The sequence below is a fragment of the Simochromis diagramma genome, unplaced genomic scaffold, assembly GCF_900408965.1.
Source record: "Simochromis diagramma unplaced genomic scaffold, fSimDia1.1 OVJJ01000348.1, whole genome shotgun sequence".
In the NCBI taxonomy this organism is placed as follows: domain Eukaryota; kingdom Metazoa; phylum Chordata; class Actinopteri; order Cichliformes; family Cichlidae; genus Simochromis; species Simochromis diagramma.
In genome coordinates, this window is record NW_024386755.1 from 3,349,017 (window position 1) to 3,576,473 (window position 227,457).

The 227,457-nt window shown below is 42.3% G+C and overlaps 7 protein-coding genes and 1 long non-coding RNA gene across 22 annotated transcripts; 2 read left to right on the forward strand and 6 right to left on the reverse strand.

Annotated features, from left to right (window-relative positions):
- Window positions 1–35,238: 35,238 nt before the first annotated feature.
- On the reverse strand, window positions 35,239–40,694 carry dhrs13b.2 (dehydrogenase/reductase (SDR family) member 13b.2). 2 transcript variants are annotated; one of them, XM_040025860.1, is made up of 9 exons: window positions 40,563–40,694; window positions 40,268–40,441; window positions 39,921–40,196; window positions 39,443–39,772; window positions 37,276–37,623; window positions 37,110–37,199; window positions 36,956–36,975; window positions 36,792–36,844; window positions 35,239–36,396 (listed from the first exon to the last, which is right to left on the reverse strand). In XM_040025860.1, the coding sequence occupies exons 1-8, from the start codon at window positions 40,606–40,608 to the stop codon at window positions 36,830–36,832; spliced, it is 1,299 nt and encodes a 432-aa protein (XP_039881794.1). In that variant the 5' UTR covers window positions 40,609–40,694; the 3' UTR covers window positions 35,239–36,396; window positions 36,792–36,829. The 2 variants fall into 2 exon arrangements, with proteins under 2 accessions (XP_039881794.1, XP_039881784.1); XM_040025850.1 differs by having other exon boundaries at window positions 35,239–36,844.
- A 10,671-nt stretch (window positions 40,695–51,365) lies between these two features.
- LOC120729899 (tapasin-related protein-like) lies at window positions 51,366–56,431 on the reverse strand. Its single transcript, XM_040025873.1, has 7 exons — window positions 55,831–56,431; window positions 55,536–55,712; window positions 55,165–55,440; window positions 53,808–54,137; window positions 52,816–53,151; window positions 52,663–52,746; window positions 51,366–52,496 (listed from the first exon to the last, which is right to left on the reverse strand). The coding sequence occupies exons 1-7, from the start codon at window positions 55,874–55,876 to the stop codon at window positions 52,465–52,467; spliced, it is 1,281 nt and encodes a 426-aa protein (XP_039881807.1). The 5' UTR covers window positions 55,877–56,431; the 3' UTR covers window positions 51,366–52,464.
- An 878-nt stretch (window positions 56,432–57,309) lies between these two features.
- Window positions 57,310–69,417, reverse strand: LOC120729905 (tapasin-like). The gene is made up of 7 exons (XM_040025884.1): window positions 68,775–69,417; window positions 68,457–68,633; window positions 68,102–68,377; window positions 67,486–67,815; window positions 65,585–65,911; window positions 65,432–65,515; window positions 57,310–59,243 (listed from the first exon to the last, which is right to left on the reverse strand). Exons 1-7 carry the CDS (start codon window positions 68,821–68,823, stop codon window positions 59,215–59,217), a joined length of 1,272 nt encoding a protein of 423 aa, XP_039881818.1. The 5' UTR covers window positions 68,824–69,417; the 3' UTR covers window positions 57,310–59,214.
- Window positions 69,418–70,050: 633 nt separating this feature from the next.
- On the forward strand, window positions 70,051–77,633 carry gemin4 (gem (nuclear organelle) associated protein 4). Its single transcript, XM_040025838.1, has 6 exons — window positions 70,051–70,238; window positions 70,832–72,820; window positions 74,286–74,442; window positions 74,550–74,814; window positions 76,157–76,846; window positions 77,051–77,633. The coding sequence occupies exons 1-6, from the start codon at window positions 70,229–70,231 to the stop codon at window positions 77,282–77,284; spliced, it is 3,345 nt and encodes a 1,114-aa protein (XP_039881772.1). The 5' UTR covers window positions 70,051–70,228; the 3' UTR covers window positions 77,285–77,633.
- Window positions 77,507–80,192, reverse strand: LOC120729911 (ceramide synthase-like). 3 transcript variants are annotated; one of them, XM_040025896.1, is made up of 5 exons: window positions 79,864–80,160; window positions 79,364–79,447; window positions 79,047–79,266; window positions 78,880–78,975; window positions 77,507–78,375 (listed from the first exon to the last, which is right to left on the reverse strand). In XM_040025896.1, the coding sequence occupies exons 1-5, from the start codon at window positions 79,983–79,985 to the stop codon at window positions 78,100–78,102; spliced, it is 798 nt and encodes a 265-aa protein (XP_039881830.1). In that variant the 5' UTR covers window positions 79,986–80,160; the 3' UTR covers window positions 77,507–78,099. The 3 variants fall into 3 exon arrangements, with proteins under 3 accessions (XP_039881830.1, XP_039881848.1, XP_039881838.1); XM_040025914.1 differs by lacking the exon at window positions 78,880–78,975 and having other exon boundaries at window positions 79,864–80,192; XM_040025904.1 differs by lacking the exon at window positions 79,364–79,447 and having other exon boundaries at window positions 79,864–80,162.
- A 4,108-nt stretch (window positions 80,193–84,300) lies between these two features.
- Window positions 84,301–146,927, reverse strand: LOC120729925 (ubiquitin carboxyl-terminal hydrolase 2-like). Of its 5 annotated transcripts, none has more exons than XM_040025927.1 (14): window positions 146,693–146,926; window positions 144,599–144,703; window positions 129,138–129,933; window positions 97,781–97,831; window positions 93,250–93,373; window positions 92,856–92,967; window positions 92,654–92,764; window positions 91,751–91,815; window positions 91,488–91,591; window positions 91,146–91,226; window positions 89,966–90,044; window positions 89,381–89,485; window positions 88,873–88,993; window positions 84,301–85,731 (listed from the first exon to the last, which is right to left on the reverse strand). In XM_040025927.1, exons 3-14 carry the CDS (start codon window positions 129,870–129,872, stop codon window positions 85,647–85,649), a joined length of 1,773 nt encoding a protein of 590 aa, XP_039881861.1. In that variant the 5' UTR covers window positions 129,873–129,933; window positions 144,599–144,703; window positions 146,693–146,926; the 3' UTR covers window positions 84,301–85,646. The 5 variants fall into 5 exon arrangements, with proteins under 5 accessions (XP_039881861.1, XP_039881870.1, XP_039881881.1 ...); XM_040025936.1 differs by lacking the exon at window positions 146,693–146,926 and adding an exon at window positions 145,164–145,417; XM_040025947.1 differs by lacking the exon at window positions 146,693–146,926 and adding an exon at window positions 144,872–145,157.
- Window positions 103,885–120,777, forward strand: LOC120729987. Its single transcript, XR_005695032.1, has 3 exons — window positions 103,885–104,281; window positions 106,791–106,792; window positions 120,765–120,777. It is a non-coding gene; the product is annotated as an uncharacterized LOC120729987 (long non-coding RNA).
- A 3,120-nt stretch (window positions 146,928–150,047) lies between the features above and the next one.
- Window positions 150,048–183,912, reverse strand: LOC120729945 (tubulin-specific chaperone cofactor E-like protein). Of its 8 annotated transcripts, none has more exons than XM_040025982.1 (11): window positions 183,801–183,891; window positions 182,591–182,691; window positions 182,402–182,472; window positions 171,063–171,242; window positions 167,859–167,998; window positions 167,539–167,720; window positions 165,198–165,454; window positions 158,769–158,895; window positions 158,500–158,616; window positions 158,278–158,389; window positions 150,048–156,148 (listed from the first exon to the last, which is right to left on the reverse strand). In XM_040025982.1, the coding sequence occupies exons 4-11, from the start codon at window positions 171,208–171,210 to the stop codon at window positions 155,942–155,944; spliced, it is 1,290 nt and encodes a 429-aa protein (XP_039881916.1). In that variant the 5' UTR covers window positions 171,211–171,242; window positions 182,402–182,472; window positions 182,591–182,691; window positions 183,801–183,891; the 3' UTR covers window positions 150,048–155,941. The 8 variants fall into 8 exon arrangements, with proteins under 8 accessions (XP_039881916.1, XP_039881940.1, XP_039881932.1 ...); XM_040026006.1 differs by having other exon boundaries at window positions 171,063–171,279; XM_040025998.1 differs by lacking the exon at window positions 183,801–183,891 and adding an exon at window positions 183,448–183,681.
- Window positions 183,913–227,457: the final 43,545 nt, after the last annotated feature.

A 227,457-nucleotide genomic window follows, 5' to 3' on the forward strand; every position in this document is an offset into this window, starting at 1 on the left:
CCTTCAGCTCTGTGCTAAAGCCTTAGCATCTTTCAACTTATAAAACTGAGTCTGTGGTCTGCAAATTTCCAGTCTAAGGCTCTCATCAGGCTCATTTATCAAAACAGCAAGCAGCTGTTTTCAGTGAAAAGCTCTGCTACAGATACTCTACACTATCTGCTATCCATTTATTACCAAATCATCACAATCACATAGCATTTTGCTGTTATGCTGCTTTGTGTCCACTGGACATGAAATTCCCTGGAACCTGTTTTTTTACGAGGTAGAAGACTAGGTTTTATATCACGATTAGAGATTAAGTGAAGCCAGTTAACTGTTTCCCTAGATGTTGTCACTTTTCAAAAGAAAATCTGTCCTATTGTAGTTTGTGCCTGATGGCCAGAGGACACAGGCTGAGCCCCCCCCCCCCCCCCCCTTTGTAATTAGACCCCAACACAGCAAACATTCCACAAAAGATAACAAGTGTGTGTGTGTGTGTGTGTGTGTGTGTGTGTGTGTGTGTGTGTGTGTGTGTGTGTGTGTGTGTGCATGTGCAACAAACAGAGTCAGGCTAATACTTTACTCCACCCTCCTGCTTACTGTGTGCGCGTGTGTGTTAAGGACAGAGTGTGAGACTGAGGTGTAGCTATGAGAATATAAGCTCAAATATCTTCATTATGTAATAAAAGAATGGAAACCCAAAATCTCTGATCTAATGAAAACTGCCGTGCTCATCAATGAATTAGTTCTTTGCCAGTGTTAGAAATAAATATTGAATACCAAAATCAAAAATACCCAAAATCACTGCGAACATCACCATCTAGAATAGATTCCTGTTTCTCTTTGTGCTTTCTGATTTTGCCCATTTAAACAAGATAACAAACAAGAAAACACGATTTGGATTAAATTACCATGTGTTTTTAATCTTGTGGAGTTTTATTATTACACAAATGGATTAAATTCCAACCAGAGCTTTGTACAAAAGATTCTGACATTCCTGTACTGTTTACCTCATTTGCCAGGTGGCGGCACTAATGCAGCATTATGTCCTTTCAAAATCTTTAGTTATTTATTCTTTAAGTAACAGTAGTTACAAATAAGCCAGTTTGATGCTTAATCCATGTTTGAGTTGAACTGCACCGTTACTATGTAACAGTGAATTGTAACAACTGATTAAAGGAGTATGAATATAGTAAATGTGGCTGCTCATTGCTCTGTTTTTATTTTGGCTCACTTTCACCTCATCCACTTTATAATATCTTGTTAGTGTTGTATTTACAGAAAGCTCAAAGAAAGAAAATCTGGCTTTGCAACATCTACCATTCATTTTGTGACATCATTGCCTCATTACATTATAAAATTAAATTCAGCTTTGTTGTAATGAAGGCAAGCTGTTGTTCATTTTGCCCAGGGCACACTGAAAGTCCCTGAAGCCAACCTGTGGGGTCCAAGTGGGGCTCTGACTCATTGTTACTGGAAGTATCAGTGAGTCAGCAGGTAATGCGCTGTTTAATCAGAAGGTATGAAATACAAAAACCTCAGCTGTAGTCACCATAGTGTAGTCTTACTCACTTACTCGCTTGAGATTATTCATTGTTTTACAGTCATCAAACATTTTTGACTGGCTCTGCCTCCACAGAGCTGAGGTTGTACAGGTCCACTGGGATTATTAAAGGGAGAAGGATATATGCTTTGATTTTCTTCTCATCTGGTCTTCAGCCAGCGTAACTATCTGTTGATATTACAGACACATTTGCACATATACTTCTTCCCGTATGCAGTGCTGTTGCCCCAAGTGATTAAGTGTGGATTAGGTCACACCGAAGGATATCTGAGGTTTGCGATATATAACACACTTATGGTTTGACATATATCACACTTGTCAAGGGCCCGACATCTGGAAAAAAGTAAAGAGTAAAAAAGAGAAGAAAGCCATTGTTATTTTGAAATGCCTTCAACACAGGAACGATCTGAAAACTATTTGTACTGCCAAGCATGAAGCTGTTAAGTTGATAAAGCTCCCCATCACAGGCCACTCTGAGCAATACTTTTTCATGTAAATGATGGTATAAATGATGAATGTAAAAATGTTGCACATGGTGAGAAACTGACAAAGGCTAACTTGAACAGGTGGGATATGGGAGGCGGAGGAACCCTAACATTGATCTTGTGATGTAGTGTGGATGAAAGAATTACTTACAAATAAGTCACATCCCAATATGTGGATTTCATTCAAAAGCACATGAGCAGATATTACATGAATCTTTGTTCATCAATCTTTGTTAATTTCCACCTCCTAGCTAGTATGAAAGGTCAAAGTCTAACCACCATCGTCAGTTAAAATTTAAATTGAATTAAAGCCTGAATTATACTTGGGTGCAGACGTAGACCTGACTTATTAGTAGTCATTCCTGTCATGCCTGGGTGTATGCATAGTTGGTGCATTGTAATGTAAATTCCCCATGGACGAGTCCATGCAGTCACAAAACACAGGCAGGCATTGAGGCTACGTCGTTTTCTCTCCGTTTTGGCCTCCCATCCACAATGAGATGGCATTTTCCCCAAAGGAAAATGCAGCGTTTTCAAAACGCTCTCGAAAACACATACATTTGAAGACGGTGCTTATGCGTCGCAGTGTGGACTTTCGAAAACGATGACGCATGTTAGTCATATGATACAGTCATGTGACCAATTAAACAAAGATAGCGGAGGCCATTATACAGAAGTTGTTTTGTTTGCTCTCAGTTTTGACAGCCCTATTAAAGATTGATATCAGTTTGTACATGCTTCAGATAGCTTTTCTTTGAATTTTTTAATTCTCACTCGCTTTTGCAACTTTGTACTTTTGTGTTACTCGCAGCAACAACTCCACCTCATTGTTAGTCCATTTAAAAAACGGTGCTTTTCCTTAACATTTTTCTGCGACATTTCAAAGAGCCGGAAAGTAAATAAACGGCAGACAGAAATGAGGCAGGCTGAATCTTCTTGCATTTCACGCATGCACAGTACTGGAACGTAAGCGTTTTTGGCCGTTTCAATGTGGACGCACAACTCTGTGAAAACGACTGAAAACGCTAGTGTGGATCTATCCGGGATAGTGTGGATGTAGCCTGAGATGACACTGGCTCACTGGCGGCTGAAGAAATTTACATTACATAAATTCCCGTGACATCAAACCATGAAGACCACAGCAAACTTTTTGCAACACGTTTCCAAATTTGAAAAAAAAAAAAAGGAATTCAGAAGCACATCATAAAATGAACAAAGATATTAAAAGTGAAACTTAAATTTCTAATTTTATTAGTTCTCAGTAGCTGAGCAGTATTTACCTTAAAAAATCTCTCATCTTGGCTTCCTCTTCCCTCTTTCTTACAGATTTCTAAATCTGTAAGACTTTAAAGGCAGATCTACTGACCAGGTTGGTGGTTCGATCCCTGGCTCCCCCAAGTCTGCATGCCAAATATCCTTGGGCATTATATTAACCCTAGGTTGCTCTCCGATGCATCCATCGGAGTGTGAATGTTAGTTACTAAGCACTTAAAATCAGAGAAACTGCTTGTGTGAATGGGTGAATGTGGGATGTTGTATTAAGTGCTTTGAGTGTTCTGGGAGAGTAGAAAGGGGCTATATAAGAATCAGTCAATTTAACATTTATCAATTATACATTGATTAGTTTGTAACTGTCTTAGAAATAATCCATTAAAATACACAAAACCAGCTTGAATACAGTAGCTGAGATACAGTAGACATCACTGTTCTGCCTAATGCTGTTTGTGTATGTGGTTAGAGGCAGAGGAGAAGTCATTGGTGTTTGTTTTCCGTGGAGGCCTGCACATTCAGACGTGAAGGGGAAGGTATCCCCTTCACCAAAGAAGTGAAAATCCAAAGCATAAGAGATAATGGCATCTAGATATAATGTCATCTTCTTCCTCCTAACCTCAAGCCCCATCTCATGAACTGAAGTCAGGGCTCTAAAACATGCTCATTCGTTATTACAATGAGCTGCCCAAACAACAAAAACAGCTGGTTGTAAGCTAACATGATGCCAGCTAATATTAGGCTCTTGTGTCCTAAAAATCACAGCTTAATTGCTTGACGTGCCAGGGGTAAAACAAAACGGAATTCAGTTGACTGCAATTTGTAATCTAGTGACATCTAGTGGTGAGATTTTACACACTGTGACTTTAATTTTTTTCTCTCTCTGGGAAATAAACGAACTTTTTCACTGCAATATTGACAAAGTAATATGAGCTGAGTGACACTGAACTTCTTCATTTCACCTGTGGACTAGCTTCTCCTTTACACTGGCTTCTTTAGTTAAATAAAATGCTTCATGAATGTTTTTTTTTAGCGGTTAACAGCCATTCAATTTAATGTTTCTTTATTACTCTCTTTTAGCTCAAGGTTTGGTCTCTACCCACTCATATGGGTAGAGACTGCCTCTTATTCCTTATCTTTAGCAGTGAGTAACTGTGTGCATGCGGTTTGGTGCTAAGAGTGAGGTGCATGGTGAGATTTCACTGAAAACATTTGTGAGAGTAGACAAAACAGCGAATAGGAGGATTATGCAGCAAATCAGGCAGATTCAGCAAACAGACAAAAGATACACAGTAGATTTATTTACACAACCATTTCATTCATGTTGTCACATTGTGATTTAATTTTCATATTCTGGCAAAAAAATATGTTAACAATCATTCTCTGTGATTCTCGGTCACACGCTTGTGATGAGAGATGTTTCACTGGACCATCTCTGACTGCAGCTGACGTTTAAAAGTGAAACAAAAATGAAAGAATGTAGATGTAATCAGGTCAATTCCCTGGTAGCGTTAACCGCCCTCAGGTAAATGGGTGTTGTCAATAAGTCAAAACAAGACAGACAAACACAGGTGGATGACACAGTCAGATGCGAGGAAGGTTCTCACACTGTTTTCCTTGTGGCTTTTATGGGAAAACATGATGACTTCATGATACAGTTCACAAGAGTTCTCAGGAAACTGGCGTAATCTATGTTTAAAGCCAGTAGAGATTGATTTCAAACCACCCTCTAACAACCTTCTTGTTGTTAGATGATGCTTTCATGACTGTTGGTTATGTTAATGTGTACAGTAGTTTTATAGTCTGTACTGTCACTGATCCTACTAACTTCAGGCTGCTTTGGATGTAATGTCAGAGTTTGAAATTTACATTGTTCCAGGAAACATGGAAATGAAAGATGTAAATCTGTATTCAAATCTGGATTTGGCTACTTATTTTAAAATACTTATTTGTTTTAAATACCAACTCTCTAACTTCTGTTTATAGAAGAGTTACCGGTGGTTTCCATTTTAATACATTTTTGGTTTATTTTACAGCTGGCAACAATTTCAGCGCTGTATTTAAGCTAATGCTGTGTGATGTGTGGTGATTAAAGAACAAGCTGTTTATAATTAAGATGTTAATTATAAGTATGAACATGGTGAGACTATACGGCTAAACATGCCAAAGATAACCACGTTACGCCTTCGTCCCTTTTCATTTCTCCTGCGTCATCACGTGTACACGCATGCACGCATTTAGTCAAACACTTACAGTGTCCTCGCTTCATCATTGTTGCACTCACTCACAGCACACACTCTGACTTCTGCTTACAGACTGTTAACATTAACAAAAAGGCCGTGAGCTTGCCAGCATTTAACAGTGTAAGTCACTGCTGCTTTAAACAGAGCACAAATATGTCCACACTCGCTCAAACTCCCATAAACACACACACAGAATGCATGCAGAAAGCAGAGCTACCAAACAGTTCCTTGTCTAAACATGACAATGAGTCAGACTACATGTGGGCCAGTTTAAACAATACTGCTACTGATAATCGATGTTAGTGCACATTATAGTAGTTTTATCTTTCTTAGTTCCCACTTGTTTATTCAGTTCATTACTCAGTCAGGATTTGTGGCCTTTAAGTAGGACAGTGGACTTAAATTTAAAACGAACTTCATATTTAGATAATTCTTGCATTTACATTTTTAATCTTCTACAAAGTATGATGCATAGAGATTAATATATGGATGAATATAAATGATTTGATCACCTGCATATTAAAACATCTGTCATCATTTATTGACACAGCTCTATAGAAGCTTGTGTTTCTTGTACAGGAAGTGGCTTTCATACCTTTTTTTCTAGGTGACCAGGTCTGAGTATGTTAGAAGCTGTTGATTTATGGGGATGTTCCAGCACAGCCGTCTTTAGGTTTTACCCAGAATGAGCTGAAAAAAAGAAAATGTGGTCAGAAGAGAATGGACAGACTGCTTCAAGGAAGCAGCAAGGAAGACAACAGTAACTCAAATATCCACTTGTTATAACCAAGAGATGCAGCAGAACATGTCTGAAGGCAAAACACATCAAACCTTGAAGCAGATGGCCTACAGCAGCAGAAGCCTTTAAGACCACACAAGCAAAGTGTAACTAATAAAATAGCTGGTAAGTGTGTGGCCACTACCAGCTCCACCACCATCATCAAGTTTGCTGACGACACTGTCGTGGTGGGCCTGATCTCTGATAACAACGAGACGGCCTACCTGAAGGAGATTAGGAATCTGGAGAACTGGTGCCAGAGGAACAACCTCCTTCTAAACGTCAGTAAGACAAAGGAGTTGATAGTGGACTTCAGCACTAAGCAGGAGAGGAACTACCAGACCCTTGTCATCAACGAGTGCCCAGTGGAGAGAGTGGACAGCTTCAAATACCTCGGAGTTCACATCACGCAGGACCTGTCACATCAACACCGTGGTGAAAAAGGCCCGTCAGCGTCTCTACCACCTCAGACGCTTGAGAGACTTCCAACTGCCCTCCAAGGTGCTCAGGAACTTTTACTCGTGCACCATAGAGAGCATCCTGACGGGAAACATCTTAACCTGGTTCGGGAACAGCACCATGCAGGACAGACGAGCTCTACAGAGGGTTGTGCGATCAGCTGAGCGCACCATCCGCTCCGAGCTCCCTGACCTGCACTCAATCTACAGCAGGCGGTGCTGGACCAAGGCCAGGAAGATCGTGAAGGACCTCAGCCATCCCAACAACGGACTGTTCTCTCTGTTGAGGTCAGGAAAGCGATTCCGCTCCCTGAAGACCAACACAGAGAGACTGAGGAGGAGCTTCTTCCCGCAGGCGATACGGTCTCTCAATCACACCACCACACAGTACTGACCCACACATATGGTTCTTACACACACTGGACATTCTGGACATTGTTTTCACTTCATCACTTAAATCACTTTAAGCATATTTGCACTGCACAAGACATAATGTGGATTGCACAACACTGGACATTATATTCTTCATTTCCAGTTAATACTTGTACAGCTGCTGTTATTGTGTATATATTTATTTATATTTCTTCATACATTCTTATATAGTTCTATATTGTGTATTTTGTTGTACAGTTATTTTATTTTCAACTTTAATTTATATATTTTATCTTATTCTTTCCCAGTTAAATTTACCCTTCATTCTAATTTGTGTTGTACAGTTATTTCATTTTTAACCTTAATTTATATTTTATTCCTTCCTAGTTAAATTTACCCTTTTTAATTTTTCATATTTATTTCCTATCTTATTCATAGCCTTTTACTTTTTTGTTTTCTTTAGGTCACGAGCAGTTGTCCAAGCATTTCACTACATATCGTACTGTGTATGACTGTGTACGTGACAAATAAAATTTGAATTTGAATTTTTGAAGCATACATTGATACACACACACAACAACAACAAACATAAGAAAATGTTGCTAAAACTACGGTCAAAGTTAAACGGAATATGAGACCATGGCTGCCTTGATTTGGCCAAGAAGGCTTGGTTCTTGTAGAAACTGGACCATTAAAATTAGACCATTCCTCATAGTCAGTGCAGCTAGGACATTTTTATACTCTATGACTGTATAAACATGTTAAGTTTTACGAGGCGCACTCATTATAAAGCGCACTGTCGATGAATGGGTCTGTTTAAGGCGCACCAGATTATAAGGCGCATTAAGCGAAACAAAACAGTCAGATAAGTCAAACTTTACTCAACTCATTCTTCTTGCTTCCTCCACTTCCGTATCATTGATTCTTTAATGTTGAATTCTCTGGCAGCTGCTCAATTCCCATGTTGTTGCAGTATATTAATGACAAACCTTGTATTGTGGATGGATTACCTCAGTTGTTCTCCTGACTGAAGTTTGGTCCGTTTACAGCGTCCTGCCATGCGATTGCATTTGTCCCTAACCATCGGGAACCCTCATGTTAACTTTTATGAGTGGAAAAAAGTTAGCATTCATCTTCCAGCTTCACTGTGTTTAGGTGACAGCTATGTTAGCATATAACATAGCTGTTTTGCTAACGATCACGTAGCACAATATTATATACCAGCTAGTCCAATTTCAGTGACCTTACAAAAGTCACTGCTGTTTAGTTTTCTGTCTTCATTTATGTTGGAAGTGATAGCAGAGCTGTACATTTGAATTTTTTCAGAAATCTCTCAGCCAGAAAATGGTATATCAGGTTTAGGTGGAAACTAGTGAGCTAAATTCCTGCTAACTTCTAACTGTTAAATTTAATAAATTCTGCTCTCATGGATGCCTGGATGTTAAACTTAATTGTTATACCTGGTAAAGCAGCAATGCTGAACATTTAATTAAAGATTAAAAAATTCAGACAGTTTGTAACTCTCAGTGATGCTGCAGTGTTTGTTTGACTTTGGGACCTGAAGAAGACAGAGTTTTGGACCCAGATTACTCTGTGAGGCTCCTGACTACCAAGCGGTAATGCTCTGACAATCCATCAAGCCGTGCGGCTTTGTAGCTTACCAAAGTTGTACTTTTTTGACAAATTTTTGAACGTCATGTACCACATAAAATTGGTTCGAGGCCAGTAAACATAACCAGAATTCATACATAAGGTGCAGTGGATTATAAGGCGCACTGTCGAGTTTTGTAAAAATTAAAGGATTTTAAGTGAGTTTTATAGTGCAGAAAATACGGTAAATATTTACAGTGGTGGATTTTATTGAATAGTTGGATTGAATAAGTTTAGAAAAACACGGCCTCTAAGACAGTGAACATCCTTTGTCCTGCAGCCTCTGCGAGAAACTCTGTTGCTGCTTTTCATGCAATGCAAAAAAGCTTCACAGCCTAAAAAACTGCCAGTGCATTAAACTCTTTGAAATGCAAATCATTTTATTTCAGGTATTTTCTACAGTGAGGATTTAGTGCAGCAAGGTGCATTTTTATGCCTCTGTTTGTTGAGGTTATTACCAGGTAAAGGAGGTCCACACTGCTGAATGCTTCATCTGCTAGTGTAGCAAAAGGTGGAAAGAGTAAGTATACCTGAGTAAAGACCTGAAATAATTGTAGTACTAGCAGTACTTAGGTCAGTGTAGACAGGTACTTTCCAGCAGGCTGAAGGATGTACCGCAGAATGTCTGACTTGAGACCACAGACAGGTGGCCGTGCCCTGTCACTGACCTGAAACCTACTACACTCTCAAAGTCTCCAAAGCTAACTATTAGCCTAAGCTTGTTTGGTCAGTTTTGCCATTTCTTTATTAGGACTCCCTTTTTTATTTTTTTAGAAAAGCTAGGTTTATAGTAAGTCCACATGGGGAGCTGATGTGCAAATTCAAAGCTCCTTCAAACGGACCAGAGTATTTCTAGAAGTGCAAATGTGTGAATTTGACTACTTTCTGTTGGATCCTACATGTGAGAACAGGAAACCTGAATTGACCCGACATTATCTGAAGGTTATATTTATATATATATATTTTTTAATTATTGGCTGTTGATGACAAAACCAGAAACCAGTAACCTAATGCACCCATTTACTTTTTTTTAGGTCTTGCATGAGTAGACATGCAGGGCCACTGGTTGTTTCTCATGCTTAAAATGGAGCTGGACCAAGTTTAGTCTGGGAGTCTGTAGTCGTGTCATTAGTGGACTGGAGAAAGCGGTTCTTCTTATGATGGTTTGACCATTCCTCTGTGTGGACCTCCTTATGTATATAATGAACAGTGGTGGAGCTCTGAAGGAAGATGTTGCAAAGCTACTGAAGGCAGATGAAGGCAGTTTAACTGTTTTCGAGCTTTAACACTTTGAGTGGAAAGTTGTAGCCCAGCCCACAGAGGATCTCCTCAGAGAGGTTTATTATTTAGCTTGTTTGATAGTTTCTTTCTCCAGCTTTGTAACTGTTTCTCTCTGTGTGTCAGGACATCATGAAGCAGCTAGTAGATGCAGCCTTAAAAATGCACACAGAAGCTATGTCCCATCGAGACATCAAGGCTGAAGATCTGCTCATTCAAACCAACTCCGGTGACCAGTGAGTGTGTATCACAGAGGCTTTTAGATGTGACTGCATTGTGAGGGAAAATCCATACTGCCAATTCTCTGGTATGTCATCTGGCTTCTGCTCTTCATTCATCTGTCGCTCTGTGGAGTGTTGATCTTGATTTCAGTGCTCCCGATCCGTTCTTTCTGTCTGTGCTTAGGAGGAACCAGAATGTGCGCACCTTCAGAATTCTTCACAGCTGCTGGGCGCTCCGCTATAGGAAAAGTTGGACGGAGAGAGACAATTTACAACATCCTCTGTAGGACAATTTCTTTCAGTTGTGAGATGTCCCATGGTGAGAGTGGTAGAATAACTGTGTTTGGGGCTAACACTGTATGGAACAGTTTCCTTGCAAAAATTACTGCAGTTTCCATCTTGATCTGGGCTTTGTTTTCTGTCGTCCCTCTAACCAGACTGCCATAATTTTTTGGGGCTATGTTGAGCTTGAAATCCAAGGAATTGGGCCACTTTGGGAGAAATCTAGTAGCACCCATGGTTCCAAAACAAAACTACAATCACACCTCAGCTTCACCTTTGGAGGTTAAGAATCACCTTCGGAGAGGACTAAATAAGCTGGGCCAATTTAGAGCAACAAATCATCTCCAGATTTCTCAATATTAGCTTTTGTTTTCAGCTTTGTCTTTAGCTTTGGAGCAGCATTGGCAGAGGTCAACTGAAAGAAAAGAAATTACTCAAGCTAAATAAAGATGACCAAAAACATGTTTTTCTACTATGATGTGATTTATATTTATTGTTTATTTTTTATTTATCAGGTTATTTTATTTATTATTTGGCCATGCTAATCTGTCCACTGCCAGAGAATGCTGTTTTCACCTTGTATAAAAAAAGAGTTCAGGAATGTAATTCTTATCCAACTTCTTTCAATATGGAAAAACACGCATACGTGCATCTCTTAACAGCAGTGATGTGTCAGAGTTTGCACTTTATAAAAGTCCTATTTTGGTCTATTCATTGTCGGAACACTTTCCCCAAGGAAAGGCATTCAACCAGGTCATTCCTCTTTACATCGTGTTTAACTCACACTCTGTAAATTCAAAACAGCTTGGCTGTGATATTTCTGCCTGGAAACCAGCAGCATGACACAATAACACAATAACACACAGTGTTGTGGCAGATTGTCCACTGCGTGAGCCTCCAGGTTGAAGGACAGGCTACCTGTTGGATTTGATCCCAGTCTGACAGTTTGACACAGTCCCCCCCCCCCCCCCCCCCCACCAGAGTTTCCATGGGAACCTGTCGTGCCCAAACAGGGCCACAGAGACAGCATGATGTCATTGACACTTCAAAAGAACAACTTTAATTAAAGCTGCAAGCAGCGTTATGAGGGCCCTCGCACCCCCTGCACGTCGAGCCACGCCCAACACCTAAAACCAGCACCTCCGATCTGATGTCACATTGATGGAATTCATGCATTTAACCACCAGCTAACATTTCAACTCATTCATTCATGATTAGTTAGTCGTTCCACTAGGTGGCGCTCTAACCATTATGTACAAATGGTATAACAAATATTTCCGAGCTCGAGTCTCATCACGCCTATGAGCTTTGGGAGAGATTGGACATTGTGTCTTTGAGTAACAGCAGATTACTGCGTTTTGGCGAGTGATTGAGAGTCTACGTGCCGCCATAACCACCCCGTTTCCCTGAACGTAAAAAGCTTCGCAATTTAACAACACAAAGGTCTTTGGATTCCACACACTGAAGAATAGTTCAATCTGATGAAATCCCTTGGAGGAGTTCGTCAAAGTATGAGGCCTGAAAAGGGGGGAAAATGTCGTCAAAATTACACATTAATTTTAAAATGGCTGACTTCCTGTTGGATTTGGGATATTGCTCCAAGAGACTTTTTTGTACATCTTGATATCTTACATAAGCCTACCAGGTTTCAGATTCATACATAAAACACAGAGCAGGGGCTGTGGTTTTGAAATTTTGTAGGGGGCGCTGTGGAGCCATTTCGCGCTATTCAATGAAAATGATCACATGACAACAAAGCCTTCATGCATTTGGAGGTGTGTGCCAAATTTCAAGCCTCTATAAGCTTTCCAAGCCCCTCAAAAGCCACTTCATCTTTCATGGTGAACCGCGTTGCCACCAGGGTGCGCCGTTCAGTTTAAAGTCACAATTTTTGCACTGAAGCATCACGAGGGACTGATGGTGATATTCACCGCTTTTGAGGTGGCCACGATGAACCTGTGAAAATCAGTACAACAAAATTAAAGCCATGACATTTCCTGTTGCCACTAGGTGGCGCTGTCCGTATTTCCGACAATGGGCACATCAATCTGTTCAGGGCGGGTCTGACATCATGCCTGTAAAGTCTGGTACTGATCAGACTGGATTTCATTGAGTTATACTAATTTGTTTCTTCATGGCGTGACATCAAAGTTCGCCATGCTGCTGAGGTCACACCCTTTCGCGAAAAGTCACAGTTTTCACTGTAACAAAAGACCAACTCCTTAAGGCTTTCCTGGAGAAATTTGAGGCTGCAGATGTCACCCATCACTATACTGTACCCCAAAGTGTAAAACATGACATTTCCTGTTCCCACTAGGTGGCGCTGTCCTTGATGTCAAATATGGCAGTTGAAATATGTTCAGGGGTGGAGCCTTATCATATGTGTTCACTTTGGTCAAGGTCAGAAAATGTATGACAAAATGAGAGGCAATAAGATTTTCATGGCGAGTCATCGAAATTCGCCATGGCGCCACGGCGTCATAGTATTGTGAAAACTCAAAAGCTCCGCAATTTAACATGGCACAAGGGTGTAGTTGACACTGTCCAAATTTGAAGTTTATAGAACCAAATCCCAAGGAGGAGTTCGTTAAAGTACAAGGCATGGAAACGGTAAAATCAGAGCCAAAATGTCACCTTCAATCCAAAATGGCGGACTTCCTGTTGGGTTTAAGACATTGCCATAATAGACTTTTTTGTTCGACTCTGAACTTTATATAGGTGTACCGACTTTCAAACTTGTAGGCCATACCCATACCGGGGGCTCTCGTTTTTCATTTTTCTAGGTGGCGCTACTGAGCTAATTTTCCCTGGCCATGTCTGAGAACATTAAAATACGTAAATTTTCACCAGACCTGACGCGTGTGCAAAATTTCATGAGTTTTTGAGCATGTTTAGGCCCTCAAAAAGGCCCTTGTTTTGCCTGAATAATAATAATAATAATAATAATAATAAGAAACAGAGCAGATACAATAGGGCCTTCGCACTCTCGGTGCTCGGGCCCTAATAATAAACAGAGCAATTACAATAGGGCCTTCGCACTGTCAGTGCTCGGGCCCTAATAATAATAATAATAATAATAATAATAATAAGAAACAGAGCAGATACAATAGGGCCTTCGCACTCTCAGTGCTCGGGCCCTAATAAACAGAGCAATTACAATAGGGCCTTCGCACTGTCAGTGCTCGGGCCCTAATAATAATAATAAACAGAGCAATTACAATAGGGCCTTCGCACTATCAGTGCTCGGGCCCTAATAATAATAATAATAAGAAACGGAGCAGATACAATAGGGCCTTCGCACTCTCGGTGCTCGGGCCCTAATAAGAAACGGAGCAGATACAATAGGGCCTTCGCACAGTCAGTGCTCGGGCCCTAATAAGAAACGGAGCAGATACAATAGGGCCTTCGCACTGTCAGTGCTCGGGCCCTAATAATAAGAAACGGAGCAGATACAATAGGGCCTTCGCACTCTCGGTGCTCGGGCCCTAATAAGAAACGGAGCAGATACAATAGGGCCTTCGCACTGTCAGTGCTCGGGCCCTAATAATAATAATAATAAGAAAAGGAGCAGATACAATAGGGCCTTCACACTCTCAGTGCTCGGGCCCTAATAATAATAATAATAAGAAGAAGAAGAAACGGAGCAGATACAAAAGGGCCTTCGCACTCTCAGTGCTCGGGCCCTAATAATAAGAAGAAGAAGAAACGGAGCAGATACAATAGGGCCTTCGCACTGTCAGTGCTCGGGCCCTAATTACCTGCATGTGGATCTTAGAGAAGGAGAGTGAAGGCCATGTGGCTGTTTACTAGAGGCAGTATGTGACAGAATAAACTAAACTACTGATGACCCATCAAAAATACCAACATAGCTGAATTTGTTATGAACAAATATCTTGTAGTTGTGCCTCTGCCATAGGTGCTGGATCTCCTTCAGTGTGCATCAGAAAAGCGATCCAACAGTTTATTTTCTATTTTCAGGAACTGGGAAAAGTCAAAGGGAGGTAAACCTGGCAAACGGTCCAGGTGGTGAGTGCAGATTGATAGTGTGGTCAAAAAGATCTTGTGTTTTCAATGCAGTCTTAGAAACTGGATTAAAGTGCTGAAAGCTCCTTGTTTGGGGGGGGGGGACCCAGCTTTCAACACCAGCGATGATTCTGCACATGGAAATTGGGTCAGTTTTAAACAGAACTTGGTGTTTGCTCTCTCCACAAGTTTAAAATCATAGTGAAACAGCAGCGTGTACAGAGTGCACATATAGTCAAACAAACTATGACAAAAGTCCTTGGGACAAGTAAAACTTTTTATAATTAAAAGGTTGACTTCTTTAAATTAGGTAGTGATTTTTAAATAGGCAGAAAATATTTTGAATGAAAATGGTGTGCAATGAAAAAGGGGAGCACTTGTGGTATGAGAAACTTTGGAAAACTTGCAGAAGGACAGGAGAAGTGTTGATGGAACCCAGACCAAAAGAAGCAGAGACAGAAACAATAAGGTTTGAATCAATCCAGGCAGAGCCATGGAGAGAAGAAGGTGTGCTCAATAAACATCTTTGGGAGCAACAGCATGGGATTTGTGTATATCAGGGGTATCAAAAGACCCCACTGGTTCACTTTCAGTGTCAGCACTTGGTTTATTTTTCTAGCGTCTTCCAGTGGTGTTCAAAAGGAGAGCAAAAGCTCCGCTTTTTTTCATCGTCTGTTTCCAATCGATCAGTGTGCTGCCTCCACAAATGAGGCTTTATTACTTTGTTTTAACAAAAAATGTGCGTGAAATTACTCAAAATGAAGTATGAAGCTTTTTGTTTGTGTGAACGCCGTAAGAGTGTTAATGCTGTCCGGAGTGTAAAAAAGAAGAAGACAGGAAGCTGTGGTGAGTGAGGGTATAAAGGAAAAGTGATGGATGACACATTTTGCTGACCTCAGAGGTGAGTCTGACCTCCAATCTCCAATTACATATTCTTGTACTTCTGAGAAGTTTTTAAAAAATTAAATTGACCTTTCAAAGTATTCCTTTTACTTAAACCTCTGCCTTATTTTAGATGGAAGACACACAAGGTACACTTGAAGGGATTTTTCAGGCTCAAACAGGCCTTTGACTAGACACATATATAAGTGTAAATTTTTAAGGCAATGAGATTGCGTTATCTTACTTAACAGAAGTTTGTCAGAAGTTTGTGGTTTCCAACCACTGTGTAGGTAAAAGTGTTACTGGGAGAAGGCCAAAACAAAACCTGTTGTCCATATGCTAGCATAATATTGAACACTACAATGTAACATGCATAAATACAATGCAATAAAATTTTATTTTTATAACACCAAATCACAACATCATTGGCAAGGTGCTTTATATTGTAAGGTAAAAACCCTTCAACAATACAGAGGAAACCCCAGCAATCAGATGACCCCCCTAAGAGCAAGGACTTGGTGACAGTGGAAAGGAAAAACTCAAAACTCCCTCTTAACTGGAAGGAGGAGTTAAGCAGGAAACATCTACTTTGAGTGGTTGGGGGAGAATGTAAAACAGTGTCACAACACATGTAATGTGTGATTTTGCTTGTAACACATGGAGAAAAAAAATCTTAACACCAAAACTGCAAATAATGTGTCCTCCTTCTACTAGCCTAAAATTGTTTGGTGGTTCCTCCTGTTCTGCTATACAGCAATATGGTGACCATTGAGCACCAAAAGTCAGAAGCTTTGAAAACATTTTGGGAACACCCCCCTGGTATTCACAGATGAATATCTCATGTGGCCATACTTGATATTTCAACACAATTATGTATTCAAAATAGTAAGAGTGAGTATGGACGAAAGACAGTTGAGATACGTTAGCATTGCCAAATCTACTTAGTTTACTCAGAAAACATGCATGTCTCGTGGACACAGCAGGGGAGAATTTGCGCAGTGTTTCAATAAATGGAGACAGTGCTGTGTTTATGAAAACATAGATGGTGATACCAAATTTGCAGCCTGGTACCACTGAAAACAGCAAAGGAAAGTGGAATAATAGACATAATGTAAAAGTTACATAATGTAAAACATGTAAAAGTGAACAGGAAACGCGTGGTGTGCTTGTGCGTGAGTGTTCACTGCTCACAGTCACTGATGGAGCCGCTCTGTCACAGTCCAATAAAACATCTGGAGCTGTCTGCTCATGTTCTTGCTCAGGTTAGGTAAGTGTTTTTCAGACATTTTGTGCCCAAGGCCAAGCTAAAATATTGCACACAAACCTGTATTCATATCAACACAAAATATACCGTCTGACATGTCATCAGTTCTTCTTCTGACTGTATTTGTCAGAAGAAGGGTTTGAGCATGACAGTAGACTTGGCGCTCATTTAAAGTGGATCAGGTTTCTATCAGAAGAGACGTTTGGTTTCTAGATATTTTTTTAATCATTTCTGGTGTTTGTCAGCTTCCCTAGAAAGATGACATTTCCTGTACAAACTAAAGCCACAAGAAGGGTTAGCAATTGACAATTTTTTAATCCTCTTGTCAGCGGTGGGCACACTAGACCGCTGGCTAGTTGTGCTTTGCACCATAAAAAAAGAAGACCCATTTAAGTATATATTCCAACAGCGCGGCCTCCGACGGATTCTCAAGATTTCGTATCGAGATCATGTTACCAACGAGGAGGTACTTCAGCGCATTGCCTCACTACTGCTAGCGGACATGGTATTGGAGCGACGATTTCGTTTCGCCGGTCACGTTCTTCACCAACATCCGGAATGATTACCGAAGATAGCCATGTCATGGAGACCCACCCAGGGGTCACGGAGCCGTGGACGACCAAAACAGATGTGAGGACGGTCATTCATTGAGGACCTGAAAGCAGTCGATCTTTCATGGGACGAGGCTGAAGATGTGGCTGCAAACTGAGCTCATTGGCGATCCCTTGCAGCCCAATGCGCCATCCGGCACAGGAGGAATTAAGTCTAAGTAAGTAAGTTAAGTATATATTACAACTATAACATTTGACTGTGTATTTGTAAATAACTCAAGCTAAACATTTATTCCTTGCTTTGTGTGCAACAAGTGTTGCAATAATAATATATGATTAACAGAAAATTCCAAGGCACACTTGAACTTACCTCGGAGTGTAACAGTGCATTTTAAATCGACAAGAAAGTGGCTACCCAAACAATTCGACTTGAGGCTTCACCTTACAAACTACCGAGGGACCTGATGGTGCCTAATTCCATCTTTTATACACAGTCAGTGGTCAAAAGATGTGAATGATACATTTTCTAAAAGCCATTTTTTGGAGCCATGTGCACCTTTGGTTTGCCTGCAGGCAAAATTAAGACAAAACAAGCATTGCTGCTGTTTCCTAGCCTTTAATTACATTCTCCACCAGATATTGTGCAATATCTGCATCTGCATCTAAAACATGAATGTTAAAGTACGCACATACCGGTTCCCACACACACACACACTAGCTGACTAACTCCTCCAAGAGAGGTGAGTCAGATACAGTGTGCAGAGGGTGGGAGACATGTAGTGAATGAGTCTGGACGGGGTGTCCTCTGTGCGACAGTGGCAGGATTAGATAGTGGTGGAAGTGGACGGGCCCCTAATTTCAACAGTAGAGAGGATACTCGAGACTGCCGTAAGGATATGACCTCAAGAACTGGATGTGACTTTGGGGAAGTTTTGTGGATAAGCAGAAACTACACATGCATGCCTAAAACTGTGAAGTACTTAAAGGTTCTTCTTTGGATTGTCTTTTTACTGAACTTGAACTTTAAAATCACAGGAAAAAATCAAACTGAGTGAGAAAAAAATAAACTCTGTATGCACGTCCTGCATTTTTTCCTACAAACTAATCAGTAAAAACCCAATGATAAACGATGACTGACGGTTAAGCAAGACCACTTGCGTGTATGTGTAAGTGCAAGATGATGTCATGCAAGCACACTGAGCCAAAATATATCTCAGTCATATCCATCAATTGTTCTTTCTCTGCAGTCAAACACACACACACACACACACACACACTCTCTTTCTCTCTCCCTCACACACACACACACACACACACACACACATACACACACGCGCGCGCGCGTGCACTCTGTCTTATCAAAACTTCTCTGTGTTACCACATCAGCCCTGCAACTTGGCAGCAAGGCCCCGATTTAGCATTACATCACCCTTTCCTCATCCAGACCCTGGAGCTGAATGCACAAACTCAACCACACATGCTCACGCATTTGCAGGCAGAGCCAATTAGTAGCGTTATTAGAGAACATCCATCAAGCTGAGGCCACGTATTTCCTCAAAGCCAAAGTTTGGAAAGACAACATCATTAGCTCCAGCCAGCAGCAGAGGAACATGTAATTGTGAGCACTTCTGCAAACACAAAAAAAGATTTACTGAAGCCGCTGATTTCAAATGGACGTCACAGCTCCACGAACGCCATTGCATGTAAAAAGAATGTTTGCATATAATGGAAACAGACTACATGAAAATAGAAAGTGACGTCAGCATGCAATGTGGAAAAACTGCCCTCACATGACAAGCCACATGCCCAAAAAGCCTGTGTTTTTTCGATTGTTAATTTTAACACATTACAATTTTTGTCTTAGTCTTTGCATTCAAACATTTTTAATTCTCAATGATTTTTGTTTTTCAAAACTATGTTACTTATGGAAGAGGAATTCACACTAAAAATGAAATAGGGGAATAGAAGTAAAACAAATATACAGTGCCAAATAAAAAAAAGTAAAAAGAGTGGAAAGCATAAGGATAGATACATGTACATATATGTTGTAGCATTTTCGTGGCTGACACTGAAGAATAATACAGAATATATTGAGAAATCTATAAATGTTGTAAATACTCAGTTATGAAATATACATAGACAAAGTTGACCTTAACCAATACCTGCTTCACCTTTAGATATTTCATATGCTGTAATCTCTTCCTTGCTTTTCCTTTTAGTGTTTACTTAGATCCCATGGTCACATAAACAATCAGGTGTTACTCAAACTAGATACTAAAACAATGTTAATAAATGGAGTAAATGGAGAGTCATGTTCACACAGTAAGGTAATTATGGAGTTCCACAGGCTTCTGTGCTAGGACCAGTTCTGTTTACATTATACATGCTTCCCTTAAGCAGCATCATTGGAAAACATACCTTACATTTTCACTGCTATGCAGACACTCAGCTTCGGTCGCGGCAGATGGCTGCCCCTCCCTGGGCCTGGTTCTGCTGGAGGTTTCTTCCTGTTAAAAGGAAGTTTTTTCTTCCCACTGTTGCCAAAGTGCTTGCACACAGGGCTCATATGATTGTTGGGGTTCTCTCTGTATGTATTACTGTAGGGTCTACCTTAAAATATAAAGTGCTTTGACTCACTCCCACAATTCACTTCCCACTGTGGAAAGTGACGTTGTAATTATGTCTTTTATAAGTCATTTTTGGACCACTAAAGGGGTTGTTTTTTAACACTAGGCGACGTCTTTTGTTTTTTCAACATCTGCTGAATGTCTAGTGTTGTCGCTGGCAGGACCTACATATACAGGCTATTTATAGTCCAAATGCGGTTGTTGTGGATGTCTTTTCAAAGTCAAACTTAGACTTATTTTAGACATCATTTTTAACAATGGTTCTACATGTATAGGCTCTGTAATCCCATGTTTTCAGAGGGTGGAGGGCAAGTTTTCTGTAGAGAAACAGCTATGTGTGAAGGAATGCAGAGTGATCAGCAGGCATTTCCAAGTTGGCGTGGGCTCTTGAGCTAAAACAAAAGGGAGCAGCTGCACAGTGGATTTGGAGCAGAAATGTCCCGAGCTTCTCACAGACAGTTTGCAAAATGTGCACATCGACAAAGACTGCTGAGCAGATAGCTCAGTTCATACACACTTGCGCAAACTTCGCTTACTTTCCGTCGTAACTCCTGTCAGAGCAGGCTGCCGATCACAACAACATTCACTTCCTCTTGCAAAGCTTTTCAAATAAAAGCCAGATACTTGTAAAAGATGAACCATATATAATGCAAATGAGCTGTTAAACATATGAAACACATTGTTTCATAATTTTAAAAGAGCAAAAGGGATTTGAAATTTTTCAAAATACGTGAACCATCATTATTTTACATTTTAACATGGATTTCAACACATTTTAATAAAATGTGTTTTTTATTAACATGGATACAAACAAATAAGTTGATTAACTAAAATAAATAAACCAGTTAAAGAAAATCAGGAAAATGTAACATAATCCCCCAAAATTGCCTATGTGTACTGAATAAATCAATAGGCTAACACATAATGCCAACATGGATGCTGCCTACTGAGCCGGCTCTTCTTTCTACAAAGGCTCAGATCCTTCAATGTATGCAGCAGGCTGCTATATAAGTTTTATCAGTTCATTGTTGCGAGCACCATCTGCTGTGTCATGCTGGGGTGCAGGCATCAAAGCAAAGGATGCAAACAGACTGAACAAACTCATCAGGAAGGCTGAGTCTGTTGTTGGCATGAAGCTCGCCACCCTGCGAGCAGCAGGGTGGCTGCTTGCAGCAAGACTGCTGGCAATCATGGACAATGACTCCCATCCCCTCCATAACACACCGGGCAATCCGAAGAGCAGTTTCAGCAAAGGGTTCCTTCAGCTTCGCTGTCTGAGGGGACGTTCAGACTCTTTAATTCATCCAGTTGGGTCAGGTCCACATATGCAAAACAGAATGAATCACACCACACTGCACCCTGTTACCTGTGTATGCCATGACATATATTTGCACACATATTTGTGTCCTTTTATATTTAGATGTATATTTATATTTATACCTATATCACTATTTTTATATTAATATTTATTAATCAATATCTCTGTTTCTAGACTTCATTTTATAGGAGTGCTTGATGTTTGTTGTATATTTGTATGACAACTCAGTTTCCCTCTGGGATTAATAATGTCTCTCTGATTCTGATAATAAATCAATAATGTTGATATATACGCCTATTGCCTATTATGTATAAACAAAAACAATGTTTGTTTATAAATAATCGGTATTCATATATATCATGTTGATAACATGATATTTGTAAATTAAAAAATATTACATTTTTAATCATATAAATTTCACGCACCTGTCATAGATGTCCACATGACATCCCCCCAAAAAATTAACCAGTCCAGAGTTCAAATGTTGAACGTCATATTGACTTCCAAGTTGGGTTGGACGTCCAAATTGTGGAAATCGCTGGGATGTCCAGAATTGATCACGGACCGATGGATCCAATGTAGATATGATCTGCAAGTCTATTTGATGTCCAGTGTTTTGTGGGTTTCCTTTTTAGGTTTATTTCAGTTTATCTTACATCTGCTTCAAAAGTCCAACAGTTTTCCTTGTTAGATTTGGACAGCCATGTAACCATGTAACATCTGCCAGTTTGTCACATTAATCCCCCAGCCTATCGAAATCATGCAGCTACCTTTAAATAAATCACTCTTCGTCCTAGTCCCTTTCACTGAGCACACACCTGCCAACTTGTCCGTAATCTCAAACTCTATCCCATGTACAAAGATGATTAACTTCACTGTATCAGAGACATCGTGGCTCTTCTCTGGAAAGTGTTGTTTCACAGCTGAAGCTCTAGATTTCCCACAGTGTCCTCGATCTGTTTTGTTATGCTTCACACACTCTGAAATGCTTTTTTTTTTTTCACAGGGCATATAAGCACTTACAGAGTCCACCAAACACTCTTACACAAACACTTGATAAATTCCTTCTCAGAGAATGGCTTACTGTTCTTTGCCATTTTATGGGAAATCACAAAGTTCAATCATTATTATTGAACTTTGATTTTGCCATCATTTCTAGTCTTTTGGTTTCTTAGAGTTCTGTCTTCTGCTTTCTGTCTCTGTGTTCCATAGTTGCTCTCTCTCCCCTGTCAGCTGTATTCCCTTATCAAGTCTATGTCTCTGTGTTTCCTGTTTTACTTTGAAAGTCCGTGTCTCACAATAATGTATCTGGTTTTGCTTCCCTTGTCTCGTTAGCCCTGATTTGTCCCAGCTGTGTTTCCCTCCTGTCTCCCATTCCCTGATTGCTCCCTCTGTGTATTTAAGCCCTGTGTTGTCTTTGGACTGTGTTGTGATCGCCTTCATCCTATGCTGTGTGTTCTGTCTTCCTACCTGTGTAACTTTATTTTTTGTTTTCAGTTTTGTTACATTTGAGTTCATGTTTTTGCCTCCAACTGTCGACACATTGGATCCACCATTACTGCTTGCACACAGCTCATGACAAAAGCATGTCTATTTCATGCTTTGAAGAGGAAAAGTGTGAAATGGACGCAGTGGAACGGCGTTAAAATCTTCTGGTGCTGTATGGTTTCTGATGGGGGGGGAAAAAAATGTAAGTAGGAAGACTGATTAGACATCCACATGCAGAGAGCTTACATTTATTACATTTCCCTGGGCATGCAAAGGATTGTATATGCAGTGATAACAAATGCAACTTTCATAGCTTTTTTTGGTGGGGATTTTTCAGCTTTAAAAGCCAAAAGCCCATACACAAGATAAACAGGAAAGAGCAGAGTAATGACAAACATGAGAGGAAGTGAAGAAATCCTGAACAAACATGTCAGTGGCAGAAAACACTGATTTACTGTTTCATGACAAGACTTGCGTCGTTTCTAATTAACCAAAACACAAGTGTTGCAAAAGAATACTCCTACTCGCCAATTTTCACCCCCAAAATGCACACATACACACGGTACACACACTCTGCTCTATCGTCTACAAATGAGCTAATTCATGATGAGTTTTATCAGGGCTCCAGAGAGCCAATAAATTCAGGAGTGTGTTGTCTTTACACCATGCGTATGTCAGACGCACACATGCAAACAGAATATTATGTCCCTTCTTGCTGTTTCAGTCTGGGAATCCATCATCCTGACCTTTTGTGCATTGTGGAACTGTGCGCAAGCGTGGGTGCGCACCCCCTCTCAATACAAACTAAGCCTAATCCCAGTTTCAGCTGGGTTTACAGTGTGGTTAGTACATGCTGCATTACCACAAAGTATTTTTTTCCCCCCTCTGATCCTCCGTGCCTTCAGGTCTTTAACTCAGCCGTCTGAATGGGTCCGCACTGAATACCACCTACTCGTAAAATCAGCTGCGGAAGCCTGCCTCTAAATTATAGTGTAAAGCATGTGGAGAGATGCAGTTTGGAAAAGGGAACACCATCTTTCAAACCTGTCTCGAAGAGGCTTTTTTAGCCCGTCAGTTTTCCAGCTGACAAAGCTTCTTTGATAACCTAATCATAGAAATGCTGGGTTTAAGGAGGTTTCCACACAGAGTAAGTCCTGGAAACTTTATGTTGTAGATATCCTCATGTCTGAGCTTGGCTGTTCACATACAAATACAGGACTTACTCTTGGATAAGCGATGAAGTGGTTTTTATTTTTTATTATTCCACTTTTTAGAGGAGACCTGAGATACTGTAGAAGGTTTTCAGCTGGACAGGAAATGCCTTTGACTAGACCCATTAAAAACCATGACATCTGCCATTCTTGAATTCATGAATATAGTCGTTAGTTTAACATTAAACTGAGGACAAATTAAATTTTATCTATAAACAGCTACTTATTTTGAGATGGAGACAGACACTGAATCATTTGACAGCTTTCATTTTTAAATTTATTTTTTATTTTATTTTTTACATATTCAGCTTTTTAACACACCACAATGAGGACAATACAGAAGACACATTTATTCTCAGCTTCTAATTAGCATAATTCACACAACCTGTTATCTGGATGTTTTAAATCTTCCAAGGGCAAGAGGACAGCTGACTGACAACAGCTGTGCAACTGAAGAGGTTTCACTTCTTGACAAGTTTGCAGTAATGGGGATGTTAGTGTAACTGCAATTATGTTTTCATACAAAATACCTTCAAACTAGTTTTTCTTTAATTCTAGTCCGTAGTTTTCTCTTAATTACAGTGCATGATGAACCATTAATGTAAATGTACAGTTCAGTTTCCTCAAGAACAACACCAAGCGCCACAGCCTATGGAGAATTGTGGTTCACTCATTATTTCATTACTTCTACTGTTCCTACGTGTTCATGTTTTTTGTTTTTTGGGGGGGTAAAAACAACAACAATGCTTTTCAAGTACTTGGGGACTGGATGACCTATAAAACCAGACCAAGTGGGTATCTGCAGTCTTTGGTCCTGTGGCTTCAGTTTTCAACTTATTCTGACTCACAAGTTGTTGCAAACTGACTCTTGGCCAAGACCTTTGGCTTCACATTGTAACAGCTACAGTACACCTTTAATTTAACTTTTACAAGTATAGGTCCGACTTTGGGAAATTAAACTGAAGCTGCACCAGATTTGAGTCAAACTACACTTTGGGTTGGAGCTTGTTTGATTACCACCACCACCACCCTATATGCATCCTAAAGCAGATTCTCGAGGCTAAAGCGGTATCCCTGTGTGTCAGATAATGATGTTAAGGGCCTTGCATTACAATCCCAGTGAACACTTCAACATAAATGGTTCAGAAACTTAATCTAGCTTCTTAAAAATTATTTTATATTATTATGTTGTCAGTTAGAACAAATGGTATAAATGGTCCCTAGGCATTAGAAGGGATGGCATACAATCTCACTGTTATGCAGATGATACCCAGCTCTTTTTCTCTTTTGAAGCCAGAAAACACACACCAAAAAGCAGGAATGTCTTAAAGACCTGAATGACCTCTAACTTCCCGCTTCTAAATTCAGATAAAACTTAGGTTATTGTAGTCAGCTCTAAAAACATTTAGAAATATGGTACTATATCTAACCACATACTCTGGATGGCATTACCTTGGCCTCCCATGACACTGAGGAATCCTGGAGTATTTTTTTGGTTAGGGATATTGTCCTTCAATGCACATTTTAAACAAAAGGAGATCAAACGGACCCAAAGTCCAGGAAGGCCACCAGCCGGCACAACCAGAGCACACCTCTAGCAACACAAGGTAACCCAAGCCCGCCTCTGTTAAGTTGAAATGCATCTTGGATAATCATTTCTACATAATTAACTATCAAGTGTGTATGATTAGTGTTCATTAGCTTGCAGAGAGAAAAAAGAGACTGCAAACTTTTTGTATGGCAAAAAACCCTACAGGTCAAATTGAAACGAGTCATCCAATTTTGTCTGTGCTTTGTCTTTTGTCCTTAAGCGCTTTTTTTTTTTTTTTTTTTTTTTTTTTTTAAATGTACAAGGAATATGGCATAATGCTAGCAAAATGTGTCTTACTCGAGAGTTGTGGGCACATATATTTTCTTCTTGAGGAGATGCTAATTTCATCCAAGCATGAAAAAGATTGAATGTCTCCCCAGAGAGAAGGAACTGTGAGGCTCAGAGTTCAGCTTTCAAAGGATGACGTCCAAAATGAGTACCAACCTGTTGCTGTGCTGACCACACACCACAACAAACACAACACTTTACAAAGCAGACTGTGGTAACCATGGTTCTTTCTATCATCTGACTCAAAACTTTTCCCAGCTCCATGAAACCCTGGCCTACCCTCAGAGTGCTATACCTTCTTGGCCCTAGAGCTAGGCCCTAGCTGGCCCTAGGTTCTTACATGGCGGCGCGGCAGTAGCACGCAGCGGCCACTCCGGAGCCAAAGTGGTGCTGCATTATCGAGAGCATCCTGAGCGGCTGCATCACTGTCTGGTTTGGGAACTGTGCCATATCAGACCGCAAGACCCTACAGCGGATAGTGGGAAAAGCAGAGAAGATCATCGGGGTCTCTCTCCCCTCTATTGAGGACATTACACCACACGATGCATTCGCAAAGCCACCAGCATTGTGGCTGATCGGACACACCCCTCTCACACACTCTTCACACTCCTGCCATCTGGAAAAAGGTACCGAAGCATTCGGGCACACACATCCAGACTGTGCAACAGCTTTTTTCCACAAGCCATCCGTCTCCTCAGCAAAAAGGGACTGACTGATACACACACACACACACACACACACACTCACACACACAAACATTATCACTCGGCTTAACTCAACTACCTCAAAACATTGAGACTGGACTGACTAATCAACACAAGCGCAAACACACTGACCTACACCACCAAACCATCGTACACACCAACCTGTAAATGCTCTTTTGCACAATATTATTACTGGACTTTTTGCACTAACTTCTGCACTTCCTAATTTTTGCTGCTACACTAAGGAATGTTTACTGTTCCTCCACTACCTCAACTCATCATCACAAAACCTTATTATTATGTTACGTTGTGGGTTTTTTTTTTTGTCACACTGTCACTTGCTGCTCTTGTTTGCATATTTGCACGTGCACTTTGTTGTCTGCTGTCTGATAACAAAAAAAGTCATCCTTAGATAGTTAGATAGTTGTTTCGCCTCACTGTGTACTGTTAAACTGTATATAGTTGAAGTGACAATAAAGCCAACTTGACTTGACTTGACTTGACTTGAGCTGGAAGCAAGTGTTACACAGGTATGGCACACAATGAAGACATTTAAAACTCATGTAGTAGGTTGCAGATGGGGATCGTATAAATGATGACACTGGACGCAGCGTGTTCGGGTGATGTGTTCCAACTTTACTCGTAACCCGGAAGCTCCCCCCCACACAGCCTTATGGGAACAGTAGTCTACCGCTACACCTCCTCCTTTTAGCTAAAGACATACTTCATAACATCTCAAACAGCTCACTAGAACAGAAATGGGGAACATCATGAAACGTGAAAATTATGCACATCCCTCATTTGTTCACTTACATTTAAACAAAACACATTATTGTAAACATCTCTGACAGCTTAACCCAGCTTTGAATAGGGCATGAATGGATAACTTCAGAGAATTACACATCCAGTCTTTCAGGAGGTCTCACCATTCGACCAGATCTGGTAATAGTCCCTGTTGGTCTGAGGTGGCTCCTATTTCTCCTCAGAAAACCCCTGTCTGTTTCTACCACATAGGATCTGGGAGCACTGGCAGGTCCAACTACTGCTCCGGTAGTTCCTTCAGTGGTAATCCACACTCTCTGTCCTGACGATAGTTCCGGAAGCGGTCTGACTCTATGTCTGCGGTTGTAGTGTTTTGCCTGCTCACGCCTCCCCTCCTCATCTTTTTTGCGAAAAGCCTGTAGGTCAGGCCACTTTGGCACCAGCTTTGCCACAGCTTGTGGCAGCGTGGTCCGCAGGTGTCTCCCCATAAGCAACTGCGCCGGCGAGAGCCCATGTTCCAGTGGGGTGGCCCTGTACGCTAGCAGTGCTCTGGTGTAGTCACAGTCCTTTTTCCACAAGTCTTTAATGGTACGAACAGCGCGTTCTGCCTCCCCGTTGGCTTGGGGGTACCTAGGGCTGCTCGTTTCATGTGCGAACTGGTACTCTTTGGCAAAGTGCTTGAACTGTTCTGATGAAAATTGTGGCCCGTTATCCGATACCACAGTCTCGGCAACACCATGTCTTGCAAAGGCTTCTTTTACAGCATTAATAGTGACCTCTGCAGTTGTGTGTCTCAGTTCAGCTATCTCAATGTACCTTGAGAAAAAATCAATAATCAGCAGGAAGTGTTTCTTTGACCACTCGAACAGATCCATGCCGACTTTTTGCCATGGGCGGTCGGGAACAGGAGTTGCCAGCATTGGTTCATGGCACTGTAACCTATGTTTTTGACATGTTTCGCACCTGTCTACCATTTGACGTATTTGGGTTGAGATGCCCGGCCACCACACAGACTCTTTTGCTCTGGCCCTGCATTTTGAAACGCCCTGGTGGCCTTCATGCAAACGTGACAAAACCTCCGCTCTCATTTGAGGTGGTATCACAAGTCTCTCCCCTTTCATGAGAAGACCATGGACTAGATTGAAGTCCATTCTGTATTGCCAGTATCCCTTTAACTCTGGATCTAGTTTACCTTTTTCTGGCCAGCCTATCCCACTTCTGACACCACGTATAAATGATGACACTGGACGCAGCGTGTTCGGGTGATGTGTTCCAACTTTACTCGTAACCCGGAAGCTCCCCCCCACACAGCCTTATGGGAACAGTAGTCTACCGCTACAGGGATCAGATCAGATAACATAAACTGTGTCACACTCTAATCACTGAAGGTCGCTCTCATTTACAGTTCTTCCCCTCCAGTTTCCATGCAAACACAAACAGATGGAGAAGTTAAAAATACAAAGTGCCAGATGTGATTAAGATGACCGATTCTCTTTTAATCACGTCCCATTTTGCTCCCCATTAAGTTGTCAGTTCTTATCGCTGCCCAGTTACAACATAAATTGTATCTTTTTTGTTTTGTTTTGGTTTGGGTTTTTTTTTTTTGTTTGTTTTGTTTTTTTTACTATACAGATCTAAAAAGGTTTTCCTAAAACCAAAACCAAGCGTTCCCCTGTGAGCTGATCCTAGCTATTTTCTTCCTACATGTTCATGACACTGACTGCATAGCTATCCAGTGACACATCCCCATTTTATGATCTAACTTAAACATAGGGTTTGAGGCATGTCATACAAATCATATTTCACTCTCTCTTGCGCAACCGTGATGTTTCAACATGAAAACTCGAAGCATCCATAGCTCCTGGCTGATAGTACCCCATTGTCAGCCAGGCCAGGTACTGCAAGCATGAGCTCATGCTCTCCAGGCTGCTGCATGTTGGGGGTTTTTTTTTCGTTGTTTGTTTTTTTCCCTACGTGCTGAGATTCCATGCACCCTGACCTCACCAGAGAAACTGGCAGGGCACAGAGTTAAGTCTGAACATAAACTGCACGAGTCAGGTTCTGTCAGTGAGAACCGTGATGGCAATTAGCTGCTTTGCTTTTCCAAACACCCTACATGTTAGAAATCTGACTGATGTGTCACAACAGCTTAGGAGAGGAGAGCCAGACAGCCAGGCTGCCGTTAGAGCTGTTTATTATTCCACCATCACAGGAGGAGTGCTCTGAGAGCTCTGAGCTGAACTCAAGAAGCACATGGAAGAAAAGCAAAGGAAGAAATCCAAAGTAACTGTGGGGAGAAAAGAACCAAAGCCGCCGCACAGAGATTAAAGCCCAAACAGTAAAGTAATATCCACATGATCTCTAAACACACTCAGACACTGATTTTCTACTCGATATTCCCAGATCTTCATTATGTGTGTCGTGAAGAGTGTAGCCAGCAGCTGACATGAATTTGCCTATGAGTTTAAGATACCAGTTTTTCTTTGGAGACACAGCAGGATTAGTACAGTCTGTATGGATAGGACACCATTAATAAAACACCTTCCATGGACTATGATAAAACAACAACAAAAACATGTAAAACTCAACATGTGGTCCTGAAGAGAAAAACACCGGTTCAAAGGTACTGGCTAAGCCTGTGCCACCTACCATGCTGTATGGTAATTACATTGTGTGCTGTATGTTATGGTTCTCATTCATTATTGACATCAGAGATTAAATTAAATTAAATTAAATTCATAGAAATTACGTCAGCAAAGCAGACATCAGGCTGAGTGACAGTTCAGTGTTTTACCAGTTTACCTACAACATAATGTAGCTATAACAGCAATTTGCAGTTTCTGTGGCACCCACTGACTTTAACAACAAACACTTGAATGTGATAATCATTTTTTACTGTGTTTCCAGTGTTTTTAAAGAGAGTAATGGAGGGAGGAGTAAGAGATCAGTGATCAGAAAGGTGTGTCTTGTGATCTTACTGGTTCACAGTTTGCAGTTAACTCAAACTGTTAAAAACATGCAATGAAATCCACACAGGATATGGAGATAGATAGATATAGATATATCTATAGATAGATATATAAAAAATTGGCCATATTATATTTACATTACCACAGTGAGATTATTTTTTGTCTCATGAACAACATTAGCTAATTGTTATTTACTAACTAATCTTGAAATGACTCTTCAGTACAGAAATGAAGCCCAACTATCATGTTTTACAGTCCCGTGGTCTCAGCCTCAGATACTCAACTAATCAAAGTGATGTCATGACAAAAATGAATGACCAACAAAACATTTTTCTCCTTCATTTCTGTCACACAAAGCTGTATGAAACGTTTCATGGTTGCTAGGCAACCTGAACAGCGCGACGAAGGCTAGACCGTCCCATTTCACAAGCCTCTCACTTCCGCACTTCTCGTACGTATAGTACGCACCGTACGCACCGTACGTAGTGCGCGTACTTCAAGCGTGCAGACCCTGAATTGGGGCACAGCCATAGAGAGGTGAGGCTGAGATGGCTTGGACATATGAATACTGAACAAAGCATGTTGAAGATGGAGCTGCCAGACAGGAAAAAAGCATGAACTCAAAGGAGGTTTGTGGATGTTATGAAGGGAGACATCCCCTGGGTTAACTTAGTGGGATGACAAGCAGCTTTGTGGTTGGGGTGAATCCAGACGACAAAAACATAACCTGGGTGTGTTGAATTTACTTCATAGTACAGAGCCCTGAACTGCATGTTGTCACTGATTTTTGATTTTTTTTTTTTTTAATCAGATTTGAAAAGATATCGAAGTATTGGATTTCTTCCTCAAGTCATCACTCTCTTTTAGTAACCTAAAAGAGCTGCCAACACGGTTGTAGACTCTTAGGTTGTGTCCAAAATTACTCTGCATCCAGTGTACTCCATTAAGCATCTGCCGGTCTAGATTCTGAAGGCATACATTTTTCCACATAGGTCCAAAAACTTGACTGCTCACTACTGAGCATTTATGGGTATTTACAGCCACAGCCTTTCTCCTCTTTCACTTTCTTCAGGATTCAGTTACTGCAGAATATTTTTTATGACAGGGGACTCCAGCCAGTTTTTGCATATTTGTACAAATTTTAATACTTGACTTCTCCACAGTCGGGTCTGTCTTTTCTTTCCCAGTGACTTGTACCAACAAGTCCACAGACATAAGATCACAGATAAGCATTGAAACAACAGAGAAGAATAGTGTTAGATCAACATTAAATCATCTTCAGCCTCCTGCCTTACGGTGAGTTAATTGTTCCCTGTACTTTTACAACATCCAGGGATCAGAGAGTGTGTGTGGTTCAGTATATCAACAGTGAAATCAGGCCCCATCCAGCACCGGCCTCAGCTTGCTGCCTGTCTCTGCAAACTGGATTATCGTCTTAAGATCTGTGACTGGATAAAGTTGCAGTAATTACACAGAACTAGGCCATCATGGAATTTCACAAATGTCATGCTCATCTTTTTCTATGGAATGATAATCTGTAACTGATATAGCCGTTGATGATGTTGTAAGTGCTGATGTCGTTTTAACTGAGATTACACAACTAGCATGTTGTATATTTCTTTGGCCAATAAATGGAGGTTACCAGCAGAGCTTCCACTGCAATTGTAGACCTCACTTCAAACTTGAGCACACAGCCAGACACACACAGCTCCCCTAGAGCTAGATTTGATGATAGATATTGATAAAGACCCAAGATTTCTGTCATTTTAACCTTTTTTTTTTTTACTTGTTTACTGTCAGCTACATATTCCTGCTCTTTGGCCTTTATCTTTGAAGAGAGGCCAACGCTACATCCATTATCCATGATTTATATGAGAATATTCTATATTGAGATAATCTTCCACGACACACCTGATCATTGCTCGTGGCACACCTATGTGCTGTGGCACAATGGCTGGGAAACACTGTATTATATTATACATTTCTTACATAAAGTGGCAAAAAATTAAGGTTTAATGCCATGTATATTCTTTACAATCCATGGTGTGAAAAAAGTATTTTGAAAGTGTCTTTTTCACTTGAGTGATAAATCAAGTTTGGTTGGCTGTTGGTTGTGGTCATGACACAGACTAGCAGACTCTCACACCTGTGAACAGACAGAATACATCTCACAAGGAGACAACTGATAAAATCAGAATGGAGAAGGTAGGAGCAGGATTTATGTGAACTGTGGTTTTACTTTAAAAACACTGCAGCACTGATAACGTTTTGTTTTTGTTTGTTTTTTTCAAACATGACGTATATGTGTAAGCATATCATCCCTCTTATCATGAAATCTTGATGGTATCTGGTCATTGTTTATCCTGAGATTGATTTTTAATGGCTGTGTTTTTGCTCCGCTCTCGTTTGTCACATGGCATTACTTCAAAGAATATGAAAAGCGAAGTCTGTTATATTTTTTTAAATTAATTTTCTTTCCTTTCCTCCCTTTTGCCTGTGGCACATCTTAGACAGCTTTAAATTTGCTTAAATGTGTTTGTCTCTCCTAAACATTTGTGATCAAACCCTGGGCCACACACACACACACACTTTTATCCCTTAGGGCACCAGAGGCAGGCAGGCAGCACGCACACAAACCCACATCTCGTATCAATCGAAGTTAAGTCCAGTTTATCCCTGCAAATGGTCTCTGTGGACTCTATCCTATATGTTCCTCTTCATCAGTGCACATCAAAGCTGATGGCTGACATATACAAGCAGAGAGGGTCAGCAAGTTTTACAAGCACCTTTTTTTTTTATTGTACTGAGTGCATGTCTGTAACGAGAGAGCTGGAACAGAGAGCATAAAACGAGAATGTGATGTGAAAGCAGATGATTTCTGGAGGTCGATAAGTTTCACAAGAAGTTTCGATGTAAATGATAGGAAGAAAAGTTACAAGACTTACTTTTCATAATGGCTTACGACAATGTTCAAAGAAGATTACAAATACACAGATTTTATATGAAAAACAAAACTTACATTCCTCCCCTGTCGTATGTGGACATATAAATACGCGTGTGTATGCACACAAATACATGTGAGTCTATGGAAAAGACCTCTGTCCACAATTACAAAAATCATCAAGAGCTGCTGAATTTTCAAGTACTTGTTTTTTTTGTTTTGTTTTTTCGAAACCCAGAATTTGGAAGTCTTAGGTAAAAAGGTGGATGCAATGAGTCTGCAAGATGATGTTTGGATTGAATATTTCTTTCTTTAATAATTCTGCAGCTGTGGGTTTTTTTTTTTTTTGTGTGTGTGTGTGTTTGTGCTGTAAAAACAGTCTAAAACATCAAAACTGATGTGATAACACCATTATTCTTCTGAAATTCTTTTTAAAAGGAGAGCGACAAATGGGTTATTTCACACAACTCTTCTCCTCAGTCCTGCAGTTCATGAATGTCCTCTAATGTCCATTTAAACAACACTGTGCCATGAAACAGACTTTAACAATATAGATGATTTCTCACTAATTGAACTTTACTTACAAATATAGCTACATCTTTCTCATGTAGTTGTTAAGACTTTTTTTCCTTTACCTGACATACTGTATTTTCCACACTATGTCACGGTGAAGTGTATGCCAACCAGATGTGGGCCAGGTCTGGCAATAATGGCACTATTTATGTTCCCATTTTCTTATTTTAGTTAGAAGACCCAAATGCCATGTTGCAATAGTATACTGCTATGATAGACAACATTTCAAATGCAGGTTTGACAGGTTTGTGAGTGTACACTTTATCCAAAACCTAGTCACCTACTCATGCTTATCACTGGGTGGCTGTAGCTCAGGAGGTAGAGCTGGTCACCTACTGATCAGAAGGTTAGTAGTGCGATTCCTGGCTCCTCCAGTCTGCAAGAGTGTGAATGTGTATGAATATACAGGGTGGGCCATTTATATGGATACACCGTAATAAAATGGGAATGGTTGGTGATATTAAAGTCCTGTTTGTGGCACATTAGTATATGTGAGGGGGCAAACTCCTCAAGATGGGTGGTGACCATGGTGGCCATTTAGAAGTCGGCCATCTTGGATACAACTTTTGTTTTTTCAATAGGAAGAGGGCCATGTGACACATCAAACTTATTGGTAATGTCACAAGAAAAACAATGGTGTGCTTGGTTTCAAAAATTAATGCACAAGTCATGTATTTTATAAAGGAAGGGCTCAGAGACCCCAATTGGGCTCCCATGAGCAAGATGAAAGCAGCAGGAGATTCATGTCACAAGTCGGGATGTGGCATGTGTGTGTTTAAGTCAACAGTACAAATAAAAAGTCAATTCTCATTTCACACATACAACATTCTGCTCATACAACTGAAAAGCAGAGGAACTTAGACATTAATAGTAAAGTTGTTGGTTTTTTTTAAATAAACATGAAGACAACTTTTCTAAAGCAATGCTATAAGATCTGTAAGGTAGGTAAGTATGAGAGGAACATTGAAACGCATCTACAAAACAATCACATAAATAAGCAAAAGTTAGATTTTCCCACAAAAGAATTTAGCAATTGCCCTCTCTTGTTCTTTCTTTTAAAAATTCTTTTAAAATGTGTTTAATTACATTTTTAAGAATACATTTGGGTTCAATCGAAAAGTCCCAGCTGCAAAATGATGCAAAAACAGATACACAAATGTAAAAATTGTTTTCTGCAACAGAGTTAATCTGGTTTTCATAAACTATGATTGAACAAGTAAGAAAGCCAACATAGAAAATTGAAAAACTGTCTATTTGCATTACAAGACTGCAGCAACTATTTAGCATTCAGCAGCACACATCAACCTGAGGAATCTGATGAAACACTCTCATTGTTGAGTTAGTGAGTGCTCCAAGTCCAAAATATTCAGAAAATACATTTTAATTCCAAAACATTTTATTATTTAACCATGTGCTGCCAAGATAGTGCAAAAATGTTTCATAATATAAACTCCATAAGCTATTAAGTTAGTGGTCGTCATTCTCATTTATTCCCATTATTCAACAGGTTTTCAGCAGTAGAATCGCTACAGATACACAGTTATTCCAAGTGCCTGGTACACTTTTCTTGTAAATAACAAACACTCCAGTTATCTTCAGTGTTTTTAATCAAAACTATTCTGTAATTCCACAAAATCGAACAAAACATTTTCATTTCTTTATCGGAGCATGGATTTGATTTGTTTGTTTGAAAAAAAAAAACCACACCTGAAGATCATGAACGTGTTCAAATTTGTTCAGAAAACCTTTCTCTGCAGCACTTTAAGTGGTCTAAAACACCACAAGGCACCTTCAAAATGTGATTGCTGCATTATGAACATTGAGTGGTTGCTCCAGCTGTTCTTTACCACCCCTGATCCCAATTGATAAAATGGGTTTCGTTAAGACCAGTCTCTAAAAAGCAGTTCAGACCAAGCAACAGTCCTTCAAGAGTAAAAAAAATAAAAATAAAAAAGCTGCAGTTCCACTATTGGCCAATTAAGGTTTGCTAAAAAAACCAAATCAATCCCCATAGATTTCCATGTTAAAAAGCATGTTTACAGACTGGTATAGGAAAGTCTCCTCTATGGATAGTTTTGACCTTTCCTTCTCTTAATGTCATGTAATGTGTGATATTTTTCTATAACTCATCTATTTGGACACAAGTAAGGTTTAAGTTAGGGATGTTATATTTGTAATATAATTGTCCGACAAATAATATAACCTGCTGTGTAGTTTGGCATGTTCAAAAAGTTTGTAAAAATACTGGAATTTCACTCTCCAGAACTGAAGCCCCCATTTAGCAGATACTTAATTTAATGAATATTGCTTGCTAACCAAGTTAGCTAGCTAATATCTACAATCTACCCCCATCATCAAATATTGTCTCTTACTGCTCCTAAAAGACAGCCTGGTATCGTCCAAAATCCCAAGGCTTAACCTTCAAAGTGAGGAATCCAGAAACTACTGGGTGAGATCACTGTGGCTACATCCATCTTTTACATACAGTCTGTGGGTTGCGCCAAACAACTTTAAGCCTGATAATAATAGGCTTAAGGTGTCTCTTAGTGGATGATGATTCACATGAATAAACATGTGAATATAGCCATTGCCTAGCAGCAGTGCTGTCCTGCTAATTTGTTGTTCCTGGGGTAAAAGAAAAGGCATTTAGATTAATATTATAGTAAGAAGAAAACAGGAAAATGAATAGGACTCTCTCAGGATTCTAATAAACACAAGAACACACTGATAGCCAAGCAAACCCAGTTAATTACAAATAGGAGGAAATGCACAGCAGGCATGTCTATTAGGGCGGACTTAGGTTGTATGGACATGGTTTACTCTTGGCCAAAGAAACCATATTTTACTACAAAACAATCAGACTTTCAGAGTCCATGAAATTAAACTTAAATCAGTGCAACACAAAAACAATCAGTTTCACAGAAACCCAAATACACCTAAAAACTAAAATCAAGCATTTCAGCATTTCTAAAATTTAAAAAAAAAGATGGGGGGGGGGGGGGGGGTGCTGCTGTTCTCACTGATGGGTGTGATGCTCTGCTCAGGCCATCAGCGCTGCTCAGTATGGCTTCTTCTGCTCGTGACAGGCACAAAAACACACACATCATTGAAAACAAAGGTAATTAAATATCATTGTGACTGGTGTCATTACATCAAATGCATTTTTTAAATAATATAATCTTACCTCTACTGCCCTTTTCCTTACTGTGGAGAAAATACATGAGAATTACTCTTTAGGACATCAACACCTCATGTAGCTCCACAAACAGCTAACACATGTAAGCTGTATATGTTTCCAGGAAGCGCTGGTGGGTTTGCGGCCTGTTTATATCACTCACCTGAGTGCAGGTAGCGCAGCATTACAAACAGGATGACCAACAGGATCACAATCAAACCAAGAACAATGTTAAACATCCAGCTCCCTGGCTCTGAAACAGATAACACACATGAGACTCTGCTGCTCCCTACTGATAGTTTACAGTATTACAGTGAGACGTCTCTCACCTTCCACATTCAGAATGAAGCTCTTTTTGATGGGCACTTTCAGGGAGTGATGAGAGACACTGCAAGTAAACTGTTTGCCAGACTGCCTGAGCGAAGCCTTGAGGTAGAAGAAAGCTGACAGCGAGTAGGTCCTGTCCTGGTTATGTTTGTGGCTGGACAGTAGGATGTTATCCAGTACCTTGGGCAGAGGAGCACCAACCCTCTGGCCTGACGCTGCCAGGTCCTGCTCGTACCAAACTATCTCCACATCCAGGGGGTAATAGCTGTTTGCCTCACACACAACTTTCTGCTCCTGGCCCTCCAGCAGTGAGAAGGTGGGTCCCACATTGAGGGAGACACGAGGAGGCTCTTAGGAGAGAAAGAATGGAAAATGTAAAAAGTTATCCCAAATGTATGAATCCACAGCTTCTGTGTTCTAAGTGATGGAAACATTGAAAAAAATCACACATGAATTTCATTAACCATCATGGAGGGATGGATGGATGGATAATTGTTATTAATCTCTGTCTCTCTTCCACAGCATGTCGTCTATCCTGTCTTCCTTCCCTCACCCCAACCGGTTGCAGCAGATGGCCGCCCCTCCCTGAACCTGGTTCTGCAGGAGGTTTCTTCCTGTTAAAAGGGAGTTCTTCCTCCCCACTGTCACCAAATGCAGCTTGACCAAGTGTTGCTGTGAATATAACTGACACAGGAAGCCACTGCTTTAATTTCAAGCTAACAATATAACCAATGAATGAGAACAATGTGTAACTCAGTTGGAGTTAGAGAAGAATAACTCAGTGATTATATGTTGTAGTAGCCAAGAGGTGTGGTCTCTGTGGAGGAGCAATGAAGGATAAACTGGGGGGGGGGGCTGGATAGCTGTCATAGGGCTGTCATAAGGAAAAGTCTTTGTGATCCCTGATGATCATTTGAATTGGAGACATTTGAAATTTCTGAATATTTGTAGAAGTTGACAGTTAGACACAACTACATCATGAGCCACATAGAGCCCACTTTGATCTTAAGCGAGCTGGACCAGTTAAATTACCATTTCTATCAGTGTAAATGAGTTTAACTAACTAATTTCAACAATACATCTCTGTTGTTCTACATGAGACATACAACATACTGCTGTAGTAAACTACATTAATCTGTTAGCGCAACTTTTTTGGCTTAAATTATTTTTTTTTTAAAAGTGTAACATTACAGAAAACTCTGGTAGCTCCTTACCTGTAGTGTCCTATAATTATAAGGCAGAAAGTTAAATTTCCTATTTTTATTATTTATTTTACTCTAGAAGCATTGTTTTGTTTTTTTTAAAAACTGACATTTCTAGAGCAAACAGTAAAAATACAGTAACTTTTCTGTCTTTTAATTGTTTATTTGCTACTTTATTGTTGTAGCATGAATGGCTGTGGGGGAGTTCTCTATCAGCAGGACAACTATAACATTTATAAAAAATACAGTTTTAACTGTATTTTTTAAAACTCGTGCTCTTCTTCACATTTCCAGTGGCCGATTAGAGTCTTTGCCTAGCTGACCTTATGTCAAACAACGCTAGGCAATGTTTGGATGAAGTCAGGACCTAGAAGGGCAGGTAATATGCTGCCTGAGCATGAAGCACTGAAAGGAGCTGGTGGTGTCAGCTGTGAAGAGCATGAAATGAAAGTAGATGAAATCTCAGCTGAGGCTCATTAAAAGTTCTCAGGGTCCACTGTCCATTCAAGTGCCCATTATCCCTAACTAAAGGGAACCCATTAAACTAATTTCCAGCCCCATTTGTTTCATTCTTGCTGTACAGTAGAGCAGCTTTACATGATGCACAGTTCAAAATAATCTTGATTTAACTGGGTCTTGAAATTGCTCTTCAGTGCTAACTCCTCCCCCTTTACACCAAGTTTCTTCTGATTGGTTGGACCTTATGAACAAAAGATTAAAACAGTGGATGGGTTGGGCTTCTCTCCTTACAACCACATTAGGGATATCCACTCTCACTGACTTCATACAGATCTAAAAGTAGAAAAACTGTTTAAAGTCTAGATGTTTAATATGGAACAGTATGACAGAAAAACTAAAAAAACAAAAAAACAAAACAGAATCAGTCCCCTTTATAATCCATTTTTCAGTTTAACTAATGTAACAGGCAGAATTAGTATTAGTACTTTGTGTCATCTGATTTCCTCACCTTCGATGTGCAGATTTATGTCCACACTGCCAAACAGTGGATTCACTGACACTGAACAAATGTAGGTCCCTTCACTGCTCATCTTAGACAGGGGGAGGGTGTAGGTGGCATCGCCAGTCGCCAGAGCCTTCAGCCCAACGCCGCTCCCCTGGGTGTGCCCGGTGCGGCTGGTGTAGCTGAAGAGTTTATTCCTCTCTCCCCGGTGCTGCCAGTGCCACTCCACAGTGATGTTGGCACCCCTGTGGTCAACGTCAAACTGGCAGTGGAGCTTTTGCTGGGACATCAGGCCTGCTTTCACTGAAGGAGTCTTTGTTTTGATGGCCATGGCGACTGTGGAAACAGATCTGGTGACTGTCTGCACAAATTTCTCAAAACAAGTGGCCCACCATGTCCCATAACTACACATGCATCATCAACAATAAGTATCATATGATAGATATATTTTTCTGATTCTGAAATCCTCATATGGTGAGTTTACCTGTGGTGGTGAGAACCTCTCTGTCAGGGATGGGGGGCCATTTGCGGTAGTCCTGCTCTCCTGGGGGAGGCTGGTCAGAGGGGTGCCTGAGGAAACCAGTGACTGTAAAGAGGCCCCTGCTGTGTCTGAGGGTACAGAGGAACCAGCGGTTGTACTCTAGGGCGCCCATGACAGGCCAGCGGACATAAATGCCCTCTGTGCTGTATCTGCGTAGCTCACACTCCAGCTGCTCTTCCTCCACCCCCTCCACATACCGCCTCAGGTCCAACTTTGATCCTAGAATAGGACACATGCAGTCAAATCAAATGTCTTTCAGCCTTCTCCTCATGCAGCCTGCAGTAACTCACCAGTGATTAATAAAGTGATGGCGTTTGGGTTAACAGGAGCATCTTCTTTCTGACCAAATTGCAGCATAGCCTCTCTGTGGATGAGTCGAGTCTCAGTGTGCCCCTCATTATTAGTAAACACATGTTCGTCAGTGAACTGACAGGGCAGCCACGGGTTCTGGATACTCCACACACCTAAATCACACAGACATATGCACAAAATCATCATTAAGCATATGATTCCATTCATGCAGTCGAGTGTAGCGTCCACACTAGCTCTAAAAACGCGGTGACAAAGCCTTGCACAATAACTCACCTGCACTTAGATACAAGTAAATAAGGATATTTAAGATTAAACCCATGATTCTTCATTGGTGACCCCGCAGAAAATCCCCTTTAGTTCGGTTGCCACTCGAAGTTTCTCCGGATACTTTCACTTTCATTTTCAAGGAAAAAAAACTGGCTTTGCAGACGCTCCGATCACGTGACAAGCAGCACACAAAGTAAGAGGGAAAATATGAAATTATAATAATATTCGCCGTTAAATTGCACTAGTTTCAACGTTAGATTGTTAAAACCCCTAGTTATTGTTTTGTTTAGTAGTAATCTGGCTGTGTCCAGTGCGCACTACTGTGTGACAAGTTACTCACAAAATATCCATAATCATGCCCACAGTTGTATTTCTACAGAGGTTTCTCCACACGTCTCAACGAGTCAACTGTAGGTTATGCTTCCATGTTGCTGTGAGTGCACCAGAGCACATCCACAGCCACAGCACAGGAGGTTTTTTTTGTTTTTTTGTTTTGTTTTTGTTTGGATTTTTTTTTTTTACAAAAAACTTTATTCATGAACAATAGCACAAGAAACAGACAAGAAACTTAGAGTATTCATCAAATAAAACTCATGTGTAAAAACTGTGTGTTTAAGAAGCTAAAACAAAGTTATAAACTATCAGAAAGCAGGAACTTGTCTCAAATTAATTTAAAATGGCCAGGTAAAGCAACTTCTGTATTTATTTTTATTTAATGTTAATAACTGTACAGTACTCTGTTTTTGGTAACTATTGTCCATGATGTAAATATGTAAAAAAAATGTGTATGCTTCTGTTCTGTGTCCTGTGTGTCCTATTTGTTTGTATATGTGTTTTTCTTGCTGCTGTTACAACCAAATTTCCCCTTCTGGGACAATTAAAGGATTATTCTATTCTATTCTATTCTATTCTATTCTAAAGTAAGGGCTTTCCTATCACTTGCAAGTTTTAGCAATTTACTAGAGAATTTAAATTCATTAAGCAATCAGTTTTTCACTGTTTGGTTTTAAAATATTTACATTTGTGGATACAGTATTCCCTGACAACAACAGAGTCCAAACAAATATCCCATACTTGATTGCTTTATTGAATCCCAGTGGACTGTAACTAGCTCCATTTCATAAAGAGATTGCAATAATTCAGTGTGGAAAAAGCAGAAGATCCAGACTTCAATATCATCTTCACAGAATACTCAGGTGATCGTATCCAAGTTAAACCAGTTTAAATTGGTTTAACTTGGATAATAACTTGAAATTTCTGAATTTCATCTCCTTGTTACCTGAACTTAACTGAATTAATCTTAACTGAATTGTGACAGTTACAGGATCCTGTTCAGGGAGGGTGCTGTCCTAGCTCCACTAGTTACTGAAACATTACTATTAGGGGTTGCATCCTTCTTCCATATGGTCTTCCAGTGCTTCCACCAAATGTTGCCTTGGTGGGCCATTGTCATATGGTTTCCCTGCCATTGAGAGGGAACTGTAATAATGTAATAATGTAATAAACCAGCTGTACTCCACTGAACCATGAATGGTTCAGTGGAGTACAGCTGGTTCATTCTCCTGCCTTCTATCTCTCTGGTATACATCTGGCCATGGTTGTTCTTAGACACTCCTTTCTGCAGCTCTGTGGAGGGCTAACTTCCCTCCACACTGCCTTGATTTTGGCCGCCTTCTCCATGGAGGGCACTGCTTCTTGTGGTTGTTCATCTTTTAGCAAAGCATCTCAGTGATCACTGCTGCTGTGGTTTAGATCAGCTGGTTGGTTTCAGTTTGTCTGTAACGCTGCATTCACATCTTTTAGTAGTCCTTCAAAGATTACTTTGAAAGTTGAACGTTATAGACTTGATAATCAGCCACAGCTTAGCCACAGTCTTCTCTCTCTAGCACTCAACACCTTCATCGAATTAGTTGTACTTGGGGCTTGGTTCCAATATGGGATGAGGGTGATAATATCTCCCCCCTGACGTGATGTCCTGGCCCTGTCGTTGCCATAGCATTTGTGTTGTACATCATCGATCTCCAATTGGGATAGCAGTTGCTTCTTCAGAATGTTGGAGCACCTAAGCTAAGTTGTTTCGCTTTCAGTTTACAACCTCTCCTGTTCCATGTGAGAGGATTTTCTCTAAGGCAGGAGAAATTATCTCCAAGAAAAGAAACAGACTCGGCCATCGCACAGTGGAACAAATTCTCTTCCTAAACAAAAACCAAACAGGATAACCTTAAATGCATCATGTTTTTATTTTACAAGTTAATAAGTATTTTCCTTTTTCAGAACAGATAAAAAATGAGCTTAGAGTCCAGGACCAGCTCAAAGAAGAGAGGGTCAACTTTGAAAAAAGGACATCAGAATATCTTGTAGAGGCTAGCACGCTGTTTCAATGTAGAGACGGACTTAAAACAGTGGAGGAACTAGAAGAGAAATTAAAAGCTGAAATTAAAACATGGCAAAAAAAAAAAGCAGAGGATTTTGAAGAGCAAAAGGACAGGGTCATTATGGACAAAAGCACATTGATAATGAAAAATAATGAACTGTCAGATTTTCTTTTGGGAAAGGACTTCGACAATAACAAACTAGTAAAAGAGTTAAAAGAAAAACAAGAGGAAGTAGAAAGTCAGACAAAGGAAGCCTCAAAGCAGCTTTCTAACACACCTGGAGAAAGTCCTGCAGATGAAAAATGAACAAATAGCCAAACTTGAAATTGAGAGGCGGGAATCCTTCAATATAATGACATACAATGTGAAAACTGAAGATGGACTGATATTAAGGAGAAATTGGAGGAGTTTACTGTACACTCAAAAGACAATGGGACCATCGGAAGGACAGTGTGATGACAACAACACACCACCTGAACCAACAGGTGGTGTGTTGTTTTACATGCATGGATGTGAGCCACGTTAAAACAAAGAAGCTTGCTCACTACTATTGATGTTTTATTAAAAACACGACAGCAGCTGCCCAGTCTTTCACCGATTTACGAAGGCCCGGCCAAACGAACCTAGAGCTGACCAGCTTGACCGAGGCCCCGACGCCTGGATGAGAGAGGGCGTGTACGGAGTCGAAAACGCGATGACGCCACGAAAGGGGAACTACATGGCGTGGACGGCTGGTGGAAACATCGCACAGCAGGCTAGGCCTGCCGTTCCACACGGGTCTGAGCGGTTGCCAGACACCGGAGACCCGCTGTTCTAACACTGCGCCCACCGCCACGTCCGACACGTCGGAGGTCAACGCAATCTCCACCGACGGAAACGGGTGGGCCAGCAGGGCGGCGTTTGCCAGCGCGGTCTTGGCCCCAGAAAATGCCTGGATGCGTTCAGGGAGCCAATCAATTGGGTCCTTAGCTGTTTTACCCTTCAAGGCAGCATAGAGAGGCTGCAGCAGGTGCGCAGCTCTGGGGAGAAAGCGGTTGTAGAAATTGACCATCCCCAAGAACTCCTGCAACGCTTTAATGGACGCGGGACGCGGAAAAGCCGAAACGGCCCAGACCTTGTCTGGCATCGGAACCACACCGTCAGCAGAAATGCAGTGGCCCAAGAAATCCAGAACCGGCAAGCCGAACTGGCATTTGGAGGGGTTGACGATCAGGCCGTGTGCCGCCAAGCGCTGGAAAACCTGATGCAGATGGGACGCGTGCTGACTCTCAGAACAGCTGGCCACCAATATATCGTCAAGGTACACGAAGACGAAAGGCAGCTCGCGCAAGACAGAGTCCATCAACCGCTGAAAAGTCTGGGCGGCGCCTTTCAGGCCGCACGGAATGCGCAAAAATTCAAACAGGCCGAAAGGGGTAATAACGGCAGTTTTGGGGACGTCTTCGGCGCGCACAGGAACCTGGTGATACCCCCGCACCAAGTCAATTTTAGAAAAAATCGAGGTGCCGGCGAGGTGGGCGGAAAAATCCTGGATGTGGGGAATGGGGTAACGGTCGTTCTCCGTGACATTATTCAAATGGCGAAAATCCCCACACAGCCGCCACCGACCGTCTGACTTGGGCACCATGTGTAGCGGAGAAGCCCAGGCACTATTCGAGCGCTGCACAATGCCGAGGCGCTCCATTGCGGCAAACTCTTCCTGAGCGATGGAGAGTTTCGCGGGGTCGAGGTGGCGCGCGCGTGCGAACACCGGGGACCGACCGTCGGAAATGTCAACCCCGAAGATGTGGGTGAAGAGGAATCCCCCGTCGTCCGGTCCGAGAAAGGATAGCATGTGCTCCATCAGTTCGAGATCCGTACCGCCACCCAGGCCTGAGAGGGAGAGGAGCTTCTCGGCTCGCAGAGAGGGCATAGCGCCGAAGAAGCAGCTTAAGGGCGGCGTACTTCCCTCGGGTGGGTGGGTCCCGGAGGAGAGTCAACGCACGACGGGTGGCTAGCGGGTCGAGAGAAGCCACCACATGGTGATATTTCGTGTCGTCAGCCGAGATGCCACGAAGGGCGAACTGAGCCTCCACGTGCACGAACCACGACGGGGGATCGCGAAGCCAAAAGTCCGGCAGCTCGAGCGCCACAGCAAACGTAGCTGCAGCCGGAGGCAGAGGGCTGGCGGCTGCTGATGCATCTAGAGCGGAGTCGGTGCCACCATCGGACTGCAGCATGTTCGAGTCAGGGGTCACCAATGTGGAGGTAAACACAGACGGCACGAGAGCTCTCGATTAACACTGCTCGTTTATTACTCATCACCACACAACTGGATACTTTTCCCTCCAAAACACAGCAACAACACTTCCTGAGAACTGGGTGTGAGTGGAGCCCTCCAGTTGTCCACCACAAAGCAATCATTTCCTTCCATACATTGAAAGAAATAATCAGCTTTTAGACTGGTCAACAAACATAAATGGACTTTTTCTAAAATAAAACTCAATCAATAAGGGATATGGTTAAAAAGAATACTAAAAATACACTGAGGCAATTACATCTCTAACCCAGGAGGGCCTGTATTTACCGTAACACCAAAAATAGTAGACAACACTAAATAATAACATCTGTTTGCTGTGAGGAAGTGACATGAACACGTTCCATCTGTGTCACTACCTCACCCCCCACCAGTTGCGGCAGATGACTGCCCCTTTCTGAGCCTGGTTCTGCCGGAGGTCTCTGCCTGTTAACAGGCAGTTTTTCCTCCCCACTGTCGCCAAGTGCTTGCTCATAGGGGGTCCTCGGATTGTTGGGGTTTCTGTAATATTGTAGGGTCTTTACCTTACAATATAAAGTACCTTGAAGCAGCTTCTTGTGAATTGGCATTTTGCAAATAAAATTTAATTGAAATGAACTGATTTCCTTTGGTTTAAGTCTGAGTGGTTGTATTTGAGCACTTTTGATCTACTTATATTCATTGTATTCATTCCTTAAAATGAGGTACTAACTCTAAACTTTCCACTGTGATTCTAAAACAGTACAAAGTACAAATACTTTACTGTACTTAAGTTTCAGGTATCTCTATTTTCAGAATCACCATATTTTAGAAATGTTGCATGAGTATTTTCTTTTCTGACAACTTTTAACTTTTACTTCCTACATTTTGACAGAAATTTCTGTATTTTCTATGCCTTACCTTTAAACATGGGTTTGTTACTTTAGGTTTAACACATTACAGAAAAGTTTTTATTTCCATGCACTTAGCATCTTTAAACAACAAACACAAGGAAAAAATTCTGGATCTCCAGAAGAAATGCTAGGACCTTGAAAACAAATGTGCCATTGTAAAAAAAAAAAAAAAAAAAAGACATGGGAGCAGAAAGAAAAGGTAGTGGAATTTCTGGCTTTCAAGACAAAATCAAGACATTGAAAAAAAAATTTACCCTGAAGCAAAACTTAAGCCAGGCAGTAATTGACAAAAAAGCAAAACAAGTAAAAGAGAAAGAACTCAAGCAAAAAGAAGAATGCTTAAAAAAGGAGATCAAAAGTCCAGGACCAGGTCATGGAAGAGTGGGTGAACTGTGAGAAAAGAAAAACATAATATGTGAAATGCTATACATATAAAGGCTAACCACTGAGCCCTGCTCTGAAAAACTGGCATAGATGTAACTCTGTCTGTAAAGTTGCATTTAAGAAATAAGTGCTTAAAGTTAAAGTTTAAAGCGCCATCTTCTGTCACTACGGAACATGAAGTCACGTGGTTGGTTGGTTAATAGACTTGTGAAAGTTGACTAGTTGATAGACATCGTACACTTTCTGGATCCATATATTATATGTGGGAGGTCCTGGTTTTAACCATCTAATAATTATGCATTTTAGGGCTGCAGTGAGGTAAGTTTTGGCTTTGCAGTCAATAAGTTCTGGAATCCTTCCCAAAACTGCTACTGTAGGACTTAGTGGAATATTTACTTTGAAAACTCAAATTATAGGATCAAATATCTGCCTCCAGAATACACAGAGTTTAGGGCAGAGCCAAAATATATGGGTATGGTTGGTAGATTGTGTCCCACAGTTCCTCCAGTATGAACTCAGAAGTGTGGGGCCCATCTTATCAGTTATTTCTGGTGTTCTGTAGAATCTGCTGATAATTTTCCATTTAAACTCTCTCCATCTGTTTGAATTAGTGGTCTGGTGTGCTTTAGTACATATTTCCCACTTGGTATCATCAGGTATTTTTCATTTATTTCTGCTTTCCACCTTTCCCTCATCCTCAGGGAATTATGCTTAATCATTGAAGCAAATGCATTATAGGTTTGACTAATAGTAGTAGTCTTGTCTCTGTTTCCCATCTGTTTTTTGGGTTGTTGTTTTTTTTTTTTAGAAATTCTTCAATTGGTGTGGGGTTGGCAATGTTTCCCTAGCTCTCGAGTGTTGTCAAAAAGGACCTTAGTTGTAGGTATCTATAGAAATCTGTCCTGGGGAGATTAAATTCATTCTTCAGATGTTCAAATGTCTTAAAGTTCCCTTGTTCCAATAGTTGATGTACACATTTCAGTCCATTATATGCCCACTTTTAAATGCAGTATCCAAATACTGCATTTAAAAAGTGGACAGGGAAAAGGGTTTCATAGATCCAATGCTTGATAGTGATGAATGATACTTTTGTGGTCCCAGTGCTGACTGAATTTTGTTCCAAAACTCTAATGTATTTTTTTTCTCCAGATTGCCATTTATTTTACGAGACTATCTAGAAAAGAAAGTGTTTCCATTGGTTCAGGATATTTTCGATTTTCTATATTGAGCCAGCAAGTATGAATATCACTTGGCAGCCATGTCAGCAAAGGTTTTATTTGTGCAGCCCAGTAGTAATGTTTAAAATTAGGAACATTAATACCCCCCCCCCCCCCCCCCTTATCTTAAACAACTGCAGGGTCTTGAGTCTAATCCTACGCTGCTGTTTATCCCATATGAAGTTAGAAGTTATTTTGTCCAGCTTATCAAGCATTGTTGTTTGGATTTTCAACTGGTATCATCTGTAAAATAAATAGAATAGTCTGGGCAGAACATTCAACTCAGCTCATTAGGGACAGGAGGAGAATAGACCACTGCTCTCAATCATTGCTGATACGTTGAATTATTTTATTAGAATTTTTCTCAAACAAGTGGTCCAAAGGTATGGGAATGAAAATTCCTAAGTATTGTTAAGGGTTCGAATATTGAGAAGGGATACAGGAGGGTTGGTCAAACGATGATTTTAATGAACACACGTGTGGGAGATGAACACTGTACGCAGACAGCATCAATCTCTCCCTAACAATACACAAGCAGCTGTTTTATACCATCAGGGTTTACCTTTATGATGCCCCCTCATGCGTCAAGCAGATACAATACATGCATAAGTTTCAAAACCACAATGACTTTTAACACAGTTTGAAAAAACAACATCGCCTCGTCTCCATCCCAGGTGTCTTCCTGTCGCTGCCGGACGCTCGCTTATCGTCTGGAACATCAGGCACACATTCTGCAACAAACTGTTCTTTTGCAGGCACAATTTTGCAGTCATGAGCAACATATTTTGAGGGATTCTAAGTGTGTGTGTGTTTGTGTCGACCTGAAATGCACTCAGTTTCACCTCTCACCTCACCAGCTAAATCTTTTAACCTTTCCACCAGACAGAAGGCCAGCACGTACACAACTGAAACTATATGTGTAATGTATTGAAAAAATGTTTTAATCAAATGATACTACTTAAAACTTCATAAAAGAATATAAAAGAATAAAAGATAACAATGAATAACCTGGTTATTCAAATAGCCTCATCCAGACAGCTCCTCAAAATAACCACCAAAAATGCACACTTGAGTAATATCCATAGTCTAGAATAAGGTTTTTTAGGTATGATATTGTAAGATTGGGTTCTGTTAGAAATAGTATTGTATCAGCAGCACATAGGGATATTTTATGCTCTTCATTGTTTTATATTATTATTGCCTATTAGTAACAGGTTGAGAGAGTTCCACCTCCACCTCCTGTTTGTAGTGCTGGCCCGTTTGAAGCTGAAGCTCTGGCGCATGTGTCACAAAAATCAACACACTGCTTCAGAAACACTGTGCCTGTGTCTGAACAGAGTCGTATGATCAATGACATCTGAAGCTTCATTCGGCATGTCACTGCTTCAGTACCTAATTCAATGGTTTGTAAGGAACTGAATCACTGGCAGGGCTTGTGCTGTGTTTTGGTGGCGATTTGTGCGCGAGAGAGTGAACCAGTGTACAACATAATGAGAGTCATGGAGCCATCGAGGAAGAGAGGACCTACCTACTCCTAAATAAAAGCCAGTTCACAACCTATTTGGTCCACTGGTCTAAAATGTAGAAAGAAATACACTATACATATAGTGATGGTTATAATTATATAAGTAGTAGTATATTATATATATAAACATACCTTAGTTACATAATCATGTGGAGGAGCTCCCACAGCACAACAATACTCTAAATCTATTATAACATTGTGTTGTACATTATTATATACAGTGTATATTTTATTTGTCTTAATAAAAAAACACCAAGACGTCCCAATCAAAGGGAGAACACACCATAACATATTTAAACAAGAAAGGTTTATTTGTTAAAATAATTTCTTAATAAATTAGACAGAATGTCTTTGGCGTGGCGTTTTCAGTGGGAGAAACGTTTCGTTGCTGATCCAAGTGACTTCTTCAGTCTTAGCTGACTGCAGGTTTCCACATTCTTATAAACAGTACACTTGCACAATGACTGAAACTAGCCCACTGAATGAACAATGGGCTGTGAGGTTCTTTCAACCAGTATCCAGGTTTAAGGACCAAAGCACAACATTCTGAATCTAATCAAAGAACATGTCAGCATCTCCAAAAGAGTAAGGTGAGGAGTAACCCACATAGCAAAATTGGTATGGCCCGGATCTGGCTCACACAATGTGCTTACACATGGCCCACATACTGCAAAGAATGACGGCCCTTTGGTGGCCCAGATCTGGTTTGCCAGAGGTGGCCCACACATGGGCCAGCACAAGGCCAGTTGCAGACATACTGCTGGCCCTGTGCTGGCCCAGAACAGTTTCAGCTCTGGCCCCAGATGTCAGCCTAATGTGTACCTTAATCAAGCCATGTAATAACAACATGTGCCGGAACATAATAGTGCAAAAATAACATGACGAAACTCTGTTCAGACAGTGAATGGACTGATTCTTACAAAGCACTTTTCTACTCTCCCAGATTACTCAAAGTGTTCTATACAACATGCCACATTCATCCACTTTCTCTAAACTGAGTGCTTCCTAACTACATATCTGGATGACATACCACTTACCATGCCAGAAGTCAGCCAGCAGTGGCAGCTAGACACCAGATCCGGGCCAGACCTGTCTGCTATGTGGGAACACTCTGGAGTAAAAACTTGAGTGCTTCCTCTTGTTACCCTCCATTAGTGAGAGTGCTTCTCTTTCGACTCTTCTTTCAAATCTTTGCATTTGACCCCAGTTACCAATAAACCTGTGACTGAATTTTGTTGTCTTTTCTAAAACTGATAAAATATGAGGAATTCTTCTCATCTGCTCAGCTTAATTTTTTCTTGTGATTTTTAATATAAAGGGATCCTGAACTCTGAATACAGGCTGCTCTTGGACATACCATCATAACAGCATGATAGGCAAGTTTAGACTCTTTTTGGGTGTGCTCAAGCATGCTATATAGGGTCAAAAGCATTAGCTGATGTAGCTAATTTTAACCTTTAATCCACTAGTGTGCTGGGATATTGCGAGTTGCCAGCCAAGGAGCTGATGAACTTTACTATTAATAGTTTGTTACAAATTTCTATTCCTATTCTGGTCAAATTGGGCTTCAGTGTTTGTTTACTGTACAGCTCCAGATCCAGGTGGCAGCAAGTCAGAATGTTGTTATCTATGTATGTCAGCAGCAGCCTGTATTCAGTTTGAATATTGCTATAAACTGATATGGATCAGTTTATCTTTTATTCACTGCAACATTTAACATTTGGGTGATGGCACAAAGACTGAGAGAGAGGAGGATAGAGAGGGAGTAGGGTGAAGACAGCAAAGAGAGAGAGCAAAAAGAAACAGGTAAGAGTAGACATGTAGTCACATTCACCAAAAATTATAAAGCTGTAGCTTCATTTTTTACCCACATTTATTAATGATGATTTCACGTATCTAAGTAGTGGGTTGTACTGTTGTTGATTATTTGGAACACCAACCTGCTGTTATAGTAATTATAAGATTATATTTTTATCATTTTCCAACAAATACAATTCCAGGAATATGGAGAGAGACACACAGAGTCAGAGAGAACAGACTACAAATCTGTTCTCCACTCGTGAAATTAGGGTACATGATGCTTTGTGCTGAGTCTGCATAACAAAGGAAGCATTTGTATGAATTCAAAAACATATAAAACAACTCTATTACAAGTTTGCTTCATGTACAAGGTCTATGCAGGGATTTTCCATTGTTTATACTATATAATGCTACTTTAAGTGCTTGGTGACTCAGTGAGCTGGCTCTATGTGATTAAGAAACTGAAATAGTGCCTCTTTAATGACTGAGCCTTTGCCTCAGTTTGGATCCATGCTAAAATGGGTGGATTAGATTGAAATCTATCATAATTCACTCTGAATTATTCTTAGAAACAACAATAGGTCATCCAAGTAACTCATTTCCTTTTGAAGGTGACATTGTGATGTTAATCCAAATGAGTTAAGGTTTGCAAGTGTGAAAAAGGTTGATGACATTTGCAAACAGCATGTTCCATTACTAATAAATAAAGGCACTGCATACATGACTGGGAGCTGAACCCCCCCCCCCCCCCCCCCCCCCAACCCCCCCAAAAAAAGGTTTAAACCTAGAATTGCCCGTGCTCTCCAAACATCATCTTACTTGGTTTATTTTTCACCTGAGTGTTTAAATAAAAGCTTATAGTAAAGGTAGTGCATATTTTATTTATCACAGATTTTACATTGGATGCCCTTCCTGATGCAACCCTCCTGTTTATCCAGCCTTGATAAACCAGCACTAGAAGTACACTAGCTTGGTTTGCATTTCATTCCAGTCTGAAAGAGATCTTTCTGTTCCTGTTTGCTAACCTGAATCTACAGTGGATTCATTCTTTTCAGCATCCTTATTATATTTATTAATTTTACAGTAATCTTCATTTAGTAAACTGACATTCAGTTTCCAATAGTCTGTTTTTATTCAGCTCTATATAGAACCTTGTCTCCCCAGTGTTTAGTCCAAAAAGTGTCTCGTGCATCAGAAGAATCAGTCCTGGCTCCTGAATCCACTGGCTCAGCAGCTGCTAACCCGTAATCTTCAGTAGTTTTAATGTTATTGCACTGTTTTACATTCATACATGCAGGAGTTTACACATCGACACAAATCTACCTTTCACTGGTGTTTCTATGGGGACCCCAGAAAGGACAGTTTGCCAGCCAGCCTTGTGTGTTGAGAATGGGGCCACATCCTCTCGCTCTGATTCCAGTCCTCCAGTTTGTTTGTTTTTATATCGCCTTACCCGCTAACGTTCTCCATGCTGTGAAGAAAAATGACAATTACCCTCTAGAACATCAACGAGTTATGTCATAATGATCTTCATATTACATGCTTTCATGTCAGTGACTCCAAAACAGCAAGCTCGTGTGACTGTATTCTTTCCTTGTGTGTGTGGTTTGATGTAGCAGCAGGTCTGTATCACTCACCTGAGTGCAGGTAGCGCCGCTTCACATACAACAGCAGGATCATAACAGAGCCCACAGCGAGGTACAACATCCAGTTTGTTGGCTCTGAAACAGAACACACATCAAGCTCTGCTGCTCCCAGATGCTAGCTCCTAGTATTACACTGAGACTCACCTTCCACAATCAGGGTGAAGCTCTTTGTGATGGGCACTTTCAGGGACTGATGGGAAACGCTGCATGTGAACCTTTTCCCAGAGTCCCTGAGCGAAGCCTGGAGGTAGAAGAAGCCCGACAACGAGAAGGTCATGTCCCGATTTTCTTTGTGGTAGGAAAGGAAGACATTCTCCAGTGACCTGGGATGTGGAGCGTCCAACATGACTGGATCCTGCTCGTACCAAATTATCTCCACATCCCGAGGGTAGTAGCTGTTTGCCCCACACACAATCTTCCTCTTGTTACCCTCCACTAGTGAGAGACTGGGTCCCACATTGAGGGAGACATGGGGAGGCTCTGAGGAAAGCAAAAAACATTACTTTAAAAGCTGAAACGAACAGTGGCTTTTCTGCTGACTTTCTATATTTCTGAGTTCTAAAAAACACCTCCACACCATACGACTTTTATCACATAAGATGAGAATGAACACTTTAAGAACCTGATTTGCTTTTTTTAAAAAAAGAAAAAAAGACTGAATAAAAAAAAAAAAAAAAAGAGTTAAAAAAAATTTTTGTCAGCATTTACAAAGATACTTTTACACGCTATTTTGCCCTATTCAGGAGACATGGTTTTGCAGACATGTTCATGTGCAGCCCTCCAACAGCGTGTAGCCTGATGGCGATGACGCTATGCTGATAATGCTGAAAAGTGGGCGTGAACAGCAGAGTGAGTGACAGCAGGCATGCAACAGGAAACAGCGACGGACTGGTTCTACCACATATTTTTGACGTTGCTCCTGATAGCAGCAGACTCCAGCAAACTTTAAACAGTAATAATAAGAGTATTTATGGTTGTCACACTATGCTGTACACATCACAAACAGCTTTTTCACAGTCCACCTTAAACTCCATCCACTTAAACTCCATCAATAAATGTGGTTGAAAGCATATAAGCACAATTTAGTATTAGTACTTTTGTCCATGGCCTATGAACTCTCTGACTGTTTTCCTCACCTTCAATCTGCAGATTTATATCCACCCTGCCGAATAGTGGATTCACGGACACTGAACAAATGTAGGTCCCTTCACTGCTTATCATGGTGGAGGCGAGGGTGTAGGAGGCATCTCCGGCTGCAAAGGCACGTAGTCCAACACCACTTCCTTGGGTCTGTCCTGTGCGCCTGTTGTAACTGAAGAGCTTGGTCCTCTCACCGTGGTGCTGCTTGTGCCACTCCACAGTGACCTTTGCACCCTTGTGGTCGACATCAAACTGGCAGTGGAGCTTTTGCTGGAACTTCAGGCGTGCTTTAACTGAGGGAGTCTGTGTTTTGATGACCATGGCGACTGTGGAAAAAGTGTGACAAACATGAACACATGCGAGTTGTTAAGCACATTTCTCAATACAAGTGTCCAATAACAGTGTAGGAGCCATGGGAAAGGCCATCTTTCATTTGTGTATTGAAAGTTGAAGATGAACCCTAAGTGGTGCAACATTTCTTAAATCTGAAATGTGACACCTCTGGCAATCCCTAATTCTAGGCCATTACGGCTGAAGATTCCTGGTTAGCTGGGTACATATACCACTCAGTTAACAAACCACCTGGGTACAGCCTACTGTGCATATAGCTTAACACAAGGATCCTTACCTCATATCTGTGTACATGTGTTTATTTGTCTCATCCATGTAATCATTAACACCAACTGGCTGATATTAGTTACACAGACACAGGTTCCTGTTACATGCATGCAATCTTCCTCATTAACTCAGTACCATTGTTCCACATGACAACACTTTCTTATCTTTAATTAGCTTAAAAATTCCTGCACACGTTGAGGAAATCCAAAGCACCTGCCACAGATGCTCTTTGTTGTCATTAATGATGCATTCAACCACATCTTATAGGACAAATACACATTTGTTCTGGGACACACCCAGCGTGCACTCTCTCTCAAATAAATACTAATATTTCTAGGTTATGTGCTGGTGTAATACATTTTGTAGATATGTAAATATGTCATCAGGTGAGACTGCTGATGTCTAACTTTGATTGTAGTTCTTCATTTAATTATTAATCAGACTGACCAAATTAATGTATTTTATGAGAAGAATTAAGTACATTTTTATTATTTCATTATTTTAATTATTTTATGAACATTTTATTATTTGTTTTAATGGATGGTTAGTCATTTGTAATCAAGTTAATTGTTTTATTTTCCTTCAGTCAAAGTTTGTTCCCATAATATTTATATTTTCTTCCTTTATGGGGTCTGGCACAGCAATACTAACGACTAGTCATAACTCCAACAAAAAACAAACTTTTAAGACAAATATATTCAGTTTTAGTCTGAAATCCTCATATGTTCAGTTTACCTGTGGTGGTGAGTACCTCTCTGTTAGGGATGGGGGGCCATTTGTGGTAGTCTGGCCGTCCTGGGGGAGGCTGGTCGAAGGGGCGCCTGAGGAAGCTGGTGATGGTGAAGAGGCCCCTGCTGTGTCTGAGGATGCAGGTAAACCAGTGGTTGTACTCATGGGCACCGAGGACAGGCCAGCGGACGTAACCGCCCTCTGTGCTGTATCTGTGCAGCTCACACTTCAGCTGCTCTGCCTCCACCCCCTCCACATACTGCAGCAGATCCAACTTTGATCCTAGAAGACAATAAAATAAACTCTAACACACTGTTGTTGTTGTTGTTGTTCATGTTGTTTTCAGCCTTCTCCTCATGCAGGCTGCAGTAACTCACTGGTGATCAGGAAAGTGATGGCGTTTGGGTTAACAGGAGCATCTCCTTTCTGACCAAACTGAAGTATAGCCTCTCTGTGGATGAGCTGAGTCTCTGTGTGGTTGTCCTTATTCAAAAACACACGCTCATCAATGAAGTAGCAGGGCAGCCACAGGATCTGATGGACACTCCACACACCTGAACGACACACACACGGGCATAGAAAATCAAACAGTGTTAAGTTCATGTGGTAGCCTGTAGTGCCGATACTTGTTGCTGACCTACACACAAGCTGTAATCTGTGACAATAACTCACCTGCACTTAGAGACCAGTAAATAAATATCGTGAATATTAAACTCATGATTCTTCCCCTGTGCCCTCCACGGTCATACCCCTTGCTGCGCGATTGTCACAGGAAGTTTGTCGGGATACTTTCACTTTCACTCTGCAGGGGTGAATGCTGTGCAGAACAGGATAACGAGCTGCTCACAGAAGAAAATAACAACAACAAAAAAAAATCTAGAATATTTGCTGTTAAATTGCGTTAATTTCCCCGGATAGCCTGTACAGGTGTCCTAATTATTTTATTGTCAGTCATTATGAGGATGACTGTGTGTCCTGTGTAAACTACTGTCTGTGCTGTGTCATACATAAAAGCTGGATTTTTACCGATTCGTTTTCCCACAAAGATCTATTGTAAATTCACGGCGAATAGTTTTGTTTTTGTCTTTTGTTTTTTTTTTGGTGGGGGGTCTTTTTTTGTTTAACTGTATTAAACTTGCAGTACCTTTGTTGTCCTGAAGTGTCGCTGTGAAAACTGACCGCATGAAAATACCAGATCAATAGAGAGAAGTCCTGAAATTCAACGTCGTACAAGAGAACTTTGCCTGGAGCCTGGGGCTCGCTCGGGCCACTTCGGAGGTGGGGTTCCCACGGCCTCTCGGCCTGGGGCTCGGTCACTCAGGCACAGCTGGCTGCCGGCGGAGCTCACGGGCGCGTCACTGCAACCCCCCCTGGCTTCTGCTCCGCGGCTGCTGAGTGAGCCCTCATCTGGGACTCTCCTCAGCTCTTACTGGGACAGTGGCGCGGCTGCCCCTCTGTTGGTCTTCCTTGGTCTCTTGTGTTCTGGGGGCCTCTGGATGTCTGGAGTTTTGATCTCCTCCATACCTGCTTCATGCCCTGGAGGACGGGGCTGTGCCCCCCCCCCCCACACCCTCTTGCAGATCATTACATGAAGGACCCTTTTTAAAAAACAAGCGCGTCCATGCTCACAGGTGTACACACGGCCGATCACACCCACAAACTACACCCTTTTTGGCTCCTACCTCAAAGCACACTGTGTTCTGTTGATCTTATGTGCTGCACAATAATGTTTAATATTTAGTATTTACTGTCATATTCCCATATATCATTGTGATGTTGTTTATTCTATTACTCTTGTTCTCTTCTGCTTGTTTTCTTTTTTCTTTCTCAACAGGTGATCCAGGTGATCGATATATGCATTTTCTTTTTCTGCCCATTCTGTTGGTTTTTGTTTTTTGCCCTTCTCCCCCGTCCCTCTTCTCAGCTGTTTCTCTTTCCCTCTTTCTTTCCCCCAGTCAAGTCTGTCCCGTATTCAGCAAGTGAAAATAAAATAAACAATAAAAGGTGAATCAAATGGACCATTATGGCAAGGCTGGGATGGTCAATTTGGTAAAGTAAATCTGTTGGGCATCTTTCTTTGCCTTTAGACAATAATTCTGATGGCAAAAGAGCCAACCGGGACAGGCAAAAAAAAAACAAAAAAACAAAAAAAACTGTATTAAACTTGCAGTACCTTTGTTGTCCTGAAGTGTCGCTGTGAAAACTGACCGCATGAAAATACCAGATCAATAGAGAGAAGTCCTGAAATTCAACGTTGTACAAGTGAACTTTTCCACCCAATTTTATTAATGAACAATAGCAATACGAACAGATGAGGCGCTTATCCACCAAACAAAAATAAATTATACAAAGGCTGAGTGTTTAGGAGACATATCAAGAGACATATCAAATACAATAAATATTAAAAATATTAATTAACATGAAAAAAGCATAAGCATAAAAAAAAAAGTTCCTAAAGAAAAAAAGAGTCCTGATACCAAAGCCCCAAAACATATTCCATACTGTTTTATTGAATCCTGTTGGACTGTAACCAACTCCTCCTGTGATTCCAGAAAGCCTGCAGTGATTCAGTGTGGAAAAAGCACCACACTTTCTATATCATCTTCACAGAATACTCAGGTGGTCATATCCAAGTAAAACCAACTAAAGCCTGAATGATTATTTTGTTGGTAAATTCATTTACAATTTTGAATTTCTCTTCTTTCCCTTTGGGAGGAAGAGGGAGTGAAATATGCTTACTCCTTGTTACATGAACCTCCTCAGCCTCAAATTCCTTCAAAATAGAAGAAGATTAGACTTTCTGCAACTGAATGCTTCTAAAAACCTTTTGTACATTTATCATCACAAAAGTCAATTGCTGCTATGCAGAGCTGTCTGAGTCCAGGAGAAGTCTCAGAGTACACAATGTCTTCTTTATCCATCCATCTTGAAGGCAGTGGGATAAGTTTTTATCTCATCTCAGAAGGATGGTTTGTCCAGTTTAACCTATGCAGCATTCTCTTTTCCAATGTCTCAAAGTGATTTAAGATATAGATAATGCAATTTTAATTTAGTAAACAAATTTTGTTATACAAAGAAAATAAATGTGGTTAAAAGTGTTGATGCATTTGGTATAAATGCAACTGAATTTGGAGTTTATGGATTGCGTGTTCAAGCTTCTTTCCAAATCCAAAGTAGTGCAAAGTTTTCATTTGAAAAAGATGTCTGACATCATCAAATGCACTACAAAAATATAAGAATACAATATATCCATGCTCTTGAATTAAATAGGCTTCCATCAGTACAATCTGACATCAGTCCAGTGTTATTACAACTGACCATCTGTTCTAAAATTGCTGTGAGCTGGTATGTCCCTGTATATTTCTTTGAAGCCATCATCAGGATCACTGAATTCAGATCCTCAGTTTTCAGCTCTGATTCACATAATCTTTGAAAGAGTCCTGAGTATACAGGATAACATCCTGAATCCAAAAGAGTAATCTGTGGAGCATAAACTGTAATAAAAAGTAACTACTTATTTGTTAGTACTTCAGAAAACTATTTGCCAACAGACTTGTGATTGACTTACATTGGATGTCTCAATCACTGATATCTAAATTAATAAAACATGACGAACTCTTCATACCTGATAAAAAAGAAGCCATCAAACTTTTGCCCTTTTGCAAACTAAAAAAGGGCCTCTCTTAAAAAGCCCTGAAATTTAATGACCCAAACAAAACTGTAATGTTTACCATGAATTTTAACAAAGAAAAATAAAATAAAATACAGCACTTGTTCAAGTCAACCAGTTCACTAGCTGGTAACCCATCATTTTAAGCAGAGTTGTAATGCACTGCCTCACTGTCACACATGGAATGCAGGAGTTCACCAGCCCTCAGTCCGTCGATGTATCTGTGAAGACTCTGAAGGAAGACTCATTTAGCAGCTCACCTCTCTTATTCAGTCTGTGGCCACAACCTCTTCCTTTCTTCCTTTCAATTCAATTCCATTTTATTTGTACAACACCAAAACAACAGTCATCTCAAGGTATTTGCCATTCCCTTTTTTGTTTTTATATCACCTTACCTGCACCAACTTTCTCCACACTGTGGAGGGAAAAAAAACAATAATTACTTTAAAGAACTTCAGCATCTCACATGTAATACAACAAGTTCGGAAAGAGCTGGGACAGTGTATGAAATCTGAATAAAAGCAGAATGTAATGCTTTACACATCTCATGATCCCATATCTTATTCACAAACATTGAAAACATATCAAATGTTAAAACTGATAAAATGGAAAATTTAAAGAAACACAAATAGTTCATTTTGATTTTAATGGCTTATTTATTGTGAGGGTCCCAGGGGGCTGGAGTCTGTCACACCTACTGCAAGGTGAGAGGCGGGGTACACCCCGGACAGGCTGCCTGTCTGTCACAGGGCTAACACAGAGAGACATACAACCTTTCATGGGTAATTTAGAATTACCACTTAACTCAACCCCAATAACTGTATGTCTTTGGACTGAGGATAGGCTCCAGATACCCTGCAACCCTGATAAGGATAAATGTAAGAGAATGGGTGGATGGAATTTGATGGCAGTAACTCTATGGTGTGGAGCTGTGTATTGAGTGTATCAAACCCAAATGCAGAAATCAGGATTCGGGAGTGAACTGATAAGGCTGGGACATAAAGGAAAGGAAAAAAAAAAAAAAAAAAAAAAAAAAAAATCAGGAATGATGACACCACAGGCCTTAAACCATACACAAGCACAGGAGACAAACAACGCCTAACATACAACATGAAGTACCTAAACATGGAATTACAAAGAGGAAAGGAACACAACCTAATAACCCAGAACAGAGCCCAGAGAAGTAAAACTAAGGCCTCAAACTAGAAACACTACACAATTATCAGTAAACTGCCACAATACCGAAATGAGATTAGGTCTGATACAAGAACACAACAGAGGCAGGAACACATAACGAACTAAATGGATACAAAATAGACTAAAAACCCAGAAGGGAACTAGATCAGAAAAACAACTTTTCCCCCCATTAAACCTGTCCTGCCTCGCAGCTTTTGTAATCCGAATTATTAGCTCAAATCAAATCAATCAAATCACTTTTATTGTCACATCACATGTGCAGGTACATTGGTACAGCACATGTGAGTGAAATTCTTGTGTGCGAGCTTCACAAGCAACAGAGTTGTGCAAAATACAATAATGTAAACAAGCAAAATACAAGAATGGCTACATCTGAAACTAATAAATATATGTACAATATATAATAGTATATGCATTTCTGGATGTGTATACTAAATATTTTTCTACGTGTGTGTGTGTGTGTGTGTACACATATTTTACAAATTAAATAGAGTAAACAATAAATAAAATATATAAAATATACAGAGTTGAGACATGTGCAAAACAGTGGCGTTACTGTACAGTATGGAGTGCATAATGTTAAAGTTCCAGTAGTGAAGCTGAGGTGTCTATGACGTGTTCAGCAGTCTGATGGCCTGGTGGAAGAAGCTGTCTCTCAGTCTGCTGGTACGGGACCGGATGCTGCAGAACCTCCTTCTTGAGGGAAGTAGTCTGAACAGTTTATGGCTGGGGTGACTGGAGTCCTTGATGATCCTCCCCGCTTTCCTCAGGCACCGCTTCCTGTAGATGTCTTGGAGGGAGGGAAGCTCACCTCCAATTATCCGTTCAGAGCACCGCACTACTCGCTGGAGAGCTTTGCAGTTGTAGGCGGTGCTGTTGCCATACCAGGTGGTGATGCATCCAGTGAGGATGCTCTCAATGGCACAGTGATAGAAGGTCCTGAGGATGCGGGGGCTCATGCCGAATCTTTTCAGTCTCCTGAGAAAGAAGAGGCGCTGCTGCGCCTTCTTCACTGTTTTGTTTGTGTGTACTGACCACGTAAGATCCTCAGCCAGATGTACACCAAGGAAGCGGAAGCTGCTCACTCTCTCCACAGCAGCGCCGTTGATGGTGATGGGGGTGTGTACTTCTCTGCACCTCCGGAAGTCCACTATCAACTCCTTTGTCTTTGCGACGTTGAGGGTGAGATGGTTGTCTTGACACCAGTGGGTCAGGGCGCTGACCTCCTCCCTGTAAGCCGTCTCATCACCATTGGTGATAAGACCCACCACTGTAGTGTCGTCCGCAAACTTCACAATGATGTTGGAGTTGTTAGTGGCTGTGCAGTCGTAGATGTAGAGTGAGTATAGGAGAGGGCTCAGTACACACCCCTGTGGAGCACCAGTGTTCAGTGTGATGGGGGATGAGGTGATGCTGCCCAGTCTGACCACTTGGCGTCTGTCAGACAGGAAGCTAAGGATCCAGCTGCAGAGGGAGCTGCTCAGTCCTAGATCCTGCAGTTTCCTGTCCAGCTTCGAAGGAACGATGGTATTGAATGCTGAGCTGTAATCTACAAACAGCATTCTCACATACATGTCTCTCTTCTCCAGGTGTGACAGGGCAGTATGTAGTGTCAGGGCTATGGCATCATCAGTGGACCTGTTGTGGCAGTATGCAAACTGTAGAGGGTCCAGTGAGTCGGGTAGTGCAGAGCAGATGAAGTCCCTGACCAGCTTCTCGAAGCATTTGCTTACGATGGGGGTCAGGGCTACAGGTCGCCAGTCGTTCAATGAGGAGATGGTGGAGGATTTGGGTACAGGGACGATGGTGGCCATTTTGAAGCAGGCTGGGACTACAGACAGAGAGAGGGAAAGGTTGAAGATGTGCGTGAACACTCCAGCCAGCTGAGCCGCGCATGACTTGAGGACGCGGCCGGGAATCCCGTCCGGACCAGTAGCTTTGCGTGCGTTCACCTTCCTGAAGCACCTCCGCACATCCTCCTCAGACACAGTGTGCGACCTGACGTCATCCGCGGTGCGCACACTGTCCGGTCTTATGGTGTTCGCTGTGTCGAATCTAGCGTAGAATACGTTTAGATCCTCACACAGAGAGGCCGTGGTCTGCGGTGTGCTGGTTTTCCCTCTAAAGTCTGTGATCGTGTTTAGTCCCTGCCACATACTCCGAGGGTTGTCAAACTGTTGCTCCACCCTGTCCCTGTACTCACGTTTGGCTGCTTTGATCGTCTTACGGAGTTGGTAATGTGCGTGTTTGTAGTCCGATGTGTTCGCGGAGGCAAAGGCGGTGCTCCGTGCCGCCAGTGCCGCGCGAACATCTCCGTTAATCCAGGGTTTTTGATTTGGGAAGGATTTAACTGTTCTGGATGGGACGACATCTTCCACGCATTTCCTGATAAATCCGCAAACTGAGTCTGTGTACTCATCAATGTCCCTAGCAGCCACGTGAAACATTTCCCAGTCCGCGTGATCAAAACAGTCCCGCAGCGCAGACTCCGATTGGTCCGTCCAACAGTGCACCGCCCTCCGGGTTGGAGCTTCCTGTTTCAGCTTCTGCCTGTAGGCGGGCAGGAGCAGGATGGAGCGGTGATCTGATTTGCCGAATGGGGCGCGGGGGAGGGCTTTGTACGCATCCCGGAAAGAGGTGTAGCAGTGGTCGAGTAGCCGGTCTCCACGCGTGTTAAAATGGATGTGTTGGTGGAGTTTGGGTGAGACTTTCTTCAGGTTTCCCTTATTAAAGTCTCCGGCTGTGATAAACGCCGCCTCTGGGTGTGCGGTGTCCTCGCTGCTGATCGCGCTGTACAGTTCCCTGAGTGCTCGGTCAGTGTCGGCTTGTGGGGGAATGTAAACAGCCGTAATAATCACTGCTGTAAATTCCCTCGGTAGCCAGAATGGCCGGCACTTAATCATCAGGTACTCCAGGTCCGGTGAGCAGAATGATTTGACCGGGTGCACGTTCGCATAATCACACCAGCTGTTGTTGATCATGAAACACACACCACCGCCTCTGCTTTTCCCAGTAAGATCCTGTGACCTGTCCGCGCGATGCACGGAGAACCCCGGTAGTTGTATTGCGGAGTCCGGTACCTTGTCCGATAGCCAGGTTTCTGTGAGGCAGATCACGCAGCAGTCCCGCATCTCTCGCTGGAATGAGATCCGTGCCCGAAGCTCGCACAGCTTGTTCTCCAGAGACTGCACATTAGCCAGTAATAAACTGGGTAACGGTGGTCTGTTAGTGCGCCGTCTCAGTCGAACCAGAACGCCAGATCTTCTCCCTCTGCGTCGGCGTTTGCGGCCTCCAGGGCCAGAGAACAAAGGCGTCTCAGGTGAGATGAATGGGGGGTCTGCAAACGGAGCGTCCGTGTTGCAAAACTTGAACTCCGGAAAGTTATAAGAAAGACCGTCTTTTATGTCCAGTAAGGTTTGTCGGTCGTACACAAGGAGACATGTGCTACTCGCGAAAAAATGAAGGAAAAGTAAAATTAAACACAGAAAAAAGCTGTTGCTTGGGGGAGCTCGCGACGAGGCTGCCATACTCGGCGCCATCTTGGATCATCATCTGACTCCCATGTTGTGCCAAACATATTTCGCTTTTCCAAGATGAGCGCCATAAAATCTCTATATGCTCCTCCTGTTTGTGTGTTTCTGTATTCGTTTATGTATTCATTTCTATTAGTGTTATTTCAGTTCACTGTGTTCAACTCCTTTTTTGCGTTTACGTGTGGACGAGGAATACAGAGTTCGTCACGCAACATCAAAGGTATGTGCCTAATTTCACGTCACGCTGTGCGCCACGTTATTGTTTACATGAGATGAATTGCAGAATCGCAGATAGAGACAAAATACTGTTAATCTGACTATCTTCAGTTTTTACACGCTTACATATACACACGCAGTTACTATCCCTCCATTTAGAAAGGCAGAGGCGTCACTGTGTGATTATTTTACGTGTAGTTGTTTTTTTCCTGTGTAATAATATTCAACATTGCTATCAATACATTTTTCAAAAAATGCCTCTCTGTGCAAAATGGGTTCAAAAACATAAACAGCTGTAGGTTTGTCCGCGATTTGAACTGGGGGAACAAATCGTGGCAGGATGAGCCTGATATTATTTTTATCCCGCTGTAACTTGTATACTGTATAAAGAGCAAACATCTCCGAAATGTCAGGAGTAGTTATTTATTACAACAAGTGTTTGTGAACTAAAACTCAAGAATGTGGGATACTGTTTGTCCGTGATTTGGAGAGCCCAGCGCTGCTCCCGACAAGGGGAAAACCAATTATGCAGGGGAGACCTACCTCGGCACTTGTGCAGGTGAAACCAAAGGGAAGATATGCTTCACCATATTTTCTAGTCTTTGGCTTAGAATGAAGTTGGTTTGGAAATATATTCAGCGATGCGATGCTTCATCTCCTGCTTTGCGTTTGTGTGGGCGCCCCGTGCTAGCAGTGTACAAGCGTTTTGGGTTTTATTTTCCCCTTTTCATACCGCGCCCCCCTTGCAATGGCTCCGCGCTCCCCTCTAGGGGGCGGGCCCCACACTTTGGGAAGCTCTGGGTTAACAGAAGTTCATATTTAGATTCTTCTTTGTGTGACAGAGCTTCAACCTGCATTTGTGGATGTGACCTGTATTCACAGACACTCACTTGTAGAGGTGTTCGTGAGCTTTGCATTGATTTCCATGACAGAATCCCTGTTTTTAAAGCATGGCCCAATTCTGATTGGATATTCTGCCTTGTCTATCGTCTGTTGCCTTTCATTTGCCAGGTGGCATATTATTTGATTAACTATCAAATTTAATGCTTCAATGCAACTATTTAAAAAAGAAATTGACCTTGTCCCTTAGACACATTCTCTGAACCTTTTGATGATATTATGTACAGGAAACTATGACATATTTAAAGTTTGCAATTTTATGGAACATTATTCTGAAATTGTTAAACAATTCTTAGACACTTCTGGGAAGCTCTGCCCCTCTGAGATGCTCTTTTTATACCCAGTCATGTTACTGACTCCAAAAATGTTTCTCCCGCTTTTTTTCAGTACTGCAGACTTTTCCAGACTTTTCTTGCCCAGCACCAACATTTTTTTCTGATATGTTGCTGTCATCAAATTCAATAGTCTAGTATTTTTCTCCGTAAATTTTGTCACTTTAGTCTTTTTACATGTTTTCCATTTTCTTTTAAATTCCAAATCATCCATTCTGTTTATTTATCTATATTAATAACTATTTTCTGTAGAATAAATATCATTTTCTCTAATATATGTTATTTATATTATTTTCTTTACATTTTACACACAACTTTGCAACTTTTTTAAAATTGGGGTTGAACATGCTTTATATGTCAGTTGATCCCAAACAGCAAGCACGTGCTCCTCAGGTGTGATTTAGCTGGAATTCTGTATCACTCACCTGAGTGCAGGTAGCGCCGCTTCACATACAACAGCAGGATCACAAAAGAGCCCACAACGAGGTACAAAATCCAGTTTGTTGGCTCTGAAACAGAATGCACATCAGGCTCTGCTCCTCCCAGCTGCTAGCTCCTAGTACTATACTGACACTCACCTTCCACAATCAGGGTGAAACTTTTTGTGATGGGCACTTTCAGGGACTGATGGGAGACGCTGCATGTGAACTTTTTCCCAGAGTCCCTGAGCGCAGCCTGGAGGTAGAAAACACCTGACAGCAAGAAGGTCATGTCCCCATTTACTTTGTGGCTGAACAGAACACTATGGTTTAGTGGCTTGGGATGTGGAGTGCCTGGATCCTCCTCGTACCAAATTATCTCCACATCCCGAGGGTAGTAGCCATTTGCCTCACACTTAACCATCAAGTCCTTGCCCTCCTGCAATAACAGGGTGGTTGCAACATTGAGGGAGACATGGGGAGACTCTGAGGAAAGGAGAGAGAAAAATAAATAATAATAGTAATTTCAATACCTAACAGCAGACATTTATTATAGTAACTGGGCTGTTTTATTTAATTCACTCGTTTTAATTTAATATTCTTTCAGGTCAAAACTGGTGACATTTAAAAGTTGAGATTTGGTCTGAGTTCCAGAATTCTAGGAAGTCAAATTTGGTAAGATGCATTTCAGGTTACACACTTAACAGAATAATTTAAAAAAAAAAGTTTCTGACCACACTTAGTGGAGTGTAGTGGAGTAACAATCCAACAAATGGATTTAACAGTTCATTAAAACTGAGATTTTTAAAAGGGTGCTGTATATTGACAACATATAAAAAGTACCATATAAAGATTTCAAATATCATGTCACATTTGACCTCTTACATTTCCTTCAAGGTCAATAGATTGATCTGAAGGTCAAAGTAATAAAATGCTATAAAGAGCTATTTAAAAATAGGTTTCTTACTCTCATTGTTTGTACTGACAACATATACAGTATCAGTCAGAGGTTTGGGCACAGCTTCTTATGGCAAGCACAACAGTCAATCATTACTTTAACAACTGAAGATCAGTCAGTCTGGAAAACTGCTAAAATTTTGAATGTATCCCCAAGTGCAGTCCCAAAAACCATCAAGCACTATGATGAAACTGGCTCACATGAGGACTGCCCCACAAAAGGAAGACCAAGAGTCACCTCTGCTGCGAAGGATAAATTCATCTGAGTCACCAGCCTCAGAAATCACAAGCTAACAGCACCTCAGATTAGAGCCCAGATAAATGCCACACAGATTTTCCAGTAGCAGACATCTCTACATGAACTGTTCAGTGAAGACTGTGCGAATGAGGCCTTTGTGGTCAAATAGCTGCTAAGAAAGCACCACTAAGGAAAAGCAGGCGAGGAGGTGTGATGGTGTGGGGGTGCTTTGCTGGTGACATGTTGGGGATTTATTCAAAATGGAAGGCACACTGAACCAGCATGGCTCCCACAGCATCCTGTAGCAACATGCCATCCCATCCGGTTTTCTATTAGTTGGACCATCATTTATTTTTCAACAGGACAATGACACCAAACACACCTCCAGGCTGTGTAAGGGCTATTTGACTGAGAAGGAGAGTGAGGAGTGCTGTGCCTGATGGCCTGGCCTCCACAGTCACCTGACCTAAACCCAAATGAGCTGGGTTGGGATGAGATGGACCACAGAGTGAAGGCAAAAGGGCCAAGGAGTGCTCAGCATCTCTGGAAATTCCTTCAAGACTGTTGGAAAACCATTTCAGGTGACTGCCTCATGAAGCTTATGGAGAGAATGCCATGAGTGTGCAAAGCAGTAATCAAAGCAAAGGGTGGCTATTTTAAAGAATCTAAAGTATATAAAATGTTTTGAGTTATTTCACGCTTTTTTGTTTACTGCATAATTCTATATGTGTTCATTCATAGTTTTGATTCCTTCAGTGAGAATCTACAATGTAAATAGTCATGAAAATAAACAAAAACCATTAAATGAGAAGGTGTGTCCAAACTGGTAGTATAGACATTTAGGGAATGATCCAATCCTATGTACCTTCAATCTGCAGATATATATCCACCTTGGTGAACAGTGGATTCACGGACACTGAACAAATGTAGGTCCCTTCACTGATCATTGTGGTGGAGGCGAGGGTGTAGGAGGCATCTCCAGCTGCAAGGGCACGTAGTCCGACACCGCTCCCCTCAGTCTGTCCTGTGTGCCTGTTGTAACTGAAGAGCTTGGTCCTCTCACCAGGGCGGTGCCTATGCCACTCTACAGTGACCTTTGCACCCTTGTGGTCAACATCAAACTGGCAGTGGAGCTTTTGCTGGGACTTCAGGCGTGCTTTAACTGAGGGAGTCTGTGTTTTGATGACCATGGCGACTGTGGAAACAGACGTGACAAACAACACAAGTGTCCTTTACTCAAACAGGTGACAACCACTTCCTGTATCTATGACATGACAATTATTTGGCCATCCACCATTCCAAGTCTATAACTATAACTGTCTCTCTATTTCTACTCTAATCTCCAAGATACAAACACAGTTTCTTTTCAGCACTCTGTCCTTGAACTTCTGCCACTGCAACAGGCAGGCAATTAACAAACCCCTAGGAGATGGTCTGTATGGCTCAAAAGAAAAAAACAGAATCCTCATATGTGAGTTTACCTGCGGTGGTGAGTACCTCTTTGTCAGCAATGACAGACCAGTTGTGGTAGTCTGGCTGCCCTGGGGGAGGCTGGTCAGAGGGGTGTCTAAGGGTGCCAGCGACTGTGAAGCGGCCCCTGCTGTGTCTGAGGATGCAGGTAAACCAGTGGTTGTACTCCCGGGCACCGAGGACAGGCCAGCGGACGTAACCGCCCTCTGTGCTGTATCTGTGCAGCTCACACTTCAGCTGCTCTGCCTCCACCCCCTCCACATACTGCAGCATATCCAACTTTGATCCTAGAAGACAATAAAATAAACACTAACACACTGTAGTTGTTTTTTCAGCCTTCTCCTCATGCAGGCTGCAGTAACTCACTGATGACCAGGAAAGTGATGGCGTTTGGGTTAACAGGAGCATCTCCTTTCTGACCAAACTGAAGTATAGCCTCTCTGGGGATGACCCGAGTCTCAGTGTGGTTGTCCTTGTTCAAATACAAACGCTCATCAATGAAGTAACAAGGCAGCCACTGGATCTGATGGACACTCCACACACCTGAATGACACGAATACATCAGTCAGACAGCATAGCCGTTGGAATTCATGCGGTAGACTAGAATATCTATAGTCACTGTTGACCTAACACGCATAAACTGACCTAAGCTAAGCTGTGACAACGTGTTGCACTACAACTCACCTGCACTTAGATACAAATAAACAAAAATCCTCAAGATTAAAACCGTCATTCTTCTCCACTGTCGAACTCCTTGTTGTCCGATGTCCACACAAAGTTTCTCTTGACACTTTCACTTTCATTTCAAAGGAAAAAGAAAAAAGGAGTGCGATTTCTGGCGTGATGAGCAGCTCGAAAACCAAACCTTTAAAAAAACATTAATCATAATCAAAAAAGTTAATAAAATCGAGAATATATGCTAGGAAGTTGCAAATAAATAAATAAATAAATCAGGATACAATGTCCTAGTTCTTTTTACAGCGTTCCTGTTTTAATGTTAGACGTAACATTATTGTAGCTGCAGCCTATCCCAGCTGCCACGTGGCCAGAGGTCTGTCTGGCAGGAAGACTGTGGTAGGTGCATATTTTACTTTATCCATTACCACACAAACGGACTCTAAACTGTGAGCGGTACCCGGTGTACTTGGAGTCACGGGGCAAATGTACTCCATATTTGATTCGAACTCAGGATTGCTGTAATGTGACTATGTGAACCACCGCACCACACAGTTTAATAAATAGTTCACAGCAGTTCATGAGGAGTCAACAGCTTGCAACAGGTGCTTTTGCTTTTGACTTTATATAAAACTCGTAGTATTGACTTTGCCCTGAGATGTCGCTGTGAGGGCATGACGACAGCAGCCTTACTAGTCTTTCCGGCACCAGAGCTGATGGACGAGAGTCATGTCACTTCCTGTTAATCTCGTTTCACTATTTAGTTCGCCTGAAAGTCCTCAAATAATAGCTGTGAATGTAGCGAAAGCACTCAAATAATTATTTCTCCATGCCCGATTTTAGGTCTAATAATCTACATCATACGTTATTTAGATATTGGGAGCGTAGTTAAACCACAACAAAACCTATCATGCATATGAGAACACGCTGCTTGTGGTGGTCGAAGGTGATCACTGTCAGGAAGTTACTGTCAGAAGTTTTCCGCGGCTGTGTGTTTCATGCCTGAAAGTAAAGTAGTCGATGCATTATGCGGCTCTTGGTGCTGTTTGTATTACACCGAAATGTTGGAAACCATAAAAATGTGAAAATGAAGCTACTATTAAGGAAAATATTTAAAAACAAAACAAAAAACAATAACCAAAATTGTTTACCCAACAAAAATGACATTCTGGGGCTGAATAGAGCTCTATTCATTCTGCCATATGCTTAGAGCGCCCTCTATGAAACCGGAAATCCACAGAGTGGGAGTTCTTGATCATGAATACTCTCTGGTTGCACACGCTGACGCTAACAGCGGAAGCGCTTTATACAAACCTTTGCTAGGAGGTAGTATCGTGTTTGCTCTCTACTTCATTATACTCTGATGTAAAATATTAGAGCTGTGGTACAGCTTATAGTTGGAACTAAAATTAGCAAACTAGCTTCTCAGCATCCAGGTCCACTCTGCAGCTTTGGCACTAATAATGAACAAAGGTAACCGTTACACTCCTCACGTTCCCATACAGAAAACACGAGTCACAATTTCTGTTTTGCTACAGTTAATGTTGCATGTGCAGAGATTTTTCGCCATAATCAACCCCCACAAAATTAAACAGTATCAGCTTTAGCAGTTTAAGAGGTAATGCTGTTCTCTAACCGCTCTGCTGTATGTGTGTGAGAATGACAGAGCAGCGACATTTTTTTCTATATATATTTATATAGCTTGTATTCATTCTGTGTGGAACTGAAAAATAGACACTAATACCTTATTCTACAGAGTGTGGATGTTCATATACAAGATCACCATTTAAAATAATGAGATATAAGTAACCTCTCTGAGCTCAGGCTTCAGACCATGTTCCTTCCTGTCAACTTAAGATGAACCAGAGTTGAACTTCAGCTTATCTCCAGTCAAAAGCCATTTTCAAAGTGGCATTTTTTGGTCTTAAGATCAAATGTGTTGTTTTTTGCGCAGCTTTGCCATTTTAGGCTAATTTAAGGAGCTGAGAGGACAGTTAAAAATTTTGAAAAAAATCTATTTCCTCTGGCAAATTTGAGTTTTGATGCCTTTTCTCTTGTTCTTTCAGACTCGACAGTGCTTCGGGGAGCTTTCCTCCTGGCTGATAAGCTGTGTTCCCCCTCATCTCTGTCCACCATTCAGAAAGCAGACTGGAGCCGGGTGGGACATGTGATCCTGGAAGCACTGAAAGAAATCTGCAGACAGGATGAAGTCAGTGACTGTCCCAACCCAGCAGCTGAGAGCTGGAAAAAGAGGATGGTTTGTGTTGTGTGGCTGAAGCTGCTGTGCAGAGAGGCTGAGGAGAACGTTGAGTTTGCTTGGAGGGAGAACCCTTTCTTCTCTCTCCAAAACAGCCTCCCTGAGGTCAGCCGTGTCGTCCTGCTGGAGCTGGTGAAGTCAGCAGCAGCTGCGGGTGTTTTTGCCAGTTTCCTCCTGCGTCTTCCTCACGCTCAAATCTGTGCTGAGCTGGAAAGGCTGGTGGAACATGTGAGGAGCGATCCCATAGGGGAAGACGATGTCCGACTCCTTCTGGAGGTTTGGTGGGAGCTGTGGAAAGGCAGAGTGGAAGAGGAGGTTGGAGAAGAAGAGAGCATAGAGAAGATGTTTGCCAGCCAGCTTGCTCGCCTCTCCTCTGAGTCCTCCAGTCTGTCCCCTCAGGCTGCAAAGAGGTTAAAGTTAGACACGCCAAATTCAGCAGATATTCTGCACATTCTTCTTTACGCACTCAAAGACATGAAAGGTCACATATCCTCACCTGACCTCTGCTTTCAGGCCTTATCCATTTCCCTCAATGCTCTTTACACAACCTTCCTGATAGACCAAAACGTGGTGCTTCCAGCTAAAGAGAAGTTGGACTGTCTGTGTAAAATCCTCCGAGCCAGGGAGGAGAACATGGAGAAGCTGAGTCCTGAAATGATTCAGGAAGCTCTGAAAGACTTGCGTGCTTCTCACACACCTTCTCAGTTTAATCTGCGCCAGATGAAGCTGAGTGAAGCCCTGAGGATTATCACAGAGCTTGCACAGTTTTGGCAAAGCGGTGTTCTCAGTCAGTGTGACCACTCCAGCCCTAGTTACTCTGCTTTCCAGCTAGAACAAAGCATCCAGAGGGTCCTGGCTTCTCTAGAGGAAGCACCCGGAGCTGGGAGTGACGACTTTGAAGGAGAGAATGATACACTCAGAGGTGTGCTGAAGTCACTGTCCCTCCCTGCAGCAGAGAGCAGCCCTGAAGTGAGCGCAGAGGTTGCTGCTGTCATCATCACCCATCACCTGGAAGACTGTGAGGACTTTGCAGTGTTGTTTGCCAGCGAGCCATTATGGGCAGAACGTGCAGATCGCTGGCTCGACTGCCTGGAAAAAAACCAGGGGGCATTCCGGCAGCACAGCACCCTCATGAGCCTCGCCTCCACCCTAATGAGCAGACTTCATAGCGAGAGCGCTAATGTGAGGCAGTGCCACAAACTGCTGAAAATCACTTCAGGTATTTTCTCCACACTCACATTAGAAGACCAGAACAAAGCATTGGCTGCCATGCTGAGATTATCCAGCAGGGGGTTCTTCGAGTGCTCTGTACCTGCTGCTCTAGCTGATGGGTTTGAACAGGAGCTCAACATGGCCTTCAACTGCATCATTCAGGGGGCGGGCGGAGCTTCAGTGGGAGCTTCACAGGGCAATCTGACTACGGCAGCCTCTCTAGTTGCAAGAGTGGCCTTTCAGAACCCCAAAGCCACTTTGAGGTCCTGCTGTCATTCGGCTGTTTTCAACAAAGGAGCTTTCTCTCTAATGGCTAAGATCCTGGAACAGCTGCCAGGACTCAGAGACCAGAGGGGAAGAAGAGATGGAGGGAGGAAAAATGTGGTGTGCAGTTTACTTTGCAAGTGTTTACAGGACATGATCCAGACCAAGTCACTGTTAGCAACTGAAAAAGAACAGTTCCTCAAGTTTCTGGGTCTGCTCATGGAGCCCGTCACTTCAGCTGAGGGAGAAGGAAAGAGGGAAAGCGTTCTGTCACCTCACGAAGTCGTGAAAACCTTTGTCCTGCCTAACCTCTCAGCTACAGGTGAATATCACATGTTTATGTTTACCACAACCTACATTAGCTATTTTATTAGCATTTTACAGTTGTGATCAAAAGTTTAGATCCACTCGTCATGGATATGAATGTCATGGTAAACGTGGTGCTTCCATCACGTCTGGGCTTTTAACATTTCCAGGGTGGAATGATTGTACAGCATACGTGTGATGACTTTGAAAAAAACCAAACAAGAATTGGATTCACAGGTTTTAATTTATTTTCACTGATCCTGACAGGGTCAAAATTCTAAATGTTAAATGAAAAGGTTAAGTGTACCGTAGCATGTTGCATCTTCATCAGACACTTTTAGTAGTTACCAATAAGCATCTGGCATAATTCTTGGCAGAATTGATAGGTTATTCAAAATTATTGGTACCACTAGAGTTGAGGTCTGGGCTTTAGGAAGGGAATTCCAGAAGGTTACGGTAATGTCAGCCTTCTTTATCCACGTTTCAACCATCTGACTGTTGATTTGAGCCACAGAGCATGATGCTACCACGACCATGCTTGACAGCAGGTACAGCATTCTTAGGTTTGAAAGCCTCTGCAGCTGCAAGTGTCAGTTAAGTGTGAAGATGTCGATTTTGGAACAGGGGCTTCTATATCGGCACCTTCTTGGTCCATGGCGATGTAAAAAAAAAAACAACAACTCTTCACTGTGGACAGTGATGCTGCTGTTCCAGAAGTTTCCAGTTAAAGGCAGGCTTGATGGTCCCTGGGTTGTCCCTGAACCACTTTCATCTTATCTGAGATTGACTGTTTGTCTTTTCCAGAAATTGGAACAGCGGTTCAATTACAGTGTACTTGTTCTTACATACAGTTGTTTGAACTGGTGATCACAGAGTCTAGCTGCTGAAAGCTGGCTCCAATAAGTATCTGGAATGACCTTCCTAAAGTTCTGAACTGAACCCTGTTTAAAAGTTGTGCACTATGACCAACCAATTTAAATGAAATGTGTTTAAATTAAATACCAATTCTGCCAATAAGAGTGTTTAAATAGCAGCCAGAGTTAAGGCAGATGACTACTAAAAGCATCTGGTTAAAGTGTGGTTAAAGGCACATTTAATCAAATATTAGTAAGGTGCATGTATATATGAGAGCCTGTATGTTAAATCTTGGCCCTGTGTGGATCAAAGAAAATCTAAAATAAATTCAAACTTGCATTCAGACATGCACCCTATTTTTTTTCTCTTTTTAAAGTCATTACAGATGGATGCTATACAAGCATTCCAGCCTAGAAAAGAAACAGGTTAAGGAAATCATGAAAAGTCACCCAAATCACCCTGACATGTATCACCAGGATGAGTGGATGGAAACCTCTGACCACAGCTGTAGATTCATTTTAAGTTACATTTGGCTAATCTACCTATAACCCAAGGCTGTCACATAAATGCATTGGGATGTAAAGTAAATTATTTTTTCACTGATAGTTATTCTGTGGTTCTGCCAGCTCACTGTTCTGTGGATGCAGAGCTGAGTATCCAGCTTCTTCAGACTGCTTTGTCTGTGGACATGCAGGAAGCAGCCACCACTCCTCACTGGGTGTTCGACTGCTCTCCTTTCCCCCTCCTCTACATGCTGGCCCAGCTACACAACCAGACTCTCAGGTTTGTATCATAAGTAAAGCTTTCCACTTTTTTATTTCTGAGCTGTTAAACCTTTATAGCGTTTAACATCATTTGATTTCAACTTAAACCCACCTGATCCCTCCTAGATGTTGGGAGCAACCACCAGACCACCACATCTGGTCCATGGATATGAAGGAGCTGCTGTTGTCAGTGCTGACCACTCTGGGGCAGGTGGTGGGTGCGGAGGTGGCAGCGGCCCCCAGCAGCTGGTCCCGAGCGCTGTTCTGGCTCCACAACAAGATGGAAGAGCTGGACTGGACGGTTCAGTTCCTGCTGAACCCTGTGTGGGGGGAGCACTTTAAAAATGAAGTGCCCTCCTCTCTACTGGCTGTGTGTGATCTACCTGAACAGGTATGTCCTACTGCGGAACCCGCCTACTCCTGAATTTCTTTGAAGAACAGTGTCAAGTATCAACATCCAATCTGTGAAAATGCAAACCCAGGTCTGGGTAAAACATAAATAAAACAGAATGAATTTATTTGCAAACATCTTAAACCCTCATTTTATTCAAAGTACAACACTCAACGTGTCAAATGTTTAAACTGAGAAAATGTACCTTTTTTTTAAAAAAAAGAAGAAGAAGAAGAAGAAGAAGAAAAAAAATCTCCTTTTCAATTTTGAGGCAGAACTTTGAGACAAGGCCTTAAAAGACTGGAAAAGTCAGTGTTACTAAAACAAGTGGCTGATAACTAATTGGGTTAACTGGAAGCAAGTCAGTAACAATACAGAGTACAAAGAGCATCTTTGAGAGGCAGTGTTTCTCAGAAGTAAAAGATGGGCAGAGATATACCAGTCTACAAAGAAATGTAATCGCAAAGATTTTGAGTATCTCATCATCTCTGGTACATAACTTCAAAAAGGTTCAAAGCACCTGGAGAAATCTCTGTGGCAGAGGACAGGACCTTCAGGCCCTCAGAAAGCAATGGATTAAAAAAAAACAGCCATGATTCCATCATAGAAATCAGGAACGCTTCCAGAAATCACCGTTTGTGAATATGATCCAGAAACACTGCCGTCTTCTCTGAGGCAAAGCTCATAAATGGACTGATAGATCCAAACTGTTCTGTGATCAGATAAATCAAAACTCGAAAGCCCTGAAAGGTCAAATTAACTGAAACTTTTTTTTTTTAAAAACAGAAAATAGAAAAACGCGTAAAAGCACACAAACCACAACTGAAGTGTTAATCGGGACACAATAATGTGACGGACCAGCTAGAGAAGTGACCAGAACCAAAACATGCACATGATCACACTGAGACATGCTTAAAAGAAGAGGACTCGTCAGAGAAGACGATGCAGGATAACACAAGATTCATATAAAACTGTAGATACTGTACATATTTGTTATTAGCTGTTAAACAGCCATCTGTTATTATGTCCACAAAAACACTTCCATTTTTTTAATGATTTTTCTATTTGCTGGTGTTCTTTGACCTCTGCAGGCCACCGTAATGTACAAGTTTTAGGTTTTCAATCAGCAGATGCTGCTCAGCCTGTAGACCTTTAAGCCATTTTTGTAGCAGGCTGTAAACCAAATTTTTAATGCTGTAAATTTGGGCATTTTAACATTGAAATCTGGCTCACAGGCTCACTTTTTGAGAAAAAAAATATGTGATACTGTTATTTGTGTGGTTTCTCTAGAGCCGATTGTTTTTGCTCTCAGTTTGCATTGAACACTATGTCTGTCCTGTAGGAATGGTTGGGTGTGGACCTTCCCTCGTACGGTTTGGGCACAGGTCTTTTAGCCTGGATGGAGTGTTGCTCCATATCTGACTCTCTGCAGAGCACCATGCTGTCCTGTCTCACTCTGGACCAGCACAAACCTGACCATGTCAGCATGTTCAGCAAAGGCCTGCTAGTGGCTCTGACTCAGATGCTGCCCTGGTGCTCCGTCTCCCAGTGGAGCAGGCTGCTGAGAGGCCTCCGTGAGCTGATCACATCCAGCCGCCTTCACGTGCCTTTCTCTCTGGAGTACGTGGACTTTCTGCCCCTACTGGACCTGAGGAAGTTTTCATGTGAACTCCGCCTGTCAGTCCTCCTGCTTCGAGTCCTGCAGCTGCTCTGCGGCTCCAGCTGCTCTGACTGGCTGTCGGCGAATGGCTGGGCACACGTAGGCAGGTTATACGCCCACGCTGTGAGGGACATGATGAATTCACTACGAGCCAAACTGCCTCTTCCTTCATCTGGTGCTTTTACTGCTTCTGCTTCAACTCTTCCTAAAACACCAGCAACCACAGACTCAAATCCAACTCTCATATGTCCAAAGTCCAAAGAAGCCAGAGACACTCCTCTGATATCAAAGGATTCACAGAAGGAGACTGCTCCAAGCCAGGAAGTTCTTTTTGTTCTGAGCCAGCTCTTCTGCCACGTTCAGCACGTCCAGGTACGACTTCTTTACACCATTCTGTCTCTGATTGGCTAATTTTTTCCTCTTATAACCAAGCAGCATGTTTGCTCAAATTTAGTAATGCACTTGGATCAGCATGTGTTAGATGCCATTGTATTTGACTGCTACAAAGTTCTCTCAGTGTGTTCTTTTCCTGAGTCAGGACTACAGGCTCACTGGTGAAATGTGTCTTCCCTTCAGGTGATGATGCCAGGAGGCCAATGTGAGCCTCTGTTCCTCTCTAGTCTGGAGATCCTCAGTCAGTACGAGGCCATTATGGCCGCCTTCCCAAACAGCTGCACCCCACTGGAGTGCGACAACACCGGCCACTTCTTCTCTACCATCTCAGACAACTTGGAGAACCCGGAGATGAAGGCTGTGCTGCAGCAGAAAATTGCTCAGCTCGTGTCCTCAGCAGCATCATGCACACACTGATCTATCTGCTGTTTCCCACTGAGCACTTTGCGTTTGCAAAAACTCAATCCTGAATATGCCTGCTGATTAACAACAGTGTAATGTTAAGATCATGTTTAATATGAGCACCTCTCTAAGAATCCGCTAATGATGTCAGTGTGTGTACAAGTTATCCCTGTGAGCCAGAAGCTCAGGCTGGAGACGACTCGAAATAGTTTTTTTTAATTTTTTTATTCTTGGCTCTATGTGATGTCATAGAAAAGATATTTTTAATATAATGAGACACAGACCTGCTGTATGTGAGGGCAGGACACAAAACTACTCATGTAGGGTGCAAGAATGAAAGCATGGAGATGGAAATAAGGAGGAAATCTGTCACACTGAACTCAAGTTAAGAAGTAACAAGCTTGAAATCTCTGTGAATTAAAAACCAAACTTAAAATCATATTTTGCAACACGTTGAGCAGTTATTCTTATTTGCATTAACATTGTAGACAGCATGAAAACAAAAGCTAAATGTGTGTACTGTACACCAGGGGCACTCAGTCATCATCAGTGTGTTATTATTTCATCCTATATTCATTAAAGTGACTTTAATTTATACAAACAGATTCTGTGTAGTTGGGTAACATTGTTGAGGCTCTAACATATAAAAGCTGAACAGACAAGAGGAAAACAGCACTGCTGACAGACTATGTGGTAGAGTCACAGTTAAACAACTCTTTCCTGTTAAATCTGACTTAAGTTTATTATGAAAATAATAAACTTATTTTTTCATTAACTGTAGCAATAATCTGAGGGTTTTGTGTTGTTTTTTTTTGAAAATCATGGAGTCTTCAGTCTTTGCGGGCCGGCCCCTTCCTCTGCCTCAGGTACAGTCTGTTGGCTTTCCTCAACAGAAGTATAAACCAGTAGATCTGTGGAGCCAGGAGCACTAGGTTACCCACGTTGCATTGCAGTGGCAGGTGAAAGACCACTCTGTGCAGAGGAATCCCAAATTGCCGGCCATACATCCAATACATGAAGGGGAAGAGCAGGATCCGACATGTGAAGAAGCTGAGCAAGACAATGATGCCGTTGATCCTGTGGAGTCTGGTGTTGTCGAGACCCAGCTGGATATGAAACACAGAAAGATGGTGAGGGGACTTCCCTAATACATCCATGTGCGTAACACAAAACACTTTTATGCCAACATGATAAGAATTTATGCCATTTGTCGTACTACAACACAATCTTTTATACATGACCATTATAAACCCTGCACACGGTCCCACAATAAAAACACAGGACCAGGTAGGTTCATCATTAAAAACTGCATTTTGTATTTAAATCAATTATCTTTCTCTAACAGTAAATTTGCTTGATGATCTGAAATTGTTAGTGTGACAGATTTTCACACCCATATGTTTTGGCTAGTCTCTGGTGTCTTTGTACAGTCTGCCACTCTGGTCCTGTCAGCTGTGGGAGACTCCTCAATCTATGGATCGGGAGCTTAGGTCCTGTTCCTGTGCTGCCAAGATCGAAGCCTCTGTGCTGTCCTTTAAGCAGACCTTTTCTTGCCACTAGTGGGATTTCTTGATGTCAGCCTTCCTCTAAAGGTAAATCCCATGCATTACCTGGATGAGAATCTTTCCAATGGAGACAAAAGGAGTGCTGAACTCTGTGGTGAACAGGCAGCCGATGAAGAAGTCCCCCAGTCCTCTTCTGAAGAACTGCAAATCAAACATTTAGTGGCAAGTCAGCCTGAACACACAAAGCGGAAGAGACTCCTCAGTGTTCTCACCAGAGTGATGGGCATGAAAATGAGAAGCAAGGCCATATGATGAAGAACCAACATGGAGTCCTTGATGAGAAAAGCCTTCACTGTCTGAAGAGAGTGGCCGCTGTATGAGCTGGAATGACCTTTGAGCTTCTGAGTATGGTAGTGGCTCAGATACATGGCATAGATGTCAAAGACCATGTAGGGCACTCCAAACAATACAAACGCGTTCACCAGCCAGTGACTGTGAAGAGAGACAGGAAACACTTTCACTGAACTAACAAACTGACAATCTAATGATAACTCATGTCTTCATGTGCAACAAACTATGAAACACTAACCTGTCAGCCATGACGTCCCTGCAGGATGTCATGACTGTGACTCCAGCTGCAGTAGCCAGAGAAGCATGTATGGCAGAAACCAGCCTAAAGTAAGCAAAGCAACTGTTTGGGTAGACAGAACTGCACTGGAATACATGCACGTTTATTTGTTGTCTGGCTTTTTAATAGTCCCCACTGCACACGCAATGAATATTCAAACCCTCACAGGCGTGCAATGTGGTGCCTTCGGCACATATCCTACAAACACATAACCAAATTATTATGTCAAATTCTAAAATCTAAGTCAAGCTTATATTTAACGGGAATCAGAGGATTCCTTACGTCAAAAACGCCTCTATGGTTTGTTATATATGTGCCGAATTTAGCTGCTCTTTCCTGTTAGTAATGTGACACAGGAAGCAAATCTCCGCAGTGTGTGTAACGAGACAGATAAACAACACAACATTAAACTGGCGTTTGTGTTAACGTAGTCTGATGAGGTGACCCGTGTGGATGCTGACCTCTCACTGACACAAACCACGTCAGCGTCGCTCCACTGTGTGAAAGTGGATTTAAGGACTTTTCTGGAGCTGCAGAAAAGTCCAGGGAACACCAGAGCGCCACAGACCAGAGCAGAAAGCATTATGTTAGCCGGCCTCCTCCTGGTCCCCGTAACCGTTTTAACACAGTCTACATACCAACACCTGCCGTAGGGACACCATCGTATTTCAGTAAGCTAACGGCAACTAGCTTCTCTGATGGTTTGTTGAACTTCCGTCAACCTTTATTTAGAGGGCTATGATTGGCTGTAGGAGAAGAGCTTTAAACCAATAGAAATCCTTGACTTTAAACTACCTTTGAATTTCTCAGTCGTAAAATGTCAGAAAATGTCGTAATGACAGTGACTTACCAATAAAAGGACATGTCAGTCCAGTCTAAGATAAGTCTTCGTTTAACAATATTATGGATTCATGTCCATTTAGATTAAATTACTCATTGAAAAATTACAAATGAAATAAAACACAGGGGCTTAAACAGTTTCCAGTATGCAGTCTGTGATACCAACATATAGTAGAACCAGCGTGTCATATATTTACAGGCAGCAAGCAGGAAAGTGTGCTTGGTTCTCACAGAGCAGGAATGCAAGGCGGCTCCAGCCTTTCTCCAGAGGCATTATAACAGAGAGAGACATGGTACTGAAAGGACCCTGGACTGGAACCTACAGTACAGAAGAATCCTGTACCAGCAAAGATGCTGACAGAAATATAACTTCCAAGGGAAGAAAAGCTTATTTAAAACCATATTTTAAAGAAAAGTCAGCAAAATTCTGAGTATTATTTTAACAGATTTGACAGAAGATTCAGTTAATGATCTTCTTGATTTCCTCTTGCCAATTAAAATGAAAGCATGTAGCTAATGAAAGCTACATACTTCAAATTAAGTGCCCAATAAGTGCCCAGAGAACTGCTGCAACAATGGTTTGGAGTTTCTTTGTGACCTCGGGGCAGTAGTCTTTGACCTAAAGCTTAGAAATAGTGCAAACTGGCAACTTGCTAATCTCCTACATCAAGCATTACTTCCAGTTGTGTTGATTATGTGTGACCGCGTGACTTGACACAAATACATCAGTCTGATAGTGTGAAGGGTGCTTGTGCCTGCATGTCACCTAATCCACACTGAGTTCATATTTGCCTGCAGGAACGCTTGGACTGGATTCCACATGAGTCTGCTAGGACCGCTTTCTTCCATTTGCGCATTATCTCTAAAATTAGAAATATCCTATCTCAGAGTGATGCTGGACTACTGTAATTCATTATTATCACTGTGTCCTAAAAACTCACTGAAAAGCCTTCAGTTAATCCAAAAGCGCTGCAGCAAGGTCAGGGACTAGAAAGAAACTGCTTATTTCTCCTAAATTGGCTTCCCTTCATTGGCTTCACTGGCTTAATAATAATAATAATAATAATAATAATACATTTTATTTATAGGCGCCTTTCAGACCCTCAAGGTCACCTTACAGTAGCACGTAAACAATACCATAAAAAACATAAGAAAAATGTATATATAGCAAACACGGTAGATAAAATTTAGACATAAACAGTTATGAAAGTATGACTGCAAATATAAAAACTGAACAAGGTAAAAATGGCCTAAGAACTGACAGAAGGGAAGCTGAAGAAGAGCGGAGTGTACAAAGGGGTGAGTATGTATGGAGAAGATCGGATAGATATGGAGGAGCAAAGTTATGAAGCGCTTTAAAAGTGAGAAGCAGGATCTTGAAATTGACACGGAGGTGAATTGGGAGCCAATGGAGCTTTTTAAGAACAGGTGTTATATGTTCAGTGGATCTAGTTCTGGAAATAATACGAGCAGCTGTATTTTGAACCAACTGCAGTTTATGGAGGGATTTATGAGGTAAACCATAGAGAAGAGAATTACAGTAATCCAGACGAGATGTGACAAGAGCATTGACAAGTATGGCGGTACTGTGTGGTGTGAGTGAGGGACGAAGACGGTTACGGAGATGAAAGTAGGAAGACCGAGTGATATTATTTATATGTGCTGTGAAGGACAGAGTGCTATCGAGAATGAGGGGAGGGTGTGACAACAGAGAGGCTTAAATCCAGAATTGAATCCAAAATCCTGCTCCTCACATGCAAGGTCTTGAATAATCAAGCCACATTATTATTATCTTAAAGACATTGTAGTACCATATCACCCCAATATAGCACTTTGCTCTTGCACAGCAGGCTTACTTGTTGTTCCTAGAGTATTTAAAAGTAGAATGGGGAAGCAGAGCCTTCAGTTTTCAGGCCCCTCTTCTGTGGAACCAGCTTCCAGTTTGGATTCGGGAGACAGACACTATCTCTACTTTTAAGATTAGGCTTAAAATTTTCCTTTTTGCTAAAGCATATAGTTAGGGCTGGACCAGGTGACTCTGAATCCTCCCTTAGTTATGCTGCAATAGGCATAGGCTGCTGGGGGATTCCCATGATGCATTGAGTTTTTCTTCTTCAGTCACCTGTCTCACTCACTATGTTTTAATAGTTGTACAAAGTTTTAAAACTTTTTAGTAATCTCTGGCTCTCATCCATAGCATGTCTTCTATTCTGTGTTCCTCCTCTCACTCCAACCGGTCACGGCAGATGGCCGCCCCTCCCTGAGCCTGGTTCTCCCAGAGGTTTCTTTCTGTTGAAAGGGAGTTTTTCCTTTCCACTTTCGCCAAAGTGTTTGCTCATACCCCCTATGATTGTTGGGTTTTTCTCTGTATGTATTATAAAGCGCCTTGAGGTGACTGTTATTGTGATTTGGCACTGTATAGATAAACTAGACTAAACTCTCAGCAGTTGGAGGATACTCAACTGCAGAACCAGACTGTGACTGTGACCTATAATACAATGCCATTTTTGAAATCAAATGTATTTCTTTAGAATATTGCAGCACTTTCACAGGAACGCCTCACAGTTGTCTGTTTAAATAAATACACTTGAGTGTTTAATTTGACTGTTGGATTTGTACTTCAGTGCTAGTTGTACTTTATCATACATGTGAACTTTATGAGACCATCTTCTTCTTTCAGCGTCATTTTAAGGGTTGACACAGCAGATCGTCTGATTCCATCTCACTATATCCTGGCATCCTCCTCTGTCACACCAACCCTCTGCATGTCCTCCTTCACTACACACTCTACTGCCCTAGTCGCCTGTCTCAACTTCTCTCTGAACTCTGTGTGCTACATTCTTCCTATTATTAGACCACATTAAACTTTGCAAAGGCTCACAGTTTGGAATTTCATTGACAGGCTTCCTGACAGTGTCGATGCAGCTGTCTGCTTGGCTTCAGCTCTGCTTTTTGCAGTTGGTGAATTGGATTTCTCAATGTGTTTGCCCTATCAGTTGTTTCACAAAGTAGAATTAGATAAGTTATAACAGAACAGTATGGAAATCTATCAATCTGAATGGTTACTTTCAGGTAGAAGATACACGGTTCCACATTTTACATTTAAAAGATATAGATTCACTTAATGCTGCAGTGTGCAGGTCACACGATCAGTGATTTGTGTTAGTAAATTGTGATTTGTTGTGCTTTTATGTACTGCAGGTAAAATAAGTATTGAACATGCTTACCGAATGTATTTAATACTCCATACAAAAGCCTTTGTTGGTGATGCCAGCTTCAAGATGCCTACTGTATGGAGAAACCAGTCACATGCATTTCTAAATGTGATTCTGTCTTCAAATCCTGTAGGTTCCTGGATTTCTGATTCTCATCATTTTCACTCTGTCTGAAATCTGGTGTGGGGAGCACCTAGTTGTGGATGTTTTTTCCACTTCTAGATTATGGCCACAACACTGCTCACCGGAACCTTCAGTAGTTTAGAAATCCTTCTGGAACCGATGCCATCTGTATGTTTTGCAAGAATAATGTGGTGAAGGTCTTGAGGGAGCTCGCTGGTTTTACCCATCATGAGATGGTGCTTGTGTGACACCGTTTTGTAATGGATCAGCTGGGACTGAACTAGCTGATATTAATTTCCACTAAGTGGCAGCGTTGCTTTCTAATTACTGATAGATTTCAGCAGCTGTCATGACTTTCTGCACTTCCCTTTCTTCCCATGCTCAGTCCTTTTTCCCTGTTCCCATTTCTCATTACTACAAATAATTTATGGACATCTACGGTTTGTTTTCTTTGCATGTGTGGATTGGATGGGTTGTTACCAACATCTGGTGAGAATTTCATGCCAGTAGCACCTTTAGAAATATATTTACTTAGAAAACGTATTTTACCCATTGAATGTGCTGGTTATAAAGGTTGTACTGGTAGTGACTAGAACAAATGTTCTCTTTGGGAACAACAAACATTATTGTAGCTATCTCTGTCTTAACTATAAGACCAGATTCAGGCAGCTGCAGACTCTCTAGCAGAGACCAAAAAAATACAAAGACAGAAAGTAAAAGCACTGTTGCGCTCACTTTTATTCATATATATATATAAATATATATATATGCATATATATATATATATTTATATAGTCATGTGTTTGACTGCCACAGTTAAAAAGTGTGACTCATCACATTATCACCTGTAAGCATAAATAATGACTTTTTTTTCTCTCTTGAAACCTGGTAAATAAACCAACTGAAAACAGTTACGGGTCATTTTCAGCACCATTGAATAGTACATTCTCTATATTGCATCAGGATATAAAAATATACAGATATAGTGTTTTTTAAAACATTCTTTCCATGTTGTTCAATGGCATGAAACAAGAGAGGAAGAAAAGACCCCATACTGACAATGAGGATTATTACCGTTATCATCTGTATTATTAATCTGTAGCCGACCCTTAGCGGACCGTGCGCTCATCCGTTCACAGCACTTTTAAAACATCAGTAGCAGCCACACGTGGGAGAAACAAATAAAATAAAACACGAGTTAGAGGCAGACTTCTTCTCTGGAACATTTCACGCTCACAGTGCCACCGACCCTCCCAACCACTTTTAGAGAACAAAAGAAAAACAGGAGAGTTATGGAGATGCTAATAGGGACCTGGGAGTGCTGGAGGGTTGTGGGAGGGAAAACCAAGCAGGCCGGTGGGCTGCAAGCTTCTCGTATCCATGACCAGTCCAGTTATAGACACGGTCTAAACACTGTACATCCACAGTCCAGGATGGTAACGATGCTAGGGGCCTCTATTAACCCCTACCCCGCCCCAAAAACTATCAATGGAAAACCCTCAACATGAATTCAAAGCAGAAAAACGTGAAGAAAGAAAGCAAGAAGAAAAATAATAAACTGGGTCGTCTCAGTTTTAATGGTTTGAGGCAAACAAGAAGATCACAAAGAGAAGACGAAGAAGAAGGAAAGGCGTGGTCAGGACCAGAGTTCAGTTTGCAGTGCATAGAGAGGGGCTTCTGAGATGGAGACTGAGTCACCTGGTTGGTTCACTCAGATGGGATTATTGCCCTCTGTCAACCTCACACACACACGCACACACACACGCACACGCACACACACACACACAGTAAACGCACGTCCACCCGCAACCAGCAACATGTGGGAGTACAAACGGAGAGCAGAATTAAAAAAGCCAGTGGTTTCCAGCCTGTCCCCCCATCCAGCAGTTTCTGTGGGGTGATGTGTATGTGTGTGTGTGTGTTTGTGTGAGCCATGTAATGTATGTCCAAGTAAAATTTCCAAACAGGCCAGGCTCCAACAGCACTTTCATGTGTTGCGTGTCCATCCGTCCAGTGTCTGTCTGTGAGTCAGAGTGGTGCTGTGGCCTGCCCTCCTCTACGACGCTTCACATCCGCGAGGAGCAAGCCAGCTCGTAGAACAAGACGTAGGCGTCGCTGCTGCGCACTTGGCTGGAGGACATTGGCGTTACTCTGAAAGTATATAAATAAAATTAAATTAAACTTAAGCCTTTGAACACTTGATTATAATGTATCATTTATATATTTTATTCAAGCAAAAATTATCTCATGATCCTCTGAGTGAGCTATAGGGTGTCTTTATAGATATTAACTGTAGACATAATCACAGTCTGTTTGAGCAGTTAGTATGCAGTAGGATGCCATATAGTGTAACTCCTATCTTACTCTAATAGAAATTACAACATGATAAATGGGATAAAAAGTCAAACTGAAAGTTAGTGCACAAAGGGAATGAAGCTGTCAGGCACTATAGTTGCTACTTCAGTCACACACTGCTGTCTAAAACAACCTGCCCAGACTTTGAATGTAATGACTAATTGAGTTAGCTGAAAGCGCCACCTGAGCCTCATATGTGTGTGAGTACATTTAGTAGAGCACCGTATTAAAAACAGAATGTCTGAATTTGGTGATTTTGAGATGAGATGTCAAGTCTGAGGGAGCCCACGTGCTAACATGGTTTCCAAATGGATTAATTCTGTTGGCTAGTGCTGATGCCAGGAGGATGTGTAACAAATGATGTATGCCTTCCAGGAATGACTTTGATGCTTGATTAATAGGAGAGCATTAAATCAACGCTGCAGCCTGACATACGCCTTCCCTTAAACATCTGTTTGGTTGTGTGAGTGTAGAATACAGTACGAAGCATCTGTTAAATGTAACACAGTTGTAATTGTTTCTAGCTTGCTCATTATGCTGATGCAGCAATGTGGAACAGTGTCGAAATCTACAAGCGTTCTTGTTTTCTGAGCTTGAAATCATCTGTGTGCACTCAGTCGGCTGTCTTCTGTTATAGTAAAAGTTACTGTTGTTCAAGATTTATCAGCTCCAACGTGAGCAGCTCAGTTTCAGATGTACAGGGAGTGCAGAATTATTAGGCAAATGAGTATTTTGTCCACATCATCCTCTTCATGCATGTTGTCTTACTCCAAGCTGTATAGGCTCGAAAGCCTACTACCAATTAAGCATATTAGGTGATGTGCATCTCTGTAATGAGAAGGGGTGTGGTCTAATGACATCAACACCCTATATCAGGTGTGCATAATTATTAGGCAACGTCCTTTCCTTTGGCAAAATGGGTCAAAAGAAGGACTTGACAGGCTCAGAAAAGTCAAAAATAGTGAGATATCTTGCAGAGGGATGCAGCAGTCTCAAAATTGCAAAGCTTCTGAAGCGTGATCATCGAACAATCAAGCGTTTCATTCAAAATAGTCAACAGGGTCGCAAGAAGCGTGTGGAAAAACCAAGGCGCAAAATAACTGCCCATGAACTGAGAAAAGTCAAGCGTGCAGCTGCCAAGATGCCACTTGCCACCAGTTTGGCCATATTTCAGAGCTGCAACATCACTGGAGTGCCCAAAAGCACAAGGTGTGCAATACTCAGAGACATGGCCAAGGTAAGAAAGGCTGAAAGACGACCACCACTGAACAAGACACACAAGCTGAAACGTCAAGACTGGGCCAAGAAACATCTCAAGACTGGTTTTTCTAAGGTTTTATGGACTGATGAAATGAGAGTGAGTCTTGATGGGCCAGATGGATGGGCCCGTGGCTGGATTGGTAAAGGGCAGAGAGCTCCAGTCCGACTCAGACGCCAGCAAGGTGGAGGGTGGAGTACTGGTTTGGGCTGGTATCATCAAAGATGAGCTTGTGGGGCCTTTTCGGGTTGAGGATGGAGTCAAGCTCAACTCCCAGTCCTACTGCCAGTTTCTGGAAGACACCTTCTTCAAGCAGTGGTACAGGAAGAAGTCTGCATCCTTCAAGAAAAACATGATTTTCATGCAGGACAATGCTCCATCACACGCGTCCAAGTACTCCACAGCGTGGCTGGCAAGAAAGGGTATAAAAGAAGAAAAACTAATGACATGGCCTCCTTGTTCACCTGATCTGAACCCCATTGAGAACCTGTGGTCCATCATCAAATGTGAGATTTACAAGGAGGGAAAACAGTACACCTCTCTGAACAGTGTCTGGGAGGCTGTGGTTGCTGCTGCACGCAATGTTGATGGTGAACAGATCAAAACACTGACAGAATCCATGGATGGCAGGCTTTTGAGTGTCCTTGCAAAGAAAGGTGGCTATATTGGTCGCTGATTTGTTTTTGAATGTCAGAAATGTGTATTTGTGAATGTGGAGATGTTATATTGGTTTCACTGGTAAAAATAAATAATTGAAATGGGTATATATTTGTTTTTTGTTGAGTTGCCTAATAATTATGCACAGTAATAGTCACCTGCACACACAGATATCCCCCTAAAATAGCTAAAACTAAAAACTACTTCCAAAAACATTCAGCTTTGATATTAATGAGTTTTTTGGGTTCAGTGAGAACATGGTTGTTGTTCAATAATAACATTATTCCTCAAAAAAACAACTTGCCTAATAATTCTGCACTCCCTGTAATGTTAGAACAAAGCAGACACACACGGGTAGAAAAGAAAAACAGCACTAACAATTCACTGCCTCTTTATGGATGGTGGCTTCACATGGTTAATCTTACTTTGCAGTAATGCATATGTATATATACTGTATGCATGCTGGTGTATGAGGAGGTAAAGGAAACAAATTCACTTAGTCAATCTAATTTGCTTTGTTTCCATGCTGGAGTAACTTTCAGAATCATCATCAATTCATTTATCTTTCATGAAGCTACCAAATGGTTTCAGTGCCAGCGTGCATGCTGTACACTCCCAAACACACACACAGAACAGCTTGAGCTATGTGTAGTCATCAGCTATGTGTAGTACAACCCCCGAAGAGTGACGGAGAACCAGCATCAGACCTGACAACAGTGTTGAGTAAGAGGAAGCATGGAAGGGTATGAATGAGTGCAGCGCAGCAGGAAACAGCCTGGAGTGACCAACGGGATGCTAAGCAGAGCAGATAGCACCCGCAACTCTTACTATCACTCCTCAACTCTGTTATCTTAGCCAGGGGGTGTTTGTGTGCTTGTGAGAGCAATAACAGCCTGTAAAATTATCATTATCAACGAGCTGACTTCTCCACACAGCTCCTATGATCTTCTACACGAACAGTGAACTGTCATAGTAACACTAAGTGTATGTGTGTGTCTGTGTGAGATTTGTGGCGAACCTACCTGGAGTCATTGAACGTGTACCATTCTCCCGAGCTGGGATTGCGACAGTAGGCTGTGTAGTGGCCGCCCATAGTGGTGCCTGAGTGGTTGGACACTGCGTACAGGTTGTACACTGCATTTACTGCAAGGCGACAAAACACATGTTGAAAGGGACAGTTCACCCAAAAATCAAATCTAGATATTGTCTCAATAGCCTGTAGTGATTGCTCACCACAATGGGCCATGACTTGAATATGGGGCCATCTAGTTCCATTATACTCCATTAAAGTATAATGGAACTAGAAAAAAAATCTGAATGGAGAATAGTTTCATGTAGAAACCATTATTTTAATGTTGTAGATCTGGGGCATTGGCTTGAACTGCTGCCTCACAGCACAAAGGCAGAAACTAGCTCACACCTAAACACTGAATAAACTTCTCTGTGAGACAGAGAGAAAAGTTCTACATTTAGTGTAAACATAGCGTTCTGTGGCAGTCCACTCGTGGAGAGTACAAGCTCATTACTTACTGCTGTTTTCAGAGGCAAACTCCCGCAGGTCAAGATCCTTCATGGGGAAGTTAACAAATGTGGACAGTTTGCTGGTTCTTCGTGCCTCAGAGAAGCGCTTCAGGTCTTTAGAGGAAAGGGAGTCAAGGAACAGATGCTCTGCATACAGTAAACTGTACATCAAGCCAACATTCAACATGACTACTCGGAACGGCTTCACTCCACTGAGGCTTTAGAATGACACATCCATCACCTCAGTGACTTGACAAATTCATAACAGCCAATTAGCAGCTCGCTAAAACATCTGATCATGTGCGCTGTCAGCGCTCACTCACTTAATTATACTGTTGGGCTTATACACATGACAACTTCCTGCCTCCATGGCAGAGCTGTCTGCTGCTAACTGTTCACAGCACTTTTCTATTGCAGCTATTGTCATAGCTGCAACAGAATAGCTAAGGGTCAGCTAATTACTAGAAAAACACTTTTTGCAATTCAGTAGAACAGAATACAAAGCAGTAAGTCATAAAATCTCAATAAAGCATTCAGCTACCCCACATGCCTCAGCACAGCATCACAGCAGGTGATGAATAAAGCAAAGGATACGCAGCACTAAAATCTTGGGGAATTTCTGTATTGTGAACTTTTTAGTGCATCTCCTCCTGGCTTTACATCTGTAGCACGTCTTTGAGAAGAAACAGAATAAGATCAGTCAGTGTTTAAGAACAGGAATCATAGAGGAACCACCACACAAGATAAAAAGCACAAGTTACTCACTCAGTCTAAACTATCTCTGACCATCTATGTGCAGCTTACATTTGTACTGAGCATAAAACAAACTGCAGTTTATAGATAGTTTCCCTTTTAGATGCTGTGTAAGTTCTGTGGGAAGGATTTTTTAATTTGAATTACTTTATAAGCATTTTACAGTTTGTTGTTGAACAGGAAAATTCCAAACCAGTTTTCCTAAATTTGCTGCTTCTGCAGTTACTTTGCTCTGCCTTTGTAGGGCAGTGTAACTCCTCTAATTACATGTATATGAAGAGTTTCTGAAGAAATACAGTTTTTTCTTATTTTTATATTTGTCCTGTCACACTGCTGGATGCTCACATTAAACATGACCAACAACACCTTTACATTTGTAAAAACAGTTCTACTGTCATTTATGATTCATTCAGATGTAAACATATTGTTGTGCACTTTGTGCGTCAAAGTATGAATTTGTTTTGAGAATTGTGTTTTTTAATTGTATTTATGTTGTATGGTCTACCTTACAATATAAAGTGCCTTGAGGCAACTGTTGCTGTGATTTGGCACTGTAAAAATAAAATTGAACTGAATGCTAGGTTTGCAGTTTGGTTTTGGAAATCCTACAATTGCAAGTTCAGGAGGAAGTCTTAAGGCTTCTTTTAATGGCTTAAAGCCAGGCGAGGGGCAGCCAATAATATAGAAGTGAAAGGGTGGACGTAAAAGGACAGGAACTAAAGCAGCTTGTTTCAAACAGAGGATCAACTCAACTGAGTTAGGGGCAGCAACGAGCCCTGTATATGTTAATAGGGATTATTTTAAATTGTGAATCATGCAATTCTGTCATCGTCTAAAAATAAAAAAGGAGCTGAAAGTAGCTTAATTATAAAGTAAACAATATAAACTCTTATACGCACAAATAAAACAAATTTCATGTTCTGTGTTAGCTGTGCTAACTCAACACTTGATAGGAAAAGTATGAAGTCAAAGTGGTGATTATCATAAGCTCTTTTTGTCAGTGCAAGCAGTGAACACCTACCGGCTTTTCATCCCCATCAAGGACGTCTTCTTTGGTGAAGAGTCGCATGCAGTCCATCAGACTCACCTCACCATAGCCCTTCTGAGCACAGATGCATTCACATTACATTCACACACACGAAGCAAAAACAAATAGAGACAGGAAAGAAATGAAGAAGCTCATATTAGGAGCTGTGGACACAGGAAGTGTTTCAATATTTAATGCAAATCATCATAAAACACACACACAACCACACTCATACACTGATTGTGCTGACATTTGTGTCTGCTGCCCTTCTGGTACGCGTTACGTAAGAAGGACAAACACAGGTCCCTGTCTGGACCTGTGAGTCTGTGCTCTAACCTTGGCGATAGGCAGAGAGAGATCCCAGAAGGGGTCGAAGACAGTGGAGCAGAAACCACAGTGGCTGCAGGTCAACGAGCTCTTCAGCTGTCCCACAAACAGGTCTGGAGAAGCACAGATCAAAGAGTACATCAAAGAAACAGATGAGAAAGTTTATCTTCCTTTTCATTTCCATTTAACAACGTTCTGTTTATGTCTTGTTTGTGCAAGGTGAATTTTCACGTTGGTGACAAATAAAACTGAGCTGCAGCCCATTTACTCACCTACTATCTTACTGTCCTCTCGCTCCAGGTATTTACTCCACATCTTCTTCCCTTTCTCCTCATCTCTGAGGGGGGAGTATGAGTTAGAAGTTAGAAAGTGTAAGCCTTACATGAAGTGTAAGGCTTACACTTCATGTACATATGTAGTGCCTGAGCCCCCAGCAGGCAGCTGATAGTTAGGAAGATGGCTAAGATGGGGGAAATCATACTGAGCTGTTGTGACACTGTAAAAGGGTTTCAAAAATAACAAAAAGCAACAAGAGAACCTGGCCTAATTTATCTTAACTACCAAGGTGTCCAAGAACCATTTTAGGGGATTAAAAAGATGCTTTACAGAAACACTTCCTCCTGTGAAACACTTTTTCATGCTGTGTGCAGATATTTTCCTGCAGTTTTAACAGTGCAGCAGAGAGGATGTGTTTTTAGGGCAATACTGGAAGTTGCTGGAATTAACTCTGACCCTTAAACAAACCGTGGTTAGATAACTGTTAATTATATCAATGAAAAACTGGAGCATTAAGTGCTTGTGGCCCCCAGAGAGGAAACAAATCAGCATGGGAGGTGAAACTATTGCACATGGCCTTGAATTAAAGCTTAATGATGAGGCCTCAGTGATTAGTGCTGTCTTGGTTTGGGGCTTGTATTCATACTGTACGCTGCACATAACCTATTCAGAGATTTGGCCCTGATGTTTTTGAATTACTAAGCTAATGTGATTCAGGCTGGTTACGTATGAGTAAAAACTCTAATAAAATACAATAAACAGTTGTACTGTTCATCTGTGAAACTTCCAAACACATCCTCATCTCCAGCTAACAAAGTCCACTTTTCAAAACAAAACAAAACAGTGTTAGTGTGACTCAGTGCAGGTACACGCACACGTGTGTCGGTCTGATTACTCACGGCAGGTGGTCGAAGTCCTCCACAGTGCCTCTCGGCCTCACAGTGACCCTGTTGACCTCGTTGTGCAGGCCGTCCAGGAGGAAGCGCAGGAACTCCTGAGCATCCTGTTGGCTGTGATACACCAAAACAGTTAGGGCTATGAAAATCAAAATCAGGTCACAAAAAAACAGAAAATAAAAAATAAAATGATTACAAAGCTTACTTGTATCCCACAAATCTGGGAGCATATCTCTGGATCTGTGTTTTAAATTCGGACGGGCTGACAGCCTCACTGCTGGATGATGTCCACATGGTCTGTAGCAGCTTGGCAAATTCTACCAACACAGCAGCAGCTAAGGTTATTCACACATGCTGGGACGTAAAATGCTTGTGTCACAGTGGAATGAAATGAAGGTAGGACTCTTTTTCATGCAAACTCTTAAAAGACCAAGAAAACCACTCTTGTTTTTACCTCTTCTAACATGCTTTCAGGTGAAATGTGCAAATCTTCCAGAGATGCGGGGGGTAGGGGGGAATGAGTGTGCTGCTGGTGGACCGCTGTGAGGAGAGGAGAGTTTGTTTTGGACTCTAAGGGGCCTGTGTGACATGTCTCTCACCTTCCATGAGGGCTGTGTTGGTGCGGCTGTTGTTGTTAAGGTCTCTGCGGTGGGAGTTGTGCAGGCAGTAGTCTCGCAGGCTTTGTGTGTTGCTAAGACACTGCAGGATACTGTTCATGAAACACTGTCAGGACAAAGCAGAGAAAACGGTTTGATTCCAGATGCTATAATCAAATCAGTTTATGCTTTTACTTAATTAATACTGTTAAGTTAAACGTATTACTATTCAAGTCATAATTAATAAGATTTAAGACCAAACTTGACATGGACATCAAAAGCAACAAACACACTGTTGTCAGTTCAAAAAAAACAATAAGGTCAAAATAATGAAGTTGCTAAACTAATTACAGGTTTAAAACAATCAAAAGCACTTGATGTATATGGTATTAACACAAACTTCCTAAAGGAACATATGGATTTTCTTGTACGTCCAACAACTCATGTTTTGAATATGTCTTTCAAACATTCCATTGTTCCAACAGATTGGAAAATTGCTGCAGTTACACCAATTTTCAAAGCAGGTGTGAAGACTGACATGGCTAATTATCGCCCCATAAGCATACTCTCGGTCGTATCTAAAATAGCTGAGAAGTGGGTGGTTAAACTCCTCACTGCTCACCTAGAAAACACCCAACCCTCATTACATCCATTGCAGTTTGGCTTTCGGGCACATCACTCCACAGATACTGCCCTGTGTATGTTAGTGGAGAACTTGAAGAGCTTGCTGGACAAGAGTCCCTGTGTTGGAGCTGTATTTTTAGATCTGAGGAAGGCTTTCGACTCTGTAAACCATCAGATATTGTTATCCAGATTGACTCGGTTTAATATCTCCAGTCAGGCTCTTCAGTGGTTTGCCTCATATCTCTCACACAGGAAACAGTGTGTGGTGTTGGATGGGGTTAAATCTCCATATTTAGACTGTGATACAGGGGTTCCTCAAGGATCTGTTCTTGGGCCCTTATTGTTCTCTCTTTTTATCAATAACTTACCTGAAGTCTGTCCAAATATATTTACTCAAATGTATGCAGATGATGCAGTTATATATACGCAAGCAAATAGTGTCCAGCAGGTGGCAAAAGATCTTACAGCTGCTTTAGCATTAATACATAGCTGGCTGGAGGACTCATGCCTAATGTTGAACACCTCAAAAACTGTCAGTATGTATTTTTCAAAACGCCCCTTAAACTTGAAGCAGTCAAACATATTCCTGGATGGAGTAGAGCTTGAATTAGCTCCAGAATTTAAATATCTTGGGGTCATTCTAGACCCAACATTATCCTTCAAGAGTCACATAAATAAAGTGTCCCAGGTACTTAAATTTAATAATCGAAATTTTAATCATATACGTAATACTTTAGATATGAATGTTGCAAAAACTTATTTTTACTCAATGATCATCTCTCATATGGACTATTGTTTGACGTCCTGGTCACTTGCTTGTCCAACAACACTTAAAACTATTGAAAACATTTATAAAAGAAGTTTAAAACTACTTGACAAAAAACCGACTTCCCACCACCACTGTCATGTGTTAAAAAAACATAAATTACTGAATTTCAATAACTTAGTGAAACTTAAAAGAGTGAGTTTAATATATAAAGTCTTACACTCCCTTGCTCCACCACCACTAAAGCAGTTCATTAGGCATAAAGAAAGCTCAGACAGGACCACTCGAGCTACAATCCGAGGAGACTTGTTTATACCCCACAGACGGACAGCATTTGGGCAGAACGTCCTTTCTGTCAAGGGAGGCCATCTGTGGAACAGTCTTCCTCAACCCATAAGAGAATGCTCGACATTCAATTTGTTTAAGGGAAAGGTTAAAAACTGGTTATGGACAAATCAAGTGTGTGATCATGTATAAGTTGTATAGTTTTAATGTTTTATTTGGGAACAGAATGGTGTGTATGTGTAAGTTTGGTGATGGAGTTTTTATTATGAATGAATGATGAATTTTTATGAATTATTATGTCTATTTTTATGCTTAAGGACAACAGATGGAAATTAGCCCTTGGCTATAATCTGGTATGTTTACATTCATGTAATTTCTTTTTTTACATTTATGTTCATTAACATGCACTGTCCTAAATAAATAAATAAATAATAAAGGAAAAACTGTATTAAAAACTGTGACCCTGAATCCTCCCTTAGTTATGCTGCAATAGACGTAGGCTGCCGGCGATTCCCATGATGCATTGGTTTTTCCTTTCCAGTCACCTTTCTCACTCACTATGTATTAACAGACCTCTCTGCATTGAATCATATCTGTTATTAACCTCTGTCTCTCTTCCACAGCATGTCTTTCATTCTTTCTTCCTTCTCTTACCCCAACAGATGGCCCCGCCCCTCCCTGAGCCTGGTTCTGCCAGAGGTTTCTTCCTGTTAAAAGGGAGTTTTTCCTTCCCACTGTCGCCAAAGTGCTTGCTCATAGGGGGTCATATGATTGTTGGGTTTTTCTCTGTATCTATGAAGCGCCTTGAGGCGACTTTTGTTGTGATTTGGCGCTATATAAATAAAATTGAATTGAATTGAAAAACTGTCTGAATGTATTTGTTAATATAAACAGACAACCACCTTGTTCACCCAAATGTCAAACTCCTGAAAGCCTGACCAATTTATCTGATATTATTGGCTGAAACCAGCAATATGCTACTGCTGGCATGTTGTTTGGAACGCCACACTCACACCAAACAGCTGATCTGACCACAGTCGGGCAGAATGTACACGAGTAAATAAATAACTACACATAACAAATTTAGGGAAATCCTTTTGCAATGTCTAAATGGAAAAGAAATACTGGCATATATATTGGAATATGGCATTTTAAAATCACCAAATATTAGCACTAGTTTCAAAAATCCTTTACCTACCTTTGACAGGCAATGTTGTTTGTTCCAGAAACATCTGTAAACTTTAATCATCAGGACTCAACTTTGCTATTATATCAAGCAGCAACTTCTTGCTTACTAAATGGCTGAAAATTAAGCCAATATGGACACATGCTAAGAGTTGCAGTTGTTTTATTGGTCAACAGATGCTGGTCTCAAACAGTAAGTCAATCCCCATAGACTATAATGTAACAATGTCCAACTCTGCAGCATTGAAAATGGCACAGGAAATGGATTTAGCTGTGACAGATCATTTCTACTTCATAACAGCTGTACAGGGGGTGAATGTTTTGGAGGCTAAGGCCAACCTTCATACAAAGTCTTTGGGTTAAACCCGCAGCATCCCATGACCACAAACCAACAGGAGAGCTGCCCTTCTTCTAAAGATTTATTTTTGCCATTTATCCTTTAGTAGATAAGATACAGGACAGACAAGAAAGCAGAAAGGGAGCATGGGGGAATGACACACAAGCAATGTGGCAGGCCTGTGTATGGGCTGTTGGTATATTGGTCACCAGCTCAACCAGATGAACTAAGATCTAAACTGAACTTAAGACGGCTGAAGACTTTTAAAGGTGTTTTAATAAAAGATAATTCACAATTAAGACATTCTAGGCCTTTCTGAGGATGTGCAGACACCCTGCATCATGTCTAACAGTGATTTCTAATGTTGTTCCAATATGTTACCAAAATATATTTCTGAGCGCAATTTGCAGTGTTAAAAGATGACAAAACAGTAGCTTAACAGCTTGAACGAATACTTCAACATTTTGAGTGATGTGCTTATTTGCCTAGAGTTAGATGAAAAAACAGCTAGCATGTATAAAGATAACATCTCCATATAGGCACTCAAAGCTCACTGAAGAATATGCTGTCTTGTTTGACTTCGGTGTGCTCAAAGAGTAAGAATAAAAAGTTGGGACTTTACAGAATGTGATTTGTGCACTAATTCCTCGGGTGAGCACATCATAGCTGGGTATCTGCTAACCTCACTGTAATTACAAATACTTGTTTTTACTTTAACTGTTCTAAGTCTTAGTGAAAAGCCAAGCAACTCAGATTTACTCCTCAGACTTGAGCATCATCAAGTTCATAGAACAAAGGCAATCAAGTGTTTTAGCCAGAACTCTGTTCACATCATTTTGAAAAAAGGTGGTGTACAGTCATGTAATAAAAGCTAAATCTACATATTATGTAAGAGAGGGATTTTTCAATGTAAATGTGAAGTCATTTGTCCTTGATGAATGTTTAAAGAAGCAGAGAAACAGCAGTGTAACTCCTGGGTACAAAGAAGTATCACAGCACTGTCTCATGTCACGTGTTCATGTGACACATGTGCAGCTTGGTAAGAACAAACCAGTCAGAGAGGGAGGGAATGAGATCTCTCTGGTCCATAGTTCAGAGCTCTCTGATTAGGTTACTCTATACAAGCACACAACACAGCGCACAGTTTATTTTAGGAGTCGTCCTTATGCTTGTTGCCTGGCAGACCGAACAGATCGCAACACACTGTGCTTACAGTGACACTCACTGGATTTTTGGAAAGCTATTGCAAATCAGTTGAGAACAAGAGCAACACCACTCAAGATGTTAGTCTCACAACAGATGTAATTACATGTATAGCATGTGGCTGCTGTACTTACAGTGTTTCCTAAATTCTTCAGTCCCACCAGGCCTTGGGCGCTCTTTGAATTCTGAAAATATAAATAAATAAATATCAAATTTAAAAACAAAACAAAACACCATTTTCAGATCATATGTACAGTCTTTTGATCAGACCAGTGAGGGCTGGTGACTCCCAACCACCACTGACAGTGCTAAAATGTTTCATTTTATTCCTGAAGCAAAAACACTTGAAGAGCACTCCATGTAGTGGTTTGAATGAATGAACTGAAGCATTCAGCTTTTTCTAGTAGTGTTTAGCCTTCAGGAATCTCCAAACAGAAGATTCCCATTCCCAGCATCAACGTTATCTCTCGTGTCACTGTCCATGCTGCATAAGAAATACTAGTCAGTTAAATTAATAATTTGTAGTGCATTAAAGTACAACACCAGTTAACTATTGGTCACAGCCAGCTGTTTTCAGAAATAACACTACTCAACCAAATCTAACAAAGTCCTTCTAGCTTAGTGTGGAGCTTTGTCTGCACTGGGTTAGAATGGAATGGAACAGTTTACAGTGCAAAGGCCTTAATAGTGACTAACAGGAAAGTCTTAGTGTGTGTCAGACTTTAAAAATAAAAGCCCACAGTTATACACCGGATGTTTTCAGGATGACTTATGTTAAAATTTCATAACCAAAGTGTCCGGTTCCTTCTTGGAATACCAATGTTATTTAAAACATGTTGAATTCTCAAAAATAAAAGCCTCCACTGGTTGGTGGTTGTGAAATGTTAGATTTTTAAAATAGTCCAACAATCCATTACAGGAATTTGTCAGTATCCTTTGGTGTGTCCTTTTTGCACTAGACACCATTATCACATGCTGTAACTGTATGAGTTTCAAAATAAAAGTTACCATTTATGTATAGGCATTTAGCAATACTTTACAGAGTATTAGAATTTTAAAGATAAAACCAGGTAAGTAAAGCCCAAAAGGTTTATTCTGTTCATCTGGACGTAGCATTTTCAATGGGTATCGTCGTTTCTGTCACTTGGAAGAGTGATGAAATGTTTCTCCCATTGAAAAGGCTAAGTCCAGATGAACTGAATCAACCTTTTGGGATTTACTTACCTGGATGATTGAGCATGCATCAAGACACTTTCTTTGAAAACTTCTCTAATTGCTGGAATTGTTTATTTATGCAATCTTGAGTCAGCATCTTATCTTCAGCTTCTCTCAGCTAGCTGATTTTGCTAAAGATTTTTAGCCGCGAGTAGCAGACAAAGGCCAACAACAGCAATAATCCAGGTGCACTCTCTCCAGAACCTGTGTGGTCTAGTCATGCAATGTCTTAACTAATGTGTAACCGAATGCTGGACAGGTGTGTATGTGTGTGGATTTTGACCTTTAAGGACAGAAGGACTGAAGCCCTGCTAATCTGACATCTTGTGGGTGCACTATTATGCATGGTGGATTTTTGAAACATTTCAGCAATTTTTAAATATGATGTAAGAATGCAATTAACAGTTTGAAATGGAACTTAAGTTTGAACAGATAAGATTTAATACCATCTGTTACACCGTGCTCAATGCTGACTGTTTCCAGTACTTTTCTTGCTTTTAGATTAGTTAAAATGGCATTTAGATTTATTAGTAAATGTAAAAAAAAATATCAATCAATGAGGAACCACACACACATACACACCCACAGAATGTGATTCTTTTTTTACTGAATCCAATGGGTGAAAATCCTTACATAACTGAATATGTATCCATTAATCTGGCAGTCTTTCTACTGAATAAGCCGGGATTGTGAGCTACTTCGCCACTGCCAACAGTGCTGATGTGTTTGAGGCTGAATTTGCACTTTAATGATATCCTCATGAATCTAGAGACATGTGACAAAGATCTGACCTTGCGCTGTGTCCCTCTAAGAATGCCATATAGGAGGCATTTCCTGGTGAGCATTATCTGTAGACAGAAGCTTGTTTTTGTGATTTCACAGCTGCTTCCTCTCTGGGTAATCACTCCCAGATGGCTGAGATCTGATCAACAACAGCAAAGTCACTGTACCTCGCCGAGTTTAATTCATACTGTAACTTTCAATGTTCTTTAGGCAGGAAACTATGAAACAGACACATTTAAGCTCAGTGAAACACAGCAGATGGCACGGCATATTATCATGTTTTCAGAATCTTAAAATGGTCTGAAATGCTTTAAAGAACTTATGTCATCATTCGCTGCAGTTCAATTTCATTACATAAGATTAGTGGTTATATAATAGTGTAACCAGAGGAAGAACAAACAAAGAAGACGGGGGTGGATAAGGAATGCACTGGTGCCCTTGGCTAAAAGGCAGAAGCAACAAAGACGCGTAGGACTGAATTCACTGTGCATAATGCTCCATCAACCAGAGTGCTGCTGTACTAATCGTGTTTATAGTCACTGTGAAAACACACTCACTAAAAACGTGTGGGTAAACTTGTGTTTTTAGGCACTGAGAGTGTCGGCAGACTGACATCAGTCACCTGAGCTCACTGTTTTGTTCGGCTCATTTTTAAAATTTATATGGCACATTTGATTATAACAGCAACGTTGACCTGCTGTACAGAATTACAAAATAACTAGTACCGAATAACTCTCATACTGTATTAAAAGACAGTGAATACAAATGTGTTTTTAGATTAGGTTTGAAAAGACTAACAGTAGGAGGCTGTCTGATGTGTAGTTATGCCACAGTTTAGGGAACAAAAGTTCAAGAAACAGTTAACGATAAGATCTCCATTTGGCAATATAGAAAGGCTTTGTAATAAAGTCTTTGACAGGTTTACATTTGGTTTATATACCATTTTGTCCTTATACTGCGGCACCGGGTGGTTTGGAAAAATAAATTAGAAGTATTTAGCTGAAGTGTATTTTATTTGTGTTTAGTTCTTTTTTTAACTTGTAGTTCTAAACTGGAAGATTATTGTGATATTGAAATATAAAAATAAAATTATATTTTCTTATTTTTCATTGCTCAAAATAAGCGGCACACTCGCGGAAGCCGGTGTACCCACCGAAACGCCGTGCATTTATCGAGATTTTCAACTCCAGGTAGGCCAATTATGGATCTTCGGATCCACATTATGTCAGCAGCTATTCTCCACCGTGAACTATGTTAAAAACAAACACCGCTCACGCCTCACAGATGACAGCTTAGAGTCCTGCGTAAAGATGAAAGTCACTTCGTACAGCCCCGATTTGCAGACGCTGTGCGCAGAGGTTCAGGAGCAGAAGTTCCATTGTAAACATACCACGGCAGACCCGCTGCTTTTCAACATTTCTTTATTGACCACTTTTCACACAGGGTTGCTGTACGCATACAGCCGGCTGTAGCTTTTCAGCTCACAGCCCGACAACACAACAGCAGAGAGAGCACAGACTTTAAGGCGGCAAGGTGTGATTGCAGGTGCCGCTCAGGTGCGTCCGACTCCTATGCAGCGGCACTGCAGACCACGCCCCGCCACACACATTAACCATTTAAAATACATATTTAGGCAGAATTTTGCAAATATCAATTTTTTTTAGCAGCATAGTGCTTTTTTTCCAATTATTTTTTAAAAGTCAGGTCAAGGCTCCAAAAGCCCAAAGGTGATATAAAGGTGGCGGCTCACAACAGTTTTTGTTTGCTACATGGATCATTTTAGTTCAGCTGGGTGTCTTTCCTTTTGTTATATTTCTTTAAGAGTCCAAAATGTGTTAATTACATAAATAAAATGTAATTTTCTCTGAAGCACTTCATGGATTTCATAAGCAGCACACCTTAGTTGCTCTGTGGATTCTTTTAAAAAGCAGTTAAAAACTTTTCTGTTCAAACAAGCCTTTTGTTGATCTACGTATTTTATATTCTTTAGATTATTTACATTTGATCTTTTACATTGTGTATAATGTCTATTGATTGAATTGTTTACAGCGCTTTGTGAATGCCTGTCTGTTAAAAGCGCTTAATAAATAAACTTTACTTACTTACTTTAGTTGTTCACACAAAGCATAAAGGTAAAAAAAAATATATATATACAGTGTTATCTTCATTTTAGATGTCAAAAAGTATTTGCGGCTCCCAGTGTTTTCTTTTGTGTGGAAACCGGGTCCAAGTGGCTCTTTGGGTGTTAAAGGTTGCTGACCCCTGGTTTAGGGGCTACAACCCCAAACGCTCATTCGCCTCTGTGAACCAGCCTACCCTTGGTCTGGCTAAAAGTAAAAGATCTTTTGATCTAAGAGATCTAGAGGGCACAAAAAAGCTGCAAGAGGTCATAAATACCCAGGAGCCTGTCTATTCAGGGCTTTGATGGCTGTGGGTATGTACTCACGTGCTGGCTGTTACCCTCACCTGTGGTAAATGAGAGTGCTATGTAACAGGACCACAATGAAAATCAGCCAAATTGCATAGAAGGCAAGCTCACCAAACCGTTTAGTGATTAAATCAAAAGCAGCATGGGAAGGAGAGTTAGCTTTCACTGATTTGGTCGAGGACACGTCAAACTGCAGGTAAAGGTGCCGTTTACAGTTTGTTACTTTAGATGTTCTCCTATTTCAGTTGCTGAAGTGTTCAAATTCCTCTCTGGTTCTGAACACAAACTAGATGATGCCTGAGAGGCCAGAGACTGCTCATCACTCACACACACTCAATCCCGTGTTCAACTTCCCCACGACACCCTGGAATTGACCTGACAACCAATATATGAGTCACCACACATCACGTACCTAATGACCTTCCTGAACCCAGTGACCATTCATAATGGTATCAACACTTCCTACGGTCGCATGTGAACAGGCTTAACAGTCAAACTGTCAGGGTTTAACTGGCAACAGACTTACATCATTACTACCAGAGCAGGACGTTTTCTGAGAGGCTCTGGAAGGAAAAGTATGTATGAAGTCACAGTTGGAACTTTTTCATTTCAGGTACAGGTGGGACTGGCTATCAAATACACCCTCACTTCATAAGGAGCAACCTATCAGAAGAAAGCTAGAGGTGAGGCTGCACCAAGGCTCAGTACATACAATAAGTAGGGCTTATTCTGAACTGTGAATGAGGCAAAGCTACAGTGTTAAGAGTCCAAGAACAGACCTATGGAGATGGAATTGAGCAGAGGCTATGCTTGTAAAATTATTATGGTATTAACTTACACATTCAGCAGCTCCATTACAATAACACTATGATTCAGATGGTGTCAATGTTCTACCTTCTTCACAGATTCAAGTCCATTATTGCCCGTCCTTTTGCTTTTCATTCTTTTTAGTGCTGTTTTTTTTTCAACAAACTCCTGAGAAATAGATTTGTTCATCAGCAAAAAGCAAAAAGTGTGAAGCAGGTTCATCAGATCTTTTTCCCCCCAGAAACAGCTGCTCGTTGGCACTGGAAACAAGTTTAATGAGACCACTGAGACCGAATAGGGAATCCAGAAATCTAAACAATGGCTACATTATTTTGGTCTTAAATCTCCATGGGTTCATTATAATGAGCTGTAAACACACTCTGCACACTTTGAGTCACTGTTGATAGGGGGGGAAATAACTGATAGTGCATATTAAACTGATGTTAAGAATACTGTAGCTGCTGATGGAATTTTTTGCTGTTTCAGCTGCGCACAGAAGAGCTTCGCTTGCAATGCATGCTGGGAGAAAGAATGCTGAATGTGACAACAGAAATCAAAGTGACTACTCCCACCCTGAGCTCTGCTGCCGGCCTTCTGTAGCTTCACATGATTGGAAGTGTATTCTGTTTGTTCACGAGTAACGTGCGCCTCCAGCTCATCTTGTTATGATGCTTTTATAGGAGAAACTCTCTGCTCTTATATAAATAACCCCTGCCATCTGCCTCTGATTCACCAATAACACAGTCATACAGGATGGGGGAGGGGAATATCTGCAGTTTAATTAACTACAGCTTATCTAAATCCCCCTTTCTGTAAATTCCTCTGTAGTGACTGGAACATTTTATTAGCCACGGCCATATAACATAAATACACAGACACATGCACACACTTCCTGCTGTGATTTCGCCACTATCTCAGCGATGACAGGATGGAGGACAAATCCTCTTTGCTTGCTGCAAATTTTATTTCATAACACACACACACACACACACACACACACACACAACTGGAATGTGGACATTGCTGAGTAATGCCACGGTCACTACCAAAAATAGCTGCCTTGCTTTTAGTAATGGCTGCTTGTCCACTCACAATTGACTGATGCTTTGGCCAGCCCAGTGCAACTCATAACAGTGAAATAACATCTTGGCTTTGTCACCGTGGCAACACTGTTTTTGTTTTTATTTATTTTTTTGCAGAATAGAAAACTAGAGGACACTGTGACATCACTGTGACAGGACTGAGCATAGAGAGATCTCACTCTCAGAGAGAGAGTGAGGTGTGTGTATGTGTGTTTCTGGGAGAAATGGCTTTGAATAACTTGGAGCAGATGTGACTTTTGACAAGTTTTAGAAGCTGAAAACACAAGTTATTTAGTCTTGGTAGTCAGCATTTCAATCCTGTCATCCCATAATAACAAAAATAATTAATATGTGTTTTCGATGAAAATATTACATGAAACATAAAATATCAGAAAGAGGCAGGAACCATGTAAAAAAGGCTGGGAGGTTAAGTCATATAGTAAAAAGTGACAATACAGGGGAAAAACCCAGACTGTTTTGAAATGACATTTTGGAAGAAAATTCCTTCCATATGTAATAAAATAAAGTTGTTTAATAAATATAATAAAATACTGTATGGTAATTAGCCAATTTCTTAAATTATTTGCTATTTCCACTTCAATTAAATGCTTTTCCTTAATTTATTCTTGTGATTATTCACAAGAATAATGGGGTTTTTTTGTTTTAGTTTTTTTTAACCCACTGGACCTCCATAGATTCTAACTCGTGTTCTTTTAAAGGCTTTGTTTAGTGCATTATGGAACAGTAAAGCTGTCCACTAAAAGCCACACTGATGACATCATTTTGGATGAGTTAGAAGCTCTCCAGAGGGCAGAGCAAAGCAGCTTTTATGAACTGTTGAGGAAAATCTCCCAAATCACACTGGATTGGGGGGTTGCAGGGTTCTCTGCTCTCTCCATTATTCAAAAGGAAAATTGAAAAATATCAGTGAACAAGCGTGGAGCACTGACCTCTTTGCATTATACTGTGATTCTGCAATATACTGTGCAGAAAAGACTTAATATTTTTCTTTCATCCTACAACCTGACTTCAGACTCAGTGTAAAATGCAGTTAGAATCTTAGTGACTAAACAGTGTATGAAACAGGACCCTTTAAACATTTGTGTGGGACAGTGCAGGAATCATACCAGACCACTTTAATGACAGCTACACCCGTTCTGCTAATTCTGCTAATTCTGCTAATTCAGCGATTCTTCTCTGTGAGCACTGTACAGAAGCACAGGCTGTGAGTGTGGGATTACACTCATGGAAGGCTCTACCAGTTGCATTTACACTGTTTAACTAGTAGAAAACCGACGAGGGGGCCAAATGCACAGATGTATGCATTCAATTAACAAAGCAGCTAAATGCTCAGTTAGGTGCTAATGCTATAAACATATCATAACATACAGTGTTAAGAGAACTGTGACATTACCTGGAGTCTACAATACTAATTCAGTCGAAAATAGAGAAGAATTTTCTGACTCTCTTGCTTCCTCCCTCCCCTTTACTCGTGGACTGGACCCCAAGACACATGAACTCCTCCGCTTGGGTGGGCAAAAGTTCACAGGCTTTGTTATGTTACAGATGTTATGTTCATCTTTTATGTACAGTTTATGGACAAACTATGCAGCCTATTTTGTAAACAGAAGTGAGCACAGTGGATTAGAAAGAGCAGTGTCTGGTGGGGGAGATTGTCACACCTTGCAGGAGCTTTCCTCTCCTCAGGAACTCTCTGCAGGAGGGGGAGATACAGGAGAGGTGGAGGAAGATCTCAGCCTGGGCGTCTATTGTCTCATGTAGTCTGGAAGATGAATGGATGGTGGGGTGGGTGCAGTTTTCTATGTGGTGGGGTTGGGTGGACTGTCCCGGGCTCTGTGGGGCCAGGGGGCGCTGCTGCGCTGGGCCCCGGTCTGGATGGGCCTGGGCCCCCTTTCCCTGGCGGGTCGCGGAGTATGGGAGTGCCTACTGGGGTCAGCGGGGGAGCTGGCCCCAGGGAGGGGTCACCCGCCCCTCCCTTCCTTCTCTCCCCATCTCCAGTTGCCTCCCTCTTCCCGCTCCACCACAACCACCCACACATGCAGGGCCTTGGAGTAGGGGTATGTCACCAGGGTGCAGAGGAGGCTACCCCCCCTCTGTCCCCTTCTGGCTGCCTCTGCCTCAATTTTATCCCACAACTTAGACATTCACATTACTCACACTCTCATTACACATACATATAGGATCTTGGGGGTGGGCACGATACACGGAGTCCAAATTACCATCAGGGTGTACACCTCACCCCTGGCGTCGTTGCCCACCTCTCAATTTTGAATACACGTAGACATTGAGGGCTAGCAGGAGGGACTAGCTCAGGTGGCAGAGCAGGTCAGCCACTAATCAGAAGGTCGGTGGTTCGATCCCAGGCTGCCTCCTGGCTGCATGCCAAATATCCTTGGGCAAGATACTAACCCCATGTTTGCCTACTGGTGGTGGTCAGAGGGCCCGGTGGCGCCAGTGTCCGGCAGCCTCGCCTCTGTCAGTGTGCCCCAGGGCAGCTGTGGCTACAACGTAGCTTGCCATCGCCAGTGTGTGAATGTGTGCGTGACTGGGTGAATGACTGAATGTAGTGTGAAGCGCTTTGGGGTCCTTAGGGACTAGAAAAGCGCTATACAAATGCAGGCCATTTACCATTTACCATTTACTATGCGCTTACCTGCTGCTCTCTGGCAGGTAGCTCCATGCCCTCCTGGGTTTTAATTGCACCTTAGAACACACATGCATCAACACTACAATGAGGGGGTGGAGGGAGGTTTGGAGTCTTCTCTCATCCCCGTTCTCTGCGGCCTGCTGGAGCGGGGGGGCTAGGAGGAGTTGGCCGTCCGACTGCGGTCTGGAGTGTGGGGCCTCCCTGCTGCTGCGGAGTCGGGGCGGTCTGCCTCTCCCCACCGCAGAGAAAAGGATAACACCACCTGGGTCTGGGTGCAGTTCCCCCCTCCAGGGGCAAGGGTACCTAGACCCGGTTCGTAGAGTACGCTTGGGGAGTGTGATCGTGTGTACAGCGTCTCTTTATGTCTGTCTCCACGTTGGTTGAGTGTGGAGTAAGTGCATATGAGAGCATGAGGGTGGGAATGGATGTTTGTGTCTGTGTGTGCCTGTATGTCTGTGTCTATATGTCAGGTTGGGTATCAGACGCCACCTCTCTGGGGACATCTCAGGCCCTCCAAGGTTTGGAGGCCTATCTCCACCCACCACCACTTCCCCTGCCAGTGGCGGACTCCCTCAGGTGTCGGTGCGTTGGTGGTTCTTTGTGTCTGGGGGTGGGCGTCCGGGTACACACCGGCTCACTCCTTGGCGGCCGCTTATCGGGGCCTGGAGCCTGGGGCTCGGTCACTCAGGCACAGCTGGCTGCCGGCGGAGCTCACGGGCGCATCACTGCAACTCCCCCTGGCTTCTGCTCCGCGGCTGCTGAGTGAGCCCTCATCTGGGACTCTCCTCAGCTCTTTCTGGGACAGTGGCGCGGCTGCCCCTCTGTTGGTCTTCCTTGGTCTCTTGTGTTCTGGGGGCCTCTGGATGTCTGGAGTTTTGATCTCCTCCATACCTGCTTCATACCCTGGAGGACGGGGCTGTGGCTCCCCACACTCCCTAGCAGATCGTTACATGGAGAAACCTTTGGAATGCAAGCATGCTGATCCACACAGGTATGCACACAGGTGTACACACGGGTATTCACAGACGCGGACTACAGCTTTCTTGGCTGCTGCCTCAAAGCACATTGTGCGCTGTCTATCTTGCGTGCTGCACAATATCGTTTATTATTTAGTATCTACTGATATCTACTGCTAGCTAGTTTATTGTGATGGTGCCGTTTTTTTATTATGTTGCTCTTTGTTGTTTGCTTTCTCTTCTGTTTTTTTCTCCATACAGGTGACCCAGGTGTTTTTCTTTCTTCCCCCCCTTCTCACCGTCTCTTCTCCCCTTTGGTTTTCTTTCTCTCCCTCTCTTTCTTTCATTCTTTCTCCCTGTCCTATCCCCCAGTCATGTCTGTCCCGTTTGTAGCAACTGAAAATAAAATAAATTCATAATTATAATAAAGGTCAATCAAATGGACCAATATGGCAAGGCCATGATGATCCACTTGGTAAAATAAATCCGCTTGGCATCTTTCTTGGCCTTAAGACAACAATTCTGATGGCTAAAGATCCAAACGGGACAAAAAAAAAAAAAAAAAAAAAAAAAAAAAAGGAAGAGCAGTGTCTGGACCAGAAAAGAACGGCCTTGTTTGATGTTAAACTCTTCAAAATAAATTCCAAATATTTTACTTTTTTACAAAATGCAGGTGTTGAGTCAAATATAAGTGATATTTTCACACATAATTTTCTCTTTTGTAACGCTTTCTAACGCTACAACACACACACACACACACACACACACACACACACACACACACACACACACACACACTTGTGCTGTAGGAGTAACTACTTATGACAGTGAAACAAGCTTGAACATGCAAATCCCCTAGATCTGCATACCTCCATAATCATAATTTAAATAGGTATATTCATCTCACACATCACTCACCCTCAGTACTCTTGGATTTTTTGTTTCTTGCTTGCCCAGTTTGGAGCTAGTGACCTCGGGAGAACAGGTCAGTGACATATATTGTGGAGGTAAACACAGACGACACGAGAGCTCTCGATTAACACTGCTGGTTTATTACTCATCACCACACAACTGAATACTTTTCCCTCCAAAACACAGCAACAACACTTCCTGAGAACTGGGTGTGAGTGGAGCCCTCCAGTGGTCCGCCACACATGCCCCCCCCCCGAACACCCAGTAGGGTTATCCCCTAGTCCAGAACCCTTGCTTTAATTAAACGTCCAGAACGGCTGAACCGTGGAGGTGGAGAGCTGGCGGAGGGGAAACGAGCCTGAGGGCCAGGCTGGCATGGGCGGTCAGGAAAAGCTGAAGATAGCTCGGGCCCTGCCAGGTGGGCGCGCTCCCAGAGGAAGCAGGGTTGTCCAGTCCAGTGGAAGGCGGGCGGCCACGGCGGGGGGCCTGAGCCGGCACCACCTGATCATCCAGAAGCACATGTGCTGGTTTAAGTCTGTCAATAGAAACAGCCTCCTGCCGACCCCCAAAATCCAAAAGGAAATGCTTCTGGCTCGGTTGAATAACCCTAAAGGGGCCGTCATACAGTGGACGCAGCGGAGGCCTATGAGCGTCATGCCTGACAAACACAAACTGCGAAGAGTCCAACGACCTCGGAACAAAGGTGTCGGGCACACAATGGTGCACTGGGCCAAGAAGAGAAAACGAATCTCTTGGGGGACGGAGAGACAGCACAGAGGGAGCGAAGCACGGGGTGGGCTCTCGGGCAAGAATTCCCCGGGGACCCGGAGGGGCTGACCGAGGACAAGTTCAGCTGGGGAAACCCCGAGGCCTTCTTTAACCGCACAGCGCAACCCCAGTAAAACCCATGGAAGGCGGTCAACCCAGTTGCCATCTGTGAGAGAAGCACGGAATGCGGCCTTAAGTGACCGGTGGAAACGTTCGCACATCCCGTTGGCCTGCGGGTGGTACGCAGTGGTCCGGTGGACCTTGACCCCCAGGCCGTCAGCCATGGAATACCAAAGCTCGGAAACGAACTGGGGGCCCCTGTCTGAGGTGATGTCGGCGGGGGGACCGAAACGCGAAACCCATGTTGACAAAAATGCCCTGGCCACTGCTGCTGCTGTAGTGGATGCCAGAGGCACTGCCTCGGGCCAGCAGGTTGTGCGGTCCACTACAGTCAAAAGGTGCGTGAAACCTTGTGACTGCGGCAGAGGACCAACCAGATCCACATGTACATGATCAAAACGCCTCCCTGGAACGCGGAAGGATTCAAGGGGCGCCTGTGTGTGCCTATGGATCTTAGCACGTTGGCATGGGATGCACGCGGCAGCCCAGTCTTTCACCGATTTATGAAGGCCCGGGCTTCGTAAACCTAGAGCTGACCAGCTTGACCGAGGCCCGGATGCCTGGATGAGAGAGGGCGTGTGCCGAGTCGAAAACGCGACGACGCCACGAAAGGGGAACTACAGGGCGTGGATGGCTGGTGGAAACGTCACAAAACAGGCTAGGCCCGCCGTTCCACACGGGTCTGTCCTCCAGTACAAGGCCCGTTTGCGCAGACCGAAGGGCTAGGACGTCCGGGTCGGCCTGTTGGTCAGCGGCCATAGCCTCAAAGTCTATGCCAACATAAACGGGAGAAACCAGCACGCGGGACAGACAGTCAGCCACGCAGTTGGACTTACCAGCCGCGTGCTGAACGTCAGTTGTGAACTCGGAAATGGCAGCCAACTGGCGCTGCTGGCGCCCACTCCACGGATCAGAGACCTTGGACATCGCGAATGTCAAGGGTTTATGATCGACGTACGCGGTGAAGCTCCGACCCTCGAGAAAAAAACGAAAATGCCACGTCGCGAGGTGCAGGGCCAGCAACTCCCTGTCAAAAACGCTATATTTGCGCTCACTGTCCCTAAGTGTGCGACTAAAAAAAGCGAGCGGTTGCCAGACACCGGAGACCCGCTGTTCTAACACAGGTCGCCACGTCCAACGTGTCGGAGGTCAACGCAATCTCCGCCGACGGAAACGGGTGAGCCAGCAGGGCGGCGTTAGCCAGCGCGGTCTTGGCCCTAGAAAATGCCTGGATGCGTTCAGGGAGCCAATCAATCGGGTCCTTAGCTGTTTTACCCTTCAAGGCAGCATAGAGAGGCTGCAGCAGGTGCGCAGCTCTGGGGAGAAAGCGGTTGTAGAAATTGACCATCCCCAAGAACTCCTGCAGCGCTTTAACCGACGTGGGACGCGGAAAAGCCGAAACGGTCCGGACCTTGTTTGGCAACGGAACCACACCATCAGCGGAAATGCGGTGGCCCAAGAAATCCAGAACCGGCAAGCCGAACTGGCATTTGGAGGGGTTGACGATCAGGCCGTGTGCCGCCAAGCGCTGGAAAACCTGATGCAGATGGGACGCGTGCTGACTCTCAGAACAGCTGGCCACCAATATATCGTCAAGGTACACGAAGACAAAAGGCAGTCCGCGCAAGACAGAGTCCGTCAACTGCTGAAAAGTCTGGGCGGCGCCTTTCAGGCCGAACGGCATGCGCAAAAGTTCAAACAGGCCGAAAGGGGTAATAACGGCAGTTTTGGGGACGTCTTCGGCGCGCACGGGAACCTGGTGATACCCCCACACCAAGTCAATTTTAGAAAAAAATCGAGGTGCCGGCGAGGTGGGCGGAAAAATCCTGGATGTGGGGAATGGGGTAACGGTCGTTCTCCGTGACATTATTCAAACGGCGAAAATCCCCACACGGCCGCCACCGACCGTCTGACTTGGGCACCATGTGTAGCGGAGAAGCCCAGACACTATTCGAGCACTGCACTATGCCGAGGCGCTCCATTGCGGCAAACTCTTCCCGAGTGACGGAGAGTTTCGCGGGGTCGAGGCGGTGTGCGCGTGCGAACACCGGGGACCGACCGTCGGAAATGTCAACCCCGTGCTTCGTTGCCGTGTTCGAGAAATTAGGAACAGTCAGTGAAGGGAACTCCAAGAATAAACGCTGAAAAACATTCCCTGAAGTCACTAAATTAGCCCGATTCCAGGGCTTGATGGCGCGAGTGAAACAGGGTATTGAAGAAAAAGACAGGGCATCGATTAAGCGTCTGTTAGCGACATCGACCAGCAGTCCGTGGGCACAAAGAAAATCGGCGCCCAAAATAGGTACAGAGCTAGCGGCAACAACAAAGGTCCATTGGAAATCCCGACCATGAAAACAAACAGTCACGAACCTTTCCCCGAACGTTGCGATGGGAGAGTCATTAGCCGCAATAAGCTGCGGTCCGTAGCCCGCTGCTAAACTGTCGGCTCCGGACGGGGAAAGGAGGCTCTTCTGGGAGCCGGAGTCGAGGAAACGTCTCCCAGAGCGCGAGCCTTCTATGAAGAGCAGTTTTTCTTTGTCGCCAGCGGTCGCGGCCGCTACAGCGCGCTGGCGGGGCCCGTGTCCCAGGGTCGGAAAAGCGCAAGGCAGCAGGCAGCGGCACACTCCGGCGCCAAAACGCTGATGGTAGAAACAGAGGTGCCGTCCGTGGTGTCGCTGTGCCGCAATCTTTGCCGTCAGCGAAGGATCTGATACGTCCGGGCAGGTCAGCGGGGAAGTGGAAGGCGCCGCCGGCGAGGCTGGAACCAGGTCGAGATCGTGGAAAGTGCGGTTAGCCAGGAGAATACGATCCGCGTCCTCAGCCAGGGAGCGATAATCCTTCGTGCCCAGAAGCGGAGAGTTGGCGAAGCCGGCTCTTACGGCCACCGGCAGCTGTCGGAGGAAGATGTGGACGAAGAGGAATCCCCCGTCGTCCGGTCCGAGAAAGGATAGCATGTGCTCCATCAGTTCGAGAGCCGTACCGCCACCCAGGCCTGAGAGGGAGAGGAGCTTCTCGGCTCGCTCTGCGTCGGAGAGGGCATAGCGCCGAAGAAGCAGCTCCTTAAGGGCGGCGTACTTCCCTCGGGTGGGTGGGTCCCGGAGGAGAGTCAACGCACGACGGGTGGCTAGCGGGTCGAGAGAGGCCACCACATGGTGATATTTCGTGTCGTCAGCCGAGATGCCACGAAGGGCGAACTGAGCCTCCACGTGCACGAACCACGACGGGGGATCGTGAAGCCAAAAGTCCGGCAGCTCGAGCGCTACAGCAAACGTAGCTGCAGCCGGAGGCAGAGGGCTGGCGGCAGCTGATGCATCCAGAGCGGAGTCTGTGCCACCATCGGACTGCAGCATGTTTGAGTCAGGGGTCACCAATGTGGAGGTAAACACAGACGACACGAGAGCTCTCGATTAACACTGCTGGTTTATTACTCATCACCACACAACTGAATACTTTTCCCTCCAAAACACAGCAACAACACTTCCTGAGAACTGGGTGTGAGTGGAGCCCTCCAGTGGTCCCCCACAATATTTACATATATTTAGACGTCTCTCACTTTAAAAAAAAAAAAATCTGAATACTTTTAAGCAACATATCCTAAATTCACTGCATTAATCTGGTGTATTTGATAAAAACATTAAGGTGGTGTAAAAATGACACACCTGCAAGTACAAGAACAGGGAATATCATCACAAAACCAAAGTGTGCTGCGAAGACTAAAAAGATGAAAATAAAGAAAGCAGAAGACCAGAGATAAAAAAAGAGCAGGCACAGGAAAGAATATGAATCCACTCCTCATATTCCCTGTTGTTCCATGTGAGCACACTGTGCACAACAAAGGCAGCCCAGAGGGATAAATTTGTATAAATGCTCTATTCATAAATGTCAGAAGAAGCTCAGGCAACCAGGGGAGCTGAAATCTTACTCCTCTTATGTTAAAAAGCACCAGGAACAGGGAGGCCACTTTAAAAAGCATTCCAGAGGCCAGGTTGGACTGCTCCCTAGAGATGGGAATAAGAGACACAGGAAATGAGCATTTTGGCACAAGCCCAGCTCGGTGCAGGTAAAATCTGTCCATCAACTATGCTCAATTAATTCAAAGATGTTTGGACTGCTGGGTAGAGGAGGGTGGCTTGGGAGCAAAATGGGTCAAAACAAGGTGAGGAGGATGGAAAGGATAAGTAATCCCAGATTCTGGCTCTGCTTCCCAGAATGACTTCATAGGAAGACAGAAGGTGACCAACAGAAAGAGAGATTTTTACTCCTCTGACAGGCATTCAAGAAAAAATATATCAAAGACCACATGATAAATGTAAGACATGGTCAGTATATGTGTTTTTTTTTTTTTTTTTTGTTTTTTTTATTCATATTTTGAATGGACAGAAACATTACCAAATATACAACTGGAATAATCATACTGTCAGTTCTCTGTCCGTTTCTTAACAACAACCAACAAATAAGGACTAACAGTAACTAAGACAAACAGACAAACAAACAAACAAACAGAAACAAAAAATAAATAAATAAATAAAAAATAAAAAATAAAAAAAAATAAAAAAATAAAAAAAACCCGGAGAAACAAAATGATATACCGCCTCCTGGGAAACATAAGCTAAAACAAAAGCAATGGGGGCAAAACACCCGGGTGCCTAAAAACAAAACTTAACCTTGACCACTGATGACATTAAGACAATTTCTTCCCTCTACTGACTTTCAAAGTAAAAAAAAAAAAAAAAAGACAACAACAAAAATACCAATGACACATGAAACCCCCAAAAGAACATTTATCATAATATCTAGGAGACATTGTCGATGTACAACAAAAAAGGACCCCAGACCTGCTCAAAAATATCTTCTCTCCCCTTAATTCTGTACATAACCCGTTCATATGATGCCATCTTAGACATTTGTTCAGTCCATTCCCTGAGAGAACAGGGGCTGGATGACTTCCAGTGCCTAAGTATTATCCTGCATCCAGTTATGAAAGCCAGACGCATCCACAATCTCTGTTTTTTTGAAAGGATATTATTGTCAGGTAACAGGCCCAGGACACATACAGCTGGAGATTTAGAAAGATTGAGTTTGAAAATATCATTCACCAAGTTAATGATCCCATCCCACAAATAATCATTTTTCCGACATGTGTACAACATATGAACTAGAGTCCCGGCTTCCTCCTGACATTTCCAACAGATGTCATTATCCACAAGCTTTAGCCTGACTAATTTACTGGGAGTCCAGTAATTTCTGTGAAGCAACTTGTACTGGATAAGTTGAGACTGTGTTTCAGGTGAGCAAACATACCATGATGAAACCAGCATCTTCCAACTGTCCTCTAAAATCTGGATACCCAGATCCTTCTCCCAACACTGCCTCAGTCCCCCCAAACTGGGAGAGTGCGCCTCTCTGAAGATCCCATAGAATTTGGATGCCCTAATTCTATTAATGCCAGGGGCTACAAATATCTTCTGAATACTAGATAGAGGGTCTGGATTATTATTCAAAATGGTTTTAATACAGTGTCTTATTTGAAAAAACCTCCAAATTTCCCTTGGATCCAGATTGAATTCTCGTCTGATTTCTGCAAACGATTTCATGCCAGTCTGCCCAAATAAATCCCCTATCTGATTGATACCTGTCCTAGCCCAAGCCTCCCACCAGACCGATTTCTTACCAATTAATATTTTCTTATTATACCAGATAGAGGCTCTAGCGGTAAGATAAGGGCTAATGTTGGTATATTGGTGAGCTCTAAACCAGGTCTCTTGCATGAAAGCCAATACTGGATCTTTAAACGGTACTGGTCTTCCCTTCTGAGTAAGGAAGGCCTCTAAAGACGAAGGAGCCACAAGACTTTCCTCAATCGCAACCCATGATGGCTTCTCAATAAAGGAATTATGTATCTTAACTAACTGAGAGAGGGAGAAAGCATAATGATACCAAACCATCTTGGACAATGCCAACCCACCACTCTCTTTAGCAGCATATAATTTGGACCGATTAAAAGATGGCTTTTTGCCTGCCCACACAAAACCCTCCACACATGTATTATAAAGCTTTAGCAAATTATGTGGGACTGCTATCGGTAACATGTGAAGAAAGTACTGAAGTTTAGGGGCAATAATCATCTTCACCAAATTAATTCTGCCCAAAAGGGACAGATTTATTTTAACCCAATTCTGCAACAGCGGACGAATGTTTTGAATCACTGGGGAGATGTTTACTTGCATTATGTTGTCTAAACCAGGGGTCAGTTTAATCCCTAAGTAAGTCAAACCCTCAGGCATCCACTTGAAATGCCATGAGCTCCTCATAACTGGCGGACACAATTTAGAAATGGGCATAGCTTCCGATTTAGACCAATTTATGGTGTAGCCAGAGATTACAGAAAAGGAATCAATAATTGAGGAAATTGCAGGAATGGCCTGTTCTGGGTTACTTGAGATCAGTAAAATGTCATCTGCATACAAAAAAGTTTTATGTTCTTCTTGACCCATATCCACCCCTCTGATTTTCTTACATTCACGTAATGCAATAGCCAAAGGCTCCAAAAACAGGGCAAAAATGAGAGGTGATAAGGGTGAACCTTGTCTAGTACCCCCGACTTAACGAAAAGGAGGGTGACATTATCCCATTGGTAATAACTGTAGCCATTGGATCTGTGTATACCACCTGAATCCACTGCCTAAAAAAGGGACCAAAACCGAATCTCTTCAACGTATAAAACAGAAAGGGATACTCAACTTTATCGAAGGCCTTCTCTGCATCTAAGGAGAACGCGACAACAGGGTCTAAATTAGTCCTGCTCTTCCAGAATATGTGCAATAACCTACGTAGATTATCTGCAGAACTTCTGTTTTTCACAAAACCGACCTGATCCCTATGCACCAAATACGGAAGAACTTTCTCAAGCCTAAAAGCTAGTATCTTAGAAATAATTTTTTCGTCCACATTAATTAATGAAATTGGGCGATAGTTCCCACAATACTGTGGGTCTTTCCCTTTTTTATGTAATAACGTGATCACTGCCGATCGCATACTAAATGGTAGTCTCCCTCTTTGAAACGCATCTTGATATACCGACAGTAGTCTTGGAGCTAATTCGTCCACGAACACCTTATAAAAATCTGATGGAAATCCATCGTTGCCTGGAGATTTGCCCAATCTAAGACTGCCAATTGCCTGCTTAACTTCAATTAGTGTAATCTTACCTTCTAATACAATTCTTTGATCTTCAGACAGGCTGGGAATTTTAATAGAAGAAAAAAAATCTGACAGCCTCTGTTCCTCCACCAATCCATTAGAGGTGTAAAGCTCCTGATAAAATTTAGTAAAAGTATCATTAATTTCTTTTTTACTGGTGGTCAACTTATTATTATTACTAGGAACAAAAATAGATGGTATAAGGTTGCTAGATTTTATCTGCTTAATCCTGTGTGCCAACATTTTACCTGTTCTCTCCCCTTGTTCAAAGTACTTCTGATTTAGACAAAACATTGCATATTCCGCTTTTTTCTCCAGTATACTATTCATCTCAAATTTAAATTTAATTAATTTATTCCATAAATCCCTCTCTGGGTGCACCATGTGTTGTTTTTCAAGCTCCTTGATATCCTGTTCCAGCTTCATCAGCTTGTCCCTCTCATCTTTTTTAATCAAGGAGCAATACTGGATAAGGCGCCCCCTCAAATAGGCCTTAAAAGCGTCCCAGATCATTCCAACGTCGTCAATAGAGCCCTCATTGTGCAACCAAAACTCCTTTATCATTTCCCTTATACATTCACAATGACCCTTATTCTTCAATAATGAGTTATTCAAACGCCACCTAGGTGACGGTTTAATATTATCAGTACCAGAAAGAACAAGGTCAATGGGAGCATGATCCGAAACAGCAATATTACCAATAGAGGACCCAATAATTTGACTTGCCAGAGAACGGGACACCAAGAAGTAGTCTATCCTGGAGTAGGTTGAGTGAGGATGCGAAAAAAAAGTATAATCTCTTTCTTGAGGATGAAGAAGTCTCCATATATCTACCAGGCTCAATTCCTCTGACATCACGTCCACCGCAACGTTTACTGGGTCCTTACTTAGTCCAGTACGAGAGGATTTATCCAACAATACATCCCTGACCCGGTTAAAATCTCCCCCAATTACAATATTTGTATTACCTATAGTCCGCACCATGTTACAGACTTCATGAAAAAATTGTGGCTGAGGAGAATTGGGAGCATATATGTTGACCAATGTCATTTTCCGCCCCTGTAAACATGCATCCAAAACCACCCATCTACCCTCCTGATCTGTATAATGCTTAAAAACCTGAAAATCCAAGTTTCTTCTGATCAATATGACCACCCCTCTTTTTCTAGCCGAAAATGCACTAAAATAAACTTGCGCCACCCAATCTCTTTTAAGCTTTAATGATTCCGCCTCATCGAGATGGGTCTCCTGAATCAGGGCTATGTCTGTCTTTTTCTGCTTCAAGTATGTAAGGATTTTCTTCCTTTTAATAACATTATGACAACCCGCTATATTCCACGACACAATTTTACATAACTCCATAACACCACACGAGCCAAATTATTGTACAAATTTATCCAGAAGAACATCCCATTTACCCATATAACAAATGTTAAAGCCAGTTACATGAGACAACCCAGTGGTCCAAAAAATAGGTCTATACAGGACAGTTGGCACCATACCATCAAAACGAACAACAAAACAAAACACAGTTGAAAAAAAGAAAAAAAGAAAAACAAAACCATGAAATCGTTGGTCCGTGGCACTCAAAAATCCCATAATGGCGTCCCTCCTCACGTCCCCCCCCCCCCCCCCCAAAAAAAACCCCCCACAGAAGTAAACTAAGCCATAGCTTATAAAATCCTCTTAATCTACATCACCCGGAATGTTAGCCGAATCCAGGCCGCTTAGAAATTGCTTAGCCTCTGCTGGGTTGGAAAACTGATGATACTGATTATCCACTGAAAAAGTCATAACAGCCGGAAAGCGAAGGGAATAGCCAATATTGCACTGTTGCAGCAAGCGACGCACCTCATCAAACTTCCTGCGTTTTTCTTGTACCTCCTGTGCATAATCCTGGAAAAAACGAACTCTCATGCCTTTCCAAATGATCTGCTTCTTTTTTCTGGCAACCGCCAGTACGGACATCTTGGCTTTATCCCGTAGGAAGCGAACGATGATGTGTCTCGGTCTGGAGTCCGCAACTGGCTTTGGAGGTGCTGGCCCCACCCGATGAATTCTATCTATTTCGTAGTAATCTCCCATCTCAATGTCCAGAGCCTCAGACAACAGATTCTTCACGCAATCCTCAAGATTACGGCCTTCGGTTCCTTCTCTAATACCCGATATTCTAATATTCTGGCGCCGTGAGAAACCCTCAAGCGCCGTTACTTTTTCCTGCAGCCGCTGGTTCTGTATCTTCAAGTTCTTACATATTGAGCTAGCTTTAGCCTCTTCGTCCTCCAAACGAGAAATTCTTGTCTCTGTTTCGTCCACCCTCACGCCTAGGCTATTCACAGCTTCCTTGAGAGACTCAATTCCACCTTTCACCGCCGTCATGTCTTGTGCTACCTGCTCAAGCAGAGATCTTATAGAAGTCAGCTCGGCCGCCACCCCATCTTGGGGAGGACACCTGGCATCCACACCATCAGGTATCTCCGCCATAGTAGTTAGCGAAGTAGCCTGAGTGTTGTGTGTTTTCCCTCGCGGCATAGTCGGATCGTTGCGTGTAACGTAATGACTCTTCTGACTCCTTCCACAGAATTTGCCAGGGCAGACCCAAAGTAAGACAAATGACCGGCTCTAACTTATTTTTAACGAGGTTTAGGGGGGATGGAGTGCGCGCCTCCAACTTATGCTGCCATCTTGGGCGGGCGTACCACGTGACTCCGTGTATATGTGTTTTAACAATGATGATGTTACTCCCTATTAAGAGAGGGTTTGCATAATGATGATATTTTTCTACCCTGCATATCTTCATCTCTGAAGAGAGTGAAACTGGGTCACCTTCTTGCATTACATAAATTTATACAAAAATATCAATTATACCCTGGTAATATCAGGGAATAACTATTTGGAAATTCTTTATAGATAAAAATAACTACTCTTATTGTCTCCTGTCTATAATCACCCAGCAAATGAAATGCTTTTCACAGTCAGGTGTTTCACTACATGGAAGCATGCATGTTACAACACTGTATACACTGCGGGAAAAGTTACAACAATATGAACACTACAGCAAAATCTTTGATTTGTGTGTAGATATGTGTATGTAAATTCTGTGTGTCCCTTGCAAAGGTTATAGCCAGAGGTAAAAGAGTATTATTATGTACTCATTTTAATCACTTGTGGGGGATTCAATATTCACATAAACATTCCTTTTTATCTACAGATACAGATTATCTTAGCTGAGGCTTGCTTTGTCACATGTAGAAGAACAGAGGAAATGAACTGTGGGCTGGCAGTGAAAAAGTCAACTCAATAACATCTTTATGATCCACAGTATCTCCCAATGTCTCTAATTCACAGTAGGATAAAACTAAAACAAGTGGGGACAGAAAACACTTTTAAAATGTTTGAACTAAAAGTAAGAATGATGAGCATGAACAAGCCATAACTCCTGCCCATCTTAATTAAACTGACTACAGTCTATAATCCATAATAATTCAAGGTAATCAAAACATGAGTTTAATCAAATCAAAAACAAGTTTAATCTTCATAACTACTTTAAGCATTTGGGTCTACAGTGTACAGCTCAGTTATTGAGGTTGCGTTTGCAACAATCACCCATGACCAACATGTGTTGCTGGGTGGATGACTGTTACTGTGTTAGCACGGAGCCAGAACAGAGACGATGCTCTGTTCTTTGTGAAGACAGAAGAGCTGCTGCTCAAGCTGTCGAGCTGGTGCTGACTAAGAGTGGTGATTACCTGCCATTAAAATCTTTATGGAAAACAAAGCAGCGAGTCATGATATCAGAGTTTCATTTAACCAACCAACATCACTGTTAGAAACTGAAGTCATAGAATTACACTAACACTTATCTGAAAAGACAGATTCGTGATCAAATTTTACACATGATGGTTTTCAAAGTGGCTGGATATAATTTTCTGTCAACAAACAACTTTTGAAGTTGGAACTCAGTGAGAATGAGTTGGTAAGATGTGGTAGAAAGCAACCTTTAATCTACCAGCTGGTTCACCCTGAGCCTGCAGTGTACAAACACGTGCATCATCACAGATGACAACACACATTACCCACTGTAAGCTCACCATCAGAAGGATACGACATGTTCAATGGGCAAGTGGTGGTCTGCAGAGATGGAGGAGGTGCTGAGCCAGAGCTGAAGGAGAGGGGCAGGATGGGAAGAGCAGGTGGGACGCTGACAGCGGAACAGACAACAGCGACGAGCGCGGCAGAGCACCTGGCTGGGCCAGCTGTAAAGTGTATTCTAATGTGATTTGTCATTACATAACAGAAGCTGGCACACAGCAGAGCCACTCCACGCTGCAGCCCAAGAACATGCACACAGACACACACCAGCAGCAGCAGCAAGCCTCACAGCACTTAAGGTCATTCCTCTTCTGTTTGTATCAGGGCAGTTGGCAAGTCGACTTAGTGGATTTGTTTAGTTCTTCACTTGGCATAAAACACACTGTGTTTTTGGCTGCACTCATCCAAATTACAGAGAACACTTTTCAACTATAAAAACAACAATACACAAAGAAAACTGACAAGGGCACTCAGTGAGCAAACAACACAGCCAGCGATCACATGACTGGCTGAGGAGAAAACATCAATAGTTATTTAGAGTAGAAAGTACCACACACTTTTTTCCTCAACAGACGGAACTGACTGTCAGAATTTTCCTCACACCTACATTTATGTGTACATGTGATAGAGCCCATACAGAAACAGCAAGAGGCAACCTCCTCCTCCTATACTTTGTGTTGCATACATACAGGTCAGCCAGAATAATTTATTCCTGCATCTAACTCCACTGTAACACTACAATGGGATTCATACGAGCAGTATAGTAGGAGCAGCTGTAGTGTATGAGGGGGATTAAATGCTGGTTATATAACCAGTGACCTGCCAGTGCAGCCCTACTGATCCTGGCACAGCAGAGTACAGCTCGGCTTAAGAGAGCAGCTTACCTCTGCAAATGATTCATTCAGCGTTAAACTCGCTTCATCTTTCACAACATGCATAACACCGGGAGTGAAGTAAGATCTGTGGCCTATTTTAATGAGAAATCCTCCCACGGGAATCATTAGCCCTCCAACACATCCCAGCACTTACACAGATAATAAAACATGATGATAAAATACACTTGCAAATTAATGAGAATTTCATACATTCAGTATAATATGAAACTTTACACGAATATATTGTATATTTTACTTTCTGAAGTTTGTTACAGTGGAGTCCCACAGTAGATACATATCAAATACCACATATTATTATTATACTCAAATTATATAAACCACTGACAAATATACAATCTTAGCTGGAACCTTTGAAGCTTTACAAATGGAGCATTATAAATATAACGGTTAAATTGTCAGATTTTTGAATGGAGTTTGGTGTGATGCACTCCCGGCGGAGCTCAGAGCTCACAGCATGCACTCTCGCTGTCTCTTACCTTGGCTTGGTTGATGATAAGCCCCACGAACGTTGACACCAGCACCGACCCGGACATGCTGCCTTTTCTTCGCATCTCCTGCTTTAGGAACGGGAAAGCAGCGGCGGGCGGCTCCTCGGGAACTGTCACCGTGTAGGACTGTCGCATGCTCGGCATGCTGGTGGAGGAATGAAACCGATCACCGGTACGAGTTACTCAGACAACGGCGTAGGTCTCCGAGTGCTCCCGCTGACTGGATGATGAGCTTTCTATCTCAGGGAAGCCAATCACACGTTTCACCAGCTTTCTCTGCTTGTAGTCATTCATTCATCGATATAGACGACCTGTGGCTTCTCCTTCCACGCCGTGCTACTACAGACTGCAATGAACACGCTAAAAGCGACAAACACGTGGTGAAGCCGAGTGTTATAAGAGCAACTGGCCGCTGTGTCGTTCTACGCAGGTGAGGGTCCATTCGGCGGTGTGGGTCTGTAAATGCAAATAAATGCACATTGTGTTCCCATTCCGTTTTACCGGACTGCAGGCCCGCCCCTTTTGGGCTCGGGTGAAGAAAAAAAAAAAAAATCGGCCCACAACAAACGTCAGCGGCCGCCTCCAACCGTGCTGCCTACGTCAGTCCAGCCTTCTCCGCGCTGCTGCTACAGTCTGAAGGACTAAACGCTGTGCTCCAAGGAGACTACGCATCTCCATTTCGATCACGACACAAAAGTCACCTATAAGGGCAACTACTGTATAAAAATCAGTGTAATAGTATGGTAATAGCTAAAGTGAGGAAGAAACATCGGCTGTAAGGGAAAGACAGCATACACTCTTAATGTGATGGCAGGGACAAGTAGTTCTAAAATTAGGATGTGCAGTCCTAAAAAAAACGGTTGTTAATGACGTTTCCGGTGAATCACCAGCAAAGACAAAGACACATTCAGTGTTAGTTCTGGTCTGTCTCAATGAGAGGGTGTAGTAGAATGACAGCCTAGATCTATCAGCAGTACCCAAGCAAGCACAGAGTGCCGCTCAGCAGTCTGCTAAATATCCCATACAGTCCGCATGTAGCAGATTAACAACAACTAATGTCCAAATGGTACACTGTATTAGTAACAGAAGTTGCAAAATGAACACCATATAACATTCTCTGACCTGAAACTATGAATTAATCCTGTAAACCCATCACTGAAGTGTTTAATTAGGTCACAGATCACAGGAATAACTCCTGTTGGCTATTCCAGGTTTACTTAGACAAAAGTAACAAGGGTTATAGTGAGTAATAACTAGTTGATCAATGATGACATTCATCAAAATACCAAAGATTACTAATAAGATAACAAAACTCATGGTAAAAATTCAAGTCTAAGGTTCAAAGTTGAGGAACGCAAAAGTAAGATAATTACAGACTAACCCTCTTAGTGTCAGAGTACGTACACTCATGGACCTTCGTGGAGTTCACAGAAAAAGTGTTAAAGAAAAACAAGTGTTTCCATGATGGCAGTCAGGTGACACACAAAGATGGAATTATTGTGAGTAAGGAGGACTTAATGTTCTGTCTCATCCTTTTTTCTAAATGTGACTGAATGATGGTCACATTTTACACCTCAGGCAACCCCAAATAGACCTGCTGTAGAAATACTGAGAGCTACATGTTACAGTAATGCTTGTGATCACACAGGTCTGTTGACTATAAGCACCTGTGACTATAAGGTTTTGATGACAGCTCACCTGACACCCGGAATTATATTAATGCTAAAAAAAATTTCCCAATGAATGTAGTTAATAAAACAACCAAATGTCCTGTACCTGCCCTTCCACGTATGGGCAGTATAATTCAACATTGCATCAAACAGGCGAATTGCTGACAAAAGTAACATAAGTACAAGCTGATTTTAGCTGATCCGGTGTGTGAAGTGGAGGAAGTGCAACATGTACCCAACAACAATATCATAACCCAGACTCAAGTGTGTGTACACAACAAATAACCAAAGAGCACAGTCCATCTGCAGACTAAACACTTGTGTGTGTCTGTGTGTGTGTGTGTGTGAGAAAGAAAGAGTCTAAATCCCTGAAGAAGAAACCTGCAATGTGAGAAGGGTCTGTATTCTGATATGTGATGCAAAAAGCTACATAATCTAAAATTGGGACAAATGAGTCTGAGCAGTGTTTTCTGGGAGAAGTCAGAGTACAGTTACCTTGGGAGGACTGTTCTATTACTTAGGCACATCAGGCTGATTATCTCCTCGCTCAAATGTTTAAATTTAATCTAGGAACAACATATTTCATACTTTTTATTGCTGTTCGTGCGCCGTTATTCATTCTATAGTCACGCGTCGTACAGAGCATACTTTGACTTACTAGCACCGATTCAGATTCAGAACTAAAGGAAGAATGCAGGCGATCCTTCAATATAAAGCAGCTACCAAGTTACAGCTCTGCCCATTAATCCATCTTTCTGTCATAGTCAGATTGTCTCCAGGTTCGTGTGGTATCAAATAGAATCCATAAACTGTATATAAAAAGTTGACAGAGCCATCTGTCTGGATTTTGAAGCCAGAAGTAACCAAGCTCTAGTTATCAGCTCAGTCTTGCTAGCTTGGTTAAGAATCTGCATGTATTATTGAGAACAGATGCCAAAGTCAGACACAAATATCTGCAAATTATATATATCATATATAAGCAGATAATAGTTTATTTATTAGATATTTAATACTGTGCCTACCTTGCCAGGGATAGAGATGGAAATTAGTTTTTAGATAAATGTAAAAAAAGGCATCTTCTCTTTTCTGGGATGTTTTTTTACATGGTTCCTCACAAATACAACATAAAACTCACATTAAACTAAGAAAATATCTGAAGTTCCACAACTGGTTCAGGTGAGAAAGTTGATCTTTATGGTTTTCTAAGCTAATTCCCTCTGATAAGAAAGACTGTGAAATATGGCGGAGAGCCAGCACTAAGTAATATATGAATCTTGACTTGAGTATATTCTGTCACACTATCAGATAACTAACAAATTAAGTCAACAATTAAACACTGATGCCCATTGTTCCTATAGTGGCTTGACGTAACCTCAGCATCAGATGGTGGTTGAGGAGGGAAAGCTGACCTACAAAGCAAAGCTCTTGATTTAGCGGTCTATATTCATCAATCTTTTGAGTTTACTTGTGAGATAACAATTCTAAGCTCTTGGTGAAACTCGCCAGAGAAAGTCAGGGCTCAGCCAGTTGCTATGAGTGACTATTTAGTTGGAAGAAAGATCAGAACGTCTATCAGACACAAATGACCAGACAGTATATGCTGACATCTGCATAGCACTTTAGAAGTGGTAGTCAACCAGCTGCCACAGCTAGAAAACAAAACAGATGATTTACATCTGAACCATCTCTGTGTGTTAACCTCAAGGTCCAAACAGTAACAGGCCATCTTGGATTTAAAGATCCGAGTAGTGATACTCAAAAACCACTGCAGGTTTAGTACTGGGGCAGTGAACAGTAGTTTTAGAGTCCTGCTATAATGATTGCTCTGACAGATATGGGACACACCGACCCACAAACCTACCAATCAGGCAGAACTACAATAGCAGCTTGTAAACCTGAGCTACTTAAAAGGCTGGCCCTTCTCTGCCAAAGAACAAGGAAAAGCTCCATCTTGTACCAGACTGTTTATTTTCTCTTAAATCAAACCATAAGCTGTCTGGCTAAGGTGTCAAACCGAGAGTCAGACTGTCTAAACATACTGTTGACCCAACAAAAAGTCTAGACACAAAGCACAAATGGATCTGCTGAGTTTAGTCTCAAGGATGCCACAGTGCCCTGTTGTAGCTGTTTGTCTCCACAAGCAAACATGGAAAAGTGTCAGTGAAGGGCCATTAGTGTCTTTTCAAAGAGCTGGCTTTAAAAAGCAGTAAGAAACTTAAAAAGTACTACCACTTTGAACAATAGACTGAAAGTGGTCTGAATCTGTGTTGTTGATGGGAGAACAACAATACACACAACTGTGGCGACAAAATGTGTCAACATTTAAATGATAATAATACTGTTCTCTGTTGAATATGTCTGACTAACCCAAGAGTGTGTTTAGAGCTTGGTGGCTTATTTGTATCAGATCTCACTTATAATAATGTTGAGTGAGCACTTTTAGCATAGCTTTGCGATAATGCTAATAAGTTTAACTGTTAGATAGCCAAAATACAAAAGCTTGTGCGATGTGGATTGTGTCATGGGTGCTAGCTATGCCATTCAAAACCTCGCACTACACGATGCACACACGATTAAGGCAAAACACGGGCCGATCCCCAAAACGGTTGCGCAACTGAAAAATCGGCTCTAAATGGGCCAAAAATCGCACAGTGTATGGCCAGCTTTTGGAGGCTAGCTCCAAACAAACATGGTAAATGGTAAATGGCCTGTATTTATATAGCGCTTTTACTAGTCCCTAAGGACCCCAAAGTGCTTTACACATCCAGTCATCCACCCATTCACACACACATTCACACACTGAACATAGTGTGCAGCTTGGCAGTGTATACAGCACTATAATGACCAGACCTAATTCTTTTGAAAACCTTACATCTTTCCCAGGTCTCCACTTCATCAAACATCGCCTAGACACAGAGCTGGATGAGGCCAGCACAAACAGCGGCCTATTCGACGAAGATGATGGATCCATGGGGTCAGGAAAGCCAGAAGCAGGGGAGCTGGAGAGGTACCTTTCATGTCCATTCACTGGAGGTGTGGATCTATTGCATAGCTTTCCTCACATCAAGAAGCTGTCGATCAAAGTCAATACAGCTCTTCCTGCATCTGGAGCTTGTGAAGGATTCTTAGTCATGCAGGACTCCTGTTCACTGCTAAACAGTTACAGCTTCACAGAAAGAACCTTGAGAGCAAACTGCTGCTTAAGCTTAACCATCACCTCACTGAGTTAAGAAATGGCACATTTTTGCTAAATATGCAGAAATAAATGCACACCCATACAACTTATGGTAAACTGAGCTGCCTTGTATGAACATATGTTGAAGATGCCTCGTTCTAATGTTTTCTCTGAGGCTGCTGTGCCATTTGGAGCAAAAATGAATATAACGTTTACAGCATATCTTGTGCACTGTACTGCAAAGCAAGTTCAACATACCCAGGTTATCTTTCTGTTATCAGGCTTCACTTACTGTAACATCGGCAGTCAGGCTAAGGGGTTACATCACTGTACTGACTTAGCAAGTTGATAACCATGGGTTTATTAATGTCGCTATGCGTACCTTCACACAAAATAGGTGGCAATGCCAGTCTCTGGCCATCAAAAACATTACAGCAATTGTTGTGAAACTGTTTGCAGGAAAGAGGGAAAAAAATCTTAATCATACTTAAGCATGTGGACCAGAGTACTCGGGGATGGATCCCAGGAAAATATTTGCTGAGATCACTGATCAAGTGCAAGTCAGTATACTTATTTTACAACTAGATTTCTTTTTGAAACCAGAGAACTCACCATTTGCTGGCCACTGGGAAGAATATAAGCTTAAGGCATTCAACATTAGCTTAACCTTCCAGACTGGGAAGCTACTTCCATCTTTTATATATAATCTATTGGTCTAATCAGTACATCCATTGTTTTCCCAAAGACATGTCTAAAGCACTACACAGCTTCGTAAGTCAAAATCCACTGGGGCTGCTTTCTGCACGCTCTGCTGTCAGTGTTGACACCAAGCCCCTGATGGTGATTATATGTGCTTGAGTTCATTAGCAATATGCACAGGCCAGCTGGTGACCTCCAGTTAAAGTCCTGCACTTTTCAGACCTTGCGTGTTAAAAAGGTGTTGATTACCTAAGGGGTTAAAATGAATAACCCTAGCAAAGAACAAGGAATTCTTTATAACCAGTATTTCACCTTTGCTTTAATAAAGCCTGACTTTTTTTGTCTCTATAGTTAACCCAGCAGCACCATGATCCCAAGTGTTCTTTGGGAACACTCTTTTGAAATGACTTGGTTATCTTAGGTCATGTTTGTGAATAAAGACTTGCATGAGCTATGTTTACCCCCTGATGTCAGCAGGCAGCAGTTAGTTTCCACTGTTAAAACTCCATAGTCCAGAGTGCCGTAATACTGTAAAGTGTACTAAGTGTACTATTATGTTTTCTCTTTTCATTGTTCTCAATGGCAGTTAGTTTTAAAGAGCCAGTGCACGTATAGCCCACGCTGGTTATTTTAAGTAATTTGGCAGATAAGACCTCTCCTCAAGGCCGTGTGGGTATACACACACACACACACACACACACACACACACACACACACACACACACACACACACACACACACACACACACTCCCACACTCCCACACTCCCAGTACTGCGGCACCCACTATCAACCTGAGCTAAGATCTGTGTGGATGTGCAGGGTCTTGGTGATATGAAACTGTTAATATATTAAGTTATTGTTTAAAAAAAAGTGCTAAAAAGTGTTAACCATACCCGGTGAGCCCTAAAACACATTCACTTCTCAGTAACACACATGGGAGTTACATACAGCTGACTGGACATTACAGGGTTTAGACATTGCCTGGTTTAGAATGGGCCTTTGGGGCCTCTACAGTAAAGGCTGTGCTAGCTTACTTGACAGAAATAAAAATGTCAAGTAAGCTAGCACAGAGTGGAACCGGCAACCTTCCGGTTACAGATGCGATTCCCAACCCCCTGAGCCACAGGGCAACTGCAGCTCAGATAACCATCAAACTACTTTTGTACAGTACAATAAGAGAGTTAAAAGAATAAGGAGCGTTGTAACTGTGTCCTAGCGGAGAGCTGTAACAGTAAAAACCACAGGAGAGTGTAAGGTGTGCAAGAATACTGTAAACCCAGACCTCAAGTGCACTGAAATTAATGTGAACAACAGTGCCCCCAACTGGTAGGAAACAGTGCTACTAGTAGCACCAGAGCATTGTGGGTCTTTACCATGTGCAGACTAATAAAAGGAAAGCTTTGTGGTGATGACTGCAGCTTTCGTAGTACTCAGCCTTCCTTGGCTCCTGCCAAAGATCCTGCCAAGGATCCTCTGTGAAGGAATGCTTCTCCAGTTAAAGCACAACAAGAACATGGGACTTGTTCTTACCGTAGAGTCCCTCGTTGGGGAATGGGACAGCTGGTTACTGCTTGGCTCCCATGCTGAAGAGCTGAATGCTCTGCTCCTGCTGAAGGCCTCCTGGGTGGAGCTCCGTGACAGGGTCTCCTGAGTAGTGCTTCGGGACAGGCCTGAGTAGCCGGGTCGGGAGCTACTGCCGTACAAGTCAGCCACATCACTGGTCCGACTGCGGTAGCTCCGCAGGGCACTGGTGGATGAAGAAGGGGTTGAGGAGGAAGCATCATTGAGGCTCAGAGAGGCCAGGTCCCTGCTCAGGTCACTCTGGGATACAGATTTTCGTCGACTGAGCGAGATGCTGGAGGCCACCGGAGAAGAGGAGAGGTAGCTGGACTGGGCTGGGGATGAAGCGTAGGAGCTGTAGCCAGTGTAGGCTGACCCCCCACTTAGCCCTGACCCTCCATAGCTCTTGAGTGGGGTTCTGCTGAGGCTCTCACTCCGGCGGTTGCTGCTGCTGCCAAGGATGTCAGTGCGAGGGATGGTTCGACCCCGGTCACGCTCAGGGTCTGAGGAGGTGCTGTAGTTGTGGCTGCGGACGGCGGCGCTGCTCAGATAGGTAGAGGATAAGTAACCTGAGGAGGAGGATGAAGAGGAGGAGGAGGTGTGGGACTTGTAGGAGGACAGCCTGTCCCGCTCGCTGTAGGAGCTGTAGTGGCTGGTGTAAGAGGGGCCAGTGTATCGCTTTGCGGTGGAGGAGACACGGGACATACTGCTGCTGCTGCTGGTTTCTCAGCCAGGGAGAGGGATAGCCTCTGGAAGACAGCATCGACTGCACACACAGCAAAGACACAAGAGCCCTGTATTAGTTCATCAGCAACAATCCAATCAATACCACAGCAACAACGTAGGCAGTGGGCAGGCCATCATTTACCCTTGCTCCATTGAGCGTTAATTGTGTTTTAAAGAGACAAAATGATTCAAGGCTGTGCATGACTGAGTTTAAATGGCAGAATATGAAAACAAACGCTGATTCATTCACTCATCCTGACTCACTGTCCTGCCATTTAGAGAATGACATCAGTATTTTCTCATGTCTAAACTAATTTACCATAAATCCCATTTCCTTTGCATTGCTGCAGTCCATTTCCTGAGCATGCGCTAGTGTTTTTTTCCACACTTACTGGATTCCAGTTGGCACACTAAGAATCATCAGGACCACCTCAGACTGAACGTTTCTTATTTCACTATCGGCAAAGGACAAAGTTTAGTTTCTGAGTGCTACATAATGCAATAGTAAAAGAATTAAACTCAAATGTATGGGCATTAACTCAACTGTGTTAGCCCTCAAAATAATGGAGCAATTTCTAAAGGTCCTAATGGTATCATAAAAGCATACTGTGGCAGAGTAGTACATCACTCCACATGCAACACTGTCTTCCATATTTAAATGGACACATCTTAAACTCCACACATACTAGATATTATATGTGTTTTTGATTAAGTGTGTGTAGGTGTGTAGGCTGTTGCTCCAGACAGATGGAAAATTGCTGCAATATAGCAGCTGTGCTCAGTGTGTTTACATCAAGCTTATACTCACACTCTCAGGCTGTTGGATCAAATGATACCTTTCTACACATTCAATTAGCCAACTGCACTGGATGTGCTCTTTAAGCTGACCACCGTAAGCACAGATGCTTTGCACCTGTAAGCCATTTTGCAACCCAGCTCTTTGACTTATATCGTTTGTCACTGAAGCCCGCTTCATTCTGTTCTGGGTGTTGTTGCTGCTCTCCATAACTGCACATAGAAAAAACAAAACATTTATGATGGTTTTGACTAAAATGTGATCAACATGACCTGTTTATATTTATTCCCAGCTCCATATTTTTATCCTTAGACTCTTATAGAGTAGCATCATGGTTATAAGAAAATAATCCTCAGCACTCTTTCCGTTTCAACCTTCTCCTGATTGGCTTGTCTTCCCAAACAGGTCAAATGCATATCTGCTACCTCTGACATCATACAAAGTCAAGAGTAGAACATATCATGCTGTAGAACAAACAGCATGATATGAAATCCAGGGGAAAACCATGGTGATACAATTAACACCAGCAGGCATGCTTGCTGACACACAGTTTAGGATATCAAATGCTAAATCCCTCTCATCAACATAGAACCCTCCTCTTAACTCAGCGCTAAAAAAAATCATGGAGATTTGAGGAAATATGGAACATAATCTCGCTTGCATAGACCCAGCAGTGCTCCTCCTGCATGCCCTGGTCTCCCCTCTCTCACAGCTATAACAGGAGAGTCCAGCTTAATTCTGGAAGTAAAGCCATGTGGGCAGCACAGTGTGTTCCTGTGGCTGAGGCAGAGAGAGGCTCTTGTTCACACACACAGCAGTGTCTAAATAAATAAAAGTATCTGGTGATGCTGATCCATGTTGAGTTCATTTAGGGAGGCTCCTATTTCCTTAATCTGCCTGTCTCCCCTTTTCTCTCCCCCTCCTCGGCACCTACCTCTACTGAGTGTAATTTCCTTTCCTTCGGGGTCTCTGTTGATCCCTTTTTGCTGTTCTCTTCCTCTCTCTCTCTCTCTCTCTCCCTGTCTCTATGAACACAGCTTTATCTATAATTCAGCATATGGATCTGGAGCAGGCAGACAGGCACCATTTGGAGAGAGACCAACTCACGGCACTGGCCAAGACACACAGAGGGAGGCCAGGCGGCTGTGGCCACTCAGTGCAGTTCTGCTAAGCCAGCAGGACTAGCAGCAATGAGAAGCTGGCCTCACTTTCGCTCTCGCTTTGTAGACGGTCAAGGTTTGTTTCAATCATTTGACAGTGCTGGTATGTGGAGGGTTATTTTGGTTTTGGCAGAGTAACATAGATGGCAACAGCAAAATGTGGATTCTGTGTCTGATATCAGCCAACAGTTTTCAGACAGGATAAAACCTGAATCTGGACTTACTTATCATAATTACCAAGTTGGTGATTATGGTGGGAAGTACAGCTGGAAGTTAAGTGAAGAAAATCATTGGCAAAAGGGCTCATGAGACAAACCATCCAAAAACATGCACCTCTTACTGTATTTCATGTCATTTGCAAACAGCATGTTTTTAATTATTTTTTTATTTTTTTTATTCTATGCTGGGGGAATACATCATCTTTGTGCAACTTGTTAAGCTGGACCTTGCTAGCATCAGTTATGAAGCACTATAAGTATATTTCTCATGTATTCAGCTGGTAATGCAGAAAATGTATAAATGTTTTTATACTTGGTTCTAATCTGCTGCTGAGTCTGTTTTACACGGCTGGAATGGCAACTACTACACCACAGAACACGCACCAGGAATACCTGTTCAACCAACAAAATTTATTTAACTTTAATCTGCTGACAAACGCCTGCTTTATCAGGCTGTGGGACAGTAAGTTTTAAATGTTTATTTCACTGCCCTGTGCACTATCACTAGATTAACTATCTTCTGCAGCATTCATTTCCTGTCTTGCAGTGGTGTTATCATCTTTATAGAGTTTTATCATCACCTGATAACCTCTGATTGGAATAGGTGACACTCGTAGGGATCATTTTATGAAGAAGAGTCTGATGTATGAAACGCCCCTTTTTGTGTGAGCACATACAGAGCCTGAAACAGAAAGCCATGCTTAACAAAGCTGATAACCACCATCATGACACCTGTTAACTACTGGAGTAGTTGCCAAGCCATCTGACATAAGGAAAGCCTTAAAGCCATGTTGAAGGTCCTCGATCGTATATCCCTCTAATCACTACTAACAAAATATTTACACTTAACTGAATGAAATGATGCCCCCACTAACATGTGTATCCGAGTCCTCTTTCAGATGACATCCTGCTTAATTTTGAAGAATTAGTTTCTCATGTGGCTTTGTGTATTTTTACTTCCCTCCTTTGCTGTTTTCCCAGCCTCATTAATATCTTACCTGAGTTCACCTGTGCCATATTCGCCTTCTCACTAGTGTGACTATTTATTATATTTTGTTTGTGTCTTTAACAGGTAGACGTTATATCTCTTGCTCCCGAGTGTTTCCTGGTTTCTTTTCCTGCTGGCTCTATGCATTTGATGAATTGTTTGGACTTTTGTTAGCTATAGGGTTTCCTGCCACACTAGGCTTTGCAAAAGTGCCAGGTAAAAAGTTCTTATTTTTATCCAAAATCGCTGACCCTGTACCGCATATTAACGTGACTCAAAAGGCCTAGGCCCTGTATGACATGAGTTCAGCGTACCCTGGGTATCTTACCGTTATCTGGATCCAATTACCCTAACATTGGTAATCAGGATAAGTGGTTACATGAAGCAGAGTATCAAGTCTAACCACTGACTTAAATTGTTTTTATGTATTGCAACCTAATCAGTAATATATGAATATTATTTAAAAACTAGTTCAGCCATTTTCAGTAATTTATATGTAGTATTCTGATTCTATTCTCTTTTTAACACTGTTTATCCCCCTCCCCCCCCAAAATGTGTCTGTGCTTATGTCAGTTATTTGCATTACAAGCATTTGAGTAATTTGAGTGGACAATTTGTTGCCTAAAAACAAGCCAAACAAGATTTTCACAGCTCAGACCAGACTTTGATGATAGCAACGCCATTTTTCATGGAAAAAAATCCACTGGCATCAGCTAAAGCTGGTAAGTCCACCGCATCTTTATCAGCACAGTAGTTCACACATTACTATGCGTAAACAGAAGTAATAAAAATGTGAGGGAAAATTAAATGAATGCATAGAAATTGTAAATGTAAAACAACAATGAGCACAGCTCTTTTTTTTTTTTAACTAATTCATACCATCAGACAGTTCCAAACTGCAGGAATTTTTCACACCTCTTATAACCCTTTAAGGAATTCCCCCTCTTCTTCCTGTCTCCACACTTAACTCTCACGTCTTAGTTTTTAGAGCATTCATTTTGATGTCTTTTTTTTCATCTCATATTACAGAGCAGGTACTCCGTCACAAGAGGAACCTTTGAGTGACATATGTAAATGGCCTGTATTTATATAGCGCTTTACTAGTCCCTAAGGACCCCAAAGCACTTTACACATCCAGTCATCCACCCATTCACACACTGGTGATGGCAAGCTACATTGTAACCACAGCCACCCTGGGGCGCACTGACAGAGGCGAGGCTGCCGGACACTGGCGCCACCGGGCCCTCTGACCACCACCAGTAGGCAACGGGTGAAGTGTCTTGCCCAAGGACACAACGACCGAGACTGTCGGTCTCGTCGAGACTGTTGCTCGAACCGGCAACCTTCCAATTACAAGGCGAACTCCCAACTCTTGAGCCACGATCGCCCACATATGTATACTGTGACTGGTACAGTAGTAAGCTTACTTTGGTCCGACATCGGTAACCGGCATATACAAAAAAATCCATGTAAACATAAGCTATGTAAGCAACAGTTAGTTGCTAATAACAGAGCCCAAGTGAAATTTTTGCTGACGTTTTTTCTCAGTTTGCTATGGCAGACATCCACAAAGCAAAGCAATTTGGATTACTCCAAATTGCTTTGCTTTGTGGTTGCTTTTTTCTGATGTGTTTCGGGTTAGGAACGGAAACACATCAGAAAAAAGTCAAAGACTTTTCTAACTTAGTTGTCATAAGAAAAAACAATGACACACACAAATATAGCTCTGATCATCATTCATCTTATTGATGTAGTTACTGTTTTACCAGCCTCAACCTGGTTCTCACTAAAAATGATCCTGGTGACTAATTTCTTAGTCAACTAAACGAGCTGGGGGAAAAAAGGTGATTAACAGACTAGTCTAAAAGCAAGAAATGCTCGCATATTAAGTTCATTTTTAAGATTGTTAATTGGACAATGTTAAAAAAGTGTAGTATGCCTAGTGAAAATAGCGATGATTAGTTGCCTATCAACTACTCACGCACATTCCTAGTCCTTACATCATGCTACTGTTTGCGCTGGTGAAGTGGCTCCATGGTTTGATGGTTAGCACATTTGCCTTACATGTGAAAGATCTCCATTTCAATTCTGGGAAGAAACACAAACCCAGTCATAAGATAGCATTCTCCAAATAACAGTACCAAATTATTACCAAATGAATAGAAAGGATATGTCAAGAATATCCCTCTGGCATTAAAGCTGTGTCAAACAAACATGCAAAACCATCCACTGTGACCCCCGTGGGAGATAAGGGAGCAACTGAAAGCACCCAGCAATGTTCTTATTCATAATGTGAATGCAAACAGGAAGTTACTACTCATCCTCCTGGCAGAAAGATCTATGGCGTCAAACTGAAAATCCTATGACCTCAAGGTCACTAAGATTCAAATTTGTCTGAGATTTTTAGTAGATGCACTTATGGCATGAATTTGAAAATCCTAAAGTTGCCTTCTTCTTGAGTTGTCATATTTTCAAATGTAGGTGTCCTGGGTAGGGGTAAAAACATATAGGTAATGTAAAAAGTTATTTAGTTCTCATGTAAGCTCCCCCGTGGGCAGTTATACTGAGGGATTTTCCAGAATTCTTAAAAGCACCTTAAAATAAATATTTCACATGTGTTTCTGTGGTTTTACCAGTGTTGTGTGGGGCTGTGAAGTTTCCTGTATGATGGCTCCCTTTCTACCTTGAACTGAACCTCTGCGTACCCATCAAATGCACGCACCTCTCTGTAATCCTGCAGCTGTGTCGCAGCCAAAGACAAAGGGCAACTGAGTGAAACAAGTTTGGGCTCGCCTTGTGGGCGAGCCACTAAAAGTGGAGTGCGAACAACAAGTCGCATCATACATCATGGACACTGTGGATTGATAAGAAAATTACAGATCCCACTTCTGAAGCGATGTCTCCACGGAAACAACACACGCAGAGTCACGAGCAAAAACACACACAAATGCACTCTGGCTACTTCTGCATTTTTGGCCTCCCCTGAGGCTGTGATAACCAGCAGTTACCATAGCTACTGGGCAACAAGCTGCATTTGTTTGCTTGCTACCAACGCATAAAGGACTTAAAAGTAACAGCAGGGCATATTCCATGACCAATTTACACTAAGTATCAGAGCTCTGCATTCTTTTCCTCCCTTTTAGAGCCACCAAGGAAGTGAAAACCCTCTGATTAACAAGTCTCTGTGCAACTGGAAAGTCAGAACGTGGTGAGATAGAATCTAATATGGGAGGCCAGAGGAAAACAACATTGTACTACCGTGAAAGACTTGGCTGTTCTGGTAGGCTTCTACTAAATCTGTATTAACAAAGCTGTCAACAGAGTAGCACAAGTGACTGCATGAGTGCAGTGCAAGAAAGGATTTCAGCAGGTGACTGCTGGCATCATGCTGGCAAAGAACTGAAGGAGATGAGGTTTCACTTATGGGGCAGGTTTCAGAAAACCAAGCTCAGAAGCTTCCTTTCACTAGAGGTAATTGAAAGATGAAAAAAAATCAAATCAACTTTAAACCCCCCCCCAACTAACAACACTGATAGACAACGCCATAATTCTCCCTGGGGAAACACAGAGTGTCTGTGGCCTCTTAGTAAAACATGAGGTTAAAGGACCACTACAGTCAGAAGAAGACCTCAACAAAAAAAGCCTGATCTTTTTTTCTGAACTACTTTATATTTAGTGTCCTGGCTCTGTTCTGGGATCTCCCCGCCTTTCCATGTGTGTACATGGAATGCATGAGGAGGGAGGAGAGCAACAACAGAACTTCCGGCGAAGATCAGAGCACACATCAGCGAGAAGCAACATGACACAGTATGAGGGTAGGAGCTGGGGTGAATCTGGCTTTCACTATTAAAGTTACTTTATTAGTAGCTGTGCTGACCAGAGCTGAACAACAACAAGCTCTGCACTTCCTCTGAGGTCAACAGAACATTGAACATTCAACTCCTCGGTTCTGATGAAGAAGCCACTGCATACATATTTACTGTATACATGTTCATCTTTAAACATCTACAGAAAAATAGGGCCCACATGTGACCGTGTGTTCAAAAATTTAATGAGTGGTAAAGTCTCCCTTTCTCACTGATCTCTGCTCCTACTGATAGTTATTTTAGAGACCTGCATAAAGCTTTGACTAAAAAAGGCCCTGTCATCACTATTGTTTAATCCACTGGTCCCTAGGGATGGGTATCGTTTAGGTTTTATCCGATACCAGTACCAAACCGGTACTTTTGAAACGGTGCCGGTGCTTAAACGGTGCTTAAAGAATGAAGAACACACACTTTGTACAAAAACCTCTCATGTTTAGCTGTTTTTTTTTGTAAAAAGATAACAATGTTAGCCTTTTCTGCAGCTATAGGGCATTTATGGTATCACTCTTGGCAGGAAGCAGTGCTTAAACAATGGGAAAACAAACTTTGTCCAAAAACCTCTCATGTTTAGCTGTTTTCCACTTTTTCTTTCTTTCATCATTTTAGCTTTTTTGGCCAGGGTGAAGGGAGTATCTGCCATCAAACAAGAAGACAGCGTCATGTAACTACGACGGTGTTTGCTAGTTCACCTTACATGCATTAATGTAATAACGTGGTTAGCCTACTCAACGTAAATTACACACGAACAACATGAAGCTACTCACGCAGAGAAGAACGGCTGTTGCTGCCATCATCATCCGTCATCATTTCTGCTACACTGGCAGGGCTAGGGGCCAGGACTCTCCTCTTTGGGTTTTTGGGGGATGTTGCTAACTCCGGGACCGATAACAGGCACCACACCCGCAGTAGATGTGCTCGGTGTGAAGTCTCGCAGCAAGCTATCAAATACGGTGCATTTCTCAGCTTTTAAAAAAATGCTATGCGTCACCAGGTGTTTCATCAGATTCGAGGAGTTACCTCCTTTGCACAGTATCACCTTAAAGCACTTGTTGCAGGCTGCTGAGTTTTCATCTTTTGCTGTGAAGTACAGCCAGACTTTTGACCGCTTCGCCTTGGGCATTTTTAATCTGTAGCTCTGCTCTAAAAGAATGTACGTACCAGGGCCCGCCTACTACGCTTGCAAAGGTAAAATGATTGGCTAGAATCCAAAGTGTATGACATCTCAGTAAAAAAAAAAAAAGCACCGAAATAAAGCACCGAAATGTGCGCTGCTTTTCCGGTCTGGTTACTACCGTTTATGTCAGAACCAGGCTCGCTCTCAAGCTACTGATTATTAGACATGTCATAATCTTTGACGTGTTTATGTCTCTAAGAACCAGGCTCCCTGTCTTGCGTCTTGATTGGTGAGTTTTGGCAAAAACAAGGTATCAAATATATATTTTCTGACTTTTCACCTCTAACCACCACAATTTCTCTTTGAGTTCAGATGACTGTTTCACCGTACTTCCCTTAAGATATTTAAAAGATATCACGTTAATAAGAATAAGATGAAAGGATGGATGGGCTGCCATAAAAACATAAAGCTTCTGGAAATGGCTGTTGTTATTATGAAGGCGCACAAAAAACAAAACAAAAAAAAACAAAAAAAAACAAACAGAGAAATAGGACTAAAATGTGCTCATGCTGTCATTCTAAAAGAGTCAGTGAGTAAGATCTCCTCCCACACCCACTGTCCTCTCAGGCTGTGCCCCTGGACTGGTGGAGGGAAGAAGCAATCTGAAGCTTCCGCTATCCACCAGTGTTGTTGATGATGCAGGACACTAAAGGCACCGTGCCTTGGAGTGGTACTGCATGAATGTAACATCAGTACAGACACTCGGGCTGATCTGGAGTGGGAGTGTGTCTGTGTACTGTACTGTAGTAAATGGCAGGCTGAGTCAGTGCATTTCTGAGGAGAAATTTATGTGTAAATTCTATGTGAAACTCACTGCTGGTTCAGGCCCTGTTTCCACAGACAGAAAACATTTTCCCAATTAGGATCCAACTGTATATTGTAGGGTAGACCCTACAATAATACATTCAGAGAAAAAAAACCCAACAATCATATGACCCCCTAGGAGCAAGCACTTTGATGACAGTGGGAAGGAAAAACTCCCTTTTAACAAGAAGAAACTTCTGTTAAAAGGCTCAGTGAGGGGCGGCCAGAAACCAAACCAGATTATTATGACTACTGCCAATCCCACACCTCCCACTTCCATGTGCTATTACTGATGTCCTCATAGTCTGAATGGCAATCAGTTCTTCAGCCTGACATCTTGGTCACTGCCTCATTTGCATCTGGAAGGGGATTAGTTTTGTTTAACTCAAACCAATCAAATATTTGTTTTACACTTATTTTCCAATTGTTGATAGCCAAGTCATAGTCTGAGGGAGATGTACCTATTATTAATTCCATCAACAAGACAATGGTAACTATAACAGTTAATAACTTGCAAATACATCAGAAGAAGGCATAAAGTACAATGTGTTAACTTATCTAAAAAAAAGTTGGGGGAAAAAAACAAAACAAAAAAACCCTCTTACTTTAGATTTACAAACATTTACAAAGAAAAGATTATCTCCCAAAATGATTTTGTTCATTCCTGGCATAAATGTTAATCATCTGCAGTTCATGGAGTAAAGTCTTCAGGATGCCGGACAATTAGGAACAGCAGCTTCCATTGTCCCACTTTGTTTCATTTAGAGCAGCTTACTGCACAGGTTAGCTCATTGGGCGGAGGTGGCCTCCTTGAGTGCTCTATATGCTCAGTTGGAAATTCAGCAAAATTAGGCTTTTTTGTCGCTGTCTATCTTCTGAAATTGAGGATCAAAACTTAACCAAACCAAGGAGCTGAAAGACACCAAACTACCCCACAGAACTGATGGTAACTGAATAGATTTTCCATCTGAAAACTCACTGCTAACATCAAGCTGTTCATAACCACAGTTCATTCGCTGCTGCAAATGAACAACCTATTTGACATTTAGAAAGGAAAGAACAGACATACTGACTTTTGTCAGACCACCGTGTACATTTACAAGTAAAATATGTGAACTTAGTAAACTGAAGGCTATTTGGCCCTCACAGCAGTACACTGCAGTGTTGCCATCACCTCAGTATAAACCGACCAGCAATAGCAGCACAATTCAGCACATGCCAGCAGAAAACATTCAGAAAATAGTCAAAGGAGCTTGCAAAGAAAAGCGTCTGGACTTAAGGACTTAAGAGGTGAAACGTCTTCAAGCAACTTAAAGAAGTCCAGACACTTTTCTTTGCAAGCTCCTTTGACTACGATGACCTGGATGACTGAGAACCTTCACAGACATTCAGAAAATAATGTGGTTCACAAAGGGAAAGATGTTAAGAATCAACAAGAGGAATGTGAGTGACTGTCTCTGAGCTGTGCTGGTTGCCATATATACCCTGAAATGTGAGTAGATAAGAACATGCTGATGCCATTGAAGGCCATACTGACAACCCTACCCTACCTCTCTGTGCCTGTAACAACTGGCTGCCAAGCATATTAAAAGAGGCTCAAGTACTCCTCCATTCCAACAGGCCATAGCTGCACCTTCACCAGCTGTCCCTAACTAGTCGTTAGATACCAGTCACTTTTGTTTTGACCTCAGCCACATCTTGTGTGTACGGCAGTGCAGTACTGTGTACATGCAGCATTTAAAGCGCTGCACAAAGTAGAAAAGGAAATGAACTGGAGGAATGCACAGTGCTGGCACAAAGATAATACACTGCATAAACCATGAAATTAAAGTAGCAACTAAAAACACTGGGTTCCTAAAAATGCTATGAAAGAAAAAAATTAACATCTACAATTTTGCTTGTTCCCGGGGCCCTCCAACTGGGCCCGTGGAAACTATGAGAGCTCTGAATTTAACATCTCAGTCACCTTTCATTCTCCATCCTTGAACATACATGAAACACCCCAAAACAGGGCACAGCCCCAAAGCCCTGCATTTAAAGGCTGCAACTGAGGAGTCAGAGTTTCACAGTATCTGCTACCGAGCCTATGCAATATGAAAATCTGAAGAAGAGCAGACCAATTAGCATTCATCACTACTACCATCTGTGGATGACTCACATTGCGGCCATACACACAGCAGTGACCTCAAAGAGGACGGGATCTGGGCTACAGTGATTAATGCTCCAGTCTGTGCAGCTGATTGCTGTAATTCTTCATTCATTAAGCAAATTGAAATAATAATAGTGGCCAAATAATAATTGGCCAAACAAACACCTATCATGCTCTGACAGCCCGCTGCCTGAGTGACGCTAAGTGACTCACTGGACAAGCTCAAGCGTAACTAGTTAAAACTCCCAGCTCAGAGTTCAAACAGAATAAAGCACCAGCACTGTCAGAGCCTTGGATTACTTTAGATTTGAAAGTATTTTATCCAGTAATTCATGCTGCTGATAAACACTTTATAGACTGGCTCAATTCAAGCAAAAACCAACATACTGCTAAGTCTCCTGTGCTGATCCAGCTCCTTTTGGCGCTGATGTTTCACTGAAACAGAAACTGACACATAAAAATATGTATGACTGATAATTCAGTCAGACTGATATATAACACTATTCAATTACTAAAGATCTATTGTGAACTGGTGTTCTGCAGGGATCAATTCTCAGTCCACTTATTTTTAGCACTGATCTGTTTTATGGCAAAACACTATAAAGTACAAGCAATTAAGAGCTGACAGTTGTGTTTTTTTATGCATTAAGACATCCTGTTGATTGGCTGTGCCACATAAACAGAAGGTTAGAATACCAGGTTGGTGAGGCTTCTGCGCTCACAGCCAGAACTGTGCACCTAAGATGCTCATGTTAGAATATCCCTTCTCAATGGCTTCATACAGAGTCAATAGTATAGACTTTCTGAAACTAAGCTTTTAAAGCAGTCTGAAGCCTGACATTACTTAGACATACACTGGCCTTATTATTTTATGACTTTAGGTCATGAACATCTACCAGTGTAATAGTAAATGAATGACAGAGAATAATGAAAAGGACAGTATGTCCCCTAAAGGCAGATAGAGTGTACATTTCTCCAGGGTTAACTTTTCTTTACTGTTTCGCTGTAACTTTTGGGATGGATTTTACTCCTTAAACAACTGAAATCCACTGTGAAGTTAGCAAGGTCAGTTTTTGCCATTAAGATAACAAAATCAACCAGAAATAAGGTTGCAGATCAACTGCAACATGGGGCTGTTTTTCCATAGACTTTTGTATAACCAGACCAGTGGAATTGCCTCCTGCTGCCATTAGAAGAAAAAAAAGCACTTTCATATTGGCTTCATTTTTTTTTAGATTCAAACCTTTGTCAAAGTCCTTCAAAAAGCAAGTCTTGCTACTCAGTGGCTATCTGCATTCAAATTAGGGCCATTCACAATGATAAGAAAATGAAAAATGAAATGAAAATGAAATATCGCAATAGAATATGGGTAAAACCTTTGTTTTCATACGCACATGGCGGAAAGACGATGGCGGCGATGGAGAATGAGAAGGGCAAAAGCGGATCGTTGAATTAAACAGATGAACCTGAATTGGTTTGAAAAAATGGTGCAACTTCAGTGATGTGGAACTGGTTTGGTTTTTGTCTGTCAGATACCCACCAAAGCACATTTTTACTTATGTTTTTGGGGTTTTTTTGTAGAACATGCAAGAGGGCCGTCGTTATTACAGTATTTTTCAGACTTTAAAGGTACTCTTAAAGCCTTTAATTTTCATGGCGCTCAAAAATCTGTGAAAAAATGTTTTAGTACCACTTTGGTAAGCTATGAAGCTGCACCGCTTGATGGATTGTCGGAGTATTACGGCTACCGTAGTCAGGAGCCTCGCAGAGTAATACGTACTGTGCTTCAACATAACATTACCGTATTGTGTAAGGACCCCAAAATGGCACCTGTTAAGAGACATGCGTATGAAGCGCATTTTAAACTCAAGGCTATCAGTTGCGCAGTAGAACATGGGAATAGAGCAGCTGCGAGAGAATTCAGCATTAATGAATGAATGGTACAGAAGTGGAGGAAGCAAGAAGAATGAGCTGAGTAAAGTTTGACTTATCTGACTGTTTTGTTTCGCTTAATGTGCCTTATAATTCTGCGCACTTTATGGTCCGAAAAATACGTATTTGACTTATTTATTTGGCTCACTGCAGTTTCATGTTGCAAAGCACCTCTTCTAAACTTTTGTGGATATTATACATGATTATGCTCAGGATATGTCAGCCCATTTCCACTGAAAATGCCTTTTGGTTAAATTGTCAGCAAGGAATTTGCCTTTGCACTGTTAAATTTTTATATAGCTGCTTGTTTAAGTGAAGATGAATTGATGGGCGGTGTTTTCACTAATAAAGTTGTGGAGTTGTGAAGTATTTTGTCTCGCATCTGTTATGTCGTCAGTTATATATAATTTTCAAATATATGTCGTGATAATATTTTGGCCATATTGCCCTGCCTTAATTCAAATTACCAGAAAATTGCTTAAAGTTTGTTATAAAATCTGGGTTTTAAAAGAATCAGCAACCACCACTTTTGCCTTCACTGAATTCTCCCATAGGATTCAGTGAGTCTCTCACTCTCTAATAATGCCTTCAACACAGTTAATGTTAGTCCGCTTTAAAAATCATCTGAAAAAACAGTTGTTTTCTATGGCTTTGTCTTGGTTTTATACCATCCTTTGTTCTTCTAAAATCTGAAAAGAAATCCATACACATGTCTATAAAGTGTTGCCCTATAGAAACATATGAACATGTTACCAGCATTGTATCACATAAAAGCTACACTGTACAGCAGTTTTGTCTAATGTAGTGGAAATGTGTTGAATAATGGAAGGCTGTTCTATGATACTGGCATCAGAACCTTTTAGCTGTCCCATTAATGGCACAGTGTGCATTAGGGGTGGGCGATAGAAACGATATACGATAGAAACAATATAAATTTGGCCAACGATAGAGATTTTGACTATACCGCAGAGCTGTACGTTTTAATTAGTTTCAAAAATCTCTCACTCAGAACCTGAAGGGGGACGGAGTTTTGGACCCAGATTACTCCGCAAAGCTCCTTACTACGGCAGCCGTAATGCTCTGACAATCCATCAAGCAGTGGGGCTTACCAAAGTTGTACTAAAACATTTTTTAACAGATTTCTGCACGCCCAAATCGGTTGGAGGTCAGTAAGCACAACCAGAATTCATACATAAGGCACACTCTCGATTTTTGAGAAAATTAAAGGATTTTAAGTGTGCCTTATAGTGCGGAAAATACGTTATACAGAAAAAAAATAATATATCGCGATATATATCGTTACCGCACATGCTTCAAATTATATCGCAATATGAATTTTAGGCCACATCGCCCAGCCCTAGCGTGCATGTTATAATAGTGTTGTAAGCTGAGAATAAATTGATTTGCAAGATCAATGTTTTAGTTTAGACATTTGTGTGTGTCACTGAATGAGCAGATTAAACACACCACGTAACTTATTTTTATAACTTTCCCTTACTTTCTGTCGGTAAATCTGCTGTGATGCATGTAAACCTTGCAATCACTGACATGATAGCAGGACTGACATAGCAGCTGGGACAGAGTTGTGTGTCCAAAGGCATCTGTGTGAAGTAATTACCTGCCGTATTTGTAGCGGTGTGTGTCAGTCCCTGCAGACTGTGATGGCTCTGGGGCAGCTCATCCTACTGTTGCTCCCCTATAGTCTATGCACATGCACACACTCCTGTGGAAACACACAGGCACACAGGATTAAAACCACCCTGACACCAGAAAGAAGCATCTTATGAACGCGTCTGCCTCTCAAGACAAGTTGCCGCACTTTCACACAAGCTGTTCGAGCGTGACGTGAACGTGCAATCAGTCAACACATGTTCCGGATTTCATGTCTTACCATTAAAGATTGATGGCTTTCTCCCAGTTGGACTATCAAATCCAGAAAGGTTGCTCATTATAAAGCCCAGCTAAGCTAAGACTGTCTAACTGTATATTTCTGGTGAGTGCGCTGCCAGAAGCTCTTCTACTCATGCAAGCAAACTCCAGAAGTTTCTGAAAGGTTATCCCCTATCCTCCTAGACGAGCCTTGTTCTACAGCTGAGCGAGCAGCCCGCACTGTATATGTCAACTTTTCAAGCAGATACCTAAGAGAAGAAAAGGACGAAGAGCAGCAGGTTTAAGAGGCTCACCCTTGATGTTCTGAGAGGCCAGGCCAAAAGACAGAAGGCAACCGGGTGCCAGTTTAGTTTGGGACTCTGTGGGTAACGGAGTGCGAGGGGGCAGCGTGAGCACAGCACTCCAGAATGCCACCGATCGAGTTACAGAGTCAGTAAATATAGCAGCCGCCTATGACCTCCATGGGTCACTCAACACTCACTGGCATTCCACTTTGCTCTTAAAGGACTCCATGGGCATCTCTGAGTTTCTCAGTAACAGTAACTACATTCTATTTGTGTGTGTGTGTGTGTGTGTGTGTGTGTGTGTGTGTGTGTGTGTGTGTGTGTGTGTGTCTGTGTAGCAAGCTGTACACAGCCCCAGTAAATAGATGGCTCTTAAATAGTACCTAATAGAGGGAGACTGCTCAATATTGTTGATGGAGGCTGACAGCCACTCACTCTGGCCACATGTTTATATGACACTGGTATCCAGATAACAAAAAGCTAATACGTGAGCAGCAGAGAGGACCAAATGAAGTGGAGTATGTTGTACTGTGTTGACGTACGTTTGCAGGACAATGGAAAAAGACAGACGCGGCTCTGTGGTGGATGGGCTCTGTGAGGGGTGTAACGTTACATGACACTGACACTGAGATGAGATGGCGCTGGTACCGGTGTTGCCAGGCTCGCTGCACTGCGGTGTGGGACTTAACGTGGCTCCACTTTTGATGCAAAATATGATGTACGCGCATTTTAAATGCCGCTCATTAATAGTGGGGGATGACGTTATTCCGCGCGTGATTAGATAACCAGTCAGACCCCGGGAGCGTTGCTCGGTAATGGAATGGGAGGCTTGCGGTGCTGTCCGTGAAGGGGGGGGGGGTGTTTAGGGGCGATAGACAGACCGAAAACTTGTCATCCCCAGAGGAGGCGACGCACAAACTTAATACAGCGCGTATTAACTAACCTGGATACTGATTTCGTCTTTATATAAGCACGTGACCACGACGTATTGGTCAGTTGTGTCTTGTGCTGTCTTGCTAGCTTACTATAGTCAACAGTAACGGTGCAGTGTAGCCAAGACAGTAGCACTGTGTCAGAGTACCGCGTCAAACTGTACTGTGTAAGCATATTAATGCAGCAAGCACGCAAATTTCACGTGTCATAACACAGTACTTCCAAACCTACTAGGGTAGTATTCTTCGCACACGTATATCCAAAAGAAAAATTAAGACTTCATTTGACGAACTTTTAGAGTTTGTTCGGGGTTATCAGCCTTGCAGCATAGCTTCGGGCAATGAGCATCCTTGTTCTAAAACTTGAAAATATACTTAAAAAAGACAGCAGTTACACTACCACAACTGATACCGAATATTTAACCGCCACGCTGTCACTTCTAAAATGCGCTAGATTGTTTTTAGTGCCGTTTATATGTTAATTTCCCTCACAAAGCAAACTTAACATTCTCTGAGTTCGATGGGAGTTCGGTTTGTGCTTCTGTCCATACGAAAGAACAGCACCTATCAGGGTTATGGTGGTGTCAGGTAACTGCATACACTCACCCCGCAATTGGAGAACATCCCGATCCAAACGGGCAGGGAAGCGCCACTCAAAAGTACCTCTGTGGTCGCTTTTAGAGCATCACTATTAACATTAGACTGGAAGCTTGCCCTGCAGGCGATTTAATCAAGAGTACGCTGGTATTCAGCCATATCCTCCTTCCAGTGCAGTTGTAGAGTTTCAGCAACCAAGTAACGGTTCTTTTCGCTTTAACGGTGACGTCAGTCGGTCAACGAAGCTTTTTTCTGATTGGTTCATACCTCTATTTGAGCGTCACTAGCTAACCGAGTGAACCGCCTCCTACACCGTCGTCATGGCAATGAACGTAAACATCAGAGATTTCTTTCATTGAAAAAATGCCATGTTCAAGCGCGTCGAAGAGAGCTGGCGATACCCGTGATTTAATCAAAAATTAAATGCTATTCTGATAGCTTTCCAGTAGGCATTATTAGTATTACAAATAATAGTGAAAAATTGTATCTTTAATTAGAACAGCTTGCGGGGAAAAAGTCAAAGCCTACACAACAAGTTCATTATCCTAATGCAACTGAAGCCGTCACCTTATGATCAGAGCCCTTGAGTAAGTCAATGGCTCTGTCTAAGATAGCTGAGATGTGTTATGTAAAAGTATCCAGGAAACTGCGGTCATTTCTTGTCTTTTCTTTTCATAATGAGTGGACACGTGCTACTTTTTATTGAGGATATAGGGGGAATGATAATAATTGATTTAAGTACATAAATTCCATAAGTACATACACACTTTAGTACCTACCTTGAAATGTGTTGAGTTTGTAATCAGGCAGCGGAGGCGACGTCTGGGTTCAACACTTATTTCAGGCTTTACAGCGTCACTCCATCTTTTTTACCTCTCTACTTTCTTCTTCTCCCCTCTCTCTTACCCAGCCTCATTAGCGGCACCCCTGGTCTGACAGGGTAACAGCATGTACTAATTTGCTTCCCTTATTATAGAACCTTGTAAACACAACAAAATGAAAAACAAAACTGTTACAGACAGTACTGGACACAAAATCTGTGAACTGCTTCAAGCTGATAGTCAACCAAAAATCAAATAGCCACTAATTACAACCAAGATTTGTGGAAGAGCATCTCTCAATGTATGTATTCAAGTATGGCTGACCTTGAAGCAGATGGGCCACAGCAGCAGAAGACCACACTGGGTGCAAATCCTTTCAGCTAAGAACTGAAAATTGAAGCTACAATTACCATTGACTCACCAATCAATCATCTCGGAGGATAGTCTGAAAAAGAGAAACTCTCTGAGGCTCCTTGGTGTGAGAGATCCGAAGAGAAAGGACAGACTGCTTTGAGCTGATAGAAAGGCAACCGAAAATAACCATTCATTACAATAAAGGTCTACAGAAGAGCATCTCTTAAAGCAGCTGGGCTACAGCAGCAGAAGAGCAAGGATCTAAGGCTACAATTTTCAAAGGCGCACCAAAATGGGACAAGAGAAGACTGGAAAAACGTTGCCTGCTCTGAAGAGCCTGAATTTTGGCTGCAACATATGGATGGTAGGGGCAGAATTTGGTGTAAGCAACATGAAAGCATGGATCCATCCCGCCTTGTACCATCCATTCAGGCTGCTGCTGGTGGTGTGAGGGTGTAGGGGATATTTTCTTGGCACACATTAGTATCAACTGAGCATTGTGTCAATACCACAAGCAATCTGAGTTTTGTTGCTGAGCATGTCCATCCCTTTATGACCACAGTGTACCATCTTCTGATGCTTGCTTCCAGCATGATAATGCCCCGTGTCACAAAGCTTCCAGCATCTATGCCATGAAGGATTAATGCAGTTCTGAAGGCAAAAGAGGGTCCAACCTGGTACTACGGTGTTCAATTAGTGTAAAGAAAAACACATAAATGGCACCAGATAATTATTCATATGCTTGGTTTCTGGTATTCTGTATTGCTTTCAAAAAATTATTTGGTATTATTTCTTATTTAATATCATCCCCGCTGGCTCAGCACATATATAGACATCATATATTCTGATGCCCTCTGGGTGTTTGCCTGAGTCCAGTCAGTGTGTTTTTTAAATGTACATCGATCGTTTTTAGACACTGATGAATAATTAATTTAGTTTCATTTATAAAACTCTGGACTTTAATCTTTTAAAATAGTGTTTTCTGTCCTCATTTCTGCATGTTCAAAACATGAACTTGAATCCTTCCAATCATCATTGTTATCTTATTAAGTACAACAGAAAACAAAACTGGGCAACACTTCCTGAAGATTGATTAGAAAACCAGCAACAACACAGTTTGAAACTTTAAAAACTTGCTTGTATCTTACTGAGTTTTCAGACTAAGGGGGGAAAAGCCCTTGAAAAAACCTCCACCCCCTTATTTTTCAGTGTTGTCTGGTTATTGTCCTAGAAAAAAAGAGACTGTTTCTGCTGACTGAGATCACATTTATACAGAGTTGTAATTGCCATCTTGTGCTGGATTTGTTTCCCCCTGTTGGTCAACAGTAATTTGCACTGATTAGAGGTTTTCAGAAAGGAACAACCTCTTTTTCTCTTTGACACACGCCTGACAAAGACATGCATCAAAACCCAGCCTTTGTATAAATGTCTAGAGAATCAAAGTATAGTAACTGTAGCCAGATAATGATAGATAATTCCAGTTTAATATTTTTTCTCCTGGTCTGGCTCTTAAAAATGCTGGGATGTGCTCACACTTACTCTCTTTTCTGGTAATCAGGTCAAGTGTAAAAGATTCAGTGGTGGTATGGATTCATTAGTCATATTTTGGGAGTGAGAGAAAAAGATGGACTTAGAGTGAGTAATGCTCCTCTGGTTCATTCATTTTTTTGAATTGGTGGGGAATAAATGAACATGGTCTAAACCAGGCCTCAAGGCTGGTGTCATGCAGGTTTTAGCTGTGTCCTTGATCCAACACAGCTGATTTAAATGGCTAGATTACCTCCTCATCATATCTTGAAGTTCTCCAGAGGCCTGGTAATAAACTAGTCATTTGATTCAGGTGTATTGACCTAGGGTGATATCTAAAACTTGCAGGACACCAGCCCTTGAGGCCTGGAGTTCCCCACTCCTGGTCTAAATAATAGCAAGGCATGTCCCCTGTGCCCCCAAGAATGGTCACTGGGATCACCTATCAACGAGGATTTGCCAGTAGATGTTGTATAATATTGTTTGCTAAGTTGCTGCACTCTGGCAGCACATCAGGCTGGAGTATCTGAGTGTCTGCATCAAAGTGAGTCATAAAATCATACTGCGGTATAACCATGAAATCATATCATGAGATACAGTCAAAACCTTTGACATGGATCCAAAGCTGCTGCTGCTGTGAATGAAGAAACAGTGTCACACACTGAGGAGGGAAACTGCCATTTATTACCATTCAGTGACGCATTCTTCCCTGCATATACTAAGACAAGACAGATGACTCATTCTGATCCACTCAAGACTTCCTATAGGCTCCTACAAAACAAGTGGTTATGCTTTAAATACCACAGATAGTCCCAAGTTATCGTCAAGTGACTTGATGAGCTTAAATACTGAGTGGGTGGGAACAAACCAACAAAGAATCTGTGACACTATAATCAAAGCCCCAATCTGAGATCCAGGATCCACTTTTGAAGGCAGGTGATGACTCAAGCAGTGCACTTATGGCAAATGTCTATTTTGTTTTCACAGGTTCCCATTCAAACATGGATGCGCTGTAAATAAAGCTGCTGCATGTCTGACGTCACATGTTGACTTTTTAACTAAGCAAAGCAAATACAGATGCTTATTTTGTCCATTTCAGCAGGCAGGCCCAATAGCCATGTAACCGAATAACATTTCTGCATGAGTTAAACTATAAATTAAACTATAAATATAAATTACCCAACTCCAAAAAAGTGGACATACTCCTTTAAATATCACATTTGTCTGTGGATTATATGTTAATGTACAGAAAGAGGTGAAAATGTTAATAATGATAGCAGCAAATAGAAACACGAGTGCTGTGGAGTGTCTCCAGCTCTGTTATAGAGGTTTCCCAGTAGAACAGCTGAGTGATTAATGGAAGGTGACTATAGGAAGCCTCACTGTACGATTCTTTGGGGCCAATACCAAATAATGAGGTTTATGGTCCAGTTAGGCTGAGTAGTGCAATAACTGCAGCAAAAAACAGTGTGACCAAAGAAAACAAGGACTGCACTCATGACACGTCAGAGAGTTTTAAGCTGGGATTTTGTTCCCCCTTAAAGGCCTCGAAAAGCTATTTTGTAAACCAGATTCAGATTAGGAATGATGGGGTCCCACATGAAGATATTTTTTTGTCACTGTTAGAAATATGGCCATTAATTTTTTAGTTATATAGACAGTATAGCAAATGGGTGAAGCTCACAGGTCTGAAAAGTGAAGCCAACAAGGAATCCTTCTGAACCTGGATTCCTTTCACTCATCTGCCCTGTGGTTCCACTGAGGTTGTATAAGTGTATGGGAAAACTACTGTTGACTCCCTCGCCCTGTAACCTCTTTAAAAGCTTTACTGATGAATTTATTGGCTCAATAACCAGTTTAATTTCATATGGGCGTAGCATTCAGTCCATTTTGTGCATCTCAGTGGTTATCAGAATCAGAGAGGAGGATTATGCTCATTATCTGATCAGTTGTAAGTTGTTAGCTAGTGAGTGTGCATGGCTGGATGCATGGTCAATCCTCCAGGTAAAGACATCCCAGAAAGTTAATTCTGTTCATCTGGACGTAGTGTTTTCACTGGGAGAAACGTTTCGTCACTCATCCAAGTGACTTCTTCGGTCTGCAGGTTTCCCCCACCTTATTTACATGAAAAAGGAACAACCATTTCTGAATAGAGGAGGGGGCCTGAGGGTACATTTTTCACTATGTTACAGTGCTGTGATTGTTGCCATTCCTCAACTCTCTGTTGGCACGGTAGGTAGCTGTCCCTCTGTGATCATTGGTCATGACAATTTGCATATTAATGATCATAGCTGAGCTCGTGGGCCATTGTTGGTCAGTGGTGCTATCTTCATAATTATGCAAACCAACTGTTTATAAGGTTGAGGAAACCCGCAGTTATCTGACATAGTAGAAGTCACGTGGATGAGTGATAAAATGTTCCTCCTACTTAAACCTCAACACCCAGCTGAACAGAATCAACCTTCTGGCAATGAGTGTGCAGAGTCAGAGTCAGAGCCACCCCTCACTCATCACAAAGTACACAATATTCAAAACACCAACATGGCAACAGAGAAAACACTCATCTTAAGGCTTCCTAACAGGATTTTACTAACCAGTGGCTGATGTCATGGTGGCTAGCTTCATCTTTTATACCATCTGTGATTTGGATCATTCAGAATTTCAATCAGAATGTGATGTGTAACAATTTAATGGAACCCCACATAGTACATTTAATGAGGAAAAAATGTGTAAATTCATACTCTTTATTCCATGCTTACTGATTTCCAAATGGACTTCTCATAACAGAGGACAACAAGTGGTGAGTTTAAACAATTTTATGTTGTTTACGGATACATTTAATACTGGATATTTTGTAGTTTTTTTTATTGCAGTTACTGTGCTTTTGACACCAAAATCCATCTTTCAGATTAACAGGTGTAAGGAAACCCTTTTCTCGTTATTTTGAGAACCCAAGTGGATTCACACTGTCAAGGCCCAATTACTGCCATCTTGGCTACATAGGGGAAAGGCAGGGACAACTGAACAAATTCAACCAGTAGGAGGAGGACATGTCATCAGCCCAGATGACAATGTCATGGCTAGTTAGTTTTTTTCATGGCATTGTAGGTAAGACCACCTTACATATGCTGTGGTGTTTTTGTGTATTAAAATGGTATATTCTCTGTTAAAGAGTTTAGTATTATATGCGGCCAGATGATCAACATTATTCAATAAAGAACAAAACACTGTAGGGAACAGATTAGGAACCCAAGAGCACAGTTAAAACCCTGAGAGTATGGATTTACACATTATGATCTCATCTTTGATCAGTGCTTTATTAGTTGTGAATCCCTGTTACAGAGAGGTACTGAAAATCAGTGATTACTTTTCACTGATTTTAAGGGCTATAAACTGGCTTAGACACTATGTTCAGTAAGCTGGGTTCCCAGTAAATGACATTAAGAAAAAAATGTTCAACAATAAATTTACATCAACATTTAAAATCTGAGCACTTTTTACTCTTGGACTTTGGCAGCTTTGCATAATCTATCTTATGCAATTCTTCAGTGAGAGAGATGAAACAGTTTGTTGAACTGTTTCCCCCCTCTCTCTCTCTCTCTCTCTCTCTCAATTGTATATTCTCTGTTAAAGAGTTTATACACACACACACACACACACACATACATATATATATATATACACATATATATGAGTGTATCTATGTATCTATGTGTGTGTGTGACAGCAATGAAGAAAAAAAAACCCCATAATAGGTCCCCTTTAATATAATACAAAATTCCTTTAAGTGCAGTATTCCTTCAATCTAAGCAAGCAAAGTGATACTTTCTTCAAAAACACGTAAATTCAATACATAAATCACATGCTTACCATTACGTCACCAACCCTGCAACAATTATATATGACACACTTTCAAACAATCACACACTGATCAGCACAGTCGAGCTCGATATTCCAGGCCAGACTTGGATGTTGGTGTCTTGGTGTGTGCTGGTTTCTATGGCTGTGGTTCATGCTACACTAACATTTATTCAGCACTAGTGTGATAATAAAATGGGCAGGGGAGGGGGTGCCTTATTCAAGTATACCAGTGGTATTACAAAATGAACTTATAGTTGGAAGGGAAAAGAAGGGTTTACATATTTGTTATAGACAGGGTAAAAAAAAAAAAAAGATCAAAGCGCATTGAGATGAGTCTTCTATAAGCAGTGGATGAGCCGGCGCTACAGACATTCATTCCCAAACAGCCACTAACTGTGAATATTTCATTTTGTGGCTGTAAATATAGCAGTAACACTGTCAGGAATCCAGCACTCTGCTAGGTTGCTTGCTATAGGAAAAATCAATGGCACCAAACATCTCACATCTACACTCTTCTAATACAAGATGAATGCTGCATATTAAAATCAATATAACTGTATATATATTCCACATTACTATAATACTACCAGCATCATGAGCTATCTTTGGTGAAATTATATCTGTGCAGAATGGACTATAATGTAGAATACACTATATTATGGCAGATGAAGCACTAACATTGGAATATATCAGTATTTCACTGTATAGCGTTCACTTCAAAGTAGAACTATTGGCTTAATATCAGTATGAGCCCTTCTGACTGATATACGGGCATTTGCTGATGTTAGTGGCCAATACTTACACATTGTGTACTTCATATTTGTGTTGGCTAACTGTTCAAAAATAGTGTATCAAGGAGGTTGTTTTGTGTTTGTTTTTTTATTAAGATTTCTTTGTTTTCCAGACAGATGTGGAAATAAATATCTTCCTCCCCTCACCCTTAACCTGGCACGGTAGGTAGCTGCCTCTCTGTGATTTGCTTCTGCCAGATGTCTTTTCCTTCCTACCCACTGCCAAGTGCTTGCTCACAGAGGATTATGAGATCACTGAGGTTTTCCCTCTAATACAGTTGGGTCTTTACTTCATAACATAAAGCTTCTTAAAGCAGGTATTGTTGCTAACTGGTTATATACAAAATAAATTGATTAGACTACATATCAAAAGAAGAAGTCAGCTATCGGCCAAACAGTCATTTTAAACACTGGTATAAATACCCAGTGGGTGCACTTAAATGCCTTCAAGTGAGATCAGCATCTGTTAAACAATGGTTGCTGATTATATATTCTTAAAAATCCAAATAAACTGTAAATAAATTATCCTGATTATGCATTTAAAGTTACATAAAAGTCATTCTTTGGGTGAAAAAAAAAGCATGGAGCAGTGACAACATTGAATGCTGTGTCCTAAATGCAAAATTATACTTTCAAACTAATATCATCATGTACACAAAAGGGGGCCTGCTGAAGCAACATTGCACCGTGGCCTGAATGTAATCAATAATATCTCAAATGCAGATGCTATGATGTCCTGATGACTCTTACCTTATGTCTTTTGTGTACTCTGGTCTGTGTGTGTGTCATTTCTTCCTGCACTGGCAGAACACACATCCAACCAAAAATACAGTGAAGCTTGTAGAAGGCAGCACATATAACATGACACAGCAACAGCTGCTCTGTGTGGGCAGCCGTGAGAGTGCACAGAGCACTATCAATGATAGGAAACACAGTAGCATCAGTTCTTAATCACTGACAAAGGAAAACATGGACTGGCAGAGAGTGTGCACTGTTGCTCCTGAAGCCATTTTGTTGCTAGGTGGTGTGCTTTATCTTTTCTCTCTGTTTTGCCTTGTGTTGCTTCATGTGGATGTTTGAGCTTCACTGTAGGGATGTTAAACAGAGCTAATCATTATCCAGTATAGAAGTGCCAAATCTGCTTATTACATTAGTTTCACACAGTGACATTCACGTCACTATAGCCTTTTGACTGAATGTCAAAAGGCTATAGTGAATGCGATTCAACAACCTAACTTAAGAAATTTGCCACATTAAACAAGGCAAAAAAAACCCCACCTGACAACAAAATGGAGCTTAATCACCAGTCCTTCAGTTTACAGTGCTTTTGGTGCGAGCCTTCCTCTGCTCTTCCTCGTGTTGTGCCTCAGGTAAAAGTGCAGATGAGAGCAGTTCTTTTCCACTTGGTGGTACTGCCTGACTACCAATCAGTGTAACTTTTGCGACAAGTGGGCAAGCGAGTGATGTTGGAGACTTGCCTACGCAGGTGCTATAGTACATGCCGTGCGCTAAGAGACAGAGCTGCAGTGAAGCTTTGCTGGTCCAGCAGCGGCCCTCCCCTCCGCTGAAACTGCTAGCTGACTGCGAGGTGCTCTTCTCAGCCCGTTCTCAAGTGTGACACGTTTGTGCGCTCGCTCCAGTGGTTCCCCCTCAGAGAAAGCTCAATTAAATAAAGACAGGATCCGCTGCATTCCCAGTGCTCACTTATATTTCAGAGGCACTCAGCAGCCATCTGTAGTCCACTAGTCTAGTCTCCTTGATGGCGCTCATATTGCTTTCATAATTTCTGTGTATGCCCTCTCTCAGTGGGCCACTGCTGCTGTTCTATTTTCCAATTATTTTGCTGTATCAGAAAAAAAATTTTTTTTCAATTCACTCTTGTCAGCCAGCAGGTCATCAGCTGTTCACTTGGTTTTGGGCACCACCAGTATTTCGTCACCGTCTTGGATGCTGTAGGAGTGGAGAGCTCGCGTGTTGTACTTCATTTCCTCTGGACCGAAGGCACTGCCCTTGTCGATGTAGTAGAGCCTCATGCTGTTGGTAGACAGCTGGACCACTGTCGTGAGCTGCTTTTTCAGCTCAGCCACTGTCTGGTCCAAACGGATGCTCAGCTGGCACAAAGACAAACAATTTCTACGTTTGCGACTTTCAGAGTAACAGCAAGAGCACAGCAGGTTAAAGTTAGGAGCCGTCTGTAGGTTGACAGCTATACTGTTAAAGTGAACCAACACAACCCAGGTCATGAACTCAAGAAACTGCAGTTCACGCTGTTACGAACAGTGTCGGGAAGGTTACTTTTAAAATATATTCCACTACAGATTACAGAATACATGCCCCAAAATGTATTTTGTAACATATTCTGTTATGTTAATCAACGAGTGTAACGTATTCTGAATACTTTGGATTACTTAATATATTATCATGCTTTTTACAACTACATGAATTGCTGTGTGATTTATTACTTTTACTGAAGGATACTCTTCATACCAATACCAACTAGATTTTTAAATCTTAATATAAAATGAAAAACAGTAGGGTGGACTTAGGTAAGGCTGCACTTTTTGCAGCGATCTCGTATAGAAAACTATTCCGTGCATATATAAAACGGCTCCGAACCGTAGTAAAGGGACCCCTGGCTTGTAGTTGAAAACAAGTTTTACTTTGTTGTCTGGGTCAACTTTGCTAGCGAAAGACAGAGAGATGTGTTCAAAGGCTGATCCAATGGAACTTATTGTTTCGGAGGAAAACATGAACACAGCGTACAGTCAAGCTTACTTACAACTGGGCTTGCCAGGCAGTCTTTTTGGCTGCAGTGGTTATTATTATATTTATATGCTTCCATCTCCCATTTCTGGTGGGTGACAACTTGTACTTTTTCTCCCTCCCTCAGACTCACAGACACATAACGGGTATGGCAGTCCATTCTCCCTGCAGCATGGACTATACTGCCCATTAGGCTACATTATTTAGGGCTATGCCTGTAACACTCTGCCTATTGCCTTCTTATTAAATAATTTTTGTGAATAATTTTTAAAAAATATTTCTTCATGTCATTTTGCGGGCCGCAAATAGTAGTGACATGGGCCCCGAGACTGACACACAAGCATTAGAGCCTCTTAATGCTGGCTTTGTTTAGGAAAAAAGAGAGAGCATAGCCTAATATATGAAACAGGAAAAGACCGCTGTGTAATCCATTTATTTCAACAAAGTAACTGTATTCTGAATACCACCCTTTTAAACGGTAACTGTAACGGAATACAGTTACTCATATTTTGTATTTTAAATACGTAACAGCAGTACATGTATTCCGTTACTCCCTAACACTGGTTACGAACCAGAACACAGATAGTATTATATTAATCAGCATGAACACAATGTTTTGACAATCTGCGCATAGACTAACTCTTTCATTTTTTTGTTTTAATAAAAGTAACTAAAAATCTACTTTTAACTGCTGCCTTAGCTCCACATATTTGATTTGCCAAATTTTTAAGCCAGATGCTCATCCTGACACAACCCAAAGAGATTTGTGACATGAAGCAAAATAAACTAAAACAAATTGCACTAAAATGCTTTGCAGACCTGAAGTAAAAATAAGCTGTGGGGTTGCCACTATCAGCAACTCCCTCTACATTACATGCAGCTGTGGGGTTTATTGGTAATATAAAAATACTGATTCAAGCACCTGTAAACTATGACTGAAATGTCAGTGTTTGGGACAAAAATGCATATTTTTATATAAATTTCACTACGATTGTGTCTAATATATGTGCAATCTTTTGAAAATTTAGGATTTGCAAATAAATGTAAAACTATTTTTTTAAGGTTTTGTTGTTTTGAGTTTTTGTGGGCTTGAACAAACATGTACACTGATTACATCATTGATAAAGTATACCCAAGCAAAATAAATCATCTCCAGGGTCCTTCACAGCAAAGGTATTTTAAAATGTTAAACTGGTGCTGATTGAACTATTAAAATTGTTTTATAGTACTAGTTTTTAACACCGAGTTTTGTAAACTCTGTGTTAAGAGATTTCATCTACTTCTAAATGTCAAGTGCTTAGGCACTAAGGGCAAAGTACAAAGGCATAAGTCATTTACTAAAGTGATTCACAGTGGTATGAGTAGTAGAGAAGGAAAAGAAAGCAACGGTTACATTTTATAACATTTTATAATTTCCAAAAGGTATTTTTCATTCGAGGATTCTCCAGAACAGCAGATTATTAAATGCCACACTGACCTGTTCTATTTTTTCCTCACAGTGAACCTCCACCTGGGCACGGCAGCGAGGTCGGAGGTCAATCTCAGCAAGTGGTTCAAGCTTGCCATACTTGTTTACGAGGGAATGGTATCTGAGGAGGAGAGCAGGGTGTGTCGTCTGTTTTAACAGCACTTACTGTAGCACACATAAACCAACACTCATACCACTGCTCATACAGTGTAAACAAGGGTGTGGGTGTACCTATAAGGCAGCTCCTCTTCAGGGTAGTCTAAGTAGTAACGGATGAAGAACCTCTCTGCGTCCTCTCTCTCACTGTCAGTCACAGCACTGCCATTTAGCAGTGATACTGAGGGAAGCCTGAAGAGGAGATATGACATATTGTGCAGGTATCTGTTTATTGACCTTCTGCAGGTCAGAGTACAGCTCAGATCTGTGGATTATTCAAGCTCTCATCAATGTCCTCTACTTGCTGTGAAGGATGTCATTTCTCTCTAATGTCACAGACTTACTGCGCTATCATGAGGCTGCGTCGCTCTGCATTGGTGTAGGCCTGCAGTAAGGGAATGCCCTGCAGGCGCACCTCCTCCAGCCTGGGGAAGAAGTTCAGCTTCTCTATATCTTCCCACTGGTTTAGACCTGACAGTGCACGTGCGTGCACCAGCACACACACAAACACAAACACACATAGATGTCATGTTTCAAGCTTGCACACCAAAAAGTCTTTATAGGGATGGGGTGTGAAACTGCATATGTGATGAAAGTTGGACACTGTGCACTATTTTTATTTATTGAGGAAGCTGTGTGATAAATGCCATCAAGTGGAGTTAACCGAGTTGGGATCGGGGATGTAACGTTAAAATTAAGCCAGCTCACCAGACCTCTACAGTCTGGCTCTGTAGTAGCTACTCATGTCCACTTAAGACAGACAACCTGAGCCTACCTTACTTACAAGACATTATATATACAGTATAATATAACAGATGCAATATAATATCACACAAATAATCCTCCATCATATTACACAATAAACATATAACATTATATCACTCTATTTAAACATGATACTTCATGTTAGTTTTAAAATGGTCCTATTGTGCATTTCCCCATTTATATATCTACTATTACAATGATGGATATGCATATTTAACCTGGTCACAGTTTTAAATGGTGTGATCAGAGCATAAACAAATAGATCCTTTGAGCCAGAAGCTCAAGCTCAGACTGCTGTAGCCTAAGCTTTTGTGCCTGACAGTTTTTCCTACCCTTAACTCTGCATGATGTCAATTACAAAGAAGTGTTCTACATTAGCTGATACTAGAACAGCTATATCTGCAGCTGAACCTTCAGAGGTCATGTATTGCAGGAAATCTAGTTGTCAGGTTTTGATAAAGAAGAACCCTGTGCATGTTCATCTATGCTCTCCTTTTTTTCCTCTTCTTTTTACCCTCAACCCCAACAGGACCTGGTAGATGGCTGCTCCTGACTACAGAATCAGAATCAGAGAGACTTTATTTATCCCCAAGGATCAATTAAGATACAGAGCAGCATGACGTTAAAAATAAGGACAGGGCATAAACAGGCAATAAGAATGATATAAAAAAAATACTTAAAATATACAGTATATACACAGTTTTAAAATTAAAGTGACTGAATAAGTGAATAAATAACTGTAAGTGACTAAAACTGAATAAAGTGTCGGCAGTGTAAAAAAAAAAAAGAGTGTAGAGTAGTTTATGGGCGTAGGATATGGTCTTATTGGCTGGAGTTAAAAAGCAGAGTGGCTTTGGGGACAAAGGTGGCTCTCCTCCTCTCAGTCCTGCAGGAAGTGCAGTGGACGCGCAGCGCAGCAGGGAGCCATTGAAATGCGGGACGAAGAATACGAGAGGGGTCATTAATAATTTTGGCTGCCTGTCTAAGGACCTGTTGGCTGAAAACCTGTGCAAGAGTTCTGACAGGCAGGCCAATGATTTTTGAGCACACTCATGCAGTGTCCTGCAGTCTGCTCCTGTTCTGAAGGCTGAGGGAGTGGAACCAGCAGGTAATGGTAATGGTCATGATGCTTTTCAGGAATACATAGTTAAAAAGTCATCATGATGGGTGTGCTGACTCCAAAGGAGCTGTTTCCTAAGGAGGTATAGCCATTGGTGACACCTCCTGAGAATCTCCTCTGTGTTAGCAGAGAATTTCAGGAGGTTGTCAAAGATGGTTCCCAAGTATTTGTACTCCTCAACTACCTCCACTGGCTTCCCATGGATGGTGGTGGTGACTGAAGCAGCCAGATCCCTCTGCCTACTGGAGAAGATCACCACCATCTCTTTGGTTTTGCTCACGTTCAGTTAAAGTTTGGAGCTGTCACACCACTCTATAAAATCCTGAAGAGCGGGTCCGTGGTGTTGTGAGGGGCCTGACAGCAGTGACAGGAGAACTGTGTCATCAGCATATTTCACCAGGTGACAGTTGGGCTGTGTGGATCTGCAGTCATCGGTGTAGATGATGAAGAGCAAGGGGGAGAGCACACAGCCCTGGGGGGAGCCAGTGGAGGTGGAACGGAGACCAGAAAAAGAGTTGTCGACCCGAACTTTCTGAGTCTGTTGGTCAAAAAGTCCAATATCCACAGGATTAGCTGATCATCCAGGTGAAATCGGGAGGAAAGTTTAGTGGCCAGGATATGAGGCTGCAGAGTGTTGAACGCTGATGAAAAATCAGCAAACAGAAGTCTGGCGGAGGAGTCAGGGAGCTCCAGATGTTTGTGGATGGAGTCCAAGATGAAGACTTTTGCATCATCGATGCCTCTGCGTGCACGGTAAGCAAACTGAAGTAGGTCCATCAGGGGGTCAGTTGCTCTTACAAGGTGTTGTTTTATGATCTTCTCCATGGCCTTCATTACCAGGGAGTTGAGGGCCACAGGACGAAGATCATTCAGAGACTTTGGGTTGTTTCTTTTGGGGATGGGCATGACTGTGGAGTGTTTCCACAGCTGGGTGGTGTGACTGTCAATTGAGTGTTGAAATGGAGTCCGGAACACACTTCCTAGTTCCCCTGCAAAGTGCCTCAGAACTTGACGGCTGATGTTGTCAGGGCCGGGTGAGCTCCTCTCCCTGGTCCTCCCGAGGGCTCTCACCACGTCCTCAGTCTTGAAGATGAGTGCAGAGCTGCCAGATTTGAGTAAGGATCTGCACTCCTCAAGCTGAGTGATATTGTCTGTTCAAACCTGGTGTAGAAAGCGTTGAGGTCATCAGGGAGGGAGGAGAGGTTGCTGCCCTCCACCTGGATGGTTCTGGAGGTGGTGACCACAGTATTCACAGAGGCCATGGTTTTGAGGCCCTGCCTGGCTGAGCAGAGGTCCCCTGTGGTGATTTTTTTTTTACCCTGGTTCTGCCAGAGATCTATTCCTGTTAAAAGGGAATTTTTCCTCTCCACTGTCACCAAGTGCTTGCTCATAGGAAATTGAATTAGTGCAGGGGTTTTCTCTCATTGCTGGGTTTTTACCTTACAATTAAAATCACCTTTAGGTGACTGTGATTGTGAACCAGTGCTATCTAAATAAAATTTAGAATAAACAAACAATAAAAAAGTACTATATATGCTGTCACTGCTGGTGTGCAGCAGCAGTGGCACTAGTAGGAGGAGGGGGGGCTTGTTAAGTTTCTGTAGATAAAACAGGAAAAAAAGTTAATGGAGTCTGATTAGAATAGTGACAGTGCACAAATTAATAATGCTAAACTAGATTTCTCCTAGAGCATGGGAAACATATACGTGTTGATTCTTGGTACTCTCATGTGGTCTAGCTAACAATGCTAATTACCTTAGCACATATATGAGAATTTCCATTTTATTTCCATTATTTTCCATAATGTTATATAGTACCTGTGTGTCATGAACGTAGAAGTAATCCATTAAAAATACACAGGGGACCAGTTTGTGGAAGCCACAAACCCTATGAAACCCTTGGCCATCTCTCAGTGCGCTTCATGATGTAGTAACCTGAAATGGTTTTCACTTCACCAGTGTGCCTTGTCAGGGTTCATTTGTAGAATTTCTTGCCTTCTTAATGTGGATGGGACTATCAGTTGTGCTGTGCAGAAATTACAAGCTAACAGTACCTCAGATTAGAGCAGGGGTGGGCAACTCCAGGCCTCAAGGGCCAGTGCAGGTTTTAGATGGGTCCTTGATCCAACACAGCTGATTTAAATGGCTAAATTACCTCCTCAACATGTCTTGAAGTTTTCCAGAGGCTTGGTAATGAAGTCATCATGTGATTCAGGTGTGTTGACCTAGGGTGATATCTAAAACCTGCAGGACACCGGCCCTCGAGGCTTGGAATTGCCCACCTCTGGATTAGAGCCTAGAAAATGCCACACAGTTCCAGTAGCAGACACATCTCTACATTAACTGTTCAGAGGAGACTGTGCGAATCTGGCTTTTATGGTCAAATAGCTACTAAGAAAGCACTACTTAGGAAAATCAATGAGCAGAAGAGATTTGTTTGGGCCAAGAAACAAAAGGAGTGAACATTAGACCAGTATAAATCAGTGATTTGGTCTGATGCGTCTAAATTTGAGATCTTTGGTTCCACCTGCCATGCCTTTGTGTGATGCAGATAAGGTGAATGGATGGTCTCTACATGCATGTCCCACCCTGAAGCATGTGATGAGGTAGAGATGTGATGGTGTGGGGATATTTTGCTGGTGACACTGTTGGGGATTTATTCAAAATTGAAGGCACACTGAACCCCCATGGCTACCACGGCATCCAGCAACGACATGCCATCCCATCCGGTTTGCATTTAGTTGGACCATCATTTATTTTTCAACAGGACAACGACCCCAAACACACCTTCAAGCTGTGTAACAGCTATTTGACCAAGACGGAGAGTGATGATCGCATGTCTGTGAAGGTTCTCAGTCATCCAGGTCATCATAGTCTAAGAAGCTTGGAAAGAAAAGCGTCTGGACCTCTTTAGGTTTCTTGAAGATGTTTCACCTCTCATCCGAGAAGCTTCTTCAGTTCTAATTCAGTTCAATTTTATTTATATAGCGCCAAATCACAACAAGAGTTGCCTCAAGGCGCTTTATATTGTACAGTGGATCCTACAGTAATAGATACAGAGAAAAACCCAACAATCATATTGTGGTGATGTGTGGGTGTTCATGTGCTAATGGGGTTTTGCCAGTAGGGGGCGCTGTATTTGAGAGGGCTCATGAATGCCTCTATAAAAGAAGACTGATTTATGAATGAGAGAATAAAAATGTTTGGAGCAGACGCTCGCGAAACACAAGTGGATGCTGTGTAATTATTCAAAGCTATACGAAGACAACACACATATGACCCCCCTATGAGCAAGCACTTTGGCGACAGTGGGAAGGAAAAACTCTCTTTTAAGAGGAAGAAACCTCTGGCAGAACCAGGCTCAGGGAGGGGTGGGGCCATCTGCTGTGACTGGTTGGGGCGAGAGAAGGAAAACAGGATAAAGACATGCTGTGGAAGAGAGACAGCATGTATTTATGGAATGAGTTCTAAGAGCAATTAGTGGAGAGTCCCAGATTTTAAGCCCTATGGGAGTATCCCCAAAAGAATCACAGAACCCCTATTGATCCTGATACTTAATCACACGAGCCAAGGTGCAAAAACAGGTGTGGGTCATAATCAGCCAAGGTTTTCGGTGAACCCATTGTGAAAGCTAGCCCACCCTATCATGTGATTTACTGAGGTCACAAGGTGCCAGACGTGAGTGGGTGTTAAGGCATCTGGAAAGGGATCTCAAAACTGGATTATTAGTAGCAGACAGTTGGTGTCAAAATCCACCTCCTCTGTTCAAAGATGGTCATTCACAGTGGACATAGCTTCTTTCACTCCTCTTTCAAACCATCTCTCTTCTCTGTCCAAAATAGGAACATTGGCATGCTTGAAAGAGTGACCCTTTGTCCTTTGGATGCAGATGAATAGCTGAGTCTTGTCCCGTTGAGGTGGCTCTTCCGAGAGACAAGTTGCCTTCAGCATAGAGTACAGACGCTTTTCTTTCCGAGAAGATGCATCCAAACCTTTGACTGGTAGCGTAAAACAGATGTAGGCACCTGTCATATTGACAGATGAGGTAGAAGTGAACTGACAGCTCACCTCAAAAAGTGACTCAGGAGTAAAAACATACCATGAAATATTTAATTGCCTTCTATCAGTTTTTCATTTCTGCTTTACTGCCAAGTATTGATATTATTTAAATATGTAAAATATTGTGTGTACAAAAATGTTTATATAACATATAAGCTAACTTGCATCTGAATTCATATTGTTGAGCCCTCCTTTTTCTCTCCATAAAAAAAACAACAACAACAAAACCTCATGAGCCTTTTTATACTATGACACAAAGGAAGTTTTGGTTTTGCTGATGAAAAACCTGCTGCTTAAAATCCTGACAATCCTTGCTGCCTTGTTATTTCTTCTTTCAAGCCACTTCTAAAACACCCTAAATAATGGAAGCTGGACTTTTTGAATGCTACATTTTAAGAATTAAGGGATAAATATGAGCCATAATGGCTTGTTCCTTGCCTCAGGCGTAGGAGATATAACTAATGGATGGACTGCAGTCAATATAGGCATGTCTTTGTATACTGTTTTTGTTCTTTTTTTCCTCTGAAAAGAACTCTAAAAATAGACTCAGGACTGATAATCTCCAAATAGAAACAATTCCTGAGATAAAAGCTGACACATGGATAAATCTGTTTTAATAAACTACAAAGCCTGTAGGATTCAGTGCTATCTTTACTCATGCTAATTTTATCAGTTGTTACCCAACTGACTGCTGCACACTAAGCTATGAACAGGAACATTTCAGCATTCCCTTCTGAAATGACCCTATCATGGCTAACCACTCACCAAGTATAAATAGTCCCATGTCTAAAACTAACACACAGAACAAGCTGGGAATGAAATGCACTTACCTGAGTTGTGCAGGTTGATGCTGCGTAGTTTGGGGAAGAGCCTTTGCAGGATATCCTTGCTGTCCTGGATGGAGGACAAGTTGTTGTTTGCCATAACCAGAGTGTCCAGACAGGGGAACATGGAGCCAAACTTGCGGACCTCGGCCCAGTCCTTGAGGCAGTTGTCGGTGATGTGAAGAAGGCGCAGGGTGGAGCAGGCCACGCTGGAGGAACTCACACTGCTGTACTCATTATGGCACAGAAACAACTCCTCCAGCCTGCACAACAACAAGGAGAGAGCATTCAGTCACAACCTTTTCAATAAAGACCTACATAAAACCCTGCTCTACTCCAGAATTTCACAGATTACTACATGGCATATAGTTGTCTATACTGTGCTAAACTACACTACAGTGGAATTGATTATACTGTACTATAGTATGTTGTGTTCTATCGTATGTTGTACTATAGTGTGCAATATATATTCACTGGCCACTTCATTAGGTACACCTGTTCAACTCCTTGTTAGGACAATATTCTAATCAGCCAATCATATTGCAGCAACTCAGTGCAGTTAGGCATGTAGACATGGTCGGTACGGTGACGATTCACTTTGATTGTGTCATGGTTCTCAATGCCACATGAGCTAGTCTGAGTATTTCAGAAACTGGTGATCTAATGGGATTTTCCTGCACAACTATCTCAAAGAATGGTCTGAGAGAAAATATCCAAAGAGCTGCAGTTCTCTGTGAAATAATAGTCACTTATTACAACCAAGGTATACAGGAGAGCATCTCTTGAAGCAGAAGGCTGCAATTTGCACAGGCTCACCAAAATTAGACAACACAAAATTGGGAAAACATTGCCTGCTCTGAAGAGCCTTGATTTCTGCTGCAGCATTTGGATATTGATGGCTTCTGATGGCTGACTCCAGGAGGATAACATTCAATGTCACAAAGCTCACATCATCTCAAACTGGTTTCTAGAATATGAAAGTAAGTTTACTGTACTCATACCGCCTCTACAGTTACCAAATCTTAATCTAAGAAAGCACCTTTGGAATGTGGTGGAATGGGAGATTCCCTGTGCAGCCAATGAATCTCAGTCTGTGCTGAATTCAAACCATGAAGGTGAGAGCAAACGTGGCTGTAATCCAGAACTATCAGGGTGTACCTAATAAAGTGTCTTTTGATTGTATACTGTCTATGATGTACCATGTTGTCTACTAGTCATGGTCCTGGGTTGTTTGAGCTAGTGTTTGAGTTTTTGAATTCTGGTTCCTTTCATCTTAATTATGTGCTTCATTTATTTTTCATCAGCATATTTAGTTTTGTTCCTAGACCCTGGTTGCTTCAGAGTTTAGTTCTCTCTCGGTGTTCCTCTTGGCTCAAGTCTCCCATATTTCAAGTTCATGTCTGTGTTTTCCCCATGTAGCTATCTCCTACTTTGTTTTAATAGTTAGTTGCTCCTTGTACCTTACTTTTAGTTTCTCTTCCTTTGTCTTCCCTTCTGTCTCATCATGTCCTTTCAGCCTCGTTGTCCACAGCTGTCTCCAAACCCCCAATTCTCCTTCTGTTTATATAGATTTTACTGTCCTCTCATTAACCCTCTCCAGAGTGTCTGTTCAGCTCACCCCAGTGTTTTCCCAGGCTTTATATTTCAGTTGTTACAGTTTTCAGTTCCCTTTTTGAAAAACTGGCCAACAGTGTGAATGAACAGCTCGCCCTGTGTTGAATTCTGTCCATCTGAGATTCTGCACATCGTTCCTCATCTGCACAAATTAATTCAATACTGCACTTCAAATGTTGTTTATCATATGCACAAAACTATGTATTCATTGTACCTGGAAATTTTCTATTCTTCCATTATCACCTTTTACATTCCTACACAAAGAAAATAAAACTCAAAAAAGCTCATCTTATATTGAATCTTAGTTATGCATTGGTTATCTAGTGCACTATTTGGAGGCAAAGATGAGAAAAAAAATTTAATTAGCTTTTTCTTTTATGTCTTTTAGTTCTTTTATTGAGGTGCTCACACTTGCTGATGATCAATTAATATATATGCATTTGATTAACAGCACATAGCATACTTACCCTCTTAATTCCTATGGAAGCAGTAAGGCTGTACTTTCTTCTATCTTGAAATAAACTAAAACATGGAAGCACGGCTCATGGAGTAAGTAAGAAAATATGTTTGTTATCATTTGGTTAAGCTGCCATCGTCAAATGCATTCAGTGATTTATCAGTGTTAGTTATGGATAAGGAAGGTGTTGTGCTAGTCATAGTGAGATGAAGTGAAATAAAGCAATGCTGTGTGTGCTTGGAGTTACACCCAGCTTAGGGTAGCTGTTCTTCTTACTCTGGTATTTCTCGAGTGAGCAGCAGCACAGTGTCCCAGGACACCTGAGTGTTGTTGAGGACAAGGCGTCGCACGCTGGAGAAGGCTTCAGCCCACCGTGGCTCAAGGGTCATTCCTGCCAGCGGGTTTGAGCTCAGGTTGAGGAACTCCAGGTTGGGGATGTTACAAACAATTTTACTAATCTGAAAAAGGACAGTAGCATCTTTCTTAAATACACTTGGTGTTGTCGTCAACAGTATCACCACAGGTTAAAGCCTTAAAAGAGAAAAGTGATTTCCTAAAACAAAAAAATTTTACTGTCAGAAACCCAGGGACTGCACCTCATGCCAATCCTGCAGCTTGTTGTGAGACAGGTCCAGCTCCATGACATGAGCACAGAAGGCAGCAATCTCAGCCTGGTCTCCTGACCTGCTGATCCCACAGCTATTCAAAACCAGCACACTGGGCAGGTTCAGACGGTCTAAGAGGAAGGATTGAATTATTAAGAATTAATCAAACAGAAAAGTGTATGCTGATGCTCCAAACAAAAGAACGTGAAATTTTAAACATTTCCCAAAATAACCTCTAAGTATTGTGTTGTATCCTTGGATCATGTCCTTTCAGTTGTGGGTCGAGTTCAATCACACAGTTTACCTTCGAGAGGGAAAAAAACCCCATTCCTAGATAAAGATTTTCAAAACCAACAAACTTTATAAGCAGCTTTTATCAGCTCTGGTGACTATACAGTGGGGCAAAAAAGTATTTAGTCAGCCACCGATTGTGCAAGTTCCCCCACTTAAAATGATGACAGAGGTCAGTAATTTGCACCAGAGGTACACTTCAACTGTGAGAGACAGAATGTGAAAAATAAATCCATGAATTCACATGGTAGGATTTGTAAAGAATTTATTCGTAAATTAGGGTGGAAAATAAGTATTTGGTCACCTCAAACATGGAAAATCTCTGGCTCTCACAGACCTGTAATGTCTTCTGTAAGACGCTTTTCTGTCCCCCACTCATTACCTGTATGAATGGCACCTGTTTGAACTCATCATCTGTATAAAAGACACCTGTCCACAGCCTCAAACAGTCAGACTCCAAACTCTGCCATGGCCAAGACCAAAGAGCTTCCGAAGGACACCAGGAAAAGTATTGTAGACCTGCACCAGACTGGGAAGAGTGAATCTACAATAGGCAAGCAGCTTGGTGTGAAAAAATCAACTGTGGGAGCAATCATCAGAAAATGGAAGACATACAAGACCACTGATAATCTCCCACGATCTGGGGCTCCACGCAAGATCTCATCCTGTGGGGTCAAAATGATCATGAGAACGGTGAGCAAAGATCCCAGAACCACACGGGGGGACCTGGTGAATGACCTGCAGAGAGCTGGGACCAAAGTAACAAAGGTCACCATCAGTAACACACTACAACGGCAGGGAATCACATCCCGCAGTGCCAGACGTGTTCCACTGCTGAAGCCAGTGCATGTCCAGGCCCGTCTGAAGTTTGCCAGAGAGCACATGGATGATACAGCAGAGGATTGGGAGAATGTCATGTGGTCAGATGAAACCAAAGTAGAACTTTTTGGTATAAACTCAACTCGTCGTGTTTGGAGGAAGAAGAATACTGAGTTGCATCCCAAGAACACCATACCTACTGTGAAGCATGGGGGTGGAAACATCATGCTATGGGGCTGTTTTTCTGCCAAGGGGACAGGACGACTGATCCGTGTTAAGGACAGAATGAATGGGGCCATGTATCGTGAGATTTTGAGCCAAAACCTCCTTCCATCAGTGAGAACTTTGAAGATGAAACGCGGCTGGGTCTTCCAACATGACAATGATCCAAAACACACCGCCCGGGCAACAAAGGAGTGGCTCCGTAAGAAGCATTTGAAAGTCCTGGAGTGGCCTAGCCAGTCTCCAGACCTCAACCCCATAGAAAATCTGTGGTGGGAGTTGAAAGTCCGTGTTGCTCGGCGACAGCCCCAAAACATCACTGCTCTCGAGAAGATCTGCATGGAGGAATGGGCCAAAATACCAGCTACTGTGTGTGCAAACCTGGTAAAGACCTATAGTAAACGTTTGACCTCTGTTATTGCCAACAAAGGTTATGTTACAAAGTATTGAGTTGTATTTTTGTTATTGACCAAATACTTATTTTCCACCCTAATTTACGAATAAATTCTTTACAAATCCTACCATGTGGATTCATGGATTTTTTTTTCACATTCTGTCTCTCACAGTTGAAGTGTACCTCTGGTGCAAATTACTGACCTCTGTCATCATTTTAGGTGGGGGAACTTGCACAATCGGTGGCTGACTAAATACTTTTTTGCCCCACTGTATACGTGCAGTTTTTATGTCCTGTAACCACTGACATTTTTCGTATTTTACAGAGTTTCAAAATAAAGGTCCAAACAAAGTGCCTTGTGGCTGCTGAATGTGAAGGCTTGCTTCAAGAAGGACTTTGGCTAGATTTATTCATGTTACATTATTATTTTAAAACTAGATGTCTAGTTAGGTGCTTGAATATTTTGTACAGTGAAAAATGCCTCGCTGTGGTAGTGAGTGCCACAATCCCAAAGTTTATTATACTCACTGACATTTCTTTGTTTATTAGTGAATCATTACCCTTATTTCACTTCATATGCTGAATTATTATTGTTTCTATGAAAATCATCAAATATCAGTCATTCTCCGGGAAAAAGTGAAAATCTTCCAGAGAATCCTTCTGTAAACAGAAAAATCCTTTGGATTTCTTGCTTTAGCTGGTGTGTAAACGGAGAAGTTCTAAGGATAACCCAGTTACCACAGAAATTCAATTTCAGGATCCCAGGAAAGTCCACAGTTAAGAAATATTCAAAAGGCCTGAGTCAGACGTTTGGATTTCCTGAGATCCCACACTTCAGATCAAAAGCCAATCTACAGGGCTAGAAAATGCAGCTAACCCAAAGTGCATAAAATTATAGTTAATGTTTAACCGATGCTGGCTAGAGCAATTCAATCCCAACACACTGCCAGATTCAAATGTACAACAAAAACACAAGTAAAACTTTTGCATGAGTATTAATAAGTGAAATTCTAATATTTCACTGTTACTTTCCCTAATCGCCTGGACGCTAATCTGATACTTAGCACTAATTAGCAGATCTCTGCCTGTGTGTAGTGCATGTACAGTTTATAGTCGCAACTTGCTAATCAAACTTGCTAATATAAGCAGATAACCTCACTACCTCTTCTCATCCAACAATGGTAACTTCCAGCTTAAATGTGGAGTCACATTGCCTGCATCTATCTTTTATATATAGTTTGTAGCTCAGACATCGCCAAAATTCTTCTGAAGGAGTTATCAGAGTTTCTAGCTAAATTAATATGAAAACATAAAGGAAACGAGATGACAGCATTTTTAATACTAGGTCTATGAGTTCACTGTCGTGGTGATGACACTGAATAAAGTGCTCGTTATCGCTTGGAAGTGCTAAAATGTGACAAAGGGACCCGTTAGCCTTTTCAGTTGCCCAATAGTTCTCCTTGGCTCACCTTTCATAGGGGAACCTTGAGGACCTCCAGTGGACACTACTACCACCCCCATACCAGGCCCTCTGCGGTATGGGAAGTTCTCTGGGCTATACTTTTCACTGATCACCTCCACAAAGGTACGGCCATCGTTATCCTCTGGTGGCTCCATAGCTCCTTCCTGGTGCGCAGCCTCCCCTTCAGCTGCCCCACAAACAAAGCAAACACTCCCAGCGATTAGCTGCAAGCATATGCATATTTTAACCAGCCATTGCTACAACACACACTTATTTTTATTCACTGATTCATATACAAGTATTTCTGAATAACCACTACATCATTTGACCTATAAAACATGAAACATGTGTAACAGGGTCATAAATCACATTGTTATAATTACACAAAATGTGTTCTAAACCCCCAAACTGCTCCTTTTATACCTGACTTTTAGGACCTCCAAGCCTGTAGTTGTGTTCATTATCAGTTAGAGCCCCTCCTCATTCTTTTCTTCTTCTTCTTTGGTGCAATACTATAAATACAGTGTACCCCTTTTGCCTCTCCCCTTTTTCTACAATTCCCCTGTGGGAGAGGTGGGTGTCATTCCTTTCCAACACCTTAAAACACACATAATTCATATTTAGCCACCCTGATGTTTATGATTGCGATGTTAGTTCAGTTATTGTCATTATTAAGCCTGTTTTTGTAAGATGTTATAAGTGTGTAGTATGTGTGTATCATAAATGTGTTTTAGGCGCCATAAATGCTAGCATGAATATATACTCCTTGCTAGCTTGGGAGCTGTGGTGGGTTGAGCTAACCCTCTTCCCCACTGTTTGTATTTGGTCTAGGAGCTGGAGTGGGCAAATTATTTACTTGGAGGTCTTTCTTTCTTTTACCTTTTTTATCAGGTATGTCGGATTTCATGTTGTTGTTTTTGTTTTATCTTATGTCAAATATGTTACGTGTAAATGCATATTTTATGTTTAATGTAAAAATAAATGCCAGCCCTTTTTCTACAATTCCCCTGTGGGAGAGGAGCTGGAGTGGGCAAATTATTTACTTGGAGGTCTTTCTTTCTTTTACCTTTTTTATCAGACACAATGCAGAATCACACCGGTTATACATGCACAAAGTAACATAGTGAAGTGTTCTTGTTTTGGTGCTGAATTTACAGGCACACAAAAATGAGGCAAAATTCTGATATTCCAGGAGCTGAAATCAGAAAATCTTTTACTTTGGTGTCATAAAAAAATTAATTACTCATCAAAAAATAAATAAATAAATCTATTAACTAGATAATTATTGCAGCTCTGGTCCAGACTGGCTTATACAATAAATTCCATGGATTTTTAGAAGGTGACTGGAAGCTGGACTTAAAGCTTAGTAATAGTGTGAAGAAGCTTTAATAACCTGAACAAGCTATCATAACTAACAGAAATCAAAAGATGCAGCTGCCTAGATTCATAATAATGTAATGTAACAATGTACACTGCAGCCACAGCGTTATCTCTACTGAAATGAAAACCTAAAACAGATCTTGGGTAATGTTACCATAAAAATCCACATAAACTGAAGAAAAAGTAAAAAGTAAATTGGTGGTAATATGGTAATTCACTCATACACACTCAGACATCTGAAAACCCTTTTTTAAATATTACATTTATACAAACTACCTATGCAGCAAAGCAATCACTGTGAGAAATGCACAATTCAATTCAATCAAAACACAGCGCCAAATCACAACAACAGTCGTGTTGTGGCCATTTTTGTTGAATGTTTATAAAATGCAATTTGTATTCATTTTTGTTTTTTCTTTAAAGGTGTAAGAATATACTGACCTGGTTTTGTTATGTAAATTTGTAATTAATTTTATTGGAGAAGCTTTTGGAAAGTGATTGGTTTATTAGCTTATGGACCCTCCCATTAATCAAGAGATTAAGAGCACCCTGGATGGGTGTGGTAAACAGGTTTTTTGTTTTCTGTTTGCCAAATGTCAGATGGGAAGACGGGAGGGTTAGAAAATGATTTTTCGACCACTTTTGAAGTTGTTAAAGCAAATTAAATTAACTTTCGTTTAATTTTAAGTTTTAAGAAGTTATTTGGTTGATTTTTGTTTATAATTTTGCACGAAATAAACCACATATGATTTTTAAACAATGGAGTCAGAAGTGCGTTCTAAAACAAACCTCCCGTTGCCACCCACGGCCTTTTCTTGGACTTTTTTGGTGTTTGGAAAGTAAAAGGCCGCGACATTTAAGTCAAAAAATCATTTTGACTCACTTGGATGTCAACTTGGAAGATGGGAAAGCTTGCAAGATTGGACTTGGAAGACTGGATCTTCGCAGAATGGACTGAAAAAATGACGCAAAGTTCGTGAGTAAATGCGAAACTTTGTTTGGATCAACCGAGATGCTGAGCTGCAACATGAAACATTTGTATTAAACAATTATCTTTTGGACCTTGTGAAACGAATTTTCTGGTTAAAATGGAGGAACAAGAAAGAGAGCTTTTTAATTTAATTAAAAAACGCAGAGCAAAGCTTGGCGTTCTGACAAGAAAACGAAATGACATTAATGCTCTCATTGATGCTGGAGAATCAAAAGCCTCCATAGATGAACACATGAGAACATTTAACGATTATTTGGGAGAGTTTATGGACTTACAGACTTCAGTTCAAAAATTGCTGAACGATGATGAAAAAGAAACAGATCACAGCGATTGGTATGAACCTAAGCTGATCAGTTTTAAAGACTTTCTGCATGAAATCGACACTTGGATAAATGCAGACCCTGATCCACAAAAGGATGAAGTTGCAGCCTCTAATGTTGAATCAAAGGTAGCATCTCATGACAGTGCCATTGCGCCGCATGATAGTGTCTCACAAGTAGCGCAAGAAGCGAGCGACATGATTTCTGAACGAGTTGCTAAACCTGTCAGCAAGGGCTCTAGTAAAGCGCCCAGTAATGTTACTGCAGCCTTAAGTTTAAGGAGTAAAAGCTCGCGTGCGGCTTCAATGGCGCTGATGGAAGCTGAAGTGGAAAGAGCCACTTTAAAAGCGGAGGTGGACGCACTGCAAGAAAAACATGCGCTCAAACTGGAAGAAGTTCAATTAAAAGCAAGAAAAGAAGCATTGGCTCTAAGAACTAAGTTGGTTAAGGCTGATGCAAAAAGGCAAATTCTCACCTCTGCTCAGGATCGGCAGAGCCTTGCATCCAGGGCTGAGGTTGAATCAGAAGGCGGGATTACAGCGCCTTCTGGAACATCTACTGAGTTCATACCTGCTGCTACAGCTCGAAAGGCTCCAAGAACAAAGAAAGCCCCTTTAGTTCATTCTCCTTTGCCAATGCCCCTAGAGACACATGCACCTGCTAAGGTCAAACCAGAAGGGGAAAGCCCAAGGCCAATCTCTTCACAGGTTGATGTTCACAGCAGTGCCCTAATAGAGATTATGACAAAGCAAAATGAAATTACTCAGATGCTTGTAAACCAACAGAGGTTGTCACTGCTTCCAGCTATAGACATTCCTGTTTTTGGTGGTGATCCTTTGCGTTTTAGATCCTTTCTTAAGGCTTTTGAACAAGGAATAGAGACTAAAACTGATAATATGCAGGATAGGCTTTATTATTTAGAACAGTTTACTACAGGACAGCCCAGAATTTTAGTGAGAAGTTGCATGCACATGAGTCCACAGACAGCTTATGTTGAGGCAAAAAGGCAGCTTGAGTGGAACTTTGGTAACAGAGCAAAGATAACGTCTGCATTTATGGACAAGGCTCTTAACTGGTCAGTTTTAAAGTCTGATGATGCTTCAGCATTACGAGCTTACACATTCTTTCTAAGAAGCTGCTTCAACACAATGGATGAAGCTGGGTTTCTTGATGAGCTGGAAAATTCAACCAATATGAGGATTCTTGTTTCAAAGTTGCCTTTTAGACTTCGTGATAAATGGCGACTAATAATCGTTGATATAACAGACAAGTGCGATCGCAGAGCAGGATTTAAAGATCTTCTTGATTTTCTTGAAAAGCAAACAAGAGCTGCATTAGATCCTGTCTATGGAGAGAGTCAAAACACAAAAGAAAAGATGGCTTCAAAACCATCAAAGACACCGCTTAAAACTAAAAGCAGTAGCTTTGCTACTTCTGTTGCTGTAGTTTCAGAACAGAACAATGACAAACACAAACCGGAACGGACTCAGATAAGCCATGAAGATAAAGGGTTAGATCAAACTCGGTGCTTGTTTTGTGACCAAACTCATTTTTTGGACGTATGTGACTCATTCAAACTAAAAGCCAACAAAGAAAAGGTGACATTCCTTAAGAGTAAAGGTTTATGCTTTGGTTGCTTAAAGAGAGGCCACATGAGTAAAGCTTGTCCACATCGTTTGACGTGCCACACCTGTAACAAAAATCACCCTACTGTTCTCCACATAGACTCAAATGAACGGCAGTGGCAAGCAGCTAAAGCTGAATGTAAGGAATCATCAGTCTCAAATGCTCTTGTTTCTTTGAACTTTGGTAGCCATACTGGGGCCGGGTCTAATGAATGTGCCTTGTCAGTTGTTCCAGTAAAAGTGAAGTTGGAAAATGGGACGAAGGTTGTGGAGACGTACGCCTTTCTTGATCCCGGCAGCTCTGCAACTTTTTGCACTGAGGCGTTGATGATGCAGTTAAATGCATCTGGAAAGAAAGTGGAAATCATGTTAAAGACGATGGGTCAGGAAAGGCCAGTAAGTAGCTATAAACTTTTTGGTATGGAAGTAGCTGCTTTGAAACAGAATGAGTATTTGAGGTTGCCTGTTGTGTACACTCAAAAGTTTATTCCTGTCACTAAAGAAAATATCCCTAAAGAAGAAAACTTAAGAAAATGGCCTTACTTAAAGGATGTTGAGTTGACACCGATAAATGCTGGCATTGGGCTGCTTATTGGTGTAAATTCTCCCAAAGCGCTGGAACCTTGGAGAATCATTAACAGTGAGGGTAATGGACCCTATGCTGTGCTGACTCGTCTTGGTTGGGTTGTCAATGGGCCGCTCAATCAGGGTAGTGAAAAGGATGAGCATGATGCTAGTTTTGTCCAGGTAAACCGCATTTAGTTTAGGGGCCGTTTAGTAGTTTAGAGGAAATGCTGGTTAAGCAGTATAATCAAGATTTTGTGGAGAATCAGTGTAATGAGCGTGCAGAAATGTCTGTAGAAGATAAACAGTTCATGAACATAATGTCAGAGTCAGCTGTACTTAAGGATGGCCATTATTACTTGAAATTACCCTTTCGTAAACCTGAAGTAAGAATGCCAAACAACAAGCAGGTGGCTCAGCAGAGGGCGCAATATCTACTAAGACGGTTTCAGAAGGATCAGTTATTCTTTGAAGAATACAAAGAATTCATGCACAATGTTAGTATGGAGGGACATTCAGAAATCATACCACAAGAACAGTTGAAGAATGAGGAAGGAAAGGTGTGGTATATACCTCATCATGGGGTCTACCACCCCCGCAAGAAAACACTGCGTGTTGTGTATGATTGTGCTTCAACATTTGCTGGAACATCACTGAACAAAGAGCTATTACAAGGCCCAGATCTGACTAGCACTTTATTAGGTGTGCTGATTCGCTTTCGGCAGGGTCCAATAGCGCTTATGACAGACATTAAAAGGATGTTTCATCAGGTCAGAGTAGCTGAGGAACACGTAAACTTTTTACATTTTCTCTGGTGGCCCGATGGTGACATCACAAAACAGCTGGTGGAACATAGAATGCTAGTCCACATTTTTGGTGCAGTATCCTCCCCCAGCTGTGCCACCTATGCACTACTAAAGACTGCTGATGACAACCAACATCTGTACCCAGAGGAGGTTATACATACAATCAGGCATAGTTTTTATGTAGATGACTGTCTTAAATCTACTCAGTCTGTTGAGCAGGCCATCTCACTTTATCAGCAGCTTACTGAAGTGTGTGCCAAGGGGGGATTTAAGCTCAATAAGTGGGTATGTAGTGATCGCTCTGTCCTCTGTCAGATCCCGGAGGAAAATAGAGCCACAGGTGTAAAGATGCTGGACCTTAGTCGGGATCAGCTACCCACAGAAAGAGCTCTCGGTGTGCAATGGGATATTGAATGTGATGTTTTCACATTCAGTATTGTGAACAAGAACAAACCACTTACAAGACGTGGTATTCTGTCCAATGTCAGCTCCATTTACGACCCTTTGGGTTTCTTAGCTCCAGTCATTCTGCCTGCAAAACAAATTCTGCAACATCTATGTAAACTGAGGTTCGGCTGGGATGAGACAATACCAGCAGAAATGGCACAAACTTGGCAAAAATGGGTTGAGGATTTAGTTCTTCTTAACAAGTTTAGTATTAGTAGATGTGTCACACCCAAAGGATTTGGGGAGATAAAAAGTGCTCAGCTGCATCACTTTTGTGATGCCAGTGAAACTGGGTATGGTGCTGTATCATATCTTAGGCTATCTAATAGCAAGCAGGAAGTGTGTGTTTCCTTTATTATTGGTAAAGCAAGGGTGGCGCCGTTAAAACAAGTCACCATCCCACGTCTTGAGCTGGCTGCTGCAGTTTTAGCTGTGCGCTTGGACAAAATGCTATCAGTTGAACTCAATCTTAATCTGAGTGAGTCAGTCTTTTGGTCTGACAGCACAACTGTGCTACAGTACATTGCAAACACAACCACACGGTTCAAAACGTATGTAGCTAATAGAGTTTCCACCATTCATGCTTTGACAAAAGTTGAGCAGTGGAGATACATCAGTTCAAAGCTGAATCCAGCTGATGCAGCCTCTCGAGGAATGACAGTTGGCTGTTTCCTGAAATCTTCCACCTGGATCAATGGTCCAGAATTTCTCAGTAAACCTGTTGTTCACTGGCCTGTAGGCATGAATTGTGTATCTGTCCATTTGGAAGCTGACCCAGAAGTAAAAGTGTTGTGTGCAGCTGTGCTGAAAGATGTGTGTCCCACTACTAAGCTGCTGTTGTACTTCTCCAGCTGGACAAAATTAAAAAGGTGTGTGGCATGGATCCTGAAAGTAAAAGAGACTTAAACTGCAAACAAGGAAAAGACAGAAGTTGCTGGGCACGCACTGTGGAAGTCAAATATGTGTTAAGCAAGATGATAAATGGAACACTCTGCTCAAAACTGAGGATTTGTCCAAGGCTGAGGAAGCTATAGTGAGCTTTGTGCAAAGAAAACATTTTGCTGATGAAATGACTGCCCTAAACTCTGGCACTGTAAGGAAGTCAAGTCATCTGTATAAGCTTGATCCTGTAGTTGCTAATGGTGTCTTGAGAGTGGGTGGAAGACTGAGCAAAGCGGATTTACCTGAGGAAACAAAACATCCTGCAATTTTGCCAAAAGAAAGCCATGTTTCAAAGCTTATTCACGAAAAGATTGGTCACAGAGGAAGAAATCACATGCTTTCAACCCTTCGCCGTCATGCTAATTCAGCAGCTAGAAAAATAATCCGAGATTGTATAGTGTGTCAAAGACAACGGCAAAAGCCAGGTGAGCAGAAAATGTCTGATCTTCCTATTGACAGAATCTCAGCTGATCTTCCACCATTTACTTATGTTGGTGTTGATTATTTTGGACCAATAGAAGTAAAGAGAGGCAGGAGTCTTGTTAAGAGGTATGGAGTTCTCTTCACATGCCTAACCTGTCGTGCAGTCCACCTTGAGGTGGCACATTCTCTTGATACAGGCTCCTGCATTAATGCCATCAGGAGATTCATCTGCCGCAGAGGACAGGTCAAAGAAATCCGGTCAGACAATGGAACCAACTTTGTCAGCTCAAATCGTGAGTTAAAACAAGCTATGTTAGAGCTAAACCAAAGTAAAATCCAAAAAGGTTTAGCACAGGATGGCATAAAGTGGACCTTTAGCCCGCCCTATGGGGCCCATCATGGTGGAGTATGGGAGCGCTTGGTGCAAGAAATAAAGAGAATATTATACTCTATCACAAACCAGCAAGTACTAGATGATGAAACCTTGCATACAGTTTTTTGTGAAGTGGAGGCTATACTGAATGACGGCCCAATCACACCTTCTTCTGACGATCCCAATGATGTAGAAGCTCTTACTCTAAATCACTTGCTCCAGTTAAAAGGCAAACCTGTGCTGCCACCAGGTTTATTTAAAAAAGAGGATCTGTATCTGCGAAGACGATGGAAACAAGCCCAGTATATTGTGGATCTATTCTGGAAAAGGTGGGTGAAAGAATACCTTCCTATGTTGCAGGAACAACAGAAATGGAACAAGATTCGTAGGAACTTTTGCATTGGTGATGTTGTGCTTGTTGTTGATGGAGCTGCACCAAGAAATTCTTGGCCCATTGGCCGCATCACTGAAACCATGGCCGATGCACACGGAGTAGTTCGCCGTGTTAGAGTTAAGACACGAACAAATGAGCTGGAGAGGCCAATCAACAAATTATGTCTCCTGGTGGAGGCCATCTAGAGGAAACAATGAATGTTTGCCTCCAACTGAGCCAAGTTCTGGAACCTCTGGCTCTACATTTACACTGACACTCACTTTGCTCAACACTCCATTATGCAACATACACCTTTTTTGAATACACACAAAGCAAACACATGAACAACAGAGACTTGAAATCATAGAACATTGACCTTTCCTTTTGTTTGGTTTTTAAGAAGACTTATATGGATGGACTACTGAAGAAAATTATTGATATTGCATTTTGTGATGGCCACTTAGACGGATATAATTCATGTTACACAGGAATTAGGGGCCGGAATGTTGTGGCCATTTTTGTTGAATGTTTATAAAATGCAATTTGTATTCATTTTTGTTTTTTCTTTAAAGGTGTAAGAATATTCTGACCTGGTTTTGTTATGTAAATTTGTAATTAATTTTATTGGAGAAGCTTTTGGAAAGTGATTGGTTTATTAGCTTATGGACCCTCCCATTAATCAAGAGATTAAGAGCACCCTGGATGGGTGTGGTAAACAGGTTTTTTGTTTTCTGTTTGCCAAATGTCAGATGGGAAGACGGGAGGGTTAGAAAATGATTTTTTGACCACTTTTGAAGTTGTTAAAGCAAATTAAATTAACTTTCGTTTAATTTTAAGTTTTAAGAAGTTATTTGGCTGATTTTTGTTTATAATTTTGCACGAAATAAACCACATATGATTTTTAAACAATGGAGTCAGAAGTGCGTTCTAAAACAAACCTCCCGTTGCCACCCACGGCCTTTTCTTGGACTTTTTTGGTGTTTGGAAAGTAAAAGGCCGCGACAAGTCGCCTCAAGGTCCTTTCTATTGTAAGGTAGACCCTTCACTAATACATACAGAGAAAAACCCAACAATCATATGACCCCCTATGAGCAAGCACTTTGGCGACAGTGGGAAGGAAAAATTCCCTTTTAACAGGAAGAAACCAGGCTCAGGGAGGGGCGGCCATCTGCTGCGACTAGCTGGGGAGAGAGAAGGATGGCAGGATAAAAGACATGATGGGGAAGAGAGCCAGAGATTAATTCAATAGCTGACAACACCAGACTGAAGGTATTCAGTTATATTCAAGGAGTTTATATTTGAACTTAGTGCGCTGCACTTAGGTGGCAAGAAAACCAGCAAAGCCATCCGAGTTACAAAAGACACAGCCAGAATAAACCAAACACACAGAGCCAGAACATGGAGGAGCAGTTAGAAACAGGTAGGGAGATTAAATTAGCAGATGAAGACACCAGAATTCATAAATAAGGTGCGCTGGATTATAAGGGCACTGTCGATTTTTCAGAAAATCAAAGGATTTTAAGAGCGACTTATTTTCCGAAAAACACGGTAATAAGAAATTCCACATCACTGAAGTTGCACAATTTTTACAAACCAATTCTGATTCATGTCTTTCATTCAATGATCCGCTTTCGCCCTTCTCATTCTCCGTCGCTGCCATGCTTTTTCTGCCATGTGTGTATGAAAACAACGGCACTGCGGATGAATGTTTTACCCATATTCTATCATGATATTTCATTTTCTTATCATTCCCTAACATCATACCGGTATTACCGTGAACGGTATGATATGGCCCAATCCTAAAATACACAATAAAAGACTGAGACATACACAAAGAACAAAAATACAAAAGAAAAGAAAAATCTAATTAACAACAGAGAACAAAACCAGTAACTGCAGAAAAGCAGTAAATGCCTACAGTCACATGATGTAAATGAAAGAACAATTGCCATTTTTAAATTTTTGCTAACCAGATTACCTCTGCAATTGCCTTGCAACTGAAGGTGGTTGCCCAGAGTTTTCAGGTTTTAAATGCTTGTGTAAAAAAGACCCAAACACCAGCTTTTCCTTGTTTCGCTGAGTTACCTGTAATATTTTTGCTTGTGTCACTGAGCAATTAATACAACAGTTAAAGATTAGACAAGAACTTTGACAGTTTGTTGGCTAATTTTCTCTCAACTAATTGTTTTAACTAAGAGATATCAGATGTGATCAAATCATTAACCAAGCAATTACCATATCATATCTATAACCACAGATTTATTAGTGGAGTGCAATGGATTCAAGCTCCAGACACAATAGAAGCTCAGCTGTCTTCTTGCTCTTGACTGACAAACACCAGTCCAATAACATCCTATCGAGAAATTCCACAAGCAGTTCTGCCACTCAGTGAAACTTCCTCACATCACATTTCAGCTATTTATGTGCAATTTTACTAGAACCACAACATAATCACGTTGAACATGACAGGCTCACAACTGTTCACATCTCCTTAATGACACAAATGTATCCAGGCAGACAAACATCTACATTTCTTGATAAAAGAGTTACAAAATGACAATTAGATGACAGGACACAAGCAGGTTTCCTCCTCTCTTTATCAGCAGAGCACAGAGACATTGACCAGTTTAAATGTCCTTGAATTTGCCCAAAAAGGAGGAACAAGAAGGCAGACTATTTCTGCTGAACTTTTTAAAATTAGAAAAAAGACTGTTTCTGCTGAACGTTTAAAATTAGAAAAAGAAAAAGTAAAGAAGTGCTTTCTTGATCTCACTCAGCACTCAAGGCTTGGAGGGCAGAGCCTCACTGTGGAATCTGCTGCAGGGAAGCATAAATTATGTAGTGGATTAGACAAAATAAAAAAATAAAAGGCTACTGTTACAATATCTTATTTGTCAAAAAGGGGCTGTAGTAAATTGCAGTAAAGGATGAAATCAATTTGTTACTGTCCAGATAATAAATCAAGACATTTGTTACAATGGTGTGGTTTGTTTTTACTGACCTAAGACAAATAAATACCACAGCAGATGTGTGTTTGAACCAGTGACCTGATTAGAGGAATTCAGAACCATACCTGAATTGTTAAAACAGACAGCGTCTTACCTGAAGCGATGTCTGCCTTAATCTGACCACGATTGCTGCTCGCCGTCTTCTTTTGCTTTTGTACCGATGGCCTGTCAAAGAAACCAAGAAAAGCCTTATTCATTTTCAGTCCACTGTATTATTCCATTTCCATACTGAAACTATGACAGCCTTTGGGACAGGCACTGTGACTTAATCAGCAGGTCTTACTCCAGAGTGGCTGGTGGGGCTGACGGATGACTGCAAAAAAATGCGGGTTCCTCTTTGGTCAGGGGGTGGGATTTGTTTCAGACTATCCAGAACAGGAAGGACTGGTAGGTCATTCACCACATAGAGAGCAAACAAGGCCAAAGGTCAATTTCTGCCTCGTCAGGCAGTATCAATAAAAGAGAAAGAGACGGGAGAACAGAAGCACTCCCAACCAGTACCACTGGATGTGAGTAGTGGTAGAAGCTGAGGTCTCTCTTAGTATTTACTTAAGTAATAAAGTAGTTTTAATGTACTTGTACTTTGTAAAAAATATTTCTATATTAACCTGCTTTCTACTTGTACTTTACTGTATTCTGGGTGCAAATATTGTTCTTTGGAGGCCACACCATTTATTTTGTACCATCATCATTTTATTCCTGAACTCAATAAATAATCGGGGTAAAAGTCATAAATCTAAATATTTGCGATCTAAATAAATATTAATATTTAGATTTACAGTGTATTTTTCTAATACGGCTTTCAGCACATTTCTAAGCAAAGTCTTTTTTTTTGTTCTTGGTTCCATCTCTGTCCATCCATTAAAAAAAAGCCATTGTGTGTGATTGAACGTGAAGCTATTGAACATTCGGCGTAAACACTTTTGACAAAGCATTAATATTCACAGCGATCCAGACTTATTACAATCAATTTTCAATTCTCACAACATACATAACAACACTAAAAGTTGCTTCTTTAATATGGTATCATCTTATCTTCTTCAGATGGATTTAAGCCGATGTAATGAATGCGGATTATTGATTGGGCAAATGTGTTACATTAATCTTATTAAACTACAAATAGGCCGAAAAGGCACTTACACTTCAAAATTGACAGATATTCGAATAGAATTTGGCCTGTCCACCAATGCGTAAAGCTAGCCCAGTACAGAACACAACAACATCCCTTTCCGTTCTAGCACAAACTCAAAGAAATCAGCGAAACAGCTGCTGAACAATGAGCGCGAACTGTGTGCCGCTGACAGCCTGGGAGCAGACAGTGTCCAGTCCGGGCTCAACATCGCAGTGACCCCCCAGCAGCAGCTCGGTGGAACCGAACATGGACCACAGAAGGCAGCGACACAAACACACTCTGAACAATCGCCTGCACAGTGACAGCCTGCTCACACACCGAGCCAGGACCGCATAACTCACAATCTCCTGATTCTGCCTACCTTTAACGTCTACTTTGAAATCCCCCTTGTTGATGAAAACAAACCAGCTGTCAGTTTGCTCTCCCCTAACTACCGGAAGTGACGTAGCTCGATAGCTGAAAATACGTTTCCCCCCCCTGTTTAATTCAATAATTTTGGGGGGTGATAAAACATTTGCTTGACATCATTTGTATTTTTGAACGTTTTTTTCCGGGATGGGATTAAATGAAAAAAAAAAATACATAAAAAATAAAACCGGAGGTACCCAGTGTAGTGATCTATGATGTCACTGAGTTTTTACCAATGACTGTATTGGTTTTTACTGCTGCTGCTGCTGCTGATTGCTGGTGTCTTGTTTCCCGTGCAGATGATCTTCTGCAGATGCTGTCTTTTCCTATGATGTTACTATGATGGCATTCTCATTTTTATTTTCATGTCTATTTAAGCTTAATTTATAACAGTATGTTTGCACTGAAGCACCGCAGCAATTTCCTTATGTTGTAAACCCGCTCAACATTTGGCAATAAAACCCTTTCTGATTCTGATTCTGACATGTTGTCACAGCAGGTGTAACTTAAATGGTGGCTACATTTAGCTCAGCTGAGCAGAGTTTCATGAAATAAGAAACCCATGTCAAACAGCAAAGTTCACTGATACTGTCTGAATGGGACAAGCAATAAATGTGATTATGAATGTGACTTTAGACCACCACTGGATGCTTTCTTGTATCCTTGCCACACACACAGTGTTGTGATCTCACTCAACTGCATTTTGTGCACACACAGATACATGGATCAGTTTAGGGGAGGCAAAAAGAAAAAGCAAGGCTAGGTCTGCTTTTTTTAAACCACTACTTTTAGAGTTTATGGAGGCTGTTGCTTGTTAACTAATGTTAAGAAAATGTTACTGAATTTCCTGATTGAAACTGTTATACTGAACGCGACTGACAGAAATCATCATGACATGTTTCAAAAGTAAACAAAGAAATCTTGCTGGGACATGTGAGCTATTATTAATTGAAATATATTTTATTTTCTTTTATTTATCAGCAGTGTTGGGAAGGTTACTTTTAAAATGTATTCCATTACAGAATACAGAGTACATGCCCCAAAATGTATTCTGTATCGTATTCCGTTACGTTACTCAATGACAGTAACGTATTCTGACTACCTTGGATTACTTAATATATTATCATGCTTTTTACAACAACGTGAATGTACTATTGCTGTGTGATTTATTACTATTACTGAAGGTCCGCGACTCCGAACTGTAGTAAAGGGACCTCTGACTAATACGGCGGGGTCCCTGTCGGCTCGTAGCCGAAAAATAGCTTTACTTTGTTGTCTGGGTCAACTTTCATTGGGAGAGGCAGAGAGAGGCGTTGAAAGACTGCTCCAACGGAACTTATTGTTTTCGGAGGAAAACACGAACACGGTGTACAGTCGAGTCTTAATAGCTTACTTACAACTGGGCTCGTCAGGCACTCTTCTTGGCTGAAGTGGTTATTATTATATTTACATGCTTCCAGCTCCCGTTTTTCCTAGATGACAACTTGTACCTTTCCACTCCCCTTTTTCTCCCTCCTCGCTCACAGACACATAACGTGTATGGCAGTCCATTCTCCCTGCAACACGGACTACACTGCCCATGATGCTACATTCTTTAGAGCTATGCTTGTAGCATTCTGCCTGTTAGCTTAGCACAACAACAACAACGAAAAGGCGCTCTCTCACCCAGGAAACACACAGTCGCAGAGAGCGTCGCTCTGTAACCATGGCAACCGTAACGCTGCCGCCTGGAACAACAGAACGTAGCTGTCAAACAAAACCCAAACAGTCCTGACCCGCGACAATATGAAACAGGAAAGTACCGCAGTGTAATCCATTTATTTCAACAAAGTAACTGTATTCTGAATACCACCTTTTTAAACGGTAACTGTAACGGAATACAGTTACACATATTTTGTATTTTAAATACGTAACGGCGGTACATGTATTCCGTTACTCCCCAACACTGTTTATCAGTAGCTATCTCCCCAGTCAAAAGAAATAAAAGCACCTGGATATCAGAACAATTTCGACTCTCACATCTGGAACCAGGCAAACACAAAAAAAGCACAGAAGAGTGAGGCGTGTCTACATGTCTACATGTCAAAATCTGAGAGCCTCAGTCACTGAGTATATGAGTACCTGATGCCTAATTTTTCTATTTTGCTTTTCATAAATACAGATATTTGCATCATGAAATGGTGCAGGAAAGGTACAAACTGGGGCATAAAAATGATCATAATGCAGGGAAACTAATGATCACTTTTCCCACCTCCTTCTCTGTACAATTAAACACGTTTATGATTGCAAACAGATATGTAGTTCGATGCAGCCTCTGTATTATCACAGGGCAGTTACATCTTCTAGCCTTCGTTTATGAAGGCAGAAGCTCTTTGCAAATTAAGAATCTCTGAAATCCTTAAAATTAGAACTCACTGAATTTCCAAAGGTTTTGAAGTACTTTGTTTGGTGTTAATTTCTGATAACATTTTATGATTTCCTAAAAACCTCATCTGACTGGTTGTTGGCCCTCATCTAAAAAAAACCCCATTACATTAAAAAACAAATAATTTTCTAAAAAGTGTAGTGCAGTTTCTTTTTTTCTTTTTTTAAAAGACTGAGCAAGTTTAGCTGCTTAGCATTTAGTCATATTTAAGGTTCTACAAGAGAGAAAAGTATTCTAGTTCACACTGCATTTAGTTTCTCTACAAAATGATGGAAGACTGTCTCCTTCAGTTCTGAAATAAGTCCAAAATATCTTTGGTCCATAGATAAAAAGAATTAACAAAACTATACTAAATCATATTCACAGTGTTACTGACCTGTTATTCACAGTTGCACTGACCTCGGTAGTAATGAAGGTGTTTGAGAGGCTGCTGAAGAACATCATCTCCTCCTCCATCCCAGACACCACAGATCCGCTGCAGTTCGCCTACAGATCCAACAGATCCACAGAGGATGCCATCGCCCACGTCCTACACACACCACTCTCAGCCATGTGGACAAGAAACAGGGTAACTATGTGCGAATGCTGTTTGTTGATTACAGTTCAGCGTTTAACACAATAGTGCCCTGCAGACTGTTCACAAAGCTGAGGGATCTGGGACTTAACAGCCGTCTGTGTGCATGGGTGTTGGACTTCCTCACTGGCAGAACTCAGGTGGTGAGGGTGGGCAGGTGCTTCTCCAACAGCATCACCATCAACACAGGAGCACCTCAGGGATGTGTCCTCTCGCCACTGCTCTACTCCCTCTACACTTCAGACTGTGTGGCCACCCATGGCTCCAACACCATTGTGAAGTTTGCTGACGACACAGTGGTGTTGGGTGCCATCTCCAACAACGATGAGGCGGCCTACATGGATGAAGTGAAGAATCTGGCATCGTGGTGCCAGGACAACCACCTCCAGCTGAACGTCAGCAAGACCAAGGAGCTGGTGGTGGACTTCAGAAGGGGTCAGCACAGAGACTACAAGCCCATTATCATCAATGGAGCTCCAGTGGAGAGGGTGCAGTCCTTCAAGTACCTTGGTGTCCACATCTCCTCAGACCTGACATGGGCTGCCCACATTCAGGTCCAGACCAAAAAGGCTAGGCAGCGCCTGTATCACCTACGACAACTGAGGAAGTTCAGGGTCTCTCCAAAGATCCTCAGGATTTTCTATACAGGCGCTGTGGAGAGCATCCTCACACAGAACATGACATCGTGGTTTGGGAACAGCTGTGTGAAGGACCAAAAAGCTCTCCAGAGAGTGATCCGTACAGCAGAACGCTGCTGCAGGATTGCTCTCCCCCCGCTTCAGGACACCTACACCAGGAGATGCCGGACTAGAGCAGCGCAGATACTGAAGGACCCGTCCCATCCTGGCAACAAACTGTTCCAACTTCTGCAATCTGGTAGAAGGTTCCGCATCTTCCGGGCAAGGACAGAGAGACTCAAGAGGAGCTTCTATCCCCAAGCCATCCGTGCCCTAAACACACACACCCGCCCTCTCACATCATCTATAATTGACTGAGTCAGGACTCTTCCAGACACTAAACCAAGGCACAATGTACATTTATATTCCTTTAATTTTAAATATGTTTATATTGTCTATCCTGTAAAATAGTCAGATGTCTATTCATATTAATGTACAGAATTCACCTGTTTGCTGCTACTACTGCACATTCACCCAATGTATATACTACATGTATATATATATATATATATATATATATATATATATATATAATGTTTTTCCTCTACACCCCCCCCCCAATTTTTTGCACATGTCGAGGAGCGTGTCAGGCTACATTTCACTGTGTGTTATACTTGTATAACTATGCATGTGACAAATAAAGAACCTTGAACCTTGAACTAACATAAAAGTAAAGCAGGGTGATAGAAAAAAAAAAACTCACTAAAATTGGGCTTATAATGAACAAGAATGTCTTATACATACTTGATACACTATGTTATATAAAAGTATAAAAGCTGGAATCTGCATAATTGTCATGATCCTGGGTCCTTTTGACCCAGCGTTTTGTGTTTTCTCTTCGCGATTTTGGTTCTGTTCTCTAATTGGTGTTTACCCTGTTCCCCCTGTGTGTTCCTGTTTTATTGTGAAGGTCTGCGTCTTATGTGAGTGTTTTCAGTTTGCCTCCCTGGTCTCGTCATGTTAATCACTCCCAGCTGTGTCTCCCACCTGTGTGTAATCTCCCTGTCACGGACCCAGTTCCAGGGATTCGGGGTCCGTGAGCAGTCTGGGCTACTATTGTAGTTATTATCATTATTATTGTGGTTATTGTTATTATGGTTGTGTCTGCTGTCCTGTTTTCCGTGTTGGTGTACTGTCAGGTGTTTATGGGTGTGTGCATGTGTGTGAGGGTGCGGTCGTGGCAGGCACTTCTAGGCCTGGTGGGTGTGGCCCTGCCAGCTGACCGGTCCCACCCAGGAATCCACACACACCTGGCGCCGATCAAGCCTCGTCAGAGGAGCTTCAAAACAGTGTGGCTGAGAGCTCCTCGACGCTGGATCGTTGAGTGACTTCCCGTCAGTCTTAAGTGTATTGTGCAAGGTTAGTGCAAGTCTACTGTTAGGTTTTGTACTCACGGCTGCCTTTGGTATACGTGTTTCCTCAGGAGGAATTGTGGCGACCAGGAGGCAGCACACGGAGAGTACACAGGGAACGGAGACAGAGCACGGAGCACGGGATAAAGGAGAAGACACGGAACGGGAGTTGGGATCGCACGGGGGGATTTATTGTTGTTCGGATTGTCACCACTGTAAATAAACACTGTTGCACTGTAGAGTCCTGCATTTTGGGTCCTCCTTTCCCCACATCCCCACGGTCTGCCAGCGAGACCGTGACACTCCCTGTGTTCTGAGTGTATTTAAGTTGTATTTTCTGTCTCAGTAATCGCTGGTTCGTCTGTGTTGTTTCCCCTCGGTCTCCCCGTATGTATTTCCCCGGACCTCCCTGCATCTTCGTTTCTGGTTTGTCTTATTAGTTTACCCAGTTTAGGTTTCTAGTTTCATGTTTTGCCACCCTTGCTGTTTGTATTGACCCACTATCATAAATAAACACCCACCTGCACCAGAACTGCCGTCCTTTTGGTCCTACTACAAATCCACACGGCTTGCCCCGCAAACCGTGACAGTACGAACCAGCCACCATGGACCCAGCGGCAGTAAATCTGTCTGAGGAGCTCCGGGACGACGTTACATATAACGTGGAGATCCTCCTCGGGCTGTGGCTTGAGAACCCTCCAGAGGAGCTTCGCCGCGCCGTGGAAAATCGGCTACAACGGCTCTTCTCCGGCCTGCCATGGCTTCTAACTTCGCTTCCTCCGACCGTGTAGGCTTTTCTCCTGGCACACACCCCACCTTCTCTCAGCCATTCCTGCCTCGCTGCCCGACTCGCCGGATGTGGTCTTGCCCGGCCCGTCGGAGCCCTCTGCGGGGAGGAAACGCCGATCGCGCCGCGGGCGCGCCACCCCACAGCCGGACGTTCGGACTTCTAATTCGCCAGCTGTGGTGAGTGAGGACTCTGTGTCTGTTCCAGACTTTGTGACTGTTCGTTCAGGGGCTGTGTTTTGTGTGGCGGATGTCAACATGAGCTGCTTATCGCCTGTGCAGCCTCTCTCAGCTCAGTTAGCTCCCCCGCAGCTACCCTCAGCTCAGTTAGCTCCCCCGCAGCCATTCTCAGCTCAGTTAGCTCCCCCGCAGCCATTCTCAGCTCAGTTAGCTCCCCCGCAGCCATTCTCAGCTCAGTTAGCTCCCCCGCAGCCATTTTCAGCTCAGTTAGCTCCCCCGCAGCCATTTTCAGCTCAGTCTCCAGTGTCACTTTCAGCTCAGTCTCCAGTGTCACTTTCAGCTCAGTCTCCAGTGTCTCCAGTGCCGCCTGTAGCGCAGGCCCCTGTAGCCCCAGTGCCCCCTGTAGCCCCAGTGCCGCCTGTAGCGCAGGCCCCAGTAGCTCCAGTGCCGCCTGTAGCGCAGGCCCCTGTAGCCCCAGTGCCCCCGCTACCCGTAGCTCCGGCTCCAGTATCCCCGGTTTCACTCATTCACTCCATGCAGGGAGAAAGTCTAATTTCACCTCAAGGTGCTTTTCACGGTTCAGCCGCCATTGGCACAGTTTGCCGCTCCAGGGCTTCCCCAGAGGCTAGCTCTCAGTCCCCAGCTGATTCTGGACCCCTGAAGTCTATGCAGCCACCTGAGAACTGCACCATGTCAGCGTTGCCTGGGCAGAGCCAGTGCTCAGTGCATCGCCAGTTGCCTTCGTGTTTGCCAGAGGACTCCATGACTGCTGGCTTAGTGGTGACTTCTGCTGGAGGGTCCGTAGGACCACTCCGGCCTTCGTCTCTAGTCTCCGCTGGAGGGTCCGAGGGACCGCTCCGGCCTTCATCTCTAGTCTCCGCTGGGGGGTCCGAGAGACCGCTCCGGCCTTCGTCTCCTGTCTCCGCTGGAGGGTCCGAGGGACCGCTCCGGCCTTCGTCTCCTGTCTCCGCTGGAGGGTCCGAGGGGCCCGTTCAGCCTCCTGCCTCCGCTGGAGGGTCCGAGGGGCCCGTTCAGCCTCCTGCCTCCGCTGGAGGGTCCGAGGGGCCCGTTCAGCCCGTCCAGCCGCCTGCTGTAGCTCCATCATCATCCTCGCCTGCTGCAGCTCCAGGGCCTTCAGCCTCGCCTGGCCCAGCCTCCGTGTCTTCAGCCTCGCCTGGCCCAGCCTCAGAGCCTTCAGCCTCGCCTGGCCCGGCCTCAGAGCCTTCAGCCTCGCCTGGCCCAGCCTCAGAGCCTTCAGCCTCGCCTGGTCCAGCTTCAGCCTGTGCTTCGCCTGGTCCGGATCGCCATCGCCTGAGTGGCCGCCGTTGCCGTCCGCGCGGTCGGCCCCCCTGAACTGTGTCCACGTCGCCGCCGTTGCCATCCGCGCGGTCGGCCCCCCGAACTGTTTGGACTCCTGTGCTGTCGGCCCCCTGGCCGGCCCCCCGAACTGTTTGGACTCCTGTGCTGTCGGCCCCCTGGCCGGCCCCCCGAACTGTTTGGACTCCTGTGCTGTCGGGCGCTGGCCGGCCCCCTGGACTCTTCTATTTTGGACTCTGTTTTTCCTTTGTTCTGGTGTGCTTCGTTTCTTTTGGGTTTGGGCTCGTTTTTTGTTTTTGTCTTTTGGCCTTCTGGTGCTCCGGTTTTGTTTTGCTTCGAGCCCTCCTTCCTGGGCCCCCGCCGCCCGCCCTGGTCGGGTTGTTTTCTGTTTTTTCTGGCTGTTTTGTTTCTTGTTGGGCTGTCTGGGGCCAGCCTTTGGGGGGGGGGGGGGGTACTGTCATGATCCTGGGTCCTTTTGACCCAGCGTTTTGTGTTTTCTCTTCGCGATTTTGGTTCTGTTCTCTAATTGGTGTTTACCCTGTTCCCCCCCCGTGTGTTCCTGTTTTATTGTGAAGGTCTGCGTCTTATGTGAGTGTTTTCAGTTTGCCTCCCTGGTCTCGTCATGTTAATCACTCCCAGCTGTGTCTCCCGCCTGTGTGTAATCTCCCTGTGTTCTGAGTGTATTTAAGTTGTATTTTCTGTCTTAGTAATCGCTGGTTCGTCTGTGTTGTTTCCCCTCGGTCTCCCCGTATGTATTTCCCCGGACCTCCCTGCATCTTCGTTTCTGGTTTGTCTTATTAGTTTATCCAGTTTAGGTTTCTAGTTTCATGTTTTGCCACCCTTGCTGTTTGTATTGACCCACTATCATAAATAAACACCCACCTGCACCAGAACTGCCGTCCTTTTGGTCCTACTACAAATCCACACGGCTTGCCCCGCAAACCGTGACAATAATAAATAAATATAAGGGAACCACCTACAGAAGGTAAACCCCTGTATCAACAATAAATCCAGGGATACACATAAATGATTACTTTAATAAGACTTTATGTGTTAGGAGGTAGATGTAAGAGGATAAAAGTGATGCCTACAAGTGATGGATGGATGGAGAGAGTGTAGAGCAACGCTAAAGCCGAAGGCAGACTCTATCGCAATCAGACCCTGCTCTTAAATACACAAACCTTCAGCCACCTGCAGCTCAGACTCCATTGTATAGTGTGCTACAGCCCTCTAGTGATTGTGTGTCATGCTGACTGAAAGTGTGCTGATACATCAGTCGTTTAGGTTCACTTGCTGGTTCTTTGCTGCAGCTTTTGTTATAGTGACAGTTAAAGTTAACCGTTTTTCCCAGTGGACACTGCACAACAGCATTGAATGTGATTCTGTTTTCCAGTAACAATCTGTTAGGTTTTGTATTGTTGATTGCCATTTATGCTTAGAAATATCTACTTACAGTGGGGCAAAAAAGTATTTAGTCAGCCACCGATTGTGCAAGTTCCCCCACCTAAAATGATGACAGAGGTCAGTAATTTGCACCAGAGGTACACTTCAACTGTGAGAGACAGAATGTGAAAAAAAAATCCATGAATCCACATGGTAGGATTTGTAAAGAATTTATTCGTAAATCAGGGTGGAAAATAAGTATTTGGTCAATAACAAAAATACAACTCAATACTTTGTAACATCACCTTTGTTGGCAATAACAGAGGTCAAACGTTTACTATAGGTCTTTACCAGGTTTGCACACACAGTAGCTGGTATTTCCATGCAGATCTTCTCGAGAGCAGTGATGTTTTGGGGCTGTCGCCGAGCAACACGGACTTTCAACTCCCGCCACAGATTTTCTATGGGGTTGAGGTCTGGAGACTGGCTAGGCCACTCCAGGACTTTCAAATGCTTCTTACGGAGCCACTCCTTTGTTGCCCGGGCGGTGTGTTTTGGATCATTGTCATGTTGGAAGACCCAGCCGCGTTTCATCTTCAAAGTTCTCACTGATGGAAGGAGGTTTTGGCTCAAAATCTCACGATACATGGCCCCATTCATTCTGTCCTTAACACGGATCAGTCGTCCTGTCCCCTTGGCAGAAAAACAGCCCCATAGCATGATGTTTCCACCCCCATGCTTCACAGTAGGTATGGTGTTCTTGGGATGCAACTCAGTATTCTTCTTCCTCCAAACACGACGAGTTGAGTTTATACCAAAAAGTTCTACTTTGGTTTCATCTGACCACATGACATTCTCCCAATCCTCTGCTGTATCATCCATGTGCTCTCTGGCAAACTTCAGACGGGCCTGGACATGCACTGGCTTCAGCAGCGGAACACGTCTGGCACTGCGGGATTTGATTCCCTGCCGTTGTAGTGTGTTACTGATGGTGACCTTTGTTACTTTGGTCCCAGCTCTCTGCAGGTCATTCACCAGGTCCCTCCGTGTGGTTCTGGGATCTTTGCTCACCGTTCTCATGATCATTTTGACCCCACGGGATGAGATCTTGCGTGGAGCCCCAGATCGAGGGAGATTATCAGTGGTCTTGTATGTCTTCCATTTTCTGATGATTGCTCCCACAGTTGATTTTTTCACACCAAGCTGCTTGCCTATTGTAGATTCACTCTTCCCAGTCTGGTGCAGGTCTACAATACTTTTCCTGGTGTCCTTCGGAAGCTCTTTGGTCTTGGCCATGGCGGAGTTTGGAGTCTGACTGTTTGAGGCTGTGGACAGGTGTCTTTTATACAGATGATGAGTTCAAACAGGTGCCATTCATACAGGTAATGAGTGGGGGACAGAAAAGCGTCTTACAGAAGACATTACAGGTCTGTGAGAGCCAGAGATTTTCCATGTTTGAGGTGACCAAATACTTATTTTCCACCCTAATTTACGAATAAATTCTTTACAAATCCTACCATGTGAATTCATGGATTTATTTTTCACATTCTGTCTCTCACAGTTGAAGTGTACCTCTGGTGCAAATTACTGACCTCTGTCATCATTTTAAGTGGGGGAACTTGCACAATCGGTGGCTGACTAAATACTTTTTTGCCCCACTGTACATTGGTACAGCACATGTGAGTGAAATTCTTGTGTGCGAGCTTCACAAGTAACAGAGTTGTGCAAAATACAATAATGTAAACAAGCAAAATACAAGAATGGCTACATCTGAAACTAATAAATATATGTACAATATATAATAGTATATGCATTTCTGGAATTGTATACTAAATATTTTTCTACGTGTGTGTGTGTGTGTGTACACATATTTTACAAATTAAATAGAGTAAACAATAAATAAAATATATAAAAATATACAGAGTTGAGACATGTGCAAAACAATGGCATTACTGTACAGTATGGAGTGCATAATGTTAAAGTTCCAGTAGTGAAGCTGAGGTGTCTATGTCTCTGATGGCCTGGTGGAAGAAGCTGTCTCTCAGTCTGCTCAGTCTCCAGGTGTGACAGGGCAGTATGTAGTGTCAGGGCTATGGCATCATCAGTGGACCTGTTGTGGCGGTATGCGAACTGTAGAGGGTCCAGTGAGTCGGGTAGTGCAGAGCAGATGAAGTCCCTGACCAGCTTCTCGAAGCATTTGCTCACGATGGGGGTCAGAGCTACAGGTCGCCAGTCGTTCAGTGAGGAGATGGTGGAGGATTTGGGTACAGGGACGATGGTGGCCATTTTGAAGCAGGCTGGGACTACAGACAGAGAGAGGGAAAGGTTGAAGATGTGCGTGAACACTCCAGCCAGCTGAGCCGCGCATGACTTGAGGACGCGGCCGGGAATCCCGTCCGGACCAGTAGCTTTGCGTGCGTTCACCTTCCTGAAGCACTTCCGCACATCCTCCTCAGACACAGTGTGCGACCTGACGTCATCCGCGGTGCGCACACTGTCCGGTCTTATGGTGTTCGCTGTGTCGAATCTAGCGTAGAATACGTTTAGATCCTCACACAGAGAGGCCGTGGTCTGCGGTGTGCTGGTTTTCCCTCTAAAGTCTGTGATCGTGTTTAGTCCCTGCCACATACTCCGAGGGTTGTCAAACTGTTGCTCCACCCTGTCCCTGTACTCACGTTTGGCTGCTTTGATCGTCTTCCGGAGTTGATAATGTGCGTGTTTGTAGTCCGATGTGTTCGCGGAGGCAAAGGCGGTGCTCCGTGCCGCGCGAACATCTCCGTTAATCCAGGGGTTTTGATTTGGGAAGGATTTAACTGTTCTGGATGGGACGACATCTTCCACGCATTTCCTGATAAATCCGCAAACTGAGTCTGTATACTCATCAATGTCCCTAGCAGCCACGTGAAACATTTCCCAGTCCGCGTGATCAAAACAGTCCCGCAGCGCAGACTCCGATTGGTCCGTCCAACAGTGCACCGCCCTCCGGGTTGGAGCTTCCTGTTTCAGCTTCTGCCTGTAGGCGGGCAGGAGCAGGATGGAGCGGTGATCTGATTGGCCGAATGGGGCGCGGGGGAGGGCTTTGTACGCATCCCGGAAAGAGGTGTAGCAGTGGTCGAGTAGCCGGTCTCTACGAGTGTTAAAATGGATGTGTTGGTGGAGTTTGGGTGAGACTTTCTTCAGGTTTCCCTTATTAAAGTCTCCGGCTGTGATAAACGCCGCCTCTGGGTGTGCGGTTTCCTCGCTGCTGATCGCGCTGTACAGTTCCCTGAGTGCTCGGTCAGTGTCGGCTTGTGGGGGAATGTAAACAGCTGTAATAATCACTGCTGTAAATTCCCTCGGTAGCCAGAATGGCCGGCACTTAATCATCAGGTACTCCAGGTCCGGTGAGCAGAATGATTTGACCGGGTGCACGTTCGCATAATCACACCAGCTGTTGTTGATCATGAAACACACACCACCCACCGCCTCTGCTTTTCCCAGTAAGATCCTGTGACCTGTCCGCGCGATGCACGGAGAACCCCGGTAGTTGTATTGCGGAGTCCGGTACCTTGTCCGATAGCCAGGTTTCTGTGAGGCAGATCACGCAGCAGTCCCGCATCTCTCGCTGGAATGAGATCCGTGCCCGAAGCTCGCACAGCTTGTTCTCCAGAGACTGCACATTAGCCAGTAATAAACTGGGTAATGGTGGTCTGTTAGTGCGCCGTCTCAGTCGAACCAGAACGCCAGATCTTCTCCCTCTGCGTCGGCGTTTGCGGCCTCCAGGGCCAGAGAACAAAGGCGTCTCAGGTGAGATGAATGGGGGGTCTGCAAACTGAGCGTCCGTGTTGCAAAACTTGAACTCCGGAAGTTATAAGAAAGACAGTCTTTTATGTCCAGTAAGGTTTGTTGGTCGTACACAAGGAGACATGTGCTACTCGCGAAAAAATGAAGGAAAAGTAAAATTAAACACAGAAAAAAGCTGTTGCTTGGGGGAGCTCGCGACGAGGCTGCCATACTCGGAGCCATCTTGGATCATTCCATCCATCATTGTGCAAAGGTACTGTTTATAAGGTTGGGAAAACCTGCAGTCAGCTGAGACTGAAGAAGTCACTTGGATGACTGTAAATGCTATGTCCAGATGAACAGAAACAACTTTTGGGGACAACATTTAGATGCAAACAACTCACTTACAAAAACCTCAACATTCACGCCCATACGGTAAAAAAAATACATTTTTCCTGGCCAAAATATATTTCAAATATATGGTAAATATATGTTGTATTTGTGATGCTCAAAAAATATATTTTTAAAATTGAAAATATATATTTTTCAAACCAAAATACATTTCAAAAGATATTTCAGGGTGAGGAAAATACATTTCCAACCTTACAGTAGAATCAAAGTATCCTTTATTTAAAATGTATTTAGTGCAATAATGATGATAATAATAATAATAATACTAAAAGTAACAACATGTTTTATTTACATCTGCAAAAAACAGTTGGATTCAAACAAAACAGAGTCAAAGGTTTAGCAAGAATTAGGTTGTTTATTCATTTTGCTTACAGTATTTCACATTATCTCACTATCTCACTATATCTCAATAATATCAATATCTCACTATAATGTAGCAGTCACTTGACTTTGAAATTATCTGTCAGTGATACAGTAAACAAGATACAACAACTGCTATGTACACTTTAGTTTTTGACAATATATACAATATAGTACTTAAAGGAACACACTCCACTTTTTTTGGAAATAGGCTCATTCTCCATCTCCCTCAGAGTTAAAAATGCAGCGTCTTCTTTCTAGATCCATACGTTAATAGGGCTCTGGAGCGTGATTTTACCGGATGGGGCGTAGCCAGGATTTTTGGTTGAGGCGCCATATTAGCAGGCCAAACAAATGCTTGCTGTGTGGTCAGTTGTAATGTTAGATTGTACTGGCAAAGGAATAAGCTTGAAAACGGGCTCTCTTTTCATTGTTTCCTCACCTGAAAGCATCATGAGGGAGCTTATGTGATGGATGTTACCAAAAGAAGGCATCTAGCCTGGATAGCAGCTGTGAGATGAGCTGATATTGTTCTCTACCTACCAGCCACAGATATCTGTTGGTGTTGTTATGGCCCTGACCATAATCTGTTTTGGTGGCTGTTGTTGTCTGTGCCTTCAAGTCTTTGCAGGTCCCGGAGTGGATGAGCTGACGGCTGCTGATTGGTCCCCTGGCAATGTGATCTTCTTCAAATCCCTCACCAGCAGTTGTCCTGGGGCAGCCACTGACAGCAGCAGCAGACCTGACCCTGGCCTCCAAAAACCTGAGACTTTTGTACCTGTGATTTTTGCGGCTTTTCTGAGTTTTGTATATAGTGTGTACATTAGTTTTCATTGTAAATGGCACATTGTAAATAGCACTGCAACAGAAGGGGTGAGCTGCCGTATTGTTTTTCCTTGCACTGTTTTCTCCTGTTTATTTCAGTTAGGGAGCGTCTGCACAAAGCATGCGAAATTGCACGCGAGGCTCTTTCCGCGTCTCAGGAAAAAATGAAAAGGAAATTTGATAAAAAGTCCGTGCAGAGAAAATTTGAAGTGGGTGACAAAGTGTTGACTCTCCTACCCGTTCCTGGATCCTCTCTCCAGGCAAAGTTCTGTGGGCCCTATACTGTCCAAGAAAACTGAGTGACACAGATTATGTTATAGGTACCCCAGACCGTAGGAGAAAGCGTCGTGTGTGTCATGTTCAGTGTTGGGGAGTAACGGAATACATGTACCGCCGTTACGTATTTAAAATACAAAATATGTGTAACTGTATTCCGTTACAGTTACCGTTTTAAAAGGTGGTATTCAGAATACAGTTACTTTGTTGAAATAAATGGATTACACTGCGGTACTTTCCTGTTTCATATTGTCGCGGGTCAGGACTGTTTGGGTTTTGTTTGACAGCTACGTTCTGTTGTTCCAGGCGGCAGCGTTACGGTTGCCATGGTTACAGGGCGACGCTCTCTCTCTCTCTGCGACTGTGCGTTTCCTGGGTGAGAGAGCGCCTTTTCGTTGTTGTTGTTGTTGTGCTAAGCTAACAGGCAGAATGCTACAAGCATAGCTCTAAAGAATGTAGCATCATGGGCAGTGTAGTCCGTGTTGCAGGGGGAATGGACTGCCATACACGTTATGTGTCTGTGAGCGAGGAGGGAGAAAAAGGGGAGTGGAAAGGTACGAGTTGTCATCGAGGAAAAACGGGAGCTGGGCCCTGTTTCAGGAAGCCGGTTTAGTGGAAAAACTGAGTAAGTATACCCTGAGTTAACGAAAACGCTGGTTTTTCGGTTTCACAAAGCGAGTTCAGCTGCAGCCTGAGTGAGTCACTATGACGACACACGCCGTGAAGCTAACCTGCCCCCTAGCAGGTTTACCACAACTAACCCTGACTGTCTCCGCCCCTTTGTCGGAAACCTGACAGTAGGAAGTGTCAGACATGGCGTGTCCCTTCCGTGAAGAGCCGGTAGATCGTGAAGCCCAAATTCTCCGCAGAGCTCTCCGCCGGGAGAGAGTGATCAGAGCGCGTTTGGACATTTTATCATTTCCTGATGAGTTTCTGTGTGAACGTTACCGTTTCTCAGCACAATCTATAATTTATTTGAATAACATCCTCAGGCCTAATATTACGCATGTGACACATCGCGGACATGCTCTCAGTTCTGTACATATTATTTGTATCGCACTTCGGTTTTTTGCAAACGGGAGCTTTCTGTATAATATTGGTGACGCTGAGCACGTTTCCAAGGCTACCGTCTGTCGGGCAGTCAGGAATGTTACAGTTGCACTGAAACGTCTCCTGTACTCGTTTGTGGTGTTCCCCGGTCATAGACCCACAAGATTCATCAAAGAGGGATGCCACAAAATTGCAGGTATCAAGGTGACCAAAACTTAATTTATGATGTGGTGATACTTGAACTACTACTTAAATTTTACATTTATTTTCAGGGTTCCCAGGCGTGATTGGCTGTACAGATGGCACTCACATTCCAATCATTGCTCCTTCAGTAAATGAAGGAGACTATGTGAACAGGAAGTCTTTCCACAGCATTAATGTACAGGTACATAGTTCCCTGTAGCATTTCAAACTAACAAATTATTTCATTATAGTAATGGATGCTAATTTGTGTTCTCTGCACTGTGAAGATCATATATGATGCTGCCAACATTATCACAAATGTGGAAGCCAAGTGGCCAGGCTCTGTCCATGACTCACAAATATTCCGTGAATGTACACTGAGCACAAAATTTGGACATGGTGAGTTGAGAATACTTTAAAATATATAAAGACCAATTGCTTCAGGGACATTTGAACTGAAGTGTATCCTTCTGTCTTAGGAGAGTTCACTGGCTACTTGCTTGGTGATAGGGGGTATCCATGTTTACCCTATTTGCTTACCCCTTACCCTGACCCTGAACCGGGCCCACAGCAGCGAAATAATCTGGCTAATTGCAGGACAAGAGCCAGAATTGAAATGACTATCGGAATGCTTAAGGCCCGGTTCCAGTGCCTGCAAAGACTCAGGGTCACCCCAGAAAGGGCATGTGACATTATTGTGGCATGTGTGATTCTTCACAACATGGCCACAATTAGAGGAGAACACTGTCCTTCTGAACCAAACATCAGCAGTGATCCAAACCATGAACATCCTGACCCTCCCACGGACATACAAGATGGAAGTGCAGTCAGAGACACCATATGTCACAATCATTTCTTTTGACCCATCACCTCAACATGTTGAAAGAAGAATAAACAGATTTTGTGTTCAACTGGCTTTATTGGTCGCCTGTGTTTCCTGTACACAAAGTATTAAAAGATGTAAACCTCATAAAGTGTCTCTGTTGCTTCCTCCTCTGTAACAGCTGTCAATGTTTCTTCATTATTTTCCTGTTGTAAAGAAATAAACAACATTGCTGTTCTACTGTAAACTCATATAATCTGTGGAGTATTACTCACAACTGCATGTTGGTCTGGCTCAACAGGAGGCTGCACCAGATGCAGTACACCACCACCATCAACTGATAGTATATGAGGTTTATACAGGTCACTTATAACTTACAAGGGACCAAATGGCAATTAACAAACATACCAATCACCTTACACTTCATTGTCATTATGCTCTCAAAGACAACCAAGACTGAGGGAAGGCAAAATCAGTAGGAAAATAACTTCACTACAAAATAATCCATTATGGTAATGAGTTTATCAAATGAATGAGTAGCACTGCAAAGGTGACTGGGAAGAAAGGATGTACGCACATCATGTATTATTTTGAATTTACCCCCTATGTAGGCACTTGTGTCTTGCGGGGTTATTGACTCAGAGGATGTCCCCGCAGAGATGCCTTCAGCCACAGGGCGCCCACTGTTTTGGCTGAGGGCCAACTGCTCAGCCTCTGTGAGTGGTGGTGGTGGAGGACCCCCACCTGTTTTTTGGGCCTCCGCTTTTTTTCTGTTGGCTATAACGGGTCACATTTGAGCATACAGAGTAAGCAAATATGTACTTGTAATGTGCTCAGATAATTTCAATAAGTGCTTACAGAAAGGAAATTAATGTAGCCTCTAACTGCAATTGATTTACATCGGACAAACAGACCAAGCACTATGGCTCATAATACAATTACACCTTACCTGTTTGGACTATATTTTTATATTTCATTTTTACTTGCTGCCAGGCACGTTTGGGGCCTGTTGGGTTGCACCTGCGCTCACATCACATCACAAAATAAAATGTATGAAATATAAAATAAAATAACATATGATAAAATAACGTGTTAAATGGGTGGAAATCCCTAGCTCAATGTTTAAATTAACACTCACGCATTGACTCTGTCGGCTATGTTTTGCCATGCATGCTCCCTGTCTTTTGCAGCTATGGCTAACTTTACTTTTTTCCGCGGAATTTGCATGTTATCGGCATATGCTGCCATCAGAATTTCGGCCTCAAGCGCTGTAAAATACACTGACCGCGCCTTCTTTCCCTCCGTCTCCATGGTGACTCGCTTAATCTGTGCTCCACTAATCAGGGCTTTATGTATCCTCGTCCGCGCGCTTCACTTGGGGTTAAAGCAACTCCGCGTTGACTGAACTACTTGTTATCAGCCTTTCTGAAACCGAATATTCCGAGTTGGACAGTTCGGGGTTACTCAACCGTGAGTGTCGTTTTTCACTCTGAGTTTTCCAAACCGGCTTCCTGAAACAGGGCCCTGGAAGCATGTAAATATAATAATAATCACTTCAGCCAAGAAGAGTGCCTGACGAGCCCAGTTGTAAGTAAGCTATTAAGACTCGACTGTACACCGTGTTCGTGTTTTCCTCCGAAAACAATAAGTTCCGTTGGAGCAGTCTTTCAATGCCTCTCTCTGCCTCTCGCAATAAAAGTTGACCCACACAACAAAGTAAAGCTATTTTTCGGCTACGAGCCGACAGGGACCCCGCCGTATTAGTCAGGGGTCCCTTTACTACAGTTCGGAGTCGCGGACCTTCAGTAATAGTAATAAATCACACAGCAATAGTACATTCACGTTGTTGTAAAAAGCATGATAATATATTAAGTAATCCAAAGTAGTCAGAATACGTTACTGTCATTGAGTAACGTAACGGAATACGATACAGAATACATTTTGGGGCATGTATTCTGTATTCTGTAATGGAATACATTTTAAAAGTAACCTTCCCAACACTGGTCATGTTAATCTGATGAAGCCTTATTTTGTTCGTGATGCAGGTGTAAACTCCTCCTCATCCCCGCTGCGCTGTCTGCCGTGCCGGTAGTTGTGCCAGCATCCCCGTCTCAGTATAGCCCAGAAAGTGATGGCTTAGCTTTCGTTTGTGCTGAGGGTTGCTCCCGACTCAGAAACTCTGAAATATTGGATAATTTGAAATCCCACCTAAAACATTTAGATGAGGCTGCCCAGACCGATGTGTGTTCTCTGATCAATAATTACCCATCTCTGTTTGCTGACACTCCGTCTCGCACTACTGTCCTCGAAAATGACATACAGTGGGGCAAAAAAGTATTTAGTCAGCCACCGATTGTGCAAGTTCCCCCACCTAAAATGATGACAGAGGTCAGTAATTTGCACCAGAGGTACACTTCAACTGTGAGAGACAGAATGTGAAAAAAAAATCCATGAATTCACATGGTAGGATTTGTAAAGAATTTATTCGTAAATCAGGGTGGAAAATAAGTATTTGGTCAATAACAAAAATACAACTCAATACTTTGTAACATCACCTTTGTTGGCAATAACAGAGGTCAAACGTTTACTATAGGTCTTTACCAGGTTTGCACACACAGTAGCTGGTATTTTGGCCCATTCCTCCATGCAGATCTTCTCGAGAGCAGTGATGTTTTGGGGCTGTCGCCGAGCAACACGGACTTTCAACTCCCACCACAGATTTTCTATGGGGTTGAGGTCTGGAGACTGGCTAGGCCACTCCAGGACTTTCAAATGCTTCTTACGGAGCCACTCCTTTGTTGCCCGGGCGGTGTGTTTTGCATCATTGTCATGTTGGAAGACCCAGCCTTGTTTCATCTTCAAAGTTCTCACTGATGGAAGGAGGTTTTGGCTCAAAATCTCACGATACATGGCCCCATTCATTCTGTCCTTAACACGGATCAGTCGTCCTGTCCCCTTGGCAGAAAAACAGCCCCATAGCATGATGTTTCCACCCCCATGCTTCACAGTAGGTATGGTGTTCTTGGGATGCAACTCAGTATTCTTCTTCCTCCAAACACGACGAGTTGAGTTTATACCAAAAAGTTCTACTTTGGTTTCATCTGACCACATGACATTCTCCCAATCCTCTGCTGTATCATCCATGTGCTCTCTGGCAAACTTCAGACGGGCCTGGACATGCACTGGCTTCAGCAGCGGAACACGTCTGGCACTGCGGGATTTGATTCCCTGCCGTTGTAGTGTGTTACTGATGGTGACCTTTGTTACTTTGGTCCCAGCTCTCTGCAGGTCATTCACCAGGTCCCCCCGTGTGGTTCTGGGATCTTTGCTCACCGTTCTCATGATCATTTTGACCCCACGGGATGAGATCTTGCGTGGAGCCCCAGATCGAGGGGGATCATCAGTGGTCTTGTATGTCTTCCATTTTCTGATGATTGCTCCCACAGTTGATTTTTTCACACCAAGCTGCTTGCCTATTGTAGATTCACTCTTCCCAGTCTGGTGCAGGTCTACAATACTTTTCCTGGTGTCCTTCGAAAGCTCTTTGGTCTTGGCCATGGCGGAGTTTGGAGTCTGACTGTTTGAGGCTGTGGACAGGTGTCTTTTATACAGATGATGAGTTCAAACAGGTGCCATTCATACAGGTAACAAGTGGGGGACAGAAAAGCTTCTTACAGAAGACGTTACAGGTCTGTGAGAGTCAGAGATTGTCCTTGTTTGAGGTGACCAAATACTTATTTTCCACCCTAATTTACGAATAAATTCTTTACAAATCCTACCATGTGAATTCATGGATTTTTTTTTCACATTCTGTCTCTCACAGTTGAAGTGTACCTCTGGTGCAAATTACTGACCTCTGTCATCATTTTAGGTGGGGGAACTTGCACAATCGGTGGCTGACTAAATACTTTTTTGCCCCACTGTAGATGTGGGTGACCACCCTCCGATCAAACAACACGCTTATCGTGCACTTTTTCAGCAAGAAGTTTCCTACCTGCTGGAAAATGGTCTTGCTGTCCCTAGTTCGAGTGCCTGGAGTTCCCCATGCCTTCTTATGCCGAAGGAAGACAAAACTCCACGTTTTTGTAGTGATTTTCGAAAAGTGAACAGTGTGACCAAACCCGACTCCTACCCTCTTCCCCGCATGGAAGATTGTGTTGACAGGGTTGGCTCCGCAAAGTTTGTCACCAAACTGGACTTATTAAAGGGTTATTGGCAAGTTCCCCTCATTCCGCGTGCGTCTGAACTTTCTGCTTTTGTCACTCCTGGTCCTCGGGGGACCGCTTCAGCCTTCCGTCTTCGCTGGAGGGTCCGAGGGACCGCTTCAGCCTTCCATTCAGCTGGGGGGTCCGAGGGGCCCGTCCGGCTTTCGTCCGTCTTCGCTGGAGGGTCAGAGGGAGGGACCGCTTCAGCCTTCCGTCTGTCTCCGCTGGAGGGTCCGAGGGACCGCTTCAGCCTTCCGTCTTCGCTGGAGGGTCCGAGGGGCCTGTCCGGCCTTCGTCTGGCTTCGCTGGAGGGTCCGAGGGACCGCTTCAGCCTTCCGTCTCCGCTGGAGGGTCCGAGGGGCCCGTCTGGCCTTCGTCTGCTTCGCTGGAGGGTCCGAGGGACCACTTCAGCCTTCGTCTGTCTTCGCTGGAGGGTCCGAGGGACCGCTTCAGCCTTCCATTCAGCTGGAGGGTCCGAGGGAGGGACCGCTTCAGCCTTCCGTCAGTCTCCGCTGGAGGGTCCGAGGGACCGCTTCAGCCTTCCATTCAGCTGGAGGGTCCGAGGGAGGGACCGCTTCAGCCTTCCGTCTGTCTCCGCTGGAGGGTCCGAGGGGCCCGTCTGGCCTTCGTCTGCTTCGCTGGAGGGTCCGAGGGACTGCTTCAGCCTTCGTCCGTCTTCGCCGGAGGGTCCGGGGGACCGCTTCAGCCTTCCCTTCAGCTGGGGGGTCCGAGGGGCCCGTCCGGTTTCGTCCGTCTTCGCTGGAGGGTCCGAGGGAGGGACCGCTTCATCCTTCCGTCTGTCTCCGCTGGAGGGTCCGAGGGGCCCGTCTGGCTTCGTCTCTTCGCTGGAGGGTCCGAGGGACCACTTCAGCCTTCGTCTGTCTTCGCTGGAGGGTCCGAGGGACCGCTTCAGCCTTCCATTCAGCTGGAGGGTCCGGAGGGACCGCTTCAGCCTTCCGTCTGTCTTCCGCTGGAGGGTCCGAGGGACCGCTTCAGCCTTCCTTCTCCGCTGGAGGGTCCGAGGGGCCCGTCTGGCCTTCGTCTGCTTCGCTGGAGGGTCCGAGGGACTGCTTCAGCCTTCGTCCGTCTTCGCCGGAGGGTCCGGGGGACCGCTTCAGCCTTCCATTCAGCTGGGGGGTCCGAGGGGCCCGTCCGGCTTTCGTCCGTCTTCGCTGGAGGGTCCGAGGGAGGGACCGCTTCAGCCTTCCGTCTGTCTCCGCTGGAGGGTCCGAGGGACCGCTTCAGCCTTCCGTCTTCGCTGGAGGGTCCGAAGGGCCTGTCCAGCCTTCGTCTGGCTTCGCTGGAGGGTCCGAGGGACCGCTTCAGCCTTCTGTCTCCGCTGGAGGGTCCGAGGGGCCCGTCTGGCCTTCGTCTGCTTCGCTGGAGGGTCCGAGGGACCGCTTCAGCCTTCGTCTGTCTTTGCTGGAGGGTCCGGGGGACCGCTTCAGCCTTCCGTCTTCGCTGGAGGGTCCGAGGGACCGCTTCAGCCTTTCGTCTCCGCTGGAGGGTCCAAGGGGCCCGTCCGGCCTCCGTCTGTCTTTGCTGGAGGGTCCGAGGGTCCGCTTCAGCCTTCCGTCTTCGCTGGAGTGTCCATGGGGCCCGTCCGGCCTCCGTCTGTGTGAATCAAGCATTTCACTTGGGGTTAAATGTTTGATTTTTGGGTGGGGGGAAATGTTACGATCCAATGTTGTCAGTGTTTTGTGTTAGGCATGACTGTTATGTGTTTCCTGTTTTACTTTGAAGGTCTGTCTTATCTCAGTGTGTTCAGTTTACGCTTCCTTGTCTCGTCAGTTCTGATTTGCCCCAGCTGTGTTTCCCTCCTGTTGTCCATGCCCTGATTGCTCCCTCTATGTATTTAAGCCCTGTGTTTCAGTTTGTCATGGGTTGTGATCATTGTGGTGTTGGTATCTTAGTTTTGTAAATAGCTGTAAATAGATTTGTAAAGTAGCAATTGAGTATTTTTTTCCACCTTGTATATATTGTTCACTGCAGCAGCCTAGTAGGCGTGAGAAGCCATTTTTGTTGATTAAGTTTTCTCCTGTTTTTCATGTAGCGAGTTAGGTAAGGGAATTGTCTTTTGTTTGGTTTTCAGTTTGGGTAAGAAAGCATAGGGACCATTAGGGAGCTTTGTTTGTTATTTTTGGCACTGCTCACTGCTGAAGCAAATAAATGGCTGCTTAGCATTTTAAAAGAGATTGTTGTTTGTGTTCTTGCTTGGGTGGAGTGTGGTGGGCCAATGTTTTGTTCCGTTCAGGACACGCCTAGACCTAGAACGTAACAGTGTGCTTCAGTATTTTCATTCTTGTAAGTTCTAAATAAGTTCATATTACTCTTTTTATTTTCAATGCACTCCGAGGTCATAGCAAATTAGAACAAACATGCAGAACTACCTTTATTTATAGAGTTGCTAATTATTTGGCATTATTGCAGCAAACCAGCTGATGAAATGAATGAAACAAATCCTGACTGGGTTCCAACACTACACATGGGGCACTACGAAATCTTTGTTTCAAACTACATGCTACATACCACCATGCCAATCAGATTACTTCTTCCATGTGAGGGTGAAAAGGTGTCCTGGATAAGATGGCAAAGGTTTGCTGCATTTTGGTGAACATGTGCCCCAGTGTGTTAGTAAAACAAGGGAAAATACTCTTGTTAAATACTCTTAAAAGTCTTGTGCTGTATATGTAGTGATACGTTTTCAAAAGAGACAGTAAATTACAGAATGCTAGTAGTGGGTGATATTATATAAATGCTGTCATGATTTTATGTAAACATTTTGTCATTTGTAAACTATACATGACATTGATTCTACATTGTAACTGATGTGATGTTCTACAAAGTGCTTTTAATTAAAAATAGGCAAACATTTTTTTGTTTCTTTATTCAACTTTTGAACAGTGGTAATTAGTAAGTACATAATCAGTAAATGCAAAGTATTTACATGCCCCCCTAAATTAAAACATTATGGGTTATTCAGAAGAGAACTATGCTAGGAAAATATTTTCCTATCAGTTGATCCAACTCCTCCACAGTAGCAGGTGGAATTTTTCTGTTTTGAGGACGGCTTCTTTTACCTGTCACTACAGATGGTCTGTTTATGTTTTGATTGAGAGCCTTTTTTGGGCAGCTGAAGAGGAGAAGTCTATCTTATTGCCAACCTCTGGCTGTATCTTGGTCATATTACCCAGCAAAACCCAGTATGCAGGTTCATCTGTAACAGTCCTTGTGCCACAGATCCTCACTGTTGCTTCTACTTTAAACAGAAGAGCAGGGACATGGGTCCAGGTCTCCGCGACTCCGGCCATACAGCTGCAGTGGGTGGCTTCAATCTTCCCTGTAATGCTCACAATGACCCATGGCTGCAATGCAATGAAACACACACAGACAAAGTTCAAGACACGAACTTTAATAAGCCAAGGCCGACACAAATGTGTTGTATCTACGTTCAAATACATTAATCATAAATGTAACAAATAAAGTGTTTTTATGTATCCATCTATAGAAAGCTGCATGTTATATTTTAAATCTGCATGTTTCTTTTTAGAAACCTATCAGCAAAAAACTTAAGTATGTAATGCAAGGATGTAATCAGTTTCAAGAGTGAGAAAGCATAAAGTTCGACTTTAAGTGTAATTAGGATTATTTATAATAAATATGAATTAATTAGTGCAATTTCTTTAACCATAGAGAATAACTAATGCCTTCAGGACAATGTCACATCAGTGCACTGAACTCACTATGTTATCCACCTAACAGCCTCCACATGTTCTCACTGTAATTTCCCCCTCATGAATGAATTTATGTTGCACTAATCTGAATGTTCGGAGGGAAATCAAACGCATTTTACTCGCAGTACTCGAGCTGACTTACCTTTGTTTGAATTACGGCGTACTCACAATTGTACCCTGTCCTTGGTGAATTGGATGTGAGCCTCCAGAGATTTATAATGGCGAAATTGGTGCACCGTGTATGCGCTGACTTGACAGACAAGGTACGAGAATATATCAGTGAAAGTCAATAGCGGTTTGGTCGTCAGGGTTTCTACTCCACTGCCAGATTTCATACGGGTCCCCATTTCCAATGCACGCTATTTTTTTGCAAGTACCGTCTCTATACCGTCCTTTTTTCTTTTGAGCTACTTTTCAGAATTGCTCGTCCTTCCAACACAGTGGCTGTATCCCAATTCAGGGTCTGCAGCCTTTTTTTTTTTTTTTTTAATACACTTTATTTATTTATTTATTTATTTTTTGTGTGTCCCGTTTGGATCTTTAGCCATCAGAATTGTTGTCTTAAGGCCAAGAAAGATGCCAAGCGGATTTATTTTACCAAGTGGATCATCATGGCCTTGCCATATTGGTCCATTTGATTGACTTTTATTATAATTATGAATTTATTTTATTTTCAGTTGCTACAAACGGGACAGACATGACTGGGGGATAGGACAGGGAGAAAGAATGAAAGAAAGAGAGGGAGAGAAAGAAAACCAAAGGGGAGAAGAGACGGTGAGAAGGGGGGGGAAGAAAGAAAAAACAAACAAACAAACAAAAAAAAAAAAAAACACCTGGGTCACCTGTATGGAGAAAAAAAACAGAAGAGAAAGCAAACAACAAAGAGCAACATAATAAAAAAAAACGGCACCATCACAATAAACTAGCTAGCAGTAGATATCAGTAGATACTAAATAATAAACGATATTGTGCCGCACGCAAGATAGACAGCGCACAATGTGCTTTGAGGCAGCAGCCAAGAAAGCTGTAGTCCGCGTCTGTGAATACCCGTGTGTACACCTGTGTGCATACCTGTGTGGATCAGCATGCTTGCATTCCAAAGGTTTCTCCATGTAACGATCTGCTAGGGAGTGTGGGGAACCACAGCCCCGTCCTCCAGGGTATGAAGCAGGTATGGAGGAGATCAAAACTCCAGACATCCAGAGGCCCCCAGAACACAAGAGACCAAGGAAGACCAACAGAGGGGCAGCCGCGCCACTGTCCCAGTAAGAGCCGAGGAGAGTCCCAGATGAGGGCTCACTCAGCAGCCGCGGAGCAGAAGCCAGGGGGAGTTGCAGTGACGCGCCCGTGAGCTCCGCCGGCAGCCAGCTGTGCCTGAGTGACCGAGCCCCAGGCCGAGAGGCCGGGGGCACCCCACCTCCGAAGTGGCCCGAGCGAGCCCCAGGCTCCAGGCCCCGATAAGCGGCCGCCAAGGAGTGAGCCGGTGTGTACCCGGACGCCCACCCCCAGACACAAAGAACCACCAACGCACCGACACCTGAGGGAGTCCGCCACTGGCAGGGGAAGTGGTGGTGGGTGGAGATAGGCCTCCAAACCTTGGAGGGCCTGAGATGTCCCCAGAGAGGTGGCGTCTGATACCCAACCTGACATATAGACACAGACATACAGGCACACACAGACACAAACATCCATTCCCACCCTCATGCTCTCATATGCACTTACTCCACACTCAACCGACGTGGAGACAGACATAAAGAGACGCTGTATACACGATCACACTCCCCAAGCGTACTCTACGAACCGGGTCTAGGTACCCTTGCCCCTGGAGGGGGGAACTGCACCCAGACCCAGGTGGTGTTATCCTTTTCTCTGCGGTGGGGAGAGGCAGACCGCCCCGACTCCGCAGCAGCAGGGAGGCCCCACACTCCAGACCGCAGTCGGACAGCCAACTCCTCCTAGCCCCCCCCCGCTCCAGCAGGCCGCAGAGAACGGGGGTGAGAGAAGACTCCAAACCTCCCTCCACCCGCTCATTGTAGTGTTGATGCATGTGTGTTCTAAGGTGCAATTAAAACCCAGGAGGGCATGGAGCTACCTGCCAGAGAGCAGCAGGTAAGCGAATAGTCCCTCCTGCTAGCCCTCAATGTCTACGTGTATTCAAAATTGAGAGGTGGGCAACGACGCCAGGGGTGAGGTCTACACCCTGATGGTAATTTGGACTCCGTGTATCGTGCCCACCCCCAAGATCCTATATGTATGTGTAATGAGAGTGTGAGTAATGTGAATGTCTAAGTTGTGGGATAAAATTGAGGCAGAGGCAGCCAGAAGGGGACAGAGGGGGGGGGGGGGGGGGGGGGGGGAGGGGTAGCCTCCTCTGCACCCTGGTGACATACCCCTACTCCAAGGCCCTGCATGTGTGGGTGGTTGTGGTGGAGCGGGAAGAGGGAGGCAACTGGAGATGGGGAGAGAAGGAAGGGAGGGGCGGGTGACCCCTCCCTGGGGCCAGCTCCCCCGCTGACCCCAGTAGGCACTCCCATACTCCGCGACCCGCCAGGGAAAGGGGGCCCAGGCCCATCCAGACCGGGGCCCAGCGCAGCAGCGCCCCCCGGCCCCACAGAGCCCGGGACAGTCCACCCAACCCCACCATCCATTCATCTTCCAGACTACATGAGACAATAGACGCCCAGGCTGAGATCTTCCTCCACCTCTCCTGTATCTCCCCCTCCTGCAGAGAGTTCCTGAGGAGAGGAAAGCTCCTGCAAGGTGTGACAATCTCCCCCACCAGTTGAAGAGCCCCCCAGGCGGCTCGACGCACCGGCGGCACCCTGCGCCAGGGATGGGCCCCCATGCACCCACCCACCCCGGCAACACACAAACCAGGACCCAAGGCCCCGAGGCCCGGCCAGGGCCCCAGCCCAGAGACGGAGCGCCCCCAGAACCTCACGCCCATCCCGGACCCACCCAGGGGCAGACAGGCTACCAGGTCAGTAACCCACGTCCGTCAGCAGAGACCCTCCCCTAGCCCCGCTGCACGCAGCCACAAGGAAACAGTCACCCGAGAGCCAAAAGAGCCCCCACCCGGACATGACCGCTACCCCGGGTTGAGCCCCCCAAGGAAGATGCCTCCGGGGAACCCCCCGACGCCCTAAGCCTGTCCCTACCCCCACACCAATCACAACAGCGAAGGTGGGACCAAACTATGACCCCCCACCCCCACTAGGTGATGGAGCTGATCAAAGGAGCCCAGAGCAATTGATCTGATGTGGTGGCAGAGGCTGTATCAAGACTAATGTAATCTAATAGATAATTTCTATATTGGTTAGAATTAAGATTGTTTTTATTTTTCCAGTTCATGAGGACAGTTTTCTTGGCTATGCATAGGGCAATGAAAACCATATGGGCTATATTCTTTTCTGAAGTGACATTATCTAAGCTGCCCAACAAACACACTAAGGGGGAAGTTGGAATGTTACATTTCAGACACTTTGATAAGTCTTCACATACCTTGCGCCAAAACTTCTGCACTGGTGGACAGAACCAAAGAGCGTGGATGTAATTGTCTGGTGTATTGCCTTGACAGTGTGAGCAGTTGTTGGAAGATGTAAAGCCCATCTTGAACATCCGATGACCTGTATAGTGCACTCTATGTAGTATTTTGTATTGTATTAATTGCAGACTGGGGTTTTTAATCAATTTAAAGGTTTTTAAGCATACCTGAGACCAGAAGTTTTGGTCTAAGCTGACTGATAAATCTGCTTCCCACTTTGCAATAGGAAGGGATATTGATTCATCTAATTTAGAAAGTGTTCTGTATATTTTAGATAATAATTTGGGGGATTTAAGAGTAAGGAAATGTGCCGCACTTGGTGGTGTTTGTAATTCAACTTGACTGAGGTTAAATTTCTTTTTTACTATGGATTTAATTTGTTGATATTCTAAAAATCTAAAAATTTTCAACACAGTGTCTCAGAGCAATAGCTACGAGTAAGGTAAGCGACGGTAAGTGACGAGTAAGGTAAGCGACCCATGTTGTAGGTGACGTCAGACGCCAGAGAATTGGCGGAAAAAAAGCAAATGGTAACATATGCTGCTCTCTCCTTACATCTGGATAAGAAAATTAGTAAAGATATTGACCGTATGCTCTTTAATTTTATATGGAAAAACCGTACGCATTATATTAGAAAAACTGTTGTGATGAATAAGTACGAATCAGGTGGGCTTAACGTCTTAGACTTTTCTACTTTAAATAACACTTTCAAAATTAATTGGGCTAAACATTTTCTTAAAAACCCTACCTCTATCTGGAACTTTATACCATATCATATTTTCTCTCGTTTTGGTGGCTTTAATTTTATTTTAAATTGTAATTACAATGTTGAGAAACTCCCTGTAAAGCTTTCATCCTTCCATAAGCAGGTCTTCTTAGCGTGGACCCTCATTTATAAACACAACTTCTCACCTCACAAATACCTTATCTGGAACAACAGAGATATTTTATATAAAAATAAATCACTTTTCCTGGAAACTTGGATCCAAAATGGGATCCTATTGGTGGCTCAGCTGGTTAGTAAAGAGGGACAACTACTTACATACGACGACTTTATTGCACTATATAATTTTCCAATCAGTGTTCAGGAATTCTCAATGGTGCTTGGTGCCATACCCTCAGGGACTTTAATGTTATATAAAAACACTGACAGCTCGATCTCTACCTCAGTCACTCTCTCTGATCCAGCTGAGTCACCAATAGGAAAAATCTGCTTTTCACAGGAACTTAGTAATAGCAATAAAAGAATACGTAGTTTATTCCAAGAAGATATCGTCTCTCTCCCATATATAATATCTTATTGGAACCGATTTGTTCCAGATATCAAGTGGAAGACAGTCTGGATGGTCCCCCATAAATATTTGATTGTAAATAAGGTAAAAGAAGTCTCATTTAAAATTCTACATAAATGTTATCCAGCCAGTCACTACATGGTAAAATTTAAAAGGGACATAAATACTAATTGTACTTTCTGTGGGGATCATCCAGAAACTGTGACACATCTTTTTTGGTACTGTTCTTTTACACAGAGATTCTGGAAGGAATTTAGCAGGTTTGTTATTGTCCATGTTTTAAGGGAGTTTTCTTTACGATGGGAAAATGTTTTATTCTGTTTCTTTAAGTTCCCCAAGTATGATAAATGTTTTTTTATGATAAATTTGTTAATACTTTTAGCTAAATTTTTTATCCATAAATGTAAGTTTACTAACAAAACACCATATTTCTGTCATTATTTTAAGGATGTGGAAATGTACATACAATCAATATCAGACTCCACCAACAAAAAGGCTCTCAAAACAATTTATGTATGTGAATTTTTGCGTGTATTCTTATAATTGTTACCTTTTTCTTTTACCCCTGGCTTTGTGTGTTCATGTTCAGTTGTTTTGTATACTTCATCTGTTCGTATGTTGTATAATCATTGTTTGTTAAATAAAGTTTATTTAAAAAAAAAAAAAAAGCAAATGGTAGCATAGAGTTTAACAAAGGTTTTTCAAGCTTCAGTATTACCAAATATACTAATCAATTGTCATATAACTAACAACATCTGTTTTATCATCTCTAACACCCTGGAGGACAACGGGGAGAGTTTAGACGCTCTCCAAGATTACATCGACCGCTGTTTTCAAGATTTAGTAATGAAGAAGGCCCAGAGTGCATCCTCCCCGGCCAAAATTGAGACGCCGTCATCAAAGAGATGTCGCCCGGAAGACTCCCCCGGTACAACATCGCCTGCCGGCAAAGACATCGCAGACATCCTGCACTCAGAAAAATAAAGGTGCCAACTGGAACCAAAAGTGGTTCTTTAGACTGATGCCATAGAAGAACCTTTTTTGGTGCCACAAAGAACCTTTCAAACAATGGTTCTTTGAAGAACCATTTCTTTCAGTGGTTCATTGAAAAGCCTTTAAAGGTGCCCCAAAGAACCATCAAGAAATGGTTCTTTGGGGCACCTTTAATCGTTTTTCAAAGAACCTTTTTAAAAATGGTTCTTTAAAGAACCATTTTTAAAAAGGTCCTTCAAATGGTTCTTTAAAAGAACAATTTTAAAGAACCTTTTTTTGAGTGGTTCTTTAAAAAACCATTTTAAATCTTTCAAAATAAAATGCATCATAAATTGAATTTGAGTAGGGTAAAATAAATACGAGCACAGCATAGACATATACTAATGGTTTATTGTCATTTTGTAGTTACCAAAAGACAAAAAGGCATTTTAACCCTCAGCACAAAATCACTACTAATACATGTCACATATTAGTGTTTTAAACAGTAATAATTAAATATATTTGCAATACTATAAATAAATATAAATACTATAGCTACAGATAACACAACAAATAATACATGTATTGTTTAATTAATAAAACATCAGAAAGTGATAAAACACATTAGAAATAGCAATAGCTTCATAACAGACCAATAAATAAATACATTTTCATCAGCAGATGTTTGCATGTTCAGTAAAAATATTTCAACAACAAGTTTATGATTAAAATGATCAATGAACTTCAGCCTTACGCCATGTAATGTACGCTTCATGTTGTACTCATTGTCCTTTGTTAGTCCAGTTTAGGATAATGTCTCTGACGTATGTATCATATCAAATATATGTCATATCAAAACAAGCCCACACCTGCAGTTGTTTCAGTTTTTCACTGGTGCTTCCTGTCAGCTGGTCAACCTCACTCAGGCGGACATCCATATCAGCCAACCAAACGACAAGCTCCTCCCTTTGTGCTTCAAATCCCTCCCACTCTGAGACAAGGAGCTGAAAGAGAGAGAAAAGAGTCAATTATAAAGAAGAGAGAAATGATAAACCCTCCTCAGAAGGTTTGACTCGCATACCTGCAGTTGACCTGTGATGGACCAGTTTGGCGTTCACGTCATCCCTCGCCGATGCCAACAGCCGAGTCTGCAGGGTGCCCTGGAAGAGCTGAGTTAATGTTCGACTCCTCCTGGTCAGGCTCTCCAGCTGGATGAGCCGAGGTCTCCCCTCTCGCCGCTGCCTCTGAACACAGAAACATAAATTTCATCTGAAGCAGGAGGTGCAGATTTTTTGCTATTCTTTTCTAAATCCAGGCTAGATCATGTGGAGGTATTTGGAAAACTTTTTTGGCCAGTGGACGACTGTTGTCTTGCAGAAAGTCAAATCAAACATATGCGATACACAATCAATTCACAAGAACACATTATAAAAAATAAGTCCAGTTCTTGCCTGATTTCAAGTCAATTCTGCATCAAAACAGGGTGACAGAAGTAAAACGAGTGCACAAAGCCTCACTTTGTACAAGCCTGCTATTAAAGTTCTCCTCTATGCAGACGACTTTCCTGTTTTCAAGGCACAACTTGGATCTGCTGTACGAATCTTATGGATACACACTAAATGAAACAATAGTGTGCATGACTCCAGATTCTGATCCCTCATCCTAATATGGTCCCAACATAGCAACAGCAATAAAGCAAATGTTGAGGCTTCTAAATACAAAGTCCATAAACTAATGGCTGACGTGGGTTTTATCATAAGGGTGATAAATATACAGATTTCAGTCTGTCTTGGAGATTTGATGTTCATTTACCTGCAGATGCACTATACGTACCTGCTCCATGGTTTTTCACAACATTTTGCACATCACTATTTAATACAGGGAGTAGGTGAACTAAAACAAGTCATCTTTCTTTGTGAGAGGACCATATTAATGAAACAAACCTCAATGACATCATAGGGATCCCTAAAGATGCTCCTGCTGCTTCTCTTCCTCCTCATCCTAAGCTTCCTTCTCCTTGTCCTCGCCTTCCATCCAATTGTAATTCAACCTAATTGTGTTTCTCCCCCTCCTCTTCCTCATTTTGTTGGAGCTGTGAACACAATTAATGTGAATCTGGATTAATTTGTGCAAACAAGAAAAATCTACAGCTTTTTGGTCAGAGGTGCTCTTGTGATTTAAGCCGGGTAGAGTAGATTTATGTGTTGATGCTACCTGCTTCAGCTCTGGCTGCTGAGTGATATTTACACCCTGGCTGGATTACAAACTTTAACCATGTGCTGAACTTTGGCCCAGCGTTGATACCTCTTGTTAGTATGACGACCTCTTCTTAGCTTGTATGTATGATGGTGGGTAAATGAAATATACAAAAAAAATTAACTATATTACAAAAGAACATCTATCTTGGAAACATCAAATGACCGGAGCATAACTTGTCAACTAGTCCGAAACTAAGTTATGCAGGAACAGTCAAAGACACACCTTCTCATGTCACATTTCTATTAATTTCTATATAATTCGATTAGACAATAAAGAGTTATCTAATCTAATTATTCATTCAAAACACTTATGCATAGCTGTATTTTATACAGCTCATATAGAATTCAAAGTACAGGTTCGTGTGAGTATTTAATGTACGGCTCAGATCTACAGAATTTCAGAGTTTCTAGAGCAGACACAGAGCTCACGCCACAACAGGCTTCAGGCGCCATTTTAGTGACTTTAACAATATATTAAATTTTAATTTCGGTCTAGCTGACATTAGGTTATGTACGCAGCACGCAATTGAACCACATATTTTAGAAGCCAAGGGTTCAAATTAGCTGGGAGCACCTTCACTTAATTATAACAATGGTTTTGTTAGGAAAACAGTTGGATACTAAATTGCGCTGACCTCAACGGCTAACGTATCTAGCTAATCGCTACTGTTAGCACAACATTAACAGCAAGCTACAATGACGAGTAACAAAATAAACAGTAATAAGGTTTTAATGAAAATGTTTTACCTTTTCTAACAGTCCCAGAATCCAGAGCTTCAAAGTCCAGCAGGTACTGAAGACTGTTATCCGTTTCGCTGTCACCGTCCGTGAGCTTTTTTTCCCGAAAGGTCAAGGCCCGACGCTCGCACACTCTGTCTGCGCATGCGCATCCCAACGACTGACCCCCTCCGTCCGCTCCCGGTGTTCCAGATCTACTGGCGTTTAGATCAACTGGCGTTGGTCGAACAGATGTGTGGCAGTCTTGCGTTTCAGGAGCTGCTACCGACAAACCAGCAAAAAAACGCCAAATGTGTCACCTGTGACACTTGTGAGGTTGTCTCAAACACACTCCGTCAGTCTTGATGCTGTTGAACAACAAAATGTTTAAAAATGTGGCGAGTTTACCTGGTGATATCCTCATGCGCGACGCGATCGCGAAAACAGCAAACAATTAACACCACGCCGATGTTGTTCACGGGACAGCAAGAGTAAACGATCGGGAGACTCTTGTCGTCGTTATCGTTCCCCTCGCACGGTTTATTTCTCCGGTTTCAGCGTTTTTTGCTTCACAACTATCTGCAGCACGTTTGAATTCGTGTCATGCACATTTGTACCTTTCAATTGTGTCTGTTTGTGCGTCATGCAAATAAACCATTGAAATGGATGAAATGATATCATGTATTTATTATCAGCCTACATTTGTACAAAATGCCAAATGACATACACATAGTCATAAGAATCACCATCCTGATATCAATACTTTTGCCCATAAGAAAAATGTCGTGAACAAATATATGACACACTAATATTTCACCAGTGTTGTAACATCACATGTCGTTAGCATAGTCTGCCTGTGTCTCCCCTCTGCAAACGAACATTTCAGAGTTGGTTGTGATATACAGTCTGTATGAGTGTGGTTAATCTAATAAACATTTGTAAGGAGATGGCAGTTACTGTGAATGTACAGCAGTTACACAGTGATTAGTAATAAACAGTCAGACAATGACTCTGACAATCTCATTCAATCTTGCAGATTGAATGCACCTTCTGTGGAAAGTGGTAGGGGAGACCGGGGATAGTTGTAACATTTTTGACATTTCTGTCTGTAAATTGGAGCTCTTTTAAGGTAGTGGATTCAAAATGTAATGCAAAGTATTTACATGTCTCTGCTATTAAATAGTGCAGCTATTTTCTCTGCAGCACAATTACCCATTGCATGGTATGGCCTCAAACACAAAGAGTGAAATGTTACAATTAACCCCATAGTCTGGGTTAGTTGTAACCTATCCTGGGGTAAAATGTAACACAATGAAATAAGGGTACTAACAAAATATTAACATGTAATCTTTGTTTATTCAACACATGAATGCACTTACATCCATTTATGTAGCTGTGTGTGTGTGTGACAGAATGCAGAAATCTAACTTTTGAACATATTCCAACCCCCCCAAAAAAGACAAATTATGGAATTTTCTGCAACTGAATATTTCATTAATTTTGGTTGGTCTTCCTTGAGTTTGGTCTCATTGGCTCAATGGGCATTATAACCTACAACTCTTGCACCAATTTTGAACATAACAATGAAGCTGAAAAAATGTAGTTGTTCACCAGCATCGTAATTCCATTACTTTTTACATTACTCAGGGCTGTGTGTCGGACAGGGTCGTCTGCAGTACGGGGGCCCCACAGGGAACGGTTCTGGCTCCGTTCCTCTTCACCATCTACACTGCAGACTTCTCCCACAATTCCACCCAGTGCTTCCTGCAGAAGTTCTCTGATGACTCTGCAATAGTCGGCCTCATCACTGATGGGGACGACAAGGAGTACAGAGGTCTGACCCAAGACTTTGTGGACTGGTGGCAGCTGAACTACCTCCAGATCAACGCCAGTAAAACCAAGGAACTGGTGGTAGACTTCCGCAGGCACAAGCATTCTCCACTGCAACCACTGAACATCCAAGGTATGGACATTGAGGCTGTGGACAGCTACAGGTACCTTGGTGTTCATCTGAACAATAGACTGGACTGGACTCATAACTCAGACGCCCTCTACAGGAAAGGGCAGAGCAGGCTGTACCTGCTGCGGAGACTCAGGTCGTTTGGAGTGGAGGGCCCACTCCTGAAGACCTTCTATGACTCTGTTGTGGCTTCTGCTATCTTTTATGGTGTGGTCTGCTGGGGCGGCAGCATCTCTGCTGGGGACAGGAAGAGACTGAACAGGGTGATCCGAAGGGCCAGCTCTGTTCTAGGATGCCCTCTGGACCCAGTGGAGGTGGTGAGTGACAGGAGAACGGCGGCTAAGCTGTCATCCCTGATGGACAACATCTCCCACCCCATGCAGCAGACTGTGACAGCACTGAGCAGCTCCTTCAGTGGGAGACTGCGGCACCCACGGTGTGGGACGGAGAGATTTCGCAGGTCTTTCCTCCCCACTGCTGTCAGACTCCATAATAAAGACTTTAACTGATCAAGCACACACATCCATACATATGCAATAATACTAAGTGCAATAATCCTTTCTGTCATCGTTGTATTTTTACTCAGTTGTATATAGTATTTGTATTTGTATTCTATTTTTATCTTATTGTATATTTATTCTATTTTATTCTACTGTATATAGTATTTTATTCTATTCTATTCTGTACAGTTGTGTACTGTATTTATTCTTATTGTATTCTAATTTTTGCCTCATAACTTTTGCACTGTCCACTCCTGCTGTGACAAAACAAATTTCCCACGTGTGGGACTAATAAAGGTTATCTTATCTTATCTTATCTTATCTTATCTTTTATCATGGCTTATCTTGGTGTGGTTTGCAAAGTGCTTCAGAAAGATGAGGAAATCTTTCTTGCACCCATCCTGATTTATTTCCACTACCAATACTTCCTACTGGTCCATCTCTGACACAGTGGTCTGCATAATGTATGTGTGGGAACACAAACAGTGGAGGAATTGTGTTGCCAATGGCATTAACCGCATATACAAATGCGACCAGTGAACCTCTCTCTGCTGATGTCGTTGCCCCAACTTGTTTAATATAAGTTAAAGTAATAGTGTGGTAAGTTGTAACATCTGCATTATTCTTACAACTAACCCAGACTGTTGCTGTTACAACTGACCCAGACTCCTATAGCCATGAAATAGCTAACATTACAGCCAACAGCTAAAACACTAGCTCTAAAGACCTACACAGAATATATCCCCATAGACATACAAATAACATAATTTAAGTTTGACGAGTTTAACTGCAAAGCAGATAATGCTATTACAAATTGAAATAAAGTAGAAAAACATACTTTTTGGCATATAAATTACTTTTTTTCGTGTTAAATTGTCTGTGTTTGACAAAATGTGCTGATTTTTCACATGTGATAGCAGAACTGAATTGGGCATGCACAGGATGAGTCACATCATTTGAAACTTAGCCCTGATTGGAGAAATTGGAAGTGTTACAACTGACCCACGTTACAACTATCCCCGGTCTCCCATACCACACGGTGTGTGTGGACTTCCCCTGTGCAGAAGGCGACTACAAATGTTGTGGGTGCTAAATAAACAGAAAAAATTGATCCCTGTTGTCTTTGCTTACTGATTGTTTTCAGTGGTGATAATCCACATTGCTGGCATTGCATCTTTCAACATGTTTGTGGGTAGATTTGGATGTACCCGGGGTAAGTGCAGCCACTCAGCCTCTACTCACTGTGATCATAGCAGCAGGTGCAGATGTGTCACAAGTTAATCTAGTAGTAGGCTATGGTAGTAGTGGACTGACCTCCATTTGAAACTGCTCCAGCTGCTGTGTGATAGTGGATCTGCTACAAATTGAAGATCATATGGAAGTTTTGGAAATTAACCCTTGTATTATGTTGAAGAACAAACAATTGACATTGATTTTGTTGCGGGTCATTTAGATCCGTACTGTGTAAATCCACTCAGAATTATCCAAAAACTGCAATAAAACAATAGCAACTTTATTTCCCATCAGATAAACATGTATAACACAGACATACAACAGTTAGACTTTCCATAACTATTTTAGGAACAATTTGGTTTTTCGTTCTTATAAACACGTATTTTGAACTTGCCCAACTTTCTCAGTTTTTCAATGCTCAACATTTTCGATTTTGTCCACATGATGGACAGAATGTAACTGTGTGCTTTCTGCAGATGTACTTCTTGCATTTCTCACAAAAAGTGCTTGTTTTCAAACAGGAACCTTCCTAACTAAGATTTGAAACAAAAGATTTCTACGTCTCCTCCAGTCTCACAAACAGATGACAAACCAAGCGACACACCTGAGTCACTGACTTTCTTAAATCCACTCACTCTCACTGGCTGTTTATTACTAATCACTGTGTAACTGCTGTGAATTCACAGTAACTGCCGTCTCCTTACAAATGTTCATTAGATTAACCACACTTACACAGACTGTATATAACTACAGCCATGTTGATGGATTGCCTATATTGGCTGGAAATATTCATTTCCAGGGAAAAGACACAGACAAACGATGCTTACAGGATGTGATGTGACAACACTAATGAAATATTGATGTGTCATATTTGTCCAAGGCGTATTTCATTGTTATGGGAAAAGAGAATATTAAAATCATGATGACCAATTGGAGTGGTGATTTCTATGACTTTGTGTATATAATTTGGAATTTTGTACAAATGTAGGCCAATAAGGAATATATGATATCATTTCATTCATTTCAAAGGTTTATTTGCATGACGCACAAACAGACACAATTGAAAGGTACAAATGTGCATGACACGAATTCAAACGTGCTGCAGATGTGTGTCACAAGTTGATCTGGCTGTAGGCTGTGGCACTTGGCCAGAAGTGGCGCTGGTTGACTCGACTCCATGTTAGTGCACAAAGTAAACTGCTCGCTTTAGTTGTGAAGCAAAAACGCTGAAACCGGAGAAATAAACCGTGCGAGGGGAACGATAACGACGACAAGAGTCTCCCGATCGTTTACTCTTGCTGTCCTGTGAACAACATCGGCGTGGTGTTAATTGTTTGCTGTTTTCGCGATCGCGTCGCGCATGAGGATATCACCAGGTAAACTCGCCACATTTTTATACATTTTGTTGTTCAACAGCATCAAGACTGACGGAGTGTGTTTGAGATAACCTCACAAGTGTCACAGATGACACATTTGGCGTTTTTTTGCTGGTTTGTCGATAGGAGCTACTGAAACACAAGACTGCCACACATCTGTTCGACCAACGCCAGTTGATCTAAACGCCAGTAGATCTGGAACACCGGCAGCTTCAGGTGGATTTTGATGAAGCTTTTCACCGTTGCCTCCGCGTCCTCTCCGGCAGATTCTGGAATACCAGAAAACACAAGATTATCTCTCATGCTACGGGCTTGTAGATCGATAACGGACTCTTTTATTTTTTTATTTTCAATGTTTAGCTGGGTCACGTTATCGGTGAGAGATTTGACCGACTCCCGTAGCGTGGTATTTTCAGCGGCAAGCGTTTCCACCTGCTGCTGGCTGAATTCCAGGGATTCTCTCAGAGATTTAAATTCCCGGTGTAAAATCTCCACCAGGGACAGCCTCGCATCGAAACTGGACAATCGCTTGTCGATTGACTCCACACTCAGAAAAATTATGGTTCTTAAATGGTTCTTCAGATGTCTTCATGGTTCTTTAAAGAACCATCATACATCAAAGAACCTTTTTATTTTGTGGATGGTTCTTCAGCTATTACAAATGGTTCTTTAAAGAACAAAAGGTTCTTCATCCTTAGCACCGGCTCTACGTGGACGGACAGCTGTACCGCGACCCCGGCACCACACAGTGGTTATATTGACTGCACTCCAGATAAGAACCCGCTACACTCTTTTCTTATTCATTCACACTTTCTCCTTTAACATGGGTTTAACCTAGTAATATCAATATGATGTCATAGCAGATATAACACCGTCACCCTCCGTCATTACTTTAATTGGAATGTTTCCGTTTCGTTTCTTTTTTTTTGTTGTTGCTCACAGTTCATGTGGTTTCTTTCTTTCTCTTGTCTTTCACTGCTGTGATCACCTACTTCCCCACTCACCTACAAACAACACCCTCTATTTCTCCATATTTTCACACCATGATCACGCAAACACATCCGCTCAATGGCAGCATATTCACAACAGCCTCACAGCATGCACAGACTTGCAGGACACATAACACAAGCCACGCTTGCTCATATTAGTGAATATTCACACACATAGTCAGACTTATGGAGCCTCTCACCACACTTTTTTTCCCCCTCTCTCTCTTTCTATTTACAAACAAGGGATGTTTCCACATTCTCTCCACCTGTCTAAACGAAACACCCAGCGTACATCATTAGACATACACACACAATTATGGGCATGCTGAGGTTTGTCACATGGAATGTAAATGGAGCTGGCACCAGAGGAAAGAGGTTAAAGATATTTAACCAGCTTAAAAAACTACAGGCAGATGTTGTTTTATTACAAGAAACTCACAGACCTGTCACAGGTTTAAATGAACTTAAAACACCTGAGTTTCCTAACGTGTTTGCAGCCTGTTATAATTCTAGACAACGGGGAGTAGCAATTTTAATACATAAAAATGTTAATTTTACAGTACTCGATACAGTTATAGATCCAGAGGGTAGATTTCTAATTATTAAACTATCAATATTGAACAAAAAACTATGTATTGTAAGTATATATGGTCCAAATGTTGATGAACCCTCATTCTTCCACGGATTTTTTAGTGCACTCTCTGAACACCTCGATTGCACACTCATTCTTGGCGGTGACCTCAACCTTGGACTAAATGAAGAAATGGATAGGCTCAACACAACAGGAACTCGGCGCAATTGGCAATCCACAAATATAATCAAACAGTATTTGAGCGACTTTGGCCTTCGCGATGCATGGCGCTCCCTTCACCCCAACAGTAAGGAATATACTTTTTTCTCGCATGTTCATCACTCTTACTCTCGTCTGGATTATTTTCTGGTCAGCAGCTCACTGCTGAGTGACATTTCAGACACTGAGATTCATCCTATAGCTGTCAGCGATCATGCTCCTGTATCTTTAACACTAATGCACAAGAATAATACTACGCCAAGTAAAAACTGGAGATTTAATACATCATTGCTTAAAGATGAAGACTTTATTAAATATTTTTAAAAGGAATGGACTTCATATTTAGACTTTAATGACACTCCCGGAATATCTGCTTCTGTTCTATGGGAAGCAGGGAAAGCTGTGATGAGAGGTAAAATAATTTCTTTCTCATCACACAAAAAGAAAGAAGAAAACAAAAATATTCAGGAATTAGAAAAAACCATCAAATCACTAGAAGAAGCCTACGCGTGCGACCAAGATCAGGAAACATTGAACAAAATACGCAAGACAAAACTAGAATTAAATGAAACTATTAATAAAAAAACACAATTCCTTATACAAAGACTTTGCTTGCAGAATTTTGAACACAGTAACAAATCAGGTCGATTTCTAGCTAACCAGTTAAAAATAAATAAAGAAAAAACAACTATATGTGCTGCTAAAGATTTATCGGGGAACACAATATATGACCCTGGAAGAATAAACAACATTTTTAGGGATTTCTATGAAACTTTATACTCACCACAAATAAACCCATCTAAAAATGAAATTGATCTGTTCCTTGACAACGTAACTCTTCCAAAATTACTAGACAGTCAAGCAATGGAACTGGATTCGCCACTGACGCCAAGTGAACTCCAGGAAGCCCTGATAAGTATGCCCACTAATAAGGCTCCAGGTCCAGACGGCTTCCCTGCAGAATTCTACAAAGAATTCTGGACAATTCTGGCACCAGTATTCCACGGAATGTTGCAGGAAATCGAGGAAAATGGCAGACTACCACCAAATATGAATTCTGCCAACATTAGTCTCCTGCAAAAACCAGGCAAAGACCCTTTATTTCCCTCAAGCTATCGTCCAATTTCTCTTTTAAATGTAGACCTTAAAATAATCTGCAAAGCTCTCTCAAAGAGATTAGAGAAAATAACCCCCCTCTTAATTCATCCTGACCAAACTGGTTTCATAAAAGGTCAGCACTCCTCAACAAACACTCGTAGATTACTTAATTTAATAGACTACTCATACAATAAAAACATCGAAACCATAATATTATCTCTAGATGCAGAAAAAGCATTTGATAGAGTTAACTGGAAATTTTTATTCGCAACTTTACACAAATTTGGTTTTGGAAACTCTTTCATAAACTGGATAAGAATATTATACAATTCCCCAACAGCTCGTATCAGAACAAATGACCAGACATCCTCCAGCTTCTGTCTCCTGAGGGGCACCAGACAGGGATGCCCACTCTCCCCTTCACTTTTTGCAATTTTTATCGAACCTCTAGCAGCAGCATTTAGACAGGCTACAACAATTAAGGGCATAAAATGTAAGAACATAGAACATAAAATCAGTCTCTATGCGGATGATGTGTTGCTTTTTCTGCAAAACACACAAACCAACCTCTCTGAGGTAATTACTCTAATAAACTGGTTTTCAAGAGTTTCAGATTATTCAATTAACTGGCCAAAATCTACAGTTCTCCACATTAACTGCTCCTTCCATAATTCTTCCTCTGCCCCACTGCAATCCGGAAATATTAAATATTTAGGTATTAATGTTTCTCCTAAGCTTTCAGACTTAACTAAATTAAACCACATCCCACTTCTAAAGAAAGTAGAAGGCAATCTGACTAGATGGAAATCTTTACCCATATCACTCATGGGAAGGGTCGCCACTATAAAAATGATGATCTTGCCAAAAATAAATTACTTATTTTTGATGATCCCTAACAAACCATCACAAGATTGGTTCAGATCTCTGGATTCATATATTTCCAAATTCCTTTGGAAAGATAAACCCCCGCGTATCAGCTTAAAAACGCTACAAAGAACCAAGGATAGAGGAGGATTAGATCTGCCTAATTTTCACCAATACTTCTTAGCCAACAGGCTTCAGTTCATCTCAGAATGGTCAAAACATACCTTCTTAGATGAGCCCTGGCTAGATGTTGAACAGGCACTATGCAAGGATCTAGAGATTTCAGACCTACCATTTATTAGCTCAAACATCAAAAGACATGAATGCTTTAAAAGTATCAACATCAGCTTCTCTCTGACAGCATGGTGGGAGTTTCTAAAAATAACGGAGTCTTCATTAATCCCATGCAAACTTACACCTATCTGGAATAACCCTGATATATTACAAAACAATAATATGATTAATTTCCCAGAATGGAGTTGTAAAGGAATTAAATACTTAGAACATATATTAGAGGGAACAGAATTTATTCCATTTGACAGACTAGTTGCACAATATGGGATCAACAAGAAAAGATTTTTTGAATACGCTTTATTGACAAAGCACAAAATACAGACATACAAATATAGCAAACACAATGTCAGGGGGTTCGTATAAAAAAGACAAAATAGACACAGTCTATTAAAGAATCAGATGATATTGAACAGGGAACAAAAGTTTATGGTTTTGACAGCTTTTTGATTTTGAGAATGTTGTATGGTTTTAACATATTGTTTGGTTTCATTTAAAAAGCACCGAAAGGATGGTTTTGAGTTAGAAGATTTCGACTTATGTATCTGAAATTTAGCCAATAATATCAATAAATTAATCAAATAAAATTCGTTTGCCCTGTGCATGGGGTAATTAAAGAAACCAAATAATATTTTCTCGTAACAAAGACAGAACTCAGAAAAGATAAAGGAAACAACAAAAACACAAAATTCTTGCCAGAAAAGATTCGTGTATAAGCATGACCAAAATAGATGAGAAATATCTTCCTTTCGCCAAGACAGTGCGTTTCTCACTGTTACATGCATTTGAATGGGGAACTCGCCCGAAAAAAGTATGTTTTCATTATGTGAATAACTTGAAAATCTTAGCTCAAACAGCTGCAAAACCTGTTTTCCCAGCACGGGGATATTGAATTCTATAAGATAAAGCCATAAATATGTATATCTGAGTCTTCTATCAAAAGTTACAGCTATTTATATGAAGTTGTACAAAAAGGCTTTATTTCGCCAAGACAGTGCGTTTCTGACGATTACATGCATTTGAATGGGGAACTCGCCCGACAGTGCGTTTCTGACTATTACATGCATTTGAATGGGGAACTCGCGCAAAACAAAGTATAGGTTTTCATTATGTGAATAACTTGGAAATCTTAGCTCAAACAGCTGCAAAACCTCTTTTCCCAGCACGGGGACCTTGAGTTCTATAAGATAAAGCCATAAACATGTGTATCCGAGTCTTCTATCAAAAGTTACAGCTTGTTATATGAAGCTGTAGATAAAGCCATAAATATGTAGGATCAGTTTGTAACTTCCTCCCTCTTCCTTGGAATGCATAAAGGAGTAGGAGCACCACTTCTGTGGCAGCACTGACATGACTGAACTGCAATGTTTGTTGTGTGCTGGCGCAGTAATAAATAGCATGAT

Excerpts from the sequence above, each read along its gene's own strand:
- LOC120729945 (XM_040025974.1), bottom strand. The coding sequence starts at position 182,504 with ATGAATAAGGCTTTTCTTGGTTTCTTTGACAGGCCATCGGTACAAAAG. Across the intron at positions 158,617-158,768 it reads CGCAGCCTCATGATAGCGCA|GCTTCCCTCAGTATCACTGC; the intron begins GTAAGTCTGTGA and ends TCTCCTCTTCAG. Across the intron at positions 158,390-158,499 it reads GAAGAGGAGCTGCCTTATAG|ATACCATTCCCTCGTAAACA; the intron begins GTACACCCACAC and ends TCTCCTCCTCAG.
- LOC120729911 (XM_040025896.1), bottom strand. The coding sequence starts at position 79,985 with ATGCTTTCTGCTCTGGTCTGTGGCGCTCTGGTGTTCCCTGGACTTTTC. Across the intron at positions 78,976-79,046 it reads TTTTCATGCCCATCACTCTG|TTCTTCAGAAGAGGACTGGG; the intron begins GTGAGAACACTG and ends TTTGATTTGCAG. Across the intron at positions 78,376-78,879 it reads TTGGAAAGATTCTCATCCAG|CTGGGTCTCGACAACACCAG; the intron begins GTAATGCATGGG and ends TTTCATATCCAG.
- LOC120729899 (XM_040025873.1), bottom strand. The coding sequence starts at position 55,876 with ATGAGTTTAATATTCACGATATTTATTTACTGGTCTCTAAGTGCAG. Across the intron at positions 55,441-55,535 it reads CATCACTTTCCTGATCACCA|GATCAAAGTTGGATCTGCTG; the intron begins GTGAGTTACTGC and ends ATTGTCTTCTAG. Across the intron at positions 52,497-52,662 it reads GCGGCGCTACCTGCACTCAG|CATGGAGAACGTTAGCGGGT; the intron begins GTGAGTGATACA and ends TTTTCTTCACAG.
- LOC120729925 (XM_040025953.1), bottom strand. The coding sequence starts at position 129,872 with ATGTCCCGTGTCTCCTCCACCGCAAAGCGATACACTGGCCCCTCTTAC. Across the intron at positions 97,832-129,137 it reads CCCCAACGAGGGACTCTACG|AATTCAAAGAGCGCCCAAGG; the intron begins GTAAGAACAAGT and ends TTATATTTTCAG. Across the intron at positions 92,968-93,249 it reads CAACACAGCCCTCATGGAAG|AATTTGCCAAGCTGCTACAG; the intron begins GTGAGAGACATG and ends CTGTGTTGGTAG.
- gemin4 (XM_040025838.1), top strand. Across the intron at positions 74,443-74,549 it reads CTACACAACCAGACTCTCAG|ATGTTGGGAGCAACCACCAG; the intron begins GTTTGTATCATA and ends GATCCCTCCTAG. Across the intron at positions 74,815-76,156 it reads TGTGTGATCTACCTGAACAG|GAATGGTTGGGTGTGGACCT; the intron begins GTATGTCCTACT and ends TCTGTCCTGTAG.
- dhrs13b.2 (XM_040025860.1), bottom strand. The coding sequence starts at position 40,608 with ATGGGTTTAATCTTAAATATCCTTATTTACTTGTATCTAAGTGCAG. Across the intron at positions 40,197-40,267 it reads CATCACTTTATTAATCACTG|GATCAAAGTTGGACCTGAGG; the intron begins GTGAGTTACTGC and ends GTCCTATTCTAG. Across the intron at positions 37,624-39,442 it reads CATAAATCTGCACATCGAAG|AGCCTCCTCGTGTCTCCCTC; the intron begins GTGAGGAAATCA and ends TTCTCTCCTAAG.
- LOC120729905 (XM_040025884.1), bottom strand. The coding sequence starts at position 68,823 with ATGACGGTTTTAATCTTGAGGATTTTTGTTTATTTGTATCTAAGTGCA. Across the intron at positions 67,816-68,101 it reads AGAGGTACTCACCACCGCAG|TCGCCATGGTCATCAAAACA; the intron begins GTAAACTCACAT and ends CTGTTTCCACAG. Across the intron at positions 65,912-67,485 it reads TATATATCTGCAGATTGAAG|AGTCTCCCCATGTCTCCCTC; the intron begins GTACATAGGATT and ends TCCTTTCCTCAG.